Source organism: Heptranchias perlo, chromosome 16 (assembly GCF_035084215.1).
Source record: "Heptranchias perlo isolate sHepPer1 chromosome 16, sHepPer1.hap1, whole genome shotgun sequence".
NCBI classification, from domain to species: Eukaryota; Metazoa; Chordata; class Chondrichthyes; order Hexanchiformes; family Hexanchidae; genus Heptranchias; species Heptranchias perlo.
This window is the reverse complement of record NC_090340.1, coordinates 20,649,644-20,938,001: the sequence shown is the minus strand read 5'-3', so window position 1 is coordinate 20,938,001 and position 288,358 is coordinate 20,649,644. Positions and strand designations below refer to the sequence as shown.

At 44.4% G+C, this 288,358-nt stretch overlaps 4 protein-coding genes and 1 long non-coding RNA gene across 5 annotated transcripts; 3 read left to right on the top strand and 2 right to left on the bottom strand.

Annotated features, from left to right (window-relative positions):
* Positions 1–4,075: 4,075 nt before the first annotated feature.
* LOC137333550 (uncharacterized) lies at positions 4,076–6,390 on the top strand. The gene is made up of 3 exons (XR_010965913.1): positions 4,076–4,500; positions 4,919–4,996; positions 6,140–6,390. It is a non-coding gene; the product is annotated as an uncharacterized lncRNA (long non-coding RNA).
* A 26,587-nt stretch (positions 6,391–32,977) lies between these two features.
* usb1 (U6 snRNA biogenesis 1) lies at positions 32,978–54,454 on the top strand. Its single transcript, XM_067997760.1, has 7 exons — positions 32,978–33,173; positions 36,866–37,017; positions 42,731–42,914; positions 43,382–43,435; positions 44,778–44,883; positions 50,939–51,019; positions 54,122–54,454. The coding sequence occupies exons 1-7, from the start codon at positions 33,073–33,075 to the stop codon at positions 54,224–54,226; spliced, it is 783 nt and encodes a 260-aa protein (XP_067853861.1). The 5' UTR covers positions 32,978–33,072; the 3' UTR covers positions 54,227–54,454.
* A 14,856-nt stretch (positions 54,455–69,310) lies between these two features.
* Positions 69,311–120,994, bottom strand: pla2g15 (phospholipase A2, group XV). Its single transcript, XM_067997759.1, has 6 exons — positions 120,646–120,994; positions 100,825–100,981; positions 88,600–88,718; positions 77,905–78,003; positions 75,810–76,034; positions 69,311–73,586 (listed from the first exon to the last, which is right to left on the bottom strand). The coding sequence occupies exons 1-6, from the start codon at positions 120,788–120,790 to the stop codon at positions 73,066–73,068; spliced, it is 1,266 nt and encodes a 421-aa protein (XP_067853860.1). The 5' UTR covers positions 120,791–120,994; the 3' UTR covers positions 69,311–73,065.
* A 10,460-nt stretch (positions 120,995–131,454) lies between these two features.
* lcat (lecithin-cholesterol acyltransferase) lies at positions 131,455–201,743 on the bottom strand. Its single transcript, XM_067997442.1, has 6 exons — positions 201,512–201,743; positions 188,737–188,893; positions 180,202–180,317; positions 139,771–139,866; positions 137,824–138,048; positions 131,455–133,678 (listed from the first exon to the last, which is right to left on the bottom strand). The coding sequence occupies exons 1-6, from the start codon at positions 201,681–201,683 to the stop codon at positions 133,134–133,136; spliced, it is 1,311 nt and encodes a 436-aa protein (XP_067853543.1). The 5' UTR covers positions 201,684–201,743; the 3' UTR covers positions 131,455–133,133.
* Positions 201,744–228,962: 27,219 nt separating this feature from the next.
* On the top strand, positions 228,963–250,391 carry ano10b (anoctamin 10b). The gene is made up of 12 exons (XM_067997441.1): positions 228,963–229,121; positions 230,699–230,872; positions 230,967–231,101; positions 233,218–233,337; positions 234,427–234,993; positions 236,407–236,462; positions 238,022–238,096; positions 240,163–240,336; positions 244,613–244,804; positions 246,397–246,534; positions 248,721–248,837; positions 249,711–250,391. The coding sequence occupies exons 1-12, from the start codon at positions 228,977–228,979 to the stop codon at positions 249,837–249,839; spliced, it is 2,022 nt and encodes a 673-aa protein (XP_067853542.1). The 5' UTR covers positions 228,963–228,976; the 3' UTR covers positions 249,840–250,391.
* The last annotated feature ends 37,967 nt before the right edge of the window (positions 250,392–288,358 follow it).

Here is a 288,358-nt window from a genome sequence, read left to right as displayed (position 1 = left end):
CAATTTTCTGAGATTTGCCTACATATCTGTTCCTCTATCTCCCCCTGACTGTTTGGGGGCCTATAGTACAAGATATCTACAAGAGTTTGTATTGATACAGTGTTTTCAACGTGGAAACTCGACCGGAGGTTAATAGAAGAATGGGCACCCAGAGAAGGAAGGAGATATTAGGAGGTTTGACCAAAAGCATGATCAAAAATGTAGTCAAAAGTATGTTTTCTGGAGGGACTTAAAGGATGAGAGTGAGGTGGAGCGGTTTAGGAAGGTAATTACAGAGCGTGGGCCATAGATGGCTGAAGGCACAGCCGCCAATTGGTGAAAGGGGCGGGGAGATGCACAAGAGGTCAGAGTCAGAGGAACGGAGTTTTTTTGCAGGGTGGGGGGATGTTATTGTAGCACTCGAGATTGCAGAGCTAGGCAAGGGTGAGGCCATGAAGGGATTTAAAGAGCAGGATGAGAATTTCAAATTTGAAGCATTGGGGACCATTACCCAATGTAGGTCAGCAAGTGATGAGGACCAGGACTGGGGCAGGATAGGATACAGGCAGCGGAGTTTTGGAAGTGTTGACATTCACAAAAGATGAAGAATGGGAGACCAGCTGTTAGAGCATTGGAATTGTGGAGTCTCAATGTGACAAAGGCATGGATGAGGATTTCAGCAAAGGATAGGATGAAGTACGGGCAGAGGCAGGTGACGTTACAGAGGTGGATTGTAGGAAATTAACTAACTTATAAGAACATAAGAAATAGGAGCAGGAGTAGGCCATATGGACCCTTGAGCCTGCTCTGCCATTTAAGAAGATCATGGCTGATCTTCGACCTCAACTACACTTTCCCGCCCTATCCCCAAATCGCTTGATTCCCTTAGAGTCCAAAAATCTACCGATCTCAGTCTTGAATATACTCAACAACTGAGCATCCACAGCCCTCTGGGGTAGAGAATTCCAAAGATTCATCACCCTCTGAGTGAAGAAATTCCTCCTCATCTCAGTCCTAAATTGCCCACCTCTTATCCTGAGACTATGACCCCCAGTTCTAGATTCTCCAGCCAGGGGAAACAGCCTCTCCACACCTACCCTGTCAAGCCCTCTAAGAATTTTATACGTTTCAATGAGATCACCTCTCATTTTTCTAAACTCCAGGGAATATAGGCCCATTCTACTCAATCTCTCCTCATCGGGCAACCCTCTCATCCCAGGAATCAATCTAATGAACCTTTGTTGCACCACATCTAAGGCAAGTATATCCTTTGTTAGATAAGGAGACCAAAACTGTACACAGTACTCCAGGAATGGTCTCACCAAACCCCTGTACAATTGTAGCAAGACTTCCTTACTCTTGTACTCCAACCCCCTTGCATTAAAGGCCAACATTCCATTTGCCTTCCGAATTGCTTGCTGTACCTGCATGTTAACTTTTTATGTTTCATGGACGAGGACACACAAATCTCTCTGAACACCAACATTTAATAATTTCTTACCATTTAAAAAATATTCTGTTTTTCTATTCTTCCTACCAAAGTGAATAACCTCACATTTCCCCACATTATATTCCATCTGCCACCTGTTTGCCCATTCACTTAACCTGTCCATATGCCTTTGCAGCTTACTTTCCCACCTAGCTTTGTATCGTCAGTAAACTTGAATACATTACACTCAGTCCCTTCATCTAAGTCATTAATATAGATTGTAAATAGCTGAGGCCCCAGCACTGATCCTTGTGGCACCCCACTAGTTACACGCTGCCAATTGTGTAACAACCTTTTATGTGGCACCTTATTGAATGCCTTTTGAAAATCCAAATGTACCACATCCACTGGTTTTCCTTTATCTACCCTGCTAGTTACATCCTCAAAAAACTCTATCATGTTAACTCTACCTAATCATATTTTTTAAGTGCACTGTTATCTTCCTTAATAATGGATTCCAGCATTTTCCCGATGGCTGATGTCAGGCTAACTGGCCTGTAGTTCCCTGTTTTCTCTCTCCCTCCTTTCTTGAGTAGCAGTGTTACATTTGCTACCATCCAATCCACTGGGAGCGTTCTAGAATCTAGTGAATTTTGGAAGATCACAACCAATGCATCCACTATCTCTGCAGCCACCTCTTTTAGAACACTAGGATGTAGGCCATCAGTCCAGGGGATTTGTTGGCCTTTAGTCCCCTTAATTTCTCCAGTACTTTTTCTTTACTAATATTGATTACTTTAAGTTCCTATCTCTCATTAGACCCTTGATTTCCCACATTTTCTGGTATGCCTTTTGTGTCTTCCACTGTGAAGACAGATACAAAATACTTGTTCAACGTCTCTGCCATTCCCTTATTCCCCATTATAGTTTCTCCTGTGTTTGTAATGAGGAGAATGTGGGGTGGGAAACTGTGATCGTAGACAGTGGTCGTAGAAATGATGGTGTTGGAATTGGTGGCATGGGTACAGGGTGTGTGGCGGGGGCCAAAGATGGTGTATTTATTATTCCAAGATTGGATATCAGACCAGCAGTCTGACAATACAGAGGCAATGGAGAGGTTGAGACAGGTCATGCAGAAATATAGCTGGGTATCGTCAGTGTACATGTGCAAACTGACCCCATGTGGTTGATGTCAGCAAGGAGCAACATGTAAATGAAGAAGGGGAGTGTGTCAAAGATAGATCATTGGGGAACTCCAGAAGTAATGGTGCAGGGGTGGGACCAGTGCTGAAGATGCTCTGGTTACAATCAGATAGGTCAGAACGGAACCAAGGAGGGCAATCCCACTGAGCAAGGCAATGAAAGAGAGGTGATGGAGGAGGAGGTGCAGTTGACCATGTTGAAGGCTGCAGAGAGGTTGAGGAGTTTGAGGATGGAAAATGGAGAATCATTACTGTCACGGAGGATGTTATTTATGACTTTGTTTAGGATAGTTTAAATGCTGTAGTGGGGTGAAACCTGATTGGAGGGGTAGTTTGCAAGGACAGAGAAGTCTAAAGCAGAGAAGGTGCTGAAATTGAAATACGGAAGGGCAATTAAGGTTAAGTGCATCACCTAACAGAAGTAAATTTGCAAAGTGCATAGCTGAGTCTAAACGGAAGATTCAAACATTCCTTCAGCACTACAACAATAGGAGGACAGTCACTGAAGTGGTAAAAACCATAAGAGAGGCAAATGGATTCAAAATCGACGTTGAGCATCAAATAGTAAACATTCTGAATGACTCCTTCCTTCAAATAATCACAACAAAACGTGAAGTATTTTAGAAGAAGTCACTGTTGTAATGCAGGGAAAAACCACAGTCAATTTGCACACAGCAAGGTCCCATAACTAGTTATATGACCAAGTAACCGGATTTTAGTGATGTTGGTTGAGCAATTAGTGACGGTCAGAACAGTGGGAAAACTCGAAAGTCCCATTTATAATTTTGGAAACTTCAATAATTTCCAAGAGTAAGGAACATGCCGCACCCTCTCTCTCCCCTCCCCCAATAAATGTGGTCTCTCAGGCTTATTAGCTGAACTGGCGGTGGAGAAAACGAGAGGACACACCCGAAGCAACCGTGTGCAACAGTGAACATTAAACCAACTCAGCACTACTTAAAAAAACCCAACCTTTAACTATTATAAGGAGCTGAATTGGTTAGAATGGATATGGACTGGTGCTCGTGTTTTAGACTGAGAACTGATGTTTACAGTGTTGAAGCCTGGTGCTAGGGATTGATGGGAGCCGACTCAGAGAAGCAGAGACTCTTTCAAGGGGAGCCAAGATCTGAGATTTGTTATTATAGATCGCCATCAGGGTACTTTCTGATTCTAAATATTTACAGAGTTACTAAAAACAAACTCCAGTGTAGTTCAATCTTTAAATAACCAGGAAGGTGCACACGGTCCAAAGGTGACCTGAACTCCTCGCTCTGTGAACAGGCTCCTCACACTGACCGGGGGACTGGTCAATTCTCACCTCTCCAAACACAGCGGGTGTGAAACGGGCTGCAGATGAAAACACTTTATGAATGAAAACTCTCGTTGTAGATATTAAGGCAAGTGGGAAAACTCTCTGTGACATAGGGAGCTGGGGCTGACCTGGGAGAACAATCTGAAACACAGGAACTAAAAGATATCCAGAGTGAAAAGGGTAAATAAAACCTAAAACAGAAGATGCAGTCCTGGACCCCCCAGACCGTGGGTGTGAAACGTGCTGCAGACGCTCAGACTCACGGTGATCGCACAGGAAATGTTGTGAAATTGCTGTTATTGAGGAATATTTTGGGGTCGTGTTCTGAGTGAAGGAGACGGGTGCAATTCCCACCTGGAACCGCTGATTCACTTCGGTGCTCCGTGTGCATTCTGCCCGGACCGACCCGCCCCTTCCCCGGTTTTGCACCCGATTCCCCGCCGATCACAACCCATAAAATTCGGCTCCGATGCAGCAAACGGCACAAGATCGAGAAACGCTGATTCGGTGACGGCTCCAAACTGAAGAGGAAGTTAGTGAAATGTCTGACTCTAAGGCCTGTGTCTGCCTGGATGGTGAGTGGAGACTAGTCAGTCCTTTCAGCTCAGTGTCCCCGCTCAGTGTCACTGAGGTGGAGCAGGATTGGAGGGGAGGCTGTTTATTAAATTAACTGGAGATCAGAGGGTGACAAAGAGCCGGGGCTCCTCCACACGGTGGATACTGCAAACCATTTGATCATTTAATTTGATAACTTTCCCTTTTTCTTTTTTATGATTGGGTGTTTATTAGTTATGTCCCTGTCTACCATCGACACCTTTAAAAAGAGGCATTTGTTAGTTTGTTTGGGTTGATGTCACTGGGGCAGCTCAGTGTCTCCTGAGGGGTAATTTAGAGAAAAGACAAAGAGCCGGGGCTCCTCCTCACGGTGGGGATTTCTCAGGGTTTAAATCCCAACTCAGTGTCTTTATATTTGTTTGTTTTCCCTGTTTTCAGGATCCTGCTCCTGTGAAAACACCTGCAGGTGCTCCGACTGCCGATGTCCCACCAGCAAAGCTGGACGCTGCCAGAAAAGTGAGTAACTGTGGGACTGTTTAAAACCCCTCACATTATATTTATGTGACTGATGGTTCTGGGCAGGACTCAGACTGGAACAGAATAGAAAAGTACAAGGTCCCCGGGCTTTCATTCCGATCAGTTCCGCGACAGTGTTGGGACTTAACCCTAACCCTAATCGGAAACCTATTGCTAACTCTCACCCTAATCGGAAACACTAACCTTAAAATACCTCCAAAATACCCAACACTAATCCTAAACCTGAACCCGATTTATCCTAATGCAAGGATTTAGCATGTGCCCCTACCCCAACTCCCAATACCTCAAATAAACGGCACCCGCTGAGCAATCAACCCTAATATAAATTGTAAACAATTTTACAACACCAAGTTATAGTCCAGCAATTTTATTTTAAATTCATAAGCTTTCGGAGACTTCCTCCTTCAGTGAGCCATCAATTGATACTGATTTAATACATTGATCACTGACTAGATGGAGGCCAGTGATTCCTGTTGGGTTATTGCTCCGATTTTCAGGCTGCTACACTGGGCAGTACAGTGACTGTGATGCCTCGTATTGTCTGTTATTCAACTAAATTAACTCCTAAAGTCACTTTCGCTTCTGAGAACCCTTGTCAGGTGAGAACAGAACCTCTTCACCTACCAGCGCTTAACTCGCTTAACATTCCTGTCGGTGCTATTTTTACCCAGGATTTACAGCACCAACTACAGCTTGCATTTTTACAGCATCTTTTAACGTAGAAAAACATCTCCAGGTGTTTCACAGAGGAGAAAGGGAGGGCACAACCCGAACAGGGGAACAGCAGCGTTTAATAGAGCTCACAGGAATGGAATACCAGCCCCTTAAAGGTTCACATGTGAAACAAGCTGGTGGGAAGTTTTACTCTGAAGAGTTGATCACTGAACAGTGGGTGGGACAGACTGATGATATCACAAGGTCCCAAATCTTACCACAAATACAGCAACTGACAGACTGACAGGTGGGGCTTCTGAGGGGGGGCATTTTCAGATGGGTTACTTGGAGATATGACACAGATTAGTTTATTAGGGAGGAGCTCAGTGCTGTAATGGGAGGGTCTGTGGGTGTTTCAGTGAATGATTCATTGTTACTGATTTCTGCCTTTTCCCTCTCCTCTCTCAGGTTGCTGCTCTTGCTGTCCTGCCGGATGCACTAACTGCGCCAATGGCTGTGTGTGCAAAGGGAAAACCTCCGACAAATGTAGCTGCTGCTCCTGAACAGGCAGAATATATATAAAGCATTGTCCACATTTACTGTATTAAACAAAATGCATGTCCTCAGTATGTATGTCGTGATCAGTATGTGTGTTTATATAAATTAATGAAAAGTGAATTAATTGATTATGATATCAGGAAATAAAAGAAACTATTTCATTTCCTGTGATAAGTGCCATTCTCTTTGTGAAGTACGTGGGATTCCTAAGGAGAACACAATGTGTCGGGAAAGAGTCAAAGCCATTACATAAAATTATACTTTAAAGCCACAGTGCCATCCAGTGCAGTCCCGTGGAAGAGTTTAAACCGTGAGGTGATGGAGCAGTGTGGGGAATGATGGAGTGAATGACTTAGTGGTATCCTTGCTTCGGTATTAGGACTTGATCGGCCGAATGGCCTCCTCCTCTGCTGTAACCATTCTATGATTCTATGTGGCCGAGGGCAATTCTTACAGTTTCAACTTCACACCAGCAAATGATGGGAGGTGGGAGAATAGGGGACTTGTTTCTATTTTGTGACTTAGAGGAGCTGCCCTGTCACACCAAAGAGGGAGCCCCACAGAGCAGGGGCAAATAATTCAAATTCTGAGGTATATTAAAGCACAAATGTGATATAACTCAGTCGGATGTTAGTGTCATCCACAGGTGTGGTCTGAATTACTGATACCTCTAGAACAGGGCTACCCAACCCCTTTTTCTGTGGACCACTTCACTGTGGACATGGTGTCCTGTGGGCTGCGTATTAACAATTATAACACCAAATGCTAAAATTAAAATGACCCTTAGATGTGCAGCCAGTTTATTTTCTACAATCAGAAGTCATTACTATGATGTGCCGAATGGCCTCCTTTGTGCTGTATCATTCTATGATTTTAATATCTTACCACTAGCTAGGTTCTCCAGGCATAATTTAGCAAAATTCTGTCCAATGTCTAAAGTTACAGCATAGCTTAGCAATGTTACATCTACAGTTTGTATTCAACACATAACTGATAAATACCAAGCCTTGAATATTAAGTCTATCCCTCTCCGATATGCACACAGGCTTACAACTTTGGCTTTCTAGTAGCTCAATACTTGGTGCAATGGATGTTATTACTTCCTCTGGGATGCTTAGCTTCACTTCTGGGGATGTCCATAGCATGTTGTCGCCTGTGGTCATTGTCGTCCTTTGTCAGTCGCCTTCTTATCCAATATTAACTAAAATGTATGTCTTTCTCCATATCGTAACACTGTTATTTTACTCACACACTCAAAGATATGAGCAATTAAATAAAGGTGCCATACACTTTACAAGTTTACTTCTGTCAGGGTAAGTACTTCCTTAACCTTTCACCTTTCACTCTCAGCACCTTCACTGCTTTAGAGACCATTCTCCAAAATATTCATCCACAAAACCATTTAGTTCAATCTAAAATTATGAAAGGGTTTGATAGGGTAGACGTAGAGAAGATGTTTCCACTTGTGGTGAAATCCAAAACTAGTGTTCATAAATATAAGATAGTCACTGATAAATCCAATCAGAAACTCAGGAGAAACTTCTTTACCCAGAGAGTGGTTAGAATGTGGAACTTGTTACCTCATGGAGTAGTTGAGGCGAATAGCATAGATGCATTTAAGGGGAAGCTAGATAAGTACATGAGGGAGAAAGGATATGCTGGTAGGGTTAGATGAAGTAGGGTGGGAGGAGGCTTGTGTGGAGCATAAACACCGGCATAGACCATTTGGGCCAAATGGCTTGTTTCTGTGCTGTAAATTCTAAGTAATTCCATGTAATACTTCTACCAGCTCTCAAAATCTTTTAATTTGTCTGGACCATGTATAACCTTTCATATGATTATTTCAGAAAGCAAATCCAACTTGGGCACACATGACTAATAGTGACCAACCAAGGTCTCAGTATGTTGAGGTAGTTGGCAGCACCTCACAGCATCACAGCAGAGCCAGTGAGGTCATGACAACCATCAATGGCAGCATTCTAATGTAAATGGGACAATAGTAAGATTGGCAGATTGTGCAGACTTTTGTAATGTAGGAAACACAGCAGCCAATTTGCACACAGCAAAGTCTCATAAATTGCAATGAGATAATGACCAGATAATCTGTTTTAGTGATGTTGGTTGAAGGATAAATATTGGCCAGGACACCGGGAAGAACTATCCTGCTCATCTTTGAATAATGGCACGGGATCTTTTACTTTCACCTGAGAGGGCAGAATGAGCCTCGGTTTAACATCTCATCCCAAACAGTGCAGCATTCCCTTTGTACTGTGGTGAAGTGTCAGCCTAGATTATGTGCTCGAATCTCAGTCTAGAACCCAAGCTTCTTCCTAAATAGGGAAATGTCCAGACTGGGTTTGAACAGAGCAGAAATCTGTGATGTGATCTCTTGGTTAGATTCATTCCCATATAATGGTGCATACTCCTCATCCTACTTCACAAGGTCACAAGATAAATACAGATGCGGGAAGTGATTCATCCCATTTTATCTTATGCATTTAGAATAAAGACAAATTTAACTTACCCCATCCCCTTATCTGGCCATTGAATGAATCCAAGATTTTTACCTTCATTTACCCTGCCCAAACAAACCAATGTAGATCACTCTTTGTATGTAGAAAGATTTTCTGGCATCTGTCCCTTTGAGATGTTTTAATGTATGGTCTTTCTCCCACTATCCTGGCACACTCTGAAATCACACTGGAGACTGGTGTTCACTAGGGCTTAGCCAGTGATACAACTCTCACCTCTGAGGCTGAAGCTTGTGGGCTGAACTTGAGGGCATAATCTAGGCTAACATTTCAGTGCAGTACTGATGGGGAGCTGCACTGTCAGAGGTGCCGTTTTTCGAATGAGATGAAGCCCTGACTCTCTGTTCAAGTGGATGTATAAAATCCCATGGCACTATTCAGAGAAGGACAGAGGTGCTGTTCTGGCCAACATTCAACCCTTGACCAGCACCATCAAAACAGGTTAACTGGTCATTTAGCTCATTGCTGTTTGCGGCATCTTGCTGTCTGCACATTGGCTGCTGTGATGGCCCACATAACTGCACTTGAAAAGTAATCTGTTGTCTGAGATGCACTTTGGGATGTCCTGAGGACATGAAAGATATTTATAAAAACAAGTTCTTCTTTCTATACTGTTTAACATGTTGCATGCTTCTATAAGGTCCCCTCTCAGTCAACTCCTCTCAAGGTTATTGAGCACCAATTTCTTCAGTCTTTTCCCAGAATTCAATTCTTTGACACCAGGAATCAGTATTCTGCCTCCTCTCTGCACTGTCTCCATGGTTTAAATGTTTCCTTCATGTCCTGGTGGCCAACATTAACCACAGTACTGAGGTAATGAGGACACTGTATGGTTTAAGCACATCTTCTGATTTTTCTCAACTGACCCAGCAACATAATTAATCATTCTGTTTACTTTGCTTCTTGCTGTGGTTTGACATGTTAATTGTCCAAGATCTCTTGATTCACCAGGCTGATTCCTAGGATGGCAGGACTGTTGTAGGAGGAGAGATTGGGTCGACTCGGCCTGTATTTACTCGAGTTTAGAAGAATGAGACGGGATCTCATTGAAACATATAAAATTCTGAAGGGGCTAGACAGACTGGTTGCAGGGAGGATGTTTCCCCTGGCTGGGGGGTCCAGAACGAGGGGTCACAGTCTCAGGATATGGGGTAGGACATTTAGGACTGAGATGAGGAGAAGTTTCTTCACTCAAAGGGTAGTGAACATGTGGAATTCTCTACCACAGAAGGCTGTGGAGGCCAAGTCACTGAATATATTTAAGAAGGAACTAGATAGATTTCTAGCCACAAAAGGCATCAAGGGGTATGGGGAGAGAGCAGGAATACGGTATTGAGATAGAGGATCAACCAAGATCATATTGAATGGCGGAGCAGGCTCGAAGGGCTGAATGGCCTACTCCTGCTCCTATTTTCTATGTGTGTATGTTTCTTGTCATTTCATCTTTAGCTTTTATTCTACAGTATCCACAGAGTCCGAGAGGTGTGCGCACTGTAAAAGGAGAGACCGAGAGCGGGAGGAGAGTCCGAGAGGTGAGCGCGGTGTAAAAGGAGAGTCCGAGAGCGGGAGGTGAGTCCGAGAGTGGAAGGAGAGTCCGTGAGGTGAGCGCAGTGTAAAAGGAGAGTCCAAGAGTGGGAGGAGTGTCCGAGAGTGGGAGGAGTGCCCGAGAGCGGGAGGAGAGTCCGAGAGGTGAGCGCAGTGTAAAAGGAGAGTCTGAGAGGTGAGTGCAGTGTAAGCAGAGAGTCCGAGAACGAGAGGAGAGTCCGAGAGGTGAGCGCAGTGGAAAAGGAGAGTCCGAGAGCGAGAGGAGAATCCAAGAGGTGAGCGCAGTGTAAAAGGAGAGTCTGAGAGCGAGAGGAGAGTCCGAGAGGTGAGCGCAGTGTAAAAGGAGAGTCCGAGAGTGGGAGGAGAGTCCGAGAGATGAGCGCAGTGTAAATCTAAGGCAAGCCATGGCAGCGGAGCTCGCACCCGTGATATGCTCCTCCTGCACTATGTGGGAAGTCATGGACACTACAGGTGTCCCTGGCGACCATGTGTGCAGGAAGTGTGTCCAGCTGCACCTACTGGCTAACCGCATTTTGGAGCTGGAGCTGCGGGTGGATTCACTGTGGAGCATCCGCGATGCTGAGACTATCGTGGATAGCACGTTCAGTGAGGTGGTCACACCGCAGGTAAAGATTACGCAGGCAGAAAGGAAATGGGTGACTGCCAGGCAGAGTAAAAGGACTAGGCAGGTAGAGCAGGAGTCCCCTGGGGCCATCTCCCTCTCAAACAGATATTCTGCTTTGGATACTGTTGGGGGAGATGGCTTATCAGGGGAAAGCAGCAAGAGCCAAGTTCGTGGCACCACGGGTGGCTCTGCTGCACAGGAGGGGAGGAATAAGAGTGGCAGGGCTATATTGATAAGCGATTTAATTGTAAGGGGGACAGATAGGTGTTTCTGCAGCCGCAAACGTGACTCGAGGATGGTATGTTGCCTCCCTGGTGCAAGGGTCAAGGATGTCATGGAGCAGCTGCAGGGCATTCTGGAGGGGGAGGGTGAACAGCCAGTAGTCGTGATCCATATTGGTACCAACGACATAGATAAAAAAAGGGATGAGGTCCTGCAAGGTGAATTTAAGGAGTTAGGAGATAAATTAAAAAGCAGGACCTCAAAGGTAGTGATCTAAGGATTACCACCAGTGCCACATGCTAGTGAGTATAGGAACAGGAGAATAGACCAGATGAATGCGTGGCTGCAGGGATGGTGTAGGAGGGACGGATTTAGATTACTGGGACATTGGGACAGGTTACACTCGAGCAGGACCGGGACCGATGTCCTCACGGGGGTGTTTGCTAGTACTGTTGGGGAAGGTTTAAACTAGAATGGCAAGGGGATGGGAACCTGAGCAGGGAGACAGAGGAGGGGAAACAAGGATAGAAACAAAAGACAGAAAGGGAAGAAGCAATAGTGGAAGGCAGAGAAAACAAGGGCGAAAAACAAATAGGGCCATAGTGCAAAACAAAACTAAGATGACTAGCAATCTTAAAAAGACAAGTCTAAAGGCATTGTGTCTTAATGCGCGGGGCATTCACAATAAGGTAGATGAATTAACAGCGCAGAAAGATATTAACGGTTATGATATAGTTGCGATTACGGAGACATGGCTGCAGGGTGACCAAGGATGGGAACTGAACATCCAGGGGTATTCAATATTTAGGAAGGACAGGCAAAAAGGGAAAGGAGGTGGGGTAGCGCTGTTAGTTAAAGAGGAAATCAATGCAATAGTGAGGAAGGATATTGGCTCGGAAAATCACGATGTGGAACCTGTATGGGTGGAGCTAAGAAAAACCAAGGGGCAGAAAACGTTGGTGGGGGTTGTCTATAGGCCCCCAAACAGTAGTGGAAATGTAGGGGAGGGCATTAAACAGGAAATTAGAGACGCATGCAAGAAGGGTACAACTATAATCATGTTTGACTTTAATCTACATATAGATTGGTCAAACCAAATTAGCAATAATACTGCGGGGGAGGAATTCCTGGAGTGTGTACATGATGGATTTCTAGACCAATACATTGAGGAACCAACTAGAGAACAGGTGATCCTAGACTGGGTGTTGCTTAATGAGAAAGGATTAATTAACAATTTTGTTGTGCGGGGTCCCTTAGACCATAACATGATAGAATTCCTCATTAAGATGGAGAGTGAAGTAGTTGAATCTGAAACTAGGGTCCTGAATCTAAATAAAGGAAATTACGAAAGTATGAGGTGCGAATTGGCTATGATAGATTGGGGAACTTTACTAAAAGGGATGACGGTGGATAGGCAATGGCTAACATTTAAAGAACTTGTGCAGGAATTACAACAATTTTTCATTCCTGTCTGGTGCAAAAATAAAACAGGAAAGGTGGCTCAACTGTGACTTACAAAAGAAATTAGGGATAGTATTAGATCCAAAGAGGAGACATATACAATTGCCAGAAAAAGCGGCAAGCCTGAGGATTGGGAGCAGTTCAGAATTCAGCAAAGGAGGACAAAGAGATTGATTAAGAGGGGAAAAATAGAGTATGAGAGTAAACTAGCAGGGAACATAAAAACTGACTGTAAAAGCTTCTATAAATATGTCAAGAGAAAAAGATGAGTGAAGACAAATGTAGGTCCCTTACAGTCAGAAATGGGGGAAGTTATAATGGGGAACAAAGAAATGGCAGGACAATTAAACACATACTTTGGTTCTGTCCTCACAAAGGAGGACACAAATAACCTCCCGGAAATGTTAGGGAACCAAGGGTCTAGTGAGAGGGAGGAACTGAAGGAAATCAGTAATAGTAAAAAAATAGTGCTAGGGAAATCAATGGGGCTAAAGGCTGACAAATCCCCAGGGCCTGATAATCTACATCCCAGAGTACTAAAGGAAGTGGCCCTGGAAATAATGGATGCATTGGTCATCATCTTCCAAAATGCTATAGACTCTGGAACAGTTCCTAAAGATTGGAGGGGGCAAATGTAACCCCACTATTTAAAAAAGGAGGGAGAGAAAAAACAGGGAATTACAGACCAGTTAGCCTAACATCAGCAGTGGGGAAAATGCTAGAGTCTACAATAAAAGATGGGATAACAGAACACTTGGAAGGCATTAACGGGATTGGACAAAGTCAGTATGGGTTTATGAAAAGGAAATCATGCTTAACAAATCTACTGGAGTTTTTTGAGGATGTAACTAGTAGAATAGATAGGGGAGAACCAGTGGATGTGGTGTATTTGGATTTTCAGAAAGCTTTTGATAAGATCCCACACAAGAGTGTGCAAAATTAAAGCACATGGGATTGGGGGGAATATACTGGCATGGATTGAGAACTGGTTGATAGACAGGAAACAGAGAGTAGGAATAAACGGTGGCAGGCAGTGACTAGTGGGGTACCGCAGGGATCAGTGCTTGGGCCCCGGCCAGTCACAATATATATCAATGATTTGGATGAGGGAACTAAATGTAACATTTCCAAGTTTGTAGATGACACAAAGCTGGGATGGAATGTGAGCTGTGAGGAGGATGCAAAGAGGCTCCAATGTGATTTAGACAAGTTGGGTGAGTGGGCAAGAACATGGCAGATGCAGTATAACGTGGATAAATGTGAGGTTATCCACTTTGGTTGTAAAAACAGAAAGACAGATTATTATCTGAATGGTGATACGTTGGGAAAAGGGGAGGTGCAACGAGACCTGGGTGTACTTGTACACCAGCCGCTGAAAGCGAGCATTCAGGTACAGCAAGCAGTTAGGAAGGCGTATGGTATGTTGGCCTTCATTGCAAGAGGATTTGAGTACAGAAGCAGGGATGTCTTACTGCAGTTATACAGGGCCTCGGTGAGACCACATCTGGAGTATTGTGTGCAGTTTTGGTCTCCTTATCTGAGGAAGGATGTCCTTGCCATGGAGGGAGTGCAACGTAGGTTTTCCAGACTTATTCCTGGGATGGCAGGACTGACGTATGAGGAGAGATTGGGTCGACGAGGCCTATATTCAATAGAGTTTAGAAGAATGAGAGGTGATCTCATCGAAACATATAAAATTCTAACAGGACTAGACAGACTAGATGCAGGGAGGATGTTCCCGATGGCTGGGGAGTCCAGAACCAGGGGTCACAGTCTCAGGATATGAGGTATGCCATTTAGAACCGAGATGAGGAGAAATTTCTTCACTCAGAGGGTGGTGAACCTGTGGAATTCTCTACCACAGAAGGCAGTGGAGGCCAAGTCATTAGATGTATTCAAGAAGGAGATAGATATATTTCTTAATGCTAAAGGGATCAAGGGATATGGGGAAAAAGCGGGAACAGGGTACTGAGTTAGACGATCAGCCATGATCATTTTGAATGGTGGAGCAGGCCCAAAGGGCCGAATGGCCTACTCTTGCTCCTATTTTTCTATGTTTCTATGTCTCTATAATTGTGACACTCATTTCTCTTTCCAAAGTGTGGGACCCTCCACGTGTCAACATTGAATTTGAGCTGGCACTGGTTTTCTATTTCTGATTTTATCTAACTCCTTCTGTGTTGTTAGCTGCTGCCTCTGAATCACACAGATCATAAATTACATAGAATTACATAGAATTTACAGCACAGAAGCAGGTCATTCTGCACAGCTGGTCTGTGCCGGTGTTTATGCTCCACAGGAGCCTCCTCCTACCCTATTTCATCTAAGCCTATCAGGATATCCTTCTATACCTTTCTCCATCATGTACTTATATAGCTTCCCCTTAAATGCATCTATGCTATTCGCCTAAACTCCTCCACATGGTAGCAAGTTCCACATTCTAATCACTGTCTGGGTACGGAACGTTCCAGATTAGATGACTGGTCTGTACTGAGTTGGTTGATTATCTAGATATTCTGCCATTGAATCAATTTGAAACCACAGATCGGCTGCAAGTGGATTAAGGGCAATTTTGCAATCCCAAAATCCAGAACTGATTCTCTCACTGGGGCAAGTTGAGATAACAATGAGAACAAACAGTACCAATTCAGTTAGAGGTATACGTGCCTTAGAATCACAAAATCATGAGTTCAAGTCCTTTTGTAGATTGAGGACACAATTTCTGGTGACAGTCCTATGCAGTAGTGAGGCAGTGTCTTACTGTCAAAGATGCCATTCATTGGCTGAGAACCTGTCCTCTCTGTCTGCTTATTCCATAGCCTCAGGTTAATATTAATGATTCCTTGGAACTATTGACAGAAGAGCAGGCAGTTGTTTTGGTGTCCTGGCTAATGTTCCTCAACCAACCAAAATAGATTAATTAATCATTCATCTCATTGCTGTTTGTAGGTCTTGCTGTGTGTAAAATGGATCCTGTGTTTGCCTAACTAACAAGTCATTGGACTTTAAATTAAAGATGGTAGGTAAAGCAAAGCATTTTGAGAGATTTCTGAGATATAAAAAGGTTTCTGGATCAATGCAAGCGTGTTCTTCTTTTGGCAGCAAAAATAATTAACACTGGGATTCTGGGAGAAGGAGCAACAGGGAACAGTCACACACAGAGATAGACACTAAATGGTGCTAATTAACCCTGGATCCACATGGTGCTAAATCTGTTAAGACTGAAAATCTAAAAGGATAATTGATGGGTCATAATGTGGGAGGAAACAATCATCAAATGAACAGAGAAAATTTTAAAAAGATATTATCAGAAGATGGCTTTCATGATGTAATTTAGGTGCTGGAAGAGTTAGATTTTAGAGCACCCGATTGAAAGGCCTGGTCTGCACAAAGATACTTGAATTGTGAGTATTCGAGCTGCTTTACATGTCTGCCCATTTGAATGAGACCTTGGTTGGTCACTATTAGTCATGTGTGCGTAAGTTGGGTTTGCTTTCTGAAATAAACATATGAAAGATTATGCTTGGCCTGTCTAAACTGGAAGTTTTTGAGAGCTGGTAGAAGTAGAATAAACCAACTGGCTTTGATGGACTAATATTTTGGAGAATGTTCTCCAATGGTGCTGAGAGTGAAAGATGGGTGGTTAATGTAGGCTAAGTACCTAACCTGACACAAGTAAACTCATAAAGTTTATCATACCTGTTATTTAATTGCTCGTGTCTTTGAGTGTGGGAGTAAAATAACAGTATAACGATAAAAAAAATACATACAGTTTTAGTTAATATTGGACAAGGATACAACTGACAAAGGAAGACAATGACCACAGATGACAACGTGCTGCAGATATCCCCAGAGGTGAAGCTCAGCTTCCCAGGGAAGTAATAACATTCATTGCACCAGGTGCTGAGCTACTAGAAAGCCAAAGTCATAAGCCTATGTGCATATCACAGAGGGATAGCCTTAATATTAAAAGTTCGGTATTTATCAGTGATGTGTTGAATACAAACTGTAAACATAACCGTCCTAAGCCATGCTGTAACCTTACACATTGGTTTATAACTGAGCAAAGTTATGTCCAGAGAACATAATATCATTTAGTATTATACTGTGTCACCATGGTGATTGGACTGGGTACTAGAAGATGGCTCAAAGGGGTGCTAATTGATATAAACCTTAGAAGAAAATGGCAGATTCCAGTCTACTTTCTATGTATTTGTGTTAGGAAAAGGGGTGAAGATTGGTCCAACACTCTTTAGTGTACATAGCTAAATATTTCAAATTCAGAAACAATTAATTCACTTTTCATTAGTTTATATAAACACACAACTCATCACACATACTGAGGACATGCGGCTTGTACATATGGAGAATACTTTATATATTGTGCCTGAAGGGCCAGTTGTTCAGGAGCAGCAGCTACATTTGTCGGAGGTTTTCCCTTTGCACACACAGCCATTGGCGCAGTTAGTGCATCCGGCAGGACAGCAAGAGCAGCAACCTGAGAGAGGAGAGGGAAAGGGCAGAAATCAGTAACAATGAATCATTCACTGAAACACCCCAGACCCTCCCATTACAGCACTGAGCTCCTCCCTAATAAACTAATCTGTGTCATATCTCCAAGTAACTTGTCTGAATTGGCTCAGCAACAGCACACCATGTGAGAGGGTTTTGGTGAATATGTTATTACTGTCAGTATCTCTCCAAACCTCTTGTGATAATTCTATAAAATTAACTATTTCGTGTCACGAAGACCCATCTTTAACAGCAGGGCTCAGTTTCACAGCAGTGATCTCTCCTCGAGTCTCTTTAGATTGGACATTGCATAAATCTGATGGGAATTAAATCAGGTGAAATCACGGAGCTTGTAATTTTCCATTCTGTTCCAGTCTGAGTTCTGCCCAGAACCATCAGTCACATAAATACAGTGTGAGGGGTTTTAAACAGTCCCACAGTTACTCACTTTTGTGGCAGCGTCCAGCTTTGCTGGTGGGACATCGGCAGTCGGAGCACCTGCAGGTGTTTTCACAGGAGCAGGATCCTGAAAACAGGGAAAACAAACAAATATAAAGACACTGAGTTGGGATTTAAACCCTGAGAAATCCCCACCGTGTGGAGGAGCCCCGGCTCTTTGTCACCCTCTGATCTCCAGTTAATTTAATAAACAGCCTCCCCTCCAATCCTGCTCCACCTCAGTGACACTGAGCGGGGACACTGAGCTGAAAGGACTGACTAGTCTCCACTCACCATCCAGGCAGACACAGGCCTTAGAGTCAGACATTTCACTAACTTCCTCTTCAGTTTGGAGCCGTCACCGAATCAGCGTTTCTCGATCTTGTGCCGTTTGCTGCATCGGAGCCGAATTTTATGGGTTGTGATCGGCGGGGAATCGGGTGCAAAACCGGGGAAGGGGCGGGTCGGTCCGGGCAGAATGCACACGGAGCACCGAAGTGAATCAGCGGTTCCAGGTGGGAATTGCACCCGTCTCCTTCACCCAGAACACGAACCCAAAATATTCCTCAATAACAGCAATTTCACAACATTTCCTGTGCGATCACCGTGAGTCTGAGCGTCTGCAGCACGTTTCACACCCACGGTCTGGGGGGTCCAGGACTGCATCTTCTGTTTTAGGTTTTATTTACCCTTTTCACTCTGGATATCTTTTAGTTCCTGTGTTTCAGATTGTTCTCCCAGGTCAGCCCCAGCTCCCTATGTCCCAGAGAGTTTTTTCACTTGCCTTGGTATCTACAAGAGTTTGTAATGAACGGCGAAAAACGTCCCGAAGTTAATAAAAGAAGGGACACCAGGAGAAGGAAGAAGATATTAGGTCTGACCAAAAGCTTGATCAAAAATGTAGTCAAATCATAGAATCATAGAAGTTTACAACATGGAAACAGGCCCTTCGGCCCAACATGTCCATGTCGCCCAGTTTATACCACTAAGCTAGTCCCAATTGCCTGCACTTGGCCCATATCCCTCTATACCCATCTTACCCATGTAACTGTCCAAATGCTTTTTAAAAGACAAAATTGTACCCGCCTCTACTACTGCCTCTGGCAGCTCGTTCCAGACACTCACCACCCTTTGAGTGAAAAAATTGCCCCTCTCACCTTAAATCTATGCCCCCTCGTTATAGACTCCCCTACCTTTGGGGAAAGATTTTGACTATCTACCTTATCTATGCCCCTCATTATTTTATAGACTTCTATAAGATCACCCCTAAACCTCCTACTCTCCAGGGAAAAAAGTCTCAGTCTATCCAACCTCTCCCTATAAGTCAAACCATCAAGTCCTGGTAGCATCCTAGTAAATCTTTTCTGCACTCTTTCTAGGTTAATAATATCCTTTCTATAATAGGGTGACCAGAACTGTACACAGTTTTTAGTTTTTCTGGAGGGATTAAATGAAGAGAGGGAGGTAGGGGGCGGAGGCAGCGTAGGGAGAGCATGGGGCACAGAAGGCTGAAGGCACAGCGGAAATTGGTGAGGAAATGGACAGGGAGAAGCACAAGAGGTCAGAGTCAAAAGAACTAGAGTTTTTTTTGGTGGGGGGGAGTGTTGTAGGACTCGAGGGGATTGCAGAGGTCGGGAAGGATGTCGCCATGAAGCGATTTAAAAAGGAGGATAAGAATTTTAAATTTGAAGCATTGAGGATTGTGAGCCAGTGTAGGTCAGTGAGTGTTGAGGACCAGGACCTGGGGCAGGATAGGATACGGGCAGCAGAGCTTTGGAAGAGTTGACATTTACAAAGGATGAAGAATGGGAGACCAGCTGTTAGAGCATTGGAATTGTGGAGTGTCAAGGTGACAAAGGCAGTGGAGGAGTTGAGACAGGTGGTGGAGAATTAGAGCTGGGAATTGTCAGTATACAGGTAGAAACTGACCCCATGTGGTTGATGTCAACGAGGAGCAGCACTTAGATGAAGAAGGGGAGTGTGTCAAAGATAGATCCTTGGGAAACTCCAGAAGTAATGGTGCAGGGGTGGGACCAGTGCTGAAGATGCTCTGGTTACAATCAGATAGGTCAGAGTGGAACCAAGGAGGGCAATCCCACTGAGCAAGGCAATGAAAGAGAGGTGATGGAGGAGGAGGTGTAGTTGACCATGTTAAAGGCTGCGGAGAGGTTTGAGGAGGATGAGGATGGAAAATGGAGAATCATAACTCTCACGGGGGATTTCATTTATGATTTTGTTTGGGGCCGATTCAATGTTGTGGTCGGGTGAAACCTTATTGGATCGGTTCGGCAGGGAATTGAGGGAAAGATGAGCATCGATTTGGGAGGTGACAACACATTCAAGGAATTTAGAGAGTAAGGGGAGGTTGGAGATAAGGCAATAGTTTGCAAGGACAGAACGGTCTAAAGCAGAGAAGGTGCTGAAAGTGAAATTCGGAAGGGTAATTAAGGTTAGGTACTTTTCCTGATAGAAGTAAACCTGTAAAGTGCGTAACTAAGGCTAAACATAAGATTCAAACATTCTTTCAGTATCACAACAATAGGAGGGCAGTCAGAGAAGAGGTGAAAACCACAAGAGATGCAAGCAGATTCAAAACGGAAGTTGAGCATCAAATAGTAAACATTCTGAATGACTCCTTCCTTCAAATAATCACAACAAAACATGAAGTACTTTAGAAGAAGTCACTGTTGTAATGCAGGGAAAAACCACAGTCAATTTGCACACAGCAAGATCCCATAAATAGTTATATCACCAAGTAATCTGATTTTAGTGATGTTGGTTGAGCAATTAGTATTAGTCAGGAAAGTGGGAAAACTTGAATGTCCCATTTTTAATTTTGGAAACTTCAATAATTTAAAAGAGTAAGGAACATGCCGCACCCTCTCCCTCCCCTCCCCCACTAAATATGATCTCTCAGGCTTATTAGCTGAACTGGCGGTGGAGAAAATGAGAGGACTCACCCAGACACAAAAGGACTGGAAGCAACTGCGAGCAACAGTGAACATTAAACCAATTCAGCATTACTGAAAAAAACCCCAACTTTTAACTATTATAAGGAGCTGAATTGGTTAGAACGGGTATGGACTGGTGCTCGTGTTTTAGACTGAGAACTGATGTTTACAGTGTTGAAGCCTGGTGCTAGGGATTAATGGGAGCCAACTCAGAGAAGCAGAGACTCTTTCAAGGGGAGCCAAGATCTGAGATTTGTTATTATAGATCGCCATCAGGGTCCTTTCTGATTCTAAATATTTACAGAGTTACTGAGAACAAACTCCAGTGTAGTTCACTCTTTAAACAGACAGGAAGGTGCACATGGTCCAAAGGTCACCTGTACTCCTCGCTCTGTGAACAGGCTCCTCACACTGACCGGGGGACTGGTCAATTCTCACCTCTCCAAACACGGCGGGTGTGAAACGTGCTACAGATAAAAACACTATATGAATGAAAACTCTTCTTGTAGATATCAAGGCAAGTGGGAAAACTCTCTGTGACACAGGGAGCTGGGGCTGACCTGAATCTGAAACACAGAAAAATAAAAAATACCTACAGTGAAAACAGTAAACAAAACCTAAAACAGCAGGTGCAGCTCTGGACTCCCATCCATCTTTCAGTCTCAGCACCTTCTCTGCTTTAGTGACCATTCTCCAAAATATTCATCCACAAGAACCATTCAGTTTATTCTACTACTGCCAGCTCTTAAAACCTTCCAGTTTGGGCGGGCCGAACATAAAATTTCATATATTTATTTCAGAAAGCAAATCCAACTTGGGCACACATGACCAATAGTGATCAACCGAGGTCTCAGTATGTTGAGGTAGTTGGCGGCACCTCTCAGCATCACAGCAGAGCCAGTGAGGTCATGACATCCATCAATGGCAGTATTCTGATGTAAAGTGGGACATTAGTAAGGTTGCAGCTTGTAACAAATTGTGGGCAGTTTTATGCTCTGGGCCTGTACCCATTGAGAACAAGGTTGAAAGTCTCCAATTAATTTCATGCGAAACTCTTGGTTTAATGGCATTGTTACACACAGTGTTTACAGAGGCTGTGGCAAAGCAATGATTATAGTCCAGGAAGAGGAATGATCACAAGTAAACTAAAGCACAAATAAGAGATTGATAACATTTCTGAGAACAGATGTGCTATTAATCTACTTTTCCAGCAACAACAACTTGCATTTATATAGCACATTTAACATAGTAAAACGTCCCAAGGTGCTTCACAGGAGAGTTATCAAACAACATTTGACACCGAACCACATAAGGAGATATTAGGAAGGCGACCAAAAGCTTGGTCAAAGGGGTAGGTTTTAAGGACCATTGTAAAAGAGGAGAGGGAGATAGAGAGGCGGAGAGGTTTAGGGAGGGAATTGCAAAGCTTAAGGCACAGGCAGCTGAAGGCACGGCCACCAATGGTGGAGCGATGAAAATTGGAGATGCACAAGAGGCCAGAACTTGAGGAGCCCAGAGATCTTGGAGGATTATAAGGCTGGAGGAGGTTACAGAGAAAGGGAGGGGTGAGGCCATGGAGGGATTTGAAAACAAGGATGTAATGCAAAAACAGCATTTAGTATTCAAAGTGGATATTTGCAGGGTGTGCTTTATCATTAAAGCTGACAGAAATGGTAGTTTAGCCTCAGGGCTGGGTGTAGGATCAGCAAAAACAGCTTTGTGTATATTGTAATATTTCAAGCATAGTAATACTTTCTCAGGCAATTATCCTTTCAATGTGCATCTTCCTGCTGCAGGTTAATGTGATGGTACGTGCTAATTGAGAAAAAGGGGCTAAGAGCAATGTGTAGTCAGTAATCCTGTTTGTTGTAGCGCTGAGAGGAAATGGGAAACACCATGTGCCACAGCAGTGTTCAGCAATGCCACCTCACATTGACTGACCCAATGCAAGGCTGGTATCAAGAAAACTTTGCCTGAAACCACCAGATTCCATTTTAAAACATTAAAGCAACTCTTTATGGTGGCTACGTTGGTACATGTACGGTCCAGTGTGATACTGAGCCGGACAGTTCAGAATGGTCCTTGATTCAATCTCCAGGCTGTGCTGAGTCAGCTCTTCTTAGCCAGGGCAGTGGTGGGAATACTACAATTGGCCTCACCACCTCTGGGCTAAGGAGGGGAAAAAATTAGTCAGGATTTGAATCCTGCTTGCTATCAGAGACCCTTATTGGGAAGTTTTATGTGTGGATGTTCAGGGAGGACAGGATTGGGTTTGGCTCTGATACTTCACAAGATACTTAGGGATGAGGAAGGCCATTTGACCCATTGCACTTCATCCATCCAGAATCCTACTGTCCCCCATTGCCGCATCCAATTGTCTCTTAAATGATTCCAGGATTTTCGCCTCCCTGACTCTATCTAGCAGCCCATTCCATTACTTCTTGTGTGAAGAAGAACTTTCTGTTATCAGTCTTAAATTTCCTTTTTGCTAGTTTGAACCTGTGTCTCCTTGTCTTTTTTTGCAATTTAATTTAAAGTTATATTCCAGATTTACCTTTCTCCATACCCTTACCCATCTTATGTCCATCTGTATCACCTCTCAGATGTTTCCTTTCCAAAATGAACAGGCCAAGTCTCTCCAGTGTTTCCACATAACTTAGACCCTGACACTGGGGATCAGCCTTGTGGTTCTTCCCTGCACTGCCTCTGGTGCATGAAAGTCTCTCCTGTGTCTCTGTGACCAGAAATGGACACAGTAGTCAAGGTGCGGTCTCACTGGAGCACTGCACAGTTTGATCACAACTTCCTCTCTCTTGTACTCTGCTGTTTTGGTCAGTATTACAACATTCTCTTGGTTTTGTTGATTGCTGCTCTGCATTGGTTGGACATGTTGAACATCGAGTCTACTCAGACTCCTAGATCTCTCTCAGCTTCACCCTTAGCTATTTCAACACCATTCATGGAGTATGTTTGCACTTATTTTCTTTTCTTTATACTTGTCTGCATCACATTCCATCTGCCATTGTTCTGCCCACTCACATATTTTGTTTAATTAAGCTTATTATTTCTGAGCTACCTCTTTCAATTCCACTGCCCCTTCCTGTTTGGTCTTGTCTTTAGATTTGATCTCTTTTTGTTGAGTTTCCGAAATGCGGTGATGTGACATTTTTTGGGAACATTTACCTCAGATCTTTTCCTCAGATTCAGTTGCAAAGACCATAATTGAGCTAATAACTATAATAACATAATGACTCCCTGCAAACCATCTGCTCAAATCTGCTCAAATATCGAGGTAATTGTAACAAGCCCAAGGGGCAAACAGAAACCTTGTACCTGTAGTTTGGCTTATTGGATAAATCACTTGCCCCACATGACCACTTGCCTTTGTAAAGCTGTTGCATAAACAGTGTATCAGACTATGGCTTAGGATATAAACTACATAGAGATTTATTAAATAGTAAATAGAAATGTGAACAGTTATAAGGACCTTCAAGGACTTATGGCATTATACGGACCTAACTGTTCCTTCTTGGAATACAGGAAATAACAAACAGCCCCATCCAGAAAGAAAGACTTGCATTTCTACACTGCCTTTCATGACCTCAGGATGTCCTGAAGCGCTTTACAACCAACAAAATGCTTTTGAAGTGTAATCACTGTTGTAATCCTACAAATCAATTTAGAGGAAAGCAAATTCCAAGAGACGCAGAATAAATTTTACTGTTCCTCAATAATGTATGTTCAATGTCACTTTTTCTTTCTTTTGAAAGAAAAGGAAAACCCTTTGCTTTGTGACTGTCTTATCCCAGTGTGAATAAGTGAGAGTGGAAAGCAAATGAAAGTAAAGAGAGAACAAGGGAAAGGAGAAAGAACTGATGGTGACTGAAGGGACATTATGATCCAGACAATAGTTAAATTGTACTGAGAAAGTGAAATCTTTAGACACACTTTCAGCCTCACTAATAAAGCACTTCACACAAAGACTAGTAGAACTACAAAATGTGATTATAGTTTCAAAGGCACATTTCTTGTAGGTAAACAGGTTACATCCTTTCTCTGTGTGCCAAGTACATTGAACCCACTCTGTGTGTGCTGCACACTGCTCCCCACCCTAATGTGCACAAATTGCAATTATTCCCTGAGAGGCCCTGTTTGTTGCACACACTCTGAGTGCACCCTGTTCCTTACAAAAGGTGCTCCCCACTTTGTATAGCCTGCAGCATGTTGAATATTCTGCTGACACTCACTGCCAAGCTTCACACACGAAGAATGGCCATTTGGGCAAGAAGGCTGCTATTTGCTGTTTGTGGGTCCTTGCTCTGCGCAAAATGGCTGCTGTGTTTCCCTACATTACAACACTGACTGCACTTTAAAAAGGATTTCTTCAATGGCTTTGAGAAATCCTGAAGTCGTGAAAGGCACTAACTAAATGCAGGTTCTTTCTTAACTTTGTATACATGTTCTGCATTGCCAGCTGGCATTGTTTATTGAACTGATTTTAAGAAGTTAACCTCGAGTGATAGCTGTGACCAACTAAAAATGTTAATGAGGTCCTGCCGTTAATTTCAGCAGGACCTCCGTGTCTCTGGCCTTGCCGGGTTCTTCGACTGTTTTTGGCCTCCCCGCATCCCCCCGCCTCCCCGTAAATATCGGGACCATGGGGCCTGTTTGGAGTTGCAGATGCTCCAGGATGAGATGACTGCCGATGAAAGAATGGAATCAAGTCGCCCCCCTGTGGCAGACTTGATAATCTGCCAACTGAGTCTGGCGGGTTCACAGGGCTTTGTCACCCAGCCTGGATTATTAATGAGACCTGAAGGGTTAGACCTGTGTCAGGGGCCGGATGTCTTCCCATTCAGCTCCAGATAACTCTGCAAACTAATACGTTGATAGTTAGAGAGTGATTGTCATGATCTAAACTAGCAGGACTGATATTTGAAACCAGAACAGAACAGCACTCACAGGGAATGCTGGGTTGGCAAATCACAGGACCTCAGCCCATGGAGGAGGAGGAGGAGGAGGAGGAGGAAGAAGAAGAACAAGAACAACAACAACACATTTATATAGCACCTTTAACATAATAAAATGTCCCAAGGTGCTTCACAGGAAGGTTATCAAACAAAATTTGACACCGAGCCACATAAGGAGATATTAGGACAGGTAACCAAAAGCTTGGTCAAAGAGGAAGGTTTTAAGGAGCGTCTTAAAGGAGGAGAGAGAGGTAGAGAGGTTTAGCGAGGGAATTCCGGAGCTTAGGACCTAGGCAACTGAAGGCACGGCCGCCAATGGTGGAGCGATGAAAATTGGGGATGTGCAAGAAGCCAGAATTGGAAGAGCGCAGAGGGTTGTAGGGCTGGAGGTGGTTACTGAGAAAGGGAGGAGCAAGGCCATGCAGGGATTTGAAAACAAGGTTGAGAGTTTGAAAACTGAGGTATTGCTGGACCGGGAGCAAATGTAGGTCAGGGAGCACAGGGTGAACGGGACTTTGTGCGAGTTAGGAGATACAGGCAGCAGAGTTTTGGATGAGTTGAAGTTTACAGAGGGTGCGAGGTGGGAGGCCGGCCAGAAGAGCATTGGAATAGTTGAGTCTAGAGGTAACAAAGGTATGGATGAGGGTTTCAGCAACAGGTGAGCTGAGACAGGGACGTAGACGAGCAACGTTACAGAGGTGGAAATAGGCGGTCTTGGTGAAGGAGAGGATATGGAGTCAGAAACACAGCTCAGGGTCAAATAGGAAGCCAAGGTTGCGAACAGTCTGGTTCAGCCTCAGACAGTGACCAGGAAGAGGAATGGAGAGGGAGGGAGATGGATAATCATAAAAGTAGGTTAAAATTAATCAATGAAATAGTACAACTGGAAAGCACATAAATAAATATATATTTGCTGGAAAAGGCCTAACAGACTAGAATGAGAAGTATTTTTGCATCCCATTTTCTCACTGTTCTGTGCAGCGCGGATTAAAATTACTCATCAGAGCTGAAGCACAAGTGGAGTATTAGATATACTCACCCTGGAGGTCACTGAGCGTAAGGTTGTGTTTGCTTTTATTTTGAACTGGTTGAGTTTTTGTACGGCTCCAACCACCGCACGTGCCACCAGAACTCTTGCAAGTGACCAATGTTTAAGAGGAAAAAGTTATATTCGGATAACCAGCAGTAAAGGACATAGGTTTCCCATCTGTCCAGTTTTGGAGCAGTTTTTTTTTGAGAAGATTGTTTGGAAATTTCACATCAAAGCCTAAATTTTCCATGTCTGCGTCAGGAGTCGAGCCACCTCGCCTTCTGCAATTATGTTCCTAGTGATTAACTGATGTGCACTGGCACCAGTGAGATAGGTTCCAGTCGGCACAAACTTAGAAACATTCCCCTCAATAATCTGAGGGGTTTTAAATAAAGTCATTAAAAGAATTGCTTATTTAGTTATTAATGTTATTAAAGTTTTCAAGGAATTTTCAGCAACAGCAAGGGCAACATAAGAACTCAATCTATAGTCCCACCAACTGTCTTTATTCTACACCGCGTCTGGATTTGGATTTTTGGGATAAACTGGGAACCCTTCAAGGGAACGAAGCACAGCCGGGCATTTTGAGCTTGACAAATATTAACTCCTGTGATGTATTTGTATATTTGTTATATTTAATGTAAGATGTTTGACCTGCAAATGCACCCCTCTGCTAAAAGGGTCCGTCCCTCTCCCACCCCGTCCTCACTTACCCTGATGCTGTTGGGAATACATTTAAAGGTCTGTATTCAGGTTTAAGAATGTTGTTGTGTTACCAATTACACGGAATCACTGCAGGCTGCTTTTGCACACTTGCTCATCACTGGATAGGCTGACAGCGGCACAGGCTCAGGGATGTTCTCCTGCCCCTTTCTCTTGGCTAGGGCTGTATTTTTTTTAGCATGCTAGCTTGCCTCAGTTGGTAGCACTCTCACCTCTAAACCAGAATTCCAAAGCCGCCTTTCACCTCTTCAGCCCACAATCTAATTTGGAATTCCTGTGCAGTACTGAGGGAGTGCTGCATTGTCAGAGGTGTCCTCCTGCAATGAGATGTTAAACGGAGCTCCAGTCTGATGGTCAGCTGTTGTTTATAGATCTAATGGCACTATTCAAAGAACAGTGGGGAATTCTCCCTGACCAACATTCTTCTATAAATCACTCAGCTAGCCCGTACATGCTTGTGATGTGACTCCTTGGATCACTGGTCCCCGTGGACCTTCTCTAGACACTAGGAAGGTGCAGTCGAAAAGAATTGAGTTACTAATACGAACATACCAATTAAGAGCAGCAGTAGGCCATTCAGCCCCTCGAGCCTGCTCTGCCATTTGATAAGATCATGGCTGATCTGATTGTGACCTCAACCCTAATTTCCTGTCTACCCTACTATAAGCTTTGACTCCCTTGTTAATCAGGAATCTATCTAACTCAGCCTTAAAAATATTCAATGACCTGCCTCCACCGCTCTCTGGGGAAGGGAGTTCCACAGACTCACGACCCTCTGAGAGAAAACATTTCTCCTCATCGCCATCTTAAATGGGAGACACCTTGGGCTCGATTTTAGGGTCGGGTTTCCGGCGGGTTTCCAGCGGGGGGGCCCCGAAAATCCCGATCTCCGATCACGTGACCGGATTCGGACGAAATCCCGGCCACTTCCGGGTACCGCGCTGACGTGCGGGGCTGCGCGCGCAAGCCCCGCTGGTGGGAATCCCGCAGGCAATTAAAGCCAGCGGGGTTCCACTTGAGAGCACTTAACTTGCTCGTTGTGGTCAGTTAATGAGCTGAAGCAGCTGTCAAAAGAGGAAGTGTGGGATTTTACGGTCAAAGCAGTCAGTTTCCCACACTGGGGGAAACAGGACCCTTCAAACCAGGCGTGTTGCAGCCAGCAGCCTGTGCCAGGTGCCAAGGTGCGCTCCACGGGGGAGCGCCCTCACCCACGCAGGAGGCCACCGCGTCACATAGGGCAACCCCTGCCCTCCACCAACCCCCGCCAAGCCAGAGGACAGACCGACACGAAACCGCAGCCCCAGTCCGAGGACCCACCCACCTACCCTGCACAACCCCTCACACCAACACCTGCCAGATGGGTGGTGCGTTGACATCGTCGGAGGACGAACAGGATGACCAGCCCCAGCAGCCTCACAGTCCACGCCGTCCGCCTCGGAGAGGTGGGGCCCCCCAACACGGTGCTGCGGCACACCCACCTGCACAGCAGGAGGGAGGGCAACCGCAGAGAGAGATGCGTCGCAGGAGGCACTACCCTCCGCACAGGGTGTACAGAGCGAGGCTCAGCTTCATGGACCTCTCCGAGGAGCAGTGCATACGGAGGCTCAGAGTCAATCGCCAGGTAGTCGCCGACATCTGCAGCCTCCTTAACGACGAGCTGCTCCCTGATGGACCAAGCAGCATCTTCTTACCTGTCGCCGTCAAAGTCACCACTGCCCTCAACTTCTTCGCATCTGGTTCCTTCCAGGGTGCCACCGGGGACATCACCGGGGTCTGTCAGTCCTCTGCACACAAGTGCATAAGGCAGGTCACCGATGGGTTGTTCCGCAGGGCCTCCCACTACATCAACTTCGCCATGGACGAGCGCAGCCAGATGGAGAGGGCGGTTGGATTCCATGCCATGGCCGGCTTCCCACGGGTGCAGGGTGTAATCGACTGCACCCACATCGCAATACGGGCACCTCCGCATGAGCCAGGGCTGTTCATCAACAGGAAGGGGTATCACTCCATGAACGCCCAGCTCATCTGTGACCACCGCCAGAGATTCCTACACGTGTGCGCCAGATACCCCGGCAGCTGCCACGATGCCTTCGTCCTCAGGGAGTCCGCCGTCCCGCCCATCCTGCAGGCACCCAACGCCGGCAACGGCTGGCTCCTCGGCGACAAGGGGTATCCCCTCCACACGTGGCTCATGACACCTCTGAGGAACCCCATCACCGAGCCGGAGCGTCGGTACAATGACAGCCACACTGCTACCAGGTCTACAATTGAGCAGACCATAGGGCTTCTCAAGATGCGCTTCAGGTGCCTTGATCGTTCTGGGGGAGCGCTCCAATACACACCATTCAGAGTGGGACGAATCATAGTTGTCTGCTGTGCCCTGCACAACATGGCCCAACAGAGAGGGGTGCCGCTGGAGGAGGCCCCATCCACACCCGCCACCCACATTGAGGAAGGCGAGGGCGAGGAGGAGGAGGAGGAGGAGGAGGAGGAGGAGGAGGCGGAGGAGGAGGAGGAGGACGCGCCCGAGGATGATGGACGACCCATGCGCCGAGCCGCGACTCACCGGGATGGTCGCCGGGCCAGGGACGCACTCATACGTCAACGGTTCTCCTAGAGTCAGACACTGCGAGGCGCTCGCATCTCCTCACCTGCACATGCGAGCGGCCATACCAGCCCCCTCCACTGAAGAGTGCTGCCAGTAATCCTGCACCCACAGCAGTGTGCCCAATGGGTGGCAGCAGGTGTTCGCCGTCATGATGGCCTCCACGGAACGCAACTACTGCACAAGCCGCGGAAGAATGGACGAGAGGTGGCAGGAGTGGTGAGAATAGACTATTTAATATGTGGAATGTGACATCATTTAAGAAACAAAGTACAAAATAATAAACACCCTGGTGTATTCCCTTTGTGATTATAAGGCCTTTGGAATTCTTCTCCGGGAACCCCTACGTGGTGCTACCCCTGTGGCTCCAGCAGAGGTAGTGGCAGGTTGCTCGTCTTCTTGCCTTGACCGGGTAGATGCTTTTGGCGGACGGCCCCTGGGTTTCGGTGCCCGTGAGGGCACCTCCACAGACTGCTCCTCCTGCACCGGGGCAGGGGCAGACTCGGCCACCTGGAGAGGAGGCACCATTGCGGGTGCTGGTTGAGAGGTGGGCGACGGGTGGGACGTGGGGACGCCTTGAGAGGCGTCCCCGCTTCCATGTCCCCGGTCACCATCATCCCTCTCTTGGCCTCGGCCCACATCACCCCTTCCACCCTGCTGGACGGCAGTTTGGATGGCATGTGTGAGGCCTTGCAAGGCCACCCCTAGTGTATCCCTCAGCCTGTTGGTGGCGTCGGAATGTTGCTCACCCTGAATCCGTACAGACGTTGTGAGGGCCTGCAAGGACTCGAAGTGGAGCTGTGCGTGACGCTCGAGGGAGGCCAGCCTGTCCTCCACCGCAGACAGTCCCGCACCTACCCGCGACACTGTGTCGCCGGTACCCTCCTGTGCCTGCGCCACCAATGCCCACATGCAGGAGGTGGACTCCTCCATCGCCTGCGCTATTGTGGACAATGCGCGCGGCACCTCTGCCAGCACCTCAGCAATTAGCTGGTGGCCCTCGACGACTCTCCTTTTCTCTGGTGGCCCCCTGGGTTCAGCATCTGGGTCCGGCTGAGCAGAGCCTGGAGATGAGTGCTCCCTCCGTCGCGGACCCTCCGCGGCTGCCCCTGCCACCAGGGTCTGCTCATGCTCACTCGTGCGCAGTGACTCACCAAGTGCTACCCCAACTAGTTGGCGAGGGGGACCCACCGAGGTGCGTGTCTCTGCGCTGGTGGATGGTTGGCTCTGATGTGACGATGCACCCTCAGAGACCGCCATGTCCTCTGAGGAATCGCCCTCCATGCTCGCTTGATCCAAAGACGCACCTGCAAGAGAACAGAGGGCACTTTGAGGCATGTGGACCAACTTGACAGTGCGCCTGATGGCAGGTGATGATACGGTCACTCGCGATCATGGGTGTTGAGTGTCAGCTTTCCCTTACCGCCCATTTCGGCAGCGACACACTCGCCATCGGCCACCGACAGGCAATGTCGCGTGCGGGCGAGGTCGAGCGCCTCCACCTCTGCGTCGGTGAGCTCCACCACTTGCGGCGGCCCACCTCCGGTGCGTGCCCTTTCGCGGTTGTTCTTGCTCCTCTTCTCCTGTGAAGGCAAAACACAGATGTGTGAGTGGGTGCGTCTTGCATCGTGAGACGCATCGAGCATCGGTGTGGTTGGGTTGAGCGTGGCGCGGAACGGATGGGAGGAAGTGTGGGCCACGTGCCCATCCCATTGCATGGGGATTGGGGTGTGTGGTAGTGTTCGGGTGGGGTCAGGGACGGTGGGTACTTGCGTGCACGGCGAGGATGGTGAATGAGTGGCTGTGAGGATTGCTGATGGAGCGCAGTGGTGGCTGTGCAGGAGGGGGTTGTGATCTGCTTGGCGTGATGGTGGGGACGGGATGTGGGAGGGTGCGTTGGTGTACTCACCTTGCCAGACCTAGTCAGGTCATTGAAGCGCTTGCGGCACTGCTCCCAAGTCCTTGGGGTGTTGCCCCTGCTGCTCACCTCCGCCGCCACCTCTGCCCATGCCTTCCTGGTTGCGGCGGCAGGGAACTTGCGCCCATCCTCAGGGAAGAGTGTTTCCCTCCTCCTCCTCACGCCCTCCAGCATCAGCTGCAGTGCCAGATCTGAAAAACGGGGCGCAGCCTTTCCCCTTGGTTGAGCCATTCTCCCAGACCTCTTGCTTGCAGCAGGAGGGGCTTTGGGAGACTGCCCCTTTAACTGGAGCTCCTACATCGCGTCGACGGTACTGCGCATGCGCAGCCGGCCGGCACGCAGCTGGGGAGCGCAGAACCCGGAAGCAGGCCTTAATGGGTCCAATTATCCCGCGATCGCGTGGGGGACGCGAACAATTACCCGTCCGCGTTTTCGACGCTCCCGGAGGACCACCCGCTGGGAACCCGCAGGCCTGCTAAATTCGAGCCCCTTATTTTTAAACTGTGTCCCCTAGTTCTAGTCTCTCCCACAAGGGGAAACATCCTCTCAGCATCTACCCCTTCTAGTCCCCTCAAGATCTTATATGTTTCAATAAGATCACCTCTCATTCTTCTAAACTCCAATGCATACAGGAGTTTACATAATGACATTGAAATTGTTCCAGTACTGTAAATTCCAGTATTTTGCAATATAAATGGTATATATTTTGCAGCATCGGAGACTGATATGTGTAGTCTTTTCATTTAAAGCAGTTCTGGACAGTACATTCTATTGTCAGCATAGCTCAATGGTAACACTCCTGTCTCTGATTCATGGTGGTTTTAAGTTCAAGACCCACTCCAGGACACTTTAAACAGTACTGTTGGAGGATATGTTAAACCAATGCCTTGTCAGGAGGCTATAAAAGATCTTGTGTGATTATTCAAGAGAGTGGATTCTCCTGGTATACAATTCAACATTAACAGATGAACTTATTATTTTCTGCTGTATTTACTTACATGATTACTTTTCAAAAGTAATACATTGGTTATGAAGCACCTGGAAATCCTAAAAAGTCGCTATATGAATACAACTTCTTGATTCAGAATCCTGTGTCTATGTGAGATTTATCTGAGCAGCTCGGCCCAGGTGATCGACTCTCTCGGCTCCAGGCAGCTTCACGTTGCTCGAGCCGAGTGTGTGTGAGTTTGAGGTGGTCGGAACCCGATTGCGCGCTGCACCGCTCCGGCCGGGAGACACAGAGTGTGACACCCGGGCTCAAGATGGCGGAGGCGGTTGCGCGGCAACGGGTGTGACGGCGCCAGGACCCGAGATGTTTCTGGTTAATTACAGCAGCAGCTCGGAGGAGGAGGAAGGTCCGGCTGGAGCGGGGCCGGGGGTCGGACCGGATGGAGGTGTTTCCAGTGGGGCTGAGTGAGTAAATGAGACACTTGTTGCAGAAACCGGGATTACTGCAGGTGAGAGCCGGTGTCCGACGGCAGGAGCTTCCCCCACAGCCCCCCGTCCATCACCCCCCCCACAGCCCCCCGTCCGTCACCCCCCCCACAGCCCGTCCATCACCCCCCCCCACAGCCCCCCGTCCATCACCCCCCCCACAGCCCCCCGTCCATCACCCCCCCCACAGCCCGTCCATCACCCCCCCCCACAGCCCCCCGTCCATCACCCCCCCACAGCCCGTCCATCACCCCCCCCACAGCCCCCCGTCCATCACCCCCCCCCACAGCCCCCCCCCCACAGCCCCCCGTCCATCACCCCCCCGTCCATCACCCCCCCCCCCACAGCCCCCCGTCCATCACCCCCCCCACAGCCCCCCGTCCATCACCCCCCCCACAGCCCCCCGTCCATCACCCCCCCCCACAGCCCCCCGTCCATCACCCCCCCCACAGCCCCCCGTCCATCACCCCCCCCCCACAGCCCCCCGTCCATCACCCCCCCCCCCACAGCCCCCCGTCCATCACCCCCCCCCCCACAGCCCCCCGTCCATCACCCCCCCCCCACAGCCCCCCGTCCATCACCCCCCCCCCACAGCCTCCCGTCCATCACCCCCCCCCACAGCCCCCCGTCCATCACCCCCCCCCCACAGCCCCCCGTCCATCACCCCCCCCCCACAGCCCCCCGTCCATCACCCCCCGCCACAGCCCCCCGTCCATCACCCCCCCCACAGCCCCCCGTCCATCACCCCCCCCCACAGCCCCCCGTCCATCACCCCCCCCCACAGCCCCCCGACCGTCACCCCCCCCCCCACAGCCCCCCGTCCGTCACCCCCCCCCCCAGCCCCCCGTCCATCACCCCCCCCACAGCCCATCCATCACCCCCCCCCCACAGCCCCCCGTCCATCACCCCCCCCCCACAGCCCCCCGTCCATCACCCCCCCCCCCCACAGCCCCCCGTCCATCACCCCCCCCCCCACAGCCCCCCGTCCATCACCCCCCCCCCCCACAGCCCCCCGTCCATCACCCCCCCCCCACAGCCCCCCGTCCATCACCCCCCCCCCACAGCCCCCCGTCCATCACCCCCCCCCCACAGCCCCCCGTCCATCACCCCCCCCCCACAGCCCCCCGTCCATCACCCCCCCCCCACAGCCCCCCGTCCATCACCCCCCCCCCACAGCCCCCCGTCCATCACCCCCCCCCCACAGCCCCCCGTCCATCACCCCCCCCCCACAGCCCCCCGTCCATCACCCCCCCCCCCCACAGCCCCCCGTCCATCACCCCCCCCCCCACAGCCCCCCGTCCATCACCCCCCCCCCCACAGCCCCCCGTCCATCACCCCCCCCCCCACAGCCCCCCGTCCATCACCCCCCCCCCCACAGCCCCCCGTCCATCACCCCCCCCCCACAGCCCCCCGTCCATCACCCCCCCCCCACAGCCCCCCGTCCATCACCCCCCCCGCCACAGCCCCCCGTCCATCACCCCCCGCCACAGCCCCCCGTCCATCACCCCCCCCACAGCCCCCCGTCCATCACCCCCCCCACAGCCCCCCGTCCATCACCCCCCCCACAGCCCCCCGTCCATCACCCCCCCCACAGCCCCCCGTCCATCACCCCCCCCACAGCCCCCCGTCCATCACCCCCCCCACAGCCCCCCGTCCATCACCCCCCCCACAGCCCCCCGTCCATCACCCCCCCCACAGCCCCCCGTCCATCACCCCCCCCACAGCCCCCCGTCCATCACCCCCCCCACAGCCCCCCGTCCATCACCCCCCCCACAGCCCCCCGTCCATCACCCCCCCCACAGCCCCCCGTCCATCACCCCCCCCCCACAGCCCGCCGTCTATCACCCCCCCCCCCACAGCCCCCCGTCCATCACCCCCCCCACAGCCCCCCGTCCATCACCCCGCCCCCACAGCCCCCCGTCCATCACCCCGCCCCCACAGCCCCCCGTCCATCACCCCCCCCCCCCACAGCCCCCCGTCCATCACCCCCCCCCACAGCCCCCCGTCCATCACCCCCCCCCACAGCCCCCCGTCCATCACCCCCCCCCCACAGCCCCCCGTCCATCACCCCCCCCCACAGCCCCCCGTCCATCACCCCCCCCCACAGCCCCCCGTCCATCACCCCCCCCCACAGCCCCCCGTCCATCACCCCCCCCCACAGCCCCCCGTCCATCACCCCCCCCCCCCACAGCCCCCCGTCCATCGCCCCCCCCCACAGCCCCCCGTCCATCGCCGCCCCCCGTCCATCGCCGCCCCCCGTCCATCGCCGCCCCCCGTCCATCGCCGCCCCCCGTCCATCGCCGCCCCCCCCCACAACCCCCCGTCCATCGCCCCCCCCCCGCAGCCCCCCGTCCATCGCCCCCCCCCCCCCCCACAACCCCCCGTCCATCGCCCCCCGTCCATCACCCCCCCACACAGCCCCCCGTCCATCATCCCCCCGTCCATCAACCCCCCCCCCCCCCACAGCCCCCCGTCCATCGCCCCCCCCCCCCCACAGCCCCCCGTCCATCGCCCCCCCCCCCCACAACCCCCCGTCCATCGCCCCCCCCCCCCACAACCCCCCGTCCATCACCCCCCCACACAGCCCCCCGTCCATCATCCCCCCGTCCATCAACCCCCCCCCCCCACAGCCCCCCGTCCATCACCTCCCTCCCCCCCCCCCCCCCGATCCCTGTCCACCCTCCTTTTCCCCCCACCCCCTCAGCCCCCTGTCCAGCCCTATCCAGGATCCTCCCCCCTTGCCCTATTCTTGTCTGTTTCCCCCCCCCCCTTCCTGGGCCCTCTGTCTGGACCCCCCCCACACACAAGACCCTGATGTGTTAATCTTGCTTGGGATGTTGAATGACATCTATACCACACCTGTCCACCTCTCTAAAACCAGCTCTGAGCTTGTCAAAATGTATAGAGTAACAGACCAGCCATAAGCACAATCTTTTGGAATTAACAGTTTAAGTTTCTGTGTGCTGTCAACCTTCCAGAGATCATACGGAACTCTCATTACCTGGTACCTTTGTGGTGTATATGGTGTGCTGGATAGCACTCAGGCCTGACAGGAATGTCCTGATGTTAGACAACTGCTGGGGATGACAGACTACAGCTGGGATCTCATCTACAGGAGAAAGCATTTCAGCAATGGTCCAGTGTGTGCAAAAAAAGTACTTGTGTAGCATGAACGTAAACTTGTGTTTATGAGAGGGTAAGAGAAGAGAGATGTAGCCTCTGCAGTCAAGTCTGCTGTGCTCAAAGTTACTTGGATGTGTAGCATAAACATTGTATTCAGTTCTTAAATATTCTCAGTTTCTATGGATAATAAACGCGACTCGTTATTGTATTTTAGTGCATCCGGTTGTATCTTTGCATTCTGTTAAAAACATCAATATGCTGCAGTAAACTCTGCACCCCCCCACCAATCTTCTGGAGAGACAGAGATAGAGATAGAGACCACAATTTGGGAAGCACGTGAAAGGGAGGGAGAGAAAGAAACTGAAGGAAATACAGAATGGGAGAGAAGCAAAGAGATGCAATTTAAAAAAAAATACTGTAGAAGCAAGCAGCCAATTTTCATTTGAATCCTCTAGCTGGATTTTGATTAGCATAGTACTGTGCTGTACTGGAGCTGTTGTACGGCAACTCCCAGCCATAATGATTTGTTTTTATCTGGTGATGCACAGAGTGAAATCCCAGCGCTTGCCTGTCCCAGAGAGTGTAATGGGGATGTTCAAGGACTTGGAAGAGGATCCAGACGACAGTGGTAAACACGATGGTCGCATACGCGGCTTTCCGCACCAGCGAGGAAACTGGTCAACACTTGTGTACTTGGAATGTGAGTCACTGATCTTAAACTTCAGCAAATTTGGACACTGAATTACTGTTAAGGAAAGAAAGAACTTGGATTTATATAGTGTATTGTCATATCCTTGGGTTGTCCCAAGGTGCTTCACAGCCAATGACTTGCCTTTGAAGTGTAATCACTGTATTTATGAAAGTCAATTTGCAAACAGCAGGATCCCACAAACAGAAATGAAATGTATCACCAGTTTCTTTTTGCTAGTGTTGATTGACAAAGGAGTTTTGGCTAGGCCAAGGAGAGATTACATTTTGGTATATATTTTTGTTAGTGGGACCTGTAAACAAACTGATCATGGACCCCTGCACATTGGATAACAGTACCTTTCACAGCTGAAGGAAGACTGATTTGTTATTGAAATGGTCCTCGGGTGTCTGCCATCACCCACAAAGCAAAATCTTCTACAGAATGAGAGTTTACTGTGGTCATGGCTAGGCATGTTGTAATGATGCACTCTGGTGGTATTAATATGCAGATGCGATAGAGGTAGCGTCAGAGGTAATGCTGTAAATAAATGATTACTATTTCAATTTCTCTGTAATAACTTCATACTCTTCAATATCCCGAATCGAGTCCTTCATTAACTATTACATTTTGAGCAGCCACCTAATATGACCAGTAGAGTTTACATGTTTTCCCTAAGTTATTTTCCCTAAAATTATCAGGCTTTTAAAGAACCTAAGTTTAGAAAGGATTATCAGATTTTAAAGTATTGGAATGCCAGAGATGTGAGATATATACTTCCTGGTTGTACACAAAAATTTGGTAATGTTATAACCTCCGACAGCCCATAATCATGCTTAACCAAATCAAATTAAAACTACATTAATCACTGATCGATAAAACTGGTGAGTCATAATAGTTTTGTAAAATAAAGGCAAGATTTTTTTTAAATACATGTATTATAATTTTTGTAATGAAATGCTGGTTGCAATGTTTTGGGACATTTCTGCATTATATTTTTGTATGATTGCAGATATGCAGGGTGAACATATTTTAGAAATAAACAGAAGCTGTCTTTCCAGGAAGAAAGAATTGACATTTATATAACACCTTTTATGTCCCAGGTATGCCCCAAATCGCATAAAATGTAGTCACAGTTGTAAAGTAGGGAAGCACTGCAGCTAATTTGCGTACAGCAAGGTCCCACAAACAGCAATGAGATAAGTGACCAGATAATCTGTTTTGGTGGTGGAGGCTGAAGAATAAATGTTGGCCAGGACACCAGGCTATCACTCCAGAATATCACTCCTCTGATATTCTTTAAATAGTGCCATGGGATCTTTTATGTGGACCAGAGAAGGCAGATGGGGCCTTAGCTTAGCTTAGCGTGTCATCCGTAAAACGGCACCTCCAACAGTGCAGCACTGAAATGTCTGCCTAGATTATGTGCTCAAGTATCTGCAATGGGGCTTGAAGCTACGACCTTCTGACTCAGAGGCGAGAGTGCTACCTCTGAACCAAGGCTGACACTTAATTGACTGGCTGACATACTAAACTTCAAATTGGAGACTGGAGCCCTGCTCCCTATAAGATGCAGGCAGGTACTTTAATCTGTAGATTAGCCAGGATTCAGAAACTTGTATCTTGGCTAAACTAATTCTTGGTTTTTCAAAGGACAATTCTATTTGTAGGCTCTAGGGCTTGCTAAGTAGATATGGGAATGGTTTCAAGTATCATAGTAGGTACAGCACAGGAGGAGGCCATTCGGCCCATTAGCCTGTGCTGGCTCTTTGACAGAGCTATCCAATTAGTCCCAGTCCCCCGCTATTTCCCCACAGCCCTGTAAATTTTTTCCGTTCAAGTATTTATCCAATTTCCTTTTGAAAGTTACTAATAAATCTGCTTCCACCACCCATTCAAGCAGTACATTCCAGACCATTACAACTCGCATATAAAAAAAAGTTTCCTCATGTCGCCTCTGGCTCTTTTGCTGATCACCTTAAATCTCTGGTTATCGACCCGTCTGCCACTGGAAACAGTTTCTCCTTATTTACTCTGTCAAAACCGTTCATGATTTTGAACACCTCTATCAAATCTCCCCTTAACCTTCTCTGTTGTAAGGAGAACAACCCCAGCTTCTCCAGTCTCTCCACATAACTGAAGTCCCTCTTCCCTGGCATCATTCTAGTAAATCTCTTCTGCACCCTCTCTAAGGCCTTGACATCCTTCCTGAAGTGTGGTGCCCAGAATTGAACACACTATTCCAGCTGAGGCCTAACCTGTGTTTTAAAAAGGTTTAGCATAACTTCCTTGCTTTTGTACTGCATGCCTCTATTAATAAAGTCCAGGATCCCATATGCTTTTTTAACAGCCTTCTCAACTTGTCCTGCCACCTTCAATGATTTGTGTATGTGCACCCCCAGGTCTTTCTGTTCCTGCACCCCTTTTAAAATTGTGCCATTTAGGTTTTATTGCCTCCTCATTCTTCCTACCAAAATGCATCACTTCACACTTCTCTGCATTAAATTTCATCTGCCATGCGTCTACCCATTTCATCAGTCTGTCTATGTCCTCTTGAATCTGTTACTATCTTTCCACATTGTTTACTAAATTTCAGAATTTAGTGACATCTGCAAACTTTGAAATTATACCCAATTCCAGGTCATTAATATATATCAAAAAGAGCAGTGGTCCTAATACTGACACCTGGGAACACGACTCTATGCTTCCCTCCAGTCTGCAAAACAACCATTCACCTCTGCTGTCGCTCTCTGCTTTCTGACCCTTAGCCAATTTTCTATCCATGCTGCCACTGTCCCTTTAATCCCATGGACTTTAATTTTGCTAACAAGTCTATTATGTGGTACTTTATCAAATGCCTTTTGAAAGTCCATATACACATCATCAACCACACTACCCTCATCAACCATCTCTGTTACTTCATCAAAGAACACAATCAAGTTAGTCTAACACAATTTTCCTTTAACAAATCTGTGCTGACTTTCATTTATTAGCCCATACTTTTCCAAGTGCCAATTTATTTTTTCCCAGATTATTATCTCTCAAAGTTTCCCCACCATCAACGTTAGGCTGACTAGCCTGTAATTGCCGGGTTTATCCCTCTCCCACTTTTTGAACAGGGGTGTAACATTTGCAATCCTCCAGCACCATCCCCATATCTAAGGAGGATTGGAAGATTGTGGTCAGAGCCGCTGCAATTTCTATCCCACCTGGACCGGGTGACTTTTCTACTTTGAGTACTGCCAACCTTTTAAGTACCTACTTTATTTTTATCCTATCCAATATCGCTACTACTTCCTCCTTTACTGCTATAATGGCAGCATCCTCTTCTCTAGTGACGATGGATGCGAAGTATTCATTTAGTGCCTCAGCTATGCCCTCTGCCTCCACAAAAAGATCTCCTTTTTTGTCCCTAATCGGTCCCAAGCTTCCTTTGACTATCCTTTTACTATTTATATGTTTATAAAAGACTTTTGGGTTCCCTTTTATGTTAGTCACTAATCTATTCTCATACTCTCTTTGCCCCTCTTATTCCCTTTTTTAGATCTCCTCTGTACTTTCTGAATTCAGCCTGGTTCTCTATTATGTTATGAACCTTACATTCGTCATAAGCCTCCTTTTTATGTTTCATTTTAATCTCTATATCTTTAGTCATCCAGGGAGCTCTAGCTTTGGATGCCCTTCCTTTCCCCCTTGTAGGAATGTGTCTACTCTGTACCCAAACCAAGTCTTCCTTGAAGGCCTCCCATTGATCAATTACTGTTTTGCCTACCAATTTTTGATTCCAGTCCGCCTGGGCAAAATCCCTTTTTAACTCACTGGAATTTGCTCTCCGCCAGTTAAGCATTTTCACATTCGATTTGTTCCTTGTCCTTTTCCATAACTATTCTAAACCTAATAATATTATGATCACTGTTCCCCAAATGCTCCCCAAGGTATGTAAGATTACAGATGAAAGTATTATGGCATGCATAAGGGTACATGTTTATGGGACGCTGTTACTTTGTGGAATTTGCTGTTTTTTTTGCTATGAGCACAAGTCAAAAATTTTGGGAGAAAGCCCAAACTATGATATATGCTTTGAAAAATAACTGTGGGTTGTAAGTTGATCAGAACCCAAAGTAATTAACCAAACATTGTCCTACATGTGAGTTCACAATATTGCAACGTGCCTGGGAATGTTCTGGCTCTCACTTAAGGTGTCAAGCACCCCCTGTAGGTCACACGATAAAGGGAGATTTTACAAATAAATTATGTACAAGTTGAATATTACTGGGGAGGCGTCACTGTCTGTTCCAAGGCCAAGGACCTGCTGTTTAGTTTGTATAAGCAGATTATTCTCAGTAAGGCCTCTTTATGGCTGTTTATGTTGCTGCTGTCTCATTTTAGCCACTAGTGGGCGCTGTAACGAATGTCTGTTGAAATAGGTTAAGTTGCACCAAATTCCAACTGAATCTTTTTATAGTTAAAGGGGCAGGAAAGGACCTGTTTATAGAAGAACACGACTGTCTTTTCAGAAATTATTTTTTATTAAAGGTCAATTTTATCATTACCTTGGAGCCCCTTGAGGAAGATCTTCCTCCCTCTTGGGCAGCTTGGATGATCTCAGTTATAGAGAGTGCTCTTTTGTGTCTCCATTGGAAACAGAGAGATGCGCAACTTTAAAATTGACCTGTGGACTGTTGCAGGGTGGCCCAAATGTTAGTTTTCTCCACGATTGCCTTGAGAGAAAGAGAACCTATTTGAAGGACTCGGTGGCAGCAATAAAATTTAATGTTTTAAAATAAGTTGAAGAAATTTCGGGTAGGGCAGTAATTTTTCTTTTGAACCAAAAGTACTGCTCCTAGTCTTTCCTTCCCCTTCAACAAAATGGATCAAATCTTGTACAAATGTTCAGTGTGTCTTGGTCAGCAATGTGCTCAATATCTTTTCAAGTCCACTCAGGTAATTCCAGTGAGACTGTCGTAAGAGCATTACTGTCATAAGCAGGGAGTTATATTCTTGCTGTGATCTTCTATGACATTGGAATGTCTTCAGCTAGGAAAAAAAAATCTTGGCTCCTCGAGTCAAAACTGCCTTGTGTTGTAATATATGTTCGGTTTTTGCACAGGAATGTAATAAAATTTTGAGCGAGGAAGTTAATTACAGCATAATAGTAATTACCGCATGATCTGACTCTGTCAGTGAAAGATTAATAGTATCAGTACTCCAAGTGTTCTGATAGGTCATACGGTGGTGGCTGATTTTCCAACGCAATGGCTTCGTGGTCTTGCAGTCAGGAAAGGGACCGTGCACAAAGCCCAGATGCTGCCCTGCAGGGAGAGACAAACCCATCTCGCACAGCTCCCAGTACCTGGCCCAAGATTGCGAATTGCAAATGTCTTGAGAATGGAAGATGCCGTGGGAAGGGTGTAAAACAAAAAATAAAATTACATTCTCAAACAAATGAAGGAGGAAGAGGCCAATGTTTCAAAAATGATCTGTGCTTGAGTTTTCATTGTGTGAATTAATGACTTGAGAGCAGTTGCCCATGAATAATTTTGATCCTACTATTTTAAAACTGATTGTAGTTAAACTAATTTGTGTGATAGCGCATGTGACTGATGCAAACCCACAAGTGTGACTGAGAAGCTGGTGCATGTAACATATTTTCTGAAGGCTGCAAGGTATAAGTCTGCATTCTGTACTCTACTTTTGAAATCCATATAAACCTGGCTTCCATCAGATTACCCTGAAGAGGAGTTTGTGGAACTTATTGATCTGCTGCTGACCCACCTGCAGGCACACAGGCTGCCTATGGCTCGGATAGCGGAGTTCCATATCAGCCTGTCACAGACTGTGGTGCTGCGCTATCATTGGATAAGCATCTTTGTGGAGTCCCTAAAGGAAAAGATGACCTCCTTTGACAGGTACGATTGAAGTTACTGTGCTGTTGGTTCAAAACATACCTACCTGAGGCAATGAATGAATTTTATTTGTGGTTTAGTAGTTATGACTGATTATTAATACGACAACATATCTATATTAGCTAATGTGTTTAAAATAATGTTTGGGAGCATTTTGTTATTTTTAAGATTTTTTTTTGTTTGAACAGTTCCTCCTCGTGTGTTTTCCCCTTTTTCATCTCTTCCTTTATAACTGCAGTAGAAGTGATTTCCACATGATTAGAATTTTGTTATAACAATGTATGAATCTCTAAATGATATTCAAATGGGCAAATACTGCATCGAGAAAATAACTTGCATGTATATAGCGCCTTTCATGACCTTGGGTCGCTCCAAAGTGCTTTACAGCAAAATGAAGTACTTTTGATGTGTTGTCACCCTTGTAATGTAGCTCAAATAACAATGCATGGAATTTCTCCATCACACTGCAGGTTTTACTGCGTTTCAGATAAAGTGAAGATCTACAGTAATCAAGAGAAGACAAGGTACAGTTTCTCCTTTTGTAACAGTGGTTTTGACTGCGCCATCCACAAACTATGCTCTCAGGAGCGCCTTAAAACTGTGAAAATCCACAGTAATCTTGGAGATTTTTTAAATAACTCGGCCCTCTCACAGTGATTACAACAGATTTTTTTAAGTCTTTTATTATGGAGAGATATCCTTCTGATAAAATATTCCCTACGGAATTAGAGTTCCAACTCAAGTAAATCCAGTACTTCTGAGACTAGCTCTGTTTTCCTCTGAGAAATGCATTCACCACATTTGTTCTGTTATTAAACTTCAGGTGACCATTGACTTACACAGCACTCTTAAAGCATCCTGGCATAAGATGCAATGGACTGTCAGTGACCAAATCTACTCCTGTTATGAGGGGCAGGGACTTCTTTGTAATGAGATTAAAATACATAATAAAATAAATCTCCCCATGCTCGTTAGTAGTCTTTTCTTTTTCAGGCACAGATAATTCTGACTGTACTCATTGTTCTCGGTTTGAAAATGCCCCATTATTTAACTCCAAGCTGTTGAAGAAACTCCTAATACTAAATCGTTTGTATCAAACCATTAAGCTGAGGTGTTTGCACTTGGACAATGTTAATGGGAATGCTTAAATGCTAATAGTTACCCTTGACTATAGTCCTGATGCACTGTAATCTTTAAACATACCATTTGGGGTGTTCTTGTTATTAGAGAAACCATTTCTTGGATTGAACCATAGAGGTACACCTGGTGGCTATGCCTCTTGTTAAGCATTCCACAGTGATACTGGCAGTCAGATTTTTACAGTTAAAAATTTGTCATCGAGTGAATTTTGTTTGTGTTCCATGTATGTACCTGAGTGAAGGATGACACATTCGTCTGTAATTCACCATGCAAAATGACCCAGGCATCCTATGAGACAAATACTGAAGGACAAGGCTGTTGTAGATCCTTATTCTGGAATGTTCCTGGAAGATCATCAGATTGTAATGGTGCCAGCTAACTGTGATTTTACTGAAATAGGGCTTTCACTATCCCAGTGTTCATATTATAAGACTGTGTCCTGGTTCAGAGATTCAGATGATGCCGCAAATCACAAGAGCTAAGCTCAATGTAAGCTAGTTGAATGTGCAGTTATCCACAAGACTGTGAAGTATGCTGGGAGAATCTGGTGGTTATGATCTCTCGGGTGATGGGAGTGCAATAGAAGCTATGGGCCAATCCTTTCGCATGACAGGAATGGCCAGTAATGCAAGGTTTTTCTTTATGATCTGTGCCAGCAGTTAATTGTGCAGGCTCCACATATCTTGTTTCATGAGGTTACAAAGGTTATTTCTAATTGTTACACAGGACTTTCCTTGGCCTAGAGGTTTCAGCTGGCAGCAACTATTTACTGGAACTGGTCAACGAAGTGGATAAATCCATGGAGGAGTTCGATCTGAAAACTTACTATAAGGTTCGACCTCTTTATAATCTGTGCTGTGCCTCTGAGTACATCACCAACTATTGTACAACACACTAACTGCTTTGATGCAAGATTTTTTGTATTTTTAAAACCACACTTCATAATAAGCAGTTTTAATTGCTTTAAAGGGGTGATTTGTACAGCTTACAATGTTGGGATATCTAAAATGTTAATCATTTCTCCTAGTTCCATTTTGCTAAGATCTACCCTCCTGCTCAATATATGGTGCCTTAGAGCAAATAAATAAGTGCACCATCGTGTACTGAGCCTTGGTGTGAATCAGTTGCAAATGTAAGCTTGGACTTTCAATGTGCATTAGTTCCATTACACCAAGGGGACTAGATGGCGTAGTAGGTTTGCACAATATCCTTTCACTTCTGGGATCTGAGTTCACAAGATTGTAAGATAATTATAAAGAAAGGCCATTCAACCAACGTAGTTCACCCATAAAGAAAGATCCTACATTTTCCCCATTGTAGCCCCTAATTGTTACTTAAATGATTCCAGGGTTTTTGCCTCCACTTCTCTAAATGGAAGTAAACAGCAACAACTTGCATTTAAATAGTGACTTTGGAAAACATCCCAAGCTACTTCACAGAAGCATAATCAGACAAAAATTGACAGAGCCAAAGGAGGAGATATTCAAGGTGACTAAAAGCTTGGTCAAAGAGGTAGGTTTTAAAGAGGATCTTAAAGGAGAGGTGGAGAGGCAGATTGTCCATTCTGTGTGTTGATTACTTTATAAGTCTTTAATTTACCTTTCACTAGTTTGAACCTATGTCCTCCAAGTACTGCGCTCGCAGTTTAAAATAATATGCTGCGTTTATCTTTTCCATACCACTAACAGTTTTCTATACCCCCTATAAGATCACCTCTCAGAGTTTGTTTCCAAACTGAAAAGACCAAGTTTCTCTGGTCTTTCCTCATAACTCAGACCTTTTACACTGGGATCAACCTCCTGATTTTTGTCTGCACTATCATAAGAGCATAAGAAATAGGAGCAGGAGTAGGCCAATCGGCCCCTCGAGCCTGCTCCGCCATTCAATAAGATCATGGCTGATCTGATCCTAACCTCAAATCTAAATTCATGTCCAGCACTTGAATCTCTCTCCTGTGTCTCGCGGCAAGAACTGGACACAGTACTCAAGGTGATATCTGACCAGACCACTGAACAGTTTGATCACAACTTCCTCTGACTAATTGTTTATTGTTTTAGCTATGTGGTTGGCTTCTGTTGACCTTGAAATCCAGCCTGACTGATGGAACAAAAGTGCCCTATATCTCCTGGCTGTAAAAGTTAAGTCTCCTTTGTGAATTGAGTTAGGGACATTCTCAGCTAAGTTTCTAGCAGACAGAGGCACATAACATGCACAAAGCACAGATTGGCAATCTCTGATGCCATATGGAAGGAAAATGTCTACAGTGGTGCAGTAGGCATTGCTGCTCTGAGTTTGGAGTTGAGGCATGTTTAGGCAGTGTAAAAGAACTTTACTTTGTATCTGACCATACAGTGCCTGACCTGCAATACTTGATGCTACCACTGTGTGCTCAGAGTGGCAAAATGTTCTTTCCTGATGCCCTCATTTGTTTATAAGCACAAAATATTCACTAAATATACAAAATGAAAAGCCCAGTTGGTTGCCAAATTTTACCGTGGGGATATTGTGTCGCTGTGTCTGCACCAAGTCCCCACACTATATGGCTTGTGCCATGTGGGAACTCCAGGACGCTTCCTGTGTCCTGGACAACCACAGGTGCAGGAAGTGTCGTCAGCTGGAGGAGCTCGAGCTCCGGATTTCAGAGCTTGAGCAGCAGCTGGCGTCACTGCAGTGCATCCGCGAGGCTGAGAGCTACGTGGATAGTACGTTTCGGGAGGTGGTCACCCCACAGCTTGAGAGAGTGCAGGCAGGGAGGGGCTGGTTGACCGCTAGACAGACAAGGAGGATCAGGCAGGTACTGAAGGAGTCCCTTGAGTGCATCTCACTCTCTAATCAGTATTCAGGGATAGAGTTCCTCTGGGGAGTGTAGCCAGAGCCAAGTCCACAGCACCATGGATGGCTCAGCTGTACAGTGGGGGAGGAGAAAGGTCAGGAGAGCAATAGTGATAGGGGATTCGATAGTTAGGGGAGCAGACAGGCGTTTCTGCGGCCGCAGACGTGATTCCAGGATGGTGTGTTGCCTCCCTGTTGCCAGGGTCAAGATGTCACTGAGCGGCTGCAGAACATTCTGGGGGCGGGGGGAGGGTGAACAGCCAGAGGTCGTGGTCCATATCAGTACCAACAACATAGGTCCTGCAGGCAGATTTTTAAGGAGTTAGGAAAGAGATTAATAAGCAGGACCTCAATGGTAGTAATCTCCGGATTACTCCCATTGCCACACGCAAGTGAGTATAGAAATAGGAGGATAGAGCAGATGAATGTGTGGCTGGAGAGATGGTGCAGGAGGGAGGGCTTTAGATTCCTGGGACATTGGGACCAGTTCTGAGGAAGGTGGGACCTGGACGGGTTCCACCTCAATGGAGGTGGGACCAATGTCCTCGCGGGGAAGTTCGCTAGTGCTGTGGGGATGTGGGTTTAATCTAATTTGGCAGGGGGATGGGCACCAGAATGTAGCAATGGAAAGGAGAGACAAGGGGCACAAAGGATCGGGGGAGAAAAATAACATTAGAGCAAGTAATAGTACAGTATTAGGTGGGATCAGACTAAGAGAGTACAAGAAATTCTAAGACTGGTTTGCAGTGCATGTGTGTAACGCACGAAGCATGGTAAACAAGGTTGGTGAGCTGCAGGCGCAAATAACCACGTGGGAATATAATGTTGTGGCGATAACGGAAACCTGGTTCAAAAAAGGGCAGGATTGGGTACTAAATATTCCTGGATACAAGGTGTTCAGGGAAGGAAAGAAAGTGGCAGTATTGGTTAAGGAGAATATTGCAGTACTGGAGAGAGAGGATGTCCTGGAGGGGTCAAGGACAGAATCTTTTTGGTTAGGGTTAAGAGATGAAAGAGATGCCATTACACGACTGGGTGTATTCTATAGGCCACCAACTAGTGGGAAGGATATAGAGGAGCAAATCTGCAGGGAAATTAGAGAGGTGCAAAAGCTATAGAGTATTAGTAACTGGGGACTTCAATTATCGTACTATAGATTGGGATAACAATAATATCAGGGGCAAAGAGGGGAGGAATATTTGAAATGTGTTCAGGATAACTTTCTTAACCAGTACGTTTCTGGCCCAACGAGGAAGGAGGCTGGACTTGGTTCTAGGGAATGAGGCAGGCCAGGGAAAGCAAGTGTCAGTGGGGGAGCATTTAGGGAGCAGCGATCATAGTATCATAAGGTTTAGAATTGCTATGGAAAAGGACCCAGACCACTCTAAAGTAAAAATACTCAATTGGAGGAGGGCCAATTTCAATGGGATGAGAACAGATCTGGCCCGGGTAAATTGGAATCAAAGATTGGCAGGCAAAACTGTAATTGAACAGTGAGCGGCCTTTAAAGAGGAGATGGTTCGGGTACAGTCTAGGCACGTTCCCACGAGGCAGAAAGGTAGGGCCATTAAAGCCAGAGCTCCCTGGATGACAAAAGAGAGAGTGATTAAGATGAAATGGAAAAAAGGGACGTATGACAGATGTCAGGTTGATAACACAAGTGAGAACCAGGCAGAATATAGAAAGTACAGAGGGGAAGTGAAAAAGGAAATAAAAGGAGCAAAGAGAGAGTTTGAGAGTAGACTGGCGGCCAACATAAAAGGGAAACCAAAAGTCTTCTACAGGCATATAAACAGTAAACGGGTAGTAAGAGGAGGGGTGGGGCTGATCAGGGACCATAAAGGAGATATACTCATGGAGGCAGAGGGGATGGCATCTGTCTTTACCAAGGAAGAAGATGCTGCCAGAGTCTCAGTAAAGGAAGATATAGTTGAGATACTGGATGGGCTAAAAATTGATAAAGAGGAGGTACTTGAAAGGCTAACTGTAATTAAAGTAGATAGTTCTGGATGGGATGCATCCTAGGTTGCTGAGGGAAGTAAGGGTGGAAATTGTGGAGGTCCTGGCCATAATCTTCCAAACATTCGTAGATACGGGGCTGGTGCCAGAGGACTGGAGAATTGCAAATGTTACACCCTTGTGCAAAAAAGGGTGTAAGGATAAACCCAGCAACTATAGGCCAGTCAGTTTAACCTCAGTGGTGGGGAAACTTTTAGAAACGATAATCCAGGACAGAATTAACAGGCACTTGGACGAGTGTGGATTGATTAGGGAAAGCCAGCATGGATTTGTTAAAGGCAAATCGTGTTTAACTAACCTGATAGAGTTTTTTGATGAGTTAACAGAAAGGGTAGATGAGGACAGTGCAATTGATGTGTATATGGACTTTCAAAAGGCGCTTAATAAAGTGCCGCATGGTAGGCTTATCATCAAGATTGGAATAAAGGGGGCAGTAGCAACATGGATACAGAATTGGCTAAGTGACAGGGAACAGAGTAGTGGTGAATGGTTGTTTTTCGGACTGGAGGGAGGTGTACAGTGGTGTTCCCCAGGGGTTGGTGCTGGGACCACTGCTTTTCTTGATACGTATTAATGACTTGGACTTGGGTATACAGGGCATAATTTCAAAATTTGCAGATGACACAAAACTTGGAAGGGTAGTAAACAGTGAGGAGGATAGTGATAGACTTCAAGAGGATATAGACAGGCTGGTGGCATGGGCGGACACGTGGCAGGTGAAATTTAATGCAGAAAAATGTGAAGTGATACATTTCGGTAGGAAGAATGAGGTGAGGCAATATAAACTAGAGGGCACAATTCTAAAAGGGGTACAGGAACAGAGCGATCTGGGGGTTTATGTGCACAAATCGTTGAAGGAGGCAGGGCAGGTTGAGAAAGCGGTTAAAAAGCATACGGGATCCTGGGCTTTATAAATAGAGGCATAGAGTACAAAAATATGGAAGTCATAATGAACCTTTATAAAACACTGGTTTGGCCACAACTGGAGTATTGTGTTCAGTTCTGGGCACCGCACTTTAGGAAAGATGTGATGGCCTCAGAGAGGGTGCAGAAGAGATTTACTAGAATGATTCCAGGGATAATGGACTTTAGTTACGTAGATGGACTGGAGAAGCTGGGGTGGTTCTCCTTGGAACAGAGACAGTTGCGAGGAGATTTGCTAGAGGTATTCAAAATCATTATGGGTCTATGATGTGGAGATGCCGGTGATGGACTGGGGTGGACAAATGTAAAGTCAGGTGAGACTCACCTGATGAAGGAGGGAAGCTCCGAAAGCTTGTGATTTCAAATAAAGCTGTTTGACTATAATCTGGTGTTGTAAAACTCCTTACATTATGGGTCTAGACAGAGTAGAGAGAGAGAAACTGTTCCCATTGGCGGAAGGGTCAAGAACCTGAGGACATGGATTTAACGTGATTGGCAAAAGAACCAAAGGTGACATGAGGAAAAACTTTTTTACACAGCGAGTGGTTAAGGTTTGGAATGCACTGCCCGAGGGGGTGATGGAGGCAGATTCAATCATGGCCTTCAAAAGGGAACTGGATAAGTACTTGAAATGAAAAAATATGCAGGGGTATGGGGATAGGGCGGCGGAGTGGGACTAGCTGGATTGCTCTTGCATAGAGCCGGCATAGACTTGATGGGTCGAATGGCCTCCTTCTGTGCTGTAACCTTTCTATGATTATAGAATGTTGTGTCTTTTTTTCAGGTTTGCTTTTGCAGTAACCTCACCCGAATTAATTCATGGGTTTGAAATTCTTACCATATGATTGTTGCTACTTCTGGCAAGGCGATGGTTGCTTATGGCATATGACTGATGTTACAAATATTTTTGGTGGGTTGCTCTGTTTGAGTAAGGTGCACAACAATCTTCTAAAGAATGCAGCAATGAAAAGCAGTTGAGTCTTGCACAACTCAAACCCATCAAATTCAGATTTTCTAGAAAATGTAAAGGAAATTCTGCTTTTAAAGGGTTCGTGGGTAGTGTTGCATACTCTCTTTGATCTGTATAATAACTATCTCTTTAATTTTGACAGAACCCTTCCTTTCACATTAGTGTGGCCTGGTGCTTGGGGGATGCCACTGCTGAACTTGGAAAACACCAACAGGAGCTTCAGGTAGGCACTGAAGTAAAAGAACCTAAAACTATCAAATGTCAAAATTAAATTGTTTGCTGATCTTACCGAGGAGAATTGAGACCACCGTCATAGTGCAATCCAAAGTTTCAGATTACCACAGCAAACTAGTGTTTTTATTTTTGTGGGATTCATAGTCTTAACATTTATTTTTAATGTCAGTTGCTTCTATCTTGATGGGGATTTGATCTTACCAAATAATGAACCTACACTGGAATATATACAAGGTAAATTTTCCTGCTCCTGTGCTCAGGACTATTGGATTGTCAGGGCACAGCAAAAGCAGGAAAATCGGGTGGGGGAGAGAGAGTCTGGGTCAGATCTTCTGTCCATTTAAATTAATGAACAGAAAATCAGACGGGTGCGGCCAGGGGTGTAACCTCCATCCCCACACCATTTTCCTGTATGTGCTGTGCCCAGTTGTTCCAACAGCCTCTGGTACAGCACTAGGAAAATATAACAAAAAAAACAATTTTAGTTTATTTTGAGGGACATCTGACATAGCCATGAAGGTGGGTGACTGAGCTGCTGACATTGCCACTGTGTCCATCCACTACCCTGGCTGTGTAAATCTTTTTAGTGTGAAAATAATTCTAAATTTATTTTGCTAGAACATGGAATGTGCTGTGGTGGTCATGTGATTGAAAAATTACCAGCGGTATTTACAGTTACAAACTGCTACAGCCTAATTCCTATCTGACCTTGATATACTGGAATCCCACTGACGGGGAATGCATGGGTGTGTACTAGGGATAACTTAAACTAGAACTGCAAGTTTTTGATATTTAGAAGTTATTTTTTGTACAAAAAAAAATCAGTGTACAAGGTTTTTCATGCGTGCACTGGGTGTGCTGGATTTTGTAATTTTACTGTCTGAAAATCTTCACATTTGTAAAAGCCTGGCTATGCATGGCCCTGTGTTAATGTGTAGTTTTCAGTGGTGGATGGATGCAAATTCTAAATTGACTGTTTTATTAATATGCATTATTGATGTTAGTCAAATTTATCTTAAATGTTCGGATAGGTTTTCAGCAGGGAAATTGGCGAAAAAATAAGACCAATGTTTTGGCAGGCAATGTTCTTTAACTGGCAAAGTTTGAGGTGATGAATTTATGAGAGCAGCAGAGCCTTTCTCTAGGTAGTACATTGCACTGTCACAGTACTTATTCCTCCCACAAGGTGGGACTAGCTTGCATAACATTGTGACAAGAATTTTGTACAAAGGATAGGTATCTCTTATGAAATGGACTGATAATTTCATACTGTTAGTAGTTCAGTTACGAAAGTTATTGTCACAGAGAGTTCAAGTCCCTTGCCTCACTCAGATTGTGTCAAAAAACATTTCCTCTTTTCCTGAGAGGTCTTTGAATTGCAGAAATCATAGAATTATCGTTAGATTTTTGTTTAAGCAGTGAATGCTGATAACTGGCTTGGAGCACTTGCTCCCTACAAAGTGAGAGAATCGAACAAACCTCTAAGAAATTCACTGGGGGGAGAAGATTTCAGCTTCAGCTACCTATGTCTGTCAAAGTGTCAAGCTTAGTAACTCCAGCAAGCCTTTGTCAGCACTTCCAGTTAAGATGAAATATTCAAATGAATAGCACTGGACAAAAGCATGTTAAGTTCAGGATTATTTTGTAACAGATATCGATGGTGACAGCTCTTTTAATTGTCTGTTATTTTTGTATGACTGGCATCAAGCAACAGACTGAACAATAAATTATATTTTTTGGACAAGACAATTATTTCCAAAAGGCTATCACAGATTCTTCTTGCATTGCTTTTCTTTTCTCACTAATTTTCTCCTCTCCTCTAAAGTCATTGATTGCTGGCTGGGCTATGGTTCCACAGGCACCAGTCACCATCCAGTACTTTGCTCAAATGTCCAGTCTTCATACTTGAGCCTTGATGGTGAGTGCTAGCAAGGTGATCGACTGCATCACACTTGAGGCCGATCCTATCCTCACCTAATGTCTACCCCGCCACATACGCAACAGAAGTTGCTGGATATGGGAACATAGGAACAGCATTAGGCCAGTCAGCCCCTCGAGCCTGTTCCGCCATTCAATTAGATCATGGCTGATATGTATCTCAACTCCATTTAGCCGCCTTGGTTCCATATCCCTTAATACCCTTGCCTAACAAAAATCTATCCATCTCGGTTATGAAATTTTCAGTTGACCCCCAGCCTCAGCAGCTCTTTGAGGGAGAGAGTTCCAGATTTCCACTATCCTTTGTGTGAAGAAGTGCTATCTGACATCACCCCTGAACAGCCTAGCTCTAATTTTAAGGTTATGCCACCTTGTTCTGGACACCCTGACCAGAGGAAATAGATTCTCTCTATCTATCCTATCAACTCCATTAATCGATAATAGTGATGAGAAATGGGACCCATAGCTGATTTACCCCTTCCTACCCCAGAGTGCTGAGACCATTTGTAACAGCCTCACAACTGACTATGCACAAACTTGAGATCGAAACCTGGGATCTTCAAGGTCTGTATGGCTCAGATACTCATTAAGCCTTCCCTGGAGCCTGGTTCTTCCTAAATGTAAATGTAATGGCATTAAATTAAATGATCATTTATATACCCTGTATGCTGTTGATGCTATTTCATCGGACAGCACAAGTGATGATGCTGCTGCTTTGGGTCTGGAGTCTTACCAGTTCCTCCCCGTAGCTATCTCACCCTATAGCTCAAGAGCATGGAACAAGAATAGAGTATTTTCCACATCAAGCCTGCTCCTGCCATGTGTAATCTACCCTGTCATGGACTCCACCACACTTAGTTAATCTACTGAGAGAAAGTTTTTCATAAATACTTCCGGTTACCCAAAGGTTATTGAGCAAACTACAGATACTCTTCTATCATCAGGTCCTGGCTCTTCAATTCATTTGTTGTCCAAAAAATATAAAATCTGTGTAAGTACAATATGTATGAAGCATACAAAATCGAAGAATTAAAATATTTTATCAGCTCTTTATTATACTTCAAAATTTTTAAAAAAATTCCTGTTAACATGTAATGTTAGTGCATCAGATCTGATGTCATCCCCACATTTGATATGTTGCTGTTGTTTGCAGGATATCGTGGATAGATTTGAAAACAGTGCCAGGGCCCTCCGAATGTATGCAGATGAAGTTCGATGCAAAACCGGAAACAAGATTTTCTCCTTTCCCCTGCGATAGCCACAGATGCTCTTTTTTTTTGAGGACTCAACTGGAAGCTATGGCTTGAGCCAGGAGTATGACAGAGCAACCTAGGGAAGAGGCCCCATTCTTTTCCAGCTATCTGCTCCAGTTATGGAGAGACCATGTCACCTTTTGCCTGTAATGGATGCTGCATTGTGGCTAGTTCATCATTGCGATGAACTAATTCTTTGAGAATAAAGACAACCGTACTTTTTAAATGGAAAAGATGTTGAAGTGTGAAAATAGGAGTTTCACTTTAACCCCAAGTCCAGAGAGAAATGGCTTTTAGAATTCTAGTTCCACCCATGTATGTGCAGCAGCAAAACTGCCTCCATGACAGTGGGGTGACTGAGTCTGTTACTAATTTACTACAGGTTTTAATATTGTTTATAAGACCTTCACCACATGGACTGCAGCGGCTCAAGAAGAAGCCACACCGCCACCTTCTCTAGGGCAGCTAGAGATCGGCAATAAATGCTGGCCTGACCAGCGATGCCCATGTCCCGAGAATGAAGTTTTAAAAATACTTCACAAAATAGTTAAGATATTAGACTGGTTTCTATTTTCCTGATTTTTGTTTATTTCTGGCTTTTTATTATTTTTTAACAAAATTGTTATTTAGGGTTTTAATACTGAACCAAAAACTGAAGCTAATAAGGGTTTGAAGCGTTATTCTTGCATATTAAAAATGCCTCATTCCATATATAAGCTTCAAGCTGAAAATGTCTCCAAGGAGCATGAAATTTTATTTTAAAATGCTTTTTATTTTTTGTAGTCTGGATATATAGTATTTTCCATTTTTTTTCCTGTTTGTTTCTTTAAAAAAAATAATTTTAAGGATTTTTGCCAGGTGTTCTATTAGTGAATTTTGGTTAAAAATAAACACCATCATCCCGATGTATGAAAATACATGTATGAAAATACCATATAAATTAGAATCATTGAATCTTATAGCACAGAAGGAGGTTGTTCCGCACCTAGTGTCTGTGCCGGCTCTTTGAAAGAACTATTCAATTAGTTCCGCTCACCTGTTCTTTCCCCATAGTCCTGCAAATTTCTCCTTTTCAAGTATTTATTCAATTCCCTTTTGAAAGTTACTATTGAATCTGCTTCCACCACCTTTTCAGGTAGTGCATTCCACATCATCATAACTCACTACATAAAAAAAATTCTCCTAATTTCCCCCGTGGCTTTTTTGTCAATTATCTTAAATCTGTAATGCCTGGTTACTGACCCTCCTGCCAGTGGAAACAGTTCCTCTGTATCCTCTCTATCAAAACCCCTCAGAATTTTGAACACCTCTAGTAAATTCCTGCATTGCAACAGTAACTATACTTAATAGAAAATAGGAGCAAGAGTAGGCCATTCGGCCCTTCAGGCCTGCTCTGCCATTCAAAATGATCATGGCTGATCGTCTAACTCAGTACCCTGGTCCCGCTTTTCCCCCATATCCCTTGATCCCTTTAGCATTAAGAAACATATCTATCTCCTTCTTGAATACATCTAATGACTTGGCCTCCACTGCCTTCTGTGGTAGAGAATTCCACAGGTTCACCACCCTCTGAGTGAAGAAATTTCACCTCATTTCGGTTCTAAATGGCATACTCCGTATCCTGAGACTGTGACCCCTGGTTCTGGACTCCCCAGCCATCGGGAACATCCTCCCAGCATCTAGTCTGTCTAGTCCTGTTAGAATTTTGTTTCGATGAGATCACCTCTCATTCTTCTAAACTCTAGTGAATATAGGCCTAGTCGACCTAATCTCTTCTCATACTTCAGTCCTGCCATCCCAGGATCTTAATGAGGAATTCTATCATGTTATGGTCGCTCTTCCCTAAGGGACCCCGCACAACAAGATTGTTCATTAATCCTTTCTTATTGCACAATACCCAGTCTAGGATCACCTGTTCTCTAGTTGGTTCCTCAACGTATTGGTCTAGAAATCCATCACGTACACACTCCAGGAATTCCTCCCCCACAGTATTATTGCTAATTTGGTTTGATCAATCTATATGTAAATTAAAGTCACCCATGATTATAGTTGTACCCTTCTTGCATGCGTCTCTAATTTCCTGTTTAGTGCCCTCCCCTACATCTCCACTACTGTTTGGGGGCCTATAGACAGCCCCCACTAACATTTTCTGCCCCTTGGTGTTTCTTAGCTCCACCCATTCCACATCGTGATTTTCCGAGCTAATATCCTTCCTCACTATTGCATTGATTTCCTCCTTTACTAGCAACACTACCCCACCTCCACTTCCTTTTTGCCTTCTTAAATATTGAATACCCTGGATGTTCAGTTCCCATCCTTGGTCACCCTGCAGCCTTGTCTCTGTAATCGCAACTATATCATACCCGTTAATATCTATCTGTGCTGTTAATTCATCTACCTTCAAAAGAACTTCATTGCTGTAAAGCACTTTGAGACGTCCTGAGGTCGAGAAAAGCTATACGAATACATGATCTTTCTTTCTTCAAATCTCCCCTTAAGCTTCTTTGCCGTAAGGAGAACAATTCCAGTTTCTCCGCATAACTGAAGTCCCTCACCCCCGGTACCATTCTGGTAAATCTCCTCAGCACCCTCTCTAAGACCTTGAAGTCCTTCCTAAAGTGTGGTGCCCAGAATTGGACACAATACTCTAGTTGAGGCCTCACCAGTGATTTATAAAGATTTACCATAACTTCTTTGCTTTTGTACTCGATGCTTCTATTTGTAAAGCCAAGGATCCCATATGCTTTGTCACATCCTTATCAACTTGTCCTGCCACCTTCAAAGATTTATTTATGTGACCCTCCAGGACACACTGTTCTTGCAGCCCTTTCAAATTGTACCATTTAGTTTATATTACTTCTCCTATTTTTTTTTCTTCCAAATGCATCATTTCACACTTACCTGCATTAAATTTAATCTGCCATGTGTCTGCCCATTTCACCAGTCTGCAATTATCGTCCTCACTATTTACTATATTTCCAAGCTTTGTGTCATCCGCAAACTTTGAAATAATTCCCTCCATACCCAAGTCCAGGTCATTGATTTAAATCAAAACTAGCGGTGGTCCCAATACTGACCCCTGGGGAACACCACTGTATACTTCCCTCCAGTCTGATAAACAACCATTCACCACATCTCTGCTTTGTGTCTCTTAGTCAATTTCGTATCCACGCTGTCACTGCTCCTTTAATCCTATGGGCTTCAATTTTGCTAACAAGTTTATTATGTGGCACTTTATCAATTAGATTAGGTATTTACCTAGAAATGTACTTCTGTTAAAACTTTACTTATATCCGTAAAAACAGAGAATGGGGCCATGCTGATAATCTTTTAATTTGATAATTGTAAACAATTTTACAACACCAAGTTATAGTCCAGCAATTTTATTTTAAATTCACAAGCTTTCGGAGGCTACCTCCTTCCTCAGGTGAACGATGTGGAAATGAAGTCCTCGAAATGAAGTCGCATTTATAATTCACAGAACAATGCTGGTGATAACAGATAGTTTTTTCAACTGCCCGTTGCCAAGGCAATCAGTGTGCAGACAGACAGGTGTTACCTGCCAGGTCTCAGAATATACAAATCACCAAAAAAAACAACAAACAAAAAAAAACAGAGATAGAGAGGTAGAAACATAGAAAAGACAGCAACTGACCCGTTATATTAAAAACAGATAACATTTGTTCGCTGGTGGGGTAACGTGTAGCGTGACATGAACCCAAGATCCCGGTTGAGGCCGTCCTCATGGGTGCGGAACTTGGCTATCAATTTCTGCTCTACGATTTTGCGTTGTCGTGTGTCTCGAAGGCCGCCTTGGAGTACGCTTACCCGAAGGTCGGTGGCTGAATGTCCTTGACTGCTGAAGTGTTCCCCGACTGGGAGGGAACCCTCCTGTTTGGCGATTGTTGCGCGGTGTCCGTTCATCCGTTGTCGCAGTGTCTGCATGGTCTCGCCAATGTACCATGCTCCGGGGCATCCTTTCCTGCAACGTATGAGGTAGACAACGTTGGCCGAGTCACAGGAGTATGATCCATGCACCTGGTGGGTGGTGTCCTCTCGTGTGATGGTGGTATCTGTGTCGATGATCTGGCATGTCTTGCAGAGGTTACCGCGGCAGGGTTGTGTGGTGTCGTGGACGCTGTTCTCTTGAAAGCTGGGTAATTTGCTGCGAACGATGGTCTGTTTGAGGTTGGGTGGCTGTTTAAAGGCGAGTAGTGGAGGTGTGGGGATGGCCATAGCGAGGTGTTCGTCGTCATTGATGACATGTTGAAGGCTGCGGAGAACATGGCGTAGTTTCTCCGCTCCGGGGAAGTACTGGACGACAAAGGGTACTCTGTTGGTTGCGTCCCGTGTTAGTCTCCTGAGGAGGTCTATGCGATTTTTTGCTGTGGCCCGTCGGAACTGTCGATCGATGAGTCGAGCGTCATATCCCGTTCTTACTAGGGCGTCTTTCAGCGTCTGTAGGTGTCCATCGCGTTCCTCCTCGTCTGAGCAGACCCTGTGTATTCGCAGGGCCTGTCCATAGGGGATGGCCTCTTTGACGTGGTTAGGGTGGAAGCTGGAAAAGTGGAGCATCGTGAGGTTGTCCGTGGGCTTGCGGTAGAGTGAGGTGCTGAGGTGCCCGTCTTTGATGGAGATTCGTGTGTCCAAGAAAGAAACTGATTCTGAGGAGTAGTCCATGGTGAGCTTGATGGTGGGATGGAACTTGTTGATGTTATCGTATAGTCTCTTCAGTGATTCCTCGCCGTGGGTCCATAGAAAGAAAATGTCGTCGATGTATCTGGTGTATAGTGTTGGTTGGAGGTCTTGTGCAGTGAAGAAGTCCTGCTCGAACTTGTGCATGAAAATGTTGGCGTATTGGGGTGCGAATTTGGTCCCCATGGCTGTTCCGTGTGTTTGGGTAAAGAACTGGTTATCGAAGGTGAAGACATTGTGATCCAGGATGAAGCGGATGAGTTGTAGGATGGCGTCCGGAGATTGGCTGTTGTTGGTGTTGAGTATTGATGCTGTCGCAGCGATGCCGTCATCGTGGGGGATACTGGTGTAGAGTGCCGAGACGTCCATCGTGGTGAGAAGTGTTCCTGGTTCAACTGGTCCGTGGGTACTGAGTTTTTAATTTGATAGGCATTAAAAGCCTGATTTAGAGTTATGGCTTGAGGATGTTTGTTTGTGGTGGATATATGCTTTGAAGAACTGTTGGCTATTTTATTTGATCCCATGTCATTGGGGTGAGATCACTTCATAATATTTTATTCTGTCATCACTTTTTAAAATTGTATTTTGATATAAATAGAACACTTGCATATTAATCGAAACAGGACTAAGGAGTTGTGTCTTTCCAGACCACGTGTTTCACTTGCAGATAATTTTATGCATTCAGTCAAGTGGGACATGCATCGCCTGCTGTGATATTGAGTCATATAAGGGTGGCAGTAGGTTTGTTTGATTGGCTATTTGAAGTGGATTTCAAAATGGCGTTTTGACTCAAAGTCGGAGTGAGCGGGGGAAGAGCTTGTGTCAGCGACAGATGACTAGAGAAGGGCCTGTTGTTGTACCATCAACTGGCCTATTCTCCAGTGTGGCAGCAATTCATTGCACATGAGTTGAAACCTTTTAAGATATCTTAGGTAAGTTTATTTTTATATAAATCTTTTTGATGTTTGTGGGAGTTTCATTTTTTTGAAGATTTGATAAAAGCAATTGGGAGTGGTGGCTTGTGACTGGAAACGGGAGGTTTTGGTTAACAGTATTGCTCAGACCAGCCTAGAGCCCTTGCAGTGTGAAACAGACTAATGGGTCTGTACTCACTCCTCAGTTATGGCACTCTGGAGTTGCTCTCCCTTTCCAGTAGACTTCAATGAAGTGACTGCAGTATATATACCTTTAACGTTCCATCTGGAAGGGAGGGGATTCAATGGAAGACCGTTGACTTGTTTCATAGGTTCTAAATTTGCTTTCGTAGAAATAGAAATTGCTAAACCTGGTGAGGAAATGGAGCCATTCTTAAATTTGCAGATGATACAAAAATGAACATGACAATTAATTCAGACTAAGGCAATATGTTGCAGATCTATTTAGATAAGTTAGATGAATAGGCCCATGTGTGGCAGATAACATTTAATGTGGACAAGTGCAGTGTCATCTACCTGGGGTTAGGAAATAAGGCCTATCTATAACTTGTAGGGGTATCCATTAAAGGTAAAGGATCAAGAAAGAGACCTGCGGGTGATCACTCATTAAAGGTGCATAAGCAGTGTGAGGTAGCTATAGGGAGAGCATTTTCAGTTTCAGATTGTGTTGCTAGGGCCATCAGGTACAAAATGAAAAGTCTTATACTTAGGCTTCGGAGTTTGCACTTGGACTTTTGTGGCAAGCTTTCATCCCCACCGCTAGTATAGGATATTGGAGCTCCTCCAGAGCCTCAGAGAGTGATCAGGGTGATAAATTTTAGGGATATGCTCCAAGAGTTATTTACTTTGGAGAAAGGCAGGCAACTTGGGGGTTTTATTGTGATTTTAAAATGACGTAAGGATTCGGTACAGTCTTTTTAGATTATTTGAAGTAGATGGGGATGGTGGGCCTAGAGGTTATGGCTATAAAGTCTTTAGGCAGAGTTGGGCTAGATACCTGGAAGTAATTCTTTTTATAAAGTAATTGTCCTCTGTCCTCTGAGACGTGGTGAACATGAAGCCGCTACAGCCCTTTAGGAGGGAAATTTCTGAGAACATTTCCAGTTATAGGGGCTAAATTGCTATTTAGTTGTGATTGTGATAAGTGACAGGCAACTGGGGTCTCCTGGAACTCACTTGCCTTAGGGAGAAAGTGCCCAGAGTTTATCCTGAATTGTTCAGTTTTTTTTCCTACATTTTTGTCCCTCCCAGCAGAGTTTGTTTTTCGACTGGGTGAATAGTGTGCAATGTTACACAGTTGAGTGGGTGGGGCCAGGTGGTTGATCTTTTATCATCCTTTTCATACATTTGTATGCCTGAGTACCTAGGCTAAACGAGGAAAAAAAAAAATCAGGTAGGGTTCCTGCTCCTCACTGAGTCCTGCTGGAAAATGTTTGTGTTTAGACATCAGACAAGGAAAGCTTTAGGCTTAGCTGTCACAGCCAAAACAGTTGAATAGCTTGCGACACATTCACTGTTAAGGCTCAGAGGTAAATAAACTTGGTGAGTGACCATGATGGCTAGTGAAATGGATCGGTAAGAATGAGTCATTGGGCATTGGAAGTAAAGATCAGTTTAACCAGTAATAATATTGTAAAGAAATAAAGTAGTAGTAGCTGGCAAACCAGAGATGATAACTGGTACAAAGATACAGACTGAAAGACACAGGGATAGTGTAGCCATAGGGCACTCTTTTTCTCAGGAAGGTGGATAGCCATGTAATTTGTAGGGACATCATCAATAGGTGATGAGTTGTTTATCTTTAGGTAGTGCAGTGCATATTGAGGAAAGGTTAGAAGGGTTGCTGAAATGGCATTAGCATGCTGGCCTAAACGACATGCATTATATGTTAAAGGATTAATCTAAGATATGCACTTTCTGTCCACATTAGCCTTCAAGTCATGGTTTTTATGTCAACATTTTATAACCTGGAAAAGCCTATGTCACCATTTGGTTGTCACGCTATAATTGCAGCTTTCTGGCCACTAGATGTTGCTGTTTTTGTCTTTCCGGTCACTTTGTCTGCCATTTTTCTTCATTTGTTATTTACATGCTCCTCCTGCCCGATTTTCCTATTGTACTCTCTCCCCGCCCCATTTATGGGCTGCACAAACCCCCCCCCCCACTTCGATTTCCCCTTTTACCACTGTCCAATTTTTGAACCTCACTCTACTTTCTGCAGCCTGCCTGTTCCTTCCCGCCTGATGTACCCTAATGCGATTGCCTGATTCTTGCATTATGGTCTGCCCACTCCCCACCTTTGGTTTATCCTGTGTGGCTGGGTGAATGAAATGCAGCAAATTCATTAAATAATCTGTGAGTGATTGAATGGAATCTAGCAAATTCATTAAATAATCTGTGGCACAGTGAATAGAATCCAACAGATTTATTAATATATGGCTGAATCTGGAGTCAAGCGAATTCATTAAATAATGTGCAGTTGGATTAGTGGAAGAGTGATTTAATTAAATTGTGTGGTCAAGTGAATGAAATCAGCAAATTTATTAAATAAGTTGTCACTGAGTCAGTGGAAATGAGTGAGTGAATGAATTAACAACCATTTATATAAACAATTTGGACTCTGGAATCGGAAGTAGAATTTCAAAATTTGTCGACAACACCAAAATGGGAGGTATAGTTCATACTAAAGAGGACTGTGACAAAATACAGGAAGACACTAATAAACTTGCAGAATGGTTGTGTAATTGGCAAATTAAATTCAATATAGGCAAGGGTGAAGTAGTATATTTTAGTGGGAAGACTAAGGAGGCCACATACCCCTTGGAAGATAAGAGTCTAAATGGGATAGAGGAGCAAAGAGATCTGGGGATACAGATACGCAAATAACAAAGTAGTGAAGCAGGTTAATAAGGCCATAAAAAAAGCAAACAAAGCACTGGGGTTCATTTCTAGAGGGATAGAAATGAGAAACAGGGAAGTTATGTTAAACTTATATAGAACCTTGAAGTACTGTGAACAATTCTGGAATCTACTCAAATAGGCACTGGAGAAGGTGCAAAAAATTTTACTAAGATATAACCTCTCAGTTCTGGTATCATCCATCAGGAAAGATTGAACAGGCTGGGGCTCTTTTCTCTAGAAAAGAGAAGGCTGACCTGATCGAAGACTTTAAGATTATGAAAGTGTTTGATAGGGTAGATGTAAAGATGTTTCCACTTGCTGGGGAGACCAGGACTAGGGGGCTATAAATATGAGACAGTCACTAATAAATCCAATAGGGAATTCAGGACAAAATCTTTTAGCCGGAGACTGGTTAGAATGTGGAACTCGCTACTGCAAGGAGTAGTTGTGGTGAATAGCAGAGACCCATTTAAGGGGAAGCTAGATAAACACATGAGGGAGAAAGGAATAGCAAGATATGTTGATGGGGTTAGATGAAGACGGGTGGGAGGAGGCTCGTGTGGAGCATAAATGCTGGCATGGACCTGTTGGGCCGAATGGCCTGTTTCTGTGCTGTACGTTCTACATAATACATCTTACTTCACTAATCTGTTATAACTATGCCCACGCCACATCCCGGGTGAGGACTCAGTTAACACCCCTCAAAACACCACATCCTATAAGTATCACCAAAACCATTCCATTTCAAATAAAATTCTATCTTTTGACTTTCCGTCAGCATCGTGACAGGAGATCCAGTAGTAGAGAGAAATAACATAAAGGACATACAAAATTCACAATTGCAAGGATCAACACAAAGTGAACAGAGAGGGGGTTTCAGAGTTAAGGTGTTTGATAAAGGAGGGAAGATCACCAAGGAAGTTAAGGATGTAAATAAATGGCTGCAATGTATTATGAAAATAATGGTACCACTGTCATAAGTAACTGGGAATACTTTCAGGACTAATAGGACTGATTCCGGATGAACAGGTGAACCTACACAAAGCGGGAGTAATAAAGTTTCAAGGAACGTAGAGGCAGCTAGCGAGAATCATTTAAAATAGATGGGAGGGGAGGTCAATGGATCCTAGATGAGACAGGCCATAGAGTGGAAAGTAGGCGGCAGGCAGGGAAAAAAGTATTGGTACAGGAGAGATGGACACCACCTAAACAAAACAGGAACAATGAGATTTGCGAGGAATATTGAGGGAGCTATTGAGAATCACTTAAACGAGATAGATTGATGCCCATTAAGAGGGAGTCAGTGAACATATTAACAGGAGTAGGCCTTTCATCTGTATCCAACTCCATTTACTCACCATATCCCTTAATACCCTTGGCTAGCAAAAATCTATCAATCTTAGATTTAAAATTATTAATTGAACTACCTTCTACTGATTTTTTTTTTGTCATGGGGTGGGGTGGTGGGGGAAGAGTTCCACACTTCTATCACCCTTTGGATGAAGAAGTGTTTCTTAACTTCTCTCCTAAATGGCCTGCTCTGATTGTAAGGTTATGTCCCCTTTGTCCTAGACTCCCCCACTAGCAGAAGAGGTTTACCTCTATTAACCCTATCAATTCCTTTCAAAATCATAAAATCACTCAGGAGGTATGGGTAGATTGTTAACAGGCAAACAGTGTGAGTTCAAATTCCACCATGGCAGTTTGAGAATCTGAATTCAGTTTTAAAAAAATTCTGGGAATTAAAAAGCTGGTATTAGTAAAAGTGACCATGAAGCTGTCAGTTTGTCATTAAAAACCCAACTGCTTCACTATTAAGGAAGGAAACCTGCTGTCCTTACCTGGTCTGTCCTATATGTGACTCCAGTCCCACACCAACATGATTAACTCTTAACTGCCCTCTTAAATGGCCTAACAATCCATTCAATTGTAGCAAACTGCTCACTGCCACCTTGTTTTATCTCTAGTTGTTAGAGCAACTAGAGATGGGCAATAAATGCCAGTCTTGGCAGCAACACCCACATTTATCATTTCAAATTGCAGGAGAGCGAGGTCTGTGTATTACTTTCCTGTACTGACATTGCTAGCATTGTTTCCCTTCCAGAGACAGTAGAATCATCGGGCGTCGTTTTACAACCCGCTATCGGGTGCGTTCCTGGCGGGGGGGCTCCGAAAATCGGAGAATCCCGGAGTGGGTCGGGAGCCCGACTCCAACCCGCCCACTTCCGGGTTCCCCGCTGATGCGCCGGCGTGTGCGCGCAGCCCCCGCTGGTGGGAATCCCGCAGGCAATTAAAGCCAGCGGGATGCCACTTGAAGCTATTTACTTTGCTTGTTCAGGTCATTAACTGACCTGATTAAGGGATTATGTGAGGAGGGGTGGGATTTTAAAGCAAACTGGGACTGTTTCCCACACTGGGGGAAACACTCCCAATTCAAATGAACCTGTGGCAGCTGCAAAGGTCCATGTGACGGGGTGGGGGGGAGGGGGGGGGGGAAGACCCTCACCCATTACAGGAGGCCACTCTGTCACTTGGGACAAAGTTTGGCCTCCATCACCCTCCCCCTGACAATCAAAGTCACCAACATGCACACTTACCCCGGGGTCCGGAGACATGTACCTACCTTGCGGACGCCCTCAGATGTACATCTTCCAGATGGGGGCCGCTGTAGCTGCAGTCATGACCTCCTCAGAGGGCGAACAGCATTACCAGCCTCGCCATCCACCTCTGACACGTGGAGCTTCACAACAGAGCGCTGTGACACATCCACCTGTACAGCAGGAGTGAGGGCTACCGCAGAGAGAGATGTGTCGCAGAGGGCACTACCCTCGCCACAGGGTCCACAGAGCGAGGCTCAGCTTCCTGGACCTCTCTGAGCAGCAGTGCACACGGAGGCTCAGAATCACTCGACATGTAGTCGTGGACATCTGCAGCCTCCTTCATGCCAAGCTGCTCCCGGCTGGCCCGAGCACCATCTTCTTACCTGTCGCTGTCAAAGTCACCACTGCTCTCAACAACTTCTCCACCGCATCCTTCCAGGGTGCAACTGGGGACATCACCGACGTCTCTCAGCCGTCTGCACAAAAGAGCCCTGCAAATACACCTACACCCACTCTGCAGTGACACAATGGGTGGCATCAGTTGTGGGTCTTCATCGTGATCCTCAGGAAAGGGCATTATTGCACAAACCAGACAAGATTCGCAAAAACATGGCAGTAGTGGTGCCAATATAATAGGTGATGTGAGTTGCTCAGAAATTAACTATAAGTAGAAACCATGACAAACCCTCAAACACCCTTGTGCATTCCCTTCATGCTCACGACACGTTTGCCTTACGCTGCCTACTGCACATATGTGATGCATGCCCTGTGGCTGCAGCACAGGTAGTGGCAGGTTGAGTGAGGCTGACCGTGAAAGAGATGCACGAGAGGGTGAGTATGAGATAGAGCCATGAGATTGTATGAGGATTGGGTTGAGTGGTAGTGGCGGGATGAGTACTGGCGAGGTGAGCAAGTGCAGGTAAGATGAGGATGAGGTTTGAGTGGGTATGAGGGGTGATGTGACAGAGTAGTGTTGGCAGTGCAGAAGGAGGTGTGGGGTGGGGGCGGTGATGTGGCAGATGGAGTGTAGGGGAATGAGTAAGTGTACTCACTTTGGCTGGCCTACTGAGGTCATTGGAGCGCCTCCTGCATTGTATGCAGGTGGGCGATATGTTGGTGGTGCAGGTGACCTCCTCTGCCACCTCGAGCCAGGCCTTCCTCCTGGCCGCCGGGGGGGGGGGGGAAGATCTCTGTCCTCCCCCTCCTCCTCACCCCCTGTATTGATACCTGGGGTGAGACATCATTAAACTGGGAGCAGCCGTCCCCCTGGGCTGCTCCATGCTGTAATTGTTGCCATTTGTTGCAGCATGTCAGTGGAGGACTGCCCCTTTAAATAGAGCTCCTCCAGCTGACAGATCTTACTGCACATGCGCAGCCCGCCCGACGTGCGGATCAGCAGTGGGGAACCCGGAAGACAAGGCAAGTGGATCCAATTGGGCTACGATCGCGCGGGTGGCTGACTGATTTCACCGGGCATGTTACCCACGCGCCCGATAGCCCCCCCCGCCGAGAACCTGCAGCCCTGCTAACATCGGGCCCATAGAGTCACAATATGTCAGGGTAAATCAGCTAGTTTGAGTAATGTAAATATGGGCAATTACAGGTGTCATTCCACCACAGCCTGAACCACACAAGCTCCAACTGTAAAAGTACCTCAAGAAAGAGTTACAAGAGATTAGTGGGACGTGAACATTACATAAGCTCGTACGAGATGTATTGTGACCAGCTGCTAACTCTCAACTGACAGAGCCCTGTGATGTACTAAAGAGGAACTTAAAAGCAGAAATGAAAGTTATATCTTAGATTGAAGAGAAAATAAACTGGACACGGAATATACAAAAATAAAAAAACCCACACTATTATTAAACTTGGATTTAGGTCATACCATTCATAAAGCATCTAAAAGATCACACTGCTCAATAGATAATCTTTCTACAGATCTATTGGTTGATATAACAACTTGCCTTTATACCGCACCTTTAATGTCGGAAAATGTCCCAAGGTGCTTTTCAGGAGTGTAATCAGATAAACATGGACACTGAGCACGGACAGCATTGGAACAGTCTGGACTGGAGGTAGCAAGAGCTTGGGTGAGAGTTTCAGCAACAGAAGCAGGAGTGGAGATGGGCGATGTTACAAAGGTAGAAGTAGTGATGGAGAGGACATCGGGTCAGCAGCTCAGCTCAGGGTCACATTGGATGCCAAGGTTATCAACCGCCTGAGACAGTGAGGGGGGTGGATACAGTTATAAATCAACACACCACTGGTGGCAACAGTTAGCTTGATATAATTAGCCTCAGTTTCTCTGGGCTAAGGAGGGTAACTATTAGCCAGGGTGCCTGCTCCTGATGGGTATTCAATGAGTCCTGGAAAGTGTATCATGCTGGGCTGTGAGACTCTCCAATATCAAATAGCCTGCACCTCTCACTTGCTCAGCTCACACATGACTAATTGGATGATGTACTGGAAATGTATTCTGATATGAGTCAGTGCCTTAAGGTGGTGAAAGAGATAGGCCCCTGTGGTTGAGTTAATTTTCAAGTGGCAAGGTTTGGGTGAGCTTATGTCGGAGTTTCATGTGGTTGCAGTGGAACAGTTGATGACTATTCCCATAAATGCTCTAGTAACCTCCACACAGTAACCGCGGAAAAGCATTTTCCACGACAGGGTGAGATATTTCAGTTGATGTGGTACACTTTTCTAGGGGAAAGCCGTTGCATGCTCGATGGGTACAAACAAAAGAGACCAGAGGCCTGTGGGCTTTACTGGAATCCCTTTTCATCTGTAAAGAGTTTTGCATGTCCAGCTGGGCAGATTGTAGGTAATAGATTTTAACTTTGAACAGTATCTTTTTGAAGAGAGTAGAAGGATTTAAAAAACTCTCCCTACCATCAAGCTTAAAAAAAAACTCAGTGGTGTTGCCTTGGATAATACAAGCCACTCAGTGTAAAGTAGCAAACTCAGCCCCTGGTAAAAGTGTATGCACTGGTAGTAGGTAGCAGTGGGTCGAGACATTGGGACTAAAATGGCATAGGTTGTGGTGCTGACGGTTATGCCTGGATCGTTCCCACTGGTGTCTTCCAGTGCTGACCGCGCCAGAGAATACAGGGTTAGTCTGAGGGCACCTCATATTCATGGGCTAGGCAGCACTACAGGTATATCTTGGGACCTGCCAGCCCACACAGGACAAAAAGTCTGGTTCCTATGGTTGTCAGAGGGGGGGGGGGGGGGGGGAAGGTGGTGCCTGGTTGCTCCCCACCCCAAAAATGATTTTTGTTCCCCTTCGTAAAAAGGTGTCAATAAGTTTATTAACAAAAAAAAAATCTACCAGTTCCTTAAGGTTCCAAGCCACTCCCCTGGCCTAGACCTCCGCTGTCGTGGGGCCCACTTGCACCTTCACTGGGCACACGGGGTCACACTAAGGTTTGGGATGCAGATGACCATGTATGGAGCGGCTAGAGTTTCAGTTCCCTCTTCCACGCCCTCCCCACTGCGCCCCTGCCCCGCAATATGCTGCGTCCCAGCCCCTATCTGGGCTCTTCCACTGCCACCAGAGTGCACTGGAGGGCTTGTGCAATTTCGGGACCGTTTAGTTTGAGTTTGGCAGGTACTTAGTTGGTGTAACTGCCAATCAGAGAAGACTTTGAGGTTCAAGAGGTCATGCAATTACCCCTGTGCTAGGTCACAGGAAGCCCGCCAACCTTTTGCTCGAGCCATGAATGAAAGCACCACGAAATTAGCGTCTGTAGCTGTAGTTAGTGGAAAGCAAAAGCAACATGAGCAGAACCCCGTGTGCTGGAAAGATTTTCTGGTCCATGGATACACTGGCCAGTCTCTCTAGCCTCAGTCTGGGTATCGTGTGCACGGGTTCTTTCAGGCTTGGGATCTCTTCCCCAACCACCCTCGGGTGATACTACAGAAAATCAGCATCCGTGCACACACGCCAGTCTACCAACTCTCAGGGTGTTAAGTCAAGTTTATTTTACAGTGAAAAATATAACACTCTAGTAGAAACAGAAGCAGTGGTTTCAGTGAAGCAATATTGGCATTTGTCAACGAGTATTTCACCACTAGAAGTAAACATTGGATATTGCCAGAGCAGTATCAGCAACAGAAGATGGGTATGCAACTGTAGAGGCAACAGCATTGACACACAATAGTGACCAGCCTTACAGACTGCGACACCAAGCAGACTATCACTTAGCATCTCCAAGTAATAAATTTGATTTCCCCCCCGTATCTCCCCACGCACCACTCACTGGCTAGGGGTGGGGGAAGGCCAACAACCTGCTCCCAGGGCTCGGCCCATTCTGGTCTCATCATGAGGCACACACAAACGTTATCCTCTGTGATGTGTCTGACATTTTTTTTTGCCTGTTCCTCCTCCCCCGCACACTCCTTGCAGAACAGCCTTCAATCAGGTGCAGCAGGTCGGGAATGGACCTGTTGACCGAGTGCTGTTGGGTTGCCCATCGATTGAAATATCACCCCTGAAAAACAGGACCACGAAGGTTACAATCAGTTTTTCCATCAGTTATCAGGAGTACAGTGGTGCAACCTGGAAGACTTCAGGAATCACATCACAACCAGAATAGAGGACAAGGAACCAGCGATTGTGGAAATAGTTTATATCCGTAGTAGTCCACTTTATGGCTGCACCCAGACTTGCCACCATGAGGAATGTGCCACATATCAAAAATATAACCGTAATAAGAAAATATTCATATGCATAAGAAATCACTGGTCAAATCTAACAACCAATATCTGGAATTTGCCATTACATTTACAATCATGTTGTACTACATATTAAAATCGACCACTCCCAATATTGTACTTCTACTTATAAATGTTAGTTAGGTGTTGACTGTTTCATAACAAACTTAGAGAGATAGAGAGTCGACACCAGTCTAGTTCTGAAGTGTCTGGAAACTTTTGAAAATGTAAACTGGACACCAAAGGCCGGTATTTTAAAAAAAACGAACTACAGTCCGCCGTCACTGTTTACTGGATGCATTAGTCGCAATTTATCGGGAGCAATGAAACCATCAAAGCTGAAACCAGGATGTTGGTCACTGTCCCGTTCTAGACTTGGCAAAAGGTGGCAACTCTACTTTCAAATCTTTCTGCAAGGAGAATCTCTTTTTCTCAGAGTGGTGGGGGCAGGGGAAGGAATGGAAGGAGCTTTGGTAACGTCAACCGCTCAATCTGGCCAAAGGCTAATGGAGCAATACTCTTTCATACTGTCCCTTCATCTCCAAAATGGAGGATATGCCATGTGTAATGCTACCTCTTGATTTTCCTTCTTTTTACAAATGTATACTTGAGCCAATCATGTTATCTCTCTCAATCTAGAGGTCACTTTACTGCTGCCCCTGCCTCTTCTGATGCCACATCCCCGTTACCTTCTGTTATTACAAGTATAAACCCATCCAGATCTAAATATCTAATTTGTTGTCATAGGCAATCATGTAGGATTACCTCAATACAGTGAAGGCACATAAATCAATTAAATTATTTGTCGATATCTAGCACAAACCAGAAGATATTGCACAATCCTACTCTAATATTCTTGGCTAGAAGTCATAAAAAAAGTTAAATAACTAACCACAGAATCTAAAGATCAAAATGACAAGGTTTTTGATTTTCATAACCATTAGTGGATTTGCCCTCAGAAATCAAGGGATATCAGCTCTGGGGAAATGGAATATTTCCCCCTCCATTTTGAATAGTGTCAACTCCAAGGAGGAGTTGGGGGGGGGGGTTGGGTGCATACATATTAGTGGAAAGTAAATTCAAAACTAGGTATTAGGAAGAGCTTGGAGTGTCAGGTCAGGTCAGGTACTTGGAGTGATCAATGTTTGGCATAATCTGTCAGATAATAGAGGCAAATTCAAAATACAGATGGATGCTAAAATGAGGGGTTAGGGTATTAGAGGGATCAGCGTCAATGGGCTGAATGTCATCCTTAACTTTGCTTTTGTACTTAGCTCAGCACATTCTCTAGTGTCAGATGCACTGTACTGCTCCCCTACATTTTCCTTGCCAATGTACCTTAACCCCAGTTTAAGGAAAGCAGACCAATGTAGCAATTCTATTTCCCACGCTGCCCTTGTTGCTTCACATGGAGTTGGCACCAAATTGATGGAGGTTCTGTGCAGTGAACTCGTGCCCTATAGGAAGCAGAGACCGCTGATGCTCATTTCACTTTGGATCTTCACTTAGTTAGAGGGTGCAGCAACAATCGGTCAGGGCTGCAATTGAACCTATCTGCCAGGAAGTGATGGGCAGGGTCAGATTGTAGTGCATCATCCTGTCCTTCAACGGTGGCAAAAAATAAATAAGGTTTGCTTCTCAAATTATTTTCATGACAAATTATTGCCACAATCCCCTCCCCAAAGGCTCAGTTATGATGAACAACTGATTTGATTTGAGGGGTTAATCTGACCTTGTTATTCTATATGCTGTCTGCTTCAGTTAAGATACAGATCAGCCATGATTTTAAGTGAATGGCAGAACAGGCTCGAGGGGCCTACTCCTGTTCCTATGTTCATGCCCAATGTCAGGGCAAAACCGGCAACAATCAAGTTGGACACCATTACCCCTGAAATGTGGAAAAGAGAGATTTCAAAAGATGAGTCAATGAGCTTTAAAGTGATAATGATCAAAGGATTAAATTGGTCACGATACAGCTTCACTTTAATTGTTAGTTTCCTTCTGTTCTGCTGACAAGCTCGTGTGCTAAACATCAGCCCACAGTGTCGACCAGTGAACAGCTCAGAGAGGGGGCAGCAGCAGCAATGAAATACAGAGTGCAGATTCAGGACTTTCACATTTCAGGCATGGAGGGGCAAGAAGGGACCATTCCTACTGAAAATTAATATGCAGTTAAGTAAGAAAATTAATTGTGTTATGATTTCTCTCTATTTCCACTGTAGTCAGTTAACCAAATGTATATACAAGTGAATCAAGTCACGAGTGTGTTGCGGTGACGGATTGGTAAGTTGTATAGAAGCTTATTCTATGGGCAGCAAATGGTTAAAATTTTAAATCAGCTGTTAGACATTTGCAAATGCTGCTCCATAACTAGTCTCTAGCTGGAAAGGGAATAGGAAAGAGCACAGATGACACTCTCACTGACCCTCCCTCCCTCTGGAGGTGAGAAGCCACCAGTGGGAGGCCAGCCTCCAGTGGGCACTTCCTTCTGACTGTAGATAGAGCACAAGGAGTGGTCCAGCCATCTACAGCACAGGCACTTACTTCAATCTCACTTAAGGTACAGATCAGGGAGAGTGCTCCTTCTATCGATTTACCCATCTAGAAAAGTGTTATTCCCATTTTTTTTATATACTGATAGTCCCAGAGTGTATATGAAACGCACATTTCATCAGGAAAATCAAACGTCTTGTTATTTGAACTTCAGAAAGAAAAGGACAGAGTTAATAAATACTTAGCATCTTTAAGAATTACACATGCACTGTCCAGAGTGACAAGAGTGAGGGCTTCACTATTCGCCTGCAACTCCTCGGTCAGAGAAAGGAAGTGAGCTGGATTGTTACACAGCTCATGCTCCAATAAAGCCTGATATCAAGCAATGTTAAAAATAGATTCATTACACAGAACTCAGTCAACGCTCTGCCTCAGATCACCTAAAAATACGTCGAGACTCAACAAAAAAAAAAGCACTCTCTCACTTTCAGGGTAGTCAGTGTGAATTCATAGTGGCGGCAAATCAAACAGAACCGTTTTGATGTAGGATATTGTGGTGAGATTGGACAGCATATCTATGTGTTCATTTGCTGGCAGTTCCTTCATATAAACTTTGCCTTTCTGCTTCCCTGCCCATCGTCGACACTGAAGAGCACTCACAAGGTTGACGGTCCCATCACCCTCACCATAGAGGATTTTGGGCTCCTGGTCAGGAAAGACATCATAATTGAAGGACTCGGGTGTTTGTACTCCGGTTCCATATAGACAGTGTATTGGTACTCCGGGGGCAGTCAAGTTGTACACCAGTGATTCAGTGCCTTGCCGAATGAACCAGCCATCTTCAAAGTTGATGTCTTGGTAGAATTTCTGGTAGTCCTTCATGGTGTAATTGCGTGTTGGTGTGGTGATGAAAATTTTGTCCGGTGACCAAGTGTTGTTGTAAGGGAGTAGCCAGTTTGTGGAGACTGCAGTCCGCTGCTGTTCACGGATCTTCAGTGGGCTGATGACGGGAATTCGATCATTGTCTCCTATAAGGTAGAGTTTAAATCTCTGCTTTAGTGCTCATAGACTTTTACAGCACAGAAACAGGCCACTTATCAATCTGGTCTATGCCGGTGTTTATGATCTATACGTGCTTCCTGCCACCCTACTTCATCTAACCCCATCAACAAATCCTTCTATTCCTTTCTCCCTCATGTACTTATCTAGCTTCCCCTTAAATGCATTTATGCTATTTGCCTCAACTACTCCATGTGATAGTGAGTTCCACATTCTAACCACTCTCTGGATAAAAGGGCTGAGAATAACACCAATGTTTAAAAAAAAAATCTAAATCCCCTTGCACATAATAGAACTACAGAAATTTACAACATAGAATGAGGCCATTCGGCCCATTGTGTCTGTGCCGACTGTTTGTTAGAGCAATCCAAAACTAATCCCACTGGTCTGCTCTCCCCACAATCTTTCTGATTCAAATGCTTACCTGGTCTTCTCTCAGAAGATGCAATGGACTCTGCCTCAACTGCTCCGTGTGGTAAAGCTTTCCATAATCCAACAGCTCACTGAGTAAGGAGATTTCTCAACCTCTCAATGACTATTTTAAATTGATGATGTAAGTGATTCACCTTCCAGTTTCCTGTCTGCCCCTATAGGAATGAGCCCAGTCTCCATTGGGTCCCACCCTTTGGAGCCACTCCCAAAATCAGGAATCAGCTCTTTGGGATATTGGAGGCATGAGGTCATGCCTTACTAACCAGTGAAGGGAACAGGGGATAAAAGCATTTGAAATGGAAAGGGAAAAGATAAAAGGCACAAGTTTCTTTTTGAATTTCTGTAATTATTTCAGATCAGTTATTTTCTCTTTTCTGCAGGAGAGATTATATATCCTTTATTTCCCTCATTTTCTCCCTTTGCTAATCGTCCTGAGCCATGCACTTCCTGCATTGAGGCCACTGCCAGCAGATTCTTAGCCAGCCTCGAAGGCATGTGGGCAATGAGTAATGAGGACTCTCTGGCTGACTCTCGCTCCACCTAGCAGCACAAGAGAGATTGGGAACTCAGTTGAATGTGTGCCCTTCAAACCCAGCCCGTGGCCATAGGTACAAGCACTCCAACATGTGTTACTCAACACAACTACATTTCTTTCAATGGCTGCTCATGGTTACCTTCTCCTAGGATGGTTCCATTGCTGTACTCATCTAACTATAGAGAGCGCATGGTTCTTTTTAATATCTATTATAGCTTTGAAGGGGCGTTAATGTTACTCTGAAGGCTCTCCTGATAGTAGCCTGCTAAATAGGAGGACACTGACTGGGTGATCACACTATCATGTCAGCTCCCTGTCAAATGGAATGATATAAAAATATATATATTTATCTAGTTAAGGGCTATTGGGAAAGACCGATACTGTATGGACAGTCTGTGGCACCATGAACACTTCCCAGGTATTACAGGTGTATTGACCTGGCTGTACAAGATCTCCCAGGCTTCCACTGCATTTCCCACTCAGGTGGGTCCCACCATATTCGGCTCAAAGAGCTTCACAAGTCAAGCAGAGGATCACTAACGAACCAGTAAAAATGCAAGGCCTCGAGTCAAGATATTTTTCAGCCTCAATCAGAAGCCATATACCAGGCAACTCTTGTTAGACCGTCCACTGATCACCTGCAAGTGAAGCAAGTAGAGGGGACATCAACTGTGGGTAATTCTATTGATAAACACTTAGTTACAGACACACACCTGCAACGGTCCAGTCATTATATTAAGGGGGTTGGGTAGATCTGTCCAGAATTAATATATTAACATTTAAAACTGTAAAGGGAACTGGCACATTAACTCCTCAGTTCCTTCTGGACCCAAAGCAAGTGTCTGCTCATCTTCAGCTGTGATTCCAATTTCAAACCACACGTCTCGGTTACTGGTTGTCTAACCTTGGTGCACCCGGGGAATAGGGAGACGGCCTATTTCAAACCCTCCTTGTGAGGGAGAAGCTTGGGCACTCAAACCTCTTCTGATGATCTGACAAGACAGGACCCTCATCGTGTGACCTGCATCCTAATCTCTCTACCATAGCGCTTTATACGCCAATGCACTGCACCGTCATTATTCCCAGTAATGTTTTAGTATAATTGCAAATGAAAGTAACACAACCACAAACATGCTTCATCTACAATGTTTTCAGTTAGTGAACAGCACCCTGGAGTTTTTTTTAAAAAAAACATTCTTGCGTTTGACGTGCCCCTACTACCAACCTGTAGCCAACACTCGGAAAGTCTTCGACACACCTCCCCAAGGAGCCCCCAGCGCAATGTAGGATTTAATGTACTTGTCTTTCCACTCCTGGGGTTGATGATTGAGGAAGTAGAGTGTGTAGAGATTTCCCATACTGTGCGCTATCAGGATAATGGGACCACCATACTGTTCGTACATGGACTCAATCATCATCTGTAGATCCTTGAAATATTGGCCATTTTCATCTAGAGATAAAGACAAGAGAGAGAACTCAATGTGCTGTTCAAGAACAAAATCAGATGTACATTTCCCTCACACATGGCCCAACTGAAATGATGTACAGCACAAGAATGTGACTCCTCTTGCTGGAGGGGAAAGAAGTCAGTGAAGAGGGAATGGAATTTATCAGTGGGAAATGATGACTTCAGTCTTCTGATAGTCATTTGGCAGAAAGTTGAACTCATCCACATCTTGATGTCAGAAAGACCATCTAACAACACAGTCATGGGGTCAGGGGAAGTGGTGGAGAGGTAGAGCTGGGTGTCCTCAGTGTACATTTAGAAAGTTTCCTTGTACCTGCAGATTCTCACTGAGGGACTGTAAGTAGATAAGGAGGGGAGCTGTAGGTAAATCCTCACTGGACTCTGGAAGTGACTGTAACCGTAGGAAGTCATTGCTGGAACTGTCAGTTGCACTGGGACAGGTGGGAGTTGGGACCTTCATTCCAATTTTTTGAAAAAAGGCATGAAAAGCAGGGCAGCGCTTGGTGTTCTGCAAGGGCCAGAGTGTTGGTTTCTATCAGATTGAGAGTTGCACATAGGGATTTCCACCCTCAACCACAACATATAGGCTGGTGCAATGAACTCATCAGGTCGATCACTGAAACGGACGGATGGTGGGGAGGAAGGGGGGGGGGCAGGGGAGAGATAAAGGAGCGAGTGTGAGCGAGCAGGAGAGCGAGTGTGAGAGAAAGAAATAAAAAGAGAGCCACTGAACTGAAGGAGTGCTTAACCTCATCCTCTTTGTCTTTAAAGTAAAACAATAAAAGAATATTCCCCCCCCCCCCCAAGAAAAGCTATAAATCAACCTCCACCTCCGTATAAAACAAGCTTAAATTCTGTCCCACGTACGACACACATATAGAACAGGCACAGGAAGCACGTGACCATAGACCCCAATCTTATCTCACAGGTGGTTTGAATAGAATGCACCATCACTGGCTGACCTTGGAACCCTGCCAACAGAATGGAAAAGACTCCACAATTACAATGTTCTATTTATTTTGAACAATGTTTGTAACTGAAAAATATAAAAATGAAAGATTTTAAATTTTTTTTAAAATTTGGAAGCAAAGGACTGGCTATCTCCACCCATCAGGCCGGTCAAATAACCGAACTCTAGCTGGAAATTACGTCTTTAATTTAAAATATATTTCAGCTACAAATGTTACTCAAAATAAATCTATTTGTTGGGACCTTTCCATCGTGTTGGCATGGTTCAAAGGTTAGCCAATGGGAGGAGGTCCTCAGTAGTGCATAGATGAGGTCGCTCAGCTCCTCAGTCGTTCATGGGTACAATGATACTCAGGCAAGCTGCTTCCGTTCAGCAGGTCCTGCTGATGCTCCCATCATTCGATCTCAGGTTGGCTTAAGCTTATTGCACCAGGGAGGCATTTAGGAGAAGAGACTAACTTACAGAAACAGAAGTTGATCAATTTGGAAAGCTTTTCCTGCAATAAATTATTTCCCAATTTTTCTTCTCTTCCTGTTTTCTCTGTCGCCATGCACCACATACCATCCCTTAATGAAGCAGCCAACCTATTCCCAGGTCTCTCCCAGTACACAAAGACCACCCAGGATGTCTTACTTTTCCTCCCTACCTGTAGACAAGTGTCTGCCTTCACTCAGCATCTTCCTCGATGATCCAGCCAAGACTGAGCATATACCGCCTGGATGAATCACAATTGGAAACCTGGGCCCAACCACTGACAATAGCCTGCAGCACCACTGCTGTATCTTTGGTCAGACTTGGCCATAAAAAGAAAAAAACTGTCCCCTCCTTCCAGAAACCCCAATAACCTGTGACTGCACCTTTCTTTGCTCAGACTTCACTTACTGGGTGCTCGACGCCAGTCATATGGAGCGCCACGAACATCTTCATCTCTTAAATAGCCCCAGTCCACCAGATATTTCACCAAAGTATAGAAGTAAATTCCTGTAGAAACAAGATAAAAACACAGTGATAGACTCCTTTGAGGTGGGAGCCAGTTACTCTTTGGCTTTGGCCGAGCTGAAACGAACAAAGTACCTCAACCAGTCTACAGTGACTCCAGTGCGTTTCTCCATCCCAACTCCAACCCTTCATCATGCCTTTCTCCAACAAAGCAGAAACTCAGTGAAAGCGAGAAGACAAGGTTGTAGACAAGTGTTGCAGAATGCACAGGGCATGGCAGTTCTGGACCAGGTTTATTTCCATCAGAGTTAGAGCTGAAGGCACTCCCCACTGTGAAGATCTTGACACTTCCCTGGTGGAGATCAGTTTCTGGACGACAAGGTTTTGTGCATACACCGCTATTGGCAGGAATCCAGGGTCAAACAGCAGAGGTCAACAGCATAACTACTCAACACATACCTTATCTATAGATTAGGGAAAAATAAAGTTGCCACGCAAGTAACTTCAAGAGGTCTTTGTTGCAGTAACTTCTGTACTTAAGCTCTATGTACACTCAATCACCAGCAGATGGTGCAAAGTCCACTACACTTCAGTTGGTTTGTTCTGCTTGTGTTGACCAATTAAAGTGTATATTGTCTTGAACTCTCCCTCAAAAATGCCATGCCAAAATGTTTTTCCCAGAATAATAATTCACTCTTTGTAAACCTACTTCTCTACCAGTATCAAATACCAATACAACGAAACAAGGTCATCAACATGAAACGTTAACTGTTTCTCTCTCCTCAGATGCTGAGTAGTGAGGACAACATAGCAAAGTGATTCACCACAACATATCCTGGTTTCTTTGGAGTTCCAGTAATTGATGTTTGCCGGTTTGTGTAATTCCTGTCACAGGGTGAGGGCCTGTTGTTTGCCATTGTCACGAGGCGATAGATAGAGATAGAGATAGATAGAGAGATTATGAATGAATTTCTGGTTTCATACCAATGCAATGGTGTTTGGTACTGAGTGGAAAGCAGAGTGAAATAAAACTATGTCCTTTCATCTATGGGAGCTGTGTTAAATCCAAAACATAAAATTGGTGGGACGAGGGAGAGCGCTTTTAAAAAAAAAATCTTCTGTATTTTTGCATTGGCTGTCAGTTTCTTGCTTGGGGGAAGAGTATATTGGGCAAAACCTTCCTCAGCCCGGGGGGAGTGAAAGAGGGGAGGCAGTGGGTCACTGACTGTTCATGGAATTTTTTAACCTCAAGCTATTGGTCTAGACCTCAGGAAGGATATATTGGCCTTGGGGAGGGGGGGGGGGTGCAGCGCAGATTCCCCAGAATGATATCGGGGCAGAAAGGGTTACATTATGAGGACAGGTTGCATAGACTAGGCTTGCATTCCCTTGACTATAGAAGATTAAGGGGTGATCTAATTGAACTGTTTAAGATGATTGATGGATTTAATCGGGTAGATGGAGAAACTATTTCCTCAGATGGAAACAAGGGGGCGTAACCTTAAAATTTAGAGCCCCACACAAAAAGGTAGTGAAAATCTGGAAAACTCCCCCAAAAAGTTGTTGAAGCTCAGGGTCAATTGAAGATTTCAAAACTGAGATTAAAAGATTTTTTTTTATTAGGCAAGAGTATTAAGGGTTATGGAACCAAGGCAGGTAGATGGAGTTAAGATACAGATCAGCCATGATCTGACTGAATGCCAGAACAAACTGGAGGGGCTGACTGGCCTACTTCTATGTGCTCAGTTAAAGGCAGTCACATAACATGAGGTACAGTTCCATTGCAATTAATCGATCTTGTTCCATCACATGAACAGCATCACCTACAGGTCCAATAACCTTAAAATCTTGATACCATTCATATTCTTTTTTAAATACAGAAGGGCTGGGGAGGAGAGGAATTCAAATAAAGGTGACAAACATGCTGTCACAGGCCGGCCTCTGAGCTGCATGAAAACACACACACACAAAAACGACAAATTAATTACTGGAACTCAAAAAGAAACCAGGATATGTTGTGGTGAATTGGTTTGCTGTGTTGTCCTCACTTGGGTCTCCACACATTGGGGTCCATAATTAAACCCACACATATCTCCTCCTCTATAGTTTTGCTATAACACATTGGTTAAAGATAGAGTGTTTATTTTATTAACATTAGCAACTACTTAATAGATAAGAATATTACCTTCTATCTGTGGAAAGGTGCCACTTTAAGTCAGATAAGGGCTGTGAATTTTTAATGCTTTATAGCTGATCACCAGATTCAAAAATTTTAATTGAATGATTCTTAAATAACTTCAAAAGTTCCAAATTTTAGTTTCAGGTTCTTTATAAATGTGTTTATACATTTAACACACTGAGGAAATCTTCCTCCATAGTGGATTAAAGTTAATTCACCAGAAACAGTAACAGTTAATTCACTGAGAATGTAACCACCAACTGTACAGAGCTAGTACTCGATCAACTCCCCTGCTGTTAAAGTGACCAGCACCTCTTGTACGTAACGAATAATAAACTACTTTGCCATTTCAATTTCCATTCGCTTAACACATTCATTCATTGTGTTCAAAATTATGAGGGGTTTTGACAGAGTAGTTAGGGAAAAACTGTTTCTACTGGCAGGGGGTTCAGAAACCAGATGAGACAGATTTAAAATAACTGGCAAAAAAACTAGGAGGGAGCAGAAGAGAATTTTTTTTTAAACTGAGTTGTTACAATTTGAAATGCACTGCCTGAAAGAGTGGTGGAAGCAGATTCAATAGTAACTTTCAAAAGGGATTTGGATATGTACTTGAAGGGGAGAAATTTGTAGGACTATGGGGAAAGAGCAGGGGAATGGGACTAATTGGATAGCTCTTTCAAAGAGCCGGCACAGACACGATGGGCCGACTAGCCTCCTCGTGCGCTGTAGGATTCTATGATTGAGGGCTGCAGGTAGTGTGGCTCTCAGGCTCCTCCAGTTCGGTTGCATTCAACTGGAAACAAAGTGATGCCTTCTGACAAGAATTATCTCCAGGCTCTGCTGTCTTCCTGATGTTATATGTGGGTTTGATGGAGCGGCAGGGCTCAGCCACAAAAAGCTTAGTTAGTCACGAGCTCATGACTTCTCTTCCACACTGATGCACTGGACATACTGGGAAGGAATTTATTGAAACAAGGCACTGACTGCTCTGGAAAAACATTAGGTCGTTTCACAAATCGACCTTTCCTAAATCATTGACCCAACCGTTAAATTTTTAAAATATGATTTTATTTAACAACTTGCATTTATATAGCAGCTTTAACATAGTAAAACGTCCCAAGGCGCTTCACAGGAATGTAAATCAGACAAAATGTGACACCGAGCCAGATAAGGAGATATTAGGACAGGTGACCAAAAGCTTGGTCAAAGAGGTAGGTTTGAAGGAGCCTCTTAAAGGAGAGAGGGGTAGAGAGACGGAGAGGTTTAGGGAGGGAATTCCAGAGCTTAGGGCCTAGGAATCTGAAGGCAAGGTTTCCAATGGTGGAGCGATGAAAATCAGGGAAGCGCAAGAGGCCAGAACTGGAGGAGTGCAGAGAGCTCGGAGGGTTGTAGGGCTGGAGGAGGTTACAGAGATAGGGAGGGATGAGGCCATGGAGGGATCTGAAAACAAAAGGTAATTTTAAAAATAGAGGCGTTGCTGGGCGGGAGCCAATGTCGGTCACCCATCACTGAGGTGATGGGTGAACGGGACTTGGAGAGAGTTAGGATACAGGCAGCAGAATTTTGGACTCCTACAATAGGGAAGGAGAATAAAGCTGTTTTTACACTAGATTTAATGGCACATTAGGGCCATTCGCTCCTCACACTCGGGTCTAAAGCAGCTAGCAGCAATCCCAAGAAAAACTTGCTTGGATGCTTTGAGTCCAACTGCCAGGAAGACCCACTCTCTTTAAACCGGGACCTCTTGGTGGGTGGCCTTAGTGAATCAGACAAGTTTGCCATGGGGCTGCCGCCATTTTGAGAGCCCCCGGACATCAGGAGCTGGCGTTACGAGTGCGCTAATAAATTCAATATCAAAACTAAAACTGTTCTTTTAAGAAAAGCACATCACGTGGCTCAGCTGGTTAAAGCACATTACACTGACCTGGGTTTGATCGCCAGTCTCTGCTGAGTTAGCCCTTCTCAGCCAGTGTCCACGAAGGGCTGCTACAAATAGTCTATCTCCTCGGGTTAGGTAGGTGGATAATCAAATGAGGAGAGGCCCCAGCTGTGACACTCACTGCGGTTGAATAGATTGCTAAAACGCACTGTTTAAGGCTCATGTTATGGCCACTTGGAGGTGGTATGGGATGGTGGCTGGTGCCATGACAACTGCATCACAGCAAAAGGCAATGCCTTCAGCAAAAAGGGGTGGGGAGGGGGGTGGGGGAAGGAAGGAGAAAATTGGTGGTAAAAGGTCACAATGTCTTTTCAATTCAGGGATCTGGGTCCAAATCTAGTGCAGGTTGAGACATTTTCCATGAATGGGGTCGTTTTTTGTAACCTGGGTCTTAGGAGTTTGATGTGGGGAAGCGTGAGGTCATCTATTTTGGATCGGAGAAAGACAATCGGAATATTTTCTTAATGGCGAGAGACTAATAGCTGTGGAGGAGCAATGGGATTTGCACAAATCACTAAAAGCTAGTGCAGAGGTACATAAAGTAATCAAAAAGGCTAATGGAACCTTGGCCTTTATCTCAAGGGGGTTGGAATACAAAAAAGTGAAGTGATGTTTCAGTTGTATAGACCCGACCTGGAGTACTGCGTTCAGTTTTGGGCACTGCACCTCAGGAAGGATATATTATTTCTTGGCCTTGAAGGGGGGTAGTGCATATTCACCAGAATACCAGGGCCTAAAGGGTTAAATTATGAAGTGGTTGCATAAACTTGGTTCGTATTCCTTTGAGTTTAGAAGGTTAAGGGGTGATCTAATTAAGGCGTTTAAAATGATAAAGGGATTCGATAGGATAGATACAAAGAAACCATTTCCTCTGATGGTGGAATCTAGATCAAGGGGCACAATCTTAAAATCAGAGGTAGGCCATTTTGGAGTGAAATCAGGAAGTACTTTTTCACACAAAGGGTAGTGTAAATCTGGAATTGGCTCCCCAAAAAGCTGTGGATGCTGGGTCAATTGACATTTTCAAGACTGAGATCGATGGATTTTTGTTAGGTAAGGGTAACAAGGGACATGGAGCAAAGGCAGGCAAATGGAGTCAAGGTACAGATCAGCCATGATCCAATTGAATGGTGGAACAGGCTCATGGAGCTGAATGGCCTACTCTGGTTCTTATGTGGTACAAAACTGTTCAACAGGATCTTTGATATGGGTAAAGCAAAATTTGACACTGGTGTAGAAGGTAGTCTTTTGAGGCTGGAGTAAAGATACGTTGTTGGGGCAGAGTAGAGGCAATGTTACTCTGCATCTGGCCTGTGCTCCTTGGAGTTGGGAGTGTTTCAATGAAAAAAAAATTCTACTTTCTGTACTGAAAGCCCTCACACCAAGATGACCACAAAATTAGCCAGGGTGCCATTGAGGGGTAAGGGCGAGAGAAAACACCTAAACAAAGTGGCCTCTCTGATACACCAAGCCACAAGGCATTGACACATCAATAGGACAAAGAGTCATCCTTACAGATTCCCACAGGAAGATTGTGATCTGAGCAAGAGCGTGCGAAGCAGCCATTTAGCAGATTCCTTCCACTTTGGTGCAGATAGAACACTCTAATCTTCAGATGATTACAGGGTCTCTTGGCACAAGAACAACAGTTATTCTTACTCTTACAAGACAGTTGGCAAACAGTTACTATCAAAATTAAACTTGGAACACTGCATCACCCAGGTTGATCACACTGTCCTTTCATCTCATTTGAATCTAGATTGAAGTGATGAAAATCTTCTTTTTCTTTGCTGGCTGTAAGTATTCTACATGAATCCAGTTTGAAGTAATCACAGACAATGTGCCCACATGTTGGCTCCAAAATGGCAATCTTAACCAATTCTTTTGGCATTTCTGAGTAAGAACATAAGAATATGAGCAATAGGAGCAGGAGTAGGCCATACAGCCCCTCGAACCTGCTTTGCCATTCGTGGCTGATCTTCGACATCAACTCCACTTTCCCACCCGATCCCCATATCCCTTGATCGCCTTAGAGTCCAAAGATAGATCGATCTCAGTCTTGAATATACTCAATGACTGAGCACCCACAGCCCTCTGACGTAGAGAATTCCAAACATTCACAACCCTCAGTGAAGAAATTTCTCATCTCAGTCCTAAATGGCCGACCCCTAATCCTGGGACTATGCCCCCTAGTTCTAGACGTTCCAGCCAGGGGAAACGTCCTTTCAGCATCTACCCAGTCAAGCCCCCTCAGAATGTTGTGTTTCAATGAAATCACCTCTCATTTTTCTAAACTCCAGAGAACATAAGTCCATTCTACTCAATCTCTCCACGTAGGACAACCCTCTCATCCCAGGAATCAATCTAGTGAACCTTTGTTGCACCGCCTCTAAGTCACATATACCCTTCCTTAGGTAAGGAAACCAAAACTGTATACAGTACTCCAGGTGAAGTCTCACCAAAGCCCTGTACAATGGCAGCAAGACTTCCTTACTTTTGTACTCCAACCCCCTTGCAATAAAGGCCAACATACTATTTGCCTTCCTAATTGTTTGCTGTACCTGCATGTTAACTTAGTGTTTCGTGGACAAGGACACCCAAATTCCTCTGAACACCAACATTTAATAGTTTCTCACCATTTAAAAAATATTCAGTTTTTCTATTCTTCCTACCAAAGTGAATAACCTCACACTACCCCACCTTATACTCCATCTGCCATCTTCTTGCCCACTTAACCTGTCTATATCCCTTTGCAGACTGTGTCCTCCTCACAGCTTACTTCCCCACTTACCTTTGTATCAACAACAAACTTTGATACGTTACACTCGGTCCCTTCATCTAAGTCATTAATATAAATTATAAATAGTTGAGGCTCAAGTACTGATCCTTACAGCACCCCACTAGTTACAGCCTGCCAACCTGAAAATGACCCGTTTATTCCTACTCTCTGGTTAACAGACAGAAAACAATCATCTATCCATGCTATTTTTTACCCCCAACCCTGAGTTCTTATCTTGCTTAACAACCTTTTGTGTGGCACCGTATCCAATGATTCTTGAAAATCCAAATATACTACATCCACTGGTTTCCCTTTATCTACCCTGCTAGTTACATCCTCAAAAAACTCCAGTAGATTTGTCAAACACTTAAGAAACACTTCCATACTTAAGAAAAGACATACTTGCTCTCGAGGCAGTACAAAGAAGGTGCACTCGGTTAATCCCGGGGATGAGGGGGTGGACATATGAGGAGAGGTTGAGTAGATTGGGACTCTACTCATTGGAGCTCAGAAGAATGAGAGGCGATCTTATTGAAACATATAAGATTGTGAAGGGGCTTGATCGGGTGGATGCGGTAAGGATGTTCCCAAGGAATGGTGAAACTAGAACTAGGGGGCATAATCTTAGAATAAGGAGCTGCTCTTTCAAAACTGAGTTGAGGAGAAACTTCTTCACTCAAAGGGTAGTAGGTCTGCGGAATTTGCTGCCCCAGGAAGCTACATCATTAAATAAATTTAAAACAGAAATAGACAGTTTCCTAGAAGTAAAGGGAATTAGGGGTTATGGGGAGCGGGCAGGAAATTGGACATGAATTTAGATTTGAGGTTAGGATCAGATCAGCCATGATCTTATTGAATGGCGGAGCAGGCTCGAGGAGCCGATTGGTCTACTCCTGCTCCTATTTCTTATGTTCTTATGCTAACACGATTTCCCTTTCATAAAACCATGTTGACTCTGCCTAATCATATTATGATTTTCTAAGCGCCCCATTACCATGTGCTTAATAATGGATTCCAACATTTTCCCGACGACTGATAGCAGGCTAACTGACGTGTAGTTCCTGGTTTTCTCTCCTTCCTTTCTTGAATAGCGGGGTTACATTTGCGACCTTCCACGATTATTGCATTACCCTGGCTACAAGCTCCTCTTATTTCTTGATTAATATGCTGTCCAACAGTAGAACTACTGTTAGGGGGCCGATAATCTACTCCCATCAGAATTTTCCACCCCTCGTTATTTCTCATCTTCACCCGTATTGATTCTACTTCCTGATCTTCGAGCAGAGATCCTTTCTCACCACTGTTTTTATGTCATCCTTTATTATCAGGACCACCCCACCCCCCTCCTTTTCCATTTTGTCTGTCTTCACAACAAAAAAGGAACTAAATATACAACCAAGTTCCAAAAGAAGAAAGTTATGACATCAAAAAAGACCATGTTATTCCAACTAACAGCTGCTATTTTGAAAGCCCTGTAAATGTGAGATTGGATATACTCAATTCTAACAGGCCAGGAGGAACTAAAACAGCAAAGGCACCCACAAGCAATCTACAGATGTAGATTTATTTTTATAATGGAACATATAACCGATGAATTCTGATGTTTAAAATATAATGAAGCACATTCAGAAAATGAATCTGAATGAAGTATGCACACGAGATTTGGATAAACAACACTGCACCATTTCTATTTGCGTAAGTAATTGGGGCAATCAATGTGATAACTTGCATTTATATAGTGCCATTATCGTAGTAAAACATCCCAAGATGCTTCCCAGGAGTGTTATCAAACAACATTTGATGCTGAGCCAAACAGAGAGATTAGGACTAATAAGGCAGGTTTTAAGAAGCATCTTAAAAGGAGGGGAGAGAGGACAGAGATTATTCCAGATCTTAGGGACTAGGCAGCCGAAGGCACGGCCGCTAATGGTGGAGCGATTAAAATCGGGGATGCGCAAGAGGCTAGAATTGGAGGAGCGCAGAGATCTCACAGGGTTGTAGGGCTGGAGGAGGTTAGAGAGATATGGAGGGGCGAGGCCATGAAGGGATTTGAAAACAAGGTTGAGAATTTTAAAAATCGAGGCATTGCCGGACCAGGAGCTAATGCAGGTCAGCGAGCTCAGGGGTGATGGGTGAACGGGACTTGGTGCGAGTTAGGATACGGGCAGCAGGGTTTTGGATGAACTCAGGTTTAGAGGGAGGAAGATGGGAGGCTGGCCAGGAAAGCATTGGAATAGTCAAGTCAAGGGGTGAATGACACTGGCAATATACACATTTACAGTAGTGAAAACCCATGTGATAATGGTGCTTTCAGTGTGTCTACTGCCTAACAGCCAAGGTATCTCTTAACATGGCCAGTCTCAGTTCCTCCCTGACCTGCTTCTCTATGATTATCACTGTTAATTCCATCTGGATCAGCTCCTTTCTTTTGTGCTTTGCTGTATTTAGTATCTTTGATCTGATTGACTGTCTCCTGTTTTCCTCAACTTTGTTAAGGAGGCAGCCTTGGCTCAGCAGTCGCCTCGCAGTCAGAAGGTTGTGGGTTCAAGTCCCACCCCATGATTTGAGCAAAATCTATGCTGACAATCCAGTGCAGTCTTTCGGTGAGATGTTAAACTGAGGTCCCATCTGCCCTCAGGTGGACTTAAAAATCCCATGGTACTAATCGAAGATGAGCACCACAATTCTCCGGGTGTACTGGCCACCATTTACCCCTCAAACAACAACTAAAACAAATTATCTGGTAATTTAACTCATTGCTGTTTGTGGGCCCTCGCTGTGTGCAAATTAGCTGCTGTGATTCCTTATATTACAAGGACTGCGTTTCAAAACTATTTCAGTGGCTGTGAAGCACTTTGGGATGTTATGAAAGACACTATCTATAAATACAAGCTTTCTTTCCATATAGCTTGCTCTGCATTTTCAACAGCTCTACACTCCCATCCCTTGGTTTCCCCTCCTCCTCACCCGTCGCTCTCTGCTCCCTTGGCCAGATTTCTTTCCTACCCCTCAGTTTCTGCACCCTCTGCCTCCACTCATCCTCCATTTAAAATAAGCTAGGACTATGTAAAATAATTTTAGGGACCTCTGTAGCCAGCACTACAAATACTGAATGGTATCACACTTTTTTTTTTAAAAGCACCAATTAAATAGAACATGAAAAAAATGGAAAGTTTTGACATTTAAGACCCTTTTCTTCCCCCAAAAACGTTTTATCCTATGTTAGGGTTTTGGCTACATCTTGATACTATTCACTCATGCCCAACACACAAGCCCATTACTACAGGCAAGTTCTCACTCCCTATGAACCCAAATGTAACCTTATGTCCAAGGTAACTGGGGTAGTGCACCATCAGATAAACATGAACCCCTTCACTGTCAATGGTACCAACCTGAAACACTACAGGTTACTCCTGCGTCCTTCAGATCTCCTGACTAATGGCATCAAGCTGACAGACCCAATGACTCAGCCTGAAAAGTACAAGCTAAACTGATCAAGTAATATTAAACAAAAGCAAGAGCAAAACAGATTTATCTAGATTACAATACTTTGCTATGTCTATCCCAAAACAATAAAAACTCTCACCACAACAGTTTGCTTCACCCCAATGTGGCCCAAAACCAGGCAAATTGAGTTGTTCACCAGTAAACCCCAAGCAAATTTAAACTACTGCAGGTTTCCTTCAAAAGGTTAATGTCTGAAACATCAATCACTGTATTCATATTGACAAAACTTACCAACAGTCCTTTTGCTGGGATCCAGAAATTCCAGTGGATAGGTTTTCCCAAATCCAGGGACTCTCACATCAACTCCAGGTGGTGTTTCTGTTGTTTTGGTTGTTGTGTTGTAGACCAGCCTTCAAAAAAAAACAAAAAAAAAAAAACTTAGAAACTACAAAATTATTATATCCGATTCTTTCTTACAGTCAGCGCTGCCTTCTCATGTCCTCGCGCTTCCTCCCGCACTTCAACCGCTTGCCTCCAACACGATTCCAAAGTCTGTGGAAGCCTTTAGTCCCGTTTGGACTCAAATTGTCAAACAGATTTGAATCTTTGTCCAACTTGAAAATGAAAAACCCATCAACACACAATGTTGCGGCTGATGTTGCAATTTTCATGGGAGCATCTGCTCTCTTATTTTAGGAGGAAGCCCCACTCTTGTACAAACATCACTAAAAAAAATGATCTGGTCATCATCACATTGCTGTGTGTAAATTGGCTGTAAAGCGCTTTGGGGCGTCCAGTGGTCATGAAAGGCGCTACTTAAAGGCAAGTCTTTCGTTCTTTTACACAATTAAATGGGACATCCTGTTCAGTCAGTCACCCCACTTAAAAGTCACCTTTAGTCTCACTTAGTGCAGAAAGCTTCAGAGTTCACTTAGATTGGAATCATTTCATCTTCTTGGCCTTTATTGGAGAGGCTCTACTTTTAAAGGGAAGTGTATTCACCTTAATTGCTCCATAACCGTAAAATGTCATTTTACCCTTGAAAATTGCAGGTCTGGGAGGAAAGATCTTATATGAAATATCAGTGAAGATGACAAATTACATTTATTCAGCCTTCATATGGAACAACATCTGTCAGTGCGTTAAAAGGTTTTTTTGGGGGGGGGGGGGGGGGGGGTGGGGGGAAGAGAATGTCACCAAGCAGGAAATCATGAAGTTCCTCTCAGGTGCCATCATGTTTTGGACCCAAAGGCTGGGACAGCACTCTCAATTAGTGATGTCATTCAAGAGGAAGTCTACACTAAAGGGTACAAACATTGTTACAGAAAATGCTCTATCAGCTCTCCATTATAATCAAAAAGGGTATTTGCATTAGAGACCAGGCACGGCAGTAGGGCAGAAGAAAAAAATGCATTAATTATGAACGAACTTCTGTCCATGAAAAGTTCCAACGCCAAGTCAGCAGGAGCTGACAACACAGGCAAGGGTGCCACTGAAGATGACGCAGCCAACACTTTTGACATTAAGCGCAGTTTAAAGCCGTACAGAAATCAGAAAATAAAATGACCTTATTTGTACCCTAACATTCCAAGAAGCAATTCCTAGAGAAACTTGTAATGTGACTGATTTGAGTTCAGAGGATCATTTATCAGAGCAGTAATTTAGTACATCAACACTATGGTGAGGTTTGCAATGAGGAAAGAGGCAGGGTGAATTCGAAATTAATAGAGAAACAGTAATGTTCTCAGTAGTGTTCAAATCAAGTGAGAGCAAGCATTACTCATTAGTAAATAGCTTCTTCAAGTCTTTCCTAGGACTTTAAGGTTTGTAGAACAGTTCCCCTCTGAGTCTTTCCTTCTTCCTATCCTACAATCTGCAGGCTTTTAAAATCCAAGCTTGACTCCATCACAACACTATTCCCTGATACATCTCATATCTCATCCCATTTTACCTATTTTCAATGTTAACGGTGCCCTGCACTACGGGCCTTGGGGCCTTTTCCCCTGCTTTCCGCAATTAGACAATAGCGGTGACTTGGTTGGGGGGGGGGGGGGGGGGGGCGGGGTGCGACAGAGGTTGGCACCACTAAACAAGAGGTCCAAACTTAACAACAAAATGCTAAATCAAAAGTGATTCTCAAAGAACAAGAACAAAGTCGGGAGAGTGTTGAAAGCTACAATCTCTTCGGGGCTGAGCTGATGTTCAGAAACCATTGGAGTTTCATTCTCGTGTCCATGGCATCATCTAAACCCTTTAAGCAGCTGTACCTGATAAGACTTTTCTAACGACACAATCCCAACAGCAGATTAACCAGACTCAAATGTGAATTCTGCAAACACCATTAGTTAATACTGGGCTCCCGTTCCCTTAAATACTTAAAGAAAAATCAGATAATATGACTGTATGGAAATGACAGGTAGGAAGAGACCAGCTGGTCCATCAGTGGGCAACAAAAAGAAGAAAAAGCCCTAGGCCAATTTAAGGAAAAGAAAACTCTGAAATTCCTCCCCACCACCCCGATGATAATTAAACAAGTTCCAGAAGACCACATTGACCAGGAGAGATATCCCCCAATATCCCACCTACCTTCTACAGAGTGACGTCAGCCACAGTTAGGAACTCATCCCACTCCATCCTGTACACTTGCAGTGAACCCGCACTCACTGTAATTACTTGTTCCATAGGTGGATGACTGTGAAAAGAACTATCTCCCAACATCTAACCTAGTTCTATGCTTTGTAACTTTTATAAATCATGTTCCCCTGTCCTCCCTATCCTATCTAACTCAAATAGCCTAACTTAATTCTTTCATTACTTTAAAGACCTCAATCAAATCACCATGAAGTCTATGCTTTTATGGAATAAAAAGCCGCCGCTCTCTAAGCTTATTGTGGTAACTAAGGGCCTTTAAACTAGATATCAATCCCACCTCAATCTTTTCCAGGGTCTCAATCACCAGCCAATTGAGGGGACCAAAGCTGGCCAGTGTATTCTAGATGAGGTCTAACCAGGGACATACAAGGACAGTATAGTATTTTCTGTTTTGTATTGATCACTCTGGCAGTACATCCTTATACTCTATTTGCTTTTGCAAGAGCCTCGCTGCAAGAGTCATGAACTTTCAGACATTCGTCTTCTATGTCACTCAGGTCTTTTACCCGGTCAAGAGCCTTAAGTTCACAATCCTGCACATGGTTGGCATTAGCCCTGCTCACCTGCATAACATTACATTTATCAATATTAAATGACATTTGCCAGACATGGGCCCATTCCCCCATCACATCTAGATCATGCTTGTAATCTATTTCTCTCATTGAAGATCCAAAACCTGCACAAATCTGAATAATTCTGTATGAAATTGTGGTTCTTATAATTTGTGACAATTTTATATTGACATCTAACACTTAATATATGGTTTTAAAAACCCCACATACAAATACACCATATTGAAAAATGCAGTGAGCAAGGTGCTAAAAACACGACCTGACATTCTGCAGATTTTGATATGCAAGACTGTTGTTACTTCAACTGAGAAGTGAAAACAGTTTTCAATAATCACTCACTGGTGACCTCTTCTGATCTCACAAGCATCTAATTTGAAAGCGGGATTTCCGTTTCTTGCAGTTATGCTGGGTTGTTCATGTAATGATAGCTCACGCTGTATCAAAAAGCCCCTTTGTTGCCCATAGGGCAGTGGGGCTACTGTAGCAGTGAGTCAGCAGCCTCTTCCTCTGGAAACCCAACCACTGTAACATCTCCTCTGACTAGATGACTAATACAGAGAGCAAGCCAAATAGCTTATGGAGTCTGAAACAAAAAGGAAAACCCTTAATTCAATTTCTGCAGCTTCTCAATGCACCTTTCGAGTGCTAACCATTGAGTACATGATGGCTCCAGAGGCTGTTTCTTCCTTCCTACAATCTGTCATAATTCCCATTGGTTGCCTCTTGAATTCGAGTCATCGCTGTGCTTCAGCGGTGTGTCCTGTGCTATGGTTCAATGTAGACAGATACCTTAATCTATCATATAGATCTCAGAACCATAGAAGAAGTCTACAGCACAGGAGGAGGCCACTTGACCCAACACATCTGTGCTAGATCAGTCCAAAGCTGATCCCACTGTCCTGGTCTCCACATCTTCCCCTGCTACAAATATTAATTTATCCTTCCCTTAAAAGATGCAATGGTCTCTTTTGAGCCCTCCCATGCCCTTCAATGGAGCAACAAAAGTCGGGTTTCTTCCAATTCTTCATATCTCTTGCAAATCTAACCAATGGGCTCCAGCCTTAGTTCTTCCCTTACTGACATTTTTACCGTCATAATTTCCTCCGAGCTCAAATGCAGTTCCTTCATTTGCTCAATTACTAGAGTTGCTTACAACAAGTTTGGTCTCCTATTATAGTATAATCACTTCCTTTCAACTCAGCAACTTAACTTTATAAAAGCCCAAAGCATGTTCAAGACTTGAGTACTGCTATTGGTTTCACAGGCACTGAAAGCTTTCTAGTACTTTGGCCATTCTTTGGATAGCCTGCTGACACTTGCTGTATAAATCACTCCAGTCAAGCCCAATACTGTCCAGGTTACTGGGTTCTATCCTGCACCACATCCCGTTCATCCATCACCCTGTCCTCGCTGACCTACAATGGCTCCTGGTTCCCCCAATGCATCAAATTTGAAAAGCTTATCCCGATATTTACATAACTCCATGGCCTCCCTCCTCCCTCATCTTTGTAACCTCCTCCAGTACCACCCCTCCCTCCAAAATCTCCATTCCTCTTCGCACCTTTGGCAGCCCATGCCTTCAGGTGCCGAGGTCCCACGCTCCGGAATTCCCCCCCCAAACACCTCCGCCTCTCTTTAAAACCCTCCTCTGACCGAGCGTTTGATCACCCCTCCTAATATCACCTTCCTTACACCTCTATAAAACACTTTGGGATGGAATGAGACAGTTTTCTTCATTAAAAGGTGCTTTATAATTGAAAGTTTTTGCTGCTGGATCAGCGGTGGGAGCCCAGGGACACTAAAGAAAAATATAGCCTGACACAGCCTCAGGGGAAAGCATCAAACTAAACAACCTGGGACCTTCCCAGTATGTATGACTATCAAATGATCGGTTATGGTAAATAATGACATAAGGACTTTCCTATCGTTTCTATGGCATTTAGTTTTACTTCACAAATAATGATTAGTTGTTATGTTTAATGACCAGCAAAAACCACATTGCTCTCTTCCCAGAAGGCAGTCTTTACTGAAGTACAAGACCAGCCATATTTTTTTTTATGAACACAGATCTGTTGATCATCAATAAACACCCTCTTTAATTTCTTTACATTGGTTTAATTTAAAAAAATAGTAATTTCCTGACTAGCATAATTATCCTATTAGCTCAGGCCCCTGTCTATCTATAATAGCATGAAACTAGTCATCACTCAGTTGCAGGAGAAGGAAGCCTCCCGAGAATCAGTGCAGTAAGGCAGCTGCCCACTCTCTAATGCTTCACTGAGCCCAATTCAATCATGAATAATACAGCAGCAAAAAATTAATTTTTATGACGGAGACATTTAAGGGGTGATTGCATTCAATGCAATGGAATCACATCCAGATTCTCTCTGCCACAGAATAATTCATTATTCCAGTTTCTATGGAGACAGAATTTTTCACACTTGCTTCTCTGATGTGCCAATGAGAGCTATTTTAAAAAAATATAGCTCTCATTGGTGTTCATAAATGAGGAAACGGGCTTTATTTAACAAGGACAGTCAGCTGGCCGTGTTAATGTTCACTACCAGAGCGCCACCGTGTTTTTACAAACAAAATGTTTGGTTAAACATGTTTTAATAAATTTTTGTTGAGCAGTTTTAATACTTTTTTTTTTAAATTACATCTGAGACATATTTACACTCAGCCAATATCGCTGTATCTGTATTTCAAGCAGAGATCTCTAGAAACTGGCCTTTGTTGTGGACACAGTGTACATCTGTGAGAATTAGTGATTTGACAATGCCCACTATTAATATCTTATAACAGCAGGAGTTCCGTTCTAACATTATAGAGATGGTACATACCATGAGTTGCTTTCCCCACCACTGTGACCGAGGAGCAGGGTTTCTGGCCAATATTTATCTCTCAACTAACATCACAAGCAGGCTATCTGGTCATTATCACACTGCTGTTTGCGGAAGCTTGCTGTGCACAAACTGGCTGCAGTTTCCTACATTACAACAGTGACTATACTTCAAAAGTACTTCAGTGGCTATAAAGTGCTTTGGGGCGGAGGCCGTGAAAGGCGCTATATAAAGACAAGTCTTTCTTTCCAAGCCCCAGCCTTCACTAGCAACCCAAGACAATTTGGAAACTCAAAGAATGGAGATGAAGGGAGTCACAAAATCATAAACCCAGGCTTGCAGGTCTGTTACATACTGCAGAGAGAGGAAACCTTTCCTCCAGTGAGGAACTGCAAGCTTGAACTCGCCTCGTAGCACAGGTGGAATGCTCTGTATTTTCATGTGTGATGCACACCACTCCCAAAATCTTTTGCAGCTGGTTTCACAGAAAATTTCATACGACCAAATTGGAGGCACCCAACATGGCAGCCACCATGGAGTCGGCCATTATCTTTATTTGAATGCTATTCCAGAGATAAAGCCTCTTGAAAAACTCAGTAATGAAGAAAATGATAGTGGAGTCCATGATCTGTTACCAATTCATCCACATTCAAATTTTCATCTTACAAGATTCTTTCATGAGGCAAACTGTTCTGTTAACTCTAATAGGGTACAGGAACAGAGAGACCTGGAGGTATATGCGGAAAATCGTTGAAGGAGGCAGGGCAGGTTGAGAAAGCGGTTGAAAAAGCATACGAGATCCTGGGCTTTATAAATAGAGGTATGAAGTACAAAAGTATGATGAACCTTTATAAAACACTGGTTCGGCCACAACTGGAGTATTGTGTCCAGTTCTGGGCACCGCACAAAGATGTGAAGGCCTTAGAGAGGGTGCAGAAGAGATTTACTACAATGATTCCAGGGATGAGGGACTTTAATTACGTGGATAGACTGGAGAAGCTGGGATTGTTCTCCTTGGAGCAGTCGGTTGGGAGGAGATTTGATAGAAGTCTTCAAAATCATGAAGGGTCTAGACAGAGTAGATAGAGAGAAACTGTTCCCATTGGCAGAAGGGTGAAGAACCAGAGAACATAGATTTAAGGTGATTGGTAAAAGAACCAAAGGTGATATGAGGAAAAACTGTTTTTAAAAAACGCGGCGAGTGGCTAGGATCTGGAATGCACTGCCCGAGGGAGTGGTGGAGGCAGATTCAATCATGGGCTTCAAAAGGGAACTGGATAAGTACTTGAAAGGAAAAAATTTGCAGGGCTACGGGGATAGGGCGTTGGAGTGGGACTAGCTGGATTGCTCTTGCATAGAGCCAGCGCGGACTCGATGGGCCGAACGGCCTCCTTCTGTGCTTTAACCTATGATTCTAATAAGTGAGCAAAGACAGGTTCATAGAGGGCTTAGTCTGAACAAACACTCCCAACAGCTGCATTTAGCTCACAGACATGGGAGAGCACGTGAGAGCGAATCACCTTATCTCACTCAGTGTTACTCTGGAATTCCCTCCCTAAACCTCTCCGTCTGTCTCCTCCTTTAAGATGCTACTTAAAACCTCAGCTTTTGATCAAATGTCTCCTCCTTTGGCTCTGTCAATTTTTGTCTGATAATGCTTTTGTGAATCTCCTTGGGACGTTTTACTACGTTAAAGGTGCTATAAATATGAGTTGTTGTTGATCTGCATTGGAGTCAAACTGAGCACTTGTGCCAACGGCTAGCACGCCCCCAATTCTGGTCGGACTTCCACCCATCTCTGTTCAGTAACAGTACCACTCGGAAGCTGTAACTGGAAATCGAGACAACGCAAAGGGAAGCAAACTACATCACAAAGGGGTCCAAACATTCAGCCTGTCCCATCAACGCAGCAGCCTACAAAGCAGTCTTTTGCTGCGTAACTTCCATCGCTTCCTATAAGTTGATCACATGGACCCCAGCAGCACAGCACACTGAAATTCGGAGCTTCTAATCCATAAAGCTCTGCAGGGCACGGATGCAGTCCGGTGGTGATGGGGGTTAGCGAATGTGGAAAGTTAGAAAAACAGGGAGGAGGAAAGAGGAAAATGTCAATCCCAAACTCTACCACAGAAGGACACGGACTCCTTCTCCCTTAAAGACCTAAGGCATAGAATGCAGTGTAGAACCAAAATCAGTGCCAATGCCAACCAAATCTTTACCTAGCAACTGGGTTACACCATAACTGCTTTAAAATGATGTGGAGATGCCGGTGATGGACTGGGGTTGACAATTGTAAACAATTTTACAACACCAAGTTATAGTCCAGCAATTTTATTTTAAATTCACAATGTGTATTCGGGGGTTCTGCAGGTGACACCTCTCTGTCTGAACACGGTGATTGCCTTGGCAACAGGCAGTTGCAGGGGCAGTCTGTAAACACCATGTATTGTTCTATATGTATAAATGCGTAGGCTTCAAGGAGCTCTTGAAACATTTGCCTGAGGAAGGAGGAAATCTCCGAAAGCTTGTGAATTTAAAATAAAATTGCTGGACTATAACTTGGTGTTGTAAAATTGTTTACAATTGCTTTAAAATGGACACAGATGCTGCTGTGGACTGCCTTATATTCTGATCAATGGCTCCTTTCAAATCAAGTGAAAATTCTTGATTTATTTACTCTACGAATAAAGAAAAAATACAATATATTTTTTCAAAGTGGCTTTCAAAAAGGAATTGGATAAATACTTGAAGGGAAAAAAATTTGTAGGGCTACGAGGGAATGGGACTAACTGGATTGCTCTTACAAACAGCCGGCACGGGCTCGATGGGCTGAATGGCCTCCTTCTGTGCCGTAACCATTCTATGAAAAAGAAACTGGACTCTACTCTTAAAAATATTACTTAAAATGTCAATACTGGGGATTTTTGCTTTGGGAAAAAAAGAGGCTTAAAAGGTAATCTTACTGAAGTATTTGAAATCTTAAAAGGATAAACTAGATCCAAGAGAGATGGGCTTTAACACAAGTTCTATGATAAAAGGACATAGATTCAAGGTTAGACAAGAAAATGTGAATGATGACAGTAAAAATATAACTTCTTCACACAGTAGTTGGTGAACACGTAGAAGAGTCCATGCCTAGGGAGGCAGTGCACGTGGAGCAAGTTATACATTTAAAGGTGACTGATATACTTTTGGCAGTGAGGGCCATTGAAGGGTACGAGACAAAGTATAGCATTAAGTCTGACGTTGGTGACCAGCTCGCTGGACGGATGTTTTCTGGTCCTGTATATGTTCCTAAGGAGGGCGATTAGTTCAATAAGTCTTGTGACAGGTCATGGGTTAACAAGGTCTCATGTAGCAAGGTAACAAGGGAGACTCTTGACTGCTTTAGGGAGACGGGGAGGAAATTTACAGATTTTTTTCTGAAATGGGTTAATTTTCTCTGTTTCTCTTCCCCCATCCCTTACCTTGAAATTCATTCCAATGACATAATTGACCATTTCCACCCAGAATATTCCGGCCAGGGAGAAGCTAATGAGTTCTCCCATTAATGCTAAACATGGATTTCTTCAAAACAAATCAACACATGGCTCAGAACAAAGGATTTGATTTGTGAACTAAAATCCAAAATGAACTAAAAGATTAGGTTGGGTAATTCTTCAAAAATACTTCTTTATTATTTGTATGTGAACACAAAACAGTGTTTGGCATCATGAGCATCAACCTCTGAAGTATTCCGTGTCAGTGAAGGTTGCTCACCTCCCATGGCTCTTGCTGGTTGGTCCCAGGGCCTAAAACATATTGCAGAGGAACAGCTCACAGCGGCCTAGTCGGAATCCATCTGCTGTACTCAAATCAAGGTTTCTTTGTACTTTGCTGACTAGGAGCAGGATTGTGCTACAAGGAGAACCCATTTCTGATGATGAAATATCCTGAGGTTTCACACCTTACAGCAGAGCTGAACGTAGAGACTGTGGACAGAGTCTGGTCCAATAGGCAGTTTACCTGCAGCTTTCGATTTTCAACCAATTTTCCATTTTTAGGCACCTTTTGTGCTCATTGAGGAAGATCATTGTTCTGTGTCCTTATATCTTGGTCTTCACGAAGGGGACAGAATGGTTTTCCAATACGGTTGCCCAACATCAGCATTAAGCATCGCCAAGTCTCCCCTTTAACATGGGGCAAAGCTCCCTTTACTCCACCCCAATTTTAGAAGAGGCCCTGAATGCCTCAGTGGAATATTTCCATTTCCCACCCTACCATCCTTGTGGTTTGAGAGCTTGCCAATTAATACCAAATTGGTCCTGAACTGCAGGTAATTATGTCCTATGGACTCTCAACCTCTAGTACACAACCCCCAGAGAAGTCAAAGACTATATGTCTGCCATTTGATACCTCACCCAAGTGGCCATTCTTCAAATGCAAGGGTAAACTGCAGCAGTTCATCACCAGTACTACTGATATCAGCACAGACCAAAGATCAACCCTGAGACCTTGAAGGTCTGGGTGGCTCAGTATCACGTGGGCAGTGCACTTAATACAGGATGGATGGAAGGGTAGCTCAGAGTTCTTTACAAACTTTTATATTCTGAATGCTGCTGTACCATTGGGAGCTCAGTATATCATCAGTAGCAACCTTACTGTTTGATTCAAGCTGTATAAATAGCAGTGTTATCACAGTTGAGAGCTTTCATCAATTAGCAAGCTCCTAAGCAAGAGCTGGGTCTCGCGCCTTCTCTGCTCAGTGTGCCTTTCTGTGCACTCCTTAAGGCAACAGCATACTGGAAGCGAAAGAGGCACTTACTTCTGATGGTTATTAAAAAATATATATTGGTGTTCTAAAAAGCCGTGCCATTTAGCAGGGGCGCAATCCTCCCACTCTGAAGAGTTTCCTATCTCGGTCAAGTTTCAGCAGATCGACATCAGGTGCTTGCTCAGTACCTCTGGACAAACAGGAGTGAAGGTCAGAGGATGAGTTGTCACTGGGCTACTCTGTTAGCCATAACTCAGTGGTAGCACTCTCGCCTCTGAGTCAGTAGGTTATGGGTTCAAGTCCCACTTCAGGGCCTTGAGCACAAAATCTAGACTGACACTCCAGTGCAGTACTGAGGGAGTGCTGCACTGTCTGAGGTGCCATCTTTTGGATGAGACCTTAAACCGGGGTCCTGTCTGTCCTCTCTGGTGGACGTAAAAGATCCCATGGCACTATTTCAAAGAAGAGCAAGCGAGTTCTCCCTGCTGTCCTGGCCAATATTTATCCCTCAACCAACATCACTAAAACTAATGATCTGGTCATTATCACATTGCTGTTTGTTGGAGCTTGTTGTGCGCAAATTGGCTGTCACGTTTCCTACATTACAACAGTGACTACATTTCAAAAGGCACTTAATTGGCTGCAAAGCGCTTTGGACGTCCTGAGGTTGTGAAAGGTGCTATATAAATGAGTCTTTCTTTTCTCATGTTCTTTCCGACAGCCAGCTGAAGAGCTGCACCAGGGTAGGCCTGGGAGCAGATATCACTCCAGGTTGGGCAGGTGAACAGAAGCAAAACCAAAAAAATCTTACGTAGAAGCAAAACACCAAATATATTTGATCTGATTGGCGCTAACTAGCCAATCAACCAAGCACAAACTGGAGTTGAAATCAAAATTTAAAAGTTGAAAACCATGGGAAGAAAATATATTTAGCACATTAATGACGTGAATGGGCTGGTCTAATTTTGTTAGTGTAGAGTTGGTACGGAAAGAGGGAGAGTAAGAGGTTCCAGTTTGGCCTAGCTCGGTGAAGTAATTGTTAAATGAAACCACTTGTGAAAATGGTCACTTTCAGGTTGGAACAGAAGACCGCTTGCAAGGAAAGGGAAAAAAAAACAAGCAAGTTAGCCTCAAAGATTGATGATGACGATGGCAGAGGACTGTGGTGAGATTCATTTCATAGGTTGCCTTGACCAGAGTTTCTCCTTAAACAATTAAGTCAGTGCATCCTCATAGCCCACTCAATTATGCCCAACTTCATCTCGTTGGGTTTAGCAAGACACTGGGTGCCTTGAAAAAAAAACAAGGTTAATGCGCCCTGTCTAAATTGAAAATGGCAATGCTGAAAGGGTAGCAGGAGCACCCGTCCATTTCACATACAAACAGTAGGGACCTATTATCTATGAAGGAATGTCCATGAAAGAATTGCAGTGTTTATAATTCTATTGCTAAGAAATCCTGCCTAAGCCACGTTACTTCCTTGAAAAGACCACCTCTGGTGAGACTAGTATTGTACAAAACCAATCTGAATGTAGCTGCTCGCATGGTGGCTTCACACAGATTCCAGATCATCTTACCATGGACCAGCAAGACTGGATAAGATACCAGGCCACCCTCTCAAGTCAGGCTGCACTCAACTGAGAAAAGACCTTTCAAGTGCTCATGTTGCACACACCAAGCATTACTCATTCCATACCTGATGTTGTCAATCCAACAGTCAATGACGAGAGGCAGGAGCAGCTCGAGATTGAGCCAGAGGGTGAAATAATCTGCCGTCTTCTTGGTACACAGGTAGTGCACCACGGTAGGTTTGTTCAGTTTAGCCTCTAGCTGGTTCCCCAGATCACCTGGAACTGCCAATTCCAAAAAAAAGTTACAACTAGGAATCAAATCAATAGGTACATCAGTTCACTATCTCCACCTGTAGACACAAAACAAGTCACATGATAAATGTGGGGGTGGGGGGGGGGGGGGGGGGGGGGAAGGTAGAGCCCCACAGTGTCCAAGTGCATTTACTTCCCATTCAACCTGTCCTTTTTTGGAACTTTCTCTACAAAACTGTTCCCAGACTGTGAACAGCAGTTTCTTCTTCACTAATCTTCACCTCTCCCGTCGTCTGGGAAGCCGTTGACTCCTCCCTAGCCTCCAGCTCCACAGCCACCAGTTGCCTTCCAGAACCGCACCCAACTAATCACATGAACCTGGGCAGTAAGTGTTGGCAGGATATCTAACGTTGGGGGGGGGGGGGGGGGGGCGGGGGCAGAGCGGGATGCGGTGCGAGGACAGGGCTAAAGATTCTGTCCTTGTCTGGTGTCCATTCACATGCTTCAAGCAAGGGTTGCTGGACAGCAACCAGGAGTGGTAAATCTGGCCAATTCCCCTTCTCAGCCATCCAATTATAGCACTTCTACCGCCACCTAGCACAGATTGAATCTGGGATCTTCTAGGCTCGTATAGCCCATTTACTCACTAGACCAAAGTGCAGAGCCATTGAGCAGCAGTTTTAAAAAGTATACAATATGGTATGAGGGGACAGGCACACCAGCCAGTTTACAGATACCTCCCTTTATTTTCAGTAAAAGCAGAGGAACATTTTTTTTCCCGTCAGGACACAGGTGATTCTGGCAAGGCCGCAATGTCGCCCATCCCTATTTGCTCTGAGAATTATACCATGTAACATTCAGCATATTATTCTGCCGCTCAGGCAAAGCTGGGTTTATCTTGGTCTGTCCCTTTAAAGGTCATAAGGTTTGACCTTGAGATAAGCCTATTTGCAATTTAGAAGCTAATTGCTGTTGGTGAGGTAAGTTTACAGATTGGCAGGTGCTTGTAAACCTCCGGCTCCAGCTCAGAGCAAAATAATATGAAGTTTCCACCTCTTGTTTTATTTTTTTGCAATTTTATTTTATACAAGTGGACATGGTCTTCGGCCATGGCTTCATAGAGTTATAATACATATTTCATAATACTAGCCTAAGTGCAATGAGGGTCATACATAGTTATACAGTTCTGTACACTAGGGTAAGGGGCGCTCGGTGACAGGGCCGTGGTCATCCCTTGTCAGGTGGCACTGGGGGAGGGGCAATGAGGTGCTACTGTAAGATACAGCAGCAACAGGTCCTGGTTGGTATTGTGCAACGTGAGGACCAATCCCTCAGCATGTAGCCCAGGAGTCGGCCTGCCTGTGGGAGTGGGCCCTCAGGAAGGGGCCCCCTCATCACTTGTTGCTCCAGCTCCATGTGCGGCCTGTACATTACTCGCTCTGACTGGCAGATGTCTCGCATGCGCTATGACCACATTTGTTATGGGAGGTGTTGGATTGTGCAAGAGAAGGGTTCATTGTGTTGTCAAAAGGGGAGAGGCCAGTGTGCGTTGAGTGGTAGGAGCTCCTTGCCCTGCTGACGGTAGGACAAGTATGTGTGGGCTTGTGTCCAGCGGAGATGGGAAGACCAGTCGTCACTCCAGTGATGACCAGCACCTCTATCCAGAAGGGCTGATGGGTAGGGCAGGACCAGACCAGAAAATGTACAGGAGTGAGTCCTTGTAGCCACAATTCCACCAGTGGGACAGTAGCATGGTGGCTATATTACTGGACTAGCAATCCAAGGGATTAATAATCTTGGGAACACCACCATAGCACTTTAAGAATTTGTATTAAAAAAAATTAAAAATTAATAAGTGAAGCTGAAAATCTTCTGGTTTACTAATGTCCTTTAGGGACAGAAACCTGCCATCCTTACTCAGTCTGCCCTATGTGACTCAAGACCCACATCAACGTGATTGCTAGGTGGTTAAGAGTCAATAAGGTGAGCAATAAATGCCGGTCTTGCCCACATCCTGAGAATTTAAAAAAAGTAGTCTCCTGCTTTTTCTCTAATACTTTTGACATTCGAAAATGTTAAAGACATACACTAGATGCAAGACTTTTATATATAGATTCAAATAAAAACAGTGACAAAAGACATGTCAGAAATCAATTACAGGTGCCAGGTGCTTGGTATTATCCAATTTGCCCATGGCAGGGAAACCAGACAAATGGATGTGAAGCATGAAGAATCTTATGATCAGCTTGCAGTCCACCCACATGCCAAGAGGACATTTCATCAATTTAACACATTCACTGCTCAAAGGACTGAGCCTGTTTTAACAGCAACAGTTAACAAAAAAATTGAAAAACAAATTGCAATTTAAAAAAATGAAATAAACCATTCGCAGTGCTCACTGATACAATTAAACTCCCAAAACAGGTACTTTCCCCACAGCCAGTTAAATGCAATATCCTTTATAAGTGAGTCTTACCCTCAACCGACATCCATGCACATGCACTTTCCAGGAGGTCACTGGACAGAACAGGAACCCTGCCTGATTTCCGCCATCCCAATCCGGAGATTGCTGAGGGATTTCCTAATATGATGACTGGGGACACACTGTACAAACACTAAAGTGGGGCTCCAAACCAGACAAACACTTATCTAGCAACATTCTTGCCCTCACTATTGGCTCTGACCTCGTGGAACTCCCACGTCTCCGATATTATAATTGCTGCTCTAATATGTAAACGAGCAGAGTATAGCTCATGAAAGAAAAAGCTCCTGGTTTTTCTGTGAGGGTACTATTAAGACTATTCCCGTTTTCTGCCTTTTATGTTCCTCCCTCCTACTACTGAAGTACAAAGACTTCGGAGCCACTTCAACTGACCAAATTGTTCAGAGTTACTTCTTTTGGCTTAAAAGGCAGCTTTTCAGGACTTTGGCCTGATATAGACAATAATGTACAGCAGGTAGTGTTTTGTATTTGCTAAAAGTTGAGGGACTCAGCAACTCCTTCTGAATTCTTTAGTATTAAAATGCAAAAGCTCCAGGAACTTTTAAGATTGGTCAGCTAAGAATGGAATAATTAAGACAGCAGAGAATTTTAAGCTTCTTTAATTGGCTGTTTCACCATCGGCTCATGGTACAAACTTTAATTGCACAATAGTGATATGAATGAGATATGGAGCCCAATATATAACAGTGTACATGCTTGGGATTGAAGGACCCCAGACTATTACTGTTCCAAATTGCTTTCTGTTGCTTAAATGGAGCAAAGCACACTGGGCAGGTCCTCCAGCATCTGATCAGAAAGTTGGCAAGTGCAGCGTATTCCATCTCTGTAACTTGGCTTTGGGAAACCTATGAAATTCAGGGTCAGCAGTATATTTCATGGAAGACTGACTATGGTTTCTCAAGTGGAGCTATAAATTTTCCATGTTGTGTTCAAGTTTACGGATGTTCTATCTCCTCCATCGATAAAGCCGCCTTCAACAATATCACTTTGCCCTGCTACCTCCCTTTTTGTCTTTAACCCTATTAAAAATTAATTTCCACAACCATACCTTCTGCCTGTTCCCTAAATTCCTCCCTTTCTGCTTGGTGTCAATCTAAGTTTTAAAGCACTAGATGTTCTTTTGTGTAACAAGTATCATGTGCGTGCATCCTCATGTTAAAATCGGTATCTAACTCCTTCGTTTGCAGTACAGTGCTTTTAAACTGTGGAACTCCTTACCTCCCTCAGCTTTCCCCTTCTCTGGCAGGTTTTTAAAACCCAAGCTTAGCATCATCTGACCACCACTTCTACATTCACATCTTATCTTTCATTTTGTACCTTGCAGTTGTGCTACACTATGGGCCTTGAATTTTGACCTAGGTTTCAACAAAAACAGCTGCAGCAGTCACATGCACTGAAGGATTGGGTAACTTTTCTAAGGTTATCACTTTGAAACATCCTTGAACACATTCTATTCAGTATAACAATATAATAGCCATGATGTGGAGATGCCGGTGATGGACTGGGGTGGATAAATGTAAGGAATCTTACAACACCAGGTTATAGTCCAACAAATTTATTTTAAAATCACAAGCTTTCGGAGATCATCTGACGAAGGAGATAATCTCCGAAAGCTTGTGATTTTAAAATAAATTTGTTGGACTATAACCTGGTGTTGTAAGATTCCTAACAATATAATAGACAGTGATAAGGTAATATTTGATTTAGTAACAGAGCAAAACAAGCATCCATATCTTAGATTCATATCACACCGAAGTAATACAGATAATACAATCAATACAGATCGGCACCATCCAGGACAATGCAGCCCGCTTGATCGGCACCCCATCCACCACCCTAAACATTCACTCTCCACCACCGGTGCACTGTGACTGCAGTGTGTACTATCTACAGGATGCACTGCAGCAACTCGCCAAGGCTTCTTCGACAGCACCTCCCAAACCCGCAACCCCTACCACCTAGAAGGACAAGGGCAGCAGGCACATGGGAACAACACCACCTGCACGTTCCCCTCCAAGTCACACACCATCCCGACTTGGAAATATATCGCCGTTCCTTCATCGTCACTGGGTCAAAATCCTGGAACACCCTGCCTAACAGCACTGTGGGAGAACCTTCACCACACGGACTGCAGCACTTCAAGGCGGCGGCTCAACTCCACCTTCTCGAGGGCAATTAGGGATGGGCAATAAGTGCTGACCTCACCAGCAATGCCCACATCCCATGATTGAAAAAAAACGCGGTGAGCATAACTGAGATACAGACTACCTTCCGACCCCAAAGGGGATTTTTATAATTGAGCTGTGGAAAGTTGAGATCTCCTCTTACTGTGCCTGTGCTCTCTGTGAGGGATCACTGTGTGGAAAAGGCTGTGTGATAGTTGGGGTATTCCAAGTCACGATGTAAATATTTAGGACGGGGATCAATTTGCCAGCTATTCGCCCATTTATCATCAAGAAGGAGCACACAGCTTTGTCTGGGATTACCAATTGAAGCATAAAATTCACTGATTGGAATTGTCTCATCATCGACTTTTGGGCAAGTTGGGTCCAGGGTTCGGTCCACCCAAGAAATCTGTGCACTGAAGAATGAGGTAGGGTCTTGTAGTAAGTCTACATCTTAAGACAAAGCTACCCCAATCTGCCAATATTATGAAATCTTCCTCCAACAGAGAAATAGGCCCATCATTGCATTACCAATGCAACTAGCTAAACAACACAAGTTACTCAACAATGTAGCACGTGTACGCTGACGACACCCAGCTCCACCTCACCACCACCTCTCTTGACCGCTGTACTGCCTCTGATTTGTCACACTGCTTGTCCGACATCCAGTGCTGGGTGAGCAGAAATTTCCTCCAAGTAAATATTGGGAAGACCGAAGCCATTGTTTTCAGTCCCTGCCACAAACTCCGTTCCCTAGGCATCGACTCCATCCCTCTCCCTGGCCACTGTCTGAGGCTGAACCAGACAGTTTGCAATCTTGTCATCCTTTTTGACCGAGCTGAGCTTCAGACAACACTTCCTCTACTTCACCATGACTGCCGACTTCCATCTCCGTAACATCGTCCGTCTCCACCCCTGCCTCAGCTCACCTGCTGCTGAAACCCTCATCCATGCCTTTGTTACCTCTAGACTCAACTATTGCAATGCTCTCCTGACTGGCCTCCCACCTTGCACTCTTCACAAATTTGAGCTCATCCTAAACTCTGCTGCCCGTATCCTAACTCTCACCAAGACCTGTTCACCTATCAACCCTGTGCTCACTGACCTACATTGGCAACACCTCAATTTTAAAATTCCCATCCTAGTTTTCAAATTCCTCCCTATCTCTCTAACCTCCTCCAGCTGTACAACCCTCTGAGATCTCTACATTCCTCCAATTCCGGCCTCTTGCGCATCCCCGATTTTAAATCACTCTACTATTGATGGCCGAGCCTTCAGCTGCCTAGGCCCTTAGCTCCGGAATTCCCTCCCTAAACTTTCACCTCTCTCTCCTCTAAGACGTTCCTTAAAACCTACCTGTTCTAATATCTCATGTGGCTCGGAAACACTCCTGTGAAGCGTATTGGGACATTTTACTATGTTAAAGGCGCTATATAAATACAAGTTGTTGTTGTGGTCAATGACTGCAGCTTCTTTGATCTGTAGATTAACCAAGATGCAGATGCTTGATTCTAGGTGATAGTCAAGTTATTGGTCCTTAGAAGCTCAATGAGCATTTTGTTTGTAGACTCCAAATCAGACATTGGAACGGTTTTGATTGCTGGCAAGTGTCTAAAAAAAATACAAGCCTATGGATGAACTCAATACCTCTAGGGTCTGAGCCATCTGGGGCGTCATTCAAAGGAACATTATCATTGTCTCAATATTAACAGCTGCAACACAAAAAAATGCTTCTTTTAGAAGAAAGGCACTGCCATAGCTGTTCAACTTCAGTTCAGTTCCATTCAGCTCTCGACACTTGGACTCAGGTGATGCAATTCCTAAGTTAGCCCACTATGTACAAACTTCATAACAGGAGTCTTGCTGATTATCAGACCGTATATATTCGGAAAGAGAATTTAACTCCTTCTGGACAGTTTCTCAATTTATTGTTTCCTAAATATATATGTATCATCAGTAATTTTACATAGAACGTACAGCACTGAAACAGGCCATTCGGCTCAACAGGTCCATGCCAGTCTTTATGCTCCACACAAGCTTCCTCCCACTCTTCTTCATCTAACCCTATCATATCCTTCTATTCCTTTCTCCCTCATGTGTTTATCTAGCTTCCCCTTAAATACATCTATGCTAGTCGCCTCAACTACTCCTTGTGGTAGAGAGTTCCATATTCTAATCATTCTCTGGGTAAAGAGGTTTCCCCATTGGATTTATTAGTGACTATCTTATATTTATGGCCCCTAGTTCTGATCTCCCCTGCAAGTGGAAACATTTTCTCTATGTCTAGCTTATCAAACCCTTTCATAATCTTAAAGACCTCTATCAGGTCACCCCTCTGTCTTCGCTTTTCTAGAGAAAGGAGCCCCAGCCTGTTCAATCTTTCCTACTAGGTATAACCTCTCAATTCTGGTGTCACCCTAGTAAATTTGCTGCGTATTTATGCTTCTGTGAAACTATCTTACTTGAAAATAAACTGGACAGTTAGTTTCAGATTGTAGAATGGTCTGACACGAGGGTGTCCATTGCCTTTCAGAACAGACAGAAGAATGCAGTGAGCATTCCACATAGTTCCCAGTACAAGGGGTAGTCCTTAGTCCGGAGACATGCTATACCACTCATGACAAACAAGGGTGCAAGTTTCGGTTCAAAATAAATCTGTTCTGCTTATGGAATCTGCCTTTTTTCCCCCCCAAGTTAAAAGTTCTGGGAGAAATTTTAACCAATAGGCATTCCTGTTAAACAATGCACTACTAATGTCTCACCCACACAGACAGCACTCGACAGGGTTAAAACCATTCCAAAAAGTCCACTTATTCTACATATTGTTTGACTTAAAATCTGAAGTACTTTACAAAAATATTCTCAACTCGGAATCTGATCTCAATTCCCTGCCAATTTAATTTCCTTTTTGGTAGCGTGCAATTATTTGAAGCTTGTTTCTATGTACATTTTGGCAGTCGGTCACTCGTGACTGAAGCTCGTGGCCTTGTTTACTGGCACACCCTTGGCTCATCGATCTTGATGCAAAATGAAAAACAATTTTACAAGCACATGCTACAAATTAAAAAGGAAGCTGCAAGGGAACTTTTTTCCTCTCTCTCAGGCTGGGAGCATTTCAGAAAGTACCGTGGACTCGCTGTGAGCAGATTGGTTGCTGCATTACAACAGACTACACTTCAAAAGTAACTTCACTGACTGTAAAGTGCTTTGCGACATCCTGAGATTGTGAAAGGCGCTATATAAATGCAAGTCTTTGTTTCTTTCCTTCATCACGGAAAAAGATCTGAATAAAGTTGGAACATTGGTCAGCATCTGCAATCCATTCCTTGGATACGTCCAGCAAGGTCCCCCAACTCTCCTCCTCCTTCCTATCTTGAAAAAGACAATCGCAAGCGCTGTGACAGATCACATGAATTACAGCCTGCTGCAGGCTAAATTTTTACCTCAATTAAACACCAGTCTGCTGGCTGCCCTTTGCTGTTATTTCTAGCACTGCCGTGCCAACATTCATACAGACAGGAATGATCGAAACTAATGCAAAACATTTAAGAACTCCGTCTCCAATGAGCTGAGGATCCAGGCAGTATTGGTGCCTGTTGTTTATGCATCTTGAATGTGTGCGTTTCTTTTTTTTTAAAAAAATGGGGAGTGGGATGGGTTTGAAGAGAAACTGGCTTCCAAACTCCCTAAACCACATACACCATTGGACACTCAAATGGAAATACACCAGTGATGATACGACAATTGAAAGAATATTTCCAATTAAACATTCTTGCACCACGGCAAGTTTGCAACTTAATGCCACAAGATATATTTAAATATTAGCCACTTTAAGCAGTCAACTGCACCAGCACCAGTTGAAAGAACCTAATCTTTGAACTGCAGACCTAAAGAGCAGAACTATGGGTTAACCAGGAGTGGGGACAGGTGGGAGGGACGTTGGCATCAAATCTAAAAGGTTGTAAATGTGCCTTCTTTCTGTCAGTATCTACTAGAAAAATGTTTTGTGTTTAGTGCACACGTGTCATGTCGTTACAAAATAATCTCTTTAGAAAAAGGATCAAGAAAGAAAGTCATTTCACGCTGGGCTCTTTTGACCTGGAGTCACAAGTTTATAAAGAGTTACTGATGCCCTTTAATTGACCTTAGGAGTTTGCAAGCAGCAACAATTACCCAGATTTGCCTATTTAGAGCATTCTCTTCTCCTTCCTCCCCCCACAGTGGCCTTAAAGGGATAGGCCACATTAAACACAACTTCATCTTAGGCAGCTAAAAATCACAACCACATTCTAAACTACCCGTTAGCAACATCACAGGAAATCCCCTTTACATAAGAAAAACGTCTGTTCCGTTTGGCACTTTAACATCATGGGATTATATTGGGACTGGTAAAGTGTTATCACTCATATGGTTACCGTGGACCAATCCCTGCTGAAAACATTGGTTGTCTCTCCTCATCCCAAAAAAGCCCCATCAGCTCCGGGATTTCACCAATCCCGCTCCATGCTAGCCTCACACCCTAATCTTGCTGCTTCACATTCAAGAAAGACTTGCATTTACTTAGCGCTTTTCAGGATTTCCCAAAGCGCTTTACAGCCAATGAAGTACTTTTGAAGTGTAGTCACTGTTGTAACGTAGGACAAGTCCAGACCTCACTCCTTTCCTGGGACCCAGGACTCCGCCTGCAATAAAGCCGTTACAGCTGCCGGAGAGCTAGGACCTTTGTTGAGATAGTGAGGGGCAAAATGCAGCCCACATACCGCATGTTGCTATGGTGCTCAGGACAAGAAGCGTCAATTTAACCGGAAGGAGACACCCCCCTCCCCAACACCTGTGCTTTGTGGGACCTCTGGCAGGAACCTCACCTACACATTGCATTCCAGGCCAGCTCTCACCTGGTGCCAAGGATGTTAAGCTGTGTGGCCATTTTGTTAAAAATTACTCTAATAAGTGGCTGTATGACAGGGTGTGCAAATACACATCTGCTGCAGCAATCATTTAAAGGACAGGAAGATACAAACCTGAAAAAAAGAGCGCCAATTGAGGAAAAAAAAAATCAGTATTTATGAGTTAAACAAACACGTCCAGCTAGCTTTAGTACAGTTCAGATTTTACTCTAAATAATTGATTATCCGACTGTAATCAACTATAGATATGGATCAGTTCATTATCTATCTGAGGGACTGTGTGTTTGAAGCATACAGAGAGTGGGTACATTCAAAAGTGAGGGAGGGGGGAAAACAGATGGAACAGAAAAAAAATTATAGAAAGTGAGAAAAGACAGGCAGGAAGAGCAAGCGAGAGAAACAAATGGAAAGAGGGGAGGAAGCAGAAGGAAATGGGGAGTGGGAGACAAGCAGAGATAGTTACAGGGAGAGAGACGACTTTTTTTTAATGTGAGGAACACCAAGGACAGATCAAGCCTTATATTAAAAAAAACAGACTAGCCAGACACATTAAGATCCCAGCTCCCTGGACTTATTGTTTAAATAGGGACAGGTCTAAGAAGGCAAGGGTAATCAGCTCTGAGATTTTCAACTAGTCTGATCTTGGGAGCGACAATTTTCATTTCTGAAAACCAAGACAGTTAACAGCACAGTTTCCAACCTCTGGATCTGTAAAGATGGCTGACTTATTATTGGCCCCTCCCTAGCCCAGGGCAGTGAGGCTATTTGTAGCACTTCAACTGCCATCCGACTGAGTTCAGCTAATTTTGCTGTAGACTAACGATCAGACATGGGATCTCTCTGATCTGGTTGGCTGAGTTGAGCCTGAGGAGTTGTGAAAAACAATTTTAAAAGAAAAAATGCTGCTGTTAGAAGTGGCTGCAAACTTGTGACATCAGTTGGCTGATTATAACAAAGTTGTTTACATACATTTTGGACTTTACAAAAATCGGAAAATGTCATTAGGCCCCTCTCCTTTTTTTGTTGGAACAACCCCACCTACCTACCATCTCACCATATCCCCCAATTCATTCTTTCTCCACATACCCATTAATCATTTACATTATTCACTTCATTTGCCCAATTTCCTTTCTTGTTCCTAATCAAGTCGAGGCACTTGATAGTTAATTAAACTCTTCACCAGTGAATAATTTGGATCCGCTGTCAATTCCCTTCATAATCTTGAAAACTTCAATTAGATCACCAACATGTATTTATATAGCACCTTTAACATAGGAAAACGTATTCAAGGCGCTTCCCAGAGGTGGAATCAGACAAAAATGGATGTTGAAACAAAGAAGGATATATTAGGAGGGGTGACTAGAAGCTTTGTCAGAGATAGGTTTTAAGGAGGGTCTTAAAAGGAGAGGTCTAGGGCAATTTATCCTGTCTGCAGATCACAATATATTATTATTTTTCACAGATTATTTGCATCTAGATATTGTTAAAACCTAGAGGGTCAAAGCACTGCCTAGTAGCGTTAAGCAAGACCAAATAGGTCTTAAGCAAAACCAAGCAAGTAGGTGTTGACTCTTGCAGGCACCAGCAGCACTTTGGCCTCTCAGCAGAGTGGCCATTCCTCACACTTGACGCGGGCACACGCACACCAAGATCATTGAGGCCAACTGTAGCATTGTAACTGCTGATTTAGCCAAGATCAGATATCTCGAGGCGGACAGGGGATCAAACTTGGCACTCAGGTATGAGTCAGTACAACAGTGGGCTGGTGGGAGGAATGTGTTTCAATGCACTACATATGATGCTGCTGGTTACGTATTCAAAATCAAAAAAGGTACCATGGCCTGGGTGGCACTGTGCGTTAAAATTCAGCTCTTAATTTTCCTCTCCAGGCTGGATGAAAGACTTCAGCCTCTGACAGCCTTAAGGATCCCATTCGAAATGTGTTCGAACCATAGAAAGCTACAGCACAGATAGCAGGTCATTCGGCCCATCAAGTCTGTGCCAGTATTTTCCTTGATCACCATCCCACTCTGCTGCCCCTCCCCATACCCGTTCAGAGCAGCCCTAATTCAGTTCCTAGTGGGCATGAGTCTACAGCACAAAACTGCCCATAATTTAATACTAATTTGCAATCTCACTCAGCAAGGACACAAAATGTCTGGAAGAATCGATATGACTGACAGTGGGAGGGCTCTGCATTAATGGTTTAAGGCACATTATAGGAACAAGAGTAGGCCATTCAGCCATTCAATTAGATTATGGCTGATCTGTACCTTAACTCCATCCACCAGCCTTGGTTCTGTAACCCTTAATACCCTTGCCTAACAAAAATCTATCAATCTCAGTTTTGAAAGTTTCAACTGACCCCCAGCCTCAACAGCTTTTTGGGGGGAAAAGAGTCCCAGATTTCGACTACCCTTTATGTGGAACAATGCAAAATATGTTTTACCTTGCATAGAATGCAGGACTGATTGATGCTGACACCAGATACCCATATAGAAAAAAAAATTATTCCCCACCTCTGACTTCCCTCACCCTGACAACTGCAAAATTCAGAGCAGCATAATGTTTGCAAACAATAGCAGAAACTGGGAAATAGGAGTAAAGCAGAAAGCAAAGCTGGTTAATGATAAATTAACAGCAAGGGTAAGCTGCCTTTCCAACAGCTTCCTGGCTCTTAAATATAGCACATGGCAGTACAAAGTAACAGCACATGACATGTACTGTAGTCCACAACTCCCACAGCATCACCTGACGAGCTGTTTCCCAACTCCAACCGACTTAAACATCTCCTGGAGACAGTTCAGTGCAAAAGCTAAGGCACTGATACCAGGCTGAATGTTATTCTGCCTTGAAACAAAGTTTATTTGGGTGGAGTGGGGTTAAGAATGAGTTAACTGATTACTACCACCACCACCACCACAGCCCCCCCACCGAGCCCCCACACAACTGCCCTGTCCCAACTACTCTTACTAAATTTATGCAAAGAAAGAACTTGGATTTATTTAGTGGCTCATCACATGACACCACAAAGTGTTTTACACCCTATTAATTATTTCTGAAGTGCAGTTACTCTTGCAGCATAGGCAAGTGTGGCAGTCAATTTGTGCACATGGTCCCACAAACTGCAGTTTTGATTAATGATCAGTTATCCCCCGGAGTGCAAATTACCAACATACAAAATTGACGGGCAGGAAAAGACCAGCTAGTCCATCAAGCCTGAAATTCAACCCACAACCTTCTGACTCAAGAGGAGAGAGTGCTACTGATCGAGCCAAGCTGACACCACACGCTCTGCATTTGCCAGTTATATTGCAGATTGTACATTGTATTAAAGTGCAGTAAAAGCTGTGATTTGAAGTAGTCGATCTGAGTGCAAGCTGCATTTTGGTCAGCAGCCTTAAGACACCTCCAACTGCTGGTCTCACCCCACTTTGGCTTTGTACCTACTGCAACCTGCATGAAGTCACCTTCCTGAACTTTCAATCTAAGCTCCCACTGCCTCAGCAAGATCCCTTTAAACTTTCTAATGTTTATAAAAAAGCAAATACGCAGCCAGCTTTATTGCTCACCATAACTTAGATGGTGTTTGGAACTATGCATAGGTGGTTAAGTATGTATATGAAGAGCTCAGTTTTGCACAACCAGTAGTATAGCCGAGAGGCTGGAGCACATAATCTGGGTTAACACTCCAGTGCAGAACTGAGAGAGAGTGCTGCACTGTTGGAGGTGCCACCTTTCAGATGAGATGTTAAACCGAGGCCCCGTCTGCCCCCTCAGGTGGGCCTAAAAGATCTCACGACACTATTTCAAAGAGCAGGGGAGTTCTCCCCAGTGTCCTGGCCAATATTTATCCCTCAACCAACATTAAAATAGATTATCTGGTCATCATCGCATTGCTGTTTGTGGAACCTTGCTGTGTGCAAACTGGCTGCGGCGTTTCCTACAACAGTGATTACACGTTAAAAAAAGTACTTCACTGGCTATAAAGCGCTTTGGGACGTCCTAAGGTTGTGAAGGGTGCTATATAAATGCAAGTCTTTCTTATTGCCAGCTCACACTGCTCTAAAAAGCAGGTACTGGTGTTAAAAGTGGCAAGAGCACAGTGAGAGCAGTGGGGATGTAGAGTGCAGCAGTAGCGGAGGCCCAGGTAAAAAGGAGCAGCAGAGAGAGCAGCGGAGATATAAAAGCAGCGGCGAACCGGGTATAAAGAATGGCGGGGGATATAAAGCACAGTGGCCCAGGACCCGGGTATAGAGGAGTGGCGGGGGATATAAAGCACAGTGGCCCAGGACCCGGGTATAGAGGAGTGGCGGGGGATATAAAGCACAGTGGCCCAGGACCCGGGTATAAAGGAGTGGCGGGGGATATAAAGCACGGTGGCCCAGGACCCAGGTATAAAGGAGTGGCGGGGGATATAAAGCACAGTGGCCCAGGACCCAGGTATAAAGGAGTGGCGGGGGATATAAAGCACGGTGGCCCAGGACCCGGGTATAAAGGAGTGGCGGGGGATATAAAGCACAGTGGCCCAGGACCCGGGTATAAAGGAGTGGCGGGGGATATAAAGCACAGTGGCCCAGGACCCGGGTATAAAGGAGTGGCGGGGGATATAAAGCACAGTGGCCCAGGACCCAGGTATAAAGGAGTGGCGGGGGATATAAAGCACGGTGGCCCAGGACCCGGGTATAAAGGAGTGGCGGGGGATATAAAGCACAGTGGCCCAGGACCCGGGTATAAAGGAGTGGCGGGGGATATAAAGCACAGTGGCCCAGGACCCGGGTGTAAAGGAGTGGCGGGGGATATAAAGCACGGTGGCCCAGGACCCAGGTATAGAGGAGTGGCGGGGGATATAAAGCACGGTGGCCCAGGACCCAGGTATAAAGGAGTGGCGGGGGATATAAAGCACGGTGGCCCAGGACCCGGGTATAAAGGAGTGGCAGGGGATATAAAGCACAGTGGCCCAGGACCCGGGTATAAAGGAGTGGCGGGGGATATAAAGCACGGTGGCCCAGGACCCGGGTATAAAGGAGTGGCGGGGGATATAAAGCACAGTGGCCCAGGACCCGGGTATAGAGGAGTGGCGGGGGATATAAAGCACGGTGGCCCAGGACCCGGGTTTAGAGGAGTGGCGGGGGATATAAAGCACGGTGGCCCAGGACCCGGGTATAAAGGAGTGGCGGGGGATATAAAGCAGTGGCCCAGGACCCGGGTAGGAGTGGCAGAGAGAGAGAAAAAAAAAAAATCAAGGAGTGACGTTACAGGACAGCAGGTAGGAGATTGGTTGGTGAGTATTGCCTTTTTTTTGCTCTCTAAGCTAGGGCAGTGGTTTAAACCAAGAGCTGGGAAACTATAACTATTACTTCATTAAATTAATAACAAACTAGATAAACTGATTAGTTAATAAAACTAAAAATATTGAGTGAATAAAAACTTTAACTAATTAAATATATAAAACAAGGTTAGATAGGGACAGCAGGGCAGGTGGTTTGTCGTAACTGCAGCATGTGGGAGATTGTGGAGACCAGTGTGATTCCAGGCAACCACATCTGCAGTAAGTGTCTGCAACTCGAGGAACTTCAGCTCAGAGTCGTTGAGCTGGAGTCCAAGCTGCAGACGTTGCGATGCATCATGGAGGGGGAAGAGTTACCTGGATACTTTAATCCAGGACGCAGTCACACCCCTTAGGTTAGGTAGTGGTTTAGATTTAGTCAGTGGGTCAGGGACAGGAGAATGTGACTGCGAGTCAGGCAGGTTTCGGGACCCAGGATGCGGTGATGAAGGAGACTCAGCCTTTGATCTTGTCCAACAGGTACGAGGTATTTGCTACCTGTGTGGATGAGGACAAAGACTGCAGGGAGGATGGGCAAACTGACCACGGCACATGGTACAGGAGGCCATTCAAGTGGGGGGAGCAAAACAGAATGTGGTAGTGGTAGGGGATTGTATAGTCAGGGAGATAGATACTGTTCTCTGCAGCTGCGACCGGGAGTCCCAAAGGCTTTGTTGCCTGCTTGGTGCCAGGGTTAAGAATATCTCCTCACGGCTGGAAAAGAATGTGGAGCAACAGGGGGAGGATTCAGTTGTCGTGGTCCACATAGGAACCAACGACATAGGTAGAATTAGGAATGAGGTTCTGCTGAGGGAGTTTGAGGAGCTAAGGTTCAAAATAATAAGCAGGACCTCAAAAAGGTAATAATCTCTGGATTACTATCTGAGCCACACGCAAATTGGCATAGGGTCAAACAAATTAGAGAATTAAATACGTGGCTCAAAGAGTGGTGAGATATGGTTTTTGATTCATGGGGCACTGGCACCAGTACTGGGAAAAGAGGGGGCTGTTCCATTGGGATGGGCTCCACTTAAACCAGACTGGTACTAGTGTCCTGACGAATCAAATAACTAGGGTGGTAGATAGGGCTTTAAACTAAAGTGGGGGGAGGGGGGAAAAGAGAGAGGGTTCAGTTAAGGGAAATTGATACATCTAAAGAGAAAAAAGTCAAGGCTATAGAGCAGTGTAGCAATTTGGGTAAAGAAAAGCAGAGTGTGATGGGAAGGGACAGAGAGTTTAACAGTAATAGGGCATCAGTGAATAAGGTCAAATGAGAGAAAAATAGTAAAAAGTTAAAATTAAATGCGCTTTATCTGAACGCGCGAAGCATTCGTAACAAGATAGATGAATTAAATGGCAGAAAGAGATAAATGGGTTTGATCTAGTAGCCATTACTGAGACGTGGTTGCAAGGTGACCAAGGTTGGGAACTAAATATTCCAGGGTACTTGACTTTTCGAAAAGACAGGCAAAATGGAAAAAGGTGGGGGGCGGGGGTGGTGTGCCCTGATAATAAAGGATGACATAAAGACACGAGTGAGAAAGGATCTTGGCTCAGAAGATCAGGAAGTAGAATCAATACAGGTGGAGGTAAGAAATAACAAGGGGCAGAAAACATTGGTGCAAGTAGTCCGTAGGCCCCCTAACAGTAGTTAGGGTGGTGGACAGAGTATTAATCAAGAAATAAGAGCAGCTTGTAACAAAGGTAATGCATTAATCATGGAGGACTTTAATCTTCCTATAGACTGGGCAAGTCAAATTGGCAAAAGTAGTTTGGAGGACGAGTTCATGGAATGCATTCAAGATAGTTTCCTCGAATAATGGAACCAACTAGGGAATGGGCTATTTTAGGTCTTGTCTTGTGTAATGAGATAGAGTTAATTAGTAATCTCATAGTAAAAGATCCCCTGGGGAAGAGTGACCATAATATGACAGAATTTCACATTGAGTTTGAGAGTGACGTACTTAAGACTGAAACTAGAGTCTTAAACTTAAACAAAGCCATCTACATAGGTATGAAGGACAAGCTGGTTAAGGTTGATTGGAAAATTAGATTAAAAGATATGACAGTAGATAAGCAATGTGAACATTTAAAGAAATATTTCATAATTCTCAATGAATATACATTCCATCGAGAAATAAAAACTCTACGTGAAAAGTGATCCATCCATAGCTAACTAAAGAAGTTAAGGATAGTATTAGGTTAAAAGCAGCAGCTTATAATGTTGCCAAAAAGAGTAGTAAGCCTGAGGATTGGGAGTGTTTTAGAAACCAGCAAAGGATCACCAAAAAATTGATAGAGGGAGAAAATAGAATGAGAGTAAACTAGCAAGAAACATAAACACAGATTTTAAGAGCTTGGACAAGTATATAAAAAGGAAGAGAGTAGCAAAAATAAACATGGGCCCCTTAGCGGCTGAGACAGGAGAAATTATAATGGGGAATAAGGAAATGACAGAGACATTAAACAAATATTTTGTATCTGTCTTTACAGTAGAAGACAAAAAACATACTAAAAATAGTGGGGAACCAAGGGTCTAAAGAGTGTGTGGAACCTAAAGTAATTACTATTAGTAAAGAAAAAGTACTGGAGAAATTAAAAAGGGACTAAAAGCTAACAAATTCCCTAGATCTGATGGCCTACATCCTTGGGTTCAAAAAGCAGTGGCTGCAGAGATAGTGGAAGCATTGATTGTGTCTTCCAAAATTCCCTAGATTTTAGAACCGTCTCAGTGGATTGGAAGGTAGCAAATGTAACACCGCTATTCAAGATAGGAGCGAGAAAACAGAATTACAGACCAGTTAGCCTGACATCAGTCATCGGGAAAACGCTGTAATCCATTATTAAGGATGTGGTAACAAGCCACTTAGAAAATCATAATAAGATTAGGCAGAGTCATCGTGCTCTTATGAAAGGGAAATCATGTTTGACAAATCTACTGGAGTTTTTTTGAGGATGTAACTAGCAGGGTAGATAAAGGGAAACCAGTGGATGTGGTATATTTGGATTTTCAAAAGGCATTCGATAAGGTGCCCAACAAAAGGTTGTTAAACACGATAAGGGCTCATGGGGTTGGGGTAATATTAGCATAGGTAGAGGATTGGTTAACAGACAGAAAACAGTAGGAATAAAAGGGACATTTTCAGGTTGGCAGGCTGTAACTAGTGGGGTGCCACAAGAATCAGTGCTGGGGCCTCAGCTATTTACAATCTACAATAATGACTTAGATGAACGATCAGAGTGTAATGTATCCAGGTTTACTGATGATACAAAGCCAGGTGGGAAAGTAAGCTGTGAGGGGGACACAAAGAGTGCAAAGGGATATAGACAGGTTAAGTGAGTGGGCAAGAAGGTGGCAGGTGGGGAAGTGTGAGGTTATCCACTTTGGTAGGAAGAATAGAAAAACAGAATATTTTTTAAATGGTGAGAAACTATTAAACGTTGGTGTTTAGAGGGATTTGGGTGTCCTTGTCCATGAAACACAAAGTTAACATGCAGGTACAGCAAGCAATTAGGAAGGCAAATGGCATGTTGGCCTTTATTGCACAGGGGTTGGAGTACAAGACTAAGTAAGTCTTGCTGCAATTTGGCTTTGGTGAGATCAGACCTGGAGTACTGTGTACTGTTTTGGTCTCCTTACCTAAGGAAGGATATACTTGCCTTAGAGGTGGTGCAACACGGTTCACTAGATTGATTCCTGGGATAAGAGGATTGTCCTTTGAGGAGAGATTGAGTAGAATGGGCTTATACTCTCTGGAGTTTAAAAGAATGAGGGGTGATCTCATTGAAACATATAAGATTCTGAGAGGGTTTGACAGTGTAGATGCAGAGAGGCTGTTTGCCCTGGCTGGAGTCTAGAACTGGGGAGATAGTCACAGGACAAAGTTGAGGAGAAATTTCTTCACTTAGACGATTGTGAATCTTTAGAATTCTCCACCCCAGAGGGCTACAGATGCTTAGTCATTGATTATATTCAAGACTGAGATTGATAGATTTTTGGACTCTTGGGGAATTAAGGGATATGGGGATCAGGCAGGAAAGTGGAGTTGAGGTCAAAGATCAGCCTTGATCTTATTGAATGGCAGAGCAGGCTCGAGGGGCCATGTGGCCTACTCCTGCTCCTATTTCTTATGTTCTTAAACTACTACCTGTACTATGAAAGGGAGGGGGTAAAATTTAAACATGTGCATGTTAGTTCCAGAAGCACCTCACCCCAGTTACAAGCGTGTTGGGAAGGAGGAGAGGGAACCAAGTAAATCTCTGGGGAAGTACAAGGCTGAATACCCTGGCCTGCTCAGCTCCTGTATGTCGCCCTGGTACACAAGGCTGCCCCTCAGTCACTACAAGTTCTGTTGCCTCGACAGGAAAGCTCTCGAACAGCACAGGCCGGTGACAAGCATGAGAAAGTACGGCAGCTTATTCTCAGCGGTTTACGTATAGAGTTTGGTGCATTTAACTGAAGGAAAAAAGTGTTTGAACAACATTATTAGAGAGAGTGATACGATTACAGAAACATTGACTGCACTTGTGTGAAGGTTAAAAAAAAAACAAATCAGTTAAACTGAAGGCTGGAGCGGTCGGACACGTAACATTTCACTATTAAATGATAAAATGTCAAAAAAAATCAATAAAAGTCATAATTTCACAAAATGATCATAGTTAAAAGGTAAACACAGAGTGAGGGAGAGGAAGGTGCGTTCAACAGCAGGCCCGGCGCTAAACAAAAACCCCAAACTGTTCACAGTGACAAACAACGATGGACTTTTTAAGGTTCAACAAAATACACTCACCCAGCACGACAGGCGGTCTGGTCGCATTCAAACAACCCCGGGAAGATAACTGATCCTGGCAGTCGGAGGAGAGAGCGCCGGGGCTGGCAGCCGTGAGGAGAGAAAGAAAGAGGGAGAGAGAGGAAAGGCCAGCTCTGGAAATCATCGCCCAGGTCTCATAGCTCGGGGAGTGAGGAGGAGAGAGAGAGAGAGAGAGAGTGTGTGGCAGAGCCCCGGGGGGGGGGGAGGAGGAGGCGGTGGAACTAACACCGAGTTCCGACACGGAATGGGCACGAAGCGAACCAGCGCCACTCGCCGGCTGCTGTGTAACTCGGCCCCTCCATGACAAGCCCGCCCCCTCCTCCCTCCTCCTACCAACAAGGGGGCAAGAGGCCACTCACACACAGCGGGCTCTTATCAATCCGAACTGGAGGGCTGCAACACGCCACCCTCAGGCTCCTGTCGGTATGTCTTTTCTCTACAAACCAATGAGGAGCCACCAAACAAAAGTGCCCCCCTCCCCCCCACTCCTTTTTCGAAGGGGCTCAACTCATAAAGAAGTAAACAATTTTACAACACCAAGTTATAGTCCAGCAATTTTATTTTAAATTCACAAGCTTTCGGAGGCTACCTCCTTCCTCAGGTGAACGATGTGGATTTCCACATCGTTCACCTGACGAAGGAGGTAGCCTCCGAAAGCTTGTGAATTTAAAATAAAATTGCTGGACTATAACTTGGTGTTGTAAAATTGTTTACAATTGTCAACCCCAGTCCATCACCGGCATCTCCACATCATAAAGAAGTAAACAAAGGCAGCTTTTAAAATTAAATAATAATGTTGTTATTGGTGTCCACTCTGCACGCCCAGTCCCTGCGGTGCCCACCAGTATTCTCTTGGTATGGAACATGCAACAGGCAGAGTTGCCTCTGATTCTGGTGTAAATTATTCGCCCCTCCAGTTTTCCTTCTCTCTCTCTCTAAAATCTGTTTTTGAAATAATATCTCTCTTAAATCTCTCTTTAGGTGGACTTAAAAGATCCCATGGCACTATTTTGAAGACAATTTTACAACACCAAGTTATAGTCCAGCAATTTTATTTTAAATTCACAAGCTTTCGGAGATTTTCTCCTTCCTCAGGCAAATGTTTCAAGATCTCCTTGAAGCCTACGCATTTATACATATTGAACAATAATACATGGTGTTTACAGACTGCCCCTGCAACTGCCCGTTGCCAAGGCAATCACCGTGTTCAGACAGAGAGGTGTTACCTGCAGAACCTCCGAATACACATTCAACAAAAAAACAAACAGGGAAAAAAAACAGAGAAAAAAAAAACACAGAGAGAGGCAGAAACATCCGGAAGGCAGAGAGAGCCAGCAAATGACCCATTATATTAAAAACAGATAACATTTGTTCGCTGGTGGGGTAACGTGTAGCGTGACATGAACCCAAGATCCCGGTTGAGGCCGTCCTCATGGGTGCGGAACTTGGCTATCAATTTCTGCTCGACGATTTTGCGTTGTCGTGTGTCTCGAAGGCCGCCTTGGAGTACGCTTACCCGAAGGTCGGTGGATGAATGTCCATGACTGCTGAAGTGTTCCCCGACTGGGAGGGAACCCTCCTGTTTGGCGATTGTTGCGCGGTGTCCGTTCATCCGTTGTCGCAGCGTCTGCATGGTCTCGCCAATGTACCATGCTCTGGGGCATCCTTTCCTGCAACGTATGAGGTAGACAACGTTGGCTGAGTCACAGGAGTATGAACCATGCACCTGGTGGGTGGTGTCATCTCGTGTGATGGTGGTATCTGTGTCGATGATCTGGCATGTCTTGCAGAGGTTACCGTGGCAGGGTTGTGTGGCGTCGTGGACGCTGTTCTCTTGAAAGCTAGGTAGTTTGCTGCGAACGATGGTCTGTTTGAGGTTGGGTGGCTGTTTAAAGGCGAGTAGTGGAGGTGTGGGGATGGCCATAGCGAGGTGTTTGTCCTCATTGATGACATGTTGAAGGCTGCGGAGAACATGGCGTAGTTTCTCCGCTCCGGGGAAGTACTGGACGACAAAGGGTACTCTGTTGGTTGCGTCCCGTGTTAGTCTCCACTCAAGTCCACATACAACTCGGATTACGCTGAGAGACTCTGCCGCCGTACCTCTCGCACACTCCGCAACCATCTCATACACCAACTCTACAGCAGACGCCACAACCTCGAAACCAAGATAGAGTCCATACTCTCAACCTGTACTCAGGACACAGCAGACCAGCTACGTTATACCGCCAAACAGACGAGGCAACGGAACTACGCTGCCTACATGAAAACCAAGAGCAGGAAGCTTGAGAAACTCGGCATCACCACCAGCAACGACCAAGCTTCCCCTGGTACCACGGTTGCAACCACAGGGAAGTCTATTGTCAATTTATCCGACCACACCCTTCAACCAGACGAAATCGAAGTTCTCAGCCGAGGGCTCAATTTCTGCCCCACTACCAAAATGGACCCCACTAGTCTCGCGGCGGACACAGAGGAATTCATCAGGAGAATGAGGCTCCGGGAATTCTACCACAAACCCCAAGATTTCAGCAGCGAACCCAATGAGACAATCGACGATCCGGAACAGCAGACAGAGGGATCCGCGGTACAGCAACCGAAGAGGAAAGAGTCAAACTGGACTCCTCCGGAGGGTCGCTGCCCTCAGCTGGACATGTATGCTCAAGCTGTCAGGAAATGCGTCAATGCCAGATTCATCAGCCGCACTCAGAAGACAGTCCAGAATGTCACCCGAGCACAACGCAACGCCATCAACGCTCTCAAGACCAACCGCAACATCGTCATCAAACCAGCGGACAAAGGAGGAGCCATAGTCATACAGAACAGAACAGACTATTGCAAAGAAGCATACCGACAACTGGACAACCAGGAACACTACAGACGGTTACCCGCAGATCCGACCAAAGAACACACCCACCAGCTCAACAAACTGATCAAGACCTTCGATCCAGACCTTCAAAGCATCCTACGCATTCTCATCCCACGTAATCCCCGCGTGGGAGACTTCTACTGCCTCCCAAAGATACACAAAGCCAACACACCCGGACGTCCCATCGTATCAGGCAACGGAACCCTGTGTGAGAACCTCTCTGGATACATCGAGGGCATCCTGAAACCCATCGTACAGGGAACCCCCAGCTTCTGTCGTGACACTACAGACTTCCTACAAAAACTCAGTACCCACGGACCAGTTGAACCAGGAACACTTCTCACCACGATGGACGTCTCGGCACTATACACCAGTATCCCCCACGATGACGGCATCGCTGCGACAGCATCAATACTCAACACCAACAACAGCCAATCTCCGGAAGCCATCCTACAACTCATCCGCTTCATCCTGGATCACAATGTCTTCACCTTCGATAACCAGTTCTTTACCCAAACACACGGAACAGCCATGGGGACCAAATTCGCACCCCAATACGCCAACATTTTCATGCACAAGTTCGAGCAGGACTTCTTCACTGCACAAGACCTCCAACCAACACTATACACCAGATACATCGACGACATTTTCTTTCTATGGACCCACGGCAAGGAATCACTGAAGAGACTACACGATAACATCAACAAGTTCCATCCCACCATCAAGCTCACCATGGACTACTCCTCAGAATCAGTTTCTTTCTTGGACACACGAATCTCCATCAAAGACGGGCACCTCAGCACCTCACTCTACCGCAAGCCCACGGACAACCTCACGATGCTCCACTTTTCCAGCTTCCACCCTAACCACGTCAAAGAGGCCATCCCCTATGGACAGGCCCTGCGAATACACAGGGTCTGCTCAGACGAGGAGGAACGCGATGGACACCTACAGACGCTGAAAGACGCCCTAGTAAGAACGGGATATGACGCTCGACTCATCGATCGACAGTTCCGACGGGCCACAGCAAAAAATCGCATAGACCTCCTCAGGAGACTAACACGGGACGCAACCAACAGAGTACCCTTTGTCGTCCAGTACTTCCCCGGAGCGGAGAAACTACGCCATGTTCTCCGCAGCCTTCAACATGTCATCAATGAGGACAAACACCTCGCTATGGCCATCCCCACACCTCCACTACTCGCCTTTAAACAGCCACCCAACCTCAAACAGACCATCGTTCGCAGCAAACTACCTAGCTTTCAAGAGAACAGCGTCCACGACGCCACACAACCCTGCCACGGTAACCTCTGCAAGACATGCCAGATCATCGACACAGATACCACCATCACACGAGATGACACCACCCACCAGGTGCATGGTTCATACTCCTGTGACTCAGCCAACGTTGTCTACCTCATACGTTGCAGGAAAGGATGCCCCAGAGCATGGTACATTGGCGAGACCATGCAGACGCTGCGACAACGGATGAACGGACACCGCGCAACAATCGCCAAACAGGAGGGTTCCCTCCCAGTCGGGGAACACTTCAGCAGTCATGGACATTCATCCACCGACCTTCGGGTAAGCGTACTCCAAGGCGGCCTTCGAGACACACGACAACGCAAAATCGTCGAGCAGAAATTGATAGCCAAGTTCCGCACCCATGAGGACGGCCTCAACCGGGATCTTGGGTTCATGTCACGCTACACGTTACCCCACCAGCGAACAAATGTTATCTGTTTTTAATATAATGGGTCATTTGCTGGCTCTCTCTGCCTTCCGGATGTTTCTGCCTCTCTCTGTGTTTTTTTTTTCTCTGTTTTTTTTCCCTGTTTGTTTTTTTGTTGAATGTGTATTCGGAGGTTCTGCAGGTAACACCTCTCTGTCTGAACACGGTGATTGCCTTGGCAACGGGCAGTTGCAGGGGCAGTCTGTAAACACCATGTATTATTGTTCAATATGTATAAATGCGTAGGCTTCAAGGAGATCTTGAAACATTTGCCTGAGGAAGGAGAAAATCTCCGAAAGCTTGTGAATTTAAAATAAAATTGCTGGACTATAACTTGGTGTTGTAAAATTGTTTACAATTGTCAACCCCAGTCCATCACCGGCATCTCCACATCATGACTATTTTGAAGAAGAGTTCTCCCCCCCCCCCCCCCCCACCCAGTGTTCTGGCCAATATTTATTCCTCAACCAACCTCACTGAAAAAAACAGATTATGTGGTCATTTTGACTTTGCTGTTTGTGGGAGCTTGCTGTGTGCAAATTGGCTGCTGCGTTTCCCTACATTATAACAGTGTACAAAAGTACCTAATTGGCTGTAAAGCGCTTTGGGACGTCCTGAGGTAGTGAAAGGCGCTATATAAGTGCAAGTTCTTACTCTATATGTGGGTATTTTACTTTTACAAACAGAACAAATCACGTAATGAACCGTAGAAAGTTTCTGCAGAACATAGGGCCATTTACACGATTGCTCTCGATGGGTTCAGGTGTTAATATAAATGCAAAAGGGCAATGGGGGCATCTTGTGATAACAGTGCTTACTCTCAGATTCAAAATGGTTGGGAATCTGCCCCCAGCTGTACCAACTAATACACAACAACAAAACAAGAAATATCACAACTGGTATCAGGAGCTGGGATCCCACTCAGAGCCCGATGCCCAAGGAACACTTTTAACAGTTCGTTGACTGCCTAGGCTCCTAACAAAGGATTCGACTTCAGTCAGAGATACTCCCTGTGGAATATATCAATCCCTGGAAGTTACACCAACACAGATGCAGTGGAATAGCTTCGGTTCTGAGGGACATCCTAATATCCACTGTATATTGGCCTGTGCTGGTGTGAAAATTTGTGATTTTTCCTCTACATGCAACACAGTAGAAAAAGCCCTACAGTTGGTCCAGAGAGGAAGGGGAGAAAGATCAGCCAGGGCTCCTTTTCATGGTCAGTCATTCCTGCTGGAAAGTTCTCGCGTGTGTGAACAGGTGGCAAGGTCAGGATCGGGTATGGCTGCAATGCCCCCCATAGTTGAACAGCCTGCTGCTCCTCACTGTGTAGAATTGCCACTTGGACAAGATAACGGAGGATAGCTGGCACTCATCATCTCCCAGGAGCCTGTGTGCTGGTTCCTCCTGTATGTGTCAATAAAGAAGCTGCAAGCTTACCAGGGGAGGCAAACCTTAGCTTGGGAGAGAGGGAAAAACCAGAAAGTTCTCCTCATGTTGTCAAACACCTCCCAGGGATGTTTCAGGGGCATTGGTGGGGATCAATCTGGAGTACGTCATTCGCCCTTTTTCTTTTGGCTGCAGTTGCTGTATGACCTGGGAAGCAAAGGGGACTAGAGGGAAAGTATTACATAGAATTTATGGCACAGAAACAGGCCATTCCACCCAACAGGTCTATACTGGTGTTTATGCTCCACACGAGTCTCCTCTCACCCTACTTCATCTAACCCTTCATCTATTCCTTTCTCTCTCATGTGTTTATCTAGCTTCTATGAGGTTTTGAAACCCTTTACAAAGTTGGTCCCCCTTTATCTTTGTGTGAGCTAATGATTTTTCTCTTTGCCTTCTTGTGCTGAGTTGCCCTTTTTTATTTACTAATTAAAGCTTACCCCTTACTGTGCTTCTTCCCACTGACAGCTCATTTAGGAGTATGCCTCCATGAGCAATATCAGCCCTCTGGTGTCTCATCAAAGTGACCATTCTTAAAGTGTAAGCATGGGAAGTAAGTGTTGGCAGGCTATTTGATACTGTGTGCGTCACAGCCAAGCTCAATCCTATCCTCATCGGACATCCACACCTTGACAATGATTGAGGTCAGGAGCATATAAACTGATTGGATTAAGTTATCATCACAGAATAGAGATCTGATCTGCCACCAGTAAGAACAATGTGCAATGTGGTACAGGACCGGTGACTTTCAGGGATCACAGTAAATGCACCCCTTAGCAGTAACTCAAAGCACATTTCTCCTATATTCACCCCACCATAGATACAGTAAGGGAGGGGTTAATATATCCGCTTTTAATCTCAGAATGAAGTGTATGCTCACTTTTCTGCTTCGAAAAATGGCAGTGTACGCTTCCTATGATTGCAGACTTCAAAATTGGGAGGAGCGAGGGGGAGGAGGGCTTGTCCCTTTTGGCACCTGATTCGTGGGCCATTCAGTTGGTGGTTCTGCAGTCAGGAGTCAGCGCTGCTCTCAGGTCCAGGTCAGTCCAGGCCCCGAGCTCCCCTCCAGGACTTGAACTCCCCTCTGTACCTCCTTCGGGTCTCAAGCCTCCTCCAAGCCCTGAGCTCCCCTCCAGGCCAAAGTGATTTGAGAGCCATCTTATGATGAAGATCAAAAGGCCCTGTGACAGTCGTTATAAAAAGACTACAAGTATTATTTCTTGTCTGAACTGATTTTCTGGATAAATAAAATAGAAAACAGTTATTTAAAGATAAAGATATTACTAATAATTACCACACCATACGAGAGTCACTGTTTATGTGTTTTGTTCAGTTTAGTGGTTCCTCTCATGTTTATGAAGAATATAATACATTCTACGGCAATACATTTTAAAATGCAGCAAATGAAGTGTGAAAACTAAAAATATTCTGAGGGGTCATGCCCCCAGAGCCCCCCTAGATGCACACGATACCCACTGCTAAAATTGCTCTGACAGCTCTTTTCCTTGCCCAGGCATTCACCAGCAGTAGCTGACTTGCCTCTACCTACGTTGCAGATAATGCAAAATCATCTATGAAAATAACAAGACCTACATCAGCAACAAACCATCCTGAAGTCCAGCAAATTCAAAATTGGGAGGAGCGAGGGGGAGGAGGGTTTAATTCCACAACAAAGCATATGTTTCGAGGCACTTGACAATTTCAAGTCAGTTTCAGCAAAAATAAATGCAAAACCTGCTTAATTGAATCCATTTTGTATGGATCCATAATCACACGCGTGTCCTGCTCAGCAGTGTGAGGTTCAGGCCTCTCAGTTGATTCCGGGTTTATTTGCTGTCCTCAGCCAACCTGCACTGACCAACTCCCTTCCCCCTCCTCTCCGATTAACAACATTGTAGAATTTGTGTAATTTTGGAAAGGTAAAGATGCCATTAATATGTAGTCAGAAAACTGTGAATGAAGGAGACAATTATTCCATAAACAAGAAACCAAATACAGAGATGTAACGGGTTCGCCCGAGGGACTGTATGTCGAACTGCTCACCCATTCTTTGCAGATCATTTCATTGAATACTGTTGGCCAGGAGCTGCATAAAAACTACTGAGTTTATTCCGAATTGCTAACACTCAGGCAAAAGTAACTTTTGAACTGAAGTGACCTGGAGTTCAGTCACTGGTTTGAGCTGGCCGGAACCGGTTTGAATTAGCTACGCTTCTAAGAGACAAAGGGACTGTGATGAGACACCAGTCCTTATTTAGAAAAAGAGTAATGAGGTGATGCTACCAAACCCCTTGGAACAGAGCCAATCAGGGGATGACACCGACCACTCGAGCAAATCTAAGCCAACAGGAGAAAGACAACACCACTTGAAGAGTTAAGACTTGGGAATAAGAATGAAGAATTGCAGGCTTGGTGCCAGTGTGCGAAACTCCGGAGACCAACCATCGCAGAAGTGGAAGACCCTACGACAGGGACGTGGAGACGATGTCAAGAGAGAGAGAACGGAATGCCTGGCCAGCGTCAGCTCTCTTTTCCAGGTAATATAATATCCTTTCTATTCTGTGACCACTCAGGGAGTGTCAGAGAAACCTAGTGGGTGTGCGTTTAAATCCTAGTTTGGGTATAAAACTGTATAACCTGCTGTAAACTGCATGCCTATATCTAACCAGACATATAAGCTATATGTACATAATCTAACAACGTTAATAAAGCGAATTGAGAATTAAGAGAGAATTGACTCTTCTCCTCTTTGTACTAAGCCAATAACCGTAACCAGTGACCTCTGGTCAACAATACTCTATTTAAATATCCTCATTCTGACCTGATCTCAGTTGGACGGGAAGGGTTTGGGGTTGGTTTCAGGTGGGCAGGGTGATTGTGAAGTGCAATGGTTGGCCTACATTTCAAGCCCTGGGTATTTTCACCACCGCAATGCAAAGAACAATATATTGTTTGATATATTGTATAGTTTTCCACATCTGATATAACACCTTATTTGCAAATTTCTTGCTGATCAGCTCATAAAACAGTAACAAATTTCAACTAAACAGGTAGACACCATTCTAATCGATAATTCATAGAATCATAGAATCATAGAAGTTACAACATGGAAACAGGCCCTTCGGCCCAACATGTCCATGTCGCCCAGTTTATACCACTAAGCTAGTCCCAATTGCCTGCACTTGGCCCATATCCCTCGATACCCATCTTCCCCATGTAACTGTCCAAATGCTTTTTAAAAGACAAAATTGTACCCGTCTCTACTACTGCCTCTGGCAGCTCGTTCCAGACACTCACCACCCTTTGAGTGAAAAAATTGCCCCTCTGGATCCTTTTGTATCTCTCCCCTCTCACCTTAAATCTGTGCCCCCTCGTTATAGACTCCCCTACCTTTGGGAAAAGATTTTGACTATCGACCTTATCTATGCCCCTCATTATTTTATAGACTTCTATAAGATCACCCCTTAACCTCCTACTCTCCAGGGAATAAAGTCCCAGTCTGTCTAACCTCTCCCTGTAAGTCAAACCATCAAGTCCCGGTAGCATCCTAGTAAATCTTTTCTGCACTCTTTCTAGTTTAATAATATCCTTTCTATAATAGGGTGACCAGAACTGTACACAGTACTCCAAGTGTGGCCTCACCAATGCCCTGTACAACTTCAACAAGACATCCCAACTCCTGCATTCAATGTTCTGACCAATGAAACCAAGCATGCTGAATGCCTTCTTCACCACCCTATCCACCTGTGACTCCACTTTCAAGGAGCTATGAATCTGTACTCCTAGATCTCTTTGTTCTATAACTCTCCCCAACGCCCTACCATTAACGGAGTAGGTCCTGGCCCGATTCGATCTACCAAAATGCATCACCTCACATTTATCTAAATTAAACTCCATCTGCAATTCATCGGCCCACTGGCCCAATTTATCAAGATCCCGTTGCAATCCTAGATAACCTTCTTCACTGTCCACAATGCCACCAATCTTGGTGTCATCTGCAAACTTACTAACCATGCCTCCTAAATTCTCATCCAAATCATTAATATAAATAACAAATAACAGCGGACCCAGCACCGATCCCTGAGGCACACTGCTGGACACAGGCATCCAGTTTGAAAAACAACCCTCTACAACCACCCTCTGTCTTCTGTCGTCAAGCCAATTTTGTATCCAATTGGCTACCTCACCTTGGATCCCATGAGATTTAACCTTATGTAACAACCTACCATGCGGTACCTTGTCAAATGCTTTGCTGAAGTCCATGTAGACCACGTCTACTGCACAGCCCTCATCTATCTTCTTGGTTACCCCTTCAAAAAACTCAATCAAATTCGTGAGACATGATTTTCCTCTCACAAAACCATGCTGACTGTTCCTAATTAGTCCCTGCCTCTCCAAATGCCTGTAGATCCTGTCCCTCAGAATACCCTCTAACAACTTACCCACTACAGATGTCAGGCTCACTGGTCTGTAGTTCCCAGGCTTTTCCCTGCCGCCCTTCTTAAACAAAGGCACAACATTTGCTACCCTCCAATCTTCAGGCACCTCACCTGTAGCGGTGGATGATTCAAATATTAGTAAGCAGGAATGAAAACCATCATGAATTAGGGTTATGACCAGAAGGCAGTAATTTTAATGGCTGGGGGAAAAAGGAAGGGATGGAGGGAGTAAGACTTTGCTTGTTAAAATTTCCATTCTGGTAATTATTAATTTTAAAATAATCTCAGGCAATTCACTTGAATAGTAAAAAAAAACTGTTGTTTATTCAGTGCAATCACACACCCAGTTCCAATAATATCCATTACATCCAGAATGCCCAATGGTAACCAAACAAGCAAGACCCATTTTAGTTGTCTTGTTAGACTGCTTTGCCACCCAGCTTTATTTGGCAGCAGAGATTTCAAAATAAACAAAATTGGACTTCGTAAAACTTCCAACTTTATTTATTTAAATACAGAAACACTGTAGATTGAGATTTTGCTAGTGTCATCATCAAGTACTTGCAGGGCAGGTACAGCACAGCCAGATAGAGAATACTGCACTGCGCTGCCCCAACAGTTTGCCTAAACCCCACCTCAGAAAAGCATCCCCTACTGCACCAGTGTGACATTGTTTCCATTTCCCGCACCAGCCATCCCGTGGCCTCTCTGAGTGAGAACGCCAATCCAATTAGGAACGGTTCTGTGCCCTTAAGGCAATGGGATCATTGCCCAAATTCATTTCACCTAAGGACCTTAACAGCCAGCAGAATAATGAGGTTGGGAGAGATTGGAACCCAAGTTTCAGGGGTCAGAGGCTAGTGTCTAACCCATTGCATGTTTTTCTTTTAACCCTATTGATACGTGACCCCCTCCGAAAGTTGTGACGTTATGGACATGTGCTGGATGCAATACTTTCCATTTTATAGATGATTTAACATTTACACAAAATACATTTAGTTTTCAATTCCAATATGGACCCATGATTAAGGGATTCCACAGCTTTTAAATAACAGAGGTGTTCACATACTTCAACATTTAGAATGGAGAAGGAGCTGGTATAGCCTGGATTAGTTTCAATGCTGCTTCAGCAGGTTCATTTTTACAGGTTGTTAAAATCTTTCATAAAAATATAACAATGAAAACATTTTTTTAAGTTTAATCTGCAGCATTTAACATTAAAAAACATTTTAATATTGCAGATTTAAACATTTGAAGTTCCTTTTCCACACACCACTGACACCAGCTCACTCCCTCTGTAGAATGGTTTTTCATAGTGTGCCCTCTAGAGGTTTGTTTGAGAACTGACAATGCTTACCCAGAGCATGGACAAGTTATAATGGACAAGACAAAGCTTGGGTGTGAACTCATTCATGTTCCTCAGGATTGGGAATCCTTTATTTTAACAATAAAATTACAATGAAACAAAATGGCCTTTCTCTGAATTAACCCCATTCACTGAAGTTGTACCTTTCTAGAGCTTTCTAGAAATCACTGTTGGTGATATTAGCAGAGGAACATTTAACTTGCTAGTGTGACATTCCTCTGGAATTTTAAAGAGGTTATTAACTTGAGGTGTTATTTTAAATGGATTAATGCCTCTATATAAGATAATATATAGAGGACTGCCATATGTGCTAGTTCAGTGTTTGCTAATATCCCCGGTGATGATTTCTAAGTTTGTTTTCTTCAATAAAAGCATGCCTCCTGTAACCCCCCCTTTAATCAGGCATGGTGATCAGTAATTTGTGGTTTGCGAGTTCAAAATTCCTGCATATAAGCAACCAAAGATGGCAGTGAATCTTGCAGCGGATGCAGCTATTACAATTAAAAGGCATTTGAACCCCCTCAGAGAAGCCCATCCCAGTCTAAAGGCATGGCCTAGAAATCTAAGATTTATGCTGTCTAAATCGGGAGTGTCCCATCACTGATAAAACCACATCTAGTTTCTGGAATTGTGTTGTTGTTCAGAATAATTTCCTAACACTATCTCTTGAATGACAGCTAAAGTTTGAATGTCATAAATCGTGTCTAAATGAAGTGTGTCAGGAAATTCTATAACATGGACTTTCTGCTCTTGCTGGTCCTTCCATTCTCTGCACAGAGACAAGCTTTTCATGCTAACAGTATTGTCACCATCACCATAGACAATCCGTACTGGCTGGGTGGAAGGAAAGCCTTCATCGTATATATAAGTCACTGGTGTTGGGATTCTGGCTCCATACATACAGTACATCTCCACCCCCGGTGGAGACAAGTCAGACAGAAGACCTCTGCTGCGTTGCCACTTGAACCAGCCTTCTTCATATCCTATATCAGTGAAGAACTTTCTGTAGTCATCGTATGTGTAGTTGTATGTTGGTGTGGAGATGAAGACATGGTCTGCTGGCCAGGCCCGTCTGGTGGGAAGCAGCCAAGGGTTAGTCGTTGTCGTTCGTTGATGTTCACGTATCTTCAGATATTCAAGAGCGAGGCCATAGTTGTCCCCTGGAAAATGAGTATTGAAGAAAAAAAATACACAAGCTTGAAAATTCCTTTCTCTTTAATGATAAAGGATACTGTATATTGGGGGGAGGGGGGTGGTGAAGACTCCTTTTCATAGAAAGTATTTCTTCCTATTTGTTTTCTCTTCCCCCTTATGTTAATGAAATTGGTCTTCTGAGGATAATTATAAGCATCTTGCTATACTTTCTTGGTCAGATCAGAAGATTAGAAAGCTAAGTACAGAAGAGGGAGGCTATTCATCCAACCGGCCCATTCAGCTCATCCATCAGAGTACCTAACTATCTTTTGAATGATTGCAGAATTTTTAACTTCACTAACCTATGTGACAGGTCATTCCAGGTACTTATCACTCTTTACATGAAGTGCTTCCTAAACAGCTTGACACACAGAGATAGTGCTCTTGCCTCTGACTTGGAAGGTTGTGGGTTCAAGCCTCACCTGAGGAGATGAAGTACCTAATCTAAGTTAGTACTGAGGCAGTGCTGCATTGTCTTGGTCTGCCTCATCCCTCTGGCAATGCATACCTCCTCAAAAATAAAATCCAAATCTCTTCCCTCCGTCAGGATAACAGAAATTTATGTGTGCAATGGGTGCACTTGTCAGCAACAACCAGATGTTAAACTGAAGCCCAGTCTCCAATGTCCAGGTGGATATAAAAGATCCCACAGCACTATTTAAAGAGCAGGGAGTCCAACTAGTGTCGGGGTCAACAACCAACACCACCAAAAACAGATTTATTTATCTAACTTGCTGTGTGGAAATTGGCTGCCAAAACAATAGAAATTACAAAAATATTTGTAATTAATAATAATTGTTTGTGAAGCACTTTGGGACGTCCTGATCTCATCAGTCCAGTTTGTACTTATGTCTCTTTTTTTCCAATGCCATGGTTTAACGTGAAATACTGCTGTGGATTTATCTTTTCTACTCCACTTAGGATCTTACATCTCTATAATGTCTCTTCTCATTTGTTTCCGTTCCGTGAGTTTTTCCAGACTGTCTCCATAATGTAGTTGTCTGCCACAAGGGAACAGCCTCATGGCTCTTCCTGCACTGCTTTCAGGGCTAGATATTTTCTTTGTGTCTTGATGACCAGAACTGAACACAATATCGGGGGTTGGCCTGACCATAGAACGGTAACGTTTTAGCATGCTGGCCTCAGACTTATACTGTAATGATCTGACAGTAAAGCACAGAATTCTGTTAACTTCATTGATTGCTGATCCACAGTGAATGGGCAAGCAATGCAGTAACTATACTCCCATATCCTTTAACCTCTCTCTTAGACTTCGGTCTCCCATTGTTTCATCCCACTTGTAATACCTTCCAATTATATGTATTGAATTTCATTTTCCATAGTTCTGCGCATTTATACAATTTGACCGTGTTATATTTTGTTTGCCCACTTGACCTTTTGTACGTTGTGATAATACCACATCTAGGAACTCATCCAGCTACCTTATGAATGTTTGCAGTGAATCCATTTGTTCCAAAGGACAATAGCCAACTGCGAAAAGAACAACCCCCTGACATCTAACCTAGTTTTATGCTTACCTAACTTATACACATGTCCCCTGGTTCCCCCTAACCCATCTAACTCAATTAGTCTATCCACATGGAGAGAGTCTAAACCTTTCATTATTATACACCTTTCACGTGTATGCCGATGATACCCAGCTTTATCTTTCCACTACCACCCTTGATCCCATGACAGTTGCTTGTCAACTGCCTGTCAAGGATCAAGTTGTGGATGGGCCAGAACTTCTTGCAGCTCAACTATGGTGAGAACTGTTTATCTCCCTCCAGAGCTCTGTCCTGGCCCCTCATCCCATCCTGTTCCTGGAAGCCCACTCAAGCTCAACCCAATGGCATGAATCCTCAGTGTACCCAGGGCCAGGTTTCAAACACTATGTCCGGTCCATCGCCTAGCCGACCTACTTCAAAACATTGCCTGTCTCTTCCCCAATCTCACCCCCACTGCTATTGTAACTCTCAATGCTAGGCTGACACTTCAGTGCAGTACTGATGGAGTGCTGCACTGTCGGACATGACGTCTTTTGGATGCGATGTTAAAATGAGACTTCGCCTGCCTCTCAGGTGGATGTAAAATATCTCACAGCACTAAGATCAGGGGAGTTCTCCCCAGTGTTCTGGCCAATATTTATCCCTCAACCAATAACTAAAATAGATTATCTGGCCATTATCACATTGCAGTTTCTGGGGCCTTGCTGTGCGCAAATTGGCTGCCACGTTTCCTACATTACAGCAGTGACTACACTTCAAAAGGACTTCATTGGCTGTAAAGCACTTTGAGACATCCTGAGGTTATGAAAGGTGCTATATAAATGCAAGTTCTTTCTTTCTACTATCTCAATACTGATCTTAGAAGCTGCTATCTCACTGAATGATAGCAAAACTGGGCCGAAGGTTTCCTCTGTGCAGCACAATCGTAAACGGATACTTTGTAAACTGGTTTATAATTTTGTTACCCAGAGCACAGATGTGACTTCCTCCACTGAGACTTGCATTAAACCATAACTTGTTTGAAACCAATACTATTCATAAACAGAATTATGCCCTTTGAAAGATAAAAATATTTAAACCCATCTCACTGAGACACTAAAGTTAAAAGTTTCGAATTGAATTGGATGCGATAGCTTTTTATTTCTGTGCTGTTCACGGCCCAGGCCAAGAATTGTGAGGTGAGTACTTTGTATGTCAGTGAACAGAGCAAGTTCAAACTTGGCGAAACACAATGTTCTAGATTTTGCGTGTGGGTGAGACAGAGGGTTTATGGGAGGGACTCAGAGAAAGTAAATTAAACGCTGCTGCAAACGGTCGCTTTGAAAACTTTTTGTGTGCAATTTGAATGGAAATGAAAATCGGCCAGATTCTATAACGGGCGGCCGATCAATAGCTTCGGTTTTATGTCTGTTGAAAATCTGACCCCCCCCCCCCTCCCATCTGTTTTCCTATTTTCCCCCAAAAATTGAGCAGATAAAAGTAGGGTCTACCTGCAAAATGTTTAATGCTTGCTGCATTATGAAGGATGTTCCATCAAAAGAGCTCCCTGTGGCTCACAGAATTCACAAGAATTTCCTTACCCAAGGAACAAGCTTAACACAAGTTAGCAAGAGATAGGAGCAGACTGGACTGTTAGCATTCACTAGGCCAGTTTTCAGGACTTCCATGTGTCTGTTCTAACTGCTGGAGAAGGTCTGGGTGAGAGCTCTGGTGAACCATATGTTGTAAATTCTAGTTCTCTCTACTCTGGTATTCTCTGTATTCTACCTGATTTTGCAAATAATCCTGGCTAGTGAGTTTAGCCTGTCAAATTTCTGGTCTGTGCGCAGTAGTTTCTGCCTATCCGAAGTGATGCAGGAGTACAGCAGGAGGCTACGCTATAATCAGTAACATGAAGGAAGCTGGGATAATTGTTAGTCCTCACACGTACACATTCTACTAAGGCAGGAACCACCATGGGGGTAGAAGGGAAAGCCAAGCTTGAGTCAAATGGCTAATCAGAATTTCAGATCCATATTCTATCACACTTGGAACATTTTCCTTTCAAGCCATGAAAAACACTGGGATAGATTTTCAACTTGTCGCCCGGAGAGTAAAACTAACGTAGATCGGGCGTCCCTTATGGAAACCGTTCGATTTACATTGATTTCAATGGAAATAAAAATCGGGCGGTTTCTTTAATGGACAGTCAATCCGCAACACCAGTTTTACGCCCAGACAGCAAGTTGAAAATCCATCCCATAATCTGCTTTCTATCATTCTGTTGAGCAAGAAAACACTGCAAGTGTCCTGGCCAATATTTATCCCTCAACCAACATCACTAAAACAGATGATCTGGTCATTATCACATTGCTGTTTGTGGGACCTACACTTCAAAAGTACTTAATTGGCTGTAAAGCACTTTGGGACGTCCTGAGGTTGTGAAAGGCGCTATATAAATATAAGTCATTCTATCAAAAACATACAGTTTTCAGAATTTTGCAACATGATTTCCAACTGCACGGTGATGGAAACCAAGTTGTCAGGTTTTATCGTTTCATCTACAGCTCCAGCGGGTACATAGGACAACGAAAGGAGGTTAAATATACACAAAGGATTGGTACCTGAGGCAAGCACGGCGAGAGATTTAACTGTTCCCCCCCACGGAGCCCCAAGTGATATGAATCCGTGGATGAATTTGTCTTTCCATTCCTGGGGCTGTTCTTTTAGGAAGTGCAAGATGAATAGATTCCCCATGCTGTGGCCCAGCAGGTAAACAGGCTTGCCGTAGGTCGTGTGCATTTCCTCAATCATTCTCTTCAGTTTGTCAAAATATTCTTCTTGCTCATCTATCAAACAGAAAGCACCAAGTGTTACAATCAGCGGCAGCACTGGTCACTAGAGCTCCAGTGTACTGCGCCAGGCATTGGTAGGGACTGACTTTATGTCTATGGCTCTTCATCCTGTTACTTACCAGTCCCAGCCCTGCTGCTGGAAGGAGACACTGCGCACAGACTAGGGGTTACTTTTTGTTTTAGTTAATTTAACTGATAGAAGCAGATTCATCTCTTGGGTACTTCCCTGGAGAAAGGGTCACCCAAATTCATTCTGACACAATCCTCGTAGCAACGGTATTGGTGAAGGCCTGAAAACAGGATACTGGCAAGGACAGAGGTGGTTTGTGGTGGGGAGACCACAGGAAGAGGAAAAGGATAAGAGAGTTTTAAAAAAATTACAGAAAGTTAACTTCAACATTTCTTGTAAGTTAGAATCACAGTATCATGGTTCACATGCAATACATCTGAGGTTCAAAGTGAGTATTGATGGTAACATCTGAGGAAACTACCTTAGAACAATAATGAAGTTATGTAGCTGAGTTAACATGTACAGTCAAAATGGCACAGCATCTGAAACACTGTGGATTAACGACTGTATCTATCTAAAGTTATCCCAGCTCCGTCATACCTTCACACTCAGTATTAATTCTTCTGCAACACAGTTCTCTGGGTTGATAACCCTCCAGTTAGCTCCCTGTGAGGAAGGGCTTTACCCCTCTTAGGCCTGTGACCCTCCAGTTATAAGCAGCTGCCCTAACAGTCTCATCGAGAACATAAGAACATAAGAAATAGGTTACATGACTCGTATTTACCGAGCATATATCCAATTCCCCTTTGAAAGTTACTATTGCTTCCACCACCCTTTCAGGCAGTGCATTCCAGATCATAACAACTCGTTGCGTTAAAGAAAGTTCTCCTAATTTCCCCTCTGATTCTCTTGCCAATTATCTTAAATTTGTTCCCAAGAACTGCGGGCAAATATCCTGCTGACAGCAAGTGTCTTGGGTGACAGCACAAATTCCCTAGATGGCGAGTCATGGATGTGAATGAAAGCAATCATTCCATGGTGTGGATTATGAGCAATACCAGTTCATAGAACCACGTTTATTAGGTCGCTATAATGGCATGGTTTTTGCACAGAAGCTCCAGTATCTCAGGCAAGCCGGTTACTACTGTTGTACCCAATAACAACAGAGGCTGGAGATCAGAATAATTGCCCACTCTTTCAGCCAGGGAATGGTGACAGCACAGAGAGACCTGGTAGGAGGAAGGAAGCAATTTGTTGGGTTTTTTTGTACGAACAGGAGAAACTTTATCTACTGGTGGTTGGGTTGGTAACCACAGATTTAAGATAATTGGAAAAAGAACCAGAGGGGAAATGAGGAGGACTTTCTTCAATGCAGCGAGTTGTTATGATCTGGAATGCGCTGCCTGAGAGGGCGGTGGAAGCAGATTCAATAGTAACTTTCAAAAGGGAATTGGATATACACTTGAAAAGGAAAAAAATTTGCACAGCTATGGGGAAAGAGCGGGAGAATGGGATTAATTTGATAGCTTTCAAAGAGCCGGCACATGCATGGTGGGCTGAATGGCCTCCTTCTGTGCTGTGAGACTGATTCTATGTTGCTCTGACACTAAAGTCTACATTCGGAATTCAGTGCAAATATTTTTTATCTGGTTAACATTTTTAATGAAAAGCAATGGCTTCATGAGATGTCCATTATCTGTACTCACATGCCGCCACCCTCCAGTCGTAAGGGGCCGCTCGAATGGTCTCATCACGAACATAACCTACGTTTACCAAGAACTGCACCAATGCGTGCAAATATCCTGTCAAAACAAAACAGCGGTTTCTACATATGGCCCAACATGAATGATGGACAGCTGGTCAATAAACAGGGGGGTGGATTTTGAATCAGTAGCCTGAGCATAAAACTGGAGTGTGGATTTCAACAGAAATGAAAATCAGGTGGGTCCATAATGGGCGCCCGATCGACGCCAGTTGTACCCCCCGGGCGGCAGGTTGAAAATCAACATGGGTGTCTTTCATGGCTTGAAAAGAAAATGTTCCAAGTATGAGAGAAAATGGGTCTGAAATTATGATTAGATGGTTGGCTTAAGCATGGCTTTCCCTTCTGCATCCTAGCTCAAGTATTGCCTTGAATCAGAGAACACCGGAGGTGAAGCAACAGAACGTGGACCGAATAAACAGCAAAACATGTGCCTAATAAACAGCAAAACATGGGCCGAATAAACAGCAAAACCTGGGCCGAATAAACAGCAAAACATGGGCCCAATAAACAGCAAAACATGGGCCTAATAAACAGCAAAACATGGGCCGAATAAACAGCAAAACATGGACCTAATAAACAGGAAAACATGGGCCGAATAAACAGCAAAACATGGGCCGAATAAACAGCAAAAAACATGGGCCTAATAAACAGCAAAACATGGGCCTAATAAACAGCAAAACATGGGCCTAATAATGAGCAAAACATGGGCCGAATAAACAGCAAAACATGGGCCTAATAAACAGCAAAACATGGGCCTAATAAACAGCAAAACATGGACCTAATAAACAGGAAAACATGGGCCGAATAAACAACAAAACATGGGCCGAATAAACAGCAAAACATGGACCTAATAAACAGGAAAACATGGGCCGAATAAACAGCAAAACATGGGCCGAATAAACAGCAAAAAACATGGGCCTAATAAACAGCAAAACATGGGCATAATAAACAGCAAAACATGGGCCTAATAAACAGCAAAACATGGGCCTAATAATCAGCAAAACATGGGCCTAATAAACAGCAAAACATGGGCCTAATAAACAGCTAAACATGGGCCTAATAAACAGGAAAACATGGGCCTAATAAACAGCAAAACATGGGCCTAATAAACAGCAAAACATGGGCCTAATAAACAGCAAAACATGGGCCTAATAAAGAGGAAAACATGGGCCTAATAAACAGCAAAACATGGGCCTAATAAACAGCAAAACATGGGCCTAATAAACAGCAAAACATGGGCCTAATAAACAGCAAAACATGGACCGAATAAACAGCAAAACATGGGCCTAATAAACAGCAAAATATGTGCCTAATAAACAGCAAAACATGGACCTAATAAACAGCAAAACATGGGCCTAATAAACAGCAAAACATGGGCCTAATAAACAGCAAAACATGGGCCTAATAAACAGCAAAACATGGGCCTAATAAACAGCAAAACATGGACCGAATAAACAGCAAAACATGGACCTAATAAACAGCAAAACATGGGCCTAATAAACAGCAAAACATGGGCCTAATAAACAGCAAAACATGGGCCTAATAAACAGCAAAACATGGGCCTAATAAACAGCAAAACATGGACCTAATAAACAGCAAAACATGGGCCTAATAAACAGCAAAACATGGGCCTAATAAAGAGGAAAACATGGGCCTAATAAACAGCAAAACATGGGCCTAATAAACAGCAAAACATGGGCCTAATAAACAGCAAAACATGGGCCTAATAAACAGCAAAACATGGACCGAATAAACAGCAAAACATGGGCCTAATAAACAGCAAAATATGTGCCTAATAAACAGCAAAACATGGACCTAATAAACAGCAAAACATGGACCGAATAAACAGCAAAACATGGGCCTAATAAACAGCAAAACATGGGCCTAATAAACAGCAAAACATGGACCGAATAAACAGCAAAACATGGGCCTAATAAACAGCAAAACATGGGCCTAATAAACAGCAAAACATGGACAGAATAAGCAGCAAAACATGGGCCTAATAAACAGCAAAACATGGGCCGAATAAACAGCAAAACATGGGCCGAATAAACAGCAAAAAACATGGGCCTAATAAACAGCAAAACATGGGCCTAATAAACAGCAAAACATGGGCCTAATAAACAGCAAAACATGGGCCTAATAAACAGCAAAACATGGACCTAATAAACAGCAAAACATGGGCCAAATAAACAGCAAAACATGGGCCTAATAATGAGCAAAACATGGGCCGAATAAACAGCAAAACATGGGCCTAATAAACAGCAAAACATGGGCCTAATAAACAGCAAAACATGGACCTAATAAACAGGAAAACATGGGCCGAATAAACAACAAAACATGGGCCGAATAAACAGCAAAACATGGACCTAATAAACAGGAAAACATGGGCCGAATAAACAGCAAAACATGGGCCGAATAAACAGCAAAAAACATGGGCCTAATAAACAGCAAAACATGGGCATAATAAACAGCAAAACATGGGCCTAATAAACAGCAAAACATGGGCCTAATAAACAGCAAAACATGGGCCTACTAATCAGCAAAACATGGGCCTAATAAACAGCAAAACATGGACCGAATAAACAGCAAAACATGGGCCTAATAAACAGCAAAACATGGGCCTAATAAACAGGAAAACATGGGCCTAATAAACAGCAAAACATGGGCCTAATAAACAGCAAAACATGGGCCTAATAAACAGCAAAACATGGGCCTAATAAACAGCAAAACATGGACCGAATAAACAGCAAAACATGGGCCTAATAAACAGCAAAACATGTGCCTAATAAACAGCAAAACATGGACCTAATAAACAGCAAAACATGGACCGAATAAACAGCAAAACATGGGCCTAATAAACAGCAAAACATGGGCCTAATAAACAGCAAAACATGGACCGAATAAACAGCAAAACATGGGCCTAATAAACAGCAAAACATGGGCCTAATAAACAGCAAAACATGGACCGAATAAACAGCAAAACATGGGCCTAATAAACAGCAAAACATGGGCCTAATAAACAGCAAAACATGGGCCTAATAAACAGCAAAACATGGGCCTAATAAACAGCAAAACATGGGCCTAATAATCAGCAAAACATGGGCCTAATAAACAGCAAAACATGGGCCTAATAAACAGCAAAACATGGGCCTAATAAACAGCAAAACATGGGCCTAATAAACAGCAAAACATGGGCCTAATAAACAGCAAAACATGGACCGAATAAACAGCAAAACATGGGCCTAATAAACAGCAAAACATGGGCCTAATAAACAGGAAAACATGGGCCTAATAAACAGCAAAACATGGGCCTAATAAACAGCAAAACATGGGCCTAATAAACAGCAAAACATGGGCCTAATAAACAGCAAAACATGGACCGAATAAACAGCAAAACATGGGCCTAATAAACAGCAAAACATGTGCCTAATAAACAGCAAAACATGGACCTAATAAACAGCAAAACATGGACCGAATAAACAGCAAAACATGGGCCTAATAAACAGCAAAACATGGGCCTAATAAACAGCAAAACATGGACCGAATAAACAGCAAAACATGGGCCTAATAAACAGCAAAACATGGGCCTAATAAACAGCAAAACATGGGCCTAATAAACAGCAAAACATGGACCGAATAAACAGCAAAACATGGGTCTAATAAACAGCAAAACATGGGCCCAATAAACAGCAAAACATGGGCCGAATAAACAGCAAAACATGTGCCTAATAAACAGCAAAACATGTGCCTAATAAACAGCAAAACATGGACCGAATAAACAGCAAAACATGGGCCTAATAAACAGCAAAACATGGACCGAATAAACAGCAAAACATGGGCCTAATAAACAGCAAAACATGGGCCTAATAAACAGCAAAATATGGACCGAATAAACAGCAAAACATGGGCCTAATAAACAGCAAAACATGGGCCTAATAAACAGCAAAACATGGACCGAATAAACAGCAAAACATGGGCCTAATAAACAGCAAAACATGGGCCTAATAAACAGCAAAACATGGACCGAATAAACAGCAAAACATGGGCGTAATAAACAGCAAAACATGGGCCTAATAAACAGCAAAACATGGGCCTAATAAACAGCAAAACATGGGCCTAATAAACAGCAAAACATGGACCGAATAAACAGCAAAACATGGGCCTAATAAACAGGAAAACATGGGCCTAATAAACAGCAAAACATGGACCGAATAAACAGCAAAACATGGACCGAATAAACAGCAAAACATGGGCCTAATAAACAGGAAAACATGGGCCTAATAAACAGCAAAACATGGACCGAATAAACAGCAAAACATGGGCCTAATAAACAGCAAAACATGGGCCTAATAAACAGCAAAACATGGACCGAATAAACAGCAAAACATGGGCCTAATAAACAGCAAAACATGGGCCTAATAAACAGCAAAACATGGGCCAAATAAACAGGAAAACATGGGCCTAATAAACAGCAAAACATGGGCCTAATAAACAGCAAAACATGGGCCTAATAAACAGCATAACATGGGCCTAATAAACAGCAAAACATGTGCCTAATAAACAGCAAAACATGGGCCGAATAAACAGCAAAACATGGACCGAATAAACAGCAAAACATGGGCCTAATAAACAGCAAAACATGGACCGAATAAACAGCAAAACATGGGCCTAATAAACAGCAAAACATGGGCCTAATAAACAGCAAAACATGGACCGAATAAACAGCAAAACATGGGTCCAATAAACAGCTAAACATGGGCCTAATAAACAGCAAAACATGGGCCTAATAAACAGCAAAACATGGGTCTAATAAACAGCAAAACATGGGCCTAATAAACAGCAAAACATGGGCCTAATAAACAGCAAAACATGGACCTAATAAACAGGAAAACATGGGCCGAATAAACAGCAAAACATGGGCCGAATAAACAGCAAAACATGGGCCTAATAATCAGCAAAACATGGGCCTAATAATCAGCAAAACATGGGCCTAATAAACAGCAAAACATGGACCGAATAAACAGCAAAACATGGGCCTAATAAACAGCAAAACATGGACCGAATAAACAGCAAAACATGGGCCGAATAAACAGCAAAACATGGGCCTAATAAACAGCAAAACATGGGCCTAATAAACAGCAAAACATGGACCTAATAAACAGCAAAACATGGGCCTAATAAACAGCAAAACACGGGCCTAATAAACAGCAAAACATGGACCGAATAAACAGCAAAACATGGGCCTAATAAACAGCAAAACATGGGCCTAATAAACAGGAAAACATGGGCCTAATAAACAGCAAAACATGGGCCTAATAAACAGCAAAACATGGGCCTAATAAACAGCAAAACATGGGCCTAATAAACAGCAAAACATGGACCGAATAAACAGCAAAACATGGGCCTAATAAACAGCAAAACACGGGCCTAATAAACAGCAAAACATGGACCGAATAAACAGCAAAACATGGGCCTAATAAACAGCAAAACATGGGCCTAATAAACAGCAAAACATGGGCCTAATAAACAGCAAAACATGTGCCTAATAAACAGCAAAACATGGACCTAATAAACAGCAAAACATGGACCGAATAAACAGCAAAACATGGGCCTAATAAACAGCAAAACATGGGCCTAATAAACAGCAAAACATGGACCGAATAAACAGCAAAACATGGGCCTAATAAACAGCAAAACATGGGCCTAATAAACAGCAAAACATGGACCGAATAAACAGCAAAACATGGGCCTAATAAACAGCAAAACATGGGCCTAATAAACAGCAAAACATGGGCCTAATAAACAGCAAAACATGGGCCTAATAAACAGCAAAACATGGGCCTAATAATCAGCAAAACATGGGCCGAATAAACAGCAAAACATGGGCCTAATAAACAGCAAAACATGGGCCTAATAAACAGCAAAACATGGGCCGAATAAACAGCAAAACATGGGCCGAATAAACAGCAAAACATGGGCCTAATAAACAGCAAAACATGGGCCTAATAAACAGCAAAACATGGGCCTAATAAACAGCAAAACATGGACCGAATAAACAGCAAAACATGGGCCTAATAAACAGCAAAACATGGGCCTAATAAACAGGAAAACATGGGCCTAATAAACAGCAAAACATGGGCCTAATAAACAGCAAAACATGGGCCTAATAAACAGCAAAACATGGGCCTAATAAACAGCAAAACATGGACCGAATAAACAGCAAAACATGGGCCTAATAAACAGCAAAACATGTGCCTAATAAACAGCAAAACATGGACCTAATAAACAGCAAAACATGGACCGAATAAACAGCAAAACATGGGCCTAATAAACAGCAAAACATGGGCCTAATAAACAGCAAAACATGGGCCTAATAAACAGCAAAACATGGGCCTAATAAACAGCAAAACATGGACCGAATAAACAGCAAAACATGGGCCTAATAAACAGCAAAACATGGACCGAATAAACAGCAAAACATGGGCCTAATAAACAGCAAAACATGGGCCTAATAAACAGCAAAACATGGGCCTAATAAACAGCAAAACATGGACCGAATAAACAGCAAAACATGGGTCTAATAAACAGCAAAACATGGGCCCAATAAACAGCAAAACATGGGCCGAATAAACAGCAAAACATGTGCCTAATAAACAGCAAAACATGTGCCTAATAAACAGCAAAACATGGACCGAATAAACAGCAAAACATGGGTCTAATAAACAGCAAAACATGGGCCTAATAAACAGCAAAACATGGGCCTAATAAACAGCAAAACATGGGCCTAATAAACAGCAAAACATGGGCCTAATAAACAGCAAAACATGGGCCTAATAAACAGCAAAACATGGACCGAATAAACAGCAAAACATGGGCCTAATAAACAGCAAAACATGGACCGAATAAACAGCAAAACATGGGCCTAATAAACAGCAAAACATGGGCCTAATAAACAGCAAAACATGGGCCTAATAAACAGCAAAACATGGACCGAATAAACAGCAAAACATGGGTCTAATAAACAGCAAAACATGGGCCCAATAAACAGCAAAACATGGGCCGAATAAACAGCAAAATATGTGCCTAATAAACAGCAAAACATGGACCGAATAAACAGCAAAACATGGGCCTAATAAACAGCAAAACATGGACCGAATAAACAGCAAAACATGGGCCTAATAAACAGCAAAACATGGGCCTAATAAACAGCAAAATATGGACCGAATAAACAGCAAAACATGGGCCTAATAAACAGCAAAACATGGGCCTAATAAACAGCAAAACATGGACCGAATAAACAGCAAAACATGGGCCTAATAAACAGCAAAACATGGGCCTAATAAACAGCAAAACATGGACCGAATAAACAGCAAAACATGGGCGTAATAAACAGCAAAACATGGGCCTAATAAACAGCAAAACATGGGCCTAATAAACAGCAAAACATGGGCCTAATAAACAGCAAAACATGGACCGAATAAACAGCAAAACATGGGCCTAATAAACAGCAAAACATGGACCGAATAAACAGCAAAACATGGGCCTAATAAACAGCAAAACATGGGCCTAATAAACAGCAAAACATGGACCGAATAAACAGCAAAACATGGGCCTAATAAACAGCAAAACATGGGCCTAATAAACAGCAAAACATGGGCCAAATAAACAGGAAAACATGGGCCTAATAAACAGCAAAACATGGGCCTAATAAACAGCAAAACATGGGCCTAATAAACAGCATAACATGGGCCTAATAAACAGCAAAACATGTGCCTAATAAACAGCAAAACATGGGCCGAATAAACAGCAAAACATGGACCGAATAAACAGCAAAACATGGGCCTAATAAACAGCAAAACATGGACCGAATAAACAGCAAAACATGGGCCTAATAAACAGCAAAACATGGGCCTAATAAACAGCAAAACATGGACCGAATAAACAGCAAAACATGGGCCTAATAATCAGCAAAACATGGACCTAATAAACAGCAAAACATGGGCCTAATAAACAGCAAAACATGGGCCTAATAAACAGCAAAACATGGGTCTAATAAACAGCAAAACATGGGCCTAATAAACAGCAAAACATGGGCCTAATAAACAGCAAAACATGGGTCCAATAAACAGCTAAACATGGGCCTAATAAACAGCAAAACATGGGCCTAATAAACAGCAAAACATGGGCCTAATAAACAGCAAAACATGGGCCTAATAAACAGCAAAACATGGACCTAATAAACAGGAAAACATGGGCCGAATAAACAGCAAAACATGGGCCGAATAAACAGCAAAACATGGGCCTAATAATCAGCAAAACATGGGCCTAATAATCAGCAAAACATGGGCCTAATAAACAGCAAAACATGGACCGAATAAACAGCAAAACATGGGCCTAATAAACAGCAAAACATGGACCGAATAAACAGCAATACATGGGCCGAATAAACAGCAAAACATGGGCCTAATAAACAGCAAAACATGGGCCTAATAAACAGCAAAACATGGACCTAATAAACAGCAAAACATGGACCGAATAAACAGCAAAACATGGGCCTAATAAACAGCAAAACATGGGCCTAATAAACAGCAAAACATGGACCGAATAAACAGGAAAACATGGGCCTAATAAACAGCAAAACATGGGCCTAATAAACAGCAAAACATGGACCGAATAAACAGCAAAACATGGGCCTAATAAATAGCAAAACATGGGCCTAATAAACAGCAAAACATGGGCCTAATAAACAGCAAAACATGGACCGAATAAACAGCAAAACATGGGTCTAATAAACAGCAAAACATGGGCCCAATAAACAGCAAAACATGGGCCGAATAAACAGCAAAACATGTGCCTAATAAACAGCAAAACATGTGCCTAATAAACAGCAAAACATGGACCGAATAAACAGCAAAACATGGGCCTAATAAACAGCAAAACATGGACCGAATAAACAGCAAAACATGGGCCTAATAAACAGCAAAACATGGGCCTAATAAACAGCAAAATATGGACCGAATAAACAGCAAAACATGGGCCTAATAAACAGCAAAACATGGGCCTAATAAACAGCAAAACATGGACCGAATAAACAGCAAAACATGGGCCTAATAAACAGCAAAACATGGGCCTAATAAACAGCAAAACATGGACCGAATAAACAGCAAAACATGGGCGTAATAAACAGCAAAACATGGGCCTAATAAACAGCAAAACATGGGCCTAATAAACAGCAAAACATGGGCCCAATAAACAGCAAAACATGGACCGAATAAACAGCAAAACATGGGCCTAATAAACAGCAAAACATGGACCGAATAAACAGCAAAACATGGGCCTAATAAACAGCAAAACATGGGCCTAATAAACAGCAAAACATGGACCGAATAAACAGCAAAACATGGGCCTAATAAACAGCAAAACATGGGCCTAATAAACAGCAAAACATGGGCCAAATAAACAGGAAAACATGGGCCTAATAAACAGCAAAACATGGGCCTAATAAACAGCAAAACATGGGCCTAATAAACAGCATAACATGGGCCTAATAAACAGCAAAACATGTGCCTAATAAACAGCAAAACATGGGCCGAATAAACAGCAAAACATGGACCGAATAAACAGCAAAACATGGGCCTAATAAACAGCAAAACATGGACCGAATAAACAGCAAAACATGGGCCTAATAAACAGCAAAACATGGGCCTAATAAACAGCAAAACATGGACCGAATAAACAGCAAAACATGGGTCCAAGAAACAGCTAAACATGGGCCTAATAAACAGCAAAACATGGGCCTAATAAACAGCAAAACATGGGTCTAATAAACAGCAAAACATGGGCCTAATAAACAGCAAAACATGGGTCTAATAAACAGCAAAACATGGACCTAATAAACAGGAAAACATGGGCCGAATAAACAGCAAAACATGGGCCGAATAAACAGCAAAACATGGGCCTAATAATCAGCAAAACATGGGCCTAATAATCAGCAAAACATGGGCCTAATAAACAGCAAAACATGGACCGAATAAACAGCAAAACATGGGCCTAATAAACAGCAAAACATGGACCGAATAAACAGCAAAACATGGACCGAATAAACAGCAAAACATGGGCCTAATAAACAGCAAAACATGGGCCTAATAAACAGCAAAACATGGGCCTAATAAACAGGAAAACATGGGCCTAATAAACAGCAAAACATGGGCCTAATAAACAGCAAAACATGGGCCTAATAAACAGCAAAACATGGGCCTAATAAACAGCAAAACATGGACCGAATAAACAGCAAAACATGGGCCTAATAAACAGCAAAATATGGGCCTAATAAACAGCAAAACATGGACCGAATAAACAGCAAAACATGGGCCTAATAAACAGCAAAACATGGGCCTAATAAACAGCAAAACATGGGCCTAATAAACAGCAAAACATGGACCGAATAAACAGCAAAACATGGGCGTAATAAACAGCAAAACATGGGCCTAATAAACAGCAAAACATGGACCCAATAAACAGCAAAACATGGGTCTAATAAACAGCAAAACATGGGCCTAATAAACAGCAAAACATGGACCGAATAAACAGCAAAACATGGGCCTAATAAACAGCAAAACATGGGCCTAATAAACAGCAAAACATGGGCCGAATAAACAGCAAAACATGGGCCTAATAAACAGCAAAACATGGACCTAATAATCAGCAAAACATGGGCCTAATAAACAGGAAAACATGGGCCTAATAAACAGCAAAACATGGACCGAATAAACAGCAAAACATGGGCCTAATAAACAGCAAAACATGGGCCGAATAAACAGCAAAACATGGGCCTAATAAACAGCAAAACATGGACCTAATAATCAGCAAAACATGGGCCTAATAAACAGGAAAACATGGGCCTAATAAACAGCAAAACATGGACCGAATAAACAGCAAAACATGGGCCTAATAAACAGCAAAATATGGGCCTAATAAACAGCAAAACATGGGCCTAATAAACAGCAAAACATGGGCCTAATAAACAGCAAAACATGGACCGAATAAACAGCAAAACATGGGCCTAATAAACAGCAAAACATGGACCGGATAAACAGCAAAACATGGGCCTATTAAACAGCAAAACATGGACCGAATAAACAGCAAAACATGGGCCTAATAAACAGCAAAACATGGGCCTAATAAACAGCAAAACATGGGCCTAATAAACAGCAAAACATGGGCCTAATAAACAGCAAAACATGGACCGAATAAACAGCAAAACATGGGCCTAATAAACAGCAAAACATGGGCCAAATAAACAGGAAAACATGGGCCTAATAAACAGCAAAACATGGGCCTAATAAACAGCAAAACATGGGCCAAATAAACAGGAAAACACGGGCCTAATAAACAGCAAAACATGGGCCTAATAAACAGCAAAACATGGGCCTAATAAACAGCAAAACATGGGCCAAATAAACAGGAAAACACGGGCCTAATAAACAGCAAAACATGGACCGAATAAACAGCAAAACATGGGCCTAATAAACAGCAAAACATGGGCCTAATAAACAGCAAAACATGGGCCTAATAAACAGCAAAACATGGACCGAATAAACAGCAAAACATGGGCCTAATAAACAGCAAAACATGGGCCTAATAAACAGCAAAACATGGACCGAATAAATCGCAAAACATGGGCCTAATAAACAGCAAAACATGGGCCTAATAAACAGCAAAACATGGACCGAATAAATAGCAAAACATGGGCCTAATAAACAGCAAAACATGGGCCTAATAAACAGCAAAACATGGACCGAATAAACAGCAAAACATGGGCCTAATAAACAGCAAAACATGGGCCTAATAAACAGCAAAACATGGACCGAATAAATAGCAAAACATGGGCCTAATAAACAGCAAAACATGGGCCTAATAAACAGCAAAACATGGGCCAAATAAACAGGAAAACATGGGCCTAATAATCAGCAAAACATGGGCCTAATAAACAGCAAAACATGGACCGAATAAACAGCAAAACATGGGTCCAATAAACAGCTAAACATGGGCCTAATAAACAGCAAAACATGGGCCTAATAAACAGCAAAACATGGGCCTAATAAACAGGAAAACATGGGGCTAATAAACAGCAAAACATGGGCCTAATAAACAGCAAAACATGGACCGAATAAACAGCAAAACATGGGTCCAATAAACAGCTAAACATGGGCCTAATAAACAGCAAAACATGGGCCTAATAAACAGCAAAACATGGACCGAATAAACAGCAAAACATGGACCGAATAAACAGCAAAACATGGGCCTAATAAAGAGGAAAACATGGGCCTAACAAACAGCAAAACATGGGCCCAATAAACAGCAAAACATGGACCGAATAAACAGCAAAACATGGGCCTAATAAACAGCAAAACATGGACCGAATAAACAGCAAAACATGGGCCTAATAAACAGCAAAACATGGGCCTAATAAACAGCAAAACATGGACCGAATAAACAGCAAAACATGGGCCTAATAAACAGCAAAACATGGGCCTAATAAACAGCAAAACATGGGCCAAATAAACAGGAAAACATGGGCCTAATAAACAGCAAAACATGGGCCTAATAAACAGCAAAACATGGGCCTAATAAACAGCATAACATGGGCCTAATAAACAGCAAAACATGTGCCTAATAAACAGCAAAACATGGGCCGAATAAACAGCAAAACATGGACCGAATAAACAGCAAAACATGGGCCTAATAAACAGCAAAACATGGACCGAATAAACAGCAAAACATGGGCCTAATAAACAGCAAAACATGGGCCTAATAAACAGCAAAACATGGACCGAATAAACAGCAAAACATGGGTCCAAGAAACAGCTAAACATGGGCCTAATAAACAGCAAAACATGGGCCTAATAAACAGCAAAACATGGGTCTAATAAACAGCAAAACATGGGCCTAATAAACAGCAAAACATGGGTCTAATAAACAGCAAAACATGGACCTAATAAACAGGAAAACATGGGCCGAATAAACAGCAAAACATGGGCCGAATAAACAGCAAAACATGGGCCTAATAATCAGCAAAACATGGGCCTAATAATCAGCAAAACATGGGCCTAATAAACAGCAAAACATGGACCGAATAAACAGCAAAACATGGGCCTAATAAACAGCAAAACATGGACCGAATAAACAGCAAAACATGGACCGAATAAACAGCAAAACATGGGCCTAATAAACAGCAAAACATGGGCCTAATAAACAGCAAAACATGGGCCTAATAAACAGGAAAACATGGGCCTAATAAACAGCAAAACATGGGCCTAATAAACAGCAAAACATGGGCCTAATAAACAGCAAAACATGGGCCTAATAAACAGCAAAACATGGACCGAATAAACAGCAAAACATGGGCCTAATAAACAGCAAAATATGGGCCTAATAAACAGCAAAACATGGACCGAATAAACAGCAAAACATGGGCCTAATAAACAGCAAAACATGGGCCTAATAAACAGCAAAACATGGGCCTAATAAACAGCAAAACATGGACCGAATAAACAGCAAAACATGGGCGTAATAAACAGCAAAACATGGGCCTAATAAACAGCAAAACATGGACCCAATAAACAGCAAAACATGGGTCTAATAAACAGCAAAACATGGGCCTAATAAACAGCAAAACATGGACCGAATAAACAGCAAAACATGGGCCTAATAAACAGCAAAACATGGGCCTAATAAACAGCAAAACATGGGCCGAATAAACAGCAAAACATGGGCCTAATAAACAGCAAAACATGGACCTAATAATCAGCAAAACATGGGCCTAATAAACAGGAAAACATGGGCCTAATAAACAGCAAAACATGGACCGAATAAACAGCAAAACATGGGCCTAATAAACAGCAAAACATGGGCCGAATAAACAGCAAAACATGGGCCTAATAAACAGCAAAACATGGACCTAATAATCAGCAAAACATGGGCCTAATAAACAGGAAAACATGGGCCTAATAAACAGCAAAACATGGACCGAATAAACAGCAAAACATGGGCCTAATAAACAGCAAAATATGGGCCTAATAAACAGCAAAACATGGGCCTAATAAACAGCAAAACATGGGCCTAATAAACAGCAAAACATGGACCGAATAAACAGCAAAACATGGGCCTAATAAACAGCAAAACATGGACCGGATAAACAGCAAAACATGGGCCTATTAAACAGCAAAACATGGACCGAATAAACAGCAAAACATGGGCCTAATAAACAGCAAAACATGGGCCTAATAAACAGCAAAACATGGGCCTAATAAACAGCAAAACATGGGCCTAATAAACAGCAAAACATGGACCGAATAAACAGCAAAACATGGGCCTAATAAACAGCAAAACATGGGCCAAATAAACAGGAAAACATGGGCCTAATAAACAGCAAAACATGGGCCTAATAAACAGCAAAACATGGGCCAAATAAACAGGAAAACACGGGCCTAATAAACAGCAAAACATGGGCCTAATAAACAGCAAAACATGGGCCTAATAAACAGCAAAACATGGGCCAAATAAACAGGAAAACACGGGCCTAATAAACAGCAAAACATGGACCGAATAAACAGCAAAACATGGGCCTAATAAACAGCAAAACATGGGCCTAATAAACAGCAAAACATGGGCCTAATAAACAGCAAAACATGGACCGAATAAACAGCAAAACATGGGCCTAATAAACAGCAAAACATGGGCCTAATAAACAGCAAAACATGGACCGAATAAATCGCAAAACATGGGCCTAATAAACAGCAAAACATGGGCCTAATAAACAGCAAAACATGGACCGAATAAATAGCAAAACATGGGCCTAATAAACAGCAAAACATGGGCCTAATAAACAGCAAAACATGGACCGAATAAACAGCAAAACATGGGCCTAATAAACAGCAAAACATGGGCCTAATAAACAGCAAAACATGGACCGAATAAATAGCAAAACATGGGCCTAATAAACAGCAAAACATGGGCCTAATAAACAGCAAAACATGGGCCAAATAAACAGGAAAACATGGGCCTAATAATCAGCAAAACATGGGCCTAATAAACAGCAAAACATGGACCGAATAAACAGCAAAACATGGGTCCAATAAACAGCTAAACATGGGCCTAATAAACAGCAAAACATGGGCCTAATAAACAGCAAAACATGGGCCTAATAAACAGGAAAACATGGGGCTAATAAACAGCAAAACATGGGCCTAATAAACAGCAAAACATGGACCGAATAAACAGCAAAACATGGGTCCAATAAACAGCTAAACATGGGCCTAATAAACAGCAAAACATGGGCCTAATAAACAGCAAAACATGGACCGAATAAACAGCAAAACATGGACCGAATAAACAGCAAAACATGGGCCTAATAAAGAGGAAAACATGGGCCTAACAAACAGCAAAACATGGGCCTAATAAACAGCAAAACATGGACCTAATAAACAGGAAAACATGGGCCGAATAAACAGCAAAACATGGGCCGAATAAACAGCAAAACATGGGCCTAATAAACAGCAAAACATGGGCCTAATAAACAGCAAAACATGGGCCGAATAAACAGCAAAACACGGGCCTAATAAACAGCAAAACATGGGCCGAATAAACAGCAAAACATGGGCCTAATTAACAGCAAAACATGGGCCTAATAAACAGCAAAACATGGAACGAATAAACAGCAAAACATGGGCCTAATAAACAGCAAAACATGGGCCTAATAAACAGCAAAACATGGACCGAATAAACAGCAAAACATGGGCCTAATAAACAGCAAAACATGGGCCTAATAATCAGCAAAACATGGACCGAATAAACAGGAAAACATGGGCCGAATAAACAGCAAAACATGGACCTAATAAACAGGAAAACATGGGCCGAATAAACAGCAAAACATGGGCCGAATAAACAGGAAAACATGGACCTAATAAACAGGAAAACATGGGCCGAATAAACAGCAAAACATGGACCTAATAAACAGGAAAACATGGGCCGAATAAACAGCAAAACATGGGCCGAATAAACAGGAAAACATGGACCTGATAAACAGGAAAACATAGGCCGAATAAACAGCAAAACATGGGCCTAATAAACAGCAAAACACGGGCCTAATAAACAGGAAAACCTGGGCCTAATAAACAGCAAAACATGGGCCTAATAAACAGCAAAACACGGGCCTAATAAACAGGAAAACCTGGGCCTAATAAACAGCAAAACCTGGGCCTAATAAACAGGAAAACATGGACCGAATAAACAGCAAAACATGGGCCTAATAAACAGCAAAACATGTGCCCAATAAACAGCAAAACATAGGCCGAATAAACAGCAAAACATGGGCCTAATAAACAGCAAAAAATGGAACGAAGAAACAGCAAAAAAGGACCCAAAAAACAGTAAACATGGAGCTAATAAACAGCAAAACATGGAGCTAATAAACAGCAAAACATGGAACTAATAATCAGCAAAACATGGACCTAATAATCAGCAAAACATGGGCCTTATAAACAGCAAAACATGGACCGAATAAACAGCAAAACATGGGCCTAATAAACAGCAAAACATGGACCTAATAAACAGCAAAACATGGGCCGAATAAACAGCAAAACATGGGCCTAATAAACAGCAAAACATGGGCCTAATAAACAGCAAAACAAGGACCCAATAAACAGCAAAACATGGACCTAATAATCAGCAAAACATGGACCTAATAATCGGCAAAACATGGGCATAATAAACAGCACAACATGGGCCTAATAAACAGGAAAACATAGGCCTAATAAACAGCAAAACATGGGCCTAATAAACTGGAAAACATGGGCCTAATAAAGAGCAGAACAAGGACCCAATAAACAGCAAAACATGGGCCTAATAAACAGTAAAACATGGAACTAATAATCAGCAAAACATGGACCCAATAAACAGCAAAACAAGGACCCAATAAACAGCAAAACATGGGCCTAATAAACAGTAAAACATGGAACTAATAATCAGCAAAACATGGAACTAATCATCAGCAAAACATGGGCCTAATAAACAGTAAAACATGGAACTAATAATCAGCAAAACATGGAACTAATAATCAGCAAAACATGGAACTAATAATCAGCAAAACATGGAACTAATAATCAGCAAAACATGGAACTAATAATCAGTAAAACATGGACCTAATAAACAGCAAAACATGGGCCTAATAAACAGCAAAACATGGACCCAATAAACAGCAAAACATGGGCCTAATAAACAGGAAAACATGGGCCTAATAAACAGCAAAACATGGACCCAATAAACAGCAAAACATGGGCCTAATAAACAGGAAAACATGGGCCTAATAATCAGCAAAACATGGACCTAATAAACAGCAAAACATGGGCCTAATAATCAGCAAAACATGGACCCAATAAACAGCAAAACATGGGCCTAATAAACAGCAAAACATGGACCCAATAAACAGCAAAACATGGGCCTAATAAACAGGAAAACATGGGCCTAATAATCAGCAAAACATGGACCTAATAAACAGCAAAACATGGGCCTAATAATCAGCAAAACATGGGCCTAATAATCAGCAAAACATGGGCCTAATAATCAGCAAAACATGGGCCTAATAATCAGCAAAACATGGGCCTAATAAACAGGAAAACATGGGCCTAATAAACAGGAAAACATGGGCCTAATAATCAGCAAAACATGGGCCTAATAATCAGCAAAACATGGGCCTAATAATCAGCAAAACATGGGCCTAATAATCAGCAAAACATGGACCTAATAAACAGCAAAACATGGGCCTAATAATCAGCAAAACATGGGCCTAATAAACAGGAAAACATGGGCCTAATAAACAGGAAAACATGGGCCTAATAAACAGTAAAACATGGACCTAATAATCAGCAAAACATGGGCCTAATAAACAGGAAAACATGGGCCTAATAAACAGTAAAACATGGACCTAATAATCAGCAAAACAAGGGCCTAATAAACAGCAAAACATGGACCTAATAATCAGCAAAACATGGGCCTAATAAACAGTAAAACATGGACCTAATAATCAGCAAAACATGGGCCTAATAAACAGCAAAACATGGACCTAATAATCAGCAAAACATGGGCCTAATAAACAGTAAAACATGGACCTAATAATCAGCAAAACATGGGCCTAATAAACAGGAAAACATGGGCCTAATAAACAGTAAAACATGGACCTAATAATCAGCAAAACATGGGCCTAATAAACAGGAAAACATGGGCCTAATAAACAGGAAAACATGGGCCTAATAAACAGTAAAACATGGACCTAATAATCAGCAAAACATGGGCCTAATAAACAGGAAAACATGGGCCTAATAAACAGTAAAACATGGACCTAATAATCAGCAAAACATGGGCCGAAGAAACAGCAAAACACGGGCTGAATGAACAGGAAAACATGGGCCTAATAAACAGGAAAACATGGGCCGAATAAACAGCAAAACATGGGCCTAATAAACAGCAAATCATGGACCTAATAAACAGGAAAACATGGGCCTAATAAACAGGAAAACATGGGCCGAATAAACAGCAAAACATGGGCCTAATAAACAGCAAAACATGGGCCTAATAAACAGCAAAACATGGGCCTAAGAAACAGCAAAACATGGGCCTAATAAACAGCAAAACATGGGCCTAATAAACAGCAAAACATGGGCCGAATGAACAGGAAAACATAGGCCTAATAAACAGCAAAACATGGGCCTAATAAACTGGAAAACATGGGCCTAATAAACAGCAGAACAAGGACCCAATAAACAGCAAAACATGGGCCTAATAAACAGTAAAACATGGAACTAATAATCAGCAAAACATGGACCCAATAAACAGCAAAACAAGGACCCAATAAACAGCAAAACATGGGCCTAATAAACAGTAAAACATGGAACTAATAATCAGCAAAACATGGAACTAATCATCAGCAAAACATGGGCCTAATAAACAGTAAAACATGGAACTAATAATCAGCAAAACATGGAACTAATAATCAGCAAAACATGGAACTAATAATCAGCAAAACATGGAACTAATAATCAGCAAAACATGGAACTAATAATCAGTAAAACATGGACCTAATAAACAGCAAAACATGGGCCTAATAATCAGCAAAACATGGGCCTAATAAACAGCAAAACAAGGACCCAATAAATAGGAAAACATGGGCCTAATAAACAGGAAAACATGGGACTAATAAACAGCAAAACATGGGCCTAATAAACAGCAAAACATGGGCCTAATAATCAGCAAAACATGGACCTAATAAACAGCAAAACATGGGCCTAATAATCAGCAAAACATGGGCCTAATAATCAGCAAAACATGGGCCTAATAATCAGCAAAACATGGGCCTAATAATCAGCAAAACATGGGCCTAATAAACAGGAAAACATGGGCCTAATAAACAGGAAAACATGGGCCTAATAATCAGCAAAACATGGGCCTAATAATCAGCAAAACATGGGCCTAATAATCAGCAAAACATGGGCCTAATAATCAGCAAAACATGGACCTAATAAACAGCAAAACATGGGCCTAATAATCAGCAAAACATGGGCCTAATAAACAGGAAAACATGGGCCTAATAAACAGGAAAACATGGGCCTAATAAACAGTAAAACATGGACCTAATAATCAGCAAAACATGGGCCTAATAAACAGGAAAACATGGGCCTAATAAACAGTAAAACATGGACCTAATAATCAGCAAAACATGGGCCTAATAAACAGCAAAACATGGACCTAATAATCAGCAAAACATGGGCCTAATAAACAGTAAAACATGGACCTAATAATCAGCAAAACATGGGCCTAATAAACAGCAAAACATGGACCTAATAATCAGCAAAACATGGGCCTAATAAACAGTAAAACATGGACCTAATAATCAGCAAAACATGGGCCTAATAAACAGGAAAACATGGGCCTAATAAACAGTAAAACATGGACCTAATAATCAGCAAAACATGGGCCTAATAAACAGGAAAACATGGGCCTAATAAACAGGAAAACATGAGCCTAATAAACAGTAAAACATGGACCTAATAATCAGCAAAACATGGGCCTAATAAACAGGAAAACATGGGCCTAATAAACAGTAAAACATGGACCTAATAATCAGCAAAACATGGGCCGAAGAAACAGCAAAACACGGGCTGAATGAACAGGAAAACATGGGCCTAATAAACAGGAAAACATGGGCCGAATAAACAGCAAAACATGGGCCTAATAAACAGCAAATCATGGACCTAATAAACAGGAAAACATGGGCCTAATAAACAGGAAAACATGGGCCGAATAAACAGCAAAACATGGGCCTAATAAACAGCAAAACATGGGCCTAATAAACAGCAAAACATGGGCCTAAGAAACAGCAAAACATGGGCCTAATAAACAGCAAAACATGGGCCTAATAAACAGCAAAACATGGGCCGAATGAACAGGAAAACATGGGCCTAATAAACAGGAAAACATGGGCCGAATAAACAGCAAAACATGGGCCTAATAAAAAGCAAATCATAGGCCTAATAAACAGGAAAACATGGGCCTAATAAACAGCAAAACATGGGCCTAATAAACAGCAAAACATGGGCCTAATAAACAGCAAAACATAGGCCTAATAAACAGCAAAACATGGGCCGAATAAACAGCAAAACATGGGCCTAATAAACAGCAAAACATGGGCCTAATAAACAGGAAAACATGGGCCTAATAAACAGGAAAACATGGGCCGAATAAACAGTAAAACATGGGCCTAATAAACAGCAAAACATGGGCCTAATAATCAGCAAAACATGGGCCTAATAAACAGCAAAACATGGGCCTAATAATCAGCAAAACATGGACCTAATAAACAGGAAAACACGGGCCGAATTAACAGCAAAACACGGGCATAATAAACAGAAAAACATGGGCCTAATAAACAGCAAAACACGGGCCTAATAAACAGCAAAACATGGGCCTAATAAACAGGAAAACCTGGGCCTAATAAACAGGAAAACCTGGGCCTAATAAACAGGAAAACCTGGGCCTAATAAACAGCAAAACATGGGCCTAATAAACAGGAAAACATGGGCCTAATAAACACCAAAACATGGGCCTAATAAACAGCAAAACATGGGCCGAATAAACAGGAAAACCTGGGCCTAATAAACAGGAAAACCTGGGCCTAATAAACAGCAAAACATGGGCCTAATAAACAGGAAAACCTGGGCCTAATAAACAGCAAAACCTGGGCCTAATAAACAGCAAAACATGGGCCTAATAAACAGCAAAACACGGGCCTAATAAACAGGAAAACCTGGGCCTAATAAACAGCAAAACATGGGCCTAATAAACAGGAAAACATGGGCCTAATAATCAGCAAAACATGGACCGAATAAACAGGAAAACCTGGGCCTAATAAACAGGAAAACCTGGGCCTAATAAACAGCAAAACATGGACCTAATAAACAGGAAAACCTGGGCCTAATAAACAGCAAAATATGGGCCGAATAAACAGCAAAATACGGGCCGAATAAACAGCAAAATATTGGCCTAATAAACAGCAAAACACGGGCCTAATAAACAGCAAAATATTGGCCGAATAAACAGCAAAACATGGGCCTAATAAACAGGAAAACCTGGGCCTAAAAAACAGCAAAATATTGGCCGAATAAACAGCAAAACATGGGCCTAATAAACAGGAAAACCTGGGCCTAATAAACAGCAAAATATGGGCCGAATAAACAGCAAAACACGGGCCTAATGAACAGGAAAACCTGGGCCTAATAAACAGCAAAACATGGGCCGAATAAACAGCAAAACATGGGCCTAATAAACAGGAAAACCTGGGCCTAATAAACAGCAAAACCTGGGCCTAATAAACAGCAAAACCTGGGCCTAATAAACAGCAAAACCTGGGCCTAATAAATAGCAAAACATGGGCCGAAGAAACAGCAAAACACGGGCCGAATGAACAGGAAAACATGGGCCTAATAAACAGGAAAACATGGGCCGAATAAACAGCAAAACATGGGCCTAATAAACAGCAAATCATAGGCCTAATAAACAGGAAAACATGGGCCTAATAAACAGGAAAACATGGGCCTAATAAACAGGAAAACATGGACCCAAAAAACAGTAAACATGGAGCTAATAAACAGCAAAACATGGAACTAATAATCAGCAAAACATGGACCTAATAATCAGCAAAACATGGACCTAATAAACAGGAAAACCTGGGCCTAATAAACAGGAAAACATGGGCCTAATAAACAGGAAAACATGGACCCAAAAAACAGTAAACATGGACCTAATAAACAGGAAAATATTGGCCGAATAAACAGCAAAACATGGGCCTAATAAACAGCAAAATATTGGCCGAATAAACAGCAAAACATGGGCCTAATAAACAGGAAAACCTGGGCCTAAAAAACAGCAAAATATTGGCCGAATAAACAGCAAAACATGGGCCTAATAAACAGGAAAACCTGGGCCTAATAAACAGCAAAATATGGGCCGAATAAACAGCAAAACACGGGCCTAATGAACAGGAAAACCTGGGCCTAATAAACAGCAAAACATGGGCCGAATAAACAGCAAAACATGGGCCTAATAAACAGGAAAATCTGGGCCTAATAAACAGCAAAACCTGGGCCTAATAAACAGCAAAACCTGGGCCTAATAAACAGCAAAACCTGGGCCTAATAAACAGCAAAAAATGGAACGAAGAAACAGCAAAACAAGGACCCAAAAAACAGTAAACATGGACCCAATAAACAGCAAAAAATGGAGCTAATAAACAGCAAAACATGGACCTAATAATCAGCAAAACATGGACCTAATAAACAGGAAAACCTGGGCCTAATAAACAGGAAAACATGGGCCTAATAAACAGGAAAACATGGGCCTAATAAACAGGAAAACATGGACCCAAAAAACAGTAAACATGGAGCTAATAAACAGCAAAACATGGAACTAATAATCAGCAAAACATGGACCTAATAAACAGGAAAACCTGGGCCTAATAAACAGGAAAACATGGGCCTAATAAACAGGAAAACATGGGCCTAATAAACAGGAAAACATGGACCCAAAAAACAGTAAACATGGAGCTAATAATCAGCAAAACATGGACCTAATAATCAGCAAAACATGGGCCTAATAAACAGCAAAACATGGGCCTAATAAACAGGAAAACATGGGCCTAATAAACAGCAAAACATGGGCCTAATAAACAGGAAAACATGGGCCTAATAAACAGCAAAACATGGGCCTAATAAACAGGAAAACATGGGCCTAATAAACAGCAAAACATGGGCCTAATAAACAGGAAAACCTGGGCCTAATAAACAGCAAAACATGGGCCTAATGAACAGGAAAACCTGGGCCTAATAAACAGGAAAACATGGGCCTAATAAACAGGAAAACATGGACCCCAAAAACAGTAAACATGGGGCTAATAAACAGCAAAACATGGAACTAATAATCAGCAAAACATGGACCTAATAATCAGCAAAACATGGGCCTAATAATCAGCAAAACATGGACCTAATAAACAGGAAAACATGGGCCTAATAATCAGCAAAACATGGGCCTAATAAACAGCAAAACATGGGCCTAATGAACAGGAAAACCTGGGCCTAATAAACAGGAAAACATGGGCCTAATAAACAGGAAAACATGGACCCAAAAAACAGTAAACATGGGGCTAATAAACAGCAAAACATGGAACTAATAATCAGCAAAACATGGGCCTAATAATCAGCAAAACATGGACCTAATAATCAGCAAAACATGGGCCTAATAAACAGGAAAACATGGGCCTAATAATCAGCAAAACATGGAACTAATAAACAGGAAAACATGGGCCTAATAATCAGCAAAACATGGAACTAATAATCAGCAAAACATGGACCTAATAATCAGCAAAACATGGGCCTAATAATCAGCAAAACATGGACCTAATAAACAGGAAAACATGGGCCTAATAAACAGCAAAACATGGGCCTAATAATCAGCAAAACATGGGCCGAATAATCAGCAAAACATGGGCCTAATAAACAGCAAAACATGGGCCTAATAAACAGCAAAACATGGGCCTAATAAACAGCAAAACATGGGCCTAATAAACAGCAAAACATGGGCCTAATAAACAGGAAAACATGGGCCTAATAAACAGCAAAACATGGGCTGAATAAACAGCAAAACATGGGCCTAATAAACAGCAAAACATGGGCCTAATAAACAGCAAAACATGGGCCTAATAAACAGGAAAACATGGACCTAATAAACAGCAAAACATGGGCCTAATAAACAGCAAAACATGGGCCTAATAAACAGCAAAACATGGGCCTAATAAACAGCAAAACATGGGCCTGATAAACAGCAAAACATGGGCCTAATAAACAGCAAAACATGAGCCTAATAATCAGCAAAACATGGGCCTAATAAACAGCAAAACATGGGCCTAATAAACAGCAAAACATGGGCCTAATAAACAGCAAAACATGGGCCGAATAAACAGCAAAACATGGGCCTAATAAACAGGAAAACATGGACCTAATAAACAGCAAAACATGGGCCTAATAAACAGCAAAACATGGGCCGAATAAACAGCAAAACATGGGCCTAATAAACAGCAAAACATGGGCCTAATAAACAGCAAAACATGGACCTAATAATCAGCAAAACATGGACCTAATAAACAGCAAAACATGGGCCTAATAAACAGCAAAACATGGACCTAATAATCAGCAAAACATGGACCTAATAATCAGCAAAACATGGACCTAATAATCAGCAAAACATGGACCTAATAATCAGCAAAACATGGACCTAATAAACAGCAAAACATGGGCCTAATAATCAGCAAAACATGGAACTAATAATCAGCAAAACATGGAACAAATAATCCGCAAAACATGGACCTAATAATCAGCAAAACATGGACCGAAGAATCAGCAAAACATGGAACTAATAATCAGCAAAACATGGACCGAATAAACAGCAAAACATGGGCCTAATAAACAGCAAAACATGGGCCTAATAATCAGCAAAACATGGACCTAATAATCAGCAAAACATGGAACTAATAATCAGCAAAACATGGACCTAATAATCAGCAAAACATGCGCCTAATAATCAGCAAAACATGGACCTAATAAACAGCAAAACATGGGCCTAATAATCAGCAAAACATGGACCTAATAATCAGCAAAACATGGAACTAATAATCAGCAAAACATGGACCTAATAAACAGCAAAACATGGGCCTAATAATCAGCAAAACATGGAACTAATAAACAGCAAAACATGGAACTAATAATCAGCAAAACATGGACCTAATAAACAGCAAAACATGGAACTAATAATCAGCAAAACATGGGCCTAATAAACAGCAAAACATGGGCCTAATAATCAGCAAAACATGGAACTAATAAACAGCAAAACATGGAACTAATAATCAGCAAAACATGGACCTAATAAACAGCAAAACATGGAACTAATAATCAGCAAAACATGGGCCTAATAAACAGCAAAACATGGGCCTAATAAACAGCAAAACATGGGCCTAATAATCAGCAAAACATGGAACTAATAAACAGCAAAACATGGAACTAATAATCAGCAAAACATGGACCTAATAAACAGCAAAACATGGAACTAATAATCAGCAAAACATGGACCTAATAAACAGCAAAACATGGAACTAATAATCAGCAAAACATGGGCCTAATAAACAGCAAAACATGGAACTAATAAACAGCAAAACATGGGCCTAATAAACAGCAAAACATGGAACTAATAAACAGCAAAACATGGACCTAATAATCAGCAAAACATGGAACTAATAAACAGCAAAACATGGGCCTAATAATCAGCAAAACATGGGCCTAATAAACAGCAAAACATGGAACTAATAAACAGCAAAACATGGACCTAATAATCAGCAAAACATGGGCCTAATAATCAGCAAAACATGGAACTAATAAACAGCAAAACATGGACCTAATAATCAGCAAAACATGGGCCTAATAATCAGCAAAACATGGGCCTAATAAACAGCAAAACATGGACCTAATAATCAGCAAAACATGGAACTAATAATCAGCAAAACATGGGCCTAATAATCAGCAAAACATGGGCCTAATAAACAGCAAAACATGGACCTAATAATCAGCAAAACATGGAACTAATAAACAGCAAAACATGGGCCTAATAAACAGCAAAACATGGGCCTAATAATCAGCAAAACATGGACCTAATAATCAGCAAAACATGGAACTAATAATCAGCAAAACATGGGCCTAATAAACAGCAAAACATGGACCTAATAATCAGCAAAACATGGAACTAATAAACAGCAAAACATGGGCCTAATAAACAGCAAAACATGGACCTAATAATCAGCAAAACATGGACCTAATAATCAGCAAAACATGGAACTAATAATCAGCAAAACATGGGCCTAATAAACAGCAAAACATGGACCTAATAATCAGCAAAACATGGAACTAATAAACAGCAAAACATGGAACTAATAAACAGCAAAACATGGAACTAATAAACAGCAAAACATGGGCCTAATAAACAGCAAAACATGGACCTAATAATCAGCAAAACATGGAACTAATAAACAGCAAAACATGGACCTAATAAACAGCAAAACATGGACCTAATAAACAGCAAAACATGGAACTAATAAACAGCAAAACATGGAACTAATTATCAGCAAAACATGGAACTAATAATCAGCAAAACATGGGCCTAATAAACAGCAAAACATGGACCTAATAATCAGCAAAACATGGACCTAATAAACAGCAAAACATGGACCCAATAAACAGCAAAACATGGGCTTAATAATCAGCAAAACATGGAACTAATAAACAGCAAAATATGGAACTAATAAACAGCAAAACATGGAACTAATAATCAGCAAAACATGGAACTAATAATCAGCAAAACATGGAACTAATAAACAGCAAAACATGGGCCTAATAAACAGCAAAACATGGAACTAATAAACAGCAAAACATGGAACTAATAATCAGCAAAACATGGAACTAATAATCAGCAAAACATGGAACTAATAAACAGCAAAACATGGGCCTAATAAACAGCAAAATATGGAACTAATAAACAGCAAAACATGGAACTAATAATCAGCAAAACATGGAACTAATAAACAGCAAAACATGGGCCTAATAAACAGCAAAACATGGAACTAATAAACAGCAAAACATGGAACTAATAATCAGCAAAACATGGAACTAATAAACAGCAAAACATGGGCTTAATAAACAGCAAAACATGGAACTAATAATCAGCAAAACATGGAACTAATAATCAGCAAAACATGGAACTAATAAACAGTAAACATGGACCCAATAAACAGCAAAACATGGAACGAAGAAACAGCAAAACAAGGACCCAATAAACAGCAAAACATGGACCCAATAAACAGCAAAACATGGAACTAATAAACAGCAGAACAAGGACCCAATAAACAGTAAACATGGACCCAATAAATAGCAAAACATGGACCCAATAAACAGCAAAACATGGACCTAATAATCAGCAAAACATGGGCCTAATAAACAGGAAAACATGGGCCTAATAAACAGGAAAACATGGGCCTAATAAACAGCAAAACATGGGCCTAATAATCAGCAAAACATGGACCGAAGAAACAGCAAAACATGGAACTAATAAACAGTAAACATGGACCTAATAAACAGTAAACATGGACCCAATAAATAGCAAAACATGGACCCAATAAACATCAAAACATGGAACGAAGAAACAGCAAAACAAGGACCCAATAAACAGCAAAACATGGACCCAATAAACAGCAAAACATGGACCCAATAAACAGCAAAACATGGAACTAATAAACAGCAGAACAAGGACCCAATAAACAGTAAACATGGACCCAATAAATAGCAAAACATGGACCCAATAAACAGAAAAACATGGACCTAATAATCAGCAAAACATGGACCTAATAATCAGCAAAACATGGGCCTAATAAACAGGAAAACATGGGCCTAATAAACAGGAAAACATGGGCCTAATAAACAGCAAAACATGGGCCTAATAAACAGCAAAACATGGGCCTAATAAACAGCAAAACATGGGCCTAATAATCAGCAAAACATGGACCTAATAATCAGCAAAACATGGGCCTAATAAACAGCAAAACATGGACCGAATAAACAGCAAAACATGGGCCTAATAATCAGCAAAACATGGGCCTAATAAACAGCAAAACATGGGCCGAAGAAACAGCAAAACGTGGGGCTAATAAACAGGAAAACATGGGCCTAATAAAGAGGAAAACATGGGCCTAATAAACAGGAAAACATGGGCCTCTTAAACAGCAAAACATGGGCCCAATAAACAGCAAAACATAGGCCTAATAAACAGCAAAACATGGGCCCAATAAACAGGAAAACATAGGCCTAATAGACAGGAAAACATGGGCCTCATAAACAGCAAAAAATGGAACGCAGAAACAGCAAAACAAGGACCCAAAAACAGGAAAACATGGAGTTAATATACACGAAAACATGGGTCTAATAATCAGCAAAACATGGAACTAATAATCAGCAAAACATGGACCTAATAATCAGCGAAACATGGTCCTAATAAACAGCAAAACATGGACCCAATAAACAGCATAACATGGAACTAATAAACAGCAGAACAAGGACCCAATAAACAGTAAACATGGACCCAATAAATAGCAAAACATGGACCCAATAAACAGCAAAACATGGACCCAATAAACAGCAAAACATGGAACTAATAATCAGCAAAACATGGAACTAATAAACAGCAAAACATGGACCCAATAAACAGCAAAACATGGAACTAATAAACAGCAGAACAAGGACCCAATAAACAGTAAACATGGACCCAATAAATAGCAAAACATGGACCCAATAAACAGTAAACATGGACCCAATAAACAGCAAAACATGGAACTAATAATCAGCAAAACATGGACCTAATAATCAGCAAAACATGGACCTAATAATCAGCAAAACATGGAACGAATAATCAGCAAAACATGGGCCTAATAAACAGGAAAACATGGACCTAATAAACAGGAAAACATGGGCCTAATAAACAGGAAAACATGGGCCTAATAAACAGCAAAACATGGACCTAATAAACAGGAAAACATGGGCCTAATAAACAGCAAAACATGGGCCTAATAAACAGCAAAACACGGGCCTAATGAACAGGAAAACATGGGCCAAATAAACAGCAAAACATGGGCCCAATAAACAGCAAAACATAGGCCGAATAAACAGCAAAACATGGGCCTAATAAACAGCAAAACATGGACCTAATAAACAGCTAAACATGGACCCAATAAACAGCAAAACATGGACCCAATAAACAGTAAACATGGACCCAATAAACAGCAAAAAATGGAACGCAGAAACAGCAAAACAAGGACCCAAAAAACAGGAAAACATGGAGTTAATAAACAGGAAAACATGGGTCTAATAAACAGGAAAACATGGAGTTAATAAACAGGAAAACATGGGCCTAATAAACGGGAAAACACGGGCCTAATAAACAGCAAAACATGGGCCGAATAAACAGCAAAACATGGGCCTAATAAACAGGAAAACACGGGCCCAATAAACAGGAAAACATGGGCCTAATAAACAGCAAAACATGGGCCTAATAATCAGCAAAACATGGACCTAATAAACAGCAAAACATGGGCTTAATAATCAGCAAAACATGGACCTAATAAACAGCAAAACATGGGCCTAATAAACAGCAAAACATGGGCCTAATAATCAGCAAAACATGGACCTAATAAACAGCAAAACATGGGCTTAATAATCAGCAAAACATGGACCTAATAAACAGCAAAACATGGGCCTAATAATCAGCAAAACATGGACCCAATAAACAGCAAAACATGGAACTAATAAACAGCAAAACATGGAACTAATAAACAGCAAAACAAGGACCCAAAAAACAGGAAAACATGGAGTTAATAAACATGAAAACATGGGTCTAATAATCAGCAAAACATGGACCCAATAAACAGCAAAACATGGAACTAATAAACAGCAAAACATGGACGCAATAAACAGCAAAACATGGAACTAATAAACAGCAAAACAAGGACCCAAAAAACAGGAAAACATGGAGTTAATAAACAGGAAAACATGGGCCGAATAAACAGGAAAACATGGACCTAATAATCAGCAAAACATGGAACTAATAATCAGCAAAACATGGAACTAATAATCAGCAAAACATGGACCTAATAATCAGCAAAACATGGACCTAATAAACAGCAAAACATGGGCCTAATAAACAGCAAAACATGGACCTAATAATCAGCAAAACATGGGCCGAATAAACAGCAAAACATGGACCTAATAAACAGCAAAACATGGGCCCAATAAACAGCAAAACATGGACCTAATAATCAGCAAAACATGGGCCCAATAAACAGCAAAACATGGACCTAATAATCAGCAAAACATGGGCCTAATAAACAGCAAAACATGGACCTAATAAACAGCAAAACATGGACCTAATAATCAGCAAAACATGGGCCGAATAATCAGCAAAACATGGACCTAATAATCAGCAAAACATGGGCCCAATAAACAGCAAAACATGGACCTAATAATCAGCAAAACATGGGCCCAATAAACAGCAAAACATGGACCTAATAATCAGCAAAACATGGGCCGAATAAACAGCAAAACATGGACCTAATAATCAGCAAAACATGGGCCCAATAAACAGCAAAACATGGACCTAATAATCAGCAAAACATGGGCCTAATAAACAGCAAAACATGGACCTAATAAACAGCAAAACATGGACCTAATAATCAGCAAAACATGGGCCGAATAATCAGCAAAACATGGACCTAATAATCAGCAAAACATGGGCCTAATAAACAGGAAAACATGGGCCTAATAAACAGGAAAACATGGGCCTAATAAACAGCAAAACATGGGCCTAATAATCAGCAAAACATGGACCTAATAATCAGCAAAACATGGACCTAATAAACAGCAAAACATGGGCCTAATAATCAGCAAAACATGGACCTAATAAACAGTAAAACATGGACCTAATAAACAGCAAAACATGGACCTAATAAACAGGAAAACATGGGCCTAATAAACAGTAAAACATGGACCTAATAAACAGCAAAACATGGACCTAATAAACAGTAAAACATGGACCTAATAAACAGTAAAACATGGGCCTAATAATCAGCAAAACATGGACCTAATAAACAGCAAAACATGGACCTAATAAACAGGAAAACATGGGCCTAATAAACAGTAAAACATGGACCTAATAAACAGCGAAACATGGACCTAATAAACAGTAAAACATGGACCTAATAAACAGTAAAACATGTACCTAATAAACAGCAAAACATGGACCTAATAAACAGCAAAACATGGACCTAATAATCAGCAAAACATGGACCTAATAAACAGGAAAACATGGACCTAATAAACAGCAAAACATGGGCCGAATAATCAGCAAAACATGGACCTAATAAACAGGAAAACATGGGCCTAATAAACAGCAAAACATAGGCCTAATAAACAGCAAAACATGGGCCTAATAATCAGCAAAACATGGACCTAATAAACAGGAAAACATGGGCCTAATAAACAGCAAAACATGGGCCTAATAAACAGCAAAACATGGGCCTAATAAACAGGAAAACATGGGCCGAAGAAACAGCAAAACGTGGGCCCAATAAACAGCAAAACATGGCCCCAATAAACAGCAAAACATAGGCCTAATAAACAGGAAAACATGGGCCTAATAATCAGCAAAACATGGACCTAATAAACAGGAAAACATGGGCCGAAGAAACAGCAAAACGTGGGCCCAATAAACAGCAAAACATGGGCCAAAGAACAGCAAAACATGGGCCTAATGAACAGGAAAACATGGGCCGAATAAACAGCAAAACATGGCCCCAATAAACAGCAAAACATAGGCCTAATAAACAGCAAAACATGGGCCTAATAAAGAGCAAAACATGGACCTAATAAACAGCTAAACATGGACCCAATAAACAGTAAACATGGACCCAATAAACAGCAAAAAATGGAACGCAGAAACAGCAAAACAAGGACCCAAAAAACAGGAAAACATGGAGTTAATTAACAGCAAAACATGGGCCGAATAAACGGGAAAACATGGGCCTAATAAACAGCAAAACATGGGCCTAATAAACGGGAAAACACGGGCCTAATAAACAGCAAAACATGGGCCGAATAAACAGCAAAACATGGGCCTAATAAACAGGAAAACACGGGCCCAATAAACAGGAAAACATGGGCCTAATAAACAGGAAAACACGGGCCCAATAAACAGGAAAACACGGGCCTAATAAACAGGAAAACACGGGCCTAATAAACAGCAGAACACGGGCCTAATAATCAGCAAAACATGGGCCTAATAAACAGGAAAACATGGGCCTAATAAACAGCAAAACATGGGCCTAATAATCAGCAAAACATGGGCCTAATAAACAGCAAAACATGGGCCTAATAAACAGCAAAACATGGGCCTAATAAACAGGAAAACACGGGCCTAATAAACAGGAAAACATGGGCCTAATAAACAGCAAAACATGGGCCTAATAAACAGCAAAACATGGGCCTAATAATCAGCAAAACATGGGCCTAATAAACAGCAAAACATGGGCCTAATAAACAGGAAAACATGGGCCTAATAAACAGGAAAACATGGGCCTAATAAACAGCAAAACATGGGCCTAATAAACAGCAAAACATGGGCCTAATAAACAGCAAAACATGGGCCAAATAAACAGCAAAACACGGGCCTAATAAACAGCAAAACATGGGCCTAATAAACAGCAAAACATGGGCCTAATAAACAGCAAAACATGGGCCGAATAAACAGCAAAACATGGGCCTAATAAACAGCAAAACATGGACCGAATAAACAGCAAAACATAGGCCTAATAATCAGCAAAACATGGGCCTAATAAACAGCAAAACATGGACCTAATAAACAGCAAAACATAGGCCTAATAATCAGCAAAACATGGACCGAATAAACAGCAAAACATAGGCCTAATAATCAGCAAAACATAGGCCTAATAATCAGCAAAACATGGACCGAATAAACAGCAAAACATAGGCCTAATAATCAGCAAAACACGGGCCTAATAATCAGCAAAACATGGGCCTAATAAACAGCAAAACATGGGCCTAATAAACAGCAAAACATGGACCGAATAAACAGCAAAACATAGGCCTAATAAACAGCAAAACATGGGCCTAATAAACAGCAAAACATAGGCCTAATAATCAGCAAAACACGGGCCTAATAATCAGCAAAACATGGACCTAATAAACAGCAAAACATAGGCCTAATAAACAGCAAAACATGGACCGAATAAACAGCAAAACATAGGCCTAATAATCAGCAAAACATAGGCCTAATAATCAGCAAAACATGGACCGAATAAACAGCAAAACATAGGCCTAATAATCAGCAAAACACGGGCCTAATAATCAGCAAAACATGGGCCTAATAAACAGCAAAACATGGGCCTAATAAACAGCAAAACATGGACCGAATAAACAGCAAAACATAGGCCTAATAAACAGCAAAACATGGGCCTAATAAACAGCAAAACATAGGCCTAATAATCAGCAAAACATGGGCCTAATAAACAGCAAAACATGGGCCTAATAATCAGCAAAACATGGACCTAATAAACAGCAAAACATGGACCTAATAAACAGCAAAACATGGGCCTAATAAACAGCAAAACATAGGCCTAATAAACAGCAAAACATGGGCCTAATAAACAGCAAAACATGGACCTAATAAACAGCAAAACATAGGCCTAATAAACAGCAAAACATGGGCCTAATAAACAGCAAAACATGGACCTAATAAACAGCAAAACATGGGCCTAATAATCAGCAAAACATGGACCTAATAAACAGCAAAACATGGGCCTAATAATCAGCAAAACATGGACCTAATAAACAGCAAAACATGGGCCTAATAATCAGCAAAACATGGACCTAATAAACAGCAAAACATGGGCTTAATAATCAGCAAAACATGGGCCTAATAATCAGCAAAACATGGACCTAATAAACAGCAAAACATGGGCCTAATAAACAGCAAAACATGGGCCTAATAAACAGCAAAACATGGACCTAATAAACAGCAAAACATGGGCCTAATAAACAGCAAAACATAGGCCTAATAATCAGCAAAACATGGACCTAATAAACAGCAAAACATGGGCCTAATAAACAGCAAAACATGGGCCTAATAAACAGCAAAACATGGGCCTAATAAACAGCAAATCATGGGCCTAATAAACAGCAAAACATAGGCCTAATAATCAGCAAAACATGGACCTAATAAACAGCAAAACATGGGCCTAATAAACAGCAAAACATGGGCCTAATAAACAGGAAAACATGGGCCTAATAATCAGCAAAACATGGGCCTAATAAACAGCAAAACATGTGCCTAATAAACAGCAAAACATGGACCTAATAATCAGCAAAACATGGGCCTAATAAACAGGAAAACATGGGCCTAATAATCAGCAAAACATGGGCCTAATAAACAAGAAAACATGGGCCTAATAATCAGCAAAACATGGGCCTAATAAACAGCAAAACATGTGCCTAATAAACAGCAAAACATGGACCTAATAAACAGCAAAACACGGACCTAATAAACAGCAAAACATGGACCTAATAAACAGCAAAACATGGGCCTAATAAACAGGAAAACATGGGCCTAATAATCAGCAAAACATGGGCCTAATAAACAAGAAAACATGGGCCTAATAATCAGCAAAACATGGGCCTAATAATCAGCAAAACATGGACCTAATAAACAGGAAAACATGGGCCTAATAATCAGCAAAACATGGGCCTAATAAACAGGAAAACGTGGGCCTAATAATCAGCAAAACATGGGCCTAATAATCAGCAAAACATGGACCTAATAAACAGGAAAACATGGGTCTAATAAACAGCAAAATATGGGCCGAATAAACAGCAAAACATGGGCCTAATAATCAGCAAAACATGGACCTAATAAACAGCAAAACATGGGCCTAATAATCAGCAAAACATGGACCTAATAAACACCAAAACATGGGCCTAATAATCAGCAAAACATGGCCCTAATAAACAGCAAAACATGGGCCTAATAAACAGCAAAACATGGGCCTAATAATCAGCAAAACATGGGCCTAATAAACAGTAAAACATGGGCCTAATAAACAGGAAAACATGGGCCTAATAAACAGTAAAACATGGGCCTAATAAACAGCAAAACATGGGCCGAATAAACAGGAAAACATGGGCCTAATAAACAGCAAAACATGGACCTAATAAACAGCAAAACATGGACCTAATAAACAGCAAAACATGGACCGAATAAACAGCAAAACATGGGCCGAATAAACAGTAAAACATGGGCCTAATAAACAGCAAGACACGGGCCTAATAATCAGCAAAACATGGGCCTAATAATCAGCAAAACATGGGCCTAATAATCAGCAAAACATGGGCCTAATAATCAGCAAAACATGGGCCTAATAATCAGCAAAACATGGACCGAATAAACAGCAAAACATGGGCCTAATAATCAGCAAAACATGGGCCTAATAATCAGCAAAACATGGACCGAATAAACAGCAAAACATGGGCCTAATAATCAGCAAAACATGGGCCTAATAATCAGCAAAACATGGAACGAATAATCAGCAAAACATGGAACGAATAATCAGCAAAACATGGGCCTAATAATCAGCAAAACATGGGCCTAATAATCAGCAAAACATGGGCCTAATAATCAGCAAAACATGGGCCTAATAATCAGCAAAACATGGAACGAATAATCAGCAAAACATGGAACGAATAATCAGCAAAACATGGGCCTAATAATCAGCAAAACATGGGCCTAATAATCAGCAAAACATGGACCTAATAATCAGCAAAACATGGGCCTAATAATCAGCAAAACATGGAACGAATAATCAGCAAAACATGGAACGAATAATCAGCAAAACATGGGCCTAATAATCAGCAAAACATGGGCCTAATAATCAGCAAAACATGGGCCTAATAATCAGCAAAACATGGACCTAATAATCAGCAAAACATGGGCCTAATAATCAGCAAAACATGGAACGAATAATCAGCAAAACATGGGCCTAATAAACAGCAAAACATGGGCCTAATAATCAGCAAAACATGGACCGAATAAACAGCAAAACATGGGCCTAATAATCAGCAAAACATGGGCCTAATAATCAGCAAAACATGGAACGAATAATCAGCAAAACATGGGCCTAATAATCAGCAAAACATGGAACGAATAATCAGCAAAACATGGAACGAATAATCAGCAAAACATGGGCCTAATAATCAGCAAAACATGGGCCTAATAATCAGCAAAACATGGAACGAATAATCAGCAAAACATGGAACGAATAATCAGCAAAACATGGGCCTAATAATCAGCAAAACATGGGCCTAATAATCAGCAAAACATGGACCTAATAATCAGCAAAACATGGGCCTAATAATCAGCAAAACATGGAACGAATAATCAGCAAAACATGGAACGAATAATCAGCAAAACATGGGCCTAATAATCAGCAAAACATGGGCCTAATAATCAGCAAAACATGGGCCTAATAATCAGCAAAACATGGACCTAATAATCAGCAAAACATGGGCCTAATAATCAGCAAAACATGGAACGAATAATCAGCAAAACATGGGCCTAATAAACAGCAAAACATGGGCCTAATAAACAGCAAAACATGGACCGAATAATCAGCAAAACATGGGCCTAATAATCAGCAAAACATGGGCCTAATAATCAGCAAAACATGGACCGAATAATCAGCAAAACATGGGCCTAATAATCAGCAAAACATGGGCCTAATAATCAGCAAAACATGGAACGAAGAAACAGCAAAACAAGGACCCAATAAACAGCAAAACATGGACCGAATAATCAGCAAAACATGGGCCTAATAATCAGCAAAACATGGAACGAATATTCAGCAAAACATGGGCCTAATAATCAGCAAAACATGGACCTAATAAACAGCAAAACATGGGCCTAATAATCAGCAAAACATGGACCTAATAAACAGCAAAACATGGGCCTAATAATCAGCAAAACATGGGCCTAATAATCAGCAAAACATGGACCTAATAAACAGCAAAACATGGGCCTAATAAACAGCAAAACATGGGCCTAATAAACAGGAAAACATGGGCCTAATAAACAGGAAAACATGGGCCTAATAAACAGCAAAACACGGGCCTAATAAACAGCAAAACATGGGCCTAATAAACAGCAAAACATGGGCCTAATAAACAGCAAAACATGGGCCTAATAATCAGCAAAGCATGGGCCTAATAATCAGCAAAACATGGACCTAATAAACAGCAAAACATGGACCTAATAAACAGCAAAACATGGGCCTAATAAACAGTAAAACATGGGCCTAATAAACAGCAAAACACGGGCCCAATAAACAGCAAAACATGGGCCTAATAAACAGCAAAACATGGACCCAATAAACAGCAAAACAAGGACCCAATAAACAGCAAATCATGGACCCAATAAACAGTAAACATGGAGCCAATAAACAGCAAAACAAGGACCCAATAAACTGCAAAACATGGACCCAATAAACAGCAAAACAAGGACCCAATAAACAGCAAAACATGGACCCAATAAACAGCAAAACAAGGACCCAATAAACAGCAAATCATGGACCCAATAAACAGTAAACATGGAGCCAATAAACAGCAAAACAAGGACCCAGAAAACAGGAAAACATGGAGTTAATAAACAGGAAAACATAGACCGAATAAACAGCAAAACATGGGCCTAATAAACCGCAAAACATGGGCCTAATAAACAGCAAAACATGGGCGTAATAAACAGCAAAACATGGGCGTAATAAACAGCAAAACATGGGCCTAATAAACAGCAAAACATGGAGTTAATAAACAGCAAAACATGGAGTTAATAAACAGCAAAACATGGAGTTAATAAACAGCAAAACATGGAGTTAATAAACAGCAAAACATGGAGTTAATAAACAGCAACACATGGAGTTAATAAACAGCAAAACATGGGCCTAATAATGGTGATGGTGAAGAAGAGGGAGATGAAGTCCAACTCTAGCCTATCCACGAGTTCCTGCAGAGACATCCTGCAGGACCAGTTCAAATACTTTCACATCGGGGGAATGGAATTCGAGAGTATTAGTGAGGATTTTTCACCAGGTAATTCACAGAGCACGAGGGAGGTGGAGGATTGGGTATTGGGTGAGAATATGCCACCTTCAGAGAAGAGGCTGAGGAGAAGGCTGCCTGGTGGTTTCGTAGCCATGGAACACAGAACACATGGGTACTCACCTGGAAAGTTGGATGATCGAGGAACATCGTACCTACATGCAGGCTCTGAGGTCAGTGTATGAGGATGTACGGCAACTAACAGTGTTAAGAAAGAGTAGGTTGGCTCCTGTTCGCTTTGCGCTTCATTGAAATACAATAGAATGTGCACTGCGCATTGTTCTTCATGGAGGTTAGAGTCACATAGGAAAGGGTGCACTTATTTGGTGTTCATTTATTCACTCAGGTGATGATTATTGGAACAGTCACGTAGGGGCAAAGAGGGCCGATGAGTGGTCATGTTGTAGAATGGGTACTGGATTGAGGAACTGAAAGTGGTCGAGAAGGAGGTAAGGATCTGGTGCCAAAGGTAGACTGCATCACACAGAAAACTTCAGTGATGAGGTGTGGTCTGATGCCCCTTGCAGCAGTCACTGAGGAGTATCCTGAGGGCAGGTGATCGTGACTCTCTTCTCCATGTAGTTCTGGCTCCAATGTTCTCGGCACTAGTGATGTCAAAGTCCAGCCCTTTTTGTATGGCGACGTTGTGCAGGGCACAGCAGGCTAATGATCTGGAGCATGCTGCAGAGCCCCTCCTGACCATCCAGCCAGTCACAGCATACCTTTTGGACCCCGATGGTCCTCTCGATGACCACCTATGGAGGCATGTGCCTTCTGGCTGCTGGTAAGCAACTCCTAGTGTGGTCGCTATCTATGGGAGCAGGGGGGTAGGCTTTGTCATCCAAAAGCCATCCTTTGACGTATTTTTCTTCTCTGAATTGGCACCACACCTCAGGAAGGACATATTGGTCTTGGAGGGGGTGCAGTGCAGACTCACCAGAATGATACCAGAGTTTAGTTTTTTAAATTATGAAGACAGGTTTCATAGACTAGGCTTGTATTCCCTTGAGTCTCGAGGATTGGGGGGTGGTCTAATTAAGGTGTTTAAGATGATTAAAGGATTTGATAGGGTCGATAGAAAGCAACTATTTCATCTGGTGGGGGAATCCAGAACAACAGGCATAACCTTAAAATTAGAGCTGGGCCGCTCAGGGGTGACGTCAGGAAGCACTTCTTCAAACAAAAGGTAGTGGAAATCTGGAACTTTCTCCCACAAAAAGCTGTTGAGGCTAGGGGGCAACTGAAAATTTCAAAACTGAGATTGACAGATTTTTGTTTGGTAAGGATATTGAACCAAAGCGGAGAAATGGAGTTAAGAACAGGCTTGAGGGGCTGAATGGCCTACACCTGTCGGATACAAAAGGAATATGATCAGAGTGGGGTTGTCTAAGGGACTACACATACTGCGATTGCACCAGATACAGGATGGTAAGGAGACCAGAATTCCGTAGCTGCAGTTTGGAGTTAAATCTTATCTATTACAATGAGGATGAGTTCGAATACTGAATGTTGGAAAAGTGGAGAAGAGCTGACCTATGAGGAATGGCGGACAGGAGAGTAAATGCTAACCCAGTGAAAGAAGCAGAAATCTAACTCTGGAGTGAGATAAGAATCAGAAAAGTCTGGTTTAGATAAAGAAAGGAAAACTAACAAGTTGGAACAGATTATCTGGTCATTATCACATTACTGTTTGTGGGACCTTGCTGTGCGCAAATTGGCTGCCGCGTTTCCTACATTACAACAGTGACTATACTTCAAAAAAAGATTTCATTGGCTGTAAAGCGCTTTGGGACATCCTGAGGTCGTGAAAGGCGCTATATAAATGCAAGTTCTTTCTTTCTTTGCAGTGGATCCATTATTCTACAGCACACTGTTTGACTCCAGAGTTACAGAGTTCAAGGTGCACTGATCACAGGAGGAAAGTTTAGAAAAATTACGACGTTTACCAGCTTTCCCAACCAAACCTGCTAGTTTCAAAGGATCCAGATATTCCACGGAGTAGGTCTTCCCAAAACCAGGAACTCGGGTCTCCACCCCAGGTGCGTTGGACGTTCTCTGTGTTGTCTGGTTGTAAACAAGTCTAAGAAAGATTCAATTGTGTCAAATGCTAAAAAAAATGAAATATTAACGCATTAAAACAAACTGCATGTGATCCTCAGCAGAAGTGACTTATCTGTTCCATCGTGTGCAGTTTATTAAGAAGGCTTTCTGCTCAGCACACTGAAACAAACAGTACTACACAAGAACATAAGAAATAGAAGCAGGAGTAGGCCATACAGCCCCTCGAGTCTGCTCCGCCATTCAATAAGATCATGGCTGATCTTCGACCTCAACTCCGCTTATCCCTTGATTCCCTTAGTGTCCAAAAATCTATCGATCTCAGCCTTGAATATACTCAACGACTCAGCATCCACAATCCTCTGGGGTAGAGAATTCCAAATATTCACAACCCTCTGAGTGAAGAAATTTTCCCTCATCTCAGTCCTAAATGGCCGACCTCTTATCTTGGGACTATGACCTCTGGCTCTAGACTCTCCAGCCAGGGGAAACAGCCTCTCAGCATCTACCCTGTCAACCCCTCTAAGAATTTTATACATTTCAATGAGATCACCTCTCATTCTTCTAAACTCCAGAGAGTATAGGCCCATTTTACTCAATCTCTCCTCATGGGACAACCCTCTCATCCCAGGAATCAATCTAGTGAACCTTTGTTGCACTGCCTCTAAGGCAAGTATATTTTTTTAATGTTTGCCATTGCTTATCTACTGTCATATCTTTTAATCTAATTTCCCAATCTACTTTTTAAAATTTATTCATTCATGGGATGTGGGCTTCGCTGGCAAGGTCAGCATTTATTGCCCAACTTTAGCCAACGCGCCCCTTATACCTACGGAATTGGTTTTGTTTAAATTTGAGACCCTAGTTTCGGACTTAACTACATCACTCGCAAACTCAATATGAAATTCTATTATATTATGATCACTCTGCCCCAGAGGATCCTTAACTATAAGATTACTAATTAACCCTGTCTCATTACACAATATTAGATCTAAAATAGTCTGTTCCCTAGTTGGCTCCTTGACATATTGTTCTAAAAAACTGTCTCGAATGCATTCCATGAACTCATCTTCCAAAACACTTTTGCCAATTTGATTTGCCCAGTCTATATGAAGATTAAAGTCCCCCACGATTATTGCATTACCCTTGTTACATGCTCCTCTAATTTCCCGACTTATGCTCTGTCCAACACTATAACCACTGTTAGAGGGTATATAAACTACACCCAGCAGTGTTTTCTGCCCCTTATTATTTCTTAGCTCCACCCATAGCTACTCTACTCGACAGCCTTGACTTTTCTCTTTAGACATAAATTTACCCTTACCTGAACCCTTCCCCCCCCCCCCTTATTAGTTTAAAGCCCGATCGACTGTCCTAGTTATTTGATTCGTCCCAGCCCAGTTTAAGTGGAGCCCATCCCAACAGAGTAGCTCCCTCTTTCCCCTGTATTGGTGCCACTGTCCCATGAATTGAACCCCCTGCTTCCCACACCACTTTTTCAGCCATGCATTTAACCATCGAATCTGTTTGTCCCTTTGCCAATTTGCGCGTGGCTCAGGAAGTAATCCAGAGATTATTACCTTTGAGGTTCTGCTTTTTAATTTGGACCCTAGCTCCCCAAACTCCCTCAGCAGATCCTCATTCCTAGTTCTACCTATGTCGTTGGTTCCCCTCATCCTTCAGGTTCCTCTCCAGCCACAAGGAGATATCCTTAACCCTGACACTGGGCAGGCAACACAGCCTTCAGGATTCCCGGTTGCGGCTGCAGAGAACACTATTCATCCCCCTGCCTATACAATCCCCTAACACTACCACATTCCTTTTTTGCTCCTCCCACTTGAATGGCCTCCTGTACCACGGTCCCCCCTGCAGTCTTTGTTCTCATCCACACAGGTAGCAAGTACCTCGTACCTGTTGGACAAGGTCAAAGGCTGAGGCTCCTCTGCCACTGCATCTGGGGTCCCCTTACCTGCCTGACTCGCAGTCACATCCTCCTGTCCCTGACCAGTAACTAAATCTAAACCACTACCTAACCTAAGGGGTGAGACTGCCTCCTGGGTCAAAGTGTCCAAATAACTCTCCCCCTCCCTGATGCATCGCAATGTCTGCAGCTCAGACTCCAGCTCAACAACTCTGAGCTGAAGTTCCTCAAGTTGTGCAGAGGTGGTTGCCTGGGCTCACGCCATCTCTATCTAACCTTGTTTTATTTATTTACTTAATTAAAGTTTTTGGGGTCCTGTCCCATCCCTATTAAAGTTTTTGGGGTCCCGTCCCATCCCTGTTGAGTTATGTCAAAACATTGAATAAAGGTTGTGCACTACTAAATTCCACATCCTCCAATCTGCACGCCAGACCTCACCAAACTGCTGATCTGAGTTTGTACCAGGCCTACGAGAGAGTGTGCACCAAGGTTCTCTGATGATGCACCAGAGGCCTTGGTGCAAGAGGTGAACAGAAGGAAGGAGGGGCATCCTATATCCACAGGGAGGCAAAAGGCCCCCCAGGCATATGCTCCTGAGGCAATGGGAATCAATAGAGGACGCAGTCAATGCCAGGCGCGTAGCACCGCGAACATGGATGCAGAGCAGGAAGAAGCTCAAAGCTTTGACACGAATGGTCAAGGTGAGTGAGGTCAACTGTCAAGTGGTGTCTCCTACCAACTGCACCACTCACTAAAACCCCCATCACCCACATACCAACAAACTCTTTCCATCAGTACTCAAGTCTTCCAACCAGATGCTTCCTCTTACCCTCACACATTACCACTGTTGCAAGCCACCCACCCACAACTCACAGGTCACACACACTATTCAACCATGACAGGAACATCACCCAAACATCTTGCAGGACACTCACCGACACACGTCCCGCTTTCTTGCAGGAGAAGGTGGTGCATAACAGGAGGCAGCAAGTGGCAGTGGCTCCATGGAACAGAGCCTGCTGTCCTCTCTCAGGATGACAGCATTCCTGTCCCATCACTGCCATTCCCCCAGTGCCGTTGCTGTTGTCTGTCAGCTAGCCAGCCCACTCCCTGTAGAGTATTGAAACTTTATTATAGGAATATAGGAAGATAGGAACAGGAGTAGGCCATTTAGCCCATCGAGCCAGTTCTGCCATTCAATGAGATCATGCTTGATCTGTGACCTAACTCTATATCCCCGCCGTAGCCCCATATCCCTTAATACCCTTGGTTAACAAAAATCTATCAGTCTCAGATTTAAAATTAACAATTGAGCTAGCATCAACTGCTGTTTGCGGAAGAGAGTTCCAAACTTCTACCACCCTTTACGTGTAGAAGTGTTTCCTAACTTCACTCCTGCAAGTCCTGGCTCTAATTTGTAGGCTATGTCCCCCAGTCCTGGTATTCAAGTATGGGAGACCTCCAAAAACAGGTAAAAATGCATCAGCAGCCAGAAGCAATAATCCAGCAACTAACCTGTAACTCCTGCTTAATCCCTTTAAATAGTGCTGGTGAGGAGTCCTCCATGCTGTTTACGACCTGTTCAGTTGTGCGAGGTTAAACAGTGCATTGGCTGGAGCGTGAGTTCCAAAATCACATCTGTCCCTTTAAATCAGCATTGCACACTGATCTACCCCATATTCTCTCTACTTTACACGATGCCGACGTTCATTATCTGCACATGCGCAAACACCTTTACCAAGATGGCGTCCGGTGCATGTCACATCGTTAGAAGTGTGCGCCATTTTGGGTCCTTGGGAAGCCATGTAGGGCCTACAAAACTGGCACTACGCAGCCCAATTTATAGCTCTTTATGTAATTACTTCACTTGGTTTATTTTTAGCTTTTTTTAAACTCATTAATTTATCTAGTTTAAGTTATTAAGTTAATAAGTATTAGCAAGTTATAGGTTCCTAGTTCAAACCACTCCCCTGCAGCCATTTACACTAACCACCAATACACTTAACCAATAAACTAAATACATACACTAACTTAACACTAACCACCAATCAGAAAACAAAATACTTACCTGTAACTTACTCTCACCACTCTGCCATGTTTTGTGACGTCACTTTTTGGTTATTTTTTTCTCTGTCTGTTTCAGACTCCCCGCTTCACTCCTCCTTTATACCGGGCACTGGGCGGAGTCCCGCACTTTCTCTGCACTGCTGTCTCTTCACTCCTCCTTTATACCGGGCACTGGGCGGAGTCCCGCACTTTCTCTGCACTGCTGTCTCTTCACTCCTCCTTTATACCGGGCACTGGGCGGAGTCCCGCACTTTCTCTGCACTGCTGTCTCTTCACTCCTCCTTTATACCGGGCACTGGGCGGAGTCCCGCACTTTCTCTGCACTGCTGTCTCTTCACTCCTCCTTTATACCGGGCACTGGGCGGAGTCCCGCACTTTCTCTGCACTGCTGTCTCTTCACTCCTCCTTTATACCGGGCACTGGGCGGAGTCCCGCACTTTCTCTGCACTGCTGTCTCTTCACTCCTCCTTTATACCGGGCACTGGGCGGAGTCCCGCGCTTTCTCTGCGCTGCTCTCTCTCCGCTCCTCCTTTATACCGGGCACTGGGCGGAATCCCGCGCTTTCTCTGCACTGCTGTCTCTTCACTCCTCCTTTATACCGGGCACTGGGCGGAGTCCCGCGCTTTCTCTGGGCTGCTCTCTCTCTCTCTCTCTCTCTCTCCTTTGCTCCTTTACACTGAGTCGCTGGAGGGGATTCCTGCACTTTCTCTGGGCTGCTCTCTCTCTCTCTCTCTCTCCTTTGCTCCCTTACACTGAGTCGCTGGAGGGGATTCCTGCACTTTCTCTGGGCTGCTCTCTCTCTCTCTCTCTCTCCTTTGCTCCTTTACACTGAGTCGCTGGAGGGGATTCCTGCACTTTCTCTGGGCTGCTCTCTCTCTCTCTCTCCTTTGCTCCCTTACACTGAGTCGCTGGGGGGGATTCCTGCACTTTCTCTGGGCTGCTCTCTCTCTCTCTCTCTCTCCTTTGCTCCTTTACACTGAGTCGCTGGAGGGGATTCCTGCACTTTCTCTGGGCTGCTCTCTCTCTCTCTCTCTCCTTTGCTCCTTTACACTGAGTCGCTGGGGAGGATTCCTGCACTTTCTCTGGGCTGCTCTCTCTCTCTCTCTCTCTCTCCTTTGCTCCCTTACACTGAGTCGCTGGAGGGGATTCCTGCACTTTCTCTGAGCTGCTCTCTCTCTCTCTCTCCTTTGCTCCTTTACACTGAGTCGCTGGGGGGGATTCCTGCACTTTCTCTGGGCTGCTCTCTCTCTCTCTCTCTCTCTCCTTTGCTCCCTTACACTGAGTCGCTGGGGAGGATTCCTGCACTTTCTCTGGGCTGCTCTCTCTCTCTCTCTCTCTCCTTTGCTCCTTTACACTGAGTCGCTGGGGAGGATTCCTGCACTTTCTCTGGGCTGCTCTCTCTCTCTCTCTCTCTCCTTTGCTCCTTTACACTGAGTCGCTGGAGGGGATTCCTGCACTTTCTCTGGGCTGCTCTCTCTCTCTCTCTCTCTCTCCTTTGCTCCCTTACACTGAGTCGCTGGGGAGGATTCCTGCGCTTTCTCTGGGCTGCTCTCTCTCTCTCTCTCTCTCCTTTGCTCCTTTACACTGAGTCGCTGGAGGGGATTCCTGCACTTTCTCTGGGCTGCTCTCTCTCTCTCTCTCTCTCTCCTTTGCTCCCTTACACTGAGTCGCTGGGGGGGATTCCTGCACTTTCTCTGGGCTGCTCTCTCTCTCTCTCTCTCTCCTTTGCTCCCTTACACTGAGTCGCTGGGGAGGATTCCTGCACTTTCTCTGCTCTCTCTCTCTCTCTCTCTCTCCTTTGCTCCTTTACACTGAGTCGCTGGAGGGGATTCCTGCACTTTCTCTGGGCTGCTCTCTCTCTCTCTCTCTCTCCTTTGCTCCTTTACACTGAGTCGCTGGAGGGGATTCCTGCACTTTCTCTGGGCTGCTCTCTCTCTCTCTCTCCTTTGCTCCTTTACACTGAGTCGCTGGAGGGGATTCCTGCACTTTCTCTGGGCTGCTCTCTCTCTCTCTCTCCTTTGCTCCCTTACACTGAGTCGCTGGAGGGGATTCCTGCACTTTCTCTGGGCTGCTCTCTCTCTCTCTCTCTCTCCTTTGCTCCCTTACACTGAGTCGCTGGGGGGGATTCCTGCACTTTCTCTGGGCTGCTCTCTCTCTCTCTCTCTCTCCTTTGCTCCCTTACACTGAGTCGCTGGAGGGGATTCCTGCATTTTCTCTGGGCTGCTCTCTCTCTCCTTTGCTCCTTTATAATGTGCCACTGGTCAGTAATAAAAATACTCGGATGGCTGTAGAAACTCTAATATTGCAATATTAACTCTATAATAGCTAAAATAAAAAATAAAAAAAGATTCAGGTACTTCTGCTCTTCCCCTTCCCCATTCCCTTTCTTATTTTTATTTTAATTCTACTAATTTTTCTTGGTAATATATAACCCGTTATACCTTCTCTATATCCTTTAATTCTTTTAAGTCAAATTTCTTTCTGCACATCCAGGATCTCCTAGTTTACTTTGATGGTAGGACCTAAACCCAATAGAGTCACCCTAAATGGGATTGGGTGGTGATGTTGTTGTTTTCATATCTTCACTCTCTTCCCTCGGAGAACAGTGTGAAGTTGTAAAAGGATTCGCAGGCTGATTAACCATCTGACAGGTTCCATCTACGGCCATAACCGTCTTTATACCAGCCGATAGGTTGGTTGGTCCTATATAGTGGGAGGGTTTTATGGACTCCCACAATAAAAATGATGAGAGGGGACCACCCACACCCACCGGACAGGAGTATCCCACTGAATGTCAACTCAGAATTCATAGCCGGAGCTCTGGTCTCCACTCGCCCGGACTATCTGGAGCAGGGTTCAAACCCTGCATCTTCTGATTCAGAGGCAGGAGTGCTACCACTAAGCCAAAGGCCTGTTCTGGGGTGTTGAGGTGAGACACCTTTTTTCACCTCTGGGAACTGGGTTCAAATCCAGTCCAGACTGATGGGAAGAAAGTCTCCCATGTCTGCTGGCTGGAAAGGTCCTACATGAAATGTGTTTGGGCAGTCTCAGCTGAGTTCTTAGTGATGATGTGGTGATCTCTGTTCTTAGTGGGCACAGGTCCAAGCACAAAACTACCCCAAGAATGATCCCAGGGCATTATTCGAAGAAGAACAGAGAGCTCTCCCAGTGCCCTGGACAACATTCCATCCTCATCCAATAGCACCTAAAACAGATTAACTAGTCACTCATCTCACTTGCTGTTTGTGGGAGCTTGCTGTGCACAGATTGGCTGCTACGTTTACCTAAGTATCAGTGACTGCAGCTCAAAAACAATTAATTGGCTGTGAAGCATTTTGGGACATTCTGAAGACTTGAGAGGTTCTTTCTTTAATTTACTAATTGACAGTATCACTTGGAGAGGCTACAACTGTGACTGGAATGGGAATTGGACAATGTCACATGGATGCTCTTTTGATTCACAGATAGAGTTGCCACCTGCCTGTTTTGGATCAGACAGTCTGTTTTTGGACTGGGTGATCTGTATTTTGAGTAAGCTGTCCGGAAAATTCTAAAATGTGAACTGGACTCTTTTTGAGTTAGAAATCCATTTTTTCCACTTCTGTATCTACGAATCTGGAGGCATGGGTTATTAATTTTGATCATCAATAAAGAAAATATCAGAGGGACAATTTTCCAAATGGAAGCTACCAGTGGGGAAATTACAGATGGAAAATTGTGGGAGCATCGCTATGATTTCCTGACATACGTTCCCAGTGGGTGCTGCTCCCTGCCTGTAGCTTACGTTTGGAGAAATCAATTATCAGAAGTCAACACGTGTTCCCACTCCAAACCTCATCCATATCCTACCCTAAGTCTGGTCTTGGACGTGGAAAAACATGGCAACTTTTTCAAGGCAGAGTAGAGGGCCTCCTTCCTGCTTATTGAGCTGCATCTCGACTTCTGCCACATTGAAGGGACTGCCAGTGGAATGAATCTCTGGATGTCTTGTTCCTGTACAACTGCACACTCACTTAAGAAAAAGGGCAGAAAAGCAAGTATAAGAGAATGAGAAAGAGGGAGTAGGAATGAGTATAGTTTCTAGTCCAGCTCGAAGAGTCCCCTGTTGGTTAATCCATGCCAGCACCGAGAATACCCATCACTGAAACCACTGCCATCTGTCAATGCCAATCTAGAGGAAGCAACAGCGTGCAAATTCAGTACTGGCTGAATGCTCAGACGTGCCGTAGAGATTTCAGTTAATGCTCCATTCACAGAGTGACTTACAGCTTTTAATCTGAATAAAGAATTCCAGATGTTCATTCCCAGATGTCAGAAAGTCATTCTGAAATCTGTGCACAGGCAAACCCCCAAATTGCACAGCTTACAAGTAAATTCTGGCGTGACAGGCTGCACCATGATAAGACAGGTTACTAAGGGAGACACTGGCAGTGCCATGGCGAAATTGTATTACCTGATATTATCTATCCAGCAGTCAATTCCAACAGGCAGGAACATGTTCAGGTTGAGCCACAGTGTGAAGTATTTACTGGTCCTCTTCATGCACAGCCAGTGGACTGAAGCTGGTTTGTTCAGCTTGGCTTCCAGACGATTTCCAACATGTCCTGGCACTTGGCAAAACAGAAAGATCACAGGATCATTGCGAGTCATTTAGCTAAAATACCTTGAGGTAGATTTTCAACTAGCCACCCGGGGGTGTAAAACTGACATTGCTCGTTATAGAAACCGCCCAACTTTTAGCTCCATTCACAACAATGGAATTGAACATCAGGTGGTTTCTGTAACGGACAGCCGATCGCTCACGCCTCTTGTATGCCTGGATATCAAGTTGAAAATCTACCTCTCATTGTTCATTGCAATTGAAATTCAACCTTATCAGACTGGGGAAAATATGCATCAGGCCTCTCAGAAAGTGGAAGAGGGAGGTAACTGAATGAAAATGGTCTTGGCCTTTAACAGCTGTACAACAGGAACAACTATCAACCAATTGCACCATTCCTCTCCCAATTCTGACAAGAAAAATACAACATTGTATAAAGTGTGAACAGACCATTAGGGGCATCAAAACTGCTCTTCACCAGATCTTAAAATAGAAGAAAAGCATCACAACATATCTTACATTGCATGTTACTAAAAGAACAAAGGGAAGCGGTGCCACCAGCAGCCAGAGCATATACACAAAAACATCTTTAAAACCTCAAAGTCCATTCCATCAGACAGCCTTTAGTTTCCTCTCCAAACTGACCCCAGTACAGAAGTACACTGTTCAGAACATTGACGTGGAGCTGAGGGCCCAAAGTCCCATTTGGGTAACATGGGGGAGAATTTGAGAAACAACAGGAAGTTGAAGAGTTTACTTTGAAACCAGTGCAGAGGTGAGGGGGGTGGGGGGTGGAAATTGGTCCTCAACACGCCTGTTCTTTGAGCAAAAAATTTTGAGCCTTGGCAACGGGCAGTTGCAGGGGCAGTCTGTAAACACCATGTATTGTTCTATATGTATAAATGCGTAGGCTTCAAGGAGCTCTTGAAACATTTGCCTGAGGAAGGAGAAAATCTCCGAAAGCTTGTGAATTTAAAATAAAATTGCTGGACTATAACTTGGTGTTGTAAAATTGTTTACAAAAAATTAGAGTTGGGGGATCAATTATCGGGCACGATTTTGCGTACTCTCGATTTCCTCTGAAAGTGTGCCGACTGCCAAAATGCTTTCATAAAACCATGATGTGGAGATGCCGGTGATGGACTGGGGTTGACAATTGTAAACAATTTTACAACACCAAGTTATCGTCCAACAATTTTATTTTAAATTCACAAGCTTTCGGAGGCTTCCTCCTTCCTCAGGTGAACGAAATGAAATCCTCGAAATGAAATCGCATTTATAATTCACAGAACAATGCTTGGTGATTACAGACAGTTTTTTCAACTGCCCGTTGCCAAGGCAATCAGTGTGCAGACAGACAGGTGTTACCTGGTGATTTGTATATTCTGAGACCTTGCAGGTAACACCTGTCTGTCTGCACACTGATTGCCTTGGCAACGGGCAGTTGAAAAAACTGTCTGTAATCACCAAGCATTGTTCTGTGATTTATAAATGCGATTTCATTTCGAGGATTTCATTTCGTTCACCTGAGGAAGGAGGAAGCCTCCGAAAGCTTGTGAATTTAAAATAAAATTGCTGGACTATAACTTGGTGTTGTAAAATTGTTTACAATTCATAAAACCAGTATTAGGACCCTTGAATATGCTAATTGAGGCCCTGATGGCTGTTTTAAAACACTACTGCCAAATTCGGCATAAACTGGGTGGAGTTTTTCAGGGTCTACAGCGGCCTAATCAATCATCCTTAAAGGGACCACAGGAGGCCCCTGAAGTAAATGTAAGTAAAAATGTTTTTTTCCTGTGCTGATGTGGAGCCAGAAGGAGCAGGAGCAACACTGCAATGTTGCCGGCCCTGGCACGTCCCCCCTCCTGCTCGCCCCCACCCCCCACCTCCCACCCCACCCCTTCAGGACTTACCCGCGGGCCGGTCAAATTTTCCAGGGCTCTGAAAGATTAGCATCCAAAGCTCACTGGTTTTATGCAGATGAGGCCCTAGCCCACTTCAGAGCAAGCCTCGGGCCTGACATCTTTGAGTAAACATTCCAGGCGAGCCGTCCACTTCGTGTCTGTTACAAGCGGGAAAACTGATGTCTACTGTTGACATTGGCCGAGTTCCCTTTTACTTCTTCAGGGACAAAGGGGAATGACACTTTTATTTGTGAGGTACTTTCGGATCAAGTCCAACTCGACAATAATAATATGAGAAGGGTCGATTTTCCAGTTGGCGGGCTGGTTCAAAAGGCAAGCAGAATGAACGAGCGAAGCCAAGAAAACAGGACGAGATCCACATAACTGGATCTCCACCCAAATCAGACAGTGCTTAATGTTCCATTTAGGGCAATTTAATACATAAATCCATGGAAATTGTATTTAAATGAGTAATCACACAATCTAAGTTGACTCATACAAAATTGTCAGTGAATGGCCAGCAATCTACTTTGGGCAAGTCAGCTGTTAAAGCTTGAACTGCAGGATTTTAGATCTTTTAGGTAGATTGTTTTTATCATTATGTCATTTTTGCTGGGATTTCTGATTGCTGAATGTTTGCTACAATCAAGATCAGGATCCAGGGGTTTTTTGGAGGAGGAAGGTGAGGCAGGCTCACAGCTGTTTGTACAGACCCTATCAAGAAATGTCTGAGGACGACTGCCTTTGCAGGTTCTGCTTCACCGGGGAGGCAGTGACAGAGTTGTGCCGTCTGCTGGAGCCTCACCTGTAGTCAACTTTCACCAAAGGGATGGCAGTGGCAGTAAAGGTCGCCACAGCCCCGAACGTCTATGCCTCCAGCTCGTTCAAAGCTGGGCATCAGCAGCAAAAATCAATCCGACAAATACTGTAATCATTTTCCCCATGGCTCAACTGTGATTCAGTGTAGCCCTCTCGCCTCTGAGTCAGAAAGTTGTGGGTCCCACTCCAGAGACTTGTGCACAAAATCTAGGCTGACACTCCAGAGCAGTATTGCAGGAATGCTGCACTGTCGGAGGTGCTGCCATTCTGAGGCCCCGTCTGCCCTCTCAGGTGGACGCAAAAGACCTCATGGCACCATTTCAAAGAACAGAGAGTTCTCCCCGGTGTCCTGGCCAATATTTATCTCTCAATCAACATCACTAAACTAAATTATCTGGTCATTGCTGTTTGTGGGACCTTGCTGTACACGAAGTGGCTGGTGCGTTTGCTACATTACAACAGTGACTACAATTCAAAAGTACTTCATTGGCTGTAAAGCACTTTGGGACGTCCTGAGGTCATGAGATGTGCTGTATAAACACAAGTCTTTCCTTTTCTTCTTTCATGGAAATCCGACGGCCGAACAGGAGAACAGCGCAATTTTTTCACACCGCAGAGTTCCCCAAAATCCAAGGCATTGCTGATGGTACTGGCAAAGGGTTTGATTCCAGCAATGTGACCAGCCACATAGGACCATACAGGTCAATGCCAGCTTCCCAGGACAAATTCCTTCATTTTCAGAGAACCTTTGGTGCCTGGGTCATTTGAATGAGAAGGTCGGCTGGAAGGGTGGCTCCAGGGAGATTGAAGGCTCCTTCTTTCAGCCCTGGTCCATGACATCATCACAACTGCCATGAACGAAGACACAAACAGGCCCGTGCAGCCACCAGGATCATTACAGAGCACACTATTGGTAGCATGACACATAGCTTCGGATGCCTGGACAGTTCAGTAGGTGTATCACAGCACAATTCCAATAGGATCACCAAGATTATCGTTGTTTGCTGCACACTTTACAATCTTTTGCATCCAGAAAAGCCCAACCATGAAGCAGGTGGAGGAGGAGGAGAAACCCACCCACAGCCAAGGGCAGAGCTGGACCATGACAATGACCCTGAAGATATCCCTGCTGAAAATCCTCATACAGAAGACATTCACTTAAGTGCCTGATTTACCCAACAGTCCTATCCATATGGACAGGTACCCTTCACTCACCATGTTCTCTGCATAACTCCACTAACATGCATTTGATTTGATTTGCTGACACATTATTCAGAATAGTATCATAGAATGATACAGCACAGAAGAAGGCCATTCGGCCCATCATGCCTGTACCAGCTTTTTGAAAGAGCTATCCAATTAGTCCCATACCTCTGCCCTTTCCCCAAAGCCCTGCAAATGTTTCCTCTTCAAGTATTTATCCAATTCCCTTTTGAAAGTTATTATTGAATCTGCTTCCACCACCCTTTCAGGCAGTGCATTCCAGATCAGAACAACTAACTACGTAAAATAATGTTTCCTCATCTTGCCTCTGGTCCTTTTGCCAATTACGTTAAATCTGTGTCCTTTGATTTCCGCCCCTTCTCCAACTGAAAACACTTTCTCCTTATTTACTCTGTCAAAACCCTTCATGATTTTGAACACCTCGATCAAATCTCCCCTTAACCTTCTCTGCTCTAAGGAGAACAACCCCAGCTTCTCCAGTCTCTCCACATAACTGAAGTCCTACATCCCTAGTAATCTCCTGTGCACCTTCTCCAAAGTCTTGACACCCTTTCTAAAGTGTGGTGCCCAGAATTTGACATAATACTCCAGCTGGGGAGATTTGGGCAAAGATGAAATAAAGTGCAACCAAATTTATTAAGTCAGTCTATATGTCATCACTCATTCTTATCCCATTGTTTCCCCCTTTGTGACAACGTGAGTTGTGCATCTCCTAGAACTTGAGCTAATGCTGCCTCAAAGTGCTTCCCATTGGGAATGGTAAGTGAGGTGACTGGCTATTGGTTGTCAGTGTGTGCTTTTGAGATTAAGGCAACCCTGCATCTCCTCGCACAGGAACAACAACAGAGTCATGCATGTGTCCAACCTGCAGTGACCATGTATCATGATGCTAGGTTGTGTTACAATGATTTGGAACGTGTAGCCCTTTTAAGATGTAAGTAGCTGCTTGAATGTGTGCCCTGTAGGAGTGTGGGCATGCATGGTAAACAATGAAAGAGCTATAAAGTTGTGTGAAAGCTTGGTTTTGGCCAGTAGTAAACGTTTAATGGACTGAGAGACAACACTCTGTGGCATCTACCTGGCACTGTTGGGCAGCCTTAACTTGGCAGCTACCATGCGATATGGCATCTTCTTCTGCAACTGTTCCCAGGTCCTCTGGATGGTGTATATGGCTCTTAGTGTCAATTGCACTAATCCAGGCCACCACCTGGGTCAACACTGCATACAATGTCCACAAAACCTGGGGACAGATGCAGAGGGTGATATCAACCCTTAATGAAGCTTCCAAGCTAACATGCTAAACTACTGTCCCCTGGGGAATGTGTTCTGGAGTCCCAAACAGAGCAACCATTCTCACATTCAATTCACGCAGCAACACCTCCAATTTGCAATCGATGTTCAGTTCCTGCACTGCTCCAGCAATTCGTCAGAAATTCCTTTTCCTGCTTCTGGCCAATCCTTTCCAATTTCTGGCCACTCAAAAAGTCCGAGGGCTTGATTTTACCACCCGCTATCGGGTGCGTTCTCGGTGGGGGGGCCCCGAAAATCGGGGAATCCCAGAGCGGGACCGGATCCCGTCTCGAACCCGCCCACTTCCGGGTTCCCCACGGACGCGCCAGCCTGCGCGCGCAGACCCCACAGGTGGGAATCCCGCAGGCAATTAAAGCCAGCGGGATGCCACTTGTAAGTATTTATCTTGCTCGTTCAGGTCGTTTACAGGCCTGATTGAGCTGTTTTATTAGGAAGGGTGGGATTTTACCTTGAACTGAGACAGTTTCCCATACTGGGGGAAACACTCTCACTTCAAACGGATGTGTTGCAGCCAGCAGCCTGTGGCAGCTGCCAAGGTGCATTCCACAGGTGGGGGGGGGGAGAGCCTTCACCAACGCAGGAGGACACTCCGTAACATTGGGCAACGCCTGCCCTCCACCACCCTCCTCCAAGCAAGAAGATTCACCAACGTGGAACCACAACCCCGGTGCGAGGACACACTTACCGACCTTGCAGAACCCCTCAGACCTACACCTGCCAGATGGGGGCCGCCCTGACCTCCTCGGAGGACGAACAGCATCACCAGCCTCAGCAGCCTCGCAGACCACGCCGTCCGCCTCAGACACGTGGAGCCCCACAACACGGTGCTGTGGCCCATCCACCTGCACAGCAGGATGGAGGGCAACCGCAGAGAGAGATGCGTCGCAGGAGGCACTACCCTCGCCACAGGGTCCACAGACCGAGGCTCAGCTTCATGGACCTCTCTGAGGAGCAGTGCATACGGAGGCTCAGAGTCAGTCGCCAGGTAGGCGCCGACATCTGCAGCCTCCTTAATGACGAGCTGCTCCCGGATGGACCAAGCAACATCTTCTTACCCGTCGCCATCAAAGTCACCACTGCCCTCAACTTCTTCGCCTCCGGATCCTTCCAGGGTGCCACGGGGGACATCACCGGGGTCTCTCAGTCGTCTGCACACAAGTGCATAAGGCAGGTCACCGATGGGTTGTTCCACAGGGCCTCGACCTACATCAACTTCGCCATGGATGACCGCAGCCAGATGGAGAGGGCGGTTGGATTCCATGCTGTGGCTGGCTTCCCACGGGTGCAGGGTGTAATCGATTGCACCCACATAGCAATACGGGCACCTCCACATGAGCCAGGGCTGTTCATCAACAGGAAGGGGTATCACTCCATGAACGCCCAGCTCATCTGTGACCACCGCCAGAGATTCCTACATGTGTGCGCCAGATACCCTGGCAGCTGCCACGATGCCTTCGTCCTCAGGGAGTCCACCGTCCCGCCCCTCTTCCACGCACCCAACGCCGGCAACGGCTGGCTCCTCGGCGACAAGGGATATCCCCTGCACACGTGGCTTATGACACCTCTGAGGAACCCCATCACCGAGCCGCAGCGTCGATATAATGACAGCCACATTGCTACCAGGTGTACAATTGAGCAGGCTATAGGGCTGCTCAAGATGCGCTTCAGGTGCCTTGATCGTTCTGGGGGAGCGCTCCAAAACACGCCACTCAGAGTGGGACGAATTATAGTTGTCTGCTGTGCCCTGCACAACATGGCACAACAGAGAGGGGTGCCGCTGGAGGAGGCCCCATGCACATCCGCCACCCATATTGAGGACGACGATGAGGAGGAGGAGCAAGAGGAGGAGGAAGGACCCATGGGCCGAACACCGGCTCACCTGGATGCTCGTCAGGCCAGGGAGGCACTCATATGTCAACGGTTCTCCTAACATCAGACTGTCTGAGGCGTCCAGACCTCATCACGTGCACAGAGGAGCGGCCATACCAGCCCCCTCCACAGAAGAGTGGTGCCAGTACTCCTGCACCCACTGTAGGGTGACCCAATGGGTGGGACCAGGTGTTCGTCGTCATGATTAGCCCCACGAAAGGAACCTATTGCACAAGCCGCTCAAGAATGGACAAGAGGTGGCAGTAGTGGTGAGAACAATTGTGTTTATTGTGTATGTGCAGTAAACGACTATAAATAAAAACATAACAAATTGTCATACACCCTGGTGCATTCCCTTTGTGTTCATAACACCCTAGCCTTATGTTTGCGGGAACCCCTATGTGGTGCTACCCCTGTGGCTCCAGCAGAGGTAGTGGCAGGTTGCTCTTGTTCGTGCCCTGACCGGGTAGATGCTTTGGGCCGACGCCCCCTGGGTTTCGGTGCCCGTGAGGGCACCTCCACAGACTGCTCCTCCTGCACCTGTGCAGGGGCAGACTCGGCCACCTGGAGAGGAGGCACCATTGCGGGTACTGGTTGAGAGGGGGGCAACGGGTGAGATGTGGGGGCACTTTGATTAGCGTCCCCACTTCCATGACCCCGTTCACCATCTTCCCTCTCATGGCCTAGGGCCACATCACTCCTTCCACCCTGCTGGACGTCAGTTTGGATGGCCTGTGTGAGACCTTGCAAGGCCACCTCTAATGTATCTGTCAGCCTGTTTATGGCGGCAGAATGTTGCTCACCCTGAATCCGAACAGCCGTTGTCAGGGCCTGGATGGACTCAATGTTGAGCTGTGCGTGACGCTCGAGGGAGGCTAGCCTTTCCTCAACCGCAGACGTTCCCGCACCTACCCGCGACACTATGCCGCCGATACCCTCCTGTACTTGTGCCACCATTGCCCTCATGCAGGAGTTGGACTCCTCCATCCTCCGTGCGATTGTAGAGTGCGCGTGGCACCTCTTCCAGTACCTCGGCAATGTGCTGGTGCCCCTCGACGACTCTCCTTTTGACTGGTGGCCCCCTGGGTTCAGCATCTGGGTCCGGCTGAGCAGAGCCTGGAGAAGAGTGCTCCCACCGACGCGGACCCTCCGCGGCTGCCCCTGCCACCAGGGTCTGCTCATGCTCACATGTGCGCGGTGACTCACCATGTGCAATCCCAACTAATTGAGGAGGGGGACCCACCGAGGTGTGTGTATCTGCGCTAGTGGATGCTTGGCTCATATGTGACGATGGACCCTCAGAGACCGGCATGTCCTCTGAGGAATCGCCCTCCACAGACACGGCGCTCGCAGACGGCCCTGCAAGAGAACAAAGGGCAATATCAGGCATGTGGACAAATGTTGCGGTGCGGCAGATGCCAAGTGATGCTAAGATCATTCGCGATCATGAGTGCTGAGTGTCAGCTTTCCGTTACCGGACGTTTCTGCAGCCCCAGCCTCGCCATCCGCCACGGACAGGCAATGCAGCGTGTGGCTGATCTCCAAGGTATCAAGGCAAAACACAGATGCGTGATTGAGTGATGATTGCATTGTGAGACGCTTCAAGCATTGGTGTGGGTGGGTTGAGCGTGTGGGAGATGGATGGGAGGATGCGTGTGCCACATGGCGATCCCATTGTATGGGGATTGGGGTGTGTGGTAGTGTTCGAATGGGGACAGGGACGGTGGGTACGTGCAGGCACGGTGAGGATGATAGTTGAGTGGCTGTGAGGATTGATGCGGGAGCGCTGTGGTGGCAGTGCAGAAGGGGTTGTGAGGTGTTTGAGGTGATGTGGAAGACGGAGTGTGGGAGAATGCGTTAGTGTACTCACTTTGCCGGACCTAGTGAGGTCATTGAATCTCTTGCGACACTGGATCCATGTTCTTGTGGTGTTGCCCCTGCTGCTAACCTCCGCGGCCACCTCCGCCCATGCCTTCCTGGTGGCGGAGCCAGGGCACTTCCTTCCGTCGCTGGGGAACAACGTCTCCCTCCTCCTCCTTACCCCGTCCAGCAGCAGCTGGAGTGAGTCGTCAGAAAATCGTGGGGCAGCCTTACCCCTGGGGTGCTCCATGGTGTGCTACTTCTTGTTTGCAGCAGGAGGAGCATTGGTGGACTGCCCCTTTAAATAGAGCTCCACCATCACTCAGACGTCACTGAGCATGCGCAGGCCGCCGGCGCGCAGCTGAGCAGCGGCAAACCCGTAACCACAGGTAAATGACTTCAATTATCCTGTGATCGCGCGGGGGGACGCACTCATTTCACCGGGCGCGTTACCCACGCGCCCGATCGCCCCCCCCGCTGGGAACCCGCAGGCCTGCTAACATCGGGCCCCTAGATTCTAGGACGGTCCCAACGGATTGGAAGATAGCAAATATGAGCCCGCTATTCAAGAAAGGAAGGAGAGAGAAAACAGGGAAGTACAGGCTAGTTAGCCTGACATCAGTTGTCGTGAAAATACTGGAATCCATTATTAAGGAAGTGGTAACAGGGCACTAAGAAACTCATAATATGATTAGGCAGAGTCAACATGGTTTTATGAAAGGAAAATCGTGTTTGACAAACCTATTAGAGTTTTTTGAGGATGTAACTAGCAGGGTAGATAAAGGGGAACCAGTGGATGTGGTATATTTGGATTTTCAAAAGGTATTCAATAAGATGCCACATAAAAGGTTGTTACACAAGATAAGGGCTCATGGGGTTGGGGATAACATATTTAGCATGAATAGAGGATTGGCTAACGGACAGAAAACAGAGAGTAGGGATAAACGAGTCATTTTCAGGCTGGCAGGCTGTAAATAATGGGGTACCGCAAGGATCAGTGCTTGGGCCTCAGCTATTTACACTCAATATTAACGACTTAGATGAAGGGACCGAGTGTAATGTATCCAAGTTTGCTGACGATACAAAGCTAGGCGGGAAAGTAATCTGTGAGGAGGGCACAAGGAGTCTGCAAAGGGATATAGCCAGGTTAAGTGAGTGGGCAAGAAGGTGGCAGATGGAGTATAATGTGGGGAAATGTGAGGTTATTCACTTTGGTAGGAAGAATAGAAAAACAGAATATTTTTTAAGTGGTGAGAAACTATTAAATTTGGTGTTCAGAGAGACTTGGGTATCCTCGTACAAGAAAGTTAGCATGCAGGTACAGCAGGCAATTAGGAGAGCAAATAGCATGTTGGCCTTTATTGCAAGGGGGTTGGAGTACAAAAGTAAGGAGGTCTTACTACAATTGTACAGGGCTTTGGTGAGACATCACCTGGAGAACTGTATATAGTTTTTGTCTCCTTATTTAAGGAGGGATATACTTGCCTTAGAGGCAGTGCAGCGATGGTTCACTAGATTAATTCCTTGGATGAGAGGGTTATCCTATGAGGCGAGGTTGAGTAGAATGGGCCTATACTCTCTGGAGTTTAGAATAATGAGAGGTGATCTCATTGAAACATATAAGATTATGGGGTGGCTTGACAGGGTAGATATTGAGAGGTTGTTTCCCATGGCTGGAGAGTCTAGAACTAGGGGGCATAGTCGCAGGATAAGGGATTGGCCATTTAAGATTGAGATGAGGAGGAATTTCTTTACTCAGGGCTGTGAATTGTTGGAATTCTCTACCCCAGAGGGCTGTGGGTGCTGAGTCATTGAATATATTCAAGGCTGAGATTGATAGATTTCTGGACTCTAGGGGAATCAAGGGATATGGGGATTGGGCAGGAAAGTGGAGTTGAGGTCGAAGATCAGCCTTGATCTTATTGAATGGCGGAGCAAGCTCGAGGGGCCATGTGGCCTACTCCTGCTCCTAATTCTTATGTTCTGTACCAGCCAATTTTTGCCCTCAACATTTTTTTGTCTATCAGTAACTTTTTGTCCTCCACAGCAGCCACTTCCCTTTAGGTGGCCACCTTCCCTTTAAATAGCAGCAGCAGCCCTCAAAGAGCTGTGCCCACCCAAACATCTAACAGGACATGAACTTTGATCTACCATTTCTTTCAAAAACAACATTCAGGTTCTCTGTAAACATGGTGTGGTGTTGGTGCAAAGGTAATAAAGGTGACCATGATCTTTGATGCTCTATTACATCACCAGTAATGCCCTTGAAACACTAGCAGAATACTGGAAGACAAATTATATGTGCGAGATTAAAATCAGGTCTTTCACTCATTACGTACCCAAATCAAAGACAAACAACTGATGCCGATCAACTGGGTGCCTAAAATGAGCCTAGTATCAGGCAAATGAAAATAAACAGGTTAAGGGATAAATCACAACTCAAATCAAGTCCAGACTGTCCAAAGTCTTAAAACATTGGACTTCTCTACTCTAAAACTACACATGCTGCAGGATGATGAAAAACACTTTTCATTTTAAAAAACTGTACTTTCCCTCAATCATGTTGTTAAACGTTACACAGCTGAACATGTCGAAGCTAGCACAAACATTTCATAACCGGGACAAGCAATGTGAGATTGCTTCACAATGAGACTGCTGCAACTAAATGCAATAATTTGGCAAATGATGTCTGGATAATCTATTCAATATGAACTGCACGGTTTATCAATCAGCAGTATGGGACAAGGTCCCTGTCACCAGGGAAGGTGCTGCACATGCCAGCCTCACACTACCAGTCTTACACATGGGCAAGAAAGGCTTGGGGCTTCCACTCTCGGCGTGGCTGGGTGTTGCTCCGTATTTCCGGTGGTACAATTGGGCAAGTACCACTGCTGCACCTCCATGGGCACTGGGCGAGCAACACAATTATTCAAATAAACCTGTCCCTGCAATTTGAGATGGGATCATGGCAAGGCCAAAGTACAGGGCTGGAGTTCTGCTCTGATGGACTTTTGCCACCCTGAAGGGGTTTTGTGGAATTTCTATGTTCTAATATTAATACTCCAAATAAACCATATCCTAAAAAAGGGCACAAATTCCACTAATACCAGTGGCCGTGGCATATGCCCTATACACACCGGGGTAGATTTTCAACTTATTGCCCAGCCCTAAAACTGGCTTGCACATCAGCCCCCATTATAGACACCGCCCAATGATTTCAATGGAAATTAAAACTGTGTGGTTTCTATAACAGGTAACAGTCTAACCCAAGATCACTGCTACCGAGTTTCTTTATTGCATCACATCTCCCGTAGGGTATTTCGTTTTCCTCCATTTTAAGTGCCAAAAGCAATATGCCGGAAAACTCAGAGCTGTAAACGTCTGTCGAAATTCATCCTACACTCTCCCTTCCAAAACCCTGCTGCATTGGGCCTCGCTGTCAGTTTGCAAAATGCCAACAGTGAAGGAGCAGCAATGTTGGAGCTGACCTGTTCTTCTTGGGGCCGAATGGATGCATTTGTCGGGTTCGTAGTTTCCTCTTACTGAATGCCAGTGAGTGCCTGTAGTCTTTCCAAAAAAAATCAGCACAATTGACAACATTTAATTCCCCCTCCCATCCCATCATTAGCTCAGCTTACCGATGACCAGAGGTGGGAGTTCGCTCTGCTTTATGTTTGCATCTTCAGGACCTATTGGTGGAAACAAAACGTTGATGAGCCAAAGTGTCGGTGAATCGGATGCTGACGGCTGGGTAGAGAGAGCCACCAAGATCAGGGAGAGGACAAAACTCAGTCGAGGGAAATGTCTCATTTTTTTGCTGCTCCCTTTCAGTCTGAGAGGATCTCACTGGGGACTAGCAGACCTTTCAAGGTCCTGGCGCTAGCAAGTCTGATAGTTCAGGCTGAGTAAATACTCAGTGGGCTGATACCCATCCCTCTGCCAACAATGGATTTCAACTCTAATCTCAGACAGATCAGTTCTGCAAATGGAGAAGAGCAAAAAAAAAACAAGAACGTCCCAATTAATGAGTGAAGGAATTCTGGAAGAAGAAAAAAAGCTTTTCCGCTTGTGTATTTGAGTATCTTATGTTATAGACTTGCATTTTATATAGTGCCTTTCACAACCTCAGGACATCCCAAAACCAATGAAGGACTTCTGAAGTGTGGTCACTGTTGTAATGTAGGAAATTTTAGCCAAGACTTGTATCCATGTTAAACCAGACTTGCATTACCCTGTGTATTGTGAACTACCTCCAGCAGTGTCACTGTGTTTCATTCTCTCCAGTACACCTGAAACGCCATTATTATGTGAAGACATAACTTCTACTGTGGACAAGGACTTGCCTCTCTGTGATGTACGTCATGAAGAAGGAAGATTATATAGAATTTCCAAATAGGATTAGTGGAAAATGTGGCCGCAACGAGGACTAATTTCTCCTCCACTGTGTCAGAGAGAAAAACAGAATCCAAACATGTATGATTCGACTCTTCAAGCACTCAAACTATCCATTTATGTAAGGCATGTTACTTTACTTTATAAATGGTTTAGCCAGACAGTCAACCCCATATGAATAAATACAAATGCATTTTTCCAAAGTTCTTTGCTTTTTTTCGAGGAGGGAGGGTATATTTTATGCTTATACGGCATATCATAAGGGCTCGGAGGTGCAGCATCATGCGATCCAAATGCTTTGTGGATGTCTAATTCTTTACCCTTTGCCAGAACACATGCCCAACTGAAACTCTACTTGAGCTATAACCTCTGCGCTCCTCCAATTCTTGCCTCTTGCGCATCCCCAATTTCCTTTGCCCCACCATTGGTGGCCGTGCCTTCAGCTGCCTAGGTCCTAAGCTCTGGAATTCCCTCCCTAAACCTGTCTGCCTCTCTCCCTTTCTCTCCCCCTTTAAGTCACTCCTTAAAACCTACCTCTTTGACCAAACTTTTGGTCACATGTCCTAATATCTCCTTATGTGGCTCGGTGTCAATTTCTGTCTGATTACGCTCCTGTGAAATGCCTCGGGACGTTTTACTATGTTAAAGCTGCTATATCAATGCAAGTTGTTGTTATAAAACTGGCACAAATGACCTAGTGCCAGTGCTGTTGTCTGGGCACCCATCTGATTGTGAACTGGAAAATAATTCTTGTAAAGCAGCCTGTTTCGGATCTCTGCTTGAGTAGCTCCACCCACAGCTCTGTACATGTACAAGCCGGTTTGCTCAAAGCAGTTCCATTGTGTGCCTCTGGAGGCTCGGGTCAGATGGTGGCAAAGGTAAATTGCTGCCAATGGCAAGTGTTGCATAATGTCCGCCACTTTGATTCTGGTCATGGCCATTTATGCAATTGCAATCAGCTTTCACACTGCTGGCCTGCACTTGAAATCAAGCAAAATCCACAGGCAGAATGAAAAGTCACAAAAGTAGCTTTGTATTACAGATTGTGCCACACAGTTGTTCCATTGTTGGTGGATCTGACCTACAGTTTAAACAGGGCAAATTGAGCACCAAAGGAATCGGCTTTTAGAATCATAGAAAGGTTACAGCACGGAAGGAGGCCATTCGGCCCATCGAGTCCGTGCCGGCTCTATGCAAGAGCAATCCAGATAGTCCCAATCTCCCGCCCTATCCCTGTAGCCCTGCAAATTTTTTCCTTTCAAGTACTTATCCAGTTCCCTTTTGAAGGCCGTGATTGAATCTGCCTCCACCATCCCCTCAGGCAGTGCATTCCAGATCCTAACCATTCACTGTGTAAAAAAGTTTTTCCTCATGTTCTCTGGTTCTTGATCCTTCCGCCAATGCGAACAGTTTCTCTCTATCTACTCTGTCTAGACCCTTCATGATTTTGAACACCTCTATCAAGTCTCCTTGCAATCGTTTATCCACATAACTAAAGTCCCTCATCTCTAAAGCCATTCTAGTAAATCTCTTCTGCACCCTCTCTAAGGCCTTCACATCTTTCCTAAAGTGTGGTGCCCAGATCTGGACACAATACTCCAGTTGTGGCCGAACCAGTGTTTTATAAAGGTTCATCATGACTTCCATACTTTTGTACTCTATGGGCTCGATATTAGCAGGGGGGCGGGTTCACAGCGGGGGGTCGACTGGGTGCGTGGGTAACGCGCCCGGTGAAATCAGTGTGCTCCGCACGGAATCACAGGCTAATTGGAGCCACTTACCTTTGCTTCCGGGTTTCCCGCTGGAAAGCTGCGCGACGGGCGGGCTGCGCATGCGCAGTAAGGTCTGTCAGCTGGAGGAGCCCTATTTAAAGGAGCAGTCCTCCACTGACTGATGCTGCAGAAAATAGGAAAAATTACAGCATGGAGCAGCCCAGGGGGAAGGCTGCTCCCAGGTTTAATGATGCCTCACTCCAGGTATCATTGGATGGGGTGAGGAGGAGGAGGGGGGAGGACAGAGATCTTCCCCCCGGAGGGCAGGAGGAAGTGGACTGCCTCTGCCACCAAGAAGGCCTGGCTCGAAGTGGCAGAGGTCACCACCACCACCAACATATCGCGCACCTGCATACTGTGCAGGAGGCGCTTCGATGACCTAAGTAGGTCAGCCAAAGTGAGTACACTTACTCATTCCCCTACACTCCGTCTGCCACATCACCACCCCCACCCCACATCTCCTTCTGCACTGCCAACACTACTCTGTCACATCACCCCTCACACCCACTCAAAGGTCATCCTCAACTTACCTGCACTTACTCACCTCGCCAGTACTCATCCTGCCACTACCACTCAATCCAATCCTCATACAATCTCATGGCTCTATCTCATACTCACCCTCTCATGCATCTCTCTCACAGCCAGCCTCACTCAACCTGCCACTACCTGTGCTGCAGCCACAGGGCATGCATCACATATGTGCAGTAGGAAGCGTAAGGCAAACGTGTCGTGAGCATGAAGGGGATGCACAAGGGTGTTTGAGGGTTTGTCATGGTTACCTATATTTAATTTCTGATCAACTCACATCACATATTATATTGGCACCACTACTGCCACATCTTTGCGAATCTTGTCTGGTTTGTGCAATAATGCCCTTTCCTGAGGATCATAATGAAGACCCACAACTGATGCCACCCATTGTGTCACTGCAGAGTGGGTGTAGGTGTATTTGCAGGGCTCTTTTGTGCAGACGACTGAGAGACGTCGGCGATGTCCCTGGTGGCACCCTGGAAGGATGTGGAGGAGAAGTTGTTGAGGGCAGTGGTGACTTTGACAGCGACAGGTAAGAAGATGGTGCTCGGGCCAGCCGGGAGCAGCTCGGCATGAAGGAGGCTGCAGATGTCCACGACTACATGTCGAGTGACTCTGAGCCTCCGTGTGCACTGCTGCTCAGAGAGGTCCAGGAAGCTGAGCCTCGGTCTGTGGACCCTGTGGCGAGGGTAGTGCCCTCTGCGACACATCTCTCTCTGCGGTTGCCCTCCCTCCTGCTGTGCAGGTGGATGTGTCACAGCACTCTGTTGTGGAGCTCCACATGTCAGAGGTGGACGGCATGGCCGGCGAGGCTGGTGAGGCTGGTGATGCTGTTCGCCCTCCGAGGAGGTCATGACTGCAGCTGCGGCAGCCCCCATCCGGAAGATGTACATCTGAGGGGGTCCGCAAGGTAAGTACATGTCTCTGGACACCGGGGTAAGTGTGCAAGTTTGTGAATTTTATTGTTAGGCAGACGGTGGTGGAGGCCAAACTTTGTCCAAAGTGACAGAGTGGCCTCCTGCAATGAGTGAGGGTCTCCCCCGCCCCCCCACCTGTCAAATGGACCTTTGCAGCTGCCACAGGCTGATGGCTGCAACATGTCCATTTGAACTGGGAGTGTTTCCCCCAGTACAGGAAACAGTCCCAGTTAATTTCAAAATCCCAGCCCTCCTAAAATATCAGGTCAGTCAGGTCTGTAAACGACCTGAAGTACCTGTTTAAGTACTTTAAGTGGCACCCCGCTGGCTTTAATTGCCGGCGGAAGTCCCACACGCGGGGGCTGCGTGCATGTCAGCGCGTCACTGGGGAACCCGGAAGTGGGTGGGTTGGAGCCGGGCTCCAGACCCACCCCGGGAATCCCCGATTTTCGCAACCCCGAATGCACCCGATCATGGATGCGAAAATGGAGCCCTATGCCTCGATTTATAAAGCCCAGGATCCCGTGTGCTTTTTTAACCGCTTTCTCAACCTACCCTGCCACCTTCAACGATTTGTGCACATATACCCTCAGATCTCTCTGTTCCTGTACCCCTTTTAGAATTGTGCCCTCTAGTTTATATTGCCTCTCCTCATTCTTCCTACTGAAATGTATCACTTTGCATTTTTCTGTGTTAAATTTCATCTGCCACGTGTCCACCCATGCCACCAGCCTGTTTATATCCTCTCGAAGTCTATCACTATCCTCTTCACTGTTCACTGCACTTCCAAGTTTTGTGTCATCTGCAAATTTTGAAGTTGTGCCCTGTACACCTAAGTCCATGTCATTAATATATCAAGAAAAGCAGTGGTCCCAGCACTGACCCCTTTTAACGGAAGCAGGTCTGTAACATAAAATAGCAGTCATTTGTCTGAGTCTCACTGCAGCTTTTTTTTGTTGCTGTGGCTTGTATATTAGGTGGGCAAAGGCAGCTGTAACAAAGGACAGATGTCTCACAAAATTATCCTCAGTGGTACAAAAAGACGTGGGGATTTGTTTTTAATTCATTCTCGGGATGTGGGCGTCGTTGACAAGGCCAGCATTTATCGCTCACCCCAGTTACCCTGAGAAGGTGGTGTAGCAATCTTATACAACTGAGTGGGTTGCTAGGCCAATTCAGAGGGCATTTAAGAGTCAACCACATTGGTGTTGGACTGAAGTCATGTATAGGCCAGACCAGGTAAGGAAGGCAGGTTACCTTTCCTAAAGGACATTAGTGAACCAATTGAGTTTTTATTAACAATCCAACAGCTTCATAGTCACTTTTACTTAAACCATCTTTTTTTAAAACTAAATTCAAATTCTCAAACTGCCATGATAGGATTTGAACCCACATTCATCTGGATCATCAGTCTCAGCCTATTAGATTACTAGTCCAGTATCAGAACCACTACACTACCACACAGATAACTTGGTAATGGGGTGTATGCTGATGACACCCAGCTCTACCTCACCACCACCTCTCTCAACTCCTCCATTATCTCTAGTTTGTCTGCTTGCCCGACATCCAGTACTAGATGAGTAGAAATTTCCTCCAACTAAATACTGGGAAGACTGTAGCCATTGTCTTCGGTCCCTGCGACAAACTTCGTTCCCTAGCCACCTACTCCATCCCTCTCTCTGGCCACTGTCTGAGGTTAAACCAGGCCGTTCGCAATCTTGGTGTCCTATTTGACCCTGAGATGAGCTTCCGACCACATAGCTGCTCCATCACCAAGACCGCCTACTTCCAACTTCGTAATATCGCCCGTCTCCGCCCCTACCTCGGCTCATCTGCTGCTGAAACCTTCATCCATGCCTTTGTTACTTCTAGACTTGATTATTCCAATGCTCCCCTGGGCGGCCTCCCATTTTCCATTCTCCATAAACTTGAGTTCATCCAAAACTCTGCTGCTCGCATCCTAACTCGTACCAAGTCCTGTTCACCAATCACCCCTGTGCTCGTTGACCTTCACTGGCTCCAGGTTCAGCGACACCTCCATGTAAAAATTCTCAGCCTTGTTTTTAAATATCTCCGCTGCCTCGTCCCTCCCCATCTCTGTAATCTCCTCCAGCCCCACAATCCTCCAAGATCTCTGCACTCCTCCAATTCTTGCCGCTTGCGTATCCCCGATTTTAATCGCTCCACCACTGGCAGCCGTGCCTTCAGCTGCTTAGGCCCGAAGCTCTGGAATTCCCTCCCTAAACATCTCCATCTCTCTACCCCTCTCTCCTCCTTTAAGACGCTCCTTAAAACCTACTTCTTTGACCAAGCTTTTGGTCACCTGTCCTAATATCTCCTTCAAAAGCAAAATACTGCGGATGCTGGAAATCTGAAATAAAAACAGAAAATGCTGGAAAAGCTGAGCAAGTGAGGCAGCATCTGTGGAGAAGGAAACAGAGTTAACGTTTCAGGTCGAAGACGAAAGGTGAAATCGGTGGGTTTGGCACGCGATCGTAAGTAAATTGAAGCCACTTACCTTGGCTTCCGGGTTTCACGCTGGAAAGCTGCGCAGCGGGCGGACTGCGCACCCGCATCATAGGCTGTCAGCTGGAGGAGCCCTATTTAAAGGGGCAGTCCTTCACTGACTGATGCTGCAGAAAATAGGCAAAATTACAGCATGGAGCAGCCCAGGGGGAAGGCTGCTCCCAGGTTTAATGATGCCTCACTCCAAGTCTTACTGGATGGGGTGAGGAGGAGGTGGAGGAGGACAGAGATCTTCCACCTGGTGGACGGGAGGAAGCAACCTGCCTCTGTCACCATGAAGGCCTGGCTCAAGGTGGCAGAGGAGGTCACCTGCACCACCAACATATCACGCACCTGCATATAGTGCAGGAGGTGCTTCAATGACCTAACCAGGTCAGCCGAAGTGAGTACTCTTACTCATTTCCCTACACTCCGTCTGCCACATCACCGCCCCCACCCCACATCTCTTTCTGCACTGCCAACACTACTCTATCACATCACTCCTCACACCCACTGAACCCTCATCCTCATCTTACCTGCACTTACTCACCTCACCAGTACTCATCCCGCCACTACCACTCAACCCAATCCTCATACAATCTCATGGCTCCATCTCATACTCACCCTCTCATGCATCTCATTCACGGTCAGCCTCACTCAACCTGCCACTACCTGTGCTGCAGCCACAGGGCATGCATCACATATGTGCAGTAGGAAGCGTAAGGCAAACATGTCGTGAGCATGAAGCGGATGCACAAGGGTGTTTGAGGGTTTGTCATGGTTTTTACTTATATTTAATTTCTGATCAACTCACATTACATATTATATGGTCACCACTACCGCCACGTCTTGGCCATTCTTGACTGGCTTGTGCAATAAGACCCTTTCATGAGGTTCTCCATGAACCCCCTTGATGCCTCCCATTGGGATACCCTACAGTGGGTGTATGTGTAGTTGCACGACTACTTTGTGCAGGTGCCTGTTGTGCAGCACTGTGTTGTGTAGCTCCACGTGGCGGAGGTGGACGGCGTGCCTAGCGAGGCTGGTGATGTTGCTCGTCCTCCATTGGAGTGATGAATGCAGCTATGGAACCCTCCCCCACCCCATCCTGATGGTGTGAGTGTGAGGGGGTCTGCAAAGTAGGTAAATGTGTTTGGACAGCAGAGTTTAGGGTATGATGTAATAATTTTGAGTGTGAAGACAACAGTGTGGCAGGCAAAACTTTGTCAGAGGTGACAGAGTGCCCTGCTGCAATGAATGAGGTATCCCCCCAACTGTCAAGGAATCCTCTGCCTCTCCCAATGGCTGCTGACTGAAGCACGTCTGCAACAACAGGGAGTGTTTCCCACAGCATGGAAAACACGTTGAGAAGAGTCCAAAATCACATCCCTGCTAAAATCTCTTCCCAATGAGGTCTGTCAATGACCTCAAGTACTCCCCCTAACTATCTAAACTGTCATCCCGCTGGCTTTAATTGCCGGTGGGAGTCCCGCATGCGGGGGCTGCGCGCGCACCGATTCGCATCATTGGGGAACCCGGAAGTGGGCAGGTTGGAGCCGGGCTCCGGACCCGCTCCGGGATTCCCCAATTTTAGGAACCCCCCCGCCACAAACGCACCCGCTCGGCCGTTCTAAAATTGACCCCATTAACTCTGTTTCTTTCTCCTAATATCATCTCATGTGGCTCAGTGTCAAATTTTGTTTGATGACCCTCCTGTGAAGCACCTTGGGACATTTAAATACGTTAAAGGTGTAATATAAATGCAAGTTGTTGTTGTTTTTGTTGCTGTTGTTGTGTCAACAGGCAAACTAGTGTTCTTCATATCTTAATGCATGCTGCAACAAACTCAGTACAGTGAGCAGTAACTCCGGTTAAAATATTACTGGAAAACATTTTGCTTTTCTACCAAGAAGTTGGTGCCTGTACATTCGGATACATTTTCATGAACGGGACTGGCTGCATCAGGACCAGCAGAATCAGACGCTGGAAATCCCAGGCTCAAACTGCTGAGGTAACTTTTTTTTAAAATGGGAAACCATGGTGTAAAACTGAGAAACCATTGCCCATAGTGCAGGCAGCAAGGTTGATAACAAAAGATAGTCTCCCTCAGGAAGTAGAGATTAGACAATGCCAAACTGAGGTTTTAAAAGCCTGAAGATTGTCGAAGAAAGATAAAACAGAGGGACAGTAGCAGGGCAGTGGTGCACAGGTTACAGTTCTTACTACTAAAATTCTATCGATCTTGGTCGGTCCTGTTGAAGTTTCAGGGTAGGGAGAGCAGAGAGTTCTTGGCAAAAGTTCAGGAGGTGGAAGCTGAGCTCGCCAACCCTCACTCTGTGATTGGGCTGACTTGGTTGACTGTGCCATCTGATCTTTGTTCTACATTTGAAGCATGTGTTAATTTTGCTTTTGCTGACTGTGCCAAATAAAATATAATGCAACAATCTTCTGGGAAATGCAGTGTGCAGTTCAAGGGGTCACATCAAATCAAATATTACATGATGGACGGAGACAGAGGTAGCAGCAACGCACATAGGCAATTTATTTCTCTATGATTGTTTCCTCTCTGTATGCTCTACAACTCTGAGGACCAGTGATCGAAGTCCACAGGCTTAATCCCACATTACCCCTATATGTAGACCATTATCTACATTCCCCTATGCTCACACTTCAATTTTAATGTCCTTCCATGATCAGATACAAACAGATTAGCAGTAGAATCACAGAAAGTTACAGCACTGAAACAGCCCATTCAGCTCATCAAGTCTGTGTTGGTATTTTTCTCCACATGAACCATCTACTCCCCACACTCTTTCGTATTTATCTTTTTCAAACCCCCGTTAAAATTATGGACTCTGCTTCCACAATGGTTTGTGGGAAGAGTTCCACATAGAATAGAATCCAATGATTCGAACTATGCTCTGCGTAAATAATTTTCTTCTGACCACTTTAGTTCATAGAATCATAGGGCTCAATTTTCGCACCCCCGAGCGGCTGCAAAAATCGGGGATTCCCGGGGCGGGTCTGGAGCCCGGCTCCAACCCGCCCACTTCCGGGTTCCCCAGTGACGCGCTGACATACGCGCGCAGCCCCCGCATGTGGGACTCCCGCCGGCAATTAAAGCCAGCGGGGTGCCACTTGAAGTAATTAACCAGGTACTTCAGGTCGTTTACAGATCTGGTAGAAGTAGGGAACCTTGGATGACTCAGGAGATTGAGGCCCTAGTCAGAAAGAAGAAGGAGGTATATGACATGCATAGGCAGCTGGGATCAAGTGGATCCCTTGAAGAGTATAGAGATTGCCGGAGTAGAGTTAAGAGAGAAATCAGGTTGGCTAAAAGGGGATATGAGATTGCTTTGGCAGATAAGGCAAAGGTGAATCCAAAGAGCTTCTACAAATACATAAAGGGCAAAAGAGTAACTAGGGAGAGAGTAGGGCCACTTAAGGATCAACAAGGTCATCTATGTGCGGAACCACAAGAGATGGGTGAGATCCTAAATGACTATTTCGCATCGGTATTTACGGTTGGGAAAGGCATGGATGTTAGGGAACTTGGGGAAATAAATAGTGATGTCTTGAGGAGTGTACATATTACAGAGAGGAAGGTGCTGGAAGTCTTAACGCGCATCAAGGTAGATAAATCTCCGAGACCTGATGAAATGTATCCCAGGACGTTATGGGAGGTTAGGGAGGAAATTGCGGGTCCCCTAGCAGAGATATTTGAATCATCGACAGCTACAGGTGAGGTGCCTGAAGATTGGAGGGTAGCAAATGTTGTGCCTTTGTTTAAGAAGGGCGGCAGGGAAAAGCCTGGGAACTGCAGACCGGTGAGCCTGACATCTGTAGTGGGTAAGTTGTTAGAGGGTATTCTGAGAGACAGGATCTACGGGCATTTGGAGAGGCAGGGACTGATTAGGAACAGTCAGCATGGTTTTGTGAGAGGAAAATCATGTCTCACAAATTTGATTGAGTTTTTTGAAGGGGTAATCAAGAAGATAGATGAGGGCTGTGCAGTAGACGTGGTCTACATGGACTTTAGCAAAGCCTTTGACAAGGTACCGCATGGTAGGTTGTTACATAAGGTTAGATCTCACGGGATCCAAGGTGAGGTAGCCAATTGGATACAAAATTGGATTGACGGCAGAAGACAGAGGGTGGGTGTAGAGGGTTGTTTTTCAAACTGGAGGCCTGTGACCAGCGGTGTGCCTCAGGGATCGGTGCTGGGTCCGCTGTTATTTGTTATTTACATTAATGATTTGGATGAGAATTTAGGAGGCATGGTTAGTAAGTTTGCAGATGACACCAAGATTGGTGGCATTGTGGACAGTGAAGAAGGTTATCTAGGATTGCAACGGGATCTTGATAAATTGGGCCAGTGGGCCGATGAATGGCAGATGGTGTTTAATTTAGATAATTGTAAACAATTTTACAACACCAAGTTATAGTCCAGCAATTTTATTTTAAATTCACAAGCTTTCGGAGATTTTCTCCTTCCTCAGGTAAATGTTCAGGATCTCCTTGAAGCCTACGCATTTATACATATTGAATAATACATGGTGTTTACAGACTGCCCCTGCAACTGCCCGTTGCCAAGGCAATCACCGTGTTCAGACAGAGAGGTGTCATCTGCAGAACCCCCGAATACACATTCAACAAAAAAACAAACAGGGAAAAAAAACAGAGAAAAAAAAAACACAGAGAGAGGCAGAAACATCCGGAAGGCAGAGAGAGCCAGCAAATGACCCATTATATTAAAAACAGATAACATTTGTTCGCTGGTGGGGTAACGTGTAGCGTGACATGAACCCAAGATCCCGGTTGAGGCCGTCCTCATGGGTGCGGAACTTGGCTATCAATTTCTGCTCGACGATTTTGCGTTGTCGTGTGTCTCGAAGGCCGCCTTGGAGTACGCTTACCCGAAGGTCGGTGGATGAATGTCCATGACTGCTGAAGTGTTCCCCGACTGGGAGGGAACCCTCCTGTTTGGCGATTGTTGCGCGGTGTCCGTTCATCCGTTGTCGCAGCGTCTGCATGGTCTCGCCAATGTACCATGCTCTGGGGCATCCTTTCCTGCAACGTATGAGGTAGACAACGTTGGCCGAGTCACAGGAGTATGAACCATGCACCTGGTGGGTGGTGTCATCTCGTGTGATGGTGGTATCTGTGTCGATGATCTGGCATGTCTTGCAGAGGTTACCGTGGCAGGGTTGTGTGGCGTCGTGGACGCTGTTCTCTTGAAAGCTGGGTAGTTTGCTGCGAACGATGGTCTGTTTGAGGTTGGGTGGCTGTTTAAAGGCGAGTAGTGGAGGTGTGGGGATGGCCATAGCGAGGTGTTTGTCCTCATTGATGACATGTTGAAGGCTGCGGAGAACATGGCGTAGTTTCTCCGCTCCGGGGAAGTACTGGACGACAAAGGGTACTCTGTTGGTTGCGTCCCGTGTTAGTCTCCTGAGGAGGTCTATGCGATTTTTTGCTGTGGCCCGTCGGAACTGTCGATCGATGAGTCGAGCGTCATATCCCGTTCTTACTAGGGCGTCTTTCAGCGTCTGTAGGTGTCCATCGCGTTCCTCCTCGTCTGAGCAGACCCTGTGTATTCGCAGGGCCTGTCCATAGGGGATGGCCTCTTTGACGTGGTTAGGGTGGAAGCTGGAAAAGTGGAGCATCGTGAGGTTGTCCGTGGGCTTGCGGTAGAGTGAGGTGCTGAGGTGCCCGTCTTTGATGGAGATTCGTGTGTCCAAGAAAGAAACTGATTCTGAGGAGTAGTCCATGGTGAGCTTGATGGTGGGATGGAACTTGTTGATGTTATCGTGTAGTCTCTTTAGTGATTCCTTGCCGTGGGTCCATAGAAAGAAAATGTCGTCGATGTATCTGGTGTATAGTGTTGGTTGGAGGTCTTGTGCAGTGAAGAAGTCCTGCTCGAACTTGTGCATGAAAATGTTGGCGTATTGGGGTGCGAATTTGGTCCCCATGGCTGTTCCGTGTGTTTGGGTAAAGAACTGGTTATCGAAGGTGAAGACATTGTGATCCAGGATGAAGCGGATGAGTTGTAGGATGGCTTCCGGAGATTGGCTGTTGTTGGTGTTGAGTATTGATGCTGTCGCAGTGATGCCGTCATCGTGGGGGATACTGGTGTATAGTGCCGAGACGTCCATCGTGGTGAGAAGTGTTCCTGGTTCAACTGGTCCGTGGGTACTGAGTTTTTGTAGGAAGTCTGTAGTGTCGCGACAGAAGCTGGGGGTTCCCTGTACGATGGGTTTCAGGATGCCCTCGATGTATCCAGAGAGGTTCTCACACAGGGTTCCGTTGCCTGATACGATGGGACGTCCGGGTGTGTTGGCTTTGTGTATCTTTGGGAGGCAGTAGAAGTCTCCCACGCGGGGATTACGTGGGATGAGAATGCGTAGGATGCTTTGAAGGTCTGGATCGAAGGTCTTGATCAGTTTGTTGAGCTGGTGGGTGTGTTCTTTGGTCGGATCTGCGGGTAACCGTCTGTAGTGTTCTACAACACTACAGACGGTTACCCGCAGATCCGACCAAAGAACACACCCACCAGCTCAACAAACTGATCAAGACCTTCGATCCAGACCTTCAAAGCATCCTACGCATTCTCATCCCACGTAATCCCCGCGTGGGAGACTTCTACTGCCTCCCAAAGATACACAAAGCCAACACACCCGGACGTCCCATCGTATCAGGCAACGGAACCCTGTGTGAGAACCTCTCTGGATACATCGAGGGCATCCTGAAACCCATCGTACAGGGAACCCCCAGCTTCTGTCGCGACACTACAGACTTCCTACAAAAACTCAGTACCCACGGACCAGTTGAACCAGGAACACTTCTCACCACGATGGACGTCTCGGCACTATACACCAGTATCCCCCACGATGACGGCATCGCTGCGACAGCATCAATACTCAACACCAACAACAGCCAATCTCCGGAAGCCATCCTACAACTCATCCGCTTCATCCTGGATCACAATGTCTTCACCTTCGATAACCAGTTCTTTACCCAAACACACGGAACAGCCATGGGGACCAAATTCGCACCCCAATACGCCAACATTTTCATGCACAAGTTCGAGCAGGACTTCTTCACTGCACAAGACCTCCAACCAACACTATACACCAGATACATCGACGACATTTTCTTTCTATGGACCCACGGCAAGGAATCACTAAAGAGACTACACGATAACATCAACAAGTTCCATCCCACCATCAAGCTCACCATGGACTACTCCTCAGAATCAGTTTCTTTCTTGGACACACGAATCTCCATCAAAGACGGGCACCTCAGCACCTCACTCTACCGCAAGCCCACGGACAACCTCACGATGCTCCACTTTTCCAGCTTCCACCCTAACCACGTCAAAGAGGCCATCCCCTATGGACAGGCCCTGCGAATACACAGGGTCTGCTCAGACGAGGAGGAACGCGATGGACACCTACAGACGCTGAAAGACGCCCTAGTAAGAACGGGATATGACGCTCGACTCATCGATCGACAGTTCCGACGGGCCACAGCAAAAAATCGCATAGACCTCCTCAGGAGACTAACACGGGACGCAACCAACAGAGTACCCTTTGTCGTCCAGTACTTCCCCGGAGCGGAGAAACTACGCCATGTTCTCCGCAGCCTTCAACATGTCATCAATGAGGACAAACACCTCGCTATGGCCATCCCCACACCTCCACTACTCGCCTTTAAACAGCCACCCAACCTCAAACAGACCATCGTTCGCAGCAAACTACCCAGCTTTCAAGAGAACAGCGTCCACGACGCCACACAACCCTGCCACGGTAACCTCTGCAAGACATGCCAGATCATCGACACAGATACCACCATCACACGAGATGACACCACCCACCAGGTGCATGGTTCATACTCCTGTGACTCGGCCAACGTTGTCTACCTCATACGTTGCAGGAAAGGATGCCCCAGAGCATGGTACATTGGCGAGACCATGCAGACGCTGCGACAACGGATGAACGGAAACCGCGCAACAATCGCCAAACAGGAGGGTTCCCTCCCAGTCGGGGAACACTTCAGCAGTCATGGACATTCATCCACCGACCTTCGGGTAAGCGTACTCCAAGGCGGCCTTCGAGACACACGACAACGCAAAATCGTAGAGCAGAAATTGATAGCCAAGTTCCGCACCCATGAGGACGGCCTCAACCGGGATCTTGGGTTCATGTCACGCTACACGTTACCCCACCAGCGAACAAATGTTATCTGTTTTTAATATAATGGGTCATTTGCTGGCTCTCTCTGCCTTCCGGATGTTTCTGCCTCTCTCTGTGTTTTTTTTTTCTCTGTTTTTTTTCCCTGTTTGTTTTTTTGTTGAATGTGTATTCGGGGGTTCTGCAGATGACACCTCTCTGTCTGAACACGGTGATTGCCTTGGCAACGGGCAGTTGCAGGGGCAGTCTGTAAACACCATGTATTATTCAATATGTATAAATGCGTAGGCTTCAAGGAGATCCTGAACATTTACCTGAGGAAGGAGAAAATCTCCGAAAGCTTGTGAATTTAAAATAAAATTGCTGGACTATAACTTGGTGTTGTAAAATTGTTTACAATTGTCAACCCCAGTCCATCACCGGCATCTCCACATCATAATTTAGATAAATGTGAGGTGATGCATTTTGGTAGATCGAATCGGGCCAGGACCTACTCCGTTAATGGTAGGGTGTTGGGGAGAGTTATAGAACAAAGAGATCTAGGAGTACAGGTTCATAGCTCCCTGAAAGTGGAGTCACAGGTGGATAGGGTGGTGAAGAAGGCATTCAGCATGCTTGGTTTCATTGGTCAGAACATTGAATGCAGGAGTTGGGATGTCTTGTTGAAGTTGTACAGGGCATTGGTGAGGCCACACTTGGAGTACTGTGTACAGTTCTGGTCACCCTATTATAGAAAGGATATTATTAAACTAGAAAGAGTGCAGAAAAGATTTACTAGGATGCTACCGGGACTTGATGGTTTGACTTATAGGGAGAGGTTGGATAGACTGAGACTTTTTTCCCTGGAGAGTAGGAGGTTTAGGGGTGATCTTATAGAAGTCTATAAAATAATGAGGGGCATAGATAAGGTAGATAGTCAAAATCTTTTCCCAAAGGTAGGGGAGTCTATAACGAGGGGGCATAGATTTAAGGTGAGAGGGGAGAGATACAAAAGGGTCCAGAGGGGCAATTTTTTCACTCAAAGGGTGGTGAGTGTCTGGAACGAGCTGCCAGAGGCAGTAGTAGAGGCGGGTACAATTTTGTCTTTTAGAAAGCATTTGGACAGTTACATGGGTAAGATGGGTATAGAGGGATATGGGCCAAGTGCAGGCAATTGGGACTAGCTTAGTGGTATAAACTGGGCGACATGGACATGTTGGGCCGAAGGGCCTGTTTCCATGTTGTAAACTTCTATGATTCTATGATTCTATCTGATTGACCTGTTATTTTAGGAGGGCTGGGATTTTGAAATTAACTGGGACTGTTTCCTGTACTGGGGGAAACACTCCTAGTTCAAATGGACGTGTTGCAGCCATCAGCCTGTGGCAGCTGCAAAGGTCCATTTGACAGGTGGGAGGGGGGGGGGAGACCCTCACTCATTGCAGGAGGCCACTCTGTCACTTAGGACAAAGTTTGGCCTCCACCACCCTCCTCCTAACAATAAAATTGACCAACTTGCACACTTACCCCGGTGTCCAGACACATTTACCTACCTTGCGGACCCCCTCAGATGTACATCTTCCGGATGGGGGCCGCCGTAGCTGCAGTCATGACCTCCTCGGAGGACAAACAGCATCACCAGCCTCGCCGGCCACGCCGTCCACCTCTGACACATGGAGATCCACAAAACAGTGCTGTGAAATATCCACCTGCACAGCAGGAGGGACGGCAACCGCAGAGAGAGATGCATCGCAGAAGGCACTACCCTCGCCACAGGGTCTACAGACCGAGGCTCAGCTTCCTGGACCTCTCTGAGAAGCAGTGTACACGGAGGCTCAGAGTCACTCGACATGTAGTCGTGGACATGCAGATCAGCCATGATCTTATTGAATGGCGGAGCAGGCTCGAGGAGCCGATTGGCATACTCCTGCTCCAATTTCTTATGTTCTTATGTTCTTATGACATCTGCAGCCTCCTTCATACTGAACTGCTCCCGGCTGGCCCGAGCACCATCTTCTTACCTGTCGCTGTCAAAGTCACCACTGCCCTCAACAACTTCTCCTCCGCATCCTTCCAGGGTGCCACCGGGGACATCGCCGACGTCTCTCAGTCGTCTGCACAAAAGAGCCCTGCAAATACACCTACACCCACTCTGCAGTGACACAATAGGTGGCATCAGTTGTGGGTCTTCATTGTGATCCTCAGGAAAGGGCATTATTGCACAAACCAGACAAGATTCGCAAAGACGTGGCAGTAGTGGTGCCAATATAATATGTAATGTGAGTTGATCAGAAATTAAATATAAGTAAAAACCATGACAAACCCTCAAACACCCTTGTGCATCCGCTTCATGCTCACGACACGTTTGCCTTACGCTTCCTACTGCACATATGTGATGCATGCCCTTTGGCTGCAGCACAGGTAGTGGCAGGTTGAGGGAGGCTGACTGTGAAAGAGATGCATGAGAGGGTGAGTATGAGTTAGAGCCATGAGATTGTATGAGGATTGGGTTGAGTGGTAGTGGCGGGATGAGTACTGGCGAGGTGAGCAAGTGCAGGTAAGATGAGGATGAGCTTTGAGTGGGTGTGAGGGATGATGTGATAGAGTAGTGTTGGCAGTGCAGAAGGAGATGTGGGGTGGGGGCGGTGATGTGGCAGACGGAGTGTCGGGGAATGAGTAAGTGTACTCACTTCGGCTGACCTAGTTAGGTCATTGCAGCGCCTCCTGCACTGTATGCAGGTGCGCGATATATTGGTGGTGCAGGTGACCTCCTCTGCCACCTCAAGCCAGGCCTTCTTGGTGGCAGAGGCAGGCCGCTTCCTCCTGCCCGCCGGGGGGAAGATCTCTGTCCTCCCCCTCCTTCTCACCCCATCCAATAATACCTGGAGTGAGGCATCATTAAACCTGGGAGCAGCCTTTCCCCTGGGTTGCTCCATGCTGTCATTTTTCCAATTTTCTGCAGCATCAGTCAGTGGAGAAGTGCCCCTTTAAATAGGGGTCCTCCAGCTGACAGCCTATGCTGTGCATGCGCAGTCCGCCCACTGCGCAGCTTTCCAGCGGGAAACCCGGAAGCACAGGTAAGTACCTTCAATCAAGCTACAATCGTGTGCGGAGCACCCCGATTTCACTGGGCACGTTACCCACACGCCCAGTCGACCCCCCGCTACCAACTCCTAATATCGGGCCCATAGAATCTTACAGTGCAGAAGGAGGCTATTCGGCCCATCATGCCTATGTCAGCTCTTTGAAAGAGCTATCAAATTAGTCCCACTCCCCTGCTCTTTCCCCACAGCTCTGCAAATCTTTGCTTTTCAAGTATTTATCCAATTCCCTTTTGAAAATTACTATTGAATCTGCTTCCACCACCCTTTCAGACAGTGCATTCCAGATCATTACAACTTGCTGTGTAAAGAATGTCTCTTCATCTCCCCCCTGGTTCTTTTGCCAATTATCTTAAATCTGTGTCCTCTGGTTACTGACCCTCCTGCCAGTGGAAACAATTTCTTCCTATCTACTCTATCAAATCCCCATATAATTTTGAACACCTCTATTAAATCTCCCCTTAACCTTCTCTGCTCTAATGAGAACAATCCCAGTTTCTCTAGTCTCTCCACGTCACTGAAGTCCCTCATCTCTGGTATCATTCTAGTACATCTCCCCTGCACCCTCTCCAGGGCCTTGACAAGATCAACAGAGCCTTTTGTAGAGTCCAAAACCAGATTGGGGGAGGGTGGATATTTTTAAAAGGGCTGTGCATAGTGCAAATTGCATGCATAATGGAAGATTATGTTCGTCTGCACAACAACAGTTACTGTATTTCCAAGGCAGTTCATTTCACGTGAAGCACTTTAAGATGATCATGAGAGGTACAGTAAGGCGTTGTATAAACACAGGCCTTTCATTCCTTCCCGTGTGCTTGTGTTGTATTTAACACTTTCCTGACCAAAGTAGCTGTGAGTTCTCACAGAAAATGCAAAACGCTGAAATAGCACCTGAGTCAGAAGAGGATAAATACTTCAGAAGGGTGTGGTGATCGGTGACCAGTTTATCTGGGAGAATGGGCGTGGTCCTTTATTTTTTATATATCAGGCAGTTCAAGAATGGATTTGCATGAAGTGGGCTGAACGGTATGTTGCTGCCTCCTTTGCTATCAGTATATATGTCTGTCCCTGCCAAGGTCTGTCTCTCTCATGGTACTCGTGCATGTGCCTGTGTGCAGGTCCCTCAGGCTTGCAGCCTTCCTGTTAAGTGCTGCATTTGGTTGAGGAAAACAAGAGCAGTTTATCAGCACCTAGAAAGGGTTAGTAATTTTTCAGTGCAGCTGGACACTTGCTATGCCAGAATCACATTTGATAAAACATGTAACAGGCCCACGTTTTAGGAGGTTCCATTCTGTGTACAGCAGACAAAGGCGACTAAAAGCAACACTAAATGCATTTCATGCACAATGATGGCTGCAGGCAACTTGCTTGTTACGGAGTTAGGCCAATAGCAGCACACATTCATTTATCTGGTGTGATGAAAGAGAGAGGAAGTGAGAGTGCAGAATAAGAAAAAGTGCGAGTTAATAGCTGCATTTTTTTATACAAAAAGATGTGCTGTAAACTGTCAAAGCAGACCTCCCAACCTGAGGAACATTTTATGAGGGGGGTGGGGGAAACCCAAGAAAGTGGGAGTAAGCCGGATTTGCATAAAAATTTCAACACTGAAAGAAAACAGTTGGCCCATCGTGCCTGCGCTCTCACTAGCTCTACATTGGAGAGGAAAATGCCAAAAGCATGTGATATATCCAAACGTACTTGGGAATTAGGGGCTGCTACAGGCTCCCAGAACCTCAGGGCAATCACAAACCTTTCTATTGTACTATATGATACAAAATATACCGGTAAACCAAGGAATGAGATGCGTTTAGGTATATTTAAAAATACAGGTGGTTGTTCCAATTGAGGATGCCATCTGTGAGTCTGTGCCACACTGAACGAGCAGTCAGACATTAAGCCAACAGGTCTAACTGGCAATTTTTATCTGAACAGCTTATTCTCATGGCTCTGTCCATTCCTATTTTTCTCTCTCTGTCATTCATTCTCAGTCTGCCTTCTCTCTGACTCTAACTCCATCTCCATCCTTGATCCATCACAGCAGATCCCCTCAATGTGTATAAAGTATGTGACGTCATGTCTCAGGTCGCCAGTAATAGGATCAGATAATGCAAGCGATTTTAATCCAGCAAGCATGAGATAACACCAGGTTCAGATATTTCCAGAGTGCACACAAACACGCCCTCCTATCTGCCTTTTCCAACGTTTTACTCCCAGCTTATTCACGGTGTACAATTGAAAATGAGCAATCACACTGAATGGAAAAAAATATTAAAAGGGGACAGAGAAAGTGCGCAGAAGTAGGATTTGAGTAGACGCCTCCAACGTAGAGCTAATTACAGCACTAAATGGGAAAAATGTTCTCTGTGCTGCCATTTCTATGCAAATAAAAAAATTCCACTTACCATCAAATTGGATAGCTGGTGAGTGGGGGAGACTCGATTTGTCAGCGTCACCCATTGAAATCAGCAGACGTAAAGGGAATAATTTTAACCTAACTCGCCGGGCGAGAAACCCATGGGATCGGGTGGAATGCCGGTTTTACAGCAACATACCTTTCAGCCCACTTCATGCAAATCCATTCAATATTACTCTCTAATGACTTCAATGGAGAGTAAAATCAGGCAGAGTATAAAACCAACGTTGCACCCAATCCTGTCAGTTTCCCTACAGGCGGGTTAGGTTAAAAGTGTCTCCCCAAATCTCGGGCGTGATTCAGCTCCCAGAAGATGGGAAATTTGAATCCACCAATTTCACTGTAAACCCGAACGAGCTGTGGCATGAAGCACGTCCGAGGAAAGCAAAGACCATCACCGTAACATAAATTGGTGCCAGTGGGCAGCATACTTGAAATGAGGATGAGTAGGAAGGTCTGTCAATCAGGATAAGCCATGAGATGATTTCCTTCTCCACCTTCCAGATGCCTTCAACTCACTTATTGTTTGAGACGGGTGGATGCTACTCGCTGATCAGATGACCATGTTTAGTGGCCTGTTAATAGCATTATCACTTTATTCCAGACATTATGAAATAAAGAAAGACTTGCATTTACACAGAGCCTTTCACCACCTTAGGATGTCCTAAAGCTCTTTACAGCCAATGAAATGCTTTTGAAGTGTAGTCACTGTTGTAATGTAGGAAACGCAGCAGCCAATTTGCGCACAGCAAGATCCCACAAACAGCAATGAAATAAATGACCAGATAATCTGTTTTAGGGATGGTGGTTGAGGGATAAATATTGGCCAGGTCAGCGGGGAGCAATCTCCTGCCCTTCTTCAAACAGTGCCATGAGATCTTTTACATCTACCTGAGAGGGCAGACGTCCCAGGTGAAGATATGCTTGAAATACCTCTGCCATTTTTGACATTCATGTTTTCTTACAGATATATCTGCCATTCTCAGCACTTTCAGTTTACTAAAGTTACTGCTGTCTTCCTTTCATCCATCTTCCTCCCTTCTTTATCTGTAGACGCTATCACACAACGCCAACTCGACTTGACTGTGATTTGGCTCCCAGTGCCTCTGGAACCTGTCCCAGTTGCAATGTCAGCAACAATGCGGAAATTACTGCAAATGTATAAACCTCTACATGCACAGCTGTTGAAAAGTTGCAGCTTTAGTTTTCTGGCCACAGACCTCCCGAGACAAGGGCCGGAAGTGCAAATGTGACACTGCTGCCCTGTACCGACAGGCCGGGACCGCCGTTTATGTTTGCCATCTGTGGCCCTGCTCTTCCAACTGTGTGAAGATGGACCACATCTGCATATCACGCTGGCACCACCTCATTTATATCACATCAGTGCCCCTCAAGTCAGGGCTGCCTCCGGTGACACGGGTCTAATGAGAACGAGACTTTAATGTCATTCTGCACACTGGCCACTTTCCAGCTTTAATACTGCAGAGTGTTTCCCTGGGGTGAAATGAGAGCTCAGTCTCATTCTCTCTACAATGACCTACTGGCACGCATCCACACTGGAGATGAATTACTGCTGTAATACCCCACTCGTTCCCAGCAGAAGCAGCCAAAAACTGTTATTGAGACTAAGTCCAAATAAATGTGACCAAGTCATCATTACCAAAGAAATCAATCGCTAACATGATTTTAGAAAAGACACAAAACAAATGAAAAATGATCTATGCATATGAATATACGAACAATGACAGACAGGAAAAGACCCTCTGGTCCATCCAGCCTGTCCCACACAATCATGATACCTTCTCCACCTCACCCAAATCCATGCGATCTCCTGGGAGAGGCGAAAAAGCAGATAAAAACCCAGGCCAATTTGGGAGAAAAAAATCTGGGAAATTCCTCTCCGACCCCCCCCCCGCCCGCCCCACCGTCTAGGTGATCGAAACTAGTCCAGGAGATCACTCTGGCCCTGATAATTCTATGCATTACATTACTTACCTTTTGTAAGAGGTGATCTCTGCCCCAGCCAGAAACAGGTCCAGTTCTCGCTTGAAGGAACTCAGCGAATCGATATCCACCACACGAGCCGGCAGCCTGTTCCAGAGGTTCACTATTCTCTGGGAAAAGAACCACCTCCTGATATCTAACTTAGATCTGGCCTTATACAACTTAAAATGTGACTCCTGGTCCTCCATAAGCTATTTAATTGGAACAAACTGTCAACTCGAACAGAATCTATTCCCGTCATCATCTTATAAACCCGGTCAGCCCACTGCTCAGTCTACGCTTCTCTATAGTGTAGAGTCCCAGCTCTTAACTATAAAATAGGCTAAAAGATGCTTTAAGCTGGAAATAAGTACAGTGGCCCTCCTTGGCACCCGTTCCAATGCCCCAATATCGCCTACCATGTGAGGAGACCAAAACTGGACACAGTATTCTAACTGAGGCCTAAATGAGGTCTGGTACAAGGGCAAAATAATCTGCTTTGTCTTATAGTCAATTGTCCTATAAATGCACCCCAACACCCTAATTGCTCCAGCTATCGCTTTGCGGCATTGTTCATGAACCTTTAGAGATCTTTGCACTAGAAAGTCCAGATCTCTTTCTGCTTTAATGCTTTTCCCTGAAGGGTGTATGTATATTCAGCATTCACCCTGTCCACTTGCATAACACTGCACTCTTCCAAGTTAAACATCATTTGCCAGTCACGAGCCCAATCACCCGACACATCAAGATCCACCTGAAGCAGTCGATCATCGTCTAAAGTCCTAACACTTGCACAAAACTCAGTAGCATCTGAAAATTTGCAGATCATGTCCACAATACCTACATCTAGATCATTAATAAAAATAGTAAAGAGCAATGGTCCTAACACCGATCCCTGCGGGACACCACTGGTGACTGGTCTCCAAACATATCCAGATCCATCTATAACTACTTTCTGCCTACGGCCTTCCCGCCAGTTCTCAATCCAGCTCAATATATTACCATTAATGCCAGAGGCTTCGATCTTATAGAGAAGCCTCTTGTGCAGTACCTTGTCAAAAGCTTTTTGGAAGTCTAAGTAAACAATGTCCACTGGGCTTCCCTTATCTGCCATCTTGGTAACTTCTTCGAAAAATATAAGCAAATTTGAATACATGACCTTTTTTTGAAGCCATGTTGGGCTTCCCTATTATGTTCCTCTCTATCCAAGTAATCATATATTGCACCCCTAATGATTCCCTCAAGCATCTTTCCTATTACTGATGTCAAACTAATGGGCCTATAGTTACCCGAGTCAGTCTTGTCTCCTTTTTTAAAGATAGGGACTGCATTATCCTCCTTCCAGTCTATGGGAAGCGTCCAAGAGTGCAGTGAGCTATTAAAAATACGGGCAAGGGGCTCAAACAGCACGTGTTCCATCTCCCTGAGGACCCTCGGGTAGATATCATCCGGCCCGGCTGCTCTATCTACTTTTAGGTTCTTAATTCTATCTACAACAATATGTTCATCTGTGTTAATATTACTAGTTTTATTATTAACATCATCAAGAATGAAGACCGTTGCAAAGTACTCATTTAATGTTTCTGCCACACCCCGAGTCCTTCGTAACCTGTCCTTGACCTTCCTTCGATGGCCCAATATAGTCTTTGACAATCCTCTGACTCTTCACATAACTGAACAAGCTTTTCCCATTACTTCCACAATTGTCTACAATCTATCCTTTCAGCTGATCTAGTAGCAGCCTTATTTTTTTAGCTGGTCCTTGTACTTAACTCTGTTTAGTTGAGTATTCGATGCCTTTAGATTGTAGAAACATTTTTTTACATCTTGTTTGTCTTAAGCATAAGTTTATCATAAGCATTTTGTGTGTGATTAAAATATAGAACACAGATAGTTTACTGGCACAGTGTATTGAGGTACCAGCTCACTACACTATGTCCTTGTGCCAATGGTTGTGCATCACTGTGAATCCCTGATCTCATCTTGGCCATTTAGGTTCAGTGCTGAGTGAAGTTAAGGTGCTCCTCTATAGGGACAGAGGGAAGATTGGAATCAAAAGTCGATCTGAGTCACTCCCACACATCTCTGAACAACATGTCGAATAATGGGAACAGATTACCTACCAGACCTCTTGATTGGGGCATAGGAGGACCTAATTAAACTAACCTAAGTCAAAGATTGGAGTGAGTGGGGGAGGGGGCTGGAGTTCCATTCCATCTGACTTGTGTCAGCAGAGTGGATCCTCAGGAATTTCAGGGCTGGATGGAAAAATTCTTTCACAGTTGTACTCAAGTCACCTTCAAACAGTATAATATGCCCGATAATTCTTGCTAAAGGGATTGTGGTGGGGGGGAAGAGTTGGTTTATTGAGATAATAAGAGGAAAGCATAAACAATTCTAATCAAATTAGAACCAAGTCAAATTGAATCCCAGGCCTGACTTAAACCAAAGCGGGAAAGTTAGGGTTAATCCTCAGCATGTCTGAATTTGAATCAGTTTCTAAAAGTTCAGGTCTGACAGTACACACCTTGGCTGTTCTACATATCCTGCTGTGATGTCTGCTAGTTATACAGGGGGTGGGGAGGGGGTGTGACATTGTATCCAATCCTGGGAACCTACGACAGAGGAGGGGTGTGGCCTTATGGTGGGATGTGACCCATGCAATCGCTGGTATTCGAGAGAAGGGAGAGCGGGGGTGATAGGAATGCATCCACCCATCCAATATCTATCAGAGCTTCTTAGTCTCGACTAAACTACCTTGCAGAGTGAATTCACATAAGCGAAGAAGCACCCAACATAGAAGTCATATTGGGTGTTCTTTACCTTCACATCCCCTTCATATCCATTCTGTTTGGACTAGAAATTACTATTGGTGACATTAGCTATTTATATTAAATGGGTAGTGCCTTTGTTAAAATAGCAGACCGAGGAATGCCATACAAATGAGTTAAGCATTCACTCACCCTTACCACTAACAGTAATCTCTAGTCTCTTATCTGCTTTGCCTACTCTTTGTAACTACCTAGTGATTCCACACAAACTAAGGGGAATGGTGGAGAACCATTGCCATTTTGACTTGTGATGTGGAGATGCCGGTGATGGACTGGGGTGAATCTTACAACACCAGGTTATAGTCCAACAGTTTTATTTGAAAATAAAACTGTTGGACTATAACCTGGTGTTGTAAGATTCCTTACATTTTGACTTGTGTACTGTATCCTTAAAAGACTGTCCTGTGATTCAAAGGACTCCACATTCAGTTAAACCAGAGCCTAAATAATGAATTACTTGAAAGCTGATTCAATGTCAGCGTGAACTAGGTGCCTTTAAACAAATTTATTCAAATAATTTTTTTGAAATCACCTCCCCTCCCAAAGTTGCTCACCACAATTCTTCATTTTCCATTCAGGGCGGGATAGTTTGGCTCACAGGTATTCATTCGATTTGTCTTCCGTATTGATTGGCAAACCAAAGGCCCAATTAAAAGATAGCAAATACTTATTTTGCTCTCTTGCTGCCACACCCTGCTGAACAGCAGCAGCTCAGCTTCCAAACCGTCCAAATTAGACAAGCCAGGCTGATGAGTGGCACAGAGACTTTCTCCTGACGACAGCTGCTTGAATTCAAGCCATTGGGTTAATTCAGGTGCTGATTCTTTATTCATGAGCAAGACAATCACCCTCTGCAAAAGACAGGTAAGTGTTAAAAAGTACCCAGCATACCCTGAGGTCAAGAAACAGCATAGACATTAGGTGTAATCAATATTCATCTAAAACCTTCTAACTTTTCACTCCTATTCAGTTAGGTTCTGTACTGATCCTGGGCTTTGACAGGACGAAGGGAGGCTCATAGTGCATCAACATTCCAAGAAAGTTGTCAAACTTGTTGGTGTTGATTTTAGTGACTTTTCACCGCTGTGATACAAAGAAAGAAACGACTTGTGTAGTTCGACCAAAGGATGGAGCACAAATTCCAGTCCGGGCACTGTGGCTCTCTCCTGCAGTGGTGTGATTAGGATTCAACCTTAAATCAATAGCTGCGCAGGTAAGTCTCAGCCATTTAGTAGCAGGGTGGAATTCAAATATTGTACTTCCTGTTTAATATTAATTTGGCTCCATTTTGTCTTTTCAGTAAAAGGGATTTCCAGTAAAAGAAAGTTGTACTCTATTACGGATTTGCAAGCAAATACACTTCAATTGATATTTTTGATAACCATTCAGTGTGGCATATTGCACTTTTCCAAGACTAGAAGATCCCATCTCCCCCCCATCCCCCCATCCCCCCAGCCTGTTGAAGTGCTGTTTGCCTGTGGACTATATGCTAATTCCATTCCTACATGCCAGGTGCATTACTGTGCTTGCCATCTGATTAGATCTCTCTTCTCATCCAGATATCAGAAAGTTAGCATTTGGGCTCATGGCTACTTGTGACAGATTATTCCATGAGGTTTTAGATTAAGATTCTGTTCCTTCCCCCCTCCCCCATTCCCGTTAAGTTCATGACCTCAGATGGACTGTTTTGGGTGGGGGTGGGGGAGGAAGAGGAAGAAGAAGAAGAGCTGACAGAGGTAAGTTAAAGCCCAAAGTGTCCTACATTCTCTTGTGCATTCTCCAATGGTTCAGGGCAACACCAGGACTAGTGCGGGAATGGGTGAACTGGTTGCCCGCACACCTTCTCAGCAGGACAGGAAGATGCTGCCAAGGCCTGGCAGGGCAAGGTACCTCCCCCACATCAGCTGCTAATTGGATGCTTGATCTTTGTATAACTATCACTCAGGCAGTTGTGAAAAATGATTCAGACTTTTAACAGTGTTCCATCACTTTGGTATGAGAAATTACACAGGTCCCCCATGTCTTCCTTATTACCATAGTGACAGCAGCATCAGGAGCTGTTTACCCAATTTATCATCAGGTTCAAGAAAGAGGTAAGATTAGGTCAATTTTATAAAGATGTTGTGGGAAGAGGCAGTGTTATAGCAAAAGCTGACATGCAAGACAAATTGTAGTGCTGCAACCTGTTTCTCCTTGCATCCCAAAACTATTTTCAGAAGAGTCTTAGGGCCAGAATTATGATACAGTACATGACTGATGTTAGCCTTGCTTTGCAACTGCAGTGACAATAGTCCTTTCAAATAACAGCAGCCTGCCTATCATTAAAGCATCATGTGAAGCTATATGAGCAAATCATTTTCATTAAGAGATAGTTATTTTATAAACTGAAGCCATCACTGTCATTCTTTTCTCGATGGCTGTTTGTGTTTATAAATTCTTGCTGGTTAACACTTTACGTTCTTTTTCATGGAGCGAGAGGAGCCAGCAGCCATGGGCTCTTGGACCAGGCCTACCTGTAAATGCTGTGCTACCAGCGCAGTGCAGCCTCTGGTCGCCTTGGAGCTGATCGAGAACATCAACATGGAAACTAAACAATGGCTGATGTCCAGAATCCAGGCAGAGAAGATAGTTGGCGGTATGACTGCACTGATTAACTCACGGTGAACAGGTTTAGAAAAACACTAACCCTAAAATTCCACGGGTTGCGATCCCAGTGGTTAAGCTGGGATTGTGCCCACTGATGCCCTCCAGCACTGAGGCAGACAGTATGATGAGACAGAGGCAAGTACCACTTTGGGCACATGTTTGGCATCCACCTGCTCCATGTGCCTGAAAACACGGCTGCCCGCCTGATCCCTCCCCCAACCTTGACATTGCTCCTATCAGCCCCTGAGCAAGGGGGATGATCCAGGAATTTTTTTTAAATGTCCCTCTTTGGGTCTGGGCCCCATTTCTGAGATTGGACCCCACTGGTGGGCCTATCTATGCCCTTGTGGAGTTTGATGCGCCTCACCTCACTCAGTGGACAGGCCACCACCATTAGGCCAGGTCACCTTCCAAAGCCAGGCCTGGGAACTCCGGCTTAAGAAGTGCTCACCTGTCATTCACTTTGTAACATAGGTTCCATACACTACAAGGCTCTTTGGAAACTCTCGAAAACAGCGGAAACCCAATGTAACTGGGTCTCCCCCCTTCCTGTGAGAGTTCGGTCAGTTACAGCGGGAGACTGGTAGAACCTTGAGGTATCTCAGGGCTGCTACATTTTTGAATTTCGATTTTGCATTCTCTTCATCTCATTTCCATGAATTTTACCTTCTTCATCTTTGTCTTCTCTCGTAGTTAATATTATGGTCTTTTGGTCATCACCTGTGGCGGCTCTGCTTTTCTTCCTCACCTTGGCTGTTCCATTTGATCCCTTTCTTTCACATATACACTTCTTTCATCACATTCAACTGTGCATTTCCAGGTCTCTGTCCCTTCAGTTACTCTGTGAATCTTTGTTTTATTTTCCTCTGCTAGCTTTACATCGAAACTACAGCACGGAAACAGGTCATTCGGGCCAACTGGTCTATGCCAGCGTTTATACTCCACATGAGCTTCCTCCCTCCCTACTTCATCTAACCCTATCAGCACACCCTTCTATTCCTTTCTCCCTCATGTGCTTATCTAGCTTTTTCTCTATCCCACATTTCTTTCTAAAGTTTCTCACTGTCTCTGTTTAGCCACCTTTCACTTTTCATTTGTTTTTCTCTGCCATTCTTCCTTCTTCTATTTCCTCTTTCTTTTTCTCACTGTCTCATTTTCATTCTTTGTTTTCGCTTCTTTACTCCATTTCTTGTCTTAATCTCCGATTCACTCAGCTTCTTTCTCTCTCTGTTTCCCGTTTTCCCTCTCCGTCTCTCAATCACTGTTGTTTCTTTCTCTGTCTTTATGTACACACACACACAAACACATATACTCTACGTATACACATATATAAGTGCATATCTGTCCCTTTGTTTCACTCTATTTTACTTTGCCTCTCCATCTCCTTTAACTTCTCACTGTCTATTTGCCTCTCAGACCTTTCTATCACAACTGATCTAGATGCAGTAATGGGAAGTCAGTAGGGTTGGTATTCTGGAAGGATGAGCTCAACTAGATCAAAGGGCTTTCTTCCTCAGACCCAATCTTGTGATTTTCTTTGTCACTCCCTCCCTCTTCTTTGCCCAGGTGCTGAGCTAATGGTCCACCCTGGTGAGGATGATGATGGGAACATGCTTCTCGTTTCTGCATCTCAACATGTTCTCCTGAGGGCAGCTGAGGTTCTGGGACTTTATAAACTGTACAAAGATGGCTCCATGATCTCATTTTCCTACAGGGACAAGAGAAACTTTAAAAACTCAGGTACCATTTCCACTTCAAAAGAAGAAAAATCATCTCAGCTTTTTTTGTTTTGCTTGTTTGTCAAACTATTTCATTCTTTGTGTTTTCTTTCTAGATAACATAGATGAATTTCTGACACTAGCCGAGCGTCAGTTCATTATTTTGCGCACACTAGAGAATTTAAAGGCTATAGATGAGAAGTGTGTACCAGGATATCCCACAAAATCCTTCTATCCAGGAGAAGCAATTTGTAAGTTCTAAGTCTTGTCTGTAGATTGTGAAACATAGTATTGGTACCAGCATTGATATTTTTAATCTTTAAAACACAGAATATGAGAAACATTTAAATTATTTCCTTTTTCATAAAGCTACTATATAGCCAACAGAGTAGAATACAAGTCAGGATCAAACTGTTCAATGCTCTGGTCAAGTCACACTTTGAGTATTGTGTGCCAATTCTGGTCATTGAGACACAAGGGAGATATTCAAGTTGATGTAAATTAACTCCTCTTGCCACCATCCCTGAACAGACTACTTTCTGAAGAATAATATCCTCAGAGGGATTTAAATGAATAAAATTTGGGCTGTACCATTGGCTTTCAGCTGGCCACGGAGTTAACAAAAGCTGCACAACTGAAGATTGCCTAAAAAGTTTAGAACTGGCCAATACAATCAAGATAGGTGCTTCCAGTGGTCGAACTATAGTTATGGTAGCCTTGTGGCTATGGCACAGGACTAACAAGCCTAGATGTTGTGAGTTCAGAATCCCACCATAACAAGATATGAAATAGAATTCAATAAATGTAGTCATACGTGGGCTGGCACCAGACAATGATCATGAAAGCTACTGGATTGTTATTAAAAACTCAATAATTTCACTAATGTTCTTTAGGAAAGGAAACCTACTTGTCTAGCCTACACATAGCTCTAGTCCCATGGTACATGTTTGACTCTTAATGCCCTCTGGATGGGCTATAAATATCCCCACATCCCCAGAATAAATTAAAATGTGGGATCAGAAAAAACATCCCATAATTAACTCCATTTTTATGTTCCATTACAGATACTCGGGAGGGGGATGGATTTTAAACCCCCCGCCCTACGATGGGCAGGAGAAGGTTTGGGAGGGAGGTTAAATTGCTAAAAATGGGAACCCACTGCGAAGGAGCCCACATCCGGTTTTACCGCTGTGTGTTTGGGGTAGTCCGAGTGACCCACTCTAGAGAGGCCGATCAGTCATTATAATATGTTAATGAGGCTGCCTTCCTCAGATTTTGGCAGCCATTTAAATTTAACAGCTGCAGGCCGTGATTCCCAGGGCTCTGGAAACCTGGCAGCTAAAGGGTGGCAGGAGTTGCCAGATTCAGCGGGTAAGTGCTTTTCCAGCACTGCTTGTGGGCTAGGAGGAGCAGGAGTGCTTCCCCCCGGCCCCCCAAGCAAACCTGCAGTGATCTGCCAACCTTCCCACTGCAACTTCTTTCCCCCCTGTGTGTCTTCCCCTCACGATATCTCCCCCTCACGATGTCTCCCCCCCCACAATGTCCCCCCTGTGATGTCTCTCCTCGCGATGTCTCCTCACTCCATGATGTCTCTCCCGCCCCATGATGTCTCCTCCTGCGATATCTCCCCCCACCCCACAATGTCTCCCCCCCAGCAATGTCTCCCCCCACCCCGATATCTCCCCTGGAGTGTCTCCCCCTCACGATGTCTCACTCCACGATGTCTCCCTCTGCGATGTCTCCCCCCGCCCCGCGATATCTCCCCCCCCCCCCCCCACGATGTCTTCCCCCCAGCGATGTCTCCCCCCACCCCCCCGATATCTACCCCGGAGTGTCTCCCCCTCACAATGTCTCACCCCGCGATGTCTCCCTCTGCGATGTCTCCCCCCACCCCACAATGTCTCCCCCCCACAATGTCTCCCTCCACTCCCGCTGCTGCGCTCTGAGCTCCTCCCCACTGACATCCAATCTTCTCGATTGTTGGGGACTGTCCACAGTGGTCCCCGGCTGCTGCCTTGTATCGCAGGCTTTTCCGCCTGGCAGCGGGCCGGCCTTCAATCTGCCAGGCAGGAAATGGAGCAAAAAAAATCATAATGAGGTCCTGCAGTCAAATTCAGCAGGGCCTCCGCCTTCCCGGTATTTCCGGGTTTCCCGGCCACTGACACGTGCCCCCGCTCCCTTCCCGCCTCTCCATGAATATCGGGAGCTCTGTCTCATTGAGACAAGTTCAATGCTTTATAAAAAGGACCTCAAGAGTCAAAACCTGTAATGTTCACAGAACCCCTTGAACAGATGCGTAAGGGGGGAGATATCGTGAGGGAGATACTTAGTGTCTACGTTCTCAATTCTCATGTATCTTGATTTCAGTTAACAGGCTACAGAAAAGCAAGATTCTGCATACATTCTATCCATTGCATGATGAGGAAATGCTGAGCAAGCTGGGAACTTGCTGGTACTCTCACAGGAATCTGACCTTACAACCCATTGGTAAGCAGCCCAAATTCTGAAGGTCGCTTGTGGTTCATATATTGTTCAAACTATTTTATAGGGGGAAGGGCTGCCCAAGCACTAAACCAGACTGCATCTGTCCCTTCCTCTCCCTGTGTGATGATTATTTGTCTGTCTCAAATGCTGGTTCCTTCTTTCAAAGCCCTGCCAACCATGTCTAGGACCTTTCCAAATTCAAATTCCATGACGTGCTATCCCAGTCCCAACCATTCCTTACCAATATCAGGCCTGAATGGCTTTTTATGGTTACCCTTGGCTTAGTCCTTACCAAAACGCTCACTGTATCACCTCTCATCTCAGTTTATATGATCTTCTGATGTTGATTGGCATAACCTTGCCTCAGTTGTTTGTCTGTTACTCACCTGTGCCCAAGTTTGTTGTTGTTGCACTGTTCTTACCTTGTAATTGTGTTTTATTTTATTTACAATCTTGTTTGGGCTTTTTCCTCCATACATGTACCCACTGTTATATAATTAAAACAAAAATAAAAAGTTAAACCACATTATACATGGCAAAGGTCCGACACACTGCATTCTGGGATTTGGTGGGGGTCTGATTCATGGGCTGTGTCAAGGGTCCCATATACCACACTATGGGGGTCCTTCACATGAATGGTAGGGGACATACACGTTGAATCATAGGATGCAACAGGGCTCCTTCTTGTTGCATCATGCAGTGTAACAGGCGTCCTACTCTTCATTGTGGTTGCTGTGAGGGCCTAATATATTGTATCATGGGGTAGAAAGGTGGTGCGACCTTGGGAATCCAACACAATGCACCATGGTTTTCAAGCAAGAATTCTCACCCACTGAGTTCTGATTCTTGGCCTCATGTCACGGCACCAAGCCTTCCTCATAGGAAGTTAGGGAGCAAAATTGGAATGCGAGCCAAACCATCAGGGGAGGCGACTGGCAGAAGATTGGTGGAGAAAATTGGTGAAGAATTATTATATATCTCCCTAATAGTGAGGCAGTTTCCTAGGATCTGAGCTAAGTAGTTCAAAAGTACACCAGTGAAAAATATACTGGCGCTTTATTATTTCATTTTTGTGCGGTTTTTTTTTTACAGATTCAATTTACAGATATTTTGGTGGTTCTGTCGCCATGTACTTCAGTTTTCTCGAATTCTTCACCTGTTCTCTGGTGCCCATGGCAACCGTTGGCACGATAATCGTCTCTCTTTCGATGGACACAATAGACAAATGCATCCTGTTTTCTGTTTTCAATGTGATCTGGTCGACTGTGGTCATGGAGTTATGGAAACGCCACAGTTTCGTTCTGTCCTACACCTGGGGCACCCTGCAGATGAATGGCCAATTCGAGGAGCCCCGTGTGGATTACAAGGGCCCTATGGGAACAAACCCTATCACCAAGCGCTACCAGCCCTATTATCCTGCGTGGAAACGCAAAGTGAAGATCTGGCTTGTTTCGGTGCCTGTTCTGTGCTTGTTTCTGGCCTTTTCTCTCTATGGGATGTTTGTTTTCTTCAGAGCAGAGGCATGGGTCAAGGCCTTTCACAGTGAAAACGACGGTTGCTGGGCCTGTGTGTTATATTTACCGAGTGTTCTTCACGCTCTCTATGTTACTGCCATGAACGTCCTGTACAAAATGGTCGCTGAAGTGCTTACCGAATGGGGTAAGTGCGTGATGAGAACAGACAGCAGGGTGCGATTACCCTGCATACCGCTGGCACGCTGCCAGCGACTTCACGGTTAGATGTGGCCTACGATCACGGTGCCCCACTGACAACGCCAGGGTTGCCAACCCTCCAGAATTGTCCTGGAGTCTCTATGGAATTAAAGGTCGATGTCCTGGATGCTGCTGCGAGCAAAACCCAGGAGAAAAATCATAAGGGCACTAAAATAATGTGGTTTTTTTTTCATGTTCGCTTATTAGCTATAAAAATATTGGAGATGGGGGGAAAATGGCTGTTTGACTGGGCGAGGCAATTGGAGGTGGAGGTTCATGTGATAAAATTCTTAATATGTCAAACCAGAGTTGGCAACCCCAGGCAACACACACTTGAAGAAATCGGCCCCGTTGTTTATTTTGCACAGTAATACAACCCAAAAATTAGTAACTAGAATGGAATATTCAGAACTTCCACCAAAGTTACGACAGTGGAGCGGGAGAAGTCATGAGGAAATTCCACCCCCCCACCTTCCGCCCAGTCTCTAATCTTCCTTTGAGGTTCAGTGTGCTCTAAAATCATAAGAACATAAGAAATAAGAGCAGGAGTAGGCCATCTGGCCCCTCGAGCCTGCTCCGCCATTCAACAAGATCATGGCTGATCTTCTACCTCAACGCCATTTTCCTGCACCATCCCCATATCCCTTGATGCCTTTAATATTTAGAATGTACCCTAGTTCTGCGTTGTACTGTCAAAGTCAAATAGCCCACTTACCTCGCATCTACATGCTTCATATTTCCCTCCGACAACATGACCAAGATCTGAAGCTGTGTAAAATTTCAGAGTACGACACATTTTGCTGCCCTTCACTGTCTGCCTAAACTGCCTTAACTACTTGATGCATTTTCTTCTAAGTTTCAGAGACGCTATTCCAACTCAAATCCCTCCAGTGAGAGGGTTATAATGGGATGGCCCAATAACTGCAATACATTGGGATAAGAGCTAGGAGAGCTCAATTCAAACATAAGGATTGACTACCTGGCCCACTATTTGTTCCCCAAGGTGGGAGTTTGCCAGTCTTAGATGGATTATCTAGGAGAGCCTGGCAAAATGGTTGGAGCCATCAAGTTATTCAAATAGCCCTTGGTGTGTCAGCATCAACAATGTGACACAGAAATCCATGGGATGGACTCTACTTCTATGCTTCTGTGAAGCACCTCTTTCTACATTAAAAGGCGCTATATAAATGAAAATCGTTTTTTGTTGAGGTACTGTTTCACCTCTTGGTGCAGCTGAGGGTGACAGTGAGGATACAGGTGGGGGTGTGAACGAGAAAGTAAGGAGAAAATATAATGAGGCTAACAAGGATGTGAGACATAGTAGAAATTATTTTAAAAATTTGTTGCATTTTCATTCCAGAAAATCATCGATTAGAATCCTCTTTCCAAAACCATTTGACAATAAAGGTGTTGGTGGTAAGTACACACAAGCACTCGCTGCAATTTAAAATCTATTTAATTCTCTCAGCTTTGAGTCACCACAAATCATCCTGACAAATGAAGCAAGCAACTGATGTGTCCCCAGACCTCTGCCACTAGCAGGGGCACGAGAGGGTTGTGAGGTGGCCTCTCCTTCGACTTTCCCACTGGAGTAGAGTCAGGCCTTGACCAAGGCCTTCCCTTGATCACTTCAAACAGTAAAACTCATGGTTTGAACTTTCTCCTACTGCCCATGGTCCATTGTGTTAGTCCCCAATGTGCTGTGCCTCTGGACACATTCTGAATGAATGCAGTAAACTTCATGGCCTAGAAATTCGATTGCGTGCACCCGTTTTACAGGCATAAAACGGGCGACTAAAGGTCCAATATGGCAGGCAGGTTGCGCGCGATCATTCCGCGCTGGAAGTGCACCACACGTCATATTTGTTAGGGAGCCCTGTAATTGTCCAGGACGCCCGCCTGAAACTGTCATTAGGACCATTGCATACCCGAATCGGGGGCCTAATGCCTGTTTCAGGTCCCTTTGTGAAATTAGTTTGCAGCTGACCGCAGCGTGCGCCCCCTTCATGGCACTTTGGGGGTTACATTCACCCCTTCATGGCACTTTGGGGGTTACATTCACCCCTTTACTGGCAATTTGGGGGTTACATTCACCCCTTCACTGGCACTTCGGGGGTTACATTCACCCCTTCACTGGCACTTTGGGGGTTACATTCACCCCTTCACTGGCACTTCGGGGGTTACATTCACCCCTTCACTGGCACTTTGGGGGTTACATTCACCCCTTCACTGGCACTTCGGGGGTTACAATCACCCCTTCACTGGCACTTTGGGGGTTACATTCACCCCCTTCACTGGCACTTTGGGGGTTACATTCACCCCCTTCACTGGCACTTTGGGGGTTACATTCACCCCCTTCACTGGCACTTTGGGGGTTACATTCACCCCCTTCACTGGCACTTTGGGGGTTACATTCACCCCTTCATGGCACTTTGGGGGTTACATTCACCCCCTTCACTGGCACTTTGGGGGTTACATTCACCCCTTCATGGCACTTTGGGGGTTACATTCACCCCTTCATGGCACTTTGGGGGTTACATTCACCCCCTTCACTGGCACTTCAGGGGTTACATTTACCCCGTCACTGGCACTTTGGGGGTTACATTTACCCCGTCACTGGCACTTTGGGGGTTACATTCACCCCTTCACTGGCAATTTGGGGGTTACATTCACCCCCTTCACTGGCACTTCGGGGATTACATTCACCCCCTTCACTGGCAATTTGGGGGTTACATTCACCCCTTCACTGGCAATTTGGGGGTTACATTAACCCTCATTCACTGGCACTTTGGGGGTTACATTCACCCCTTCACTGGCAATTTGGGGGCTACATTTACCCCGTCACTGGCACTTTGGGGGTTACATTCACCCCCTTCACTGGCAATTTGGGGGTTACATTCACCCCCTTCACTGGACTTTGCAATTACAATATTTTAAATCCAAAGACAATTATTAATTTTACTTTTCATTTTCAGTTTCGTTTTGTTAATTGCTTTGCTGCCCTGTTTTACATCTCGCTCTACCTCCAGGATCTGGAGCTCCTCAGAAAGGTAAGCATTTTGAAATGTGTGTCCAGATACAGAGCACCCTTTTATATTTAATTGCACCATACTAAATACTGCAAGGTGACTGGCTGAAAGGAACCGTCAGTTATCCAATTTGGACAGCAGCGGGCTGTTGAGGTCACCTTGATGATGTCATTCGATATCTACTTGGGACGATTGATTTCTTGTTCGGATTGAGAGAGTGCCTGATGTAGAAATCCATGAATACTGAAGTCCAGTGACATAAGCAGAAAGTGAGACTACGAACAAACATGAGCACATTGCTATAGATCAACAGAGAATGACGATCGAGCTCCCTCCTCCACCATTAAATCACTGGAGATCAATTTTACTTGAATGTCAACTAGAAATCTGTGATGAAAATACGATTAATGTTTTTTATTACTCATGTATTTGAATTAATGTTGCTCGCGGAGAGGCCCACCCTACAGAAGAGATTTAATTTTTAAAAATTACATTAAATAAAAAAAGAGGGAGAAGGATGAGAACCTTGAAAAAGCATCTGTTCCTACCTGTACCAGGCACACTTTCAACAGACTTATACACATCTCCAATGAAGAAGAAGTGTCCAGCTTTGGTTGATTGTATAAACTCTGAATTCGGGATGCCCTAAAGCCCGATGAGGCCATACTCCATACACTTGATTCGAGTACAAGTAATTAGGCTGTCAGGGAAATGCCATTCCACCCCCCTTAACTAGGTCTCGAACAACCCCGCCCGCCACTCCCCTCCCTGCCCTGCCCACCCCACCTCCACCCCCTTCGCCAGCAGAAACTGGACACCCTTTAAGGCTGTCACCAGGTTTTTTTTAGCATATTGGTATCGATTCACGATAGGGCCTATTTACAAGGCTCCACTCCCAATGGGAGCCGCACTGTATTGGAGTGCAGATCAGAAGATCAGGCACATGGGTTAGAACACACAGTGTGCAGCATTCCCAATTTTCTGGAGATGGAAATGTTTAATTTTATTTTTGGAGGCCTTGCAATGAGTGAGCGACAGCCTCATTATTCAGTGCAGTTCCATTGTAATAATGGACAGGAACAATTTCACCAGTGTTGGGAGGACCACAGGAACTATATCATGCAGCTGAATGTCCAATATCCTGCTAACACCCAGGATGCATTAATACTGCGTCAGTCCGTCGTGCAACCACTAGCTTTCATGGGTGGAAAATCATGGGATGCACGCTCACAATTTCCCAACATGCACTCCTGGCAGATGAGGCTCCACACAGGAAACTTGCATTCATTAAATTGAGAAATGACTGTTGCTAATTTTAACAGGTTTATAAGATGATGACGGGAATAGATTCTGTTTGAGTTGACAGTTTGTTCCAATTAAATAAGTTAGGGAGGACCAGGAGTCACATTTTAAGTTGTATAAAGCCAGACCCAGGTTAGATGTCAGGAGGTGGTTCTTTTCCCAGAGAATAGTGAACCTCTGGAACAGGCTGCCGGCTCGTGCGGTGGACATTGATTTGCTGAATTCCTTCAAGTGAGAGCTGGACCTGTTTCTGGCTGGGGTGGAGATCACCTCTTACAAAAGGTAAGTAATGTAATGCATAGAATTATCAGGGCCAGAGTGATCTCCTGGACTAGTTTCCGGTGCCTGGGGGGGTCAGAGAGTAATTTCCCAGATTTTTTTCCCTCAAATTGGCCTGGGTTTTTATCTGCTTTTTCGCCTCTCCCAGGAGATCACTTGGTTTTGGGTGGAGTGGGGAATGGATATGCTGTGACACACAAGGTATCACAACTGTGTGGGACAGGCTAGATGGACCAGAGGGTCTTTTCCTGTCTGTCATTGTTTGTATGTTCGTAATGCTTAACAGGCTCCTGTGACATTCCAACTGTCCACTATCTTAACACAGGCTTAAATCCATTTATTGGAAAGGGGTTAATATCTCCGTAGGCCAAGGAATATCATACAAAATGCATTATCCGTTGGCTAATATCACCGACAGTAATCTCTAGGCTTATAGCTTTAAACAGACTGGTTTCAATTTCCAGGCCTTATTGTTTAACTGGATTCTTCTGTTCCTTGCACCCTAGAAACTTGTATCACTGCTCGTTCTGACTCAGATCATCAATCAGTTTACAGAGATATTACTGCCCTATTTCCACAAGACATTCAATGGTAAAGGGGAAGGTTTGAAGAAATCCACAATGGAAAATGCACCGGAAGTCGACAAAATAAAATCACAGGGACAGATGACGTCATTTCCTGTAAGTAGTGTCATAATCATCAATATCCTTAAACAATGGCAGCCTCATTCGACTCCAATGTTTAGAACAATTTCCTCTTAGAAGAATATAAGTGACTGGATCTAAATTTAAACCTTTCAGTTCTAACTGTATATTGCAGATTTCAAATTTCACATTTGACCAACTGATGTACTTCCAGAGAGTCTGAGCAGACCTGCTAGTTTTTTTTCTTTTGGCCCTCCCACTTTCCACTCCCACTCCATGCTCCTTTCAGCTGCCAACCCATAGTGTGTCCCACTGCCATACATTGCTTCTTCTGATACCCTGGTCAAAAGTTGGCATAATTCACCAAGTGAGTTGGATTGACAATCAGAGCTGGCATTGAATTCAATCTCTCCCATGGAATGACACTCAGAGCTGGCACTGAATTCAAGCTCCACCATAGAATGGCACTCAGAGCTGGCACTGAATTCAAGCTCCACCATAGAATGGCACTCAGAGCTGGCACTGAATTCAAGTTCCACCATAGAATGTCACTCAGAGCTGGCACTGAATTCAAGTTCCACCATAGAATGTCACTCAGAGCTGGCACTGAATTCAAGCTCCGCCATAGAATAGCACTCAGAGCTGGCACTGAATTCAAGTTCCACCATAGAATGACACTCAGAGCTGGCACTGAATTCAAGTTCCACCATAGAATGGCACTCAGAGCTGGCACTGAATTCAAGCTCCATCATAGAATGGCACTCAGAGCTGGCACTGAATTCAAGCTCCACCATAGAATGGCATTCAGAGCTGGCACTGAATTCAAGTTCCACCATAGAATGACACTCAGAGATGGCACTGAATTCAAGTTCCACCATAGAATGGCACTCAGAGCTGGCACTGAATTCAAGTTCAACCATAGAATGGCACTCAGAGCTGGCACTGAATTCAAGCTCCACCATAGAATGTCACTCAGAGCTGGCACTGAATCCAAGCTCCACCATAGAATGACACTCAGAGCTGGCACTGAATTCAAGCTCCACCATAGAATGGCACTCAGAGCTGGCACTGAATTCAAGCTCCACCATAGAATGGCACTCAGAGCTGGCACTGAATTCAAGTTCCACCATAGAATGTCACTCAGAGCTGGCACTGAATTCAAGTTCCACCATAGAATGTCACTCAGAGCTGGCACTGAATTCAAGCTCCGCCATAGAATAGCACTCAGAGCTGGCACTGAATTCAAGTTCCACCATAGAATGACACTCAGAGCTGGCACTGAATTCAAGTTCCACCATAGAATGGCACTCAGAGCTGGCACTGAATTCAAGCTCCATCATAGAATGGCACTCAGAGCTGGCACTGAATTCAAGCTCCACCATAGAATGGCATTCAGAGCTGGCACTGAATTCAAGTTCAACCATAGAATGGCACTCAGAGCTGGCACTGAATTCAAGTTCCATCATAGAATGGCACTCAGAGCTGGCACTGAATTCAAGCTCCACCATAGAATGGCACTCAGAGCTGGCACTGAATTCAAGCTCCACCACAGAATGGCACTCAGAGCTGGCACTGAATTCAAGTTCCACCATAGAATGTCACTCAGAGCTGGCACTGAATTCAAGCTCCACCACAGAATGGCACTCAGAGCTGGCACTGAATTCAAACTCCACCATAGAATGGCACTCAGAGCTGGCACTGAATTCAAACTCCGCCACAGAATGGCACTCAGAGTTGGCACTGAATTCAAGCTCCACCACAGAATGGCACTCAGAGCTGGCACTGAATTCAAACTCCGCCACAGAATGGCACTCAGAGCTGGCACTGAATTCAAGCTCCGCCATAGAATGGCACTCAGAGCTGGCACTGAATTCAAGTTCAACCATAGAATGGCACTCAGAGCTGGCACTGAATTCAAGCTCCACCATGATTGGGATTCTGTTGTGGTAAATAAAGCGCATGAGATGAAGATTCATGAGATCTGATTTTATATCCAGTATAAGTGGGTTTACTAGATAACTAACAAGCAACAAAGTTGTGAATGGAACTTAAATCATACCCACGATGCTTCATTATGTATTCTGTTACACTATATTTAGTAAATATTTTAAATTAGCATGATGAAAGAACGTTGGAAATATGCTCACCCTAAATTTGAACTATATTACTCGATGGGCTGCGGATTGGCTCTAGTGACATGACTGGCTTTCCATCTCATGCTGTATGTTGTCTATTTCAATGACATTCAAGTAAAATGAATGCAATATTTCTTTAAGATGCTATCATTGCATCTGGTGTAATTCAACATATGCTTCCGTCTGCTCACAGATTAATTTCCCTCACTAGTTCTTGTTCCTTTCTGTGTATCTGGATGTAGTTTTACTTTATCTGTTATATTTCTCCACATGAGGGCAATATTGCTTCATAAGAACATGACAGCTGCTCCCTGCCATGTTCTTGAAGTCAGTTGTATTTGATTTTTCCCGATATGTTTAATGAGGTACTAGCAGAACTCTCATGGAATTTCTCACAGTGAACTAAAGATTTTATAAGAAGATGGATGCCAAGTAGCATTACCAGGGATACCAACTTACCAGCATTGGAGGCCACCATTGGGATCTGGGAGCACTAGAAAGGAGCCCTTTGTGTCTGGTAGTACTGGGAAAGGTGGGGTTGGGGGGGAGGGGGTCCAGGGACATTGGATGGGGAGGTTCTATGAATGCTGGGGAACATGCTTGGACCTGGGATCACTGGGAGAGGGATTCTGATATCTGGGGGCATTGGGAAGGGAGGTCTCAGGGTCTGACAGTATTGGGGTAATTCTGGAATCAGGGAGCATTAGGAATGCGGTCTAAGGATCTGTGAGTTCTAAAAGCGGACCCCGGGATGTAGGACTGAGGTGGGAAGGGGAGGGAGGCCCGAGTCCAGCAGGATTGAGGAGGGGGTTTTGGAGCATTGGAGAGGGGCAAAATATGGCAGGATTGGGATTTCTGGGATCTGGCACATTGGGGGAAGCAATTACAGGAACAAGCAGGAACTAACAGCTTGGTGGGAGAGGAGGTACACAAGCGAATGGGACCCAAACTGACATTAGTTCCTAATGAACCAATGGAAATAAAAATCAGAAGAGATGTAAAAGAGGTTGCCGACTTGCTATCACCCGTTTTACACTATCGCACAAGGTCACAATCTACCCCAGTTAATGTAAAACCCCAAAAATATGCTACTGATGCACCTGAAATTTGATTATGTGCTGGGGCCATTCAGAATTATCATTTTCAAATAAGCCCAAAGAGTAAACTTTCTCCCCGTACTCTGAAACTAAAATAAAAAAGGTTGTCAGTAAAAATCAGTATATATTTTAAGAAACACAAGCACCATTACCCTCTACCTCCCTTCTACAAGGAGGTCTTAATGACCATTGGGATCGGTATAATTTTATAAGAAAAATTGAATTTCGTTTTTAAGGACAGTTCAGATTTATGAGCTGGCGGAAATTAAATAGTTTGAGTCCCAGAGTTGCCCGTCAGTCAAACTCAGTCAGATCTACTCAGAGTTTTGTCAGTTCTCAGTCAGGCTGGGGAAATGAAGTACCTTGTGGAAATGAGCCATTCCATCAAGTGAGGACAGGAAACCAACCGATCTCATTTATTTTTGAAATTGTACTGTGGTGGTGACTCCTGTTTTTTTCTGCCTCACTGATTGACTTCTTGATTTGACAGCTACTGTTCCTTATACCATTTGTCCAAGTATCATATAGTGAGGATGCCTGCGGCTAGGAATTACCTCAGCGGAACTATGCTCCTTAGTAGAATGGCTTCAGCGGCCCTATAAGGAATGAATGGGGCAGTCTGCACGCTGCCATGAAAGTCGCTGTGTTAATGTCTCTACTGGTAGCGTAACCCAGTACAACCAAAGCACTTTTTCGATTGACTCTAAGGTAGTTAACAACGTTGTAGAAAATAATTTGGTGGGGAGGGGGGAGGAATAAACAGTTCCTTTTTCATAAGGGCCAGGTCTAGCTCACAGAATTCTCCAAAACCGCTATTAATCTGTGAGTGACAAGCAGGAAGCTGTAATCCAAATGGATGGGATGCAAAATGTTTCCTTCCCCTTCCTCCAAGTGGAATATCTCAATTTCTATATCACAGCCCAGCTAAGAACTGGTGTAGTTCACCGCACTGGGGTAATAGGCAGGCCTCGGCTTTGAACCCACAACCTTCAGTGGACAGTGGACCATTGCTATATTACTTGTATGAGAGGTCTGTCTAAAGTCCACCTCCGCTCATTGTCATCTTTTTGTCATGTCTAGGGAATGTTTGACGAGTACATGGAGCTGTTTGTTCAGTTCGGTTACATCAGCCTTTTCTCCTGCATTTACCCATTGACGGCGATATTGATTGTTCTGAACAACATCATAGAAATCCGAATGGATGCTCTGAAGCTCTGTCATCTCTTTAGAAAACCTTTAGTCTCTCCGGCAGCAAATATAGGAGTCTGGCAGGTGAGAAAGTGCATTCATCAGATCATCCCTGCAGCTTTAGAGCTTTATTCGATAAGCCATCATTTTTCTTATAGGAGGTATCTTGATTAGAGTGAGAAGACCTTTTCCTTCTGGTGCAAAGAACACACTGACTATTAAGGCAGTGCATCCAAACTATTTTTAACCCATATTCCATAATTCTACCCTGTTACCTCACTGATTCCAATCCTTGGAGTAAAGGGGTGGGACATCATTATCTTTCCGTCAGTTGTCACAAACAGCTAAACGAATCCATGAGACTGATATAATGTAGAAAACACGGCAGGTAATTTGCACACAGCAAGATTCCACAACCAGCAATGAGATACATGACCAGATAATCTGTTTTTTAGTGATGTTGGTTAAGGGATAAATATTGGTCAGAACACCGGGGGATGAACACCCTTGCTGCTTTTCAAATAGACCACGGGATCTTTTACATCTACCCGAGAGCTCGGTTTAACGTCTCACCCAAAAAATGGCACCTCTGACAGTGCAGCGTTCCCTCAGTACTGCACTAGAGTGTCAGCCTGGATTAAGTGCTCAAATTCCTGGAGTGGGACTTGAAGCCACAACCAATCTATCTTTAGAGGTAAGCGTGCTACCACTGAGCCAAGGCTGACACCTAAAGATAGAAATGTAGCAGATTGCTGGTCATTTCCCTTGGTGTTTATTCTTTTGGTTGAATGCTCTTATGGCTTTCCTATCATCGAGGAATAGCAACATAAAATAGACTCCCAGCAAAAACAGTTAATGCATTAGCTACATCAAAAATAGTACTGTTTCAAACAAGGTTCAAGGTCATAAGGATGGGCACACATAATCAAATGCTTATCAGAACAGTATAGTTCATGGTCTATTGGGACTGCGGCTAAACCACCTGTGCAGTGGGACCAGGCAGTGTTGTTGGTTTAGCATGCTGAGATTTTGCTTGATTACCCTTGGGTGTCGGGGAGACATTTCAAAGAGCTTTATCTGCTTGGAGGTCTACCCATGGGTGGTTGCTGGCCTCCCTTAGGAGGATTGATTAGATTCAAGCGAGTCTGTGATAGGGAAAATTGTTCACGGTCTGTAGACGGGTCAGCCTTTGGCTTTTTCTTCTTCCATCTTATCCGTGTTCTCAGAAAATTGACATCAGAAGCTGTTGTTCACAGGCCTGTGACTAAATTAGGATCATGAAGTGGAACGCTTTGAAATTAACTCTAGTGGGGTTTCAGTCTGTTTCCAAATGAATCATTTATCTCCAATCAGTTTCTATCCTACAACAAGTCCTGAAAGCAGATGCAAATTAGGCATTAAATTTAAGTTGCAGTCAACTCTCCATCAATGGGGGAGTATTTAAGTTAGGTTAAAGCAGTTTTGTTAATTAACAAAGTAATTGACTACAAGAAGATAAAAGGCACTGAATGCCAAGCTAATGTCTCTGTGTTTGTCTCCAAAATTTTTCTATTTTGTTTTTTTAAGATCAGCGAATGGGTACTTGCTACATAATTTCTAGCTGGCATATCAAAAAATTGCTTCGAAATTCTTTTAATGAATCTGTGTGTTTCTCAATGCATTTTTTGGTTTCACAGACTGCTTTTGAGATGCTGGGATTCCTGTCAGTCATCACCAACTGTTTGCTAATTAGTATTTCCCCTCAAGTGGAAGAGTATTGTGCAGAAAATAATTTAACATCCAAGAATGTGTTGCTCTGGACCGTTGGAGTGGAGGTAAGTGAATGTCCTTAGTGCTCGTTCTTCTCTATCTTGCAAAGCACATTGACAAGTCACAATTGCTGCACGCACAGCATAGCATCAGTTACAGCAAGGAGAGGAATACAGTGGTATTGCAGGTAATACAGTTAACTATTGGAATGTACTTTTCCAAAATTTCATTCTAATTTACACGTAGGAGCAACTGTTTAAAGGGCATATGTCTCTCTGTTCTTAATATATGTCTTTCATCCAGCATGTGTCTGTCACACTGCAGACAACACTGGAGGGGATTTTTGTCTTCACCCCGTGTAGTAATCGGGCAGAGCGGATGGCCCACCTTTTATAGAACCCGCCTCATTCTCATTACATTGAAATCAATGGAATGAAAATCAGGCGTGTTCTATAAAGGGCAGGCGGTTCACTCAGCCAGGTTAACCCCCCAGGTGGTGAAGACTAAAGTCTAACCCCAACTTTGTTATCGATGCAAAACAATCTTGCTGAAAGAAAGCAAGCCAGCTTTTCAACTTCCTCCAAAGAGATTCTGGGAGTGGAACAGTCTCCTTACTATTAATAAAGTGTGGAAAGAACGCATGTTCATGCACTCCTAGGGTCAAGCTTTTTGGGGTTTTATTGGGGGTACACCATACTGTTTGGGTTTTTGCAGTGTTGAAGCTGAGGATCCAATCCTATCCTGATCCTGCAAGCTAAGCACGAGTTTCCTTACATCACCTTCCTCTCCCCACTGTAGCACCAGGCAATAGAGGTGCATCCTCCAATTTATACCAGCAGAGAGACTAACACCTAGGCACTGCTAGGGAACATAATACGGTGCTCTCCTCTCCCTTCCTCCCTGGAACTGATCATCACTGCCACAGGAAACGGGCTGAACTGGACCACCAAGAAATCTGGACGTGACATGAGATCATGAGGGTGGCCTCTCCCCCCAGTAGTACTGGACCTAATTGACTCTAGTGATTGGGAATTGTTTGTCCATCATGATGTTAAGAAACTAAATGATAATACCTGTTCCCCCTTCAGTGCCTACCACTCTATTCTGTATTGTTTCACCATTCTTCCCCCAGTTCATCCTTCTATTGTGTGCATCAAGGTGAGGAATCAGTGCTGGAGAATGGAATGGAATGTTTTACCATGCTGAGCACTCAGTGTTAAGATCAGGCAGTGTGACTCCAGCACGGCCAAGTACAGAGTAAAAGTTCCCATACTCTGCCCCCAACATGGTGCCTTTATACCCACCTCCATTTGCCATGTCAGACACTCTTAGAGCCTCTCAGAATTAGGCAGCTAATTTAATGTCAGCGTATGCTGAATTCTGAGCAGTTTTGGCCTATGGGCTGATGCCTATTATGGACAGGGTGGAGACTGCCCAAACTCATTTCACATAGGACCCTTACAGTTGGACCAAGAGAGGAGTCCTTTACCCCATCAGTCTTGGGCAGATTGGAACTTAGATCCCTGAAGGGAATGACATAATTCCCCATCCCTTTTCTTTATTACCCACACCCCAGGATCTTTGGTTACTTTATTCTCTCCATGCCATTCCCCCTCCCCACCCCTCTGCGCACCCCCACCCACCCCCCTCCCCCCCACACACACACTCAATGCCTAAAGAAAATTGCTGTATCTGTGCTAAGACATGCCTATATCCTGACTATGTCATTGTGCAAACTCTAAAAATCCATATTACTGATGGAAAAAGTACTGAATCTGCTGTGCCTAAAGACAAACACACACCCACAGGAGAGACCCAGTAACCAGAAGGCTGGCAAATATGCTCAGTATCTTGTGATCACAAAAGGAGCACAGTCTGACATTCAGACTCACATGATTTAAACAGTAATGCCCAGTAGCAGTAGCTATACAGCAGTACATCTCCTTTAATGAGCCATAAAGGTTGTACGTTTCACACTCACTAAACTATTTAGTTAACGGAGAATTAAAAACACAGCAGGACCACAGCAACTAGAAAGAGAGCAGATAGGTTAACGTTTCTGACGGACATCCTTTGTCGGACCCTTCTCTTTTCAGATGCTGACAGACCCACTTGTGTACTTAGCTTTTATTCCAGATTTCCAACTGTTTAGCCTATTTCTTGTTCTTGCTTCCAGTTAACTTAGTGATGTGATTAGTGAATTCATCTTCGGTTTTGAGGCTGATTCTGTTCCATTATTTCTGCATTTCAGCATGCCTTGCTGGCTATAAAGATCATCTTAGCTTTTGTTATTCCGGACATCCCCCAGTGGGTGAGGCTGAGGATTGACAGAGTCGAGTACCAGTCCCTTCAAGCCCTCAAGCATAAGGTAAAGTATTCGGTAGCTGTAAAGCATAATAGGGCCAAAGCATCCCTTTTAACAACAACTTGCATTGATAGCATGCCTTTAATGGAGAAAAATGCTCCAAAGCCTTCCACAGTGGTGTAATCAGTGATGATCTTAGGCCTGAATTCAGAAGGATATGCTGATAAGGTTAGATGAAGTAGAGTGGGAGGAGGCTCATGTGGAGCATAAACACTGACATGGACCAGTTGGGCTGAATGGCCTGTTTCTGTGCTTTAAATTCTACGTAATGAATTATGAGAGATCCAGGAGCAAACCAGAAGCATGGGTAGAGCTGCAGCCTCTTAACCCTGTGCTGGCAGGTTGAGGTGCTGCTGCTACCAGTCACTAGAATGTGCCTATTGATGCTTCAGATCAAAAAGCACTCTTTGCTTGGCAGATAGATATACATGTCTCCCTGAGGCAAGTGCAACTCCTAATGGCTGCTGTGGAGTGATCCCCAGCTCAAACCCTCCCACCGTCCGCACACAATTTGCAAACAGGTTCCTCGTATTTCAACAACAACTTTCATTTATATAGCACCTTTAACATAGTAAAACGCCCTAAGGCGCTTCACAGGAGCGTTATTGATACCGAGCCAAAGCTGGAGATGTTGGGACAGGTGACCAAAAGATTAGTCAAAGGGGTGAGTATTGAGGAGCGTCTTAAAGGAGGAGAGAGAGATGGCGAGGTTTAGGGAGGGAATTCCAGAGCTTGGGGCCTAGACGGCTGAAGGCACGGCCACCAATGGTGGGGCGAAGGAAGTGGAGGATGCACAAAAGAGGCTCATTTCTAAATCACCCTGTCAGCGGGATTTATTCTTCAGAATTTAAACTGCTTGTTATCTTCTTATTTTAGTTGTTTGATGCGGCTAAAGGTCACAGCAGAGAAACCGAGGAAAAAGAAACATGGCGTAAAGGAATCACAATGTCTGATTCTACTGAGAGCTCTCTGAACACGAGCAACAGGCAGCTGAACCTACTGTGACCACCCCATTACCATGTGATGTTAACACAGAGCAAGGGAAATTCAACAGACATCAGTTCAATGAACTTAAGTGAATGATTTTGTATCAAAAAACTAACTCTGCCCCTCACCCATTTATTTTTATGGAGCCAACATTGCTATGTGTGTAACAGGGTAGTTCCTTTGTTATTTTATAGTTTTTCAGTGTATGCACAAATATACATTTAACCCAGTCACTGATAAAATACAATCCCCACAGCAGGAATCTAGGCTTCTGCTTGTTTTTCCTGCTTTGTTTTTTTGATTAAAGAAATAGCCTTTCACAACTGTACATCATCTCAGCTGGAGGCAATGCACAGCTGGAGCCTCGTCAGGAAGTAAGGGGAGGCAGCATACTCGTTTCCACTTTTATAAATAGAATCCTGCTCATTTACAGGGTCAGTCTGAAGTCCTCATTTATTGTGGATACCTGGTGTAAATGTCATCCTGTTTAGCGAGACTCTTTTCCAGTTGGTTTTCATTTTTGAATGTTTCTCTGCACAGCCATGAGATGAGACATTAAAACAATAAGTTTTCACACAATCTTCTTTGTGAGTATTTCTCATCCAAATATTTTCCCACATTTGCGATAGCATTCCAAATATTGAGTGTCTAATCAATGGTAGCTTAACCGATGGTTAGGTTCTATAGTCTTGGCATTATCTGACAGTTGAAGTCCTTAACCTGGGGCCCTCTGACTGATGGTTGTGTTCCTTAACCTGTGACCCTCTGATGGTTGCGTTCCTTACCCTGTGACCCTCTGATGGTTGTGTTCCTTACCCTGTGACCCTCTGATGGTTGCGTTCCTTACCCTGTGACCCTCTGATGGTTGCGTTCCTTACCCTGTGACCCTCTGATGGTTGCGTTCCTTACCCTGTGACCCTCTGATGGTTGCGTTCCTTACATTGTGACCCTCTGATGGTTGCGTTCCTTACCCTGTGACCCTCTGATGGTTGCGTTCCTTACGCTGTGACCCTCTGATGGTTGCGTTCCTTACCCTGTGACCCTCTGATGGTTGTGTTCCTTACCCTGTGACCCTCTGATGGTTGCGTTCCTTACACTGTGACCCTCTGATGGTTGTGTTCCTTACCCTGTGACCCTCTGATGGTTGCGTTCCTTACCCTGTGACCCTCTGATGGTTGCGTTCCTTACATTGTGACCCTCTGATGGTTGCGTTCCTTACATTGTGACCCTCTGATGGTTGTGTTCCTTAAACTGTGACCCTCTGATGGTTGTGTTCCTTACCCTGTGACCCTCTGATGGTTGTGTTCCTTACATTGTGACCCTCTGATGGTTGTGTTCCTTACCCTGTGACCCTCTGATGGTTGCGTTCCTTACCCTGTGACCCTCTGATGGTTGTGTTCCTTACACTGTGACCCTCTGATGGTTGCGTTCCTTACCCTGTGACCCTCTGATGGTTGTGTTCCTTACCCTGTGACCCTCTGATGGTTGCGTTCCTTACCCTGTGACCCTCTGATGGTTGCGTTCCTTACCCTGTGACCCTCTGATGGTTGCGTTCCTTACATTGTGACCCTCTGATGGTTGCGTTCCTTACATTGTGACCCTCTGATGGTTGTGTTCCTTACCCTGTGACCCTCTGATGGTTGCGTTCCTTACCCTGTGACCCTCTGATGGTTGCGTTCCTTACCCTGTGACCCTCTGATGGTTGCGTTCCTTACCCTGTGACCCTCTGATGGTTGCGTTCCTTACATTGTGACCCTCTGATGGTTGTGTTCCTTACCCTGTGACCCTCTGATGGTTGTGTTCCTTACACTGTGACCCTCTGATGGTTGCGTTCCTTACACTGTGACCCTCTGATGGTTGCGTTCCTTACATTGTGACCCTCTGATGGTTGTGTTCCTTACCCTGTGACCCTCTGATGGTTGTGTTCCTTAAATTGTGACCCTCTGATGGTTGCGTTCCTTACCCTGTGACCCTCTGATGGTTGCGTTCCTTACACTGTGACCCTCTGATGGTTGCGTTCCTTACATTGTGACCCTCTGATGGTTGTGTTCCTTACCCTGTGACCCTCTGATGGTTGTGTTCCTTACACTGTGACCCTCTGATGGTTGCGTTCCTTACACTGTGACCCTCTGATGGTTGTGTTCCTTACCCTGTGACCCTCTGATGGTTGTGTTCCTTACACTGTGACCCTCTGATGGTTGCGTTCCTTACATTGTGACCCTCTGATGGTTGCGTTCCTTACCCTGTGACCCTCTGATGGTTGCGTTCCTTACCCTGTGACCCTCTGATGGTTGCGTTCCTTACCCTGTGACCCTCTGATGGTTGTGTTCCTTACACTGTGACCCTCGGATGGTTGTGTTCCTTACCCTGTGACCCTCTGATGGTTGTGTTCCTTACCCTGTGACCCTCTGATGGTTGTGTTCCTTACACTGTGACCCTCTGAAGGTTGCGTTCCTTACACTGTGACCCTCTGATGGTTGCGTTCCTTACATTGTGACCCTCTGATGGTTGCGTTCCTTACACTGTGACCCTCTGAAGGTTGCGTTCCTTACACTGTGACCCTCTGATGGTTGCGTTCCTTACCCTGTGACCCTCTGATGGTTGCGTTCCTTACACTGTGACCCTCTGATGATTGCGTTCCTTACCCTGTGACCCTCTGATGGTTGCGTTCCTTACCCTGTGACCCTCTGATGGTTGCGTTCCTTACACTGTGACCCTCTGATGGTTGTGTTCCTTACACTGTGACCCTCTGATGGTTCCGTTCCTTACCCTGTGACCCTCTGATGGTTGCGTTCCTTACACTGTGACCCTCTGATGGTTGCGTTCCTTACACTGTGACCCTCTGATGGTTGCGTTCCTTACACTGTGACCCTCTGATGGTTGCGTTCCTTACCCTGTGACCCTCTGATGGTTGTGTTCCTTACCCTGTGACCCTCTGATGGTTCCGTTCCTTACACTGTGACCCTCTGATGGTTGTGTTCCTTACCCTGTGACCCTCTGATGGTTGTGTTCCTTACACTGTGACCCTCTGATGGTTGCGTTCCTTACATTGTGACCCTCTGATGGTTGCGTTCCTTACATTGTGACCCTCTGATGGTTACGTTCCTTACACTGTGACCCTCTGATGGTTGTGTTCCTTACCCTGTGACCCTCTGATGGTTGCGTTCCTTACATTGTGACCCTCTGATGGTTGCGTTCCTTACCCTGTGACCCTCTGATGGTTGCGTTCCTTACATTGTGACCCTCTGATGGTTGCGTTCCTTACATTGTGACCCTCTGATGGTTGTGTTCCTTACCCTGTGACCCTCTGATGGTTGCGTTCCTTACCCTGTGACCCTCTGATGGTTGCGTTCCTTACACTGTGACCCTCTGATGGTTGCGTTCCTTACACTGTGACCCTCTGATGGTTGTGTTCCTTACACTGTGACCCTCTGAAGGTTCCGTTCCTTACACTGTGACCCTCTGATGGTTGTGTTCCTTACACTGTGACCCTCTGATGGTTGTGTTCCTTACACTGTGACCCTCTGATGGTTGCGTTCCTTACACTGTGACCCTCTGATGGTTGTGTTCCTTACATTGTGACCCTATGATGGTTGTGTTCCTTACACTGTGACCCTCTGATGGTTGCGTTCCTTACACTGTGACCCTCTGATGGTTGTGTTCCTTACACTGTGACCCTCTGATGGTTGCGTTCCTTACACTGTGACCCTCTGATGGTTGTGTTCCTTACACTGTGACCCTCTGAAGGTTCCGTTCCTTACACTGTGACCCTCTGATGGTTGTGTTCCTTACACTGTGACCCTCTGATGGTTGCGTTCCTTACATTGTGACCCTCTGATGGTTGCGTTCCTTACCCTGTGACCCTCTGATGGTTGTGTTCCTTACCCTGTGACCCTCTGATGGTTGCGTTCCTTACCCTGTGACCCTCTGATGGTTGTGTTCCTTACACTGTGACCCTCGGATGGTTGTGTTCCTTACCCTGTGACCCTCTGATGGTTGTGTTCCTTACCCTGTGACCCTCTGATGGTTGTGTTCCTTACACTGTGACCCTCTGAAGGTTGCGTTCCTTACACTGTGACCCTCTGATGGTTGCGTTCCTTACATTGTGACCCTCTGATGGTTGTGTTCCTTACACTGTGACCCTCTGAAGGTTGCGTTCCTTACACTGTGACCCTCTGATGGTTGCGTTCCTTACACTGTGACCCTCTGAAGGTTGCGTTCCTTACACTGTGACCCTCTGATGATTGTGTTCCTTACACTGTGACCCTCTGATGGTTGCGTTCCTTACCCTGTGACCCTCTGATGGTTGCGTTCCTTACACTGTGACCCTCTGATGGTTGTGTTCCTTACACTGTGACCCTCTGATGGTTCCGTTCCTTACCCTGTGACCCTCTGATGGTTGCGTTCCTTACACTGTGACCCTCTGATGGTTGTGTTCCTTACAGTGTGACCCTCTGATGGTTGCGTTCCTTACACTGTGACCCTTTGATGGTTGCGTTCCTTACCCTGTGACCCTCTGATGGTTGTGTTCCTTACCCTGTGACCCTCTGATGGTTCCGTTCCTTACACTGTGACCCTCTGATGGTTGTGTTCCTTACCCTGTGACCCTCTGATGGTTGCGTTCCTTACATTGTGACCCTCTGATGGTTGCGTTCCTTACACTGTGACCCTCTGATGGTTGTGTTCCTTACACTGTGACCCTCTGATGGTTGCGTTCCTTACATTGTGATCCTCTGATGGTTGCGTTCCTTACATTGTGACCCTCTGATGGTTGTGTTCCTTACCCTGTGACCCTCTGATGGTTGTTTTCCTTACATTGTGACCCTCTGATGGTTGTGTTCCTTACATTGTGACCCTCTGATGGTTGTGTTCCTTACCCTGTGACCCTCTGATGGTTGCGTTCCTTACATTGTGACCCTCTGATGGTTGTGTTCCTTACCCTGTGACCCTCTGATGGTTGTGTTCCTTACACTGTGACCCTCTGATGGTTGCGTTCCTTACACTGTGACCCTCTGATGGTTGTGTTCCTTACCCTGTGACCCTCTGATGGTTGTGTTCCTTACATTGTGACCCTCTGATGGTTGTGTTCCTTACATTGTGACCCTCTGATGGTTGTGTTCCTTACATTGTGACCCTCTGATGGTTGCGTTCCTTACATTGTGACCCTCTGATGGTTGCGTTCCTTACCCTGTGACCCTCTGATGGTTGCGTTCCTTACACTGTGACCCTCTGATGGTTGCGTTGCTTACACTGTGACCCTCTGATGGTTGCGTTCCTTATATTGTGACCCTCTGATGGTTGCGTTCCTTACCCTGTGACCCTCTGATGGTTGCGTTCCTTACCCTGTGACCCTCTGATGGTTGCGTTCCTTACACTGTGACCCTCTGATGGTTGCGTTCCTTACACTGTGACCCTCTGATGGTTGCGTTCCTTACACTGTGACCCTCTGATGGTTGCGTTCCTTACACTGTGACCCTCTGATGGTTGTGTTCCTTACACTGTGACCCTCTGATGGTTGCGTTCCTTACATTGTGACCCTCTGATGGTTGCGTTCCTTACACTGTGACCCTCTGATGGTTGTGTTCCTTACCCTGTGACCCTCTGATGGTTGCGTTCCTTACACTGTGACCCTCTGATGGTTGCGTTCCTTACACTGTGACCCTCTGATGGTTGTGTTCCTTACCCTGTGACCCTCTGATGGTTGCGTTCCTTACACTGTGACCCTCTGATGGTTGCGTTCCTTACACTGTGACCCTCTGATGGTTGTGTTCCTTACCCTGTGACCCTCTGATGGTTGCGTTCCTTACACTGTGACCCTCTGATGGTTGCGTTCCTTACACTGTGACCCTCTGATGGTTGCGTTCCTTACCCTGTGACCCTCTGATGGTTGCGTTCCTTACACTGTGACCCTCTGATGGTTGTGTTCCTTACGCTGTGACCCTCTGATGGTTGTGTTCCTTACCCTGTGACCCTCTGATGGTTGTGTTCCTTACCCTGTGACCCTCTGATGGTTGTGTTCCTTACCCTGTGACCCTCTGATGGTTGCGTTCCTTACATTGTGACCCTCTGATGGTTGTGTTCCTTACCCTGTGACCCTCTGATGGTTGCGTTCCTTACATTGTGACCCTCTGATGGTTGTGTTCCTTACACTGTGACCCTCTGATGGTTGCGTTCCTTACATTGTGACCCTCTGATGGTTGCGTTCCTTACATTGTGACCCTCTGATGGTTGTGTTCCTTACCCTGTGACCCTCTGATGGTTGCGTTCCTTACCCTGTGACCCTCTGATGGTTGCGTTCCTTACACTGTGACCTTCTGATGGTTGCGTTCCTTACACTGTGACCCTCTGATGGTTGTGTTCCTTACCCTGTGACCCTCTGATGGTTGCGTTCCTTACACTGTGACCCTCTGATGGTTGCGTTCCTTACACTGTGACCCTCTGATGGTTGCGTTCCTTACACTGTGACCCTCTGATGGTTGCGTTCCTTACACTGTGACCCTCTGATGGTTGTGTTCCTTACATTGTGACCCTATGATGGTTGTGTTCCTTACACTGTGACCCTCTGATGGTTGCGTTCCTTACACTGTGACCCTCTGATGGTTGTGTTCCTTACACTGTGACCCTCTGATGGTTGCGTTCCTTACACTGTGACCCTCTGATGGTTGCGTTCCTTACCCTGTGACCCTCTGATGGTTGCGTTCCTTACATTGTGACCCTCTGATGGTTGTGTTCCTTACCCTGTGACCCTCTGATGGTTGTGTTCCTTACACTGTGACCCTCTGATGGTTGCGTTCCTTACACTGTGACCCTCTGATGGTTGCGTTCCTTACATTGTGACCCTCTGATGGTTGTGTTCCTTACCCTGTGACCCTCTGATGGTTGTGTTCCTTAAATTGTGACCCTCTGATGGTTGCGTTCCTTACCCTGTGACCCTCTGATGGTTGCGTTCCTTACACTGTGACCCTCTGATGGTTGCGTTCCTTACATTGTGACCCTCTGATGGTTGTGTTCCTTACCCTGTGACCCTCTGATGGTTGTGTTCCTTACACTGTGACCCTCTGATGGTTGCGTTCCTTACACTGTGACCCTCTGATGGTTGTGTTCCTTACCCTGTGACCCTCTGATGGTTGTGTTCCTTACACTGTGACCCTCTGATGGTTGCGTTCCTTACATTGTGACCCTCTGATGGTTGCGTTCCTTACCCTGTGACCCTCTGATGGTTGCGTTCCTTACCCTGTGACCCTCTGATGGTTGCGTTCCTTACCCTGTGACCCTCTGATGGTTGTGTTCCTTACACTGTGACCCTCGGATGGTTGTGTTCCTTACCCTGTGACCCTCTGATGGTTGTGTTCCTTACCCTGTGACCCTCTGATGGTTGTGTTCCTTACACTGTGACCCTCTGAAGGTTGCGTTCCTTACACTGTGACCCTCTGATGGTTGCGTTCCTTACATTGTGACCCTCTGATGGTTGCGTTCCTTACACTGTGACCCTCTGAAGGTTGCGTTCCTTACACTGTGACCCTCTGATGGTTGCGTTCCTTACCCTGTGACCCTCTGATGGTTGCGTTCCTTACACTGTGACCCTCTGATGATTGCGTTCCTTACCCTGTGACCCTCTGATGGTTGCGTTCCTTACCCTGTGACCCTCTGATGGTTGCGTTCCTTACACTGTGACCCTCTGATGGTTGTGTTCCTTACACTGTGACCCTCTGATGGTTCCGTTCCTTACCCTGTGACCCTCTGATGGTTGCGTTCCTTACACTGTGACCCTCTGATGGTTGCGTTCCTTACACTGTGACCCTCTGATGGTTGCGTTCCTTACACTGTGACCCTCTGATGGTTGCGTTCCTTACCCTGTGACCCTCTGATGGTTGTGTTCCTTACCCTGTGACCCTCTGATGGTTCCGTTCCTTACACTGTGACCCTCTGATGGTTGTGTTCCTTACCCTGTGACCCTCTGATGGTTGTGTTCCTTACACTGTGACCCTCTGATGGTTGCGTTCCTTACATTGTGACCCTCTGATGGTTGCGTTCCTTACATTGTGACCCTCTGATGGTTACGTTCCTTACACTGTGACCCTCTGATGGTTGTGTTCCTTACCCTGTGACCCTCTGATGGTTGCGTTCCTTACATTGTGACCCTCTGATGGTTGCGTTCCTTACCCTGTGACCCTCTGATGGTTGCGTTCCTTACATTGTGACCCTCTGATGGTTGCGTTCCTTACATTGTGACCCTCTGATGGTTGTGTTCCTTACCCTGTGACCCTCTGATGGTTGCGTTCCTTACCCTGTGACCCTCTGATGGTTGCGTTCCTTACACTGTGACCCTCTGATGGTTGCGTTCCTTACACTGTGACCCTCTGATGGTTGTGTTCCTTACACTGTGACCCTCTGAAGGTTCCGTTCCTTACACTGTGACCCTCTGATGGTTGTGTTCCTTACACTGTGACCCTCTGATGGTTGTGTTCCTTACACTGTGACCCTCTGATGGTTGCGTTCCTTACACTGTGACCCTCTGATGGTTGTGTTCCTTACATTGTGACCCTATGATGGTTGTGTTCCTTACACTGTGACCCTCTGATGGTTGCGTTCCTTACACTGTGACCCTCTGATGGTTGTGTTCCTTACACTGTGACCCTCTGATGGTTGCGTTCCTTACACTGTGACCCTCTGATGGTTGTGTTCCTTACACTGTGACCCTCTGAAGGTTCCGTTCCTTACACTGTGACCCTCTGATGGTTGTGTTCCTTACACTGTGACCCTCTGATGGTTGCGTTCCTTACATTGTGACCCTCTGATGGTTGCGTTCCTTACCCTGTGACCCTCTGATGGTTGTGTTCCTTACCCTGTGACCCTCTGATGGTTGCGTTCCTTACCCTGTGACCCTCTGATGGTTGTGTTCCTTACACTGTGACCCTCGGATGGTTGTGTTCCTTACCCTGTGACCCTCTGATGGTTGTGTTCCTTACCCTGTGACCCTCTGATGGTTGTGTTCCTTACACTGTGACCCTCTGAAGGTTGCGTTCCTTACACTGTGACCCTCTGATGGTTGCGTTCCTTACATTGTGACCCTCTGATGGTTGTGTTCCTTACACTGTGACCCTCTGAAGGTTGCGTTCCTTACACTGTGACCCTCTGATGGTTGCGTTCCTTACACTGTGACCCTCTGAAGGTTGCGTTCCTTACACTGTGACCCTCTGATGATTGTGTTCCTTACACTGTGACCCTCTGATGGTTGCGTTCCTTACCCTGTGACCCTCTGATGGTTGCGTTCCTTACACTGTGACCCTCTGATGGTTGTGTTCCTTACACTGTGACCCTCTGATGGTTCCGTTCCTTACCCTGTGACCCTCTGATGGTTGCGTTCCTTACACTGTGACCCTCTGATGGTTGTGTTCCTTACAGTGTGACCCTCTGATGGTTGCGTTCCTTACACTGTGACCCTTTGATGGTTGCGTTCCTTACCCTGTGACCCTCTGATGGTTGTGTTCCTTACCCTGTGACCCTCTGATGGTTCCGTTCCTTACACTGTGACCCTCTGATGGTTGTGTTCCTTACCCTGTGACCCTCTGATGGTTGCGTTCCTTACATTGTGACCCTCTGATGGTTGCGTTCCTTACACTGTGACCCTCTGATGGTTGTGTTCCTTACACTGTGACCCTCTGATGGTTGCGTTCCTTACATTGTGATCCTCTGATGGTTGCGTTCCTTACATTGTGACCCTCTGATGGTTGTGTTCCTTACCCTGTCACCCTCTGATGGTTGTTTTCCTTACATTGTGACCCTCTGATGGTTGTGTTCCTTACATTGTGACCCTCTGATGGTTGTGTTCCTTACCCTGTGACCCTCTGATGGTTGCGTTCCTTACATTGTGACCCTCTGATGGTTGTGTTCCTTACCCTGTGACCCTCTGATGGTTGTGTTCCTTACACTGTGACCCTCTGATGGTTGCGTTCCTTACACTGTGACCCTCTGATGGTTGTGTTCCTTACCCTGTGACCCTCTGATGGTTGTGTTCCTTACATTGTGACCCTCTGATGGTTGTGTTCCTTACATTGTGACCCTCTGATGGTTGTGTTCCTTACATTGTGACCCTCTGATGGTTGCGTTCCTTACATTGTGACCCTCTGATGGTTGCGTTCCTTACCCTGTGACCCTCTGATGGTTGCGTTCCTTACACTGTGACCCTCTGATGGTTGCGTTGCTTACACTGTGACCCTCTGATGGTTGCGTTCCTTATATTGTGACCCTCTGATGGTTGCGTTCCTTACCCTGTGACCCTCTGATGGTTGCGTTCCTTACCCTGTGACCCTCTGATGGTTGCGTTCCTTACACTGTGACCCTCTGATGGTTGCGTTCCTTACACTGTGACCCTCTGATGGTTGCGTTCCTTACACTGTGACCCTCTGATGGTTGCGTTCCTTACACTGTGACCCTCTGATGGTTGTGTTCCTTACACTGTGACCCTCTGATGGTTGCGTTCCTTACATTGTGACCCTCTGATGGTTGCGTTCCTTACACTGTGACCCTCTGATGGTTGTGTTCCTTACCCTGTGACCCTCTGATGGTTGCGTTCCTTACACTGTGACCCTCTGATGGTTGCGTTCCTTACACTGTGACCCTCTGATGGTTGTGTTCCTTACCCTGTGACCCTCTGATGGTTGCGTTCCTTACACTGTGACCCTCTGATGGTTGCGTTCCTTACACTGTGACCCTCTGATGGTTGTGTTCCTTACCCTGTGACCCTCTGATGGTTGCGTTCCTTACACTGTGACCCTCTGATGGTTGCGTTCCTTACACTGTGACCCTCTGATGGTTGCGTTCCTTACCCTGTGACCCTCTGATGGTTGCGTTCCTTACACTGTGACCCTCTGATGGTTGTGTTCCTTACGCTGTGACCCTCTGATGGTTGTGTTCCTTACCCTGTGACCCTCTGATGGTTGTGTTCCTTACCCTGTGACCCTCTGATGGTTGTGTTCCTTACCCTGTGACCCTCTGATGGTTGCGTTCCTTACATTGTGACCCTCTGATGGTTGTGTTCCTTACCCTGTGACCCTCTGATGGTTGCGTTCCTTACATTGTGACCCTCTGATGGTTGTGTTCCTTACACTGTGACCCTCTGATGGTTGCGTTCCTTACATTGTGACCCTCTGATGGTTGCGTTCCTTACATTGTGACCCTCTGATGGTTGTGTTCCTTACCCTGTGACCCTCTGATGGTTGCGTTCCTTACCCTGTGACCCTCTGATGGTTGCGTTCCTTACACTGTGACCTTCTGATGGTTGCGTTCCTTACACTGTGACCCTCTGATGGTTGTGTTCCTTACCCTGTGACCCTCTGATGGTTGTGTTCCTTACCCTGTGACCCTCTGATGGTTGCGTTCCTTACCCTGTGACCCTCTGATGGTTGCGTTCCTTACATTGTGACCCTCTGATGGTAGCATTCTTTAGTCTGTGGCTCTGACCAATGGTTGGAGTATATACTGTGTGGCCTTCTGATTGATGGTTGTATTCCTTACCCTGTGGAACTGACTGATGATTGCAGTCCTTACCATGTGGCAATCTGACTGATGGTGGGGTTCCTCACTTTGTGACACTGTCTGACAGTTGCATTCCTTATCCTGTGCTCCCCTGACTGATGGTAGCATTCTTTACTCTGTGGTACATCACCAGTGCTTCAACAGTAAAACTAATAAACACAGAAATGGACAACATCCTGTCAATAATGATTGTTGTCAATGGCCTCATTGTGCCTTTTTGCTTTAAAGCTGTTTGTCTTTAGCAAATACCCACGATATGTGACTTCAAGGAAATGTAAAGCATTCCCACTCATTGCTGTGTGGGTACACCTGCATACTTTCTATCATCTCCTCTGCACACCATGGAAAGCGTGTAGGGACTTTAGAAAATCGATTGCACACAAGAGGAATTGACATTCCCAGGGATTCAACGTCGAGAGACTGAAAGAAATAAGAAGATTGAGGCCCCTTCTACAACTCTGAATATGGTGTAATGCTTTCCAAGTAATGTATGGTTTGTTTGTTTATTAATTTTGCCATATTGTTATTGTGTATTTTGGGAGAAGGGATGGAAGTTATCATATACAGCATTCCATGAAAAATAAAGCACAAAATAATAAAGGACCTTGTTTCCTCAGTGGACTTCAAATGACTCCACACTGACGTTGACTTTTTGACTGTGGTCGTATTATAGATATGTGTCTCAGACCAGCACATATGAGGAGTCTTTACTTTTAATTTTATTGGTCAGAGAATCATGAGCAGAACATGTCCGAATTTCCCATACGTGCTTGCTGGTGGGAAAACCTTCTGCCAGGGGCATAGGCTTATAAAATGTCCTCTCGCAATACAAGGTACGACTGAGGAGGCCCGAGTTATACTGCTAGTTGCCTTCCCATACTCTTCCCAGGGACAAAGGAGCACTCAGCATCTAGTATGGAAACATAGAGCTGTGATCCCCTGCTGGGTTCCATCATAATATCAGGAAAGCAGAGGATAAGGAAAGGATTCTCTCCTAACATTTTAAATGTTCAAATATAAATGTTGAAAGTTGCGATGAGATCCATTCACCAGTGCAGTCAAGAGTTGGATCACTCACCTGACTCATAAGTTATCGCACCAGAACTTCTTGTTTGCAAGCCCTGCTGAATTGGAAATAAATGAGAACAAAACCATTTTGGGTAAAGCATGAACTCTTCAACATTTTCCAGAGGTAATTTTCCTGAGGAAAAGCAACGTAGATTATATTTCAGAACTCAAAAGCAACAATTGTTTATATAAACAGGTGAACAGTGAAGAACTCATTTCTCCATATTGCATACAGTGTATAAGGAAAACATGATATATTTATTTTCCAGGAACCAATCAAAAAATACTTGCTTCACCATCTCTGGCAAACTTAATTCCAAATTCTTTGACTGGAGATTATGTACATTCTCTCTCCCCACATCCACACTACAGCATCCCCTGTTGCAAATCCCCTGACTCGTCCTGAGCAGTACTAAGGGAAATCTGCTTATATATACAAATAGTACATCTAGCATACATTTTATCCACGGTATCTATATGCAAATTTCTATGCCATACTTACACTTGATTGGCTCAGATTTCAAATTCATGAAATAGCGACAAATCACAAGTGAACAGGTAGGGAACACACCAATCAACAGGCAGCAACCAGTAATGAAAGCTACCCAATCAGCAATTTCAAAAAACTTCCAATCAAATTTCAGCAACAGCTATCACCAGCAAGAAGTGGAAGTGGAGCCAATCAAATCATAATATCACAGTATCATAGTAGGTACAGCACAGGTGGAGGCCATTTGGCCCATCATGTCTGTGCTGGCACTTTGAAAGAGCTATCCAATTAGTCCCATTCCCCTGCACTTTCGCCGTAGCCCTGCAAATGTTTCCCCTTCAAGTATTTATCCAATTCCGTTTTGAAAGTTACTATTGAAATCTGCTTCCACCACCCTTTCAGGCAGTGCATTCCAGACCATTACAACTCGCTGTGTAAAAAAAAGGTTTCCTTATGTCACCTCTGGTTCTTTTGCCAATCACCTTAAGTCTGTGTCCTCTGGTTACCAATCCTTCTGCCACTGGAAACAGTTTCTCCTTATTTACTCTATCAAAACCATTCATGATTTTGAACAACTCTATCAAATCTCCCCTTAACCTTCTCTGCTCTAAGAAGAACAACCCCAGATTCTCCAGTCTCTCCACATAACTGAAGTTCCTCATCTCTTGATCTTTTTTTGAAAACCCTTTCAAATCACCTTATTGGATTTTCCACAAAGCCAAGCACTTACTTCTGGAAATAAGGTTTGTAACATGAAAAAGCCAAACATTTTTAAAAACAATTACAAGAAAATGATCCTCAAAGCATAAAACTTGAAAGAGTATATCACAAATGCGCCTGATTGCCTCAAATATCATTTTCATAAAACATAACCAAATCACAACCAATTAACAAGTAGCTAGTGGGACTGAAAACTACCAATCAAAAGATACCAAAGAGGTGCAGAAATTAGCAATCGAGCATCAGCCATCAGCAAATAACTACCAATAAAACAACGAGCAAAGAGGAGATGGTGAACCAATGAAATCACTCAAAATATTGCTTCAGCCACCATCTTGTTTTGCAAATAACCTGTGGAAACATAATTAACACTAAGGGTTCTAACAACAAATACATAAAAAATACACAATTCACAACAAAATCATTAAACTTATTCTACATTTCAAATTTCTCCAACAATATCGCCATCCAGAGGCCTGCTCCTCTTTCAGGCTTATGGGCCTTGAGTTTCTCAAAGAATACTGCAAATATGCTATTTGTTATACAGAATTCACACTGCTGCTTTCACCAGCTTCTGTCTCAACCTCAAACTCAGGAACACCTGCGCTCCCAGTTTCAGCCCCAGGAACACCTGCACTTCCAGCCTCATCCTCAGGAACACCTGCGTTCCCTGCCTCATCCTCAGGAACACCTGCGTTCCCTGCCTCATCCTCAGGAACACCTGCGTTCCCTGCCTCATCCTCAGGAACACCTGCGTTCCCTGCCTCATCCTCAGGAACACCTGCGTTCCCTGCCTCATCCTCAGGAACACCTGCGTTCCCTGCCTCATCCTCAGGAACACCTGCGTTCCCTGCCTCATCCTCAGGAACACCTGTGCTCCTTGCCTCAGCCTCATCCCCAGGAACACCTGCACTTCCAGCCACAGTCCCAGGAAAACCTGTGCTCACTGTTTTAACCCCAGGAACACCTGCATTTCCAGCGCCAGCCCCAGGAATGCCTCCGCCTGCCACAGACCCCAGATTTTGCTGCTCCTGGTTGCAAGGCAACAGGAAACTGACCAACTTCATCCATACTTCAACTTGGGCCTAATATCCTGCTCCAGCCCCAACTTTGCCCAATTATTCAGCTCCTTGGCCCATGTTGCATTCCCCATCCTTCTCATGTTTCATTTCCTGCCTTGCTAGTGCACTTTCCAGCTCATATCCTGGATTGCCAGTAATCAATGCCATGAGAGATCTAATCTTTCCCCAAATGGCTAGACTGTGCCAGTCTGTAGTGTGTTTGCTGTTAGAGTTCAGGGTCTCTCCCAACTTTCTTTACTTGTGTTTACAGTGAAATGCAGTTACCATAAGCGAACCTGCACCTCCTATGACCCAAAACTTACACGCTTATGTGAATGGGAGAAACACAGACTTAACAATGACCCTTTTTATCATATTTCACACCAGAGAGTGTATGGGTTATCTATCATGCTCTTCTCTCCACTCCAAACGGTGTAAAACACCATGCTGTCAGACAATATTGTTGAGGTGGTTGGATTTATTTGCAAGATCGATTGCACAGAATTTAGGATATGGCAGTGTAGAGGTCATGGCACTGGACTAGAAACTCAAAGATCATGAGTACAAATCTCACCATGACAAGTTGTGAAATTGAATTCAATAAATCTGCTAATATGCGGGCTGATGCAAAAAAAACTATGAAAGCGGCTGGATTGCCATAAAGACTAAACTGGTTCTCTAATGTCCTTCAGGATAGTCTGGCCTACACATAACTCCAATCCCACATTATGTGGTTGAACATTAATGACTTCTGAAGTGGCCTAGTAAGCCACTCAGTTGGAATGGTAAACAATGGTTATGAAAATCACTTTCTCAGGCAACTTAGAATGGGCAATAATTGCAGCTCTGCCCACATCCTGAGAATAATTTTTTTTAAATGGAAACTAAAGAAACTATAAGCAATCATCAATAAAATACTCAATTTCCAACTATCCATGGGTAATATTTATGTATGTATAGTCTCACTTCCCAACACAAAGACAAAGTAATTTATTTCCGAATTAAGCTATCAGAGTTTCATTTAAAATTTACAATATATTAGCCTATCTAAAGTTTCATTTGAAAAAGATATAATACAAAGCTCTGCTTCTGTCACATTCATAAATTGTCCATTTGTCCTTACAAATCAATGATGTCAGGGGTCATTCTGTGTTGCTAAGCAAATGTGGCTTTGATACCATAATTGGTCATTGCCTGTTGCTATGCAAATGATGTAATTGTTTTATCTTGATTTCTGATTTAATATTTTGTACAGATGATAGAAAGTAGTTAAGTGACAAAACTTTAAAATTTCATTCTGACAGTCTCTGAAATCAAAATCTTTAGAGGCTTAAATCCTAATTTCTAATCGCTTATGACCTACTAAATAATTAGAGCTTTTACCTGCTGCACAGAAAGTCAGAGCAGCTCGACAGTAACTAGTATCTTTTCATTCAACAAGACGGGGAGAATAACTGAATGAGAATCCTGTTGCCATCTTTTTGCAAATTGCCATTCAAGAAGTTCTCCAATGTGGAATGATCCCAGGCTAGCTGAGCTGCCAAATCTGGTCAGAAGCTGTGAAACGATAAGAGCATAGAGCCATATGTCAACAGTACAACCAAAGGAAAATCCACGCAGAAATACAGTGATCAAAACAACATCACAACTAGAGAATTACCTCCAACAAAAACACAGGCAGTGAAAAGATTACAACTGAGACTATGAGGATAAATGAAACTTTGCTTATTTTAGGGGGCGAGAAAGAGAGGGCGAGGATCCCAATCTAGAAACTGCACCTTCTGTCATTATAGGACAGACCAATACCTCCATCTGCACTTGTCAATCAGTGGATTAACACACAGCCCCCAGGTATACAGGTACGCAATGGATAAATGTAATAGTTTCTATAGGACTTGTCCTAAGTTTCATTACAGCTAATGAAAGACCAGGATTGTCTCCCAAATCTTTCAACAATTGCATTTAACAAAGAAACAAACAAAATGTTGGCATTCTGATTGGTTCCATTTCTCCTTCAATATTTTTGAAGTCTAGAAGGTAATCATAAGGGACTAGAAAAGGGAGGTCTAAGGTGACCAAGCAGCCCGGAGATCCAAGTGGAAGACTCAGGCTTCAAGTCCCAGCATTCAGTGTCATTGAAACTTAATGGGCCAGAATTTGCTGTAGCAGGACATCTAACGGTGTCTGCCTTTGCACGTTTAGGTTTTGAATTGTTTTGCGTGACAAGTTGCTAAAAGTGTGAGCTGATAATGTCGCAGTGAGAGAAACAGGGCATCTGGGACCTGAGTGAACAGGGCAAGCATCTGTGTATCTCCTTAACCAATCAGATTGAAGGATTGTGAAATTAACAGCGCAAGGACTGAGAAGGAAGTGTAAATTAGAGTGGGTGAATTCAATGTCAAATCAGGTTCAGAAAGAGAAATAAAGAGAGAGAAATAAAGACTGGATTAAGTGAGAGAGAAAAAAGAGACAGAAAGGAAAAGTAAAAAACAATTAAAAATTGTAAATTTGACATTTTTAAAATCTCCAACAATTAAAACCTGAAGAAATGAGACTCTACACTTGTAATAGTTAATTTTCAGCACCAGAGAGGTTGATTGGCAGTAATTAACACTTACCACGTCGTTAAAAGGGTACTTCGACTGAAATGACTTGACTTAACTTTCTGTGGAGAGTTTAGTTCATATCTATCGCGCAAATACAGCAACAGCACGTTGTTCAGTGCAGTTCAGTGGTGAGGCAGACAGCGAGATGTCGTTTTCACAAAGCTAACAGCGGAGCGGCACAACTTGCACAGCAGAATTTAATCACGTATCTGCCCCTCGCTTGAAGTTGCTGTGTGATTTGCACATAAATAACGGTGAGCGCCATTAACCTCACTGATATTTTGATAGCAAAATCTGGACCAACATCAATAATAAAGCTTCACTGATTTTTGATCAGAGCACTATAGTGAGGCTGTAGTCAGCTATTGAACACTTTGGGGGAATAATTCTGAGCGATGGTAGTGTGACCACCCGCAGGCAGCTCGTGAAATTCGTGCTGCCTGCTACTTACCCTGAAATCTCCGTGCAGCAAGCACAGCCCTCGCTGCTGAGAGGCTGCACGGAGAACGAGGAAGTTGAAAATGGGACGTGGCCAGTGCATGTCATCAGCTGCCTGCACTACTTAAAGGTGCAGGCAAATTTCCAATGGCAGATACACAGCCAAAGAGGAGAAGGGAGAATGGCATCACGAGTAGCTGAACCAGCAAGAGAGCAGGCACCAAGATTCTCGGATGATGCTCTAGAGGCCCTGGTGGAAGGGGTGGAGCAGAGGAGGGCAGCATTGTACCTGCAGGGTGGCCGGAAACCGTCTAGACCTCAGCTGCGTAGGCATTGGCAGGCCGTGGCACAGGAGGTGAATGTGAGGAGCATTGCATCAACATCCTGGGGGTCACCATTGATCAGAAACTTAACTGGACCAGCAATATAAATACTGTGGCTACAAGAGCAGGTCAGAGGCTGGGTATTCTGCGGCGAGTGACTCACCTCCTGACTCCCCAAAGCCTTTCCACCATCTACAAGGCACAAGTCAGGAGTGTGATGGAATACTCTCCACTTGCCTGGATGAGGGCAGCTCCAACAACACTCAAGAAGCTCAACACCATCCAGGACAAAGCAGCCCACTTGATTGGCACCCTATCTACCACCCTAAACATTCGCTCCCTTCACCACCGGCGCACTGTGGCTGCAGTGTGCACCATCCACAGGATGCACTGCAGCAACTCGCCAAGGCTTCTTCGACAGCACCTCCCAAACCCGCGACCTCTACCACCTAGAAGGACAAGAGCAGCAGGTACATGGGAACAACACCACCTGCACGTTCCCCTTCAAGTCACACACCATCCCGACTTGGAAATATATCTCCGTTCCTTCATCGTCGCTGGGTCAAAATCCTGGAACTCCCTTCCTAACAGCACTGTGGGAGAACCTTCACCACACGGACTGCAGCGGTTCAAGAAGGCAGCTCACCACCACCTTCTCAAGGGCAATTAGGGATGGGCAATAAATGCCGGCCTCGCCAGCGACGTCCGCATCCCATGAACGAATAAAAAAAAAGTTCTGTTATGTTTGCATAATTTCATTTATTAATCCATAAATGAGAGTTTGATTTTTCATTTGGTGGTGATTTTTATTCATGCAATGAGCTGAGAGGGACACCAATGTGTAATGTGATGGAGGGCAATTTGATTGTCTAGTGGGAGGAGAAAGGTGGGGAATGTAGGACTGTTGGTGAGTTGGGGGATGTAGTTCCAATTATTGATAGCGGGCACGGATCAGGCGAGCAGGCAGAGCCCTTGCAGACAAGGTGTGTGGTTCCTGCTGCACCCTTGCGTCCTCCTCCACTTCCTCTTCTGGCTCCAGCCCCCCTCCTCCTTCTCCTCCTCCTCCTCCTCCTCAGCCTCTTCCTCCTCCATCTCTGGCTCAGGATCTTCTGCAATCATTGGTGGCAAAGGCTGGTCCCTCATGATGGCGAGGTTATGCAGCATGCAGCAGACCACCATGGATCTGCCCACCCGCTCAGGGGAGTACTGCAGGGCTCCTCCAGACCAGTCCAGGCAGTGGAGGCGTTGTTTGAGGAGACCTATGGTGTGCTCCATGATGTTGCATGTGACAGCATGGCTCTCATTATAGGCCTGCTGTGCACGTGTGCGTGGGTTCCTGACCCATGTCATGAGCCAGGGCGTGAGGTGATAGCCCTTGTCACCCAGTAGCCAGCCTTTGACTTGCCGAGTCGGGTGAAAGGTAGCTGGCACGTTGGACTGCCGCATGACGAAGGCGTCGTGACTGCTCCCAGGGTAGCGGGCATCGACCTCCATGATTCGATGTGTGTGGTCGCACACCAGCTGCACATTGAGGGAGTGGAAGACCTTTCGGTTGATGAAGACAGTCGAGTTGATGTGTGGGGCACACTGGGCAATGTGTGTGTGCAGTCAATGGCACCCTGCACCATGGGGAAGCCAGCAATGCGAGCGAACCCCTGTGCTCGCTCGTTCTGATTGTCTCTGTCAAGAGGGAAGGTGATGAACCTGTTCCTCATCTGGTACAGTGCATCTGTGATCTCCCTTTTGCAGCAGTGCACTGCATACTGCGAGATGTTGCACATGTCGCCAGCAGAGGCCTGAAATGCTCCTGAGCCGTAGAAATTCAGCACCACAGTGACCTTCACAGCCACAGGCAGTGCTGTCCTCGCCCTGCTCTGGGGCTGCAGTTGTGACCGCACCAGTTGACAGATCTCAGTCACGGCTTCCTTAGTGAACCTCAGGCGTCGGATGCAATCCTCCTCGGTCATGTTGAGGTAAGAGAATTGATCCCGGAAGGCCCTCATTGGGTAGGGCCTCCTGCTCAGTGCCCTGCACCTCCTCGTCCTCCGTCTCCTCGCAGCTTTGACTCTGCATGCTCCCAGTCATGCCCAATGCCCAACGGGACCCTAGCAGGCCGCCCATGGTTGCCAGAAATGTTGTTCCACCAGGGTTGTAGTTTCCCGACCCGTAAGGCAATACCTGCCAAAGCACTCTCAAAAGTAGTGTAGGAACTCTGAATAAGAATAGGGAGCTTCAAAAAACACTTCCTACTCCTCCAGCAGCCAGAAGCAATAACCCAGCAACTAACTGCAAAACCTGCATGGCCCTTTAAATAGCTCCGGTGGGGGGTCCTTCAGGCACTGTTAGAAACGTTTAGATGGTCGGGGATAAGACTGTGCGTTGAGTTGAGCGTTGAGGTCCAACATTGTGTACATCACTTTAAATCAGCGTTACACACTGATTGCAGCCATTTTCCTCCCTACTTTACATGCTTCCAGCGTTCGGAGTTAGCGCATGCGCTAACTCCTATACCAAGATGGCGTCTGGCGCATGTCAAGCAGGAAACGTGCGTGCGCACCAAGACACCATCTTGGATGTTGGAGGGGCCGTGTAGCGCCGAAAAACGGGCGCTACAGGGCCCAATTTAGTGCCCACGATCTCATTTGGAGAACAGGGAGAGAAGGAGAAGATTCTGTGCAATAAATGAGGCAGAACGGCATGGAAATCGGACAGCAGCAAGATAAAAACTAATAGCACGAGGGGGAAATAGTCTCTTTCTTTTCAAATTCCTTTTATTTTAATGTTATGTATACACATGTCATTGTGCAGTTTATCGGGAATAATCTTTTTAAAAGAGAATGCTTGTCTATAATCATGATATATAGTAATAGCTCAGTTTTTAAAAAATTAACAAAGAGACAAAGGTCAAAGCCCCTACTCTGGGAGAAGCAGGATGTGGTGTGTCTAATGGACATTGCTTAATTATAACAGTCTAAGTGACATTTATTCAATTAATGAACTGCAAGCCTCATCCAAATGAGGAGCTATTAATTATTTAAACTCTGAAATGATTAATGTTTTGGAAATAAATCACTTTTATGAATCTATTAAGAGGAAGTTCTTGTACTTTTCATCTGTGCTTGATTGGAACCTGTAAAGGATCAACGCCCATGATCGAAGCCAGAAATAACTCTCCCCACATTTCAGCTGAAGACCATAAAATAGGCTGGGCTGCGGTCCAGACGGGATGATTAATTTTGTACGCAGACTCCAAGTTGTAGTCTTACCCCAATGCCAACATTCTGCCCCATGGAATGCATGGACACAAGTCAACACACCTTCATTTTCCACACACCGAGTCTTTAGTTTCAACCATGTCGCTGTGGGAAGTTACTGAGCAAAGAGAGAGAAAAGAAGATCACCCAGGGCAGGTCAATGTCAGTACTTTCTACAAGCTGGTTATCGAGTGCAAACCACACATGGAAATAAGCCTACACAGCTCATCCCTTCAGCTTGAAAAGGTGAGTCTCATAGGAGAGAAAACAGGTAGAAAAACAAATTAGCAGGAGGAGGAGAAATCCTGTCTCCACCTGTGTGTCTCTTGTTGATTCTATCACTTTGTTCCACTCTCTTTTTGTTTTCTTCCTTTCTCACTTTGCCTCCATCCATGGCCCTTTGAGCTGTAGCATGTTACCATAGGTAGAGTTCAGGGAGTGCATTATTTTGCTCTCATGAGAGTACCCAAATGCTATTAGGAGGCAGAGCTCTCTTAGAATCCGTAGCCCAAGGGAAAGGGCTATATTAAGGTAAAAGGACACAGATTATCGAGGTTAGCTACTGCAATATCTGGGAGATGGTGCACAAGTTTTGTGATTTAGAAAAGAGCACCAAAATAAGCCAAGAATATCACCCTGTCTTAATAGGGAGGGGGGATGAAGGACATTTTTGGGGATTGCCTTTAGCTGGGATATTAATGAAATAATGGAAATATTCACACAGTCAAATTAATACCAGGTGGCACATATGCCATAAAGAACACACATGAGCCTGGTCCTCCACGAGGTCCAGGTAGCTGCTTCTGTTTTGGTACATAAGTTGCCTGGGGTAGTTAGTTCTGTGAATGGTATGACTCCTATACTCAGGCCATGAGCCCTATTGGCGAGCTCCTTTATTACTCCATTACTGCAAGGATGAGCATTCCACTGTATCATTCACTTCTATCAGTAGTGCTGTTGAAATCTTGCCCTTCTTCATAAAACGAATTCACAAGTCTGACTGGGAGAAATGAACCCAATCTTTGCTTTTATTCCATCCTGACCAAAACTGCAAGGGTTTGTTAGGATTTTATAGCCCTTAACAAGGGATTTTTTTTCTTTTTATGTGCTTTAACTTTTGCGAACTCAGTTTAGCAAGTCAACAAGAAACTGAGTAGTGATAAAAATGGGAGAAAACTCTCTTTTTTGCTTTATTGCTAACCTCAACTATTTTGTTGATTTTTATTTATTCAAAGGGGAAAATATAGCCTGAAATACTGCCTGACTTTTCATCAACCAGTCAAAAAAAAGAGAGGTAAATCACTGACGCTTCAGTCCAGTACTAAACAAATCTCTCTACTGAGGATATTTCCTGGTTCTCTCAGGCCATCCCCAAAACCAGGCCAGACGAGGAAGCTTACCAACTCCATAATAGTTTGTCTGTTTAAGAGGCATTTAAACTGGATTCTTCCATTTACATTGAAACAGGAGTAGGCCATTTAGCCCCTTGAGCCTGTTTTGCCATTCAATGAGATCATGATTGATCTGTGACCTAACACCACATACCCACCTTAGCCCCATATCCCTTAATTCCTTTTAGTTAACAAAAATCCATCAATCTCAGATTTAAAATTAACAAGTGAGCTGCCGTTTGTGGAAGAGTGTGCCAAACTTCTCCCACCCTTTGATAGTCCTGGCTCTAATTTTTAGGCTGTGTCCCCTAGTCCTAGACTCCCCAACCAGCGGAAATAATTTCTCTCTATCTACCATATCAGTTCCCCTTAATATCTTGAAAACTTCGATCAAATCACCCCTTAATCTTCTAAATTCTAGGGAATGCAACCTTAGTTTGTGTAATCTCCTCATAATTTAATCCTTGGAGTCCAGGTATCATTCTAGTAAACCTACACTACACTCCCTCCAAGGCCAATATATCCTTCCTAAGGTGCGGCGCCCAGAACTGAACACAATACTCCAGGTGTAGTCTAACCAGGGCTTTGTAAAGCTGCAGCATAACTTCTACCCTCTTGGATTCTAGTCCTCTGGATATAAAGGCCAGCATTCCATTAGCCTTTTTGATTATTTTCTGTACCTGTCCATGACATTTTAATGATCTATGTACATGGACCCCTAAGTCTCTTTGGACTTCCACTGTTTTGAGCTTTTCACCATTTAGAAAGTACTCTGATCTATCATTTTTAGGTCCAAAATGGATGACCTCACACTTGCCTACATTGAAACCATTTGCCACAGTTTTGTCCATTCACTTAATCAATTAATATCTCTCTGTAATTTAGTGCTTCCATCTACTGCTTGCAATGCTATCTATCTTTGTGTCATTGGCAAACTTGGTTATGTGGCTCTTTATCCCATCATCTAAGTCATTAATAAATACAGTAAAGAGTTGAGGCCCCAACACAGATCCCTGTGGGACACCATTAGTCACATCCTGCCAATTTGAGTACCTGCCCATTATCCCTGCTCTTTGTCTCCTGCCACTCGGCCAATTTCCTAACCAGATCATTAATTTGCCCTCAATTCCATGAGCTTCAACTTTAGCTAACAGTCTCTTATGGGAGACTTTATCTAATGCCTTCTGGAAGTCCATATAATCAACGTCCACAGACATTCCCATGTCCACTCCTTTAGTCACCTCTTCAAATAATTCAATCAGGTTCGTCAGGCATGACCTACCCTTTACAAATGCATGCTGGCTCTCTCTGATCAGCTGAAATTTTCATGGTGTTCAGTCACTCTATCCTTAATTATAGACTCCAGTAATTTCCCGCAACAGATGTTAGGCTAACTGGTCTATAATTCCCTGGTTTCCCTCTCTCACCTTTCTTAAATAACAAAGTGACATGTGCAATTTTCCAATCTAAAGGAACAGTTCCTGAACTGAGAGAACTTTGGAAGATTATAGTTAGGGCTCTGCAATATTCTCACCTACTTCCTTTAAAATTCTGGGATGAAAACCATCTGGTCCTGGGGATTTGTCACTCTTTAGTGCCATTATTTTCTTCATTACTGTTAATTTGTGCACATTAATGATGGTGAGTCCCCATCCCTAATTCAAAATTAGTTTCCTTGGGGTGTCCGGCATGCTATCCTCTTCCTCTACTGTAAATACTGATGCAAAGTAATTATCTAACATGTCCACCATTTCCTTATTTTCATTTATAATATCGTCATTATCAGTTTTTAAGGGGCCCACATTGCTCTCAACCACCCTCTTCTTCCTAACCTAATTGTAAAAAAAAGTGTTGATTTTGATATCCCTTGCAAGTTTCTTTTCATACTCCCTTTTTGTAGCTCTGTTATGTCACCCTTTGCTGTTCTTTGTATCTCTCCCAGTCACCAGGATCTGTGCTATTTTTTGCATTTTTGTTTGCTTTTTCTTTTAGTTGTATGTTGTCCCTTACCTCTTTTGTCGTTCATGGCTGTTTTCAACAGTAAGATTGGGGGGTAGAGTTTCCACTTTGGGTGCAATCAGGAAATTGCGCCCAAAATTGCACTGGTTAGGATACAATTCAAGTTTCTGATTAAATGAATTTGCATAATCACAAACGTAAAATCTTCAATGAACCAGAATAATAGAACATAATCATTTATTTTCTTTCTTTCCATTAAAACGTATCCCTTAATGTATTTAAGAATGATAACCTGGTGCAGTTTTATTAATACAGCTGAAAATGGGTTTATGACCAAAATCAAGCATTTTGAATAACCTGATTTAAAATCACTGAAAGTGACTTAAAAAAAACTATACTAAACTATTTAATAGTTTCGTTGGTGTACACTAGTCAGTTTCTTAATAAATTAAATATTTTTTGATATGAAAATCTTTTAATACGTGCCTACGAGTGCCTGTGTGCCTAAGAAAATGAGTGCAATTTAAAGAGCCTTCCTTAACCAGCGTAAAATGGGATTAGAGCAGATAGTTCCAGTGTGGAACTAGAACCAGCATGGGCATAATAGAACGCACGGGCACCTCCTGTGCTTAAATGGCTATGATTTGATGTACTCTCATGCATCAGTTATGCTGTATATTTAGGACTAATTAATGTTATGAGCCTCCTGAGCCTTTCCAGATCTCCAGCACACTGGAAGGAAGAATATAATTCATGTAATATAATTCTCCCAATTTCGACCTGGGGGGGGCGTGGCCAGTTTTGTGGATGGAGCCTGATCCGGGCAAGTTGAATCTTAAACCAGTGTAAAAAATCGTGAAAGACACAAACACAAGTTTGGGCGTAACTCACTTACGTTTAAAATTCCCTGATCTGTTGCACTAGTTCTGCCGATTCTACCCTGATGTGGTGATATTACTGCCGCAAATGAATGGAAACTCGTCCCCTTTATCTATACTCTCTGACTTTCATAATGTCATGATGTGGAGATGCCGGTGATGGACTGGGGTTGACAATTGTAAACAATTTTACAACACCAAGTTATAGTCCAGCAATTTTATTTTAAATTCACAAGCTCTTGAAACATTTGCCTGAGGAAGGAGAAAATCTCCGAAAGCTTGTGAATTTAAAATAAAATTGCTGGACTATAACTTGGTGTTGTAAAATTGTTTACAATTCATAAAGTAAGAGTGATAGTTTTTGAGCTGCAGTGGCATGTTTGCTCATTAAGTATAGTAATAATATAATAATATGCACATTTGGTAGCTTCAGAATAACATGGATAAGTTATTTGAATATTTAGAATCTGATAAAAGTAAGATGGACCAATTGCAAATTAATAGTGAGAATGTGAGAACATTTATACAACCATCAATACTCTATGTACCTCTTGTTACACAAAGTAAAAGCTAAAGAAAAAATTGGACAAATAGTTCTCAACAGTTCTCTACAATTTTATAATTCTACTGAATAAGATTCAATATCAGTGAGGTACAGAAAGCTATTTTTGCAGCTGCTTATTGATGGGGAACATGTCCATAGATTGAAAACGACAAAGGCATTCTGCAGTCAGATTTAATAATAGATAATGTAGGAGTCTGCACCCTGCACCTGACCCTTAATTCATTAGCACAGCAGTTGTAAGGGACTACTCAAATCAATCAGCTGTCAATCAAAGCAAACTAATGAATGGAAACAGCATGAAGAGAACATTACATTATACTATCAGCAAGTTTCCAAGCAAGGAACAATCATCCATGGTTATTTCTGGGAATAATGCTAATTATATTATATTACATGAATTATATTCTTTCTGGTGTGATAGAGATCTGGAACTGCTCAGGTGGGTCATAGCATTAATTAGTCCTAAATATACAGCATAAGTGATGCATGAGAGTACATCAAATCCTAGACATTTAAGCACAGGAGGTGCCCATTTGGTCTATTTTGCCCGTACTGGAGCTATCTACTTTAACTCATTTTTCTGCTTGTCCTCATTCCCTGTAATATTTCTGTTCTGCAAATATGTGTCTTCTTTCCCTCTTAAATGTTGTCATCGACTCAGCTTCAACAGTTAACGGATACCATACCCAAATAACCCTTTACCTGTAAAAATTACTTCCAACCTCCCCCTTTGTGCTTCAATCCTAAATTTATGCCCCCTTGTTAGCAATTTATTGGCAAATGGGAATAATCTTTTATTAATTTCCTTCTCAAACCCTTTCTGAATTTTCAATGTTTCTATTAGGATATCCCCCTTAACCTTCTCTTCACTGAATAAGGCCATAGATGTTCAAGTCTGAAATCTCTCATTCCTAATATTGTCCTACTGAATTTACATTGTACTTTTTCATAGCTCCAAAATCCTTCCTATAACAGGGTGCCTAAAACTGCCCACAGTACTCTAGCTGTAGTCTAACCAACGCTTTGTACAGATGCATCAAAAACTCCTTACTTCCGTTTTCAATGACCCTACATTTGTTTTTATAATTTGCTATTGGCAAATTTTAATATTTTTAATTTTAATATTATTCTCTCTATGCCCATCTCCAAATGACTTACACACAGGGAATACCTCAGGAAACACCTTTGATTTGGACATTGTTCCCGAACATATGGAAACAGTCCACTATTGGAAACACTGCACCTAACCACAGGACAGCATGTAGGTATTGGAGTGGGCGTCAGACATCCTGAATCCCTCCGAAGCAATTGTCTTAAGCTGCAATGTGTTGATAGGGTGGAATTGAGTTGATTCTCTGCCAGCTGTGGCATGAGCTTCTCTGTCAACTGCGTCTCAGTTGGTAGCGCTCTCGCCTCTGAGTCAGGTTATGAGTTCAAGTCCCTCTCCAGAGAGCTGAGCACAAAATCTAGTCTGAAACTCCAGTGCAGTACTGAGGAAGTGTTGCACTGTCAGAGATGTCGTCTTTCAGATGAGACATTAAACCGAGACCCTGTCTGCCCTCTCAGATGGATGTAATAGACCCCACGGCACTATTTTGAAAAAGAGCAGGGGGGTTCTCCCCAGTGTCCTGGACAATATTTATCCTTCAACCAACTCCTCAAAAACAGATTATCTGGTCATTATCACCTTGCTGTGTGCAAATTGGCTGCCGTGTTTCCTACATTACAACAGTGATTACACTGTAAAAAGCATTTAACTGGCCGCAAAGTGCTTTGCTGAGTAAAGTCCTGAGGTCGTGAAAGGTGCAACATAAATGCAAGTCTTGATTGCTTTCTTTCTTTCTTTTTTTCTTTTATTGGCCAGTAACATATGCCCCTCATCCAATCAACTAATTTTGCTGGTCAGGGAGCAGTGGGCAGCCCAACTGTGTTTCTCAGCAAACCGTTTAACATTAAAACAGGACACTTGAGAAGTATGCTCAGGAAACAAATGGTACGACAGCAACAATGGCCCCATCTGATGCCACGTCTGAGCTCAAATCCTGGAAATACCCACGATGAAATGTAAACAAACTCAGGCACAAGCAAACCTTTGAAAAATGAATCATTGTCAGATAATAATAGTATAGGAAAGATTTTGAAAAATGAAAATGGCAAACAGAAATTAACACCACTCTCTTTAGATCAGTGAGGGGGCATAGATTTAAGGTGAGAGGGGAGAGATACAAAAGGGTCCAGAGGGGCAATTTTTTCACTCAAAGGGTGGTGAGTGTCTGGAACGAGCTGCCAGAGGCAGTAGTAGAGGCGGGTACAATTTTGTCTTTTAAAAAGCATTTGGACAGTTACATGGGTAAGATGGGTATAGAGGGATATGGGCCAAGTGCAGGCAACTGGGACTAGCTTAGTGGTATAAACTGGGCGACATGGACATGTTGGGCCGAAGGGCCTGTTTCCATGTTGTAAACTTCTATGATTCTATCATTTTAGGCCACCAGCTAAGCAGCAAAGTTGCACTCTCCCATGACCATTGCATTTTCAGAACCTTCCTTTTATAAACATTTTTCTACAATGCTTTGATTTCAGAAAATTTCCCAACTTCATTTTTCAACCAACACTTTAAGCTTTAAAATATACCTGTGGTTTATTTTTAAACTCAGACATTGGATGCCGATATGGAAGACAGGTTAGCAACAAATTTAACCAAACGTCTTCAAAATTTGGGGTGGGGGGCTACGGCAGCGGGGAGAGAGAAATTACTTGGGGCCTTGTCTGCAGCTATTGAAATAAAAAAGGCAGGGAAAGCAAATCATAGAAAATACTCAAAGTTCGTTGTAGCTTTATAGAAATTACAGCACAAGAGGAAGCCATTCATGCCCATAATAGCACTTCAACTGGAGCTTTCCACTCTAACCCTGTTTCCCTGCTCTTTCATTAAGGGTTAATGCAAATGTAATGGTTATTGTAAAGTTCACTGAATTACTACAGCGTTCCCACTGCAGCACAAAGCCAATTTCCATTGGGTTTACCACTAATTGTATGGGTGGTATTTTGTGTAAGTCAGTAGGTGTGTGTAAATGTGAAGTAAACACATGAATGAAACGCAAATTGCAGGGCTTTGACTGGACTGGTACAGAACACCGTCTGGGCAGGTACCTGATTCTACAGAGTCAGCACATTCCCAATATTGGTTCTCACATCCAGATCACACGATCTTCTAACCTTGCCCTTCCCTTCAATGCAGCTCACCAAATTGAGCCTGGGGATAGTCAAAGAATAGGGAAGGACCAGGGAGAAGTTGGACAACTGCCAGCCTGAGCAGAACTGGTTATCGTTTTCAACCCTGTGTTTGTGCGGCTGATGGTGCCCCACTTATATCGAGGAGCCGTTTCCATTTGGAGTGGTCCCGTACTGTGCTGAGGCGGCTGTTGCTCTGGAAGTCACTCCATTTACACAGCAGGCTGGGTTTCAAAGTACTGCTGCCAAACAGACGGTGTTTTGGAGGGGGGTGGGGTGAAATCAACTGCATATGCTCAAAATTGTACAGGTTCCTTTAATTGAATGGGGTGGGGAGCAATTGTAACTAATTTTATGGCCGTGGAGGGTCCCTAAAGCCAGCAATGTAAGAAGAAAAATGCCAATCTGTACCCGGAAAAGATGGCAGCTCGCAGCATCCAGCATTGCCAGCAGCAGCCACTTAGTTTGCTGTTGGTGGTACTGCCCTTTGAGGGAGTGAAGAAGACACCAGGTCTTAAGGTGGCATTCGGTGCCAGCTACAACATGAGCACAGCCTAACACTTCCTCTTGGTTTTCTTCTCCTTCTCCCTCCTCTTTGGTCTGATTCTATTAAAATGCCTGTTCACCTTTCAATTTTTTTTTCGGTTCTGATGGAAGGCTCTATGCGGGAAAGGCTAACTTATCCTTTCTCTCTACAGGTGCTGACTGACCTGCTGTGTGTGTTTCCAGCATTTTTCTGCCTTCGTTTTACATTAGTGTTGTTAGCTCTGGTGCAGCGAGGAGCATCAGGAGCTGCTGTGATTGAGAGAACTCTGTATGGACCATCAAAAAATAGAAACGGTGTGGTTTTAAAAATAACAGTTTGGGCTCACGAATACAACTTAATTTATGCAAATTAGACCTCCCATTCCAGAGTGAGGGAATTATGGGACTGATCTGGAATGCACTAGCTGAAAGGGTGGGGGGAGCAGATTCGATAGTAACTTTCAAAAGCGTATCGGACATATACTTGAAAAGGTGAAATTTGCAGGGCTAGTGGGAAAGAGCAGGGGTGTGGGACTAATTGGATATAACAGGCACAATGGGCTGAATGGCCTTCTTCTGTGCTGTAAGATTCTATGATCTGAGAGGAAAAGCACTGAAACAGGCTCCAAAATTGCACCGCAAGGTGATTAACAGAATGGTATGCTTTGCACAGACACTGCAAAGTTAGCTCATGAAATTCTCTGAGGAAAATGGGGACAGGTGTATAATGAATTGGTGGCCCAACCGATATCATTTACATCATCGCCCAAAGTTAAAATTCTCCCATTGTCTCCTAAGATTGAACAGTATGCTCAGATTGAAAACACGAGTATTTTTCATTTTATATTTTCACAAAATTTGCTTTCAACTGTGCTGAAAAGTGTAAATATCCTTAATGTCAATTTGGTGTGAAAGCATGTATATTGAACACTCCTTTGTATAAAATTGAAGGTTTTCTCCATTAGAATGAATCAGTTACTGCAGATAATGGAAGATGGTAGTGGTTGTTGGAGGCCAATCATTTCAGCCCCAGGACACTGCTGCAGGAGTTCCTCAGGGCGGTGTCCTAGGCCCAACCATCTTCAGCTGCTTCATCAATGACCTTCCCTCTATCATAAGGTCAGAAATGGGGATGCTCGCTGATGATTGCACAGTGTTCAGTTCCATTCACAATCCCTCAGATAATGAAGCAGTCCGTGCCGCATGCAGCAAGACCTGGACAACATCCAGGCTTGGGCTGATAAGTGGCGAGTAACATTCGTGCCAGACAAGTGCCAGGCAATGACCATCTCCAACAAGTCTAACCAACCCCCCTTGACATTCAACGGCATTACCATTGCTGAGTCCCCTGCCATCAACATCCTGGAGGTCACCATTGACCAGAAGCTTAATTGGACCAGCCACATAAATACTGTGGCTACAAGAGCAGGTCAGAGGCTGGGTATTCTGCAGCGAGTGACTCACCTCCTGACTCCCCAAAGCCTTTCCAACATCTACAAGGCACAAGTCAGGAGTATGATGGTATACTCTCCACTTGCCTGGATGAGTGCAGCTCCAACAACACTCGAAGTTCGACACCATCCAGGACAAGGCAGCCCGCTTGATTGGCACCCCATCCACCACTGTAAACATTCACTCCCTTCACCACCGGTGCACCGTGGCTGCAGTGTGTACCATCTACAGGATGCACTGCAGCAACTCGCCAAGGCTTCTTCGACAGCACCTCTCAAACCTTCGACCTCTACCACCTAGAAGGACAAAGGCAGCAGGCACATGGGAACACCACCATCTGCACGTTCCCCTCCAAGTCACACACCATCCCGACTTGGAAATATATCGCCGTTCCTTCATCGTCACTGGGTCAAAATCCTGGAACTCCCTGCTTAACAGCACTGTGGGAGAACCTTCACCACACAGACTGCAGCGGTTCAAGAAGGCGGCTCACCATCACCTTCTCAAGGGCAATTCGGGATGGGCAATAAATGCTGGCCTCGCCAGCGACACCCACATCCCGTGAACGAATAAAAAAAAATAATACCGCCATTGGCCCCTCAAGCTCCATCATAGGCAGGAAATTGACAGACCCTGCCCTATCGCCTCAAGCTGTAGACTAATGAGTGACATTGGCAGAGGCCATGGAACATTAATGAAAGGTTAGCGGGAGGATTAGCACATCAATATTGCTGATGGCGTGGAGCCAAGTCTAAAGCAGTAACACTGCTCTGCTCAACCCCAGAATACATTCATGTCTTTGGGTATCTTATTATCATAAGACTACAGCTTATATTATTTATGCACGCACACTACTCAAAACCTGGGGCAAAGGCAAACTGCACTTTGAGTGGGATTTAGCAAGCTGCCAGTCAGTCACAAGGCCCTTACTGAATGCCTCTACCAGCACACAAGCATTATTATTCAGACAGTGCTGCACATTGCTACTTGAACCCATGTTTAAAAAAAATTAAATGATTTTACACACACGTGATTATATCCACTGTCACACACGGTTCTGTGGCGACCAATGTCACAAGAACAATGGCAACCTTCTGAACGGAGATGTCAGGAGTGTTTTATATACTTAAAAGTTATGGATTTTTGTTCCATAGAAACAATAAAATGGCTCTCCAAAAAATTAAAAGGAAGATACATTCAAAGACCCACTGGTTGTGAGAATGAGCTGCACCAAATAACACACACACAATAAATTCATGGGCACACTAAACATCTGGGCCACCCATTGGAAAAGTGTCACAGTTTCCACGTTCCCTTTTCTGTTTCTATTAAGACAGCACATCCCAGAGCTTGGAGTAGGTCGGGGAAGAGCAGTAAGAGCAAGCTACATTTACCACGTGTGGTTACGATGATACAGGACCGAGTGGGGTCATAGAAGAGCAAAATATAGTCATTGGTTTTCTTCTGCTTATTGTGGCCATGATTACAGGGACCATTTTATTGACAATAAAAGCTGCAAATACTGGAAATCTGCATCAAGAACAGAAGTTGTTGGAAATACACAGGCCAATCAGCATCTGTTGAAAGAACAGACAGGTCAACATTTCAGGTGTAACCCTTCATCAGAAGGGGCAACGCTGACCAGTTATACCTAAAATGTTAACTGTCTTTTCTGTTTCAGGGCTGTGTGGGGCAAATTCAGGACAGATGTCAGAGTACTTCCCCGCCCCGGGTGTGAATATTGAATATTAACACCATTGTGTCAGTCAATGAGTTGGAGCCTGGGTGAGACTTGAGTCTCCGAACTCATGACCAAAACTACAGTAAACAGAGTCTCCAGAGTACCACAGGATTGTTTCTTCAGCAAAATGCAGTGAGTAGCTACATAATACAAATCTATTATTTCTCCAGCAAAATGCAGAGTGGAGGATAATTATATAATACAAATTATGCACATAAAATCAATCCCAGTTAGTTACAGCAGTGCGGTCTCCAGGCGTGAGTGATGGGGGAATTACCCAATCATCTCCATTCTGGCCAGGACTTGTGGTGTCACTTTGTGCAGCCTCTTGTTTACACAAAGGGTGGAATAGGTTGCCATGAAGGGTGGTCGAGGTCATTTAAGAAACAACTGGATGCTGTAATGGCAGTTTGGTAGGGTTAGTCCTGGAAGGTTGAGATCAGACAGACAAAGGGAGCGTTTGCCTCATAGCCTACCTTGTGATCACATCACCATATCAGCCGTAACAACTCAACATCATTTCCAATCAATTCTGGAACAAGGATCCACAAATGAGGCAGGGCAGTTAATTTTGTAGGTGACAGGCACAAGGGGTTATGGGGGTAATTTTCACTTTGGGCACGGACAGAAAACTGATGGTTGGGGATGGGCTGCCCATTATACACACGATTTTCTTTTCCATTGACTTCAATCGTGGGGGGTGTAAAATGGGTGCCTGATCATCAACGGCCAGTTCCCCCACCTCCCAACACCACCCCCCCCCTTACCCAAAGTGAAAATGACCTAGTCTCACTGTCCACGACTCATTCATTTATTGTCCCCTGAAAGAACACTTTTTGAACCTTGTAGTGCATTCGAGACTGCCCAACAATGACATCTTGCCCTTGAACGTTTCACCAGACAAAATATGTTATTGTTTAACTCTCCACTAGTATTTCTTCACACCAGTATTACAACTAGAGTGCTGGGTTATTAATTTGTGAGCAGCATGGGCACCAGTGAATTAAGTGAGGCCCAGCTCGCCAGCGAGCTGGCGAGCTGGGCCTCACTTAATTCACTGGTGCCCATGCTGCTCACAAATTCTTTCTACACTTGTGAAGAAACCCAGGAATGTGATGTAACATCCTATATTTATTATATGGCTGCAATTAGTTACTTCACTTTCCATAGTGTCAATAGAACCTGTGCGTAAAAATCTAGAATAATTCACACTGAATGCACACAGAGCAGCAGTGCGCCAGATGGTTCTACTGAGAATTGTCCAATTGTAGAATAAAACTGACAGTGTAACACGGAATTCTGCGTGCTCTTTCAGTCGTGGAAAAGCTTCTGCCATTGCAAGGTTCCCAGGATGGTGGTTGCAGTTTAAACAGGATGAGAGGCAGAAAACAATTTCAGGATCACACAAGCACAATATTGTGTGGAAGATCGGGACTGTTAATCTGTACTGCCATAGATTCTACCAGAAAGAAAGGAAGGAAGAGAGAGAGAGAACAAAAGAAAGGAAGAGAGAGAGAGAACAAAAGAAAGGAAGAGAGAGACAGAAAGAGAAAAAGAGAAAGTAAAAAAAATGAGTGCGCGAGAGAGAGAGAGAAAAAAAAAGACCTGCCAACCTCATGGCTTGAGGTTGACGAGGGAGTTTAACGATCTCCCCTTAGCGTCAACTGCAACATTGTTGCTACAGCAGATGGGCGCCGTTCAGGGGTGAGATAGAACCATAGAAAAGATACAGCACAGAAGGGGGCCATTCGGCCTATCGTGTCCGTGCTGGCTCGAAGAACAACCAGATGCCCATTCTAATCCCACCTTCCAGCACCCGGTCCGTAGCCCTGCAGCTTACAGCACTTTAGGTGCAGGTCCAGGTACTTTTTAAAAGAGTCGAGGGTCCCTGCCTCTACCACCAATTCGGGCAGCGAATTCCATACACCCACCACCCTCTGGGTAAAAAAGTTTTTCTTCGTGTCCCCTCTAATCCTTCTAATCTATGTCCTCTAGTTCTTGAACTCTCCGCTAGGGGAAATAGGTACTTCCTGCCTACTCTATCTGGGCCCCTCATAATTTTGTTCACCTCAATCAAGTCACCCCTCAGCCTCCTCTGCTCCAAGGAAAACAACCCAGACTATCCAATCTCTCCTCGTAGCTGCAATTTTCAAGCCCTGGCAACATTCTTGTAAATCTTCTCTGCACTCTCTCCAGAGCAATTACGTCCTTCCTGTAATGTGGTGACCAGAACTGCGCTCAATACTCCAGCTGTGACCTTACCAGCATTTTATACAGTTCCATCATTACATCCCTGCTTTTGTATTCTATACCTCAACTAATAACGGAGAGCATTCCGTATGCCTTCTTTACAACCTTATCTACCTGTACTACCACCTTCAGGGACCTGTGCACGTGCACTCCAAGATCTCTCACTTCCTCTACCCCTCTCAATATATTCCCGTTTACTGCGTATTCGCTTTTACTGTTTGCCCTCCCTAAGTGCATTACCTCACACTTGTCCGGGTTGAACTCCATTTGCCACTTTTCCGCCCGCTCCACCAACCCGTTGATATCTTCTTGGAGTCTACAGCTATCCTCTTCACTATCAACTACACGGCCAATTTTTGTGTCGGCTACAAATTTGCCAATCATGCCCCCTATATTCAAGTCCAAATCATTAATATATACCACAAACAGCAAGGGACCCAACACTGAGCCCTGTGGCACACCACTGGAAACGGATTTCCATTCGCAAAGACGCCCATCGATTTTTACCCTTTGTTTCCTGTTACTAAGCCAATTTTGGATCCAATTTGCCACATTTCCCTGTATCCCATGGGCTTTTACCTTTCTGACCAGTCTGCCATGTGGGACCTTGTCAAATGCCTTACTAAAATCCATGTAAACAACATCCACTGCACTACCCTCATCAATCCTCCTTGTCACTTCCTCAAAGAATTTAATCAGATTGGTAAGGCATTACCTTCCCTGAACAAATCCATGCTGACTATCCCTGATTAAACCATGCCTTTCCAAGTGACAGTTTATCCTATCTCTCAGTATTGATTCTAATAGTTTGTCCACCACCGAGGTAAGACTGACCAGCCTATAATTGTTCGGCCTTTCCCTCGTACCCTTTTTAAACAATGGTACTACGTTTGCAGTCTTCCAGTCCTCCGGTACCTCCCCTGTATCTAGTGAGGATTGGAAAATGATCCTCAGAGCATCCGCTATTTCCTCCTTGGCTTCCTTCAGTAGCCCAGGAAACAATCTGTCCGGCCCTGGTGACTTATCAACTTTCAAGGATTCCAGTCCCTCCAGTACTTCCTCTCTCGTTATGTTTACCGTATCCAATATTTCACACCTCTCCTCTTGAACTACTACGTCCGGATCATCCCTTTCCTTTGCGAATACGGTGACAAAATATTCATTTAAAACTCTACCCACATCCTCTGCTTCTACACACAAGTTATCCTTATCATCCCTGATAGGTCCCACCTTTTCCTTAGCTATCCTCTTGTTCTTAATGTACTGATGAAACATCTTTGGGTTTTCTTTAATCTTACTAGCTAATATTTTTTCATGCCCTCTCTTTGCTTTCCTTATTTCCTTTTTTACGTCATCCCTGTACTTTCTATATTCCTCTCGGCTTTCTGCAGTATTTAGTTTTCTGTGATAGTCATAAGCTTTCTTTTTCTGCTTTAACTTGCCCCGTATACTTCTAGACAACCAGGGGGCTCTAGATTTGGCAGTGCCACCCTTCTTCTTTGAGGGGACGTGTCTGCATTGTACCTGTAGAATTTCACTTTTTAGTGCCTCCCACTGGCTTGCCACTGATTTCTCCTCAAGTAGTTGTGTCCAGTCCACTTCTGCCAAGTCACCTCTTACTTCTGTAAAATTTGCCTTCCCCCAATTTAAAACCTTTACTCGTGATTTAACTCTGTCCTTTTCCATAATAATGCTAAAACTAACTGAATTGTGGTCACTATCCCCATTATGGTCACCCACTGTCACTTCACCCACTTGCCCATCTTCATTTCCCAGGACTAAATTTAGAATTGCATCCCCTCTTGTTGGGCTTGTCATGTACTGGCTCAAAAAGTTCTCCTGGACACCAATAAGAATTTTGCGCCCTCTGTGCCCCTCATACTGTTTGAATCTCAGTTGATGTTAGGGTAGTTGAAGTCCCCTACTATTATTGCCCTCTTATTTTTGCACTCAGAAATTTGCCTACATAAATGTTCTTCTATCTCCCTTTCGCTATTCGGGGGTCTATAGTACACTCCTAGTACTGTAACTGCCCCTTTTTTATTTCTTAGCTCAACCCATATGACCTCGATTGATGATCCATTTAGCATATCATCCCTCCTCACAACTGTAATTGATTCTTTAACCAATAATGCTACCTTATATCCACGGATATTGAGCTGCCAATTATCCCCCTCTTTAAGCCAGGTTTCCGTTATAGCAATGATATCATGCTGCCATGTGTCTCTCTGTGCCCTTAGCTCATCTGCTTTGTTTGTAATACTCCTTGCATTGAAGTATATACCCTTTAACCCCGTCAAAGTCCAGTGCTGAACACTATTTAACTTTTGCTTCTTTTGCCTTTCTGAGTTGCTAACTACTTCACTAACTGCTTTTCTACTTCCCGTTTCCTGGTCTGAGTTTGTCCTATCTGTACCTGCCCTTTGGTTCCCATCCCCCTGCCATACTAGTTTAAACCCTCCCCAACAGAACTAGCAAATGCCCCCGCAAGGATATTGGTCCTGGTTCTGCTTGTACAGGTCCCGCCTTTCCCAGAATCGGTCCCAATGCCTCAGGAATTTAAATCCCTCCCTCCTACACCATCTCTCAAGCCACGCATTCATCTGATCTATTCTCCTATTCCTGCTCTTGCTAACACGTGGCACTGGGAGTAATCCTGAGGTTACTACCTTAGAGGTCCTGCTTTTTAATTTATTTCCTAACTCTCTATATTCTGCTTGCAGGACCTCATCCCTTTTTTTAACCGATGTCATTGGTACCGATATGGACCACGACCTCTGGCTGTTCACCCTCCCCCTTCAGAATGTCCTGCAGCCACTCCTGATTAGATTCGCTATTTAAAATTTATTCCCTCTCTCTAGTGACAGTAGGGCGACACATTCCCTGGTTAAAAATTTGTATGCAATTGGGCCCAACAGTTGTGCTATAAGATACCCCTTCCCTAACCAGGGGAATGTGGCTCTAACACATTGGATGATATGACCTCAGTTTGGCAGAAAACTTGGAAAATGTATCATAATTAGACTTGAATGACACGACTGCTT

Bases quoted from the DNA above. Each gene is read 5' to 3' on its own strand.
- usb1 (XM_067997760.1), top strand. From the start codon at position 33,073: ATGTTTCTGGTTAATTACAGCAGCAGCTCGGAGGAGGAGGAAGGTCCG. The intron at 33,174-36,865 runs GTGAGTAAATGA...GGTGATGCACAG, and splicing joins GGTGTTTCCAGTGGGGCTGA to AGTGAAATCCCAGCGCTTGC. The intron at 43,436-44,777 runs GTACAGTTTCTC...ATTGTTACACAG, and splicing joins AGTAATCAAGAGAAGACAAG to GACTTTCCTTGGCCTAGAGG.
- pla2g15 (XM_067997759.1), bottom strand. From the start codon at position 120,790: ATGATTTCCAGAGCTGGCCTTTCCTCTCTCTCCCTCTTTCTTTCTCTC. The intron at 78,004-88,599 runs GTAAGTTTTGTC...TTGTTTCTACAG, and splicing joins TCCCAGCAAAAGGACTGTTG to GAATTTACTTCTATACTTTG. The intron at 73,587-75,809 runs GTTGGTAGTAGG...TCTACCTTATAG, and splicing joins TTTCCGAGTGTTGGCTACAG to GAGACAATGATCGAATTCCC.
- lcat (XM_067997442.1), bottom strand. From the start codon at position 201,683: ATGAGACATTTCCCTCGACTGAGTTTTGTCCTCTCCCTGATCTTGGTG. The intron at 138,049-139,770 runs GTGAGTACAGAT...TCTGTTTGATAG, and splicing joins CGACTGGAGGGTGGCGGCAT to ATGAGCAAGAAGAATATTTT. The intron at 133,679-137,823 runs GTACCAATCCTT...CTCATTTTCCAG, and splicing joins TCTCGCCGTGCTTGCCTCAG to GGGACAACTATGGCCTCGCT.
- ano10b (XM_067997441.1), top strand. From the start codon at position 228,977: ATGGGCTCTTGGACCAGGCCTACCTGTAAATGCTGTGCTACCAGCGCA. The intron at 236,463-238,021 runs GTAAGTACACAC...TTTCATTTTCAG, and splicing joins TGACAATAAAGGTGTTGGTG to TTTCGTTTTGTTAATTGCTT. The intron at 240,337-244,612 runs GTAAGTAGTGTC...TGTCATGTCTAG, and splicing joins GACAGATGACGTCATTTCCT to GGAATGTTTGACGAGTACAT.